The sequence below is a fragment of the Haliotis cracherodii genome, unplaced genomic scaffold (assembly GCF_022045235.1).
Source record: "Haliotis cracherodii isolate W230 unplaced genomic scaffold, xgHalCrac1.p SCAF_1, whole genome shotgun sequence".
In the NCBI taxonomy this organism is placed as follows: domain Eukaryota; kingdom Metazoa; phylum Mollusca; class Gastropoda; order Lepetellida; family Haliotidae; genus Haliotis; species Haliotis cracherodii.
In genome coordinates, this window is record NW_027266264.1 from 62,478,435 (window position 1) to 62,745,433 (window position 266,999).

The 266,999-nt window shown below is 39.3% G+C and overlaps 3 protein-coding genes across 7 annotated transcripts; 1 reads left to right on the forward strand and 2 right to left on the reverse strand.

Moving 5' to 3' along the window:
• Window positions 1-728: 728 nt before the first annotated feature.
• Window positions 729-26,493, forward strand: LOC139466925 (probable G-protein coupled receptor 139). Of its 2 annotated transcripts, none has more exons than XM_071248658.1 (2): window positions 729-789; window positions 22,493-26,493. In XM_071248658.1, exon 2 carries the CDS (start codon window positions 22,497-22,499, stop codon window positions 23,631-23,633), a length of 1,137 nt encoding a protein of 378 aa, XP_071104759.1. In that variant the 5' UTR covers window positions 729-789; window positions 22,493-22,496; the 3' UTR covers window positions 23,634-26,493. The 2 variants fall into 2 exon arrangements, with proteins under 2 accessions (XP_071104759.1, XP_071104752.1); XM_071248651.1 differs by lacking the exon at window positions 729-789 and adding an exon at window positions 7,500-7,581.
• A 47,671-nt stretch (window positions 26,494-74,164) lies between these two features.
• Window positions 74,165-226,543, reverse strand: LOC139444190 (C-C chemokine receptor type 1-like). Of its 4 annotated transcripts, XM_071225449.1 has the most exons (5): window positions 226,387-226,543; window positions 200,282-200,375; window positions 148,936-149,076; window positions 112,779-112,897; window positions 74,165-79,785 (listed from the first exon to the last, which is right to left on the reverse strand). In XM_071225449.1, exons 4-5 carry the CDS (start codon window positions 112,818-112,820, stop codon window positions 78,631-78,633), a joined length of 1,197 nt encoding a protein of 398 aa, XP_071081550.1. In that variant the 5' UTR covers window positions 112,821-112,897; window positions 148,936-149,076; window positions 200,282-200,375; window positions 226,387-226,543; the 3' UTR covers window positions 74,165-78,630. The 4 variants fall into 4 exon arrangements, with proteins under 4 accessions (XP_071081550.1, XP_071082279.1, XP_071082992.1 ...); XM_071226178.1 differs by lacking the exon at window positions 200,282-200,375; XM_071226891.1 differs by lacking the exons at window positions 200,282-200,375; window positions 226,387-226,543 and adding an exon at window positions 156,552-156,583.
• Window positions 226,544-239,827: 13,284 nt separating this feature from the next.
• LOC139456600 (mucin-4-like) lies at window positions 239,828-240,640 on the reverse strand. The gene has a single exon (XM_071238381.1). The coding sequence runs from the start codon at window positions 240,638-240,640 to the stop codon at window positions 239,828-239,830; it is 813 nt and encodes a 270-aa protein (XP_071094482.1).
• Window positions 240,641-266,999: the final 26,359 nt, after the last annotated feature.

The following is a 266,999-nucleotide window of genomic DNA, read 5'->3' on the forward strand; positions in this document are numbered from 1 at the left end:
TTTTTACATCATAGTGACAGGAATATGTAATCCTTTATTTCCATTTATACCCAGTAACATTCTGAGGCATGTATAGCGCATATAATCTAGCTGTAGCGTCAGGCGAGCGTAGAATTATTATCACATCCTTCAAGTGGTTGTTGATTGAAATTAGCAACAAGTGAGAACCACGGCATGCTATTTTATTTATCTACACATGAACGCATTAACTATGAACGTGAACTTTGCAGTGAAGCTATTCAACCCATAGCCCACATATTCACCCGTCTATTATGGCGGCGATCAGACAATTGCACGTGTCTCAATCAATGATCACAGCTGGACATTGTCCAGATCTCTACCCGCTGTGTTTTAGAATGAACTTGTCAGTGAAATCATATACTCCTTGTCCAGTGGCTACTCCACCTTATAGGATGGTATAATTTAGGAACATTCCTGATCATTTACGCTGGGGTGATGCTGTGTGCGCGTGACGTTCGTTGGACTTTCGCCAAGTGGTCGTTTACCTCGTGAAAATCCACAAAGGACACCACAAGAACTTAATACAACAAGTGCTCGAAGGACGTGCCAAGACAGTTGCTGGTTCTTTGTCAGACTTCGTGATTTCTGCTATTGTTGCTGGACTGAATAGAGAGCCTTTATTACAAATCTGATTTGTGAAACAAGATGACAGTGTGATATTTTCAAACTTATTGCTTTCCGTTAATTTCCAGATGGTTGATGATTATTCAAGTCTGTCCGTAGGATATGTAGCCAATTGAAGCATACATCTACTCATTTCCGCTTGAGGTAAGTTGGAATATCTCGTATATATCTGGTTACTATTGTGTGTTAAATAATGATTGTTATGCATATACATGGATGTATTTGATAGAATTGATATACTTGTGTATGTTAGAAATAAGAGCGTGCCGTTTCAGTGTATGTAGTTGTCTCTTCACACCAAGTTATGACATCGTACTGTAATGTAAAAAAGTTATTTGTGTATTTTACTTAAAGGTTAACTTTATATTATGTCTTTGTATGTTTTCCTCCAAAGTATGCGCAGTTGTCACATAAAGGCTGCAAGTATACGATCGGTATACGGATGTATATGTTTTGAACTCAATGGCCTAAAATAGTAAAACCTTAATGTAGTAATAATCATTTTTCTCAATACTCCCCTAGTCATTGCCAAATACTACGTTACCTTCACGTTTTAAACAAGAATAATAACAATGCTTTATGCGTAAGTGATACACATGCAAAAAAACGTATTTGAAGGTTATAGATTACCATTTATCAAAGAAGTTAACAAACAGGGAAAATGTGTTATTGAACGCCGTTTCAACAATTCGGTCATATCACTGTTGTCAGTGTCTGTTCAGAATAAATTTAAAGAATATTAAAAGTTATGTCGACAGTAGGCGTTCGTTACAAATACAAGTAAAGATGATCTGATATTGTTTTATATCTCTTGCAAAGTTCACTGCTGTGTAAAGAGGTGATGACATCTTGACCAAAACTTAGTAAGGTGATTCTTATACCCATCACATATTTGATGTGTACTTGGACGTAAAGTAGTAGCTTGCTAGCTCCTTCTGTATGACATCGTTTTCAAGCGTTATTTCTGACTGTTCTGTGTCTGAATATATTTGATATAATTTACACTTTTGCAAGAAAATAATGACAGGCTAACAGCTTCTGAATTTGCTATTGTGGAAACCTTTGAGTACACTCTGTTCAGCTGGTAGAACTGTAATTTGGGCTTTAGGTTGTAACGACTTTTAGAACCACAGTGATTGATATCAAGAGTTTCGATCTACGAAATTGGGATACGATGATGTGCAAATTGTATTAGCATATAATAGATAGTGATATCGAAAAGTAAAACCGATGAACATGGTATCACGATCGGACAAATTTGTGCAAATCTATGCTTGTCGTAAGAGGCGACTAACGGGATCGGCTGGTCAAGCTCTTCGTATCTTCATATCCCATTTTCGTAGATTGATATTCATGATATCAATCACTGGATCGTCTGGTCCAGCCTCGATTATTTACAGACCGCCGTCATGAGGCTGGAATAATGTCGAGTGCGGCGTTAAACAACAAACAAACAAACAAACGTTCCCCCAAAATAAGTTTAGACAGGGTTTTCCCGATGTAACAGTGTTGCTGCAGAGAAGTGAGACTGCAAATCATTTGCCTTATACGAAAAATAGGGAGCGATTCATTCAAACAGTATCCATAAGGGGCTTGATTGCTGAAACACTGCACCTAATTCCAACATTGTTGTCCTACTGTAAGAGATCAAGTTATTTACCTCAACTTCATATAAAACGCAAGTTTTAACCCATGAGGAATAAGTGTTTGACAACCGGAAGTAATGGTGAGTTCAGTCCAAGCAGTGATCAGGCGGTGTTAGGTAAGTACAATGGGTATAGGAAAGCAGGCTTACGTTAATCAGCTGTGACTCACCCTTCACACACACTCATACACACAGCGACTAACTGGATCAGTTGGTCAGGCTCGCTGACTTGGTTAAAGCAAGTCATCGATCCCAATTGTGTGGATCGATGCTCATGATATTAATCACTGGATTGTCTGGTCCAGACTCGATTATTTACAGACCGCCGTCATATAGCTGGAATACTGCTGAGTGCGGCGTTAAACAACGAACCACCAATCAATCATACACACGTCCTCACACACACACCAACAACACTCACAACACACCTACTACCAACACTACACACGCATTCACACACATGCTCAAACATACACGCAAACACCACCAACGACACACACACACACACACACACACACACCAAAACCAACCCCTCTGAAGCAGCATTTTACAAGTCTACAAATCGTTTAAGACAATCGTCTGAGCGTCACCGTTAAATGTTATGATCTTAAAAAGACAAATGTCACTCAGAAAAAAAGCACCAGAGCGTCAAAGAATTATCTAGCGTCTGATCTCTTTATTTGACTTTATCACATTAGGACCAGTCTGACGCAAAGGTTAGTCCTCATTTATCAACCGTGGTTGTGAGCGATGCACTCTGTCTCTGGCTCTCCGTTCTCCTAAACCAGCTTCCCAAAGATTGTCTGGTGTTCCCAGTATCTGCTGGTGACAGGGGGTGGATGGGAGATTACTGGTGATATGATAGGATCAGCATCGCGTGTGGTGGACTCTCTCCTGAAAAGTGTTGAGATAGCTAAGCTGCATCTTTTTGGTGCATTTGCTATCGCTAGCCGACACACTGATGAGGTGAGGTCTCAGCTAAAAATGTTGATTTTCCACCTGCGCAGTGTCCTGGTAGGAAAACGCGTTTGGGGGAATGTTGAAATCATCACACGACGTACGTCGAACCTGCAACAGGAACATCAGGCATTTCTCGGAACAGTTTAGATCACATTAAAATATACAGTCGTCAAAAGTGATGTCAGTTTCTGTGATAGCATCTTTCGGGCAATGAGTAAACAGCCCAGATTTTCACCACAGATCTTTGACGTAATAGAAATTATTGTTATAAATATCAACATCACTGACAGACTATTAAGCCACTAATATGGCCGCCGTTGACTCGTTTCATTAAAAAATGGACATTGTAAACCACTTGATTGCCTGTGACAGGTGTACCACTCTGTATGATTTAGACATATTATAACTGGTATAACAGTGCATGCCTCTCAACTTCAGTACATAAATATCAATAAAAACAGAGTGCACATCTCGATGATTCACATTAAGTTAAGTTTAGTTTTGTTTCTTTTTCTCCGGTAACAACTGCATGCCAACATTTAATTGACAATAGCATGAAGTTAACGAATATTTGTTGTTATTTTCACTTGTTGAACCAACAGTCTGTGCATGAATTGAAATCATATTAGGTTGCAATGTGTAGCCCTCTTAATCCTCCACGGCGCTACACAAACACTGTCAACGATATTGATTTAGCTGTGGCCAGACTCTCCCTGGGGACGTATACGTTTCACACACTACATTAGCAAGTAATATGCACATTATCACAGTTGGAGTGACTTGACTAGGCTGATGCATGCGGAACTAAAATTATCACTGGTGACAAAATGAGCGGTTCAAAGAATCAATCAAAGGGACTTTCGACGCAAGCTTCATATGATAATATTTTATTCAATATCTAAGTATTCTCGCCTATCGAGTAACATGTTCAGCAAACCATATTGATTTAATTGGCTTTATCCTGCCACCTGCTAAACCATGGACGAAACTAAACTTAAATTAATCCGTAAAGATCAGTTTGCACAATGTATAGTTCTTCCACCATTGCTGTTTAACACGATTTCACGTTTCACTGTTTTCAAGGTGAGGTCAAGTGAAATGGGGCTTAACGTCTCGTCAAAGATCATTGCACTTATATAGCGACGTTCATGCAACTTGAAGTGTGTGTGTGTGTGTGTGTGTGTGTGTGTGTGTGTGTGTGTGTGTGTGTGTGTGTGTGTGTGTGTGTGTGTGTGTAACCTGAGATACCATGCCTCATTTTAACATAATACCCAATTCAGACACAGTATATTGACTCCGAACTGACCAGTCCTTGTTTTAGCCCCTACTGCCGAGCACCAGGCAGGGTAACATCAAGTACCATCTTGTAACGTCTTTTGGTATGACGCGACGGGATCGCTCTTCGGACGGACGCTCTACCACTAGACCACGGATGCGGTCTTCTTTTGAGTTTGAATCCTAATGTTGTATTATCATAAAATACCATGATCACTGAATCACGCAAATTTATTTAATTTATGCCAAAGCCATATAAATAAGTATACCTGTTATCTCTTTCTTTGTGAAAACGCCAATGGATCAGCCTCCAAGTATTCATGACAGAAGGAGTCAATATATCTATAATATGATCACTAGTGAGGGAAGAAAAGTATTTAATTAGTGTGTGACATGACAATTAAATTTTATTTGATACGGTTGTTAAAATACAGGTTTATGTAAATGACTGGGGTTCTTCAAGGTAGACACGACATCAAGACTGCATCAATATTCTTAAATTGATGGCATGGAAAATGTATATGGATAGATATCGTGTAATTACACTACTGTCAGTTGTGGGGGCACGGGCATACATATCGTTTATGGCGCTGAAATTCGCTGTGCCCCGTGGGCACGCTAGAAACCTATGATTGTGGGTTCGAATCTTGGTTCGTCACGATTATGTTTCTAGGTATGTCAGCACCCTACCCTTGCTCTTGGGTTTCAGCAAAGTGGTAAACGTCTAAGACCTGCATCACGTCGGGCTTCCTCTCACATTAAGCTGACACGCAGCGACACAACTGGACTATCGAGGAAAGCTGCAATATAACTCACTTAGTCTCTATCAGTTGTCGTTTGTGAGTTCAAATAAAGAATATGGTGATCAAGGAAAGTGTATGCTTTGAGAAACTGCTGCCTTTATGTACATCAACATACACTGGGCAAACAAGTTAAAAGTGAAGACTTTATATCTCTTCAACTACAGCTGCCAAAAATGTGTTTACTTTAAACTATGATCCTGAATTGTGCATTCATATGGTCCTAGACTTTTATAAAATAACATCATGCAACAATATGTGACTAAAACCTAATTTTTTGTCCAGCATTTCCTCGAACAATCATGGGATATAATGTCAATCATTGGACTGTCTTGTCTGGACTCGATTATTTACACACCGCCATCATATAGCTGGAATATTGCTGATTGCAGCGATCATTCCTCGTCGGTACCCGTAAGATGTATAAAGTGAAAAGTTGCAATTACCTTTTTCGCCAATGCTGTTCTGTAAAACTAAACAAAGGTCGTGTGAACAGACTTTGTGCTACACATATAGCTAATTGATGACGATATAATGTGCAAACCGCATGTTAAATATAATTTACAACTGCTGTGAAAAGCGTGGTACAACAATAATTAACTTATAAGAGCCATTATCATATGTTCTGATGTTATAGTTACTTGCAAAACAATCATCTGCGTTTGTAGCAGCCATAAAACAAAGTAACCCGATGTAAGCATTAATCAATCGTTGTTATTAACGCCGACGTGTACCTTTAACTCCACCTGCTTTATGTCTCCTTCGGGATACATTTAATAACATACAACGATTGGAACTACAACCAAACATGCCCACCGTCATATGATTTACCATACCTCAAGATAAATAATTGCCTAATTACATTGTCAAACCCAAATGGATCGGGGAGCATTGACTCTCAACATTAAAACATCAGTTTACTTTCAGGTTTGACTCGTATTCCGTGTATCTTGTTACGGGGACGGTGATGTGTAATATATCTCTACACCAAACGTATAGACATTTAATGAAATAAGAGATACTTTTAAAGCAAGTGTGATCTGTTTAGCCCATCGTCGATAGTTGTGCACGTACTCATCACTGAACGCTGAAGTTAGTATCCCTTCATCGTTTGCCAATCGTCGATAGTTGTGCACGTAATCATCATTGAACGCTGAAGTTAGTATCCCTTCATCGGTAACACGTCGACAATTGCAAAGGTTTAATCAAACTTTAATTCAATAAAATTTGGAAATGATTAGATAAATAAATTTAGACCCCCCAGAGGCCTATCGTGGGTCCAACACCGTTACATTTTAAATCTTTAAAGCAAAAACGAGGAGCCTTCGGTTATATGAATTTAAAATCACTAGATGATCGACGAATGAGAGTGTTTAATGCCATTTTGAACAGTACCTCAATTACATCACTGCATGTCAGCATGATAGAGAAGGAAGTGATACAGGGTTTTGACATGCCAAAGGGACGCAACTCTGCACGGCGCATTGCATCGCTTTAGACCACCGAAATATGATGAATCAGCATGTAGGTACATGTAATATCTGTGTGGTTTGATGTATTTATAGATTGATATACCACTATATTCCCTTCAGAGATGGGACATGGCAAGACGTATTCAATATATGAACGTTATGGTTTATTAATATATTATGTTTGGTTTGTTCTCGTAAAACGTTTAGTCATTATTTTGTATTCAATCATGTAATTAATTTCAGAAACAATATTTAGGTTTCATGTAACTGTGAATAATTTAAAGTTCTGATTCACAGTGAACCACATTCTCACGTCGATGATATTTTTCTTCACTGTGATATTTGTTCTTACAAAGAATGTTTATCTCGTATTTGCGCCGTAGGTATTTAATTGAAATGTATTATTGGCTCTACTCTTTATCAATTACTTATACAATATTACGGGAGGATATTCTTCGCAATAACGCCTCACTCCAAAGTGCCTACAGTAGAGTACACAGTATTGTTATGGCTGTGCATAGTGAATGTGGCTAGTCAATATTGTTGTTATTCGTGACCAACATACGACATTGGACTGAGCTGGTTGGGCCAATCACAATAACTGTCTATGCTTCAAGCTGTTGCTCTGTTACAATAATGCCTGGCCTCATCAGAGAACTACAGTTATGTTTATGAGGTTTCTGCGTCTTTAAACTACACCATAGGAGAATCGACAGTGAAATTACAATACTCTGTCATGGATGTACTATCAGGAAATGTGAGGAAGATTCGCTTTAGCTAAATGGTATGTAGTACACGAATGTAAAATGTAACATGATATCTATAATTTATAAAGCTATGACACTGGAAACATATATTCTGAAATTACATGTTAGATTTATTTGGAAACGTGGAGTAATCTGCAAACGAACATATGCTTAAGAATTTGACATAATTGAAATTGCTCGGATTCATTCATGGTCTATCAAATACTGCCTTTTATAGTTAAGGACCATCTGCCACCTTCCTACCATATTATGCGTTGTGATTTGGTGTTACCGACTGACAGAGTTATATGTTTCATGCAGATAAATCAAAGTCACATTAGCCAAACTGAATGCTTCTGGAAAACACATTATTCTATAAGCATTGATTAGCATCATTGGGTCTTTTTTATATATGATAAATGTCAATACATTCTGACATTACGACAAATACGTTTCTGTACACTGAGGTAATTAAATATGCCACTCAATAATGCAATATACAAAAATAAATATCCCTGCAGACTACTGCTTGTGCTGATGTCTGTCACTTAGTAATACGTTATCAAAGAATAAGTACTCCTGCACAATATCTTGTTTAGATTCTTTGCGTCATATGTGACAGGAATTGCAGATAACGTTAAAGTAAACAGTATGGCGATATCCCCAAACAGCACTAAATTGCAACGCATTAATATTATTACAGTGGGCGAAATCAAATTACTCATAATCTATGTACAATATATGTCATCACAATGTGTTTGTTCTAACGTACAAACACAATAACAATATAACACCGAGACATTTCATGCTGTTATGTTGCAAAGCTTGCCCGTTGAATACGCACAAGTCCTTACTTTCTTGAGGTTGCATCCATTAAGGAATGTCAAATAGTCAACGATTAACTCTATATGAGAAACATCAGTGTAGTTGTCTAATATAATATGTACACATCACTTTCATGTGCAATAGAAATGAAAATGCTGCATGGTCTTGACCGTTTTCACGCACCTGAACACCACCTAAATCCGTTAAATCGTTACAGTTCATTGTGTGTTTTGCGCGAATTAGTCAAGCTAATAAATCCGGTATGTTCTTGACGTTGTTGAGGGCTGTCCGCAGAGATTCTACCATGTTACAGGCAGTTAACACAATAGGTCTTGGTCATAAGAATTAGGGCCGTTAGTTTGTGGAATACTTGTCTCTGACAAACACGTATAATTGTGTTTACAAGAGGTTTTACTATTTACTTACATGAAAACGTGAAGCCTGAGGGCCTACTTACAGAATTGTGATCCTCGCAAGTTAGCGCCTTGTAACGTCTCTCGCAGGATTAAGAACTTAGAGCCCCGAGTCGTTTGTCAGTCAACAGTCTGCAGTCAAGACATAATTTATACATGATCACCAAGGATATAGCATGCGATGAAACTGTACTAGCAGCAGCATACATGTACGTAGGTATCTCAACATTTTAAGTTTCATTGTTTTGTAATTATAAGTTATTTATTTACCTTTAAGAATTTTTCTTTTTGAACTACATTATTCGTTTGCCTTGTTCCTCGATGAATTAGAACGGTGAAATAGAAGGCATTCCTGACATATGACTGATAAGTACACGTAAATGTAATTGTCGCGATTATGTCGATTTGTTGATCTTTTAAAATTATTGAAGACTAACTTTATTCTATTTTGTTATATATCAGAACATGTATTTCAATATACATATAATAATCCTTCGAAGAAGACGCCAAGCCTTCCGAGAATAGTGTAACCTTTAGTTATCAGGTCTGTATAATGTTTCCATTCAATTCGTCTCTCTAATTAGTTTTATATAACCACCATACCACCGACATTCTACTTCAGGGACGGATTACTATTGTAACGCGCAGAAGAACACGTGTCTGTTTACATGCATGTTGATATTTTGCCCAGTACCTGTGATGCTAGAGTAATACGTCAGTATTGGTAATTAGATGGTGTACTGATACACCATGATGACATGTTACCTATCCGCATGAAAAAACTATCCGTCGAGAGAGACCAGGAGAATATATTCCAATCATATTGTGATATGTGAATCCACAAATTAGATAACAAAACATAAGCTCGTGTAAAACCACCCCAACGAGAGTCTAAAACTCAAATAGCATCATGCAATAGTATCTGCGTGTTGTATGTCCTTGTCTTGTTTCGCCAATATAGCCAGACAGTCTGGATGAGTCAGCTATTTCTGTCTTCATGCAGCGTCAACTTGATACCTCAAGATTATTATACATCCCGACTGTCACGATACAGAGCTTAAAGAACATTTTCAAATCCAGAAACGTCAATCATTACCACAATGGAACTAATTGTGTGTGTATGCTTTATTCATTCGGCGATACGAACCCAGAGCTTAATTAAACAGCGGATAAAGTAAGTTTCATTCATGAATTACCTGCATTGTTACAGAAACAGCTACGGTTAATTGTTGTGAGTTGAAGGTTTCTCGCCGCTTTTAGCAGTAATTTAGTTGTCAGAAGGCCTGCCTGTTAGCTTAATGTAAGAGGAAAGCTCAAACTGATGCAGGTCTCATACCTTTATCATTTCGGTGAAACCCACGAGTGCTGTGACACCAAGGTACATATGAGGGTGAATCTGGGAACATCGCTCATCTGATAGATGTTATTGATGTGCAGCGTTAGGCAACACACAAATACTTACCCTTTCCGCAAACGCTTGCTTTCAGTGACTCTTTCATGTAATTTTCACCACAAATTTGTCTTGTACGCCCAGGCTGATTAGTCTCTGGCGTTGGCGTGGTGTAATGGATGAACTTCCGACTTCCGATTTGGCCTCTCATATTCTCTCTATCACAAGAAAACTGTCAGATGCTTTGTTTAAAATATTAAACGTATTTAATAAACGAAACACATGATTACATACTGTATTAGAGTCCATCCATTAGGTTTTCATCCTTTGCTACTGCAACAGCGTCGTTGTAAGAGGTAGTTCTTGTGGATGTTTCTGTTTTGGTAATACTATTATCATCTCATAATTGCGGTATGTTGCAACGATAGTAACACAGAGTCTTACCGTAGTTGGGTTAATAATGACTCGATGCATCGTATGACCAGGATGTCGCCCTGTCTAGTTGAACAGAGAAGGCAATAAATGTTACTTTGCGTCGTCTCAGAGTTAATGCATTGCAACCATGGCAAGGGTGGATTGTGATGCCATGTGTTCAAGTGCATTGTCCACTTTCATCCATTTCCACTTTTCTCTGTTAAATGTATTAACGAATGTGCCTTAAACTGTGACGTTTACATACATAATATTCCATCTAAATGCAATGACTTCAAACAAAGAATGCCTTATTCTGATATGTACATGTGGAATAAATTATGCAACAGTCTCTGACGATTACCCCATAACATTGTAACTAGTTAAGGTGGGTGAGACGACATGTGGTTTAACGTCGGGTTTAAGATGATTGCACTTAAATAGCTAAGTGCAGGCATGCATGTGTGCGTGTGTGTGTGTGCATTCGTGCGCGCGTGTGTGTGTGTGTGTGGTTGTTTATACTAGTCCGGTCTAAACCAGATTTTACATTACATTTGTCACACACCTTGTTGCAAAATGAACATATTTCTTAAACGTATTTCCCTTACTTAAAGGCAGCAGAATATGTTAATTCTCTACACAGCTGACGCAATTCAAAATGAACTTTCATGTTCAGTGTCAACACATGAGAACATACGCTATCGTGTGACGTTTCTGGTCCATATCACTTGATTGTCTGGTTTGTTTATAGACCTCTTTCGCTTGGCAGGAGTACTGCTGTGTGGTGCCAGGCAACAAACACATACCTATTTTATTCCTGTTATTCACTTCGGTTGATGTGACGAAACCGGGGACAGACGATCTATCCACTGGACCACGGAGGCGGTGTCACTTGTTAAGCACTTACTGATACATCACTGAACATTGTTGCATTTTGTTAGCCGAGAGAAATATTACATTACAGCATCAATATTGTGCAAATTATGTCCCTTGTTTGCAGTATGATTAAAACGCTGTCTGATAGTAAAACATTAATGTTGACAGGTGAATAATTATGGTTGATGACAAGTTGTAATGACACTCCTTGGAGAATATTTACTGAAAAAATGAAAACATAATCAAGCCTAGTTAGAATGTTCAACAGCATCTCTTTATATGATTTTTTAAATAAATATTACTGGTAATATTGGATATTGTAAAACAGGAGCAATTATAGCAAGCAGTGCCGGTTAGCATAGCATGCTTTCTCTTTTCACAAAACAAGACTATTTTCAAAATGACGCTATTATATGGAAGAGAAACCTTTTCAAAAGGGACGTTTTTGTGCATTCGACATTCATTATTAAGAGCTTGCTTCCAGCTGTCCCTCATCATATGCATTGTTGCATCCCAGCTCAGTTATAACGGCGATTCAGAAAAAAGCATGAACATCTACGCCATCCACACAAATATTATCAATACAGCTTAGCACCATCTCGCCCAACCTCTTACAGACTGGGCAGGAGGTATTCCGCTAAATTCCGTCTGCCTTTGAGGTCGTCAGAAGGCATTTATGTGAAAGGACCTTGGGCATATCTCTCCCGCAGATGTCAAATTAGTTAACGAGTTGTGGTTATTTATGACATGACGTTAGCGGTTCTTGGTTCCCCAGTTGGTGCGAAAGTCATATTCACCAATCAGGTTGGTTCATCATTATTTCTGCAGCTACTCATGGGAAAGCTGTGGTTCAAACCATTGTGTCTTAATGGAAACACGTTACAGGGTAAGTTCCAACACCGGTGAACACGATGTCAGCAATATACCGATCGGAATTTATTAGTGGTTAGTTTGTTCAATGGCTACGTTTGTTCAATGTTGGAGGGGCTACGTACATACACTGTTGATCTCGGATTGTTTGTGATTGACTGATATTAATGATATATCTATAGGTGTACGTATATTGCTTCAGAAGCCCGAGGAGGTGCATAGTGCTATCATGTTGACATGCCCAATCAGTCGCAGTGGAGTTTAGTGTGAGTGGAGGGGTTTTATCAGAGGATAAACGAAGGTGATTTCTGCGCAGCAGGTGAGTGATGCCATAAGCGAGAGAAACGCGAAACGATTCAGCTCCTTTCTTATTTCCTCGAGATCAGCAGAAACTTTTAGAATTATCTTGAATTTGTTTTACCGTCTATCGTGAAAGACAGTCAGCGAATGCATAGAGCCTAACCTGGATGTATAATTCTTAATATTTTTTATTATTGTTTTCAATTTCTTCTACATTGTATCATGGAACGTAATTGTAACATAGCATGTCTAAGATATCCCTTGTCACAGGTGTACCAAAGGACAGAACTCAGATGTGTCCACACAGATAGAAATGTGTATGTTATTACTTGTCGAATGTGACACCAGAAGAGCAAACAGCTGCCACACAGCAGTTAGCGCAGTAGAGCTGCTTGTTGTGTCTCTTATGAGAAGACACGCACTTTCGAGGTTTCCCGAGTGTGTGGTCGTCAAATAACGCAGCAAATAGTATTCAAGTATTAGTGCGGGGACTGTATGCATGTATCAGCTTTGTTCCTATCTCTTTGGACACATCTTAATTATATACCAATGGTACGGCTGTGTTCGATGAGACGAGTAAACCGTGACTTACTAATTCACGAATCACTGAAACCAAACCGTGGCCTTACCTGTCGATATGAGTTGAGGTGTTGTCGTGAAATGGGGTTTAACGTCAATTAAAACATATTGTAATATATATAGCGATGTGTGTGTGTGTGTGTGTGTGTGTGTGTGTGTGTGTGTGTGTGTGTGTGTGTGTGCTAGTACCTGTCTGGATTATGCCGTTTGTATAGTGCTAGTCCACTGAGATACCATGTCGTAGTTTAACATGGATACCCCTTTAAGACAAGTGTACCAGTCATTGTTTTATCCCCTCTATGTCAGGCGCCAGGCAGGGTAACAAGCACCCTTTTAACGAATTTTGGCAGAAAAGCGACCGGGGATCGAATCTTGAATATTGCTAACTGCAGGGTAAAACAACCTTTTTTACGTTTTAACGAAGCCCATACTTTAACTTACTGGTTACGTTAAATGAATATTCTGTGGCCCAGTCGTCCAGAGCAATGCAATTTGCTGTACATGGTTGCGTCCCTTAGGCTTGCCTGAAACATGTGATCGTGGGTTTGAATCCCGGTTCGCTGTGATTATGTTTCTGAGTTTGTCAGCACCATCCACGTGTTTGTGTGTTACACTAAAATGGTACATGTCAGAGCCCTGGATCATATTCTAATTATCACAATGACAGGCAGCTAAGAACGACTGTCATGTCTATCCTAAACAATAAAACTGGTGTGATTATTTCTTCCCCTGATAGCAACATGACTTAAATGAGGTAACTGGCTCATCTACATGTAAATTCAATATTAATAAATAAATGGTGTTCTCAATTGAAACATCTTACACAAGATGAAATGAAACATGATATTCCACTTGATACATGGAATGTCCTCTTCATTATATTATACTTTTTGTGTATTTGTCTACCGGACATTTCATTATTCTACATACAAATGTAAAAACCTTGAAACTTAAATTCTCCCTAAATAACATGCGGGAACGTTTCATCGCCGCTTGTAATTGCGACTTAAAAATAGTTACGAGTTTGCAAAACCTTGAAATATGTATAACAGAAGTGAACAAAAATATATTTGATGTCAATAAAATTCCTTATCACACATTTTGATATGATGATATACAAAATCAACTTCAATAAATCTACAAGACCGCTGTTGGAAGCGAAAAAATACACGCTGGTCAAGTAAAAAATATGGCGTTTTGTGAAACGAACAGTCTCGATTGACGAGTTAAATGAGAAATTTACAGTTTACAGCAAAACATTTTCAAGAAACTAACAAACGGCCTGAAGCTATATTTACTCCATGAATGACTATCTGTCATAGTTTTTCTTTATCAATGTGGAAATAACGTTAAAAGGAAGTCAACAGTTTGTGTACGGGCCAGGTACTTGCGATGAAGGGGAGACAATGTGCGGGGAGCTAACTCTTGTTAGACAATAGTTCCGCCAAAGTACTATGCTTACTGCAGTGAAATATCATTGTCATGTTCACTGCAATGACATTATCATTATTCTCAACTTCAGAAAACTCAGTCTTTCACACTAAAGTACATAATAAAAGATGATATACACAAGATGACGTAACACAATAATGAAAAAGACAAAAAAGCAACGATAATATTATACACAAGATGATATGATACATAATAGTGGGGTTTTACAAGATGATATTAGTTAAAACTTTTAAAAATGTCAAACAAGTCAACCAATTTACCATACTCCCCTCTATTGAGTTATTAACATTTTTTTCTAAAGGACAAGTTACTATTTCAAACGTGTATCACTTAGCTGCAGCTTTGTTGAAAACTTGTATCGAGGTTCCTGGCTATATTATCAGAGTTACAAAGTACTGGTCGATGTAGCCTTTCCCTAGTTACAATCGGATGATTTTTTCGTGAGCTCCAATTGCATGTCCTCAATAAAAAATAACTTTCTGGAAACCCAGCCGTAACAATCTAAATTAAAAATCTTTTATCCCCAATAGACCTTTCCGGACACCGGCTTCTCAGTCCCTGCACACAATCAGATCGGTTTTAACTCTTAACATCGAAGAAGACTCATTATCCAAGGCTTTTGTGAAACAGGGAATATATACAGTATTCTTAAATGTTATTGTCACTGTAATTGCATTGTGCCTTTGACTTTTCAGATCATTATTGTGGGTTTGAACAGAATGGTTTGGGTTAAAGTAGCTTTATTCTTCTTTGTAAGGAGTACATCGATACTGGTCGAAGGAATCCTCTTTCTTTTCATCCCACAGCATGTCATTCAAGTACAGAATCAACCGGTTTATTATCCGCTCAATTGGTATCATTTGGGAACTTCGTTCACGCGAAAATCTAAAATTTACACATGTCTTCTCATTATACGTGGTCACATGTTCGGTTTACATGTCATGTTACGTTTTTCTTTCCCTGAAGTTGAATTAAGATTTTTCATATCAAACAAGCTCATATCATGTTACCGGAAGGTGTTTGTACTGAAACGTTGATTAACTTGAACCTCCTTTCCTGACGTATTCTAGCTGGGGATAACGTGCATAACGGACAGACTGATGTAGATAACTGCCAGTTTATTCAAAGATAAATTCTCTGCTCTTGAAGGATACCTCATTTGTGTCCGACACGTACGTAATATACTGCGAAAAGTGACGGTTTTATGATCTCCTGGACATAGATGTCATATCAGTATGCATGTATGCATACATATTTAAGGCATATGTGTTAAGGGATGCGTAACAATAGATGAAAAAAAGACCTCCAGTGTGTCCAAGATTCAGTGTTTCCAAGGTAAGGTTGATTTCCCACGTGTCTCGTAAACTTAGATGACAGACTCAACTGATTTATGTACAACGGTGCTGACGTAGATCTCGGCTCTTAAGATATATATAAGTCAGTCATTTGTTTTTTTCTATAGACCGAATAACAACATTGCGTCTACTGATGAAAGAGCTTTATTTTGTCCTAATACGCTATATTGAATTGACGAGATTAAATACATGCATGCATCCACGCCTGCACATATGACTTGGAAATGAAACCTTTGTGCTATGTATCTACTTGATGTCTCTACAAATACCAAGACCTTACATCGATGACACTGTGCCAAAGATGTACGTATTCCAAGGCTGAGCGTATCTCCATCACGCGATACCTGTTGCAGATCAGTGAAGCTTTCAATCGCGAGAATATAGTAGTCAGCATGCCCAACGCGATTGAATATAACAGGGTGGCCAGGATATTTAAATGATTTTTGACTGGTTGACTGTGTTACAGTGCCCAACAGAACGTATTTTCATTTTGTTTGTTTGTATTTTAACGTCGCACAATATACCAGATATATGACAGCGGCCTGAACATCATGGAGTCTGGACTGACTATCCATTGATCGATATTGTGAGCAACGGTCCACTGCGTCGGGGTACAGTGACAAACCATCTACAAAGTTCACAGAGCCTGACCACCAAGTCATTATGTCGTCCTTAACGACAAGCGTAGCTTGCTGTGAACTTGCTCTAACCTGGGTCCCAACGAGGACGTATCTTTACTTGTTAATTGTTCTGCCCTACACTCTATGACTTACATATAATAGTTCTATTTGTGATGTAAAAGACTATTTCCGCACCAACTCGTTCTAACTGTTGTCGGTTACCTCTCGTTATTAACACTCACTGGAACAAAGTAAATAAGTTGTACTTGTAACTTTGCATTTTTATCATTTTTATTCAATATGTGCATACAACAAAGCACTTACATTGTACATGTCAAACAGCGGAATGAATGCACATTAGCGCAAACGAAAGTCACACCGTAAATATTATGTTCTGTTCAAACTACTGTTAAGCCCTCATCATAAATTGTAAACAGAACACAGGAACAGAAATTAAATTTTGTTAGTTTCAGAATCTTTAGAAAGCCCCGATCTATCTTCAGCCCAAATAAAACTTAAAATCTTCAAAGTGAAACTGTTTTCAGTAAATTTGTTTCTAAAACAATGTCACAGTGACAAATGGGAACACGATTGTTATTACTTTTGCCTGTGTATGCACATGTGAACACGCGTACTTAACCTGTGTGGTTTGCATGCATATAGATGTGTATACCGCTATATATAGATGTGTATACCGCTATTCATCCTCAGATCTAGATGCGTTTCAAGAAAACTATGCATCTTTAGGAAGTATTTTAGGCCCTCAGCTCACCAAAAGAAACACCCTCACACTTCAAAGAAGTAGAGAGGAGATTTGAGTGATCTTTCCCTTTGGGGAACGAGTTTGAATACATCCGTGGAACTCTTTTTGTAGACCGTCTCTGCGGTCTACTGGCAGAGCGTCTTGCCGAAAGACGGTAATTTACATAAGTACTTGTTTTTACCCAGCTTGGCGCTCGGCATCAATGGGCAAAACAATGACTGGTCGGCGCGGAGTCAGTATACTGGGTCTGAGTGGGGAGTTCATGTTAAACTGCGTCATGGTATCTCAGTGGGCTGACACTATATGATCGGTATTAGTCTGGATTAGTACAAGGAGCCACACACACACGCGCGCGCGTCGCTATATTAGTGCAAAATAGTTAACTTGACGTTAAACCCCATTTCTTCTCACCGCCTGTTTTTGTACGAGGTCACATGAATGATTGCGAACCATTGTATCGCGGACAGGAAGGAATGTTGCTTATAATGTCAACTGGCCTCGATTACTTACAGAACGCCGCGATTGAGCCGAAAATTCCAGACTGCGTGGTAAGACATTAAGTAAAACACTACCATTTGATTTTTTTTATTGACTTCGGAAAAATAAAAGTGTAATGTAAAAAGAATATGATAACATTCATTTCGCTTTTATATGAAAAGTCTGATCTGCAATCGTAACACATTGCAAGTGGAATTGCTTCCAGTGAGGTTTGTTCACCTAAATATTACTTCCAGGCGCCATGCAAGCTACAGAAATTCAAATGATATATTTCACTTTTTACGATTTACACAATAAACCAGTTCAGAGAAACTTCATGTTGTGGTATGTGTACCGGAGACTGCTAATCCGACTTTGGCGTCACGCTGACAAGTAACACGATTCATCATGTGGGACTTTCGTCGCCGAGTCTGGGCTTGTTGACAGATACGAATACATCTTTGGTTATGTATACTCCCAAGAGGACTGTAAGTCTCGTTTCCTGCTCAATATATAGTTGTGCATAGTCGTGTCCCCGTACCAGCCATAGGGTGACGTGCATCGTGTCAATGCCTGTCTTATTAATAACGATTCCTTGCGATGTTACATTTGGTATGATCTATCCATCCAATTCATCCTTGTCCTTTATGACTACTGCTATTTCCACATTGATATTGGAATAATGTTCAGTATTCCTAATGATCTTTTGTTTTCAGTAGTTTTAACTCTGATAAAGTGCAAAGTGTTGAGGACGTGTTGTACAACTGAAACTGAAGCTTATTCCTGCAACTATCAGAGATTACTGAAGATAGTATTCTGTATTTGTGAATTTACCTATTATTCAAATGAGCTATTTTCTAACAGATTCATACTCACATATGTGTTCGTCACGGCAATGTTTCTGCCAATGTTATCATAACTTGCTCATTCTGTGCAGGTTGTAGTCGACAATCAATCATATATCAGTTTTGTTTTTATTTAAACGTGTGCGTCATGCTAGCTCACCCGCAATTTAGGTCCACGTAAAATAGTCTGAACTTTTCGCCTGTAAATACCCACCTCTCTAAAACGGTTGGGTCGATGAATCGGCTGCGGATATGATACTGCCAGTCATTACACCTATCAGTGCGCAAAATGGTTTTATCAGATTATTATTACCAGCCGCACCACAGCTATTTGATCATGAGAGACCAATTGTTTGCCTATTAAAGTGTGTTTGTTTGTTGTTTTACGTCACAATCAGCAAGATTCATTGTACATCCCATTGTACACGCATAAAAGCAGAAAATATGTAAGCGATATCCGGCCATACAGGCATTAAAATGGCGAAGCATTAAGATATATCATATTGAACATATAGCGCTCGCCCATAGTTATGTTATGATATACAGTATATACATATATACACATACATACACACATATACATATACATATAAATGAGCAACGCACAAAGCGCGCAATTAGCCATGCCATAGAACCTGATCACCCATTTTGCTGATTAATGATTTATGAAAGCAGATAGTTCAATTTCATATTTGGGTAGTACGTAGTGATGTTGAACACACATGTTGTTTGTTTGACCTTAATCTGACATTTGTACCTTTACCATGTAATATTCGTATGTACTTTTCACCTGCTCCGAAACTGCAGTTTGTGATGAGGATGTGGACTGTTGGATTCTTCCCGTTTCCTATGACATCAAGCATCTGAAGATCAAATGTTAAACTATACATTTGATCATTCGTGAGTCATTTTTGCAGATAATGAATGAGCATGCAGTTACTGTAGTTAGGAGAGTATTTATTCCCCTGTTGAGAACAGTGAAATATTGCGATACCTTGGTCCCTGACAGAGATTGGTTCTATGTACAAAATACAATAATTCATATTAGCAGTGACAATTTACATCTGTTATTTGCCATCTATAGGAATGGGTTTGTTTATTGTTTTATAACTATAATATACTTGAAGTCTTTTTTATTGCATGTTTAATGGCATACATTGCTCATATTTTAAAGCTATGGATGTATTCTACGGAAATGATTTGGTGTGTTTATTGCCGACTTTTTGCACTGATGCAAAATCGTACATTTTAATCCTTTGTACAAACCACAATTCTCTTTAAGGCCTTATGCAAGTATGATAATTACCCCGAGGGTTTGTCCTTTGTACCAGATGTGCTGCAGTTCGGTTGACCTGCTTTGTGAGTAACAAACTCTTCTGTTATTAAAATAGGACTGACACAATGGCACTTCATTGATGATAATTACTGTGAAATGTACTTGTTATGGCTGCATACCTAAGCATTGCCCAATGGACGATATAATTTGTAGCATATACACATCACAGATCTTTAACAATGATCTTGAATAATACATAAATCTTCACCAGGAAAGATTGTAGTATGTGACTGGCGACATTGATTAATTCTGCCATAACTATCTCCTGTGGCACTTTCATTCTGATAGACACTTTCAGTAAGATACCGACATGAATTATGTGGCACAAAGATGGAAGAAGAAAAAGGAATACTTGTGACTGGTTCTAGGGCCATTCAAAGAAATGTCCTTTCTGTGTACATTTACTCACAACCTCAGTTATAATTCTAATCTCTTGTCAGTAAAATAGACGAAATCACTTGAAAATTATTTACCGTTTTACTTGAACTGAAGTTTCAAAGTACACGTCCATATCTGTCTAAAACACAACATTCTGTCTGATAATGATCATCGACTATTCGAAATTACTTGCAAAAGGGATACAGGTTCAGTTTGCCCCGTCACTGTATGTTTGATGCACTGCCATGTTTGTCAATGAGAAACAATGCCTTCATGTCAGAGCTCAGCGTCGCCTTGATCTCAAAGAGACCCATCGTCTCTACAGTGGATTTGTCTTGTTTGATTTACTGAAACATCATTAAAATCGATCATCTCCCCTTTGACTGGGAACAAAGAACGCAAGACAGAGTACATGCCTCAGTGATTTAAGGGGAAAAACTAGCTCTGTCAAGTGATCATCTATCGTCGGAGTTGTTCAAGCGTCAGGAACGCATCTTGGGTGCAGAATCTCACAGTGACATGCAACAAAACATGTCGATATAGACTCAGTTCATTACCTTTGACAGCATCGATGAAATCGTTCTCAAACATCTGAGCCGGTCGTTAAAGTTCTGAATGATGTGACGTAGTAAAGCGAAACTATTGTTACTTTAATTTCATTAATCAATTTGTTTCTGAGGAATCGAAACAATAATTCATTCCAAACAGCTGGGTAGAAATATGTGTCAGTAAATTGTCATCTGATGGACCTTTTGGAAATCATTTCTACATGTTGTATTTATCGTTGTCCGGATCATTTTCGTAAGTACGGGTAAACCGGGAACATCATATTAACTATGATTAAAAAACTATTCATACATATACATAATGTAATCTAAACTGAATAATTTAGTGTGTCCTTAAAGTTGAAAATGGCCTTGTCTGCAATGTGGCTATTTATAATATTTACACCGTTATCACTCAATGCCTGCGTTAAATATCGTCTGGAACCAGATCTATCGTAAGTGCTAAGCCATTGAGACTATTCCGAACCCTCTGAAAGCAATGTCACTGGACAGATGCTGACATTGCAAACAACAACTGTGGCAAGGGGATGCACGAAGGTATTTGAAATACCATTGCCACGGGCCACAAGAAGATTCATCCCCGGAGATGAATCAACACGTTCAAGAGCACAAAGACAAAATGCTGAAGGAAATATTAGCACAGAGACCGAAACGTTGATAGATGTCAGATTAATGTGCAATGCAGCAAGACTGAAGGATATCATATTGATATTGTTTCCTCTTACACAAGCTGTTTCGTGGCTTCCTTTGTACTTCGATCAATGCTTCTTTGATAGCTCTGTGACGGTACTTGCATTTCTGTTCAAGTCGAGAGGGCTTTGTGTCTGCACAAAATTGAATAAATGATGGCAGTGAATGCGTCTGGAGATGAATGTTATTCATAAAATAATTATGGAGAAGAAAAGGGTCTTATAAAAATTTAAATAATGGAAATCTTACACTAGCACGATTTCAAATAGATAACACATCAAAGTATATTGTGTGGTACGTTAAATTATGAGGAGGGACATATATAATCACCTGATCAATATTAAAGAGTAATATTCAAAAAAAGATTTGCAAAGTTTCAAAAACGTGTGGCATTGTCTCTGATGCAATCGTCTCGCGTCTTCAGAGTTTCAGTAAAATTCTTTATCCCTTGATTTCTACTAATAGTCACACTTATTGATTAATACAATGTGATGGAGGTATTGACATACATGTAGAGTCCCTCTATCGCCATGGTAGAACATGTATGAGTGCATTTATTCATGCAGATACTCATACAACTATGAATATGACGTAGCAATAACTATCTGCAAACACGTGTCCCGGGACTATCAGCACTTTCAAATTCTTTAAAATGTTCTTTTGAGCATTTATAACTATTGAGCAGTTTATGACAATACTGATAAGAACGAGGTCTAACAAACAATGTTGACACGAAGAACAGACCAGTGTAAATCGAATCCTTTTTTTCACTGTGATAGATAATATTTCTATTATTTTTGCAGAACAATGACGTCCAACGGCTCCGATGTCCCGACAGCGGGGAACAACATGACTGAGAGCATCTTCTTCTCTTATAATATGATGACATTTCATGAGGAGTTTGCGCCGGCCTCGGTGATGATCGACCGCAGTATTTCCCCTATCTTTTACATCATTGGCGTCTTCTGCAATCCACTTTCTGCTTACATTTGGCTCAACAAGAAGACACGAAGAAACAACTCTTCAGCAATCTATCTGGGAACTTTGTCCATCTCTCATTTTGTGTTCCTCATTCTACATATTTTTGTTGAGCTCAACTATGCCTGGGGTATAAAGACTTACAATGGCCCCATATCGTGTGAAATCTTTAACGTTATATACTATATACCACAGTACATGGCTCCATTGTTGGTGTTGAGTTTCACAGTCGAGAGATATATCGCAGTATGCCATCCCTTCAGTAAAGAGAAATTCTGCACAGTTCGTAGAGCTATAATAGCGGTGGTGATTCTTTACATATCTTCAATGCTCCTCTCAGTGATTCAGGGATACTTCTGGACGTACAATCCAAGTCTTGGGGATTGTGATCATAGAGTTGAAGCTAGACTTGGAGGTCAAACTAGTATTATCAATGTGTGGACATGGATTTCTGAACTGTTGATATTTGCCATTGTACCACTTGCCGCTCTTGTGTTCAACATATTTGTTATCAATGAGATTAAATCACTGACAAAAAGGGGTCCTGCCTACCAGCAACCCGGAAGTGGAAGTCCAACAGCTTCAACCGTTACCCTTCTAACTGTTTCATTTTACCTAATTTGCACGTGGTTGCCAGCTACGCTTGTGTACTCCCTGCAGAATCTGTTCATGGCTAATGATAGGATGACGGCTGAAGAGATCCGAGCGGACCCAGAATGGAGAAGTTATTTCATCTATATTACGATCAGAAAAGCAATCGAAGAAATCACACTGTCAAACTCGGCGTGTTATTTTTTCATCTACTGCATAACGGGGAAACACTTCCGTGATCAAGTCTGTGCATTATTCGGTCTGGAAAAGTGTGTTAGGTCCGAGGAAGTACCACCACCTGCATACAAGCAATACATGGCTGTTGCTAAAATAGACCATGTTACCAATGGCCACACGTCTATTACAAGTGTCTGAAGCTTTGGTTGAGTCGGGGTTCAGCTTTGTGCATTCGATAGCGGAATTGTAACGTGACACGGCATACGAAAGCCATTATTGGATGTCTATGTACTGATATAAAGTGCTTGGCGGTATGTCAATGACGTCTTCTGACAACCTTGGGATCTGCGTAGTCAAGACAGCATGTAGGGAAACATGCAGATGCTTCTCCCCGTGATTGCATAATAAATGTACATCACCCGCTGTGTTGATCTTTAGATGGTACGTTCAACTAGACTGTCGTTCATTGGGAGCATCACTTGATGATTCTACATCTCAGACGTGCTGTGAATAGATATATTCTATAATTAACACACGGTGCTGAGAGTGGACTCATGGATTGGGGATTACAACCCGAATACCATGAATTAACCATTCATACGAGCAGACACCATGTATAGAGTCATGAAGTGTTATTGCATGTCAATTGCTACTGGTGTCGATTTATTCAAGGATGCACGTACACAAATGAATGTGATGCTCTCAGCTAAATATATAATGATTCGTATTAACACTATGTCGATATATCTATATGTTAAAGACATACTTTCATGGTGTGCGTTGTTCATAGTTTTCATGTAAAGAATTTTGTTCGGAGAAGGAATTTGTTGTACAACGACGTAAAGCTCACTGATATTTACTTTATCATATATAGTGTTAAAATATGGATGCGTATACTGTGAGCCAGAAACGATATATCGCTAAAATGTCGCCTACATCGCTTTCGACAGATAAACTGAATTTAAGACAATATCATCACACGCTCCGACAGACCAAACATGAGAACTGGAAATGGAACTTCGGAACGTCATTGCATATACCAAATCCATGATCTTGAGAAAGTAGACATTTTTTCAACATAGCTGTTTCAACATAATTCAAGTGGGAATTTTTTGTTGTTGGTTTGAATATTTCACGGTGTTTTGCCATATATCGTTGAATAGTAAGACTTGAAGTAAAGCTTCAGGATATGGTGCTGGGTTGAACCAGAGCGAGTGTTTGTATTATTACAAATTGTAGGATTGTTGAATCCTACCCGTACTACAGAAGTCGAAGGTACACACAAGAGACATCAATGGTGCATTAAGTTGTCTATTTAACACTGTAGGCATTACAGGACTCTGCCAGGATATCAGACCCGCCTCAGTCACTCATCTAATTGTATACTAGTATTGTATCACGATAACACTCATACATCTAGATCTCGATGACTCTCAAATAAACAGTGGAACCGGGTTAGCGCGGACCAAACTACTGCGGCGTTACAATTCACAAGAGAACCATGACATGAACATTAATCCGAAGTGTCAAAATATAAAGACTTTGGATCTTTTGGATTATCGACGTTCCGCTTTTGTTTAATTATCAATTATTTGCTCTGAGACTTTGTTTTATAAACACTTTGCAAGGGTTTCAATGTGTATTGCCCAAGACAATCTGTTGAAATTATGAGTCTTCCCACGTGTTACAGTGAATATGAGACCGTAAGCTATGTATTACAAGCTAACAATATATGAATACCCATGTAAGGTGCTAAGTTTGATATGGGAAACCCCATTGTATATTTTGATTAGCATCAAACAGAATTGCAATTGACATCAAAGTCATGAAAATCCTTCCTGTCCGTTGCTAGAAATTGGTAGATTTTCCGCAGGCACTTATATTGTTCATTGACGTAAATGTAGATAGTAATACATTAGCATAATTTCAGGATTTGTCTAGTTAATGTGAAAGATACGAAGTATATTGTCATAGAATTCGCTCAGTATGAATACCTACAATGTAAGCTGGTTGTTGAGATATACTTATTCTTGTATATGTTGCCTACATGTACCTGTATATGTCATTTAAGACCGTTGTGAGCTCGCACTTTGCATTATGTTAAAGATATCCGTGGTAGGTATGGTATGTTATGGGATGAGACATATCTAAGAGTTTATTAACACTATTTATTTAATGGAGGGAAGGTTTCCCCGAAAATATTATACAAGGAAAGGTACCTCTCGCATACTACTTCTACAAAGATTTCAAAGAGCATTCTACAACCCTTGCCCAAAAGTTGTTTGATCAGTGTTCTAATATACAAGGCCTTAGAAAAGGGTTTTATGGTAGACATGTGCAAAACATTTCAAAATGAGGCGCATCAGTTACAAAAATGCCTGATGCGGTTCCCTATTTTGACTTGTACCATGTTTTCCGGTGTTTTATAGGTGAACGATTGACTTGCCTTGGCATGTGTTTGTGACGGGTGCTCCCTCTGTGGCTGGGTACGCTCATCTTTTCGCTAACATCTGGTATCATCACTATTTCATAGTGATTCATAAACACATGATAAAGATATGGTCGGAATCTTAGTAACAGTGGAAATAAGTTATGATTATTGAAAAAAGTTAGTGACTTTTATTCACATACTGGTGAGAATATCTTGTCTCATATATGCATGACAAAAGGTCAGTGCAATCCTAATGATGTTTTAAACAATAACAATTTGTGACATTTGTGATGAACGTTATTCTCGATGGGGGCTGGTAAATGAGACAGCACAGCCCTAATTGTGGATTTCGTCCATCATATTGAAGATCGTAGTACTGTTTGAGATCGAATTGCGAATATGACTTATCTATCCGCTGCAATTGTATAACATGATTAGTATGTGTCCGGTTGAACGTTTCCGTTTCACTTTGTTGCAATCAGTTGCAATGGTTATCTGATCTGGTCAGTAGTGAAACCACTGTGGTGCATATGCCGTCATATATACAAGTCGTTTATTCATTATTTTGATTTGTTGTATTTAGGATAATCAGATTAAGCATGAAAAGTGCATGTTTAAAACATCATGTTATCATCATTTACTGTTATATAGTATACACATATATATAATATATATATTTGTTAAACTGTCTGTTCATTCTTATTTATGCTAATTATTATGATCAGCTCATGAAATTAAAGTATTGTTAACTCATTTAGCGTTTGCCTTGTCAGTGTATGGCCGTCGACTGCAATTGTTTGCATTATTTGTGTGTGTGTGTGTGTGTGTGTGTGTGTGTGTGTGTGTGTGTGTGAAATAACGAATTTTCAGAATTGTGTAGTGTTGCCAAGGAAACAAGGAAAAGGTACTATACAACTATATTTGTATTTCATATTACCTATGGCCCTCGAGATTTGGGTTAGGAATTACTATGTGCCGTACTGTGTTGTTTATTGTTTTCCTCATAGAAGTGGGGCTGGTGCTGCATTGGACATTGTCACTTAAATGTCATCTTAATGTGGAAGGTAAGCATATGTGCTGCAGACCATCACGTTTACCAGTTTTGTGAAACCCACGAGCACGGTGTAGTGCGGACAAAGTAGTGACGTCATGCATCACTTCATGGAACTACAATTGAAATTGGTAAACCATCACTGAACACTTACATGTATTTGTATTGGGTGCTACAAGTTACGAGTCAAAAGTAAATTCATCTTATGTAGGTTGTCGTCATAATCCTTTGTACAATGTCAAGTTCCTTTTTGTACATTTTACTGTCATCATATTATGTTATTTATTAATGTTATGTTAGAGGAACGTGCGTATAATCGGTAAATAGATTTCCAATTTTGTATATGTTCTTTAGACGCCATGTGCGATTTTTGCTCCCTGAATAGCACCTTAAACGCTGTCAATATCTGGTGCAATGGGTTATTGCATCACTACATGTACATTAACACCAGAATACATGAATAAGAAATACCAGCAGAGAGTATTAATAAAGAAACACGACGATGTATCAACATCCTTCACATAAGATTTGAAGCATAAATTTCCTAAGGACTAGGTTAGTCCAAGACATATATATCAGACAGGGCGAACAGATTTAATATTGTATGAAGTGATCCTTCTCTTTGAGCCTTGAATGTTGGATAAGAGCGTTAATGGACGATGACTTGTAAGCTTGGGACAATGAGCGTTTTTATCAAATTTACTGACTTCAATGAGGAACTTTTCGAGTCCCAGACAGTTGCAAATTGATTCCCAACATCTCGAGTATAGGAGAGAGGGATTGTGGGGCTTAGTGTTGGCAAGTCTGTCTGTTTCAGACACAAGTAATTGCACTTTCGTGTCCAGTCCTGCTCTCTCCACGTCCGCCTGACAGCTAATTTTGTCAGTGGTATTACTTGCATTTTCCAGCTGAAATTAGTCTCTCTCATATCATTCTAGAAGCATACATCGTAATTGTTATATAATGTGAATGTGAGTTGGAATACCATGGGTGTATCTTTATTCGATAGGTGTATGTCTGACTTTTGTAATTTCTAGTCTTCCATCCCTCGAGTGAAATTTAGCACATGCGCTTTCATGTTTCATTCCACCAACATAAAGGTCACCTGACATATGGTGATTACAATTGTGTATCATGTTATACAATAGGTATGAATACAGTATTGACGTCCATAATCCCATTGATCAAGTTACTGCGATGAAGCGTATTAACATATATGCACTTGGCAATATTTAGTCCATGTACATGTGCCGTACAATACTTCAGCGAACTATGCACTTATACGGTATACCTATTTATTATACATTTAGTGATCAATTACTATATGTATTTCTAAGTTTAAAATCAATATTTCACGCAAGTGAAGTATCAGTTTACATCGGAACTGCTTTCAGTCTGCCTCAATGACACTATGGCTTTTAGAGTAAGAATATGTAAGAAAAAGGAAAATGGATAGGACACCTTTCTATCCATGCTAATGACGTTTATCTCGAATCTTGGTCTCCAGAGAATAATAGGGGCGGTGGATTGCCGTGTGTTATAAGCGTCACGCCGAAAACGCGGGTTCGATGTGCAACATGGTTGCAATGGGGGAAGCCAGTTCTAGTGTCCCCCGCCGTGATATTGCAGGAATATTGCTAAAAGCGGCATAAAACCATACTCACCCACTCACTCACTGTTCATGGTTTCATATTGTAGGTCGTATTTTTTTATATATGTATCTGTACTGCATACCGTGTTCTTCACCTAGAATTTTTATTATCAACATACATCCTTGATGTTGTTGATTTAAGTACAGGGCGAGTGTCAACGTGGAGATTAAATAGCACAGTATTATGTATCGCCGATTTGGAATGTCATATACTGTCAGACATCCCTGGTTCCCAAATAGAAACATCATGCTCCAATAATTTTACAGTGAGCAAACTGTGCCATCATGACTACCATCCATATACGGATACATGTAATGTATATTGTGTTAATATTTACGATAGAACATACATCACGCCACGTGTCACAACCTGTGCGATAGCGGATATGTCGCCTACAGAAATTCAACGATTGCTTTACGACAACGTGAGTAACTCGTGGATCATAGAAACACTGAAGGTTATAAACGAGCTTATTTGGGACGTAATTGCATCGTTCTCCCATAGCTGTTCCATTCGATATGAAAAAGAACGTCAACAATTGTATGTAAACTTAAATTTAGCATTTATCCATCAGACACCCGTAGTGCCCATTGTTTCAAACATATCACATTGTAACAAATTTCATAAGAGCTTAATAACCTGAAAACAATTATAATTTTCATTACACATTGTATGGTATACAATAAATCACATTTCAAATACATTATATCAACATTTTCGTTAGGATATTACACAGAACACATGGCCATCACAATCTAGACTGTAGTCCTTAACAAAAAAGAAATTATCCCTCATATATTCACTGATTCAACGTGTTTCATGCGACAGGCTGCTGTACATTAATCATCAAATATTTGCTCTGGAAGTGACTCGCAAGGTACAGCTGTTGCGAGGCGGTATACTGTGACCACAGCACTGAAGCGTGTTACATCAAGGCTTTAGCTTGACAATACCTGTCAAGACGGTTATCGCCTAGTGATCCCGAATCGCCATTTTAATCACGCGATGGATAAGATAGTTTAGTGCATGGCGCTCCACGTCCAGTATTCTCGTATAAAATGAGATTCATCTGATTATGAATCCTATCATCGGATCAACTAGAACAGACTACGTGGTCCAAACAACATACAATGTACCCATGAAGTGAGGATTCAGCGCTGTAGACTATCTATTATGATAGCATTTACTAAATAAGACAATGCTGAAAGCATTTCTTTATTATAAAAAAGATGATGTAGTAAGTGAATCCTTGAAAGTGCATGATTAGTACCATGTTTCGCATCATTTGTGCAATGCTTAACACATGGACATGATAACACAAAAACAGACATGCTACTCCATATAAGAATAGTAACATACATGCTACTCAGTATAGGAATATTCAATTAACAATTCCTATTATCATTCGTACACACTGGCTTCGTCCATACGGACGTCATTGGATAAGAATGGCTTCCATATCTATAAACTGGACACTGTTGTGTCAAACTAGAAGGGAATCGTTTGACTTGAGCGTTTCGACAATTCCGAAAACGCCTCAGCAGTTCTCAACTCTATTCGCGACAGCAAAATAATGGTATAAGCACCGGCAATACAGAGAAATATATTGTTTATGTTAAATTAGCAATGAGATGTTTCGATTTGTTTTAAGGGTAAGTAACGAAATATCGAATTGGAGACGTTTACATCGATTGAGATGCACAAAAGGTTCACATTTTTCAGTTCAACTTAATCGGGCACATGTACATTTGTTCATGCGTTTCTCAATTTTGAAATAGTTTTGAAACAGTCGAATCCTTGGCACCTGATTCGACTTAGCAGAGATGAAGTAATGATAAATGAATAAGGCATTATCCGGGACAGAACAATCAGATCGAAATACACGAGAATTCGACAAATCTGAGTTCGACACTATGATATTCAACTGAGTATTTTGATCTGCAGAAAAATAGTAATACACATGTACTTCTCAACATTGGAAAATTCCTGATATGGATTTTGGATTTTATTGGTTAAGATAGGCTTCCATAATAATCACATTACAATAAAACACAATCCCAAAGGGCAACCATTAACTCATTATTTGACAGTGCCACGATTACGGTGGTCCTAAGCTGCCATGTTATAAGTACGCGAACAAAGACTGGTCACTCACACTACAGCAATATGCCTTAGTTGTTAACCCTTGTAAGTAACTTGAAGACATGTTACTCACTTCAGCTGTAACACCTACACCTTAACCTGCGTGCAATCACTACAAAGAAACACACTTACGCGTATAATACACTAATCTAGGTCGATTTACAAAATCCAGCAATGACTAACTCTATTTGACCTGGCTTTTCGAGCACGCCCAGAGCAATTTCTATTCGTGAATTCAGTTATTTCTTCGTTGTTTGCACACCTATTGACCTGGTGTCAATGTTATAGATCCGGCACAAATTTTAATATCCTGAGCGAACCTTGTAGAGTAAAACAAACACATCGAATCCATATAATGCTTTGACACATTTGAACATCGGCTATATGGTATTAGTGATATTTATTTTCACTAATCTTTCATTATGCGAGTTGTCAAAATTGTTTACTGAAGTGCCAAATATGGACCATCGATTCGTGAATTCACACATATGCCATGCTATATGGTCCAAGATTTTCAATGAAAGTAAAGGTCTCAGTCATGGCAGGGTTTCATACTGATAAAGTTATATTAATTGATAAATAGGCTCAACAATATTCTTACACATGCATGTGAATGGAGGCACGCGTGCGTAATTGGTACGTAACTTGTCATTACCAGTAACATTATATAATCTATGTAATTCGATGTACCGAAAATGAACTTTCTGTTAAACTACTTTGTGGAGCCACATGCAAACATTAATACATTAATCACTGAATTCATTATTTACTCATTATTCTCACTGGGAATTGATTTTGCATAAATTTATTTAAATGCAAATGCTTAAAGAATTTTTAACTATATTGGTGTTGGAAATAGTAGCAAAATTGTTTCACCCTTAATACTGTGCATGGGGTGACATGTATATGTCAGTTCACTCCATAGCTCAGAAACCTTCTCTTATTCATCATTATGTCCCTATGTAATCTGAAGTGTGTTTATGACATATATCATTAACTTCTTTACAAGTGAGTGAGTATGGCTTTACGCCGCTTTTAGCAATATTCCTGCAATATCACGGCGGGGGACACCAGAAATGGGCTTCACACATTGTACCCATGTCGGAATTCGAACCTGGGTCTTCGGCGTGACGAGCGAACGCTTTAACCATTAGGCTACCCGACCGCCCCAACTTCTTTACAAAACAAGTGTGATGTAACAAATGGACTACATAATAACCACGATCACTACCCCCTAGTACCATTCCTGGTGTAGGGATAGAGTGCCAACCGCACTACTTGTATCACCACCTTGACCAGTAAACTATGTACCTCGCGCATGCTCTCCAGTCGTTTATTGCATGAGTTGGAAACAGTCTCAGTCATAAAGTATCAGTGCGTCAAGAATGATTACACGAATTATATCCGGTCTTCTAACGTTACAGATGGAAAATTACTACATCTCTAATCAGTGCTATAATTACTGCTTATAGTCTTATTTTCCGACAAACCTTCTCTTATAAGTAATTAGAAAAATGTATATGGGCTGCAGGCTGTATATAATCGAGGCAAACCAGACAAGCCTTTGAGTGATGACATGAGCAACGATCCACGCCTTCAAGGTTCGTTGAGGCATAACCACCCGATCCATTTAATCGAACTATGAGCGAAGATAGCTTGGCATTAATTCTATTCAGCTACTCCCACGACAACATATAATTATTATTGTGTGCGTGTGTGTGTCGGGGAAGGGGGGGGGGGGGTGGATTTCTAAAACATTCTATATATATTCTACGTATCGTGTGGTTTTAATTGGTCTTGATTCCAGTGCGCGACACATTTTCATCCGGTAGTGGTTGGGATAACGAAACGCATTGAGACGTCTGCAGCGACCCTGCTGACCGGTATATGTACAGACTGTGATAGATTTTCCTTTTGTAAACATCTGAAAGCCTTTCTCACGAAAAGCAAATTGAGTTATATACGTGCCGCGCGTTATGTTTACATTGTTGCCTTTTAAACTAATTTATTATGGGGTATTTACAAAGACCATTATCTATGTGACATGTAACCACATCAGAATCCCACTTACGATTTACTTAATTCACAATATCCACTGCCTACGGCAAATCCATGAAACCATTCCAAAACATTTGTAAATAACCAAACACCAGTACTTCATTTCCGTCTTATCAGCAACGCGACAGTCGTATATGATATTTCCTTCACACCTACTGCGAGTTGTTCAACTCAGATACACGTTAACAGAAACTTTGCAAAGGGCATTCGTCTGGAAGCAAACTGTGCGTCCCTATCGTACCCTAGGGCCAGCAGTATTACGTCAACCGTCGTGGCTGGCACCAGTGATTGAAGCATTGGAGACCAATGTGCAGTAACGTCAACGCTCCGAAGGCGCTCGGGCCATCTTTCATCGTTAACTCGATACCAACTGCAGTGACCGGGAGGAGAAACGGCAATATACATCGTCCTCACAGCATGGTAAAGTGCCCGCCAGGCGTGTAATGGAAGTTACAATACATTCTTGTCCTGGCCTTGTGGTATATATGTCTGTGGTATTGTGATATTGTTTACTTTAAGGTTGGTTAACATACAGTACAACGTATCAATATCGTGCATTAATCCCCTGAGGTCAAAAACAACGTTCTTTTATTCGAAAAGGTGTGTGGGTATTGTTTTTTACCGCTGTCATCATAAATTCGGCAATATCAGGGACTTCAGATAAGAATATCCCACCTTTTATCTATGTATGAAATCGAACACGGACCTTCAGCCAAACGAACGAACGCTTAACCACAAAGCTAGCTGACCACCCCTTTTTCTGGGAAGAATTCATTCACAAATAATATATATGTGCGAGACAGTGAAACCCTTAGCATTACCAATAACTCATGCTAACTTAATTATACTATACATATTTAATGGGATTATCAAATCTATCTTTCTTGCTTTGTCTGTAATCAAAGTGAGTTAGAGTTCAGGAACTACATATGTTGCTTCGAATCTCATGAAGATCGACTGAAAATGAAGATTCTACTCTTTCTAACATAAGAACTTTTGATACAAAACAAAGGAGACACGGCTGACCTGTCGCCTAAGGCGCCGTAATTCACTGTGGAGAGTTTCGTTCCTTAGGCGTTCCTGAAACATGTCGGGCTTACCTCTCACATAAAGCTGACACATCGTATTATAACTGAAAAACTTTTCAAAGCGATGCCTAACCGAACCTCACTCACTCACTTTAAAAAAATACACTTGCCAAACGTTGAATGGTGCCACTGTGCGTGACGAAATGGTGGAGGGGGGACAGTAAATATTCTTCACACACGTCAAAGACTTTCCTGAAGCAGTGTGTCAAGATAAACCTGCCCGAAAGGCTGTCATATCCTCGGGGATATCACTGTGAATAGGTCTACCACGCCCAAATTTCCTGCCCGTATGCGCTTATCGTAGAGTACAGTTCTAGATCTCTCCTAATTAGTTTTGTTCCGTGGTCCGTCAGTCACCAGGTAAAGTGAGAAAACAACCGACTTAATAGAGGAAACTCGTCTGAGGGTATTGAACATAATTGGTAAATGTGTTTTTAGTTTGGTGCTGCTTTAGATGTATTTGGCGTTTCCCCATCATCCAGTCGTGATACACGTTAAGCACTGCCATAAGGTGGTACAACTCAAATCTTGTTTAGAGCAGCATGAGCCAAGTAAACATTACTCACCAACCTCAGATATGTCAGGCACATGCAGCTGACATGCTTCGATATAACCGAAATACTGTAAGAAACTGCGTTCAGCCCTCCCCACTCACTCTAGAAACTTAATGCTCATGTAAACTTATTCCTGTATTATCCTCCCAGTAAGACGCTAGCACCGCTCATCAGAAATGCATGGTTGTAATTGCAATGTGCCAAGGCAACAAAATTCATCTAAAACTTGCACCACAGGAAAATGTGTTCCTTGTGGGCTGTTTTGCGCTGGTCGATTCAATAATTTCAACAACATGGTCATTGTTCTTCACGTGTTTTCGTTCACCTGTGATCGTCTCATTTAGGAAAGACATATTTCAAATAATATGCTTGGGAACTTAAGTACACTAAATAACTCCCGATTAGTGGAATTATTCATGATATTTACGTTAAAGCTGTATCCTCATGATATCCACGCTGAGGGAAGAGAGACACAATTGCAAAGGTTACATCAGTTGAAACTGAGATCAAGTGTGATACAGTCAGGCCGACAACGATTACAAGTGAGATCTCAAACACGTCGACCTGGTGGCATCCCCTCCGAGCACGCCGAGCTAACACTATAGCACCCCTCACTCCATTACCCCAAGGACAAAAGACGTAAGATACTGAAATGCTTTCAGGCGAAGTGGAAGTCGTTCACAGAAACTTCATTATTGATAAGTGGTACTACTTACGTTTCGACCTTTCAAGACACGATTTACTTCGTGCCAAATAAGCCGGTTACATAATGTAGACTTACTGTCGGTGATTGTTTGATCTGATGTAATAGTACTTTCTAGTGCAATAGACAGAATGGCTTCCATTGTAATTCTGAAGGTCATTCATATATGGCCATTTACAGTGATATACCTGTAATAGTTTCTGGTTGGCGGCCCGGCGTTTCATTCGAAAAGCTGTGTTGGTATTGTTTTTCACCGATGTCACCACAAATTCAGCAATATCAGGGACTTCAGATTATACTAAACACATTTAACGGGATTATCAAATCTATTCGAAAAACGTAGTTTCTTGCTTTGTCTGTAATAACAGTGAGGTAGAGTTCGGGAACCACATATTTTGCTTCGAATCTCATGAAGATCGACTGCAAATGAAGATTCTACTCTTTCTATCATAAGAACTTTTGATACAAAACAAAGGAGATACGGGTGACCTGTCGTCTAAGGCGCCGCAATTCACTGCGAAGAGTTTCGTCCCTTTCAGAGTTTTAGAGTTACAACCCTAAGACTTGCCAAGATCCATTGGTCGTGGGTCGTGCTTTTGCTTTGTTAGCACTAGGCCCGAGCTCGAAGGTTTCAACCAGACAGGTTATAATTAACGCCTGATGTCCACCCTTATGAAGCAGGTCACCCATCATATAACCATAGGACAAATCCAAGCAGGGTCCAAGAAAATCCAAGCAATCAGTCAAATAACGAAGTGTAAGCCTAACGCGACTGGGGAACTCGAAGTCAGCAGTTCTCAGAAGTTCACGGCATTCGGCAGGACGAATCTCGGTTCGAACCCACGGCCATAGGAGACATACCCTAGGGGCCAAACTCTGCATGTCGAATTGTGCCCATGTAGAAGACTCACTCATGTCCCTTTTTGGAATATTAAACAGGTCGTGAGTACATTCCTCGTTTACAATGAGACTATGATAGAAAGATTCAGCATTTACGTTCATCGTTGACATGGGTGAGGACGACAGTTATCACTTAAAAGGTATCATGATCATGCCATTGAATTCACTGTTCAAGCACAAGAGTGCCCATATCCATAGTGTCGGTAGATTAAACAAACGGAGCCAGAATCACAACGTAATCTAGAAACACAGGAAGTGCCCTATTATCTCCAATATTTCGATTTTACTGCCGTTACTTGAGTTGATGTTTATAATTGACTGCACACTTTAACCTTCATCTCAATGCTTTGCGCTAACATCCTTGTTGATTTATAGTCAGCATATAGTAGCACCACTGACTTTCCATGATACGAAATTACAATATCCCGAAGAGCATGATAAAGTAGGCATTACATTTCCGATTTCAAGTGCAAACAAACCTATTTTCTAATTAACATATATGTCCTTCCATCAATCATCATGGTTTATCGCAACCATTCTTCAACGTGCGAACCCCTCTAACTTTGTAGGTCTTGTTGCTATTTATCATAACTCATATGTCAGTTCTTATATTATCAACTTGACAGTTAATCTTTGCAAGGGTAGAAGTAATCTTGTGAATCTTTTACAACTATCGCTATCTAGATATCAGTATTGGAAAATATGTCTCAGAGGAAACAGTGTCCACACTCGTTTTGTCTGGAAAGTTGACGTATATCGTGTGGTGGCTACAGACGCTCGACCTCCTTTGATATATTTAGATGCGGTCTACAAAGATCTTTACGAATCTGATGCAATTTATTCACCCCATCGAGATTAAGACCAGACATCGTGCACGAGAAGCCTATCACACGTCCATAGGAAAGTAACAGACCATACGTAAATGGGGTGAGGATAGTTAACGACGTTGAATGGAAACGAATCCCAAAAGAATGGGGAATGCTTAGAATGCCATAGAAACGACAGGTAAGTTATTCGCTAGATAGCATGTGAAAAGAACATTTAAGTTAATATGTGTTGAAACAAACCTGTAATACAAGATAACGTTATGGTGAATAATTCGAATTGTCAGCTTCATGTTATCTGGAAATTGTTCTTTCTGACAGTGGTACGAGTATGAATACTCAACGTGTGGTGTGATTGGACACAATATATCGTTAGTGTCTGGATACAGTGTAACTTCATTTTCAATAAAAAACTATTGGGCGGAAGTAAATGCTGATATGAATACAGGTGGATTTACACTGGGCACATGATTATTGGATATATTAAAAAACTGTCACAGTCATATTTGGGTAATAATTACGTTTCATTGAAATGAACCAATCAGGACAAAAATGTGTTTGGAAAATGGAATTTGAAGAGTTTGAAGATTGTTTGAATAAAGGCCTCGGAATAAACTGTAGTTTAGTTTTTGTATTGCGTTGGATGTTTTTTGTTCACGCTCTCCAGACCACCTTTGATGTCCTTCTTCTCCTATGTCTTTTGTCCTACGCTGCTAAAGCTTGTGTAGAGCGTGCTTGTTTTAGACTGTTTACGGTACCAAACAGACATCATCACACAGTGTAACATCTCCGCACTAAACCTTTGTGACCTCCTCCTTTCACTTACTTGTTTTGTTACATCCCCTATGAACAACCACCCACTCATTTGCTTCTGTGAATGGATATGAAATTCGTACACAAGATCTTAGGATTCTGCCACACCTAAGGTATAGGTTATTTAAACTTTTCTTTTATGTGACAGATATACTAGTCAGGCTTTGATGTTCTTTTTGCAAAGAAAACAAAGTAGGTGCCCCGTAACCTTTTGTTTCGTCTACATAGAGGACTTTATGACAGAAGATAGGGATATATTTCTAATCCATGTTGGAATGGCTAACTGTTGATACCTTTGATGTGACGACTTTTTTGTATGTATTTTAGTAACATTGACAAGTTTTCTGCGTTTTGTTAGAGGTCATCTAAATCATCTTTAATGAAATATATAGAAGTCCTTTTCCATTATTGTCATTTATTTCTTCGTTGCACCAATACAAACCTTCACACTCATATTTAGGTAAGATTGGTGGAGCGAGTGGGTGAGACTGAACACCGATTAGAACACTAATTAAGTTTTATCACGGCGTGTCACCTTAACGTGTGAGAAACCAATCACGAGTGTGATGCTGATAAATGTAAAATTAATGCATAATCAGAGCATTCTCTCAGCCAGTCATAAAATGTTTTAAATAATATTTCTAAATATGTTCGCCTGTATCTTGTAACTCAACTGGTATAACACATCTTGTTCTTATTCCGGAAACCCATTGTGTTTACATAATTCAATATATTCGTCATTAATTGCAACTCCACTGGGTATTTTTATATGCGAATGGTGTTGAAATAATTTTATTATATCCGACGCCAACACACAGCTCCTATCAATCAATATGTGCCGGACATTCTTACTTCATGTAAGCTACATATGTACAAATCATCACTGACAGTTTCTTTAATGCTGCGAAATAACATGTCGACAGGTGCGTGACAGCGTGTGGCATGGCGCCCTTGGTACATTTCCAAATCTGTCTCTAAGCGCATGACATTTTACTTCTTTGAAATTCAGTGGCGCCACTGATGTAAAAATAACTGACGTGGAACATGGGATATTTATGGTCGAGATTCAGTTCATATTAAATATGGAAAGAGTTTTATAGCTTTATTGTAACGTTATAGCGTGTGAGTGAATCCTTTTCACGCCGTTTCGAACTTACAGTATTCCCGTTACATCACGGCATCAACTTAATGTGGAAAGCTAAAAGTGAAGAAAGTTTTGGACGTGTACCACATTGGTAAAACCGACCAGCACGGGTACGTTGCAGATAAACCAAGCTTAATAATCAAAACGAATCTTGGATTCGTACGCATGATCATAGGATTCTGGAACACCTAAGGAACACAACTCTGCACAGTGAATTACGGGGCATTAGACGACTGGGCCACATCACTGACTCACTCTCAGTAACATACCCCTATGTTGCATGTGATAAGAAACATATACCCTTCACAAAAAAGAAACGCGAAACGGATATTTTTGGCCATAACGGCAAAATTAGGGGTGCAAAAGGGAAAGATTTAATGTCTTATAGTGTCAGTGACAAATTTCCCGGATCACATTGATCACAACTAGGGCAGGAGATGTCAGGCTGCTGTGGGTTCCAACGGGGCACATGCGCATCGTTGATGATATCTGACCATCAACTTGGACTTTTCCTGTGTACCGATAACTGAGATTAACACAATCACCAAGTGTTCTTGCCACAGCCTTCTACGGTTCCTCGTATAAATGTATGATCCTACCGCAAACAAATCTGGCTTTGCGTTCCGTTTTTGAAGAGTATATTTGTAATAAATTAACAAAAAGCACACTTAAGCGTTGTTAGATATATGTATGCGTTGTTGACCCATTGCATATACAGCGGAATGAAAGGTGTGCTATTGTGGTAAGTACCACACATATATACTTACATATTACATATTTTACCTGGAAGTTCATAAATCAGGTATCATTCCTGCGTCTATTGCATGTTTCCCTTCACACCAAAAATAAACGTACGTGTATGTTCTGTGTACACCATTTTGTGCTACAAATATGTATAGGTTTTCAATTTGGGCTGATTTGCAACTAAACTGTTTTGTCCACGCCGAAGACACGGGTTTGATTCCCAAAAGGGGTACACTGTGTGAATCCCATTTCTGGTGTCCACCGCCGTGATATTGGTGGTATATTGCTGATGGCGGCGTTAACCCATACTCACTCACTCACTCATTCTCCAACAATGTACATGCAGGGATCAGCTGAATAGTTACCCCGACCTTCCTGTACGGCAGACGCTCTTGTAGGTCAGGAGATGCTCAGACTTCGCGAACACATGATGCCACTTTTATTATGTTCCAGTGATTTTTACGAATAGGTGTGATCAAGTACTGAAATTAGTCTATTCTATATGATTGTTACCATAGCATTTTTAACGAGATATCACGCAAATTCAAAGCTTGATGATGAAATGTTAGTCTGAAAATACCAAATGAATAGAATACATTGACGTTTTTTCTGTTTCATGGAAGCCACCACCCCACTTATCAAATTCGTAATACCAAATGTGTCAATGATATGATTAAGAGAATTCCCATGGTGAATGTAATGATATTTCACTGGGAATAAAATCCCAAGAAAGGCGGAACGTCAACGTAAGTACTGAATCCAGGCTTAAAAAAACTAAGTGATATCATTTGAGCGTAAAACTGAATCTAATTAACGAGGGGCAGTATTTCAAATGGCTTATCATTTCGTCTACATCACATCTTACAAGATATACATCTTATATTGTGTCACACATTTCTTCTCCAGTGGACCCAGTCAAGGCATTTAGATACAAAAACAGAACTTGAGCAGCAAACAATACCACTAGATCCACGCCTTACCCGAGTGAGCGCAGGTAATTGCTTTATGGTTATTTGCAATGGGGAATCAAACCCGGGTTTCGTCTTTTAAAGCTAGGATAACACCCAGTCCTCAAAATGAACCAGAAACATTCATAAATTCACTGTGTACAGCAATCACACTGTTTGTATTACACACTAAGTACCCGTTATTGTTATCTGATAGTGCAGTGTATATCTGGTGTATACTATTATCATATCTTCCCTTCTTAAAAAGGAGGGACGTTGGCGAAGACTAGTGGTTAAAGCGTTCGTTCGTCATGCCTAAGACCCGGGTTCGATTCCCCACATGGGTACAATATGTGAAGCACATTTCTGGTGTCCGCGGCCGTGATATTGCTGGAATATTGCTAAAAGTGGCGTAAAACCATATACTCACTCACTCACTTAAATACCCCTGCTCTGAATTGATTGACAAAGCCTCAAATCGGTTTCATTCATGTTTGTTTTGTAAACGTCGATATTCTGTTTCCCATCCCGTGCAGCACATGAATGCGTGTTTCTACCGAGTCAACCCAGTAGCATTTTCACAGACTGGTGCAGTAGATCACTAGCTTAGTGTGTTAAGTACGAACCGGACTAACTGATACCGTGCATCATACAGTGGCGATTTATATATACCAATGTCCGTCGTCATTGACGCTTTAGTAAACATTGTGAGTTATAAACATGATCAAGATAAATTATCTGTAAATACGTGTAACATAATCATAGCATTCACCAACAGCTCAAACCGTAGTTATCATCCGTGTTGATTGGGTATTTGCACGCCAACTAGCCATTATCTTGCTGACTGCTTCCTCTTCATCAGATGGGAAGATCGATGTTTGTGAAGTATAATACTAGTCTGAATTTACCCATGGTAAATACTAATTAGCTGCTTAAATACAACCTTACACCAGCTTAATCACGGCGGCTCCCATAGGAGTAACCAGATTGTTGATTTCCAGACAGGTGTGGTTTTAGTGTGGATTTCTACCAAAGAATGCAAATAGTCTAGACTTCCACATTGTGTGTGAGCACCAAGTGACTGCAAATGGGATAAAATCACAACGATTCGTTTTGTTTCTGCTAGAACATGGTATACGTTTGCTATACAATTGTTGAGGTTTATGGAATCACAACCGCGATGTCTGATCAACATCCTGCCGACAATTCTAGGGACCTACAAATGTTTTGCTTGTTTGTTCTTTGACGCCGCATACTACAACATTACAGCTGTATGCCGGCTAACATTCTCAACACATTGTACAATGCAGTTATCGGATGTTCGCGTTCCTAAATCTAGTTTATTTGAAATTTCGACATGAAATTTCAAATTTCCTATGACACTGTCAAAAAGCCCGTCCTTTCTCAAATGCTCCCAACCTGTTGACCAGTGTCCGAATTGATGACGTCCGGTCTTTGGGATTCAGGACAGAGCGACAATCAAGCAGAATACAGGGCTAAATGCACAAGCGGATTTCAATGCGGGTGGATTTTGAAAATACAGATTATAAGCAGCGGGGAACACAGCGCTGACTTGCGTCTTCTACAAGAAACCTAAAATAACAAAAACATACTCAGTGTTAGTTTCATATTACATCCCTAAACTGAAGTCTTGTCTGAATGTATCACACCTTGTATCCGCGCAAGTGTTTCTTAATCAAATTATAGTTATTTTTCCCCAAGAAGGCGTTCAAAGGTTGTAAAGGGGTTGAACGGAATAACCTTCTTGTCAAGATATCTCATTCAGATGTGTTCTGGCCACAAAACCGAATTACTGTCTCGCATCGCTGCGCGTCCGTATAACTATTTTGGCATCCATCAAGGCTCCATTGTGTGAACCAACCACGCACCAAGCAATAACGCTGCCTGTGGGTCTTTCCACAATAAAATTCAGCCGACAATGGATGAATAGGGTTACACTAGCGTCAAATTTTACCATCCACCCCAAATTCACACATGTAGTAGATTAGGTTGTCGGTGTGTTAAAGGCTTTTGGGGGGGTATTTTTCAGAAGAAGTCGGATTTTCATTTGCATTAGTTCGTGTCACGATATAGGTAGAAGACCTCTGCCATTATACTAACGGAAAGGGTAACTATTCTTCATATAACGTCCAACAAAAATAAATTTTATTTATTTATTCTGAAGTTGAATGATGCATTATTCTTTCAATACATATTCATGAAGAAAGACATCGCTTCAACTTTAAGATCATGATTACCATGTTAATCGACGGCGTACAATTTGCAGGTTTTCGTGTATGTTGGTAGCATGATACACACACACGTGGTTTCTAAATGTGAACAGCACACAGTGAATATTCAGCTATCAGGTGCTCATAAAAAAAACTTTTGTTAAACCCGTAATTAACGCTTATCCAATGCGCCGGCCTGCTTAAAATCATTGTCTGCTCGCCACGGGTAACAGGAATGGAGCAAAAGAAAACTGCCAGGCATTTATAATGTTCATCGAAACACAATATTATCCATATTGCCGTCCACGTTTGACTTCACGTCAACAAAAGAAACATATTCGGTTGGTATATGTACACCTACGGAAATGATACCAAACTGCCATATCAACAGTTCGGACAATTCCTGGTTTCAGACCAATTAGCGGCAGAACCTACGCCACCGGTTGAGGGAGCACAACATACTGCCCCTACGTCTAGAGATACCAATTGTGCTTCCAAGTCACCGTCAGGCACGCCATACACATTGTAGACAGCATCCGACGTCTGGAAGACCAAACTGGAACAGTATTCTGTTGAGATGAGTCTCTGACGATCGTACAAGGTGTCCAGGAGAACGTCATAGCGACGCTTGCGTTGCTCAAGGTCGTCAGTTCAGGGGTGGAAGTGTAATGATATAGGGTGGCAACACAACTCATCATTGTTAATGGCACTTTGACTGTCTTATGCTACCGGCACGATACCATATTCTACCTTGGGTGCAAATGCAGGGACGTAACGTCACGTTGCAGCAGCATAAAGCCCGCCAACACGTAGCATGTCTTGTAACGGAATGTTTGAGGCAGCATCCCATTACTGTACTGTCACCGCTGGATGTTTCACCAAACCACCCCGCTATAGAACTGAGTCTGGGATGAGATCGACGACGCCTCCTAGAGGACCAGAACCAGTCGGTCACGCTAACTCAGCTGGGCCAATATTTGGACATTTGAGATAACACCCCCAAGGCTTTTTTCCATCATCTGGTGTCTTCATTACACCGCCGCTGCCTCGCCTATGTCAACGCAAATGATGGTCATAACCAATATTGAAATTGAGTTGTCTCATGTTACCAGGTATGGGTTTTGTGATTGTATTTGCCATGATTAAACCGCGACCAGACGAAGGACATAACATAACATAACATTAAATTTTACACCACTTTATATGAAGCTTTATATGTTACTTTTTTAGGATTGAATCAACTGCTCGTGTCATTCAAATATCAGACTAGATATTTACCAACCATACGTTGTACTTGTATATGTTCAGAACTGTAATGTTGTCAACCCCGTAATATTAAATCAGATGTATAGAATTGTATATGTTATGGAAATGCGGACCGATACATCAAAACGCCAAGCGGCCAGCGGAAGTAATAAGTCCTCGAATTCACTAGACATAAATTAAGCACAATCCCTTATAGCGGGAACTTATCGATCTTTACAATGATAGCCTTAGATATTCATATTGACCTTCTGAAAACCGACGCTGCCTTCTATGACGTATCGTCAATCATTTTAGGCTGTTGGTGTGGGAAAGATCGATACCAAACTTTCATAACAACAACCCAAATCACAGTTCAATAAGTATTTGCTTGCCATATATCCTGCGGGGATGACATTCAAAACGTACAAACACTCCATTGCCGATATATTCAATAAATATTTACCTGGCGTAGATCCTTAGAGTATTACATTAGAAGATTGTAAAAAAGACTGGCATGTTGCAGCTCACAGTTGCGTGAACGCCTTTTGTTCTGTACATTCCTAGCCTTTCGTACAGTTTGACAAACTTGTCATCCAGTGAGTGCTCAAATTAGAGACCATCGATCGAATTCTTCGATAATGTGGCTCATGATACAGAAGCGGTTTCGTAGGCTCGAGGCAACGCAACCTACACTCAGAGTGTGAAATATTCTCAAACGTTATCCTTTAATGAAAGGATGTATACTGTCAGGGTACTAGAATGGTTTCCTAATGTATGACCAAGCAAGATTATTGATAACCTTAGGTTCCTCCTGTGAATTGGAACCAAGCAGTAATCAATATATCTACTGTCACAGACACAATATTCATCCTTCACATAGGTTGGTGGAAAGATGCTTCACAAGGTTAACGCTATGTGTTTTGGGGACGCGAGACGACAAATGAGAGCGATCGTACTTTGCCAAAAGTTTCCTTCCCAGTTTAGATTTTTTTCTTCTTTATTTATCTATTCGAAAAGGCCACGCCGAGCTATAATAGCAAAATATGTCATTCAGCATCTATCAGACATTTTTAGGTGTGAATTAACAGAATTCTGCCGACTCGGATATTCCCGAACACCGTTATGTCGAACTATTATTCAAAATATGTTACTCGTGGTCCTAACGTCTCCGTACTGTTTACCTGCATCTCGAAACCCAGCAAATCCCGAAGGTACTTTTCGTTCATTTTACTTTGATAGTTGTTGAACGGCGCACACAGCAATATTACAGCATTTGACGATGGCGTAAAATTAATCGAACCTGGACCAGGAAATCCAGTGAATCCTATTATCACTATCCACGCCGTGGCCGTGTGATGACGCGCAATCAACTAAGTCCCCGTGACTCACCACCTGATCTTCTGATGACAAGCATGGGTTGCTGGGAACACACTCGAACCCGAAATATCCGCTGGTCACGTCTAAATTTTGCGTATTGGACATGACTGCGTGCGTATTGTTATAACACAAATGCGCAGAGGCAGAATCCAATGATTAATGCATCAAATAATCATTTATGTATATGTTGCTCCTATTTAACTATAAAATTGACGGTAATGATTTTATTATCAAATCACAATGCTGTTTTGGCGAATGACCTACAACCTTCAGGCAATGTCAATCCTAATAATAGATTTCATCATGACGTCAAAAAAATGTACACTCATCAACAGAAATTAAGCATCTACGGCTAATGCAAGGGAACCTCTAGTTCCTAAGACCAGATTCTTGGCGTCGAAGCGAGAAATTAAAGAAAGGATGGACAAAGCGGTTAAGCAAATGTAGTACTTAGTGACCTACTGGAACTACCTCTGTCAGGTGCCAATGTCATTTTACTTGCCACGACCTGGTTACCTCGGTCTGTTGCAGAACACCGCATGCGTGGCTGGACTCTCCTCTCCCAGTGTCACTCACATGCCCTATTGCGTACTTGCAGAATCCCGGGGTAAAGGTTTTAAGCGGATTTTGACGATAAAAAACTCCATTTGATGCTTAAGGTCAATCAAAATGACGGTTCCCCACAGGCCAGCTAATGGTCAATCCAATGTCTTATGGTCGTCTGGAACACGACTCTCTATCATGCAACTACATTCATAACCTTGACACCATGCGGTATTTCTTCTAGAAGAGAGGAAGCTCGACAAAGACAGTGACATTATTCTTGGAACCTGCTGTGCGTACGTCATTGACATGTATGTTTGAGCGGAAACGTCCTAGAATTAACCAGACCCCTTGTAGAGCAAAGACGCACCCCGCAAGCCATTACGGTACAATATAGTTGACCCTTTAATGGTACATTTGCCTCCAGCGTCGTCATATATTTGCCCCCAGCATCGACAAGAATGTATCCCTTGGGGCACCATCATATGGTATTTAAATTCGCATTAGACGAGAGAGACTTAAGACTGAGATGAGTCAAACTGTAAACATAATTTTGATGTAAGACAACCAAGATTTGCCAAAAATACATGTAAACTCTTACAATTTGCAGATACGAATATATAATTTTATGTCAGTGTTCACGATTTCTAGGCTATCATCTTCAGTGTGTAACATTCACGACATGTTGTGATCGAAAAAACATATTTGCAAAGAGATAGTTTGATGATTAGAAAACTTGTGATTTGTGTTCAACATCGACTTTTGCATGTCAATATGACATACAATCTGATCGATATTGCAATGGGAACTAGGAAAATCATATTTATTAGCAATACCACTTTGATCGGGAAGAATATTCTATTGAGATTACTCCTGATTGAATGCAACTCAACAGCAGTCACAAGTCACAGTTACAGGAGTTGCACATTGCAAATCACAATCTGCAGTCTATAGTGACAGTCCGGTCGCATCGATCACTCTCATTCCACGTTGAAGTCCTGGAAAACGATTTTATGACGGTTTTGTAGGTTTGTGTTTTATGTGGTCTTCAAAATCATACATTGAGGTATTGAAATACTCTGAAACCACCATAAAAGTGGGAACGGATTTTCCAAACTACTGACTACGTGTACGCATTCATGTCGTTAGAAAACATGTGAAATAATAAGTCCCATCACTTGAAGGAAAGTATTATCGATAAATGTAAGCGTACAAAGATAATACTGTTTGAACATAGCTCTTTTTGTCATTTTTGCTAGAAGATATATTGCAATGAATTAATCACCGACTTGATTTGAACCATTGATCACACTCAACACACACGAGACTTCAACTCGATCAACGTTCCAAGGCGCACTCAAGGCTACATAAGTTAGTTCCCTTGAAACATTGACGCTATTGGTTTCCTCGCGGAGCTCCATGACAGGAAGGGTTAGCACACCATGGCATCAATATGAAGTTTATCTAAAAAATGAGAAATACATTCAAAGTTTGGACAAGTTGCAATTTTTAAATAAAGCGTCCATTTTAACCAAACGTATATCTTATCATGTTCTTAATAATGCGTTTGGCTGGGAAATATCCCTATCCAAGTACTTTTTATACGAATACAGGATGCTCACATAACTTCCAAGAGCAACACAATCTCATGATCATAAATGTCATTAAGGAACAATATATGGGGATCAGAAGGGGCACTTGATGCCTTGATGCCATTAGAAATATGCGGGTCTGGATAAGTCACAATAATTTGGGAGGCAAGTCCGATCTGATGCAAGTTTTAGATGTTTACCACTTTGGTGAAACCCACAAGCAAGGTTATGGTGGTGCAAAATAAAACCTAGATAGATAAGCAGGGCAAACCTGGGGGTTCGAATCCACGATCATTGTTTTCTGTCATGTTTTCTGTTTTTTCTGAGACGCAGCTCTGCGGAGCGAATTACAACGTCTATGCTATCCTACGAATTGTGACTACACCGTTGCATTCTCGATCTCATCGTAGACTTGCATTGTCACTGAGTGACTATAAATATAGCTGCAAAACATACCAGACATAGTTTTGACGTTGGGCGTAATATCTTAGCTGATAGTGACGTCACAGCATTGGTTACTATTATGACAATGGCACCTTCTCAATATCGATGACACCCCTTTTTGACTACAGCAAATCCTAAATTGCAGAAATAATTTATGAGTGAGTGAGTTTGGTTTGAGGGTGCTTTGAACAATATTTGAATCAAATCACGGCGTGTAAATATTCATTTCCTGTGGAAAGAAAGCTCGCCGTTGACCTATACGCTGAGAAACTACAGGTAATCTCGATTTATTATAAAGTCGTGTACTGAGACAGTCAGGATAGCATGAGTCAGCTCATCATATCCGAAATAAAGTTCACAACAATACATATTTTTAATGTATATTTGCATTTATAGTATCCTGCCTGGATCTCACTGGTTTAGACCGTTTCCTCCACGTGCTGTATACAGTCCTCCACAATTGAAATAACGTCATTTGCCTAATGCTTGCAAGGCAACTGTTTCTTCAAGATTGGGAAATCTGACGGTGCCAAACCTGGCGAATACCGAGGACGGCCAATGAGTCCAACGCCACAGTCAGGCATTGTACTCATGGCGACAACACACCTTCAGTGAGCTTTCAAAGACAATCAGCCTTGATAATCTCACACAGTTTCATAGCATATTGACATAATATTGGCCACTAATGGTCTAACCTTTCGGGAGATAGTCCACCAGTATGATGGAGAGTGGTCGATAGTCCTTAATAACATTTGGTGTATTTTAGCAACATTTTCCTGGGTGGTAGCAGTTAAGGGTCTTTCCGAGTTTGGATCATTTTCCAGGCTCTCTCTTCCCGTCTTGAACTCCGCTGACCGCTTCTTAACAGTGGCAAAGGAATACGCATCATCCCTTGAAGTTGACACTATATTCTCATCGATCGCTGTTGGAGTTAACCCTTTCAGTTTGAGATACATGATGAAAGCGAGGTAGCCAATTTTGTTCATTTTGCAGGCAATGATACCCAGTCGCTTTGATGCCTGCATAAATATGCTGCAAGACTGAGTATATGGTCCAAATGCAGATTGAAAGGAACGAATTGTATTTAACACGTGCATGATGTGTGTGGGTGTCGTATACATCCTTTGAAGTGAGGCTCAGAACTTGTCAGTCACCCCTCGTATGTGTGACTGGAATGTTTTGTTTGCTTGTTGTTTAACACCGCACTCAGCAATATTCCAGCTATGTGACGGCGATCTAGAAAATAATCGAGTCTGGGCCAGACAATCAAATGATTGACATCATGAGCATCGATCCACGCAATTGGGATTGATAACATGTAACAACCAAGTCAGCGAGCTTGACCATGCGATCCCGTTAGTCGCCTTTTACGACAAGCATGGTCGCCTTTTACGGTAAGTATGGGTTGCTGAAGATCTAATCTACCCTGGATCTTCACGGGTCGGTATGTTATCCCATGTTACATCCTAACGGAGAAACAGCATCCTCAGCTGTTATAATATTCGAATGATTCATGTGTAGTCAAGTTAAATATATTACATGACATGTGACCCAAACACTATTTTGAACTGATCGTATCTTGAAAATAGGTCTGACACCCACCATGATATTTGAAACTAAGGAGTTAGCAGCACATAAAAAATACATACGTAAAAGGCAATTATTCTTATTGCTTTCTAAAGGAAGACGCAGATAAACCTGTCCAATATCATCATGTTACGTATCGTTAAACCTTTGGCGTCTTGTATCTCATTTTTTCGTAATCAATGAATATTACTGTCTACTACGCGTTTTCGCCTATCTTGTCTGAGTTTGAACAACTAGCGTCGTCTCCCTGCTCAGACTTCTAGATCTTCGGTGAACACAATGAATCACTCATAAATCCTTCAAAATACTCTCAAATCATAGCCTAACGCTGTAAATCCCTATATATAATTAATCAGTCAATGATATTAATAAATCATTCTGTCTGCCTCTGTAGCCGGTGATTGTGATGTATGGCAAAGTCCACGACAGTTTTTCTTTGGCTTTGATAGTCAGTGTTATTTCAAGCATCAGCGGTCACAATGTCAGTTCGTACTAGGACACAAAATAGAAGTGTAAATTAAATAAATTACGGATATTGGAAGCGTAGATTGGATAGAGAGACCGATGCAGGGGCCTTGATCGATTAAATGGAGAATCACCACAACGAACATAGAATTGGGCGTTTTATTTATCCTTGTCGTGTACTAAACAACTTGTTTGTTAACTGCAGAATAAAGAACTTGCTGTAAAGGCAACAATAAAGTAGCGATAGCAGTGATGTACGATGGTGTGCGTATTGACTCAACTGCCAGAATGAGGCCTATTCCGGACTAAGTGTATAAAATAAATCTTCTTACGACTACGTGTATACTTGAGTGAACACATGAAAAGGATTGGCCTGAGACATGTTTGGTGCAGTGTCATGACCATGAAATCAATTGCGAGAAGGCGAGTTCAGTTCAGCCGCAGCAGATGACTATGATGTGCAGATTATATTGCACCAGACTGCCAATAAGTATGATGTGTCGAATATACTGCAGCAGACTGCTAATAAGTATGACGTGTAGATTATGCTGCGGACGACTGCTAATAAATCTGATGTGTGGATTATGCTGCAGCAGACTGCTAATTAGTTTGTTGTGTCGATTATACTGCAGTAGACTGCTAATAAGTATGATGTGTCGATTATACTGCAGCAGACTGCTAATAAGTATGACGTGTAGATTATGCTGCAGAAAACAGCTAATTAGTCTGTTGTGTCGATTATACTGCAGCAGACTGCTAATTAGTCTGATATATAGATTTTGCTGCAGCAGACAGCTTTTAGTTTGATGCATCGATTATACTGCAACAGACTGCTAATTAGTCTGATGTGTGGATTATACTGCAGCAGACTGCTAATTAGTCTGATGTGTAGATTATGCTGCAGCAGACTGCTAATTAGTCTGATGTGTAGATATGCTGCAGCAGACTGTTATTAGTCTGATGTGTGGATTATACTGCAGCAGACTGCTAATTAGTCTGATGTGTCGATTATGCTGCAGCAGACTGCTAATTAGTCTGATGTGTAGATTATGCTGCAGCAGACTGCTAATTAGTCTGATGTGTAGATTATGCTGCAGCAAACTGCTAATTAGTCTGGTGTGTAGATATGCTGCAGCAGACTGCTAATTAGTCTGGTGTGTAGATATGCTGCAGCAGACTGCTAATTAGTCTGATGTGTAGATATGCTGCAGCAGACTGTTAATTAGTTTGATGTGTAGATTATAATGCAGAAGACTGCTAATTAGTCTGATGTGTAGATTATGCTGCAGCAGACTGCTAATTAGTTTGATGTGTAGATATGCGGCAGCAGACTGCTAATTAGTCTGTTGTGTAGATTATGCTGCAGCAGACTGCTAATTAGTCTGATGTGTAGATATGCTGCAGCGGACTGCTAATTAGTTTGATGTGTAGATTATGCTACAGCAGACTGCTAATTAGTCTGATATAAAGATTATGCTGCTGTTACCAAGGACAATGTGATATTCGTAGCGATTTATCAACTTTGAATAGAGATAGGGGATAGATATAGTGATAGCTGAGTCATAGCGACAAAAAAAAACGACAGAGGTTATGAAATGGAGTGATATTATAGATACTACAGACAGGGGAAAGATAAAGTGATAGATACAGTGTATATAGACAGAGGAAAGATAAAGTGATAGAGATAATGCAGACGAATGAGAGATGAAGCAATAGATATGATACAGAAAGATGGTAGACAAAGTGATAGAGATACATCTACTAGAGACAAATGAGAGATGAAGCGATATAGATAATAGAGACAGATGACAGATAAAGTGATAGAGATAATACAGACATTTATACATTTAGAGATAAAAGGAAACAGAAAGACAATCATATTCAGGGATGGATATAAATAGGATAAATTAAAGTTGATTTTCTGTTGTGGCTCGGCTACATTGATAATACTCTTTTTAATTTCTTGTAAAACTGGTTCGCCGGATTCAGATGCGTTCCACAAATTACAAGCTGTAATACAACTTACGAAACAGCAAGACGTTAGCTCCGTTTCACCCACGATCCAATAATATAGATGAAAGATTGCTGCCTAGAGGACCTTAAACCTCACTCTCTGTACACACGTTGGACCCATTCTCGACCCACTGGCTAATCTCTCGTCACAAGACACGAGACATTGACATAGACCATTACTTCATCACATCTCCTACGTTCTCTGCGACTAAAGTAACTCATTTCATCTTTGATAAGGGGGACGTAACTCTCATCGATCGACTAAGGGCTCAATTATAGGACCATTCATTATTTGCCCGGTCATACAAGGAGGCAATTAGATTGCAGTGGAAGCACAAATGTTTGCACACATTCCGATTACTCAAAACGTCAACATTGTGGCGACCGTCTCCGTACTCACTACTGTACACAGAGAATCAGTGTAAATCAGGACCATTGATCGAAATTGATTTCACTTATTTGCTTCAAGGTCCTCGTAACTTAAGTCACATAACGACATATGTTTGCGAAATTTGACAATGGATTAAGTGGCGGTAAGTATTGGTGCTGATGCACAAAGTGGGTATTTTGGGATACTTTTGAGTAATAAAAATGCATGCATTTGAAGATGAAGAGACCACTTAGAAAATATTATCACATTGGTCTCTTTGCGGTGGATTCGTACTCATGTAGGTGTAAGTGCACCGTATTGTTGAATCATTTTGACCGACGGTAAATTAAAAAAATCTGGGCTAGTTCAGTGTGTTCAATATTGCTTTCTTACACGTAGGTGTGTTGCATTATTTTTGTCATCACATAGCGTACATTCAGTCTAGATTTGGAGAAGTGACATTTAGGCTCATGATTTTGTCGGAATTGCAAAATGGTCCCTGCTTTGGGTTTTGTCGCTTCTGTTGACTGACTAGAAGTATGTTTTTATCACATGAATTAACACTGACAGTGCACAACTGTAACAAGTTGCACGAAGCCTAATACACAACTAAGTTACATCGTAAAGAAAGTATTAACTTTTTATCTTTCGAAGTCGTCTGTTTACTCGCATGTTTTTTTACAGGTGGTACTATGTTTAAATGTGCAGGTTCTAGTGATATGTGCACCTACAGTGCAACATGAATAGAGCTGATATGAGAAGAAGATGACAACTGAATGTTAATGGAACGCTAGAGCTGATATGAGAAGGATATGACAACTGGATGTAAAATGGGACGCTAGAGCTGGTATGAGAAGGGGATGGCAACTGGATGTTAGTGGAACGCTAGAGCTAGTTTGAGAAGGGAGTAGCAACTGGATGTTAATGGAACGCTAGAACTGATATGAGAAGGGAGTAGCAACTGGATGTTAGTGAAACGCTAGAGCTGGTTTGAGAAGGGAGTAGCAACTGGATGTTAGTGGAACGCTGGAGCTGGTTTGAGAAGGGAGTAGCCACTTGATGTTAATGGAACGCTAGAGCTGATATGAGAAGGGTATGACAACTGGATGTTAATGGAACGCTAGACCTGGTATGAGAAGGGGATGACAACTGGATGTTAATGGAACGCTAGAGTTCACCTGAGAAGGGGATGGCAGCTGGGTGTTAATGGAACGCTAGAGTTGACATGAGAAGGGGATGGCATCTGGGTGTTAATGGAACGCTAGAGTTGACATGAGAAGGGAGTAGCAATTGGATGTTAGTGGAACGCTGGAGCTGCTTTTAGAAGGAAGTAGCAACTGGATGTTAATGGAACGCTGGAGCTGGTTTGAGAAGGGAGTAGCAGCTGGATGTTTATGGAACGCTAGAGCTGGTATGAGAAGGGGTTGGCAACTGGATGTTAATGGAACGCTAGAGCTGGTTTGAGAAGGGAGTAGCAACTAGATGTTAGTGAAACACTGGAGCTGGTATGAGAAGGGAGTAGCAACTGGATGTTAGTGGAACGCTAGAGCTGGTTTGAGAAGGGAGTAGCAACTGGATGTTAATGGAACGCTAGAGCTGGTGTTAGAAGGGAGTAGCAACTGGATGTTAATAGAACGCTGGAGCTGGTTTGAGAAGGGAGTAGCAACTGGATGTTTATGGAACGCTAGAGCTGGTTTGAGAAGGGAGTAGCAGCTGGATGTTTATGGAACGCTAGAGCTGGTATGAGAAGGGGTTGGCAACTGGATGTTAATGGAACGCTAGAGCTGGTTTGAGAAGGGAGTAGCAACTAGATGTTAGTGAAACACTGGAGCTGGTATGAGAAGGGTGTAGCAGCTGGATGTTAGTGGAACGCTAGAGCTGGTATGAGCAGGGAGTAGTAACTGGATGTTAGTGAAACGCTAGAGCTGGTGTTAGAAGGGAGTAGCAACTGGATGTTAATAGAACGCTGGAGCTGGTTTGAGAAGGGAGTAGCAACTGGATGTTTATGGAACGCTAGAGCTGGTGTTAGAAGGGAGTAGCAACTGGATGTTAATGGAACGCTAGAGCTGGTTTGAGAAGGGAGTAGCAGCTGGATGTTAATGGAACGCCGGAGCTGGTGTTAGAAGGAAGTAGCAACTGGATGTTAATGGAACGCTGGAGCTGGTTTGAGAAGGGAGTAGCAATTGGATGTTAGTGGAACGCTGGAGCTGGTTTGAGAAGGGAGTAGCAACTGGATGTTAATGGAACGCTAGAGCTGGTTTGAGAAGGGAGTAGCAGCTGGATGTTAATGGAACGCCGGAGCTGGTGTTAGAAGGGAGTAGCAATTGGATGTTAATGGAACGCTGGAGCTGGTTTGAGAAGGGAGTAGCAACTTGATGTTAATGGAACGCTAGAGCTGATATGAGAAGGGGATGACAACTGGATGTTAATGGAACGCTAGAGTTGACATTAGAAGGGAGTAGCAACTAGATGTTAGTGGAACGCTGGAGCTGGTTTGAGAAGGGAGTAGCAATTGGATGTTAGTGGAACGCTAGAGCTGCTTTTAGAAGGAAGTAGCAACTGCATGTTAATGGAACGCTAAAGCTGGTTTGAGAATGGAGTTGCAGCTAGATGTTTATGGAACGCTAGAGCTGGTATGAGAAGGGGTTGGCAACTGGATGTTAATGGAACGCTAGAGCTGGTTTGAGAAGGGAGTAGCAACTAGATGTTAGTGGAACGCTAGAGCTGGTTTGAGAAGGGAGTAGCAACTGGATGCAAGTGGAACGCTAGAGCTGGTATGAGAAGGGAGTAGCAACTGGATGTTAGTGGAACGCTAGAGCTGGTATGAGAAGGGAGTAGCAACTGGATGTTAATGGAACGCTAGAGCTGGTTTGAGAAGGGAGTAGCAACTGGATGTTAGTGAAACACTAGAGCTGGTGTTAGAAGGGAGTAGCAACTGGATGTTAATGGAACGCTAGAGCTGGTTTGAGAAGGGAGTAGCAGCTGGATGTTAGTGGAACGCTAGAGCTGGTTTGAGAAGGGAGTAGCAACTGGATGTTAGTGAAACACTAGAGCTGGTGTTAGAAGGGAGTAGCAACTGGATGTTAATGGAACGCTAGAGCTGGTTTTAGAAGGGAGTAGCAGCTGGATGTTAGTGGAACGCTAGAGCTGGTATGAGCAGGGAGTAGCAACTGGATGTTAGTGGAACGCTAGAGCTGGTTTGAGAAGGGAGTAGCAACTGGATGTTAGTGAAACACTAGAGCTGGTGTTAGAAGGGAGTAGCAACTGGATGTTAATGGAACGCTAGAGCTGGTTTGAGAAGGGAGTAGCAGCTGGATGTTAGTGGAACGCTAGAGCTGGTTTGAGAAGGGAGTAGCAGCTGGATGTTTATGGAACGCTAGAGCTGGTATGAGAAGGGGTTGGCAACTGGATGTTAATGGAACGCTAGAGCTGGTTTGAGAAGGGAGTAGCAACTGGATGTTAATGGAACGCTGGAGCTGGTATGAGAAGGGAGTAGCAACTGGATGTTAGTGGAACGCTAGAGCTGGTATGAGAAGGGGTTGACAACTGGATGTTATTGGAACGCTGGAGCTGGTGTTAGAAGGGAGTAGCAACTGGATGTTAATGGAACGCCAGAGTTGACATGAGAATGGGATGACAACTGGATGTTAATTGAACGCTAGGGCTGATATGAGAAGGGGTTGACCATGGAAAGCTCAAGCTGAGTAGGTGATGGCCCTGGGTATTAATGGAACGCTTAAGCTGATGAGAGGGTTGCAAGTCGATGTTAATGGAATGCTAGAGCTGAGAGAGAGGTGGGAATGGCATGGGGAAGTAGATGTGATAGTAGTTTGCACTACATACACCTTGATTTGTATCAGTCGTTATTATTACAGCAGTAAACTTTGATCAGAGGCTTGTCACATTTTGAGAACTAACATGCAAATGTTACACCATATCGATCTAGGTCCGAGGTCGGATTGTATTCAGGGAGTTCTCATTATTTAAATATGGGTAAATATTATTAAAGCGTGTACATTTTACTAACATCCTTAAGGAGACATAATGTTGAAATCTCATATTAGTAACAAACGACTCGTGGTCGTTGTGTATCGAACAATAAAACACTGCAGGGAGAATAGATCCCTCGGTACTGAGCCTCTTCTGGTTTATTCTTCCTGCAGTGTTCTATTGTGCGATGAACAACTCCCGCTCATCGTTTATTTCTTAAAAAGTGGATTCCACATGACATCACTTCTATCACTCTTGTGCCTTAGTCATACTTAAACACGTCATTGCTAACTGACTCTTTGCATATTCCTTTCGTTTTGCGTAATAGCCTACGTCCACACAGCAGTACGTTCAGTTTCAATATCATTTGTTATCAACCAAACCTCACGACCCATGTTGGTGCTGACACTTTAAATTATTTTGAACATGCTTCAGCATTTTTTTATGTTTTAAATGTAATTTATTGTTTTCTTACTCCATCATGGACGAATTAAAACGACTTAAGGTCTTTCCAGTCAGCTCACTCATTTGGGATATTTAACGTGCTCCTTCCGCGTCTGAAGGAATACAGAAAAAGCCAATGAAACAACCCAGTAGGCCATTACGCTAACGGTTCTGCAGCATTCTCCCACACACGACTGCCTCTTTTCAATAAGAGTTTTGAAATAAAAACATCTTTCAATCACACCGTCTTCTGATTGCTGAACACGGATATATATAATTCTAACCAAAAAGGAGTTATATGCAGTTAATAATCCAATAGTGCTTTGATATATATGTATATTGTGATGGTGTTCACGCGTGGTTAATTTTGGTTCGGGATTCTTTCAACCTGAATACGTCCATTTCGGATCATCAGGTTTGACATGATGAGGAAGAAGTTACATTAGTTCATGAATGTTTTTGAAGTAGGAGAGAAAAAGTTTCATATCGTAGCAGGGTGAAATGATATTTTTATTCGGGATGCAAATTGCCCTGGGTATTGCAACTTTTTTACATTAAAAACGTATTGTTGTAATGTGCAATGTCTTTCAATTGTGCGATGTCCTTTGTAATTCAATATTTAACCTACTTTTAGTCGCGTGTTCCTTGACAGCGAAATAATGTACATGTACAAGGACCGTCAGCATCGACTATTAAATAGAAACGCATATTTCTTTGTAAGTTAATTAAAGAAGTTAATTGACCAGGTTCCATACCAAACTTTTCAATTGAAACAAGCACGAGGTCATTAGAAAGTGTTCCTGAGTCAACAGAAGCCGTTGTTTAACAAATCTGACCCGACAATTAAACTTCATACAAAGTGTCAATTATCTGAATCAATTGAAACGACTACAACTATACAAATGACAGACCAATTGCTTTTGATCCTCAATAGTCGATAATGGACGTTATGAATTATGACCAAAGTTCAAATTAACCTTTGTCATGTATATGAATAAATGGACGAAATGGCATTTACCACCTAATGTCACCCTACCCGTGACAAATGCGTGATGTCTTGAACAGCTGAGTCCATTTTCGCGAAATCTACTCCCATTGCCTTTTCTGTCCACTATGTGCACATGTAGATTTTGGGCGGTCGGGTAGCCTACTGGTTAAAGCGTTAGCTCGTCACACCGAAGACCCGGGTCCGATTCCCAACATGGGTACCATGTGTGACACCGAGTTCTGGTGTCCCCCGCCGTGATATTGCTGGAATATTGCTAAAAGCGACGTAAAACCATACTCACTGACTGACATGTAGATTTAGTTTAGTGAAAACTTCAGATGTTCTTTCGAGATTGTATAACACGAACGCCATGTGCGGGTCTGAAACATGGCGTGAACCGCATCCACAATGCACTGTTCATGTGGCTCAGCTTCAAGTAATACCGTGTTCTTTAACTCCATAATGAACCATACTCGAACCAGTATTTGTCATTCTTGGAGCTGGTAATTGAAACACAAAACAGTCAAAGTAAGCAGAGTCTGAGGCCTTAATTTGCAAGCTGTACAGGACGAAGTGAACTCCTTCAGTGCCCATTTCAATGTCTAATCACACCATTTAAGAAGTGTTTTCCCCCACTCTAATCAAGCATAGCTGCTACCGCGTCTTCGCGAGAAGAAACAAGGGAGGTAACAAATAACCTCCAGAGTTTGTATTTATAGGTTTATCAATTACTCTACAGCCAATGTTTTTTTTATGCATTAGTTTTTTTTATGGAAAACCCAGATGAGTGTTCTGACATTGTGCTTTGCTGCCTAATGAATGTCATTCACCAACATTCTTTTTTTTAAAAAATTGGGGTCACCAGCAGTTTCCTTTTGAACACATAACATATTCGGTATGAGGCCCTTGAAACGAAGTTAAGTCAGAACTGGTGTTATGCTTCCCTTGATCTATCCCCGTCTCTCACTGTATAACTCCATCATTATCTTGATCTCCTACTCTCTCTCTCTCTCTCTCTCTCTCTCTCTCTCTCTCTCTCTCTCTCTCTCTCTCTCTCTCTCCCACTCCATATATATATACTGAACCGCAAAAGAAACGTTACCATGGATAGATATATGAGAAACCTTATTTGCCCTGACACCGTAAACATACTTTGAAACATATTAAAAATGAAACTTGGCAAAGCTGATCATCAAGGTTGGAATTAAAGTGTAAAATATTCGGAAAGTGAAACACAACACTAGTCTCTGAGAAAATGGCATCACTTGAGCCCACACTCTGAGGAACGCCTGACGCTGTTCAGCTGCAGTTGTCGGCCTTGGTCGGACGTCATTCAGCCGCCTTTGAATCTCGTCCCACAGGTGCTCAATGGGATTTAAATCGGGAATGAAGGCAGGCCATTGCTTGGTTTCAATGCCATTCTGCTGGAGGAAGTCTCTTGTTGCTCTCGCAGTGGGGGCACGAGCGTTATCATGCTGAAACTCGTGGTTGCGGTGACGTGCCAAATGAGGTATGACATGTGGTCTCAAGACTTGATCAATTATTGTCCCCCTAAAAGGGTATGTAAGTCCCAAATCATTCGTAGTATTTTTATGCACACCAGACTTTTAAATCGTAGTATTTTTGTTAGTTTTATTCAATGGCTAAACTTGCATACAATCGCCAGCGACTGAAGGGATGGTGTAAATCCTGCTGGGGTCCATTCAGGAAGCAAAGGCACTGCAAGTCCCCGTGGTCCCTAGTATGGTGATCTCCCTTTAGTTACTGACGATCCCTAGCCCATTTTTATATTGTGTTGTTCACTGATATTTATGGTTTTTATATATTCTCAGCTAGTTTTAAATCGAATATGTGATATCCTAGTTATTATACTGTCCTTCGTTGACAGCTTTTTATTTAGTCTAAATCTATACATTATTAATGACTTATCGTCACGATATGGTTGAAATACTGCCGATGTGAGGCTAAATCTTAACTTACTCACTCACTTACTCACTCAAGACTTGATCAATGTACTGAGCTGCTGTGACACCATTGCCTTTCCGTGGACCGATGTTCTGGAAGGGCTGACCCTCTGTGCAAGACCAATTCCGCCCACACCATGATGCTCGGACCACCCCACGAGTCTCTCTCAACAACACAAGCATCCGAAAAACATTCCCCACGGCGTCGCCAGACTCTCTCTCTCTCTCTCTGCCATCTGCTGTTGAGATACAGTAACGGCTCTCATCTGAGAAGAGGACTCAATGCTGGTGTTGTGTGGCCGGCCCACTGAAGACGGTTCCGGCGATGACATGGTGTCAGAATGGGTCCTCGGTGTGGCCTGTGACAGTGGAGGTTTCTGCTCGTCTATCGTCGACGTACGGTGTCCACACTAATGTGTAGCTGGTGTGTCCCCATGGTCTGTCGAGCAGTTTCGGCAGCAGTAACCAAGCGATCTTGAAGATGCTGTCGCACAATCAGACGATCTCGACGTCGGGTGGTGACCCTTGGTCGTCCACTACGTGGTCGGTCATCTGTTGTGTTGGTGGCCTGGTACCGTTGCTGGAGCTTGTATATTGTCTTTACGTGGACTTGAAATGCATTGGCTACCTGCCGGGCGGTTTGTCCAGCTTGCAATCGCCCAAGGGCTTGGTGTCACCGATTTCTTGTCAATCTTGGCATGTGGTAGCCATTCAACAACGAATGAATGTTATCCGATTCGGATGGATTGTTATTGGGCAATAAATGGGGGGACGCATGTGCATTTCGATTTGCACGGAACTCACGTGCATCGGGTTACCATGATCGTTGCCGTGAATGCGTTTGGGCGATCAGTTTTATTGTCATCTACTTTGTTTTTTTATGATCAAATTTCATTTTTCCGGACAAGGTAATATTAGATTTTAGAACTTTTTACGAAAATTACCCAGATATTTAAATGACAACTTTTTATTTAATGTTACTTGGGGTGACGTTTCTTTTGCGGTTCAGTATATAATTTCTTTCTCTTCCTCTGTGTCTTGCTTCATTGCTGTCTCCTCTCTCCATGTCTCCAATTTACCCCTTCTTTCTCTTTATCTCTCGATAACTTTCTCTCTCTCTCTCTCTCTCTCTCTCTTGCTTCCTCTCTCTTGCAATATCAGAAATAACATCCGTATTTAAATTACTCTCATTCCAAATGTCTTTTATCTGTGTTTTGGAAGTAAATTATATTGTACGGTGTCAAATATGATCGATTACAAACATGCAGCTTGAGACAAACCATAATAGTGATCGTAACTACAAACACACTGACAGTGTCTATATTTTAAAAATAACTTTCTTCCTTTAATCATCAGTCAAAATGTTATGAGATCCCAAGTAGCGTTACCAGGTTATAGTTAACTCAGGCTAAATCAGCATTAGAAGTTGGCGGCCTTTGGACACATGAACTTCATCGAGTTACAAATTTCTTAAACTTAAAAGCAGCGATTCAGATTTGATATTGATATTTTCCCACACCATTACCCTCGTATTTTAAATTAGTTTAATTATACTTTTCCGAAGTTGAGTAATCTGCAACACAGCTTTTCGTTTAAAGCTGTCAAGTCAGTGACGAGCTAAAAGTCTCAGCAATGGACTGACTAATATTAGAACATCCGCTTCTATTGACAGCTGGTGATTAGACATACTCTTGTTACATGAACGTGATGTAAGTCGTGTTTAACGTCAGCATAATGTTGACTGATCTGGGAATACGGACTGTTTTAGACCTTAGTGCTTTACTTGTAGAGATCATTTATCTTCATGAGGTTTTGATCCAATTTGGTCTCTTCTGTCTTACCGATACTAGTATATATACTAATTACAAATACAGATAATGTTGGTTGCCCTATGGATAATAGAACGTGTTCATCTTACTTTCTAGCGTGTAGCAACAAAACCAGACTACCATAGGAAATTCAAGATTAACTGATAGCGATTGATAGCTTGAAAGAATTCAGATGCAATCCCATTTTTTATTTGTACCATGTGTTTTTCATGTGAGCATTTGACTTGCCTTTGACGGGTACTACCGGTGGGGCAGGATACACTCGACTTTTGTATCATCATCGACTGTTTGATAGCGAGTCATAAAAATATGCTCATGATATTGTCGGAATCGTACTTAGTCTATCAACTTTGATTTTGATTTCTTTGTTTAGTAGACAGCCTTTATCATAGCGTTTTTACTTTGTCTAACTCTTGCATATATTGAATGAATAACGTTTATCTTCGTCTTCAGTTAATTAACCAAATTGTTTGCTGTAGTACCAAAGTACCAAAGTCTTGAGGGGACCTCATGCTCCATGCTTGACTTACCTTCCCATGTGTTTGTGCATGTTTGTGTGTACCCTGCATGGGACAGGATACGCTTCTTCTTTTGTCGAACACCTGGCATCATCACCAGTTTCATGTATATGCACTCTTCCGTTTACATTAATTAGTATTCAGCTTATTGCAGAATTATGTTCTCTGTTACTGATTTGGATTATGATTTGATTCAATGATTAACGATTTGGGAAGGGCGAGTGTCGGTGTCGGCAAACATGACCTTCGTTCGCTTGCATTCTCTTCTAGAGGTAACCATACATGTACATATACACGTGCTATGGTAGTCTTGAAAATGTCACCTGCAGCAAAGAACTTGCGTCATAAAACGTGTGTTCAATTAGTGCTATGGAATACCATAATGAAATCTGAGAGTAAAGCAGATGTATTGCGGGATTCATTGCCGCTTTATATTAAATATTCAGATATAATACATTATGAATGCCGATCCTTGCTGATCGGCCTCCTGCCTGGACCGTCGTGCGCCTTGTGTTCGCATGCTCCCTCCCACACAAGACTTGGATATGTGTCTATTCTCAGGTTGTCAGATCTCCTTTTGGAACCATTCAGCAGAACGAAGCCCTTTCATGTCTGACTGGCAGGAACACTGAACATTTGTTGCATTAGACATTACAACGGACGTTTTTTTTCAGATTTATCGACAGCAGAATATCTGTTTTCCTACGACTCAAGTGTTGGTTCATTAATCTTACAAAACAACTCCAGTAAATCGTATCTTTGATCTTGATGCTTGCGTAAATGTATGACGTTAAACAGCCGCACAACACCGCTCTGTCTCGGCAAGGTCTCCACGATGGACATAACGTGTTCCCCTAGAGGAAGGGTTATTGGATTAGGAGAATTTTGTATCGCTAATCAGGATAGTGCCTTTTATGGTCACGGATTAAGCGCGTTTTGTTTGCATTAGAGACCGATCGAAGTACTTAGAGAAATATGAAGACTAAGTGTGTTACCCGTTATTTATGTGATCGATAGAGTTCTTCTAGAACATGAGTTTTAACTATCAATAAATAATCATCTCAGAAGGGGATTTGTTTGAGTGTCATATAATAGTAAAAGTGAATTACAAAGGGCCTATAGGTCGCCTTTGAGTCACATGTACTCAGGGTGGTATAGAATTACAGATATAATGCAGTCTTAACGACTTTTTACCACAGCAACTAAATGTGGTGGTCTTCATTTTGTTTAGCCGTAACGTAATGAATGAGTAAGATCCGTTGGTCCACCCCAGTTAGTGCACCTGTGTGGGCTTTATATTATAAGCTTAGGGTTTATTATGTATCAGCGGATTTGAATGGGCCAGCTTAATTGTAAAACGTAATGGGAATATGATGTTCTTTACTCTGTTAGTTGTACTGGCCTGTTTGACCCACTCAAAGTTGTCAAATGAAATAATGCTTTTTAATGACTTCATTGCTTTCCCTTCCGTAACTGTTAAATCTAGATGTTGCTGGTGTACCTGTTCTTGTTCATTGAATGATGTTTTAATGATGCATCTATACAATCCAGATGTTGCGGATGCACCGGTTCAATCGAGATGTTGCGGATGTACCTGTTCACTCCAGATGTTGTTGACGTATCTGTTTACTCGAGATGTTGTTGAGGTACTAGTATCTGTTCACTCCAGATGTTGTTGACGTATCTGTTCACTCCAGATGTTGTCGATGTATCAGTTCACTCCAGATGTTGTTGACGTATCTGTTCACTCCAGATGTTGTTGACGTACTAGTATCTGTTCACTCCGGACGTTGTTGACGTATCTGTTCACTCCAGATGTTGTTGACGTATCTGTTCACTCCAGATGTTGTCGATGTATCTGTTCACTCCAGATGTTGTTGACGTATCTGTTCACTTCAGATGTTGTTGACGTACTAGTATCTGTTCACTCCAGATGTTGTTGACGTATCTGTTCACTCTAGATGTTGTTGACGTATCTGTTCACTCCAGATGTTGTCGATGTATCTGTTCACTCCAGATGTTGTTGACGTATCTGTTCACTTCAGATGTTGTTGACGCATCTGTTCACTCCAGATGTTGTTGACGTATCTGTTCACTCCAGATGTTGTCGATGTATCGATGATGTTGAGGTAATTGTTCATTCCATATGTTGTTGATGTACCAGCTTAATCAAGACGTCGCAGAGGTATATGTTCACTCCAGACGTTGCTGGTGTAACTGTTTATTCCATATGTTGTTGATGTACATTTCACTCGAGATGTTGTTGTTGTAATTGTTCACTGAAGATGTTGGTCATGTACCTGTTCACTCCAGACGTTCCGTCAAATATTGCTGAATTATATAGTATGGGTACAGCTAACTGTATCAATAGACGACAATATAAAATATATATAAAAAACGATGTACACTGAAAATGATCACGAAATATAAAAGCCAAGCCAATACGTTTTAGTTCAATACCACCAGAGGAAGTCAGTACCAGAGGGTAAATTGACCCATAACCACTTACTCACGAAACCTAAGTTTCGACCTGACCAAACAAGTAGCAAGACGACCCGTAAACGGTCTAGCGTTGCCTGACCGTAAAGACACATAGATTCGTCAAGTGTTTCATACAAACACCAGACCTCGTTGAAACAATATTGCAAACATATATGAGAGAATATATATCAAATACATACATGATAAAAGTATGCGATTAAACCGCTAGAGAAAAATATTTATGGGTCAATCATTCTGTAACGATGAACGTGAAGACACCTGAGTTCGGAGACCGTCGGAGCTTGCCAAATGGTGACGACGCCGGATAATTAATTATAAGAGTGAGGGAAGCAGCGCGGTTCTTCTAGCACTGTGACTAGACTGGTTTTATGATCCGATGACACCAGTTTTGTATCATAGTTTAATACATCCAAGACAAACCAGAATTTATTAAAATGATTCAAGTTACGCTCAGCAAGAAACATTAAACAGAATGGTGGTAGCTTCGAAACAAGCACATGTTATGGGGTGATTGTTATCAGAAAGAGAAGGGTTTAAGATATTATATCAGCCAGTTAGTGTCTTGTTCATAGAGACACATCATGTTAGGTTTTGAAGTTTTGCAGTCCTAAACTGAAACCCGTATGTGACTGGTACGCAATGTGGGTGCAGTGTCAAAATGGTGAAAAATGAATGAAGTAAATTTGTACTTTGGGTTGGGGGTTAGGCGACGATTAAGGAGAAGTGTCATCAATTTAGCGGTAAATTGGCTAGGACACATTAAAAAAACTACATTCCCGTTGTCAGCTCTTGGTAATTACATGCTGATTATATAGGTTCTCAAATCCAGCAACCATTATGAACAATGCCACTGGGTTTTCTAAATAAATGTAACATGAAACTGTTAAGCGCCGATAACAACTACCCCAGTCATCTTTCCGACTGTTGAAGACATTGTGTTCTCTGGCATCTTTTCTGTGAATTCGAAATTGTATCTCTTTTGTTGGTATTCTTGGAGTTTTAATGTTATAATTTTAGGAATGATTTGAAATTCTTGTCTTGGTCTTTGATCATTCATGTCCTATTACCAGATATATCACAAAATCTACATTGGTATCAGCGTAAAAATGTAATGACTTGTCATGAGAATGACAATCACTAATGTGTAGAAATAATAAAAACGGTTAAAAACAGAACATGTCCTCCTGCTTTTAACTTTGGTTTGACAGTAATGTCAAGCAATCATCTTGTGCAAACCTACATCTTCTGGCAACGACTCTGGGTTGCGATTGAGTCGATACAATTTTAAAAGGACTGTCTTGATTGATCTTCCTATTACGCTGTGTGTGAAGTGTTTCCTCTCCTCAGTAATCAAGCATAGCCGTACACATTTTCGTCGTGGGGCAGGACACAGCGGCCATCAAATCCTTCTCTGAAGATGCCCAAACTGCCATCTCAATTACCATGCATCTCGTGTCCACATCTTTTTACAATTCATTTTTTACAAAACAGTTCTCTGACCTCTTTGATTGAGTGCCAGGATTTCAGTTTGGACAGTGATTTACTATCTCATGTGTTTCATTTGAGAGAAAAACACTCTGTGAATTCAAGGTTGCAAATGTTTTGCTGTGTATTTGATATTTTAAATGCCCGGGATGCACACGACCTGGAGTAGCGGCTAGTAGTAGATCAGCATATCATTTAGATGTCTTAGTACGAATGTACGAAAAGGTCGCTCGGTGCACATTTTACCCGTTTTTCTAATGGATAGCTGATTTTATATAATTGCCACGCAATCTGTGCTCTGGTTTGAGCACTGAGTAATTCTTAAGAAAGTGCGTTCATAGAATATCATTTTCAGTGGACCTAAGTCGTCGTTCCGATGCTCCAAAGCCATCAGCATGTTTCCAGGTCTGTTTGTCAACTATCCGTTTGACATCGTGTTCTCAAACCTGCACAAAAGTAAATGCACCCATATTTTAAAAAGCAGAAATAAGATTAAAAGGACCAGAACGGATGGAATATAGAACGTACAATTATCATTCAAGACTCTGGTCACGTTAACGAGCGCATACGTGTAACTACTGATTCCTGCATAAGATTCGCCGAGTGAGTGAGTGAGTGAGTATGATTTTACACCGATTTTAGCAATATTCCAGCAATATCACGGCGGGGGACACCTAAGATTCGCCGAACCACGTAGAGGCGAGAAGATTCCTTTCAGCGAAACTACCACCATGTCCTCTAACTTTAAACACATTACAACTTTCTCAAACTTAAAAATTACATCTCTACTTCTAGAGTTTGACAATTATTATTTTGTGGCAAATATTTGAAAAAATATCAGACTTGTGGATCGTATTTATACTGTGTGAGTCGCCCCTGCGTGATGTACGTGAAATGTGTTCTCTGCTATTAATACATACGTTCTTAGCTCCGTCGCGAGTTTATTTGCACAATACACGGTACTAATGCTCTTCACAATATCGTGGGGTCTAATTATAAAATAATTATTTTATCAATCGCCTGTGAACATGATGACGGGAATTATAGAAAATGTTAGAGCTTGGAAAAAGGATTATATACTGTTTCACTTTTATATTATTTTTGCATATCTTTTGCGTTATAGTGTACATGATCATCGTTGTAGGTTACACAATGCAACTCAGCATTGTCTCAGCCGTCATGAATTATGGAAGTATTAGAAAATATTTAACAGACTAATTTCACACCGCTTTGTCATGTGCCACCGTCGCCGTGATCGACTATTATATCATTTGATGTGGGTTCTAGTCCCGCTGTTGACGTTTTTCGACAAAATTTTAAGCTGCTCACTCTCAGGATGAATACATTTCGTTTATTCCCAGTTACTTTAATTGATATTCAGGTTAATGTGTTTTAATCAACGATCCTTACAGTAAAATAATATGTTATTCCGATAGAATTTGTTAATCCGCAAATGTGTGCATGTATAGCCGGAACGTTACATTACGGATTAAAGGAGTAGGGATTACGCCCAGTGGGATCTGTTTCGGCAGGCATTCGATATAGATTATCGTCCACCCGAAACATTTACGATTCATTTACATATTGCTGAGTGTTCAATTTTAGTCAAACTCCGTGTGACTTTGTGGCGATTTAGCTGAACCGTCACAATATTTGACCTCAGAAGCACATGTGTCCCTAGATAAAACAGAATGTGGAATGATGATGTTCCATGTCATGTGATATCTACATGTATGCCAACTATATGAAATCATACAAGGTACATATCGTAAACTAATATTTCATACTGTTATGCGGCAGTGAAAGTTATTGTTAAACAATGATTGTAACTACTAAATTGTTTCTGTGGAGATTAAGTAGAAGTTCATTGCATTGTATTTGGACGATGATTAGTTGTCAGGAATGACGTACTATTTAATGCAAGCAGTGGTGGGGAAGTTGATATACTTAGATGCTCGAATCATCTGTAAACTTCCGGAATAGCATGGATGTATGTCAAAGAGTTATAGACACGTGGAATATTTTGTCATGTTCTCGTGACTCTAAACTGGTCAATCGCTCTTTTGAAGGTGATTGAAGCGAGTTAGACTATGCGTCCCTGTCTCATCTCACATTTCATCTCACATAACATGAAGACTAGCTTTCGTGTAAAGAGCACTTTTCACTCTGGTGTTAAACCCGGGCCTATCTCGGAAGCTTGACCACTGTTATTAATATTCCTGTCATTGTCATTTCCACTGCTCTCACATTAGATACTGCCATTGAATATTGTACTACCACTGTATTGTGTACTGCCATTTAAAATTGTTTTGCAGTAATTTGTATTGCTTTGTAAACCTAGTTAATTCTGTAAAAATCTTGTTTATTGTATACCACTCATGGTTGTGTGTTACTTTCAAACTAAATTCTTTTACATACAGATTCAGTTTGGGAGTCGACACGTAACAATACCTTAACCTTAAAAATGTATTCAAGTTAACTTCGCACAAGCATTAGAAGTACGTGAAGTTTTGTAAAATGGAAATGTAAAAATCCGAAATGACACGCTAAATCTCTTCACACTAATAATCATTACATAACCGATTAGTTCCTTGATGTTTTTTTCATTCGGAAAATAATAACAAGTTGTAGCAGGATCACTAGGACTACAACGAGGGACGCATGGACCCCATGTACGCCGAGTGATCCTGCTACAACGAATTTATCTTACCGACATGTTTGAATATGACATTGTAAAATAATTCAAACAAATTCAAAATTGATAGAAAACAGCTGTTCCAGTGACCTCAGCTATGTCACGTGACTCGGAGAAAGCGTGGGGCATTTTACTTGGAAGCTGGGTATACTAGACATGATTTACCTGTTTCACGCCGCAGTCAGTAATATTCCAGCTATGTGATGATGGTTTGTAAAAAATCGATTCGGGACCAGACAATACAGTGACTAATATCATGATCATCGACCCACGCAATTTGGATATGATGTCATGCATCAACCAAGTCAGCGATCCTGACCACCCGATCCCATTGTCGCCCCTTTGGACACGCATAGTCACATCTTTCGACAAGCATGCGTTGCTGAAGACATAGCGTAACCCGTATTTCACGGGTTTCAAATATACATGAATATGTATGCATCTCGTCATACTGATTTTATGTAACGAATGTGACACTTTCATCCTCAAGTGTAAGGTGTGGTAAACTGGGGTTTTAATATTATTGCAATCACATAACGGCATGTATGCGTGCGCGGTAGTGTGCGTGTGTGCGTGTTCGCGTGTGTGTGTGAGTGTGTGCATGCGTCAGAGTGTGTGCATGCGTGCTCGTGTGTGTATGCGTGTGGTTGTACTGCTTCATAGTTTCATAGTTAATAGTACCCGGAGCCGACCAGTCCTTGTTTTATCCCCCTAATGCCGAGCGCAATTCAGGGTAACAACAAGTACCATAATCTCTTTATGTCTTTTGGTATGACGCAGAAGACGCTCTGTCCCCTAGACCACGGATGCGGTCTATGCCGAAGTGACGATGCTGTCAAAATGATATTAATGACGTAGGGCGTTGGACATCATTTCTACACGTTCCGTTTTGACACTGTTTTGACTCTACTATCTTTTACCACATAGTTAAGATAATATATAATTATGCTCTACATATGTTACGGATGGCCTCCGTGGTCTTGGTGTAGAGCGTCGGCCCGGAGAGGGGAAGGTCCGGGATTGGATCCTCGGCCGCGTCATAACAAAATACTAGTTGTTACGATGCCTGGCGCTCGGCAGAAAGGGGCTAAAACAAGGACTGGTCGGCTATATTGGGTCTGAGTGGACTGTTAATGTTAAACTGCGGCAAAGAATCTCAGTTGGCTTGCACTATGATATCAGTATTATAATGACTATGACTAGTACAAGCAGCCACACACACACACGCACATACACACACACACTCTCTCTCTATCACACACACGTGCATGCACGTCGCTATATATGTACGTAAATGCAATAACCTTTGACGCAACGTTAAACCCAACCTCACCTCACCTTCACATGTTCAAATGTTCAAATGTTACAATATTATTGTTTCAGTTACAGGCCCTGAAGTCGTCACCTAATCAAATATAACCATATTATGAAACCAACATCATCTCATGTTTTGTCTATTAGATTACATATGTGCTCATACTGAAAACGCTTAAACTTGCAATCAAATTACCGCTGTGTCACAAAGTTATTTTAGACGTTTTACACGATTTGTAAAAATTAACCACAAGTCAATTTGTTCGAGTTACAGCTCTGTAAATGTTCTTTGGATGTTCGAATAGGCCCACGTGTTGAGCTTATTTGATTAAGGTGAAGCTTCAAGCATAATCACTGCGGTGCCTTAATCTGCCGATTAGGAGCATTTTGTCAGAATTACAAGCCGATCGATGACATAGTGATGTGACCAATGACACATGACGAATGTGTTCAGTCCGTTTTGGTGTCTACACGGTCGATTCCTTCTTGACTGGAACATTTATCTTCCATTAATAATTAATCATATGATGGCAACGAGCTAACGTCACACTACATTACGTCCACAATTGAATCAAGATGTATAATCACTTTGTTTTTTGGTTGCTATTTGTTTTGACCAGATTGATACGAGTTCTTGATCGCGGCCTTAACAGATTCATTTTGCAAAGCATGCTGCAAATCTCTAGGGCATTAGCGACAGATGATACTACCATTGTCAGAAAGTACATATACTTGCTAACACTCTGTTTATACAAAGTCTGAACAGAGATTCCACATGAAACCAAACATAACTATTAAAATAGCTAGCTTTATTGAAGCACCAATGTCTTCAAAGATTATTGGTTATACTAGTATCTCCACCACACAACTCGAGGCCAAACCCATTAGTACCAATCAAATCCTGGAAACGTATATCTACATGTAAAATAAGTGTAATGTATCAACAAATCAAGAGGGCACATTCGAATATAAATATTCACTGTTAGAAACTTGAAAGTTAGTGAGTTTGGTTTAACGTCGCTTTAACCAGCAATTCAGTGCCACCTTGCAGTGGGATGAAACGCGGAAGTGATGCAGTCTGTTTGCTGGTGGTTCATGAACACAAGGGTATAATATAATCGGAATTGTAAGTCTAATCTGCTTTTAGCAGAGACTTCTTATGAATATGGAAAGGGTTTTGTCGCTTGTATTTACGCTTTTTTGCCTTTTACACCCAATGGAAACTGTTTCGTAGGATAATAGAGACAGGATATTCTCTGGCGTTCATGTCTTATGTGTTAAGTTGGTGAAACCCATAGGTACGGGTATTGTGTTCACAAAGAAACATAATCAGCTTGATCAGGGATTCAAACCCTTCACATTAGGATCCTGGCACGCTTAAGTGACGCAGCTCTACATGGCGAATTTCGCCGCCTTGGACGACCGGTCCACCCGTGTTCCGTGACTAAAATGTAGATAAAGAATGGCGTATACAGTTACAGCGTTGTTCTCGTGCATTATATCTTCGCATCCCAGATACAGATTTATATCAATTTGACTTGAAGCGTTGGTATAATCACATCTCCATATTTTAATAAAGACTGGGATCATTCTTCAGCTCACGTCATTCTTGTTATAAACGTGACACTAACTGACAAATTAATCAGGGAATTACGTGAAACTACTGAGTGAAAAGTCACCTTACACAAGTGGCATTTGCACCCTTCTTGATTCGTTTCCACAAAAACTGTAGCTCGCCTTTTTGCGAACATGTAGTTCCATCGCTAAATTCATAAACACATACTTATGACATTATCGGAATCTTGCAATGGAGGAGATATATCTTCTGATTATGGATGGTTTTGTTCGCCCCTATTTACACCAATATCTTAGTTGGATTCGTATATGTTTTCTTCATTCATTCATTTAAAATAAATATCATCAAATCATTGAAAGGCATTTAGAAGTCATACACATGAGGAGGAGAATTTATGAATGTCAACTTCTCTTTCATGAGGAACACAACTTTTCGGAGTTATGCTTACCCCTTCACCATTCAACCTTCCGCTTCATGGCCTCAAAGTAGATCCACTCTTTAACTGATATCTGACTGAAGCAAAGGTGAGGACATAAACCAAACGTTACTTGATGGTTTTCAACATAAGAAGGTCGATGTTAAGTGGTATGTTTGACCATATCAATCATATCCCATCGTTTTCGAAATAATGATATCTTATTGTAAAACGTGCCCATCTACACATTTACATGTATGCGCCAAATGACTTTTAAATCTGTCGTTTATATGTTGTATTTGTTCTATTCATACAATATTAAAACGGGACTGACCTTTAAGACCGTCTGCTTATACAGGTTTAGGCATTTGAGTTAAAAAACGAAAAAGGGAAAATGACATTATTGCAAATCATGTCTGAGCAGGTTTATATAAGTAATGTTTGCAGCTATTACGAAGATAGAGTTGAGAACAGTTGATATATTATTTATGTACCCTTTCAATAAGGAAACGCAAATGAATATCAAACAACACAAATGTGTGGAATCCATGTGTACATAACATTTGATCTACGTTTTATGAAAGGGTAACTGAAGTTAGAAAACTGTTAATCACCCAAACGCTATAACGACTAGTCTGTAATGGAGTTTATATGACGGATATGCCTAAAGCGAACACAGCATGTCCAATAGAATCTGTCATGTTTCATCAAACTTGCTTTCCTTTGATGTTACATATTGTCATATATGTACCGGAATACCTCTCCAATTGCCAAATATTAAAGGTCATGTTCCACTCGCAGTTGATGATTAAAATATGTTATCAGATTAAGTGCAGTCTGAAGAGAGGGACAAACTTTTAACCCGTGTCAAAGAGTTCTCTTTTAATCCCAGACAAAGTTGCAATATGGCGTTCCATCAAGAGACTTTGCCAATAATTGCGTGATGCTTACTTAACGGACATTGCAATTAAACCGCTGTCACACCAAAGAGGAGATGCAAATTTGATATTGATATACAACTCTCAAACGGGTCGAATGTTTGAGCATAACGACATCTTTCCCATGTTGCATAATCATGAACACGGTTTGGCGTTTAGTCCCGACACCATGAGAATACATCCATGATATGTCAGACCATTGAATAAACAGATTGTTCGAATGAGCTTAATATGCTATCAGGTCATTTAATCTTTCGTTTGGCCTGTAGTCGTGATGCTGATGTACATTACGTTCTGAAGTTTCGAGTTTCTGAAACTACGATTTTACTTTTCTAAATAGATTTTCCATATTCTGTCAAATGGAAATAGATATGTATTTATACATAGCACATACATATAGGCTTTTAGTCATATTTGTCTGGTGTTCTGTGTTTTTGAATATATTGTTGAAGCATCATTTGAGCAATAATTTACTGATTTAGCACGTGAAAAGAGTGCGAGTGAGTTTCACGCCGCTATTAGCAATACTCCAGCAGTATCACAGCGGGGGATACCAGAAACGGACCTCACACATTACACCCCTGTGGGAAACAAACCGAGATCTTTGGCATGGCGAGCGAACGCTTTAACCACAAGGACAACACGTCCCCAAATGTAGACTGACGATGCAAATGTCCTCCATATTTGCATCAACAAATACATGTGACACATTCCAAAAGTCAAAATTTCCCATTTTGCTCAAGGTTCACACTCTTCATAAAGACATAATGAAAATGTCCTATGTCGCAGGGTAGTTCCTCAGAGACTTATTTTAAGAAAAATGACCAGAGGAGATGTTTATGAAGCAGTGAAATGGCAAGAATGTTCATATAAGATTTACGATTTGTTCGTGTTAATTAAAGTAGGGTTGATGAATTTGTAGGCACGGTTTGACATCCTTCAAGTTGGTCAGAAAGACAATAACAATACCTCGTTCAATCTTCATCTTTTATTCCAATTGGACAACATTGTTCCTTCCTTAAAACAGACAACGTTAACAGAAACAAAACACGATTCAAGTAATCTTAAATGTGATAGTTAAACAAGAAATAACTCTTAAGATTAACAAAACAATTCACAGATCCATCAATCAACGCCATTTTCAGTGAAACAAATAACATTTTGAAAACAATTTCGTTTATTACCTGAAAAAAACTAACAATCGTAATATAATAGAAGACGAATCGATACTTGTTAATAACATACACCTTGTAAAGTGTATCTGATCTTATCACATTGATGTCCATGTACTTAGACAGCTTGGCAATCATTATTACGTTGCTGGCGGTTGAATTACCAGAGCAGTGGGTATTTGTAGAATTAATAACGCTCTAATATGTTGTATTAGCTATTATTGTCGATTGGTTTCTTCATTATAGTTTTGAGTGTTTCTGCAGATTACCTTATGTAGGTGTAACTTACTTCTCGACGCCAACCTCGATGTTTCAGGGGTGGGAGTATACTTAGAAAAAAACCACATGTGCTTCTCAAGACTGAAGAAGCTTGCTTTATATGGTTCTCATTTCCTTTTGTAACACAAATCTATTGTAAGGGGATATGTATTTGCCTTACTGTACAGGGCAAATTACACAGATCAGTGGTACCGACTTATATTTAGTAGTTTAAGTGTTATCATATCGTTGTAGGAATAAGATATACTTGTGCCAGCAGACAAAGAACGTGTATGACAAGTAGGAGACGTGAAGCTTTACACGTTCCCTTCAGGGTAAAAACATGTCCAAGTATGTGTCCACATCAACGTGTGTCTACATCAAGGTTACGCAATATAACTATGTATGAGCAAGTGTGACATGATAGAAATCCAATCAAGGTTATGTCAATTGGAAAATCTTTCAAACATGCACCGGTATACCTCACCCTCAATTTTAATAGGGAAACGCTTGGAAATACTTGTATCTGGTAAGCTGTGTGAGATGGCAGGTTGGATTCCAGGAGGAATACGAAGCCTAGGGGACACAGGAGGAAGAAGGGGATTGTGATTGGATTGGACTCCGATGTTACCATTATGCCATAGTAACATCACGGCCTGGCAGCTTAATGCCGAAGGGAAGCACAATGCGATACAGCTCGTAGACGTTTACCACTTGGGTGAAACCCACAAGCCTGGGTGTGGTGCTATTAAACAGACAAGGGTTATAGTCCAGGCGAATCTAGTCCAGGCACGACTGGGGACGCGTAACAGCACACTCAAAAACACATGCCCCTTGCCAACGAAGAAGTAGAGGATGGCTTGAGGGACAAAGTCAAGACAAAGAGGAGTTGGTAAGAGATGACATGAGGAAAGAGGCTTATAGGAGAGCATGTGTGTATGGATGAATAATGGATAAAGGTCGAGATATATGAATCATTATAACCTTGTACTTTTGTAGGACACTCTATATTACATAATATAGTATTTTCAAATATCATACAGAAAAGAATGGGATTTTGTATGTACAGGTTGAGCATGCCAGATTACAATATGACGGGTTCACATTTTTATATATCTCATGGGGCATAGCAAAATATAGTGTCTTACTCATCAATACGACATCATGCAGGTATGAAAATAATTACAGCTATACATGATTGTAGAACACTGAAATATACATATTTAATGACACGCAATAACACATTTGGTAAGCCGTTGTGAAAATGATAGAAATGTAATATATGTACATGTGAGCGACTGCACGTTGACACATACATTAATATATACGTAGGTATATATTATGATATCTGGAACACAACGATAATTGTCTAATTATCAATACACATCAATGTTAGATAGTTACATGATCAGATGATGGCTTCAATACATACAATGTATCACAGGTGTCAGGGCATTGTCATTTTGTACCGTGGGAAGGGCTGTGTGTAAAACAACAAGAAAGGTTTATTCATAGGATTACTGGTATTGTATGAACGCACTACTTTGATCACACAGTGAACGGGAGGTTTCGCAGTCGATATTGACGAATATTAAGCGACAACTGCAACATATGTCATCTCTGTCGTACAGTCATGGAGGAACAGCTTCTCCTCTCCGTGTAATAGACAACGAATGACATAGCCATGACGTATATGAATACTACTAATTTAACCGACCTTTCTGGTTTAGGTACTAGGTAAGGGTGAGTGAGTGAGTTTATTCACTTACGTCACATCGGCAATATTTCAGCCATATCGTGACGATACTAGGTAAGAGGTAACGTTACAATTTAAGAAACTGACTTGGGGTCGCAAGAACATTGTCACAGAAAATACACATCAGTGATTCGCGATTTCATGTGAAATTAAAGAAGTGTTGAAAAGACATTTTAACCATGTGCAAAGTGAATGCTCATAGCATTTGTTCACTATTACAGTATATTACCCACAGATTCACTGATACAGTTGAAATTATTGACTACTTGTTAATCATCATAACTGAGCATTTTGTATTTCGATTAGTCTTTCTCCCCTTTAACCAAGTTCGACGATCAATTTGCACGGCATAATCTCAACGGACCTTAATGATGACTGGCTATTTTTGTTCCACTTCTTCAATTGGTTCCATTGTTTGCGGAGAGGCCCATAGCTCTCTCCACTTGAGATCAGGAAATATACACGTTTCTACAATTTCACAGAAACATACAATGGATAATAAAAGGAATGACTGAACCAAGGGGAATTACAGATTATCTGTCTGTAGTGAATTACTGCTGAACATGGCCACCAAAGCTTGGAACTTAATTCACTCGAGACAGATAATGAGTAATTCCTCGTAGCTTTCAATTAACTAACTATTAATTAATTTTTTTATTGAATGTTCAATTTCTTCGTATGGTGAAGTATATACATAAGATGATGCATTCTGTGCTGTATATGGAACATAGTGCAGTGTGCAACCATATCACCATCATACACCGCGGTAACATATACACTAAATTCATACAGAAATATCAACGATATTGAATTGATGAGTTGAAGAAATACGTAAGATGATTTTAAATCAGTACCCTTTCCGATTGTGTGGAAAATGAATTTTGTAAAAGGTTTTAGTCATATTCAACATCCTTCCGAAGTTATCACCTTCACCTCATATCCACCTTCTATTTAATATTGTGTCAGGGATTTCTGGCTGTGTTTTATGTATATAGTGACAATTGTCAGTACTATGGGAACATCACAGTCACAGTAACAATAGAAGACCAACGTGAAACAACCGCACTTGATTTAAAAGTCATGGTATTGCATGGTACGTTTCAATCTTCTTGAACGTAACTGTGTGTCTTAACAATGCACGTTCTCGGTCAAGCATATGTAGCGACAAATCATACATCAGATAAACAATTATTTATCAGTCAGTCTATTTTCAATGTTGAATTTATGAAAATTCTTATTTCGATTATTGCATTGGCAATGTTGCCGTAACTTGTGACATATACATGAACCGAGTACACGTGTACATTAAACACTAACTGTTAACGCGACTGTGATTAATTGCAATCTGATTTTCAGATTTGTTCAAAGAGTTACAAAATCTGATTATTTCATTCTTTCGACATCAGAAATCACGATAAAATTTAGTATCAGATTAACCATAAAAACACATTCATCATTCCAGTATGAGGACTCCGACCAGCGGTAAAACACTTACATATCGTTTACACATGTTCCAATATATAATATGTTCTTCAGTACATATGTTTGTACATATGACGTCCTCTTATCGACACTGTCGAGGATATTGGTATCTACTTAAATTTCGTTGTTGAGATAACGCATACTTTTCTCGTGTGTACCCCTTTGGCAATTCAAGAAGATTATGCAGTGAAAAGTAATTGCCGCGGACATCATGCGAGTTAAACCGAAACTACATAATACAAGATAGCCAGTATCCTTTCAGTACATCCACGACAAGCGTCGCCAAACGTCGTCAGATTCAAAATATAATTGTACAGTATCATTGAACTCTCTGTGATAGAAACAGGGGTGACGTTCTGTTCTGTCAAACACTTGATTCAAAGCCTCTCCTACATTCAACAACAAGCACTGGTTTTCTTGCATTTGGACATCTCTGTATCCGACGCTATGTCTTTTAATTGTATGGCGAACATGGGTGTATGCTTTTCTTTTGTCTGGCAGTCCAAAAAATGTTGAAGTAAAGTACATAAATATATACCAATTTAGATAATCACATTGAATACAGGAATATACAGGAACACCTCGTCAACTCGAACGTCTTTATTTCGAAATATCATGGAAGACCATGCATCCTTTCGGTTCTCGCAGAAACATCGAATTATCGAACACCATCACTCCGCTTGTCTCGAATAATGAATAACTCAGTCGATATATTTCTTCGATGATTCAAAAGATTTCCGTGTTAACGAGGTTTACTGTGGTGCCATCAAATCCACCTTCAGTTTATGTCCACGTCACCATCAAGGTTCCACAAACGAATACAAATATTTTGAAGCATCTGATGGATGTTATTACTTCAATCTTCAAGTTTAGGTTTGTTCAGGGTCTAAACTGACCATCTCAAAACATTTAAAATAAGTGTCCTCAGGATTGTCAGTGACCCATGGACGCTCAAAAGTTAGTTGTGAACGTGGTCGTACACGTTTCGGACATGAGGTGGCCATTACTGGATACCATGGAATATTTCTCGCCATTGTGCTTTCTTGAAAATGAATCCTGAAAGGAACGAAAACGCCCGCAACACGTTAACATGTATAACACCTCTTTCCTGAAATGTTTTCCGGTGAGACAGTATATAGCAAAATACAGGGCGAAATGCGACAGACACAGACACTCGATTATTTTCCGACTTTCAAGATAGCTAAACATTTTACTCCACGTTGGGTCTTCTCGAATTTCTTCGTCAGTCATCATGATATCGCCGTGCGGGAAGAGCGTTTCCATGCAGAACACCACGGTGGCAGTAAGCTGGGTAATGATCAAGAAGAAGGACACCGAGAGAAGAGTCACAGTTGAAGCTGTTGTGCTCGCACTTCCACTTTGACGAGAAACGACACCATTTTTAGCTAATTTACAAATTTCTTTTAAAACAAGGGCGTTAAAGCACAACACAATCAGTGGAATTGCTCCAAATATCAGCAAATCGGAAACCCAACTCCAGATGTTTACAAAACTGGCGGCATCCCCTTCTGTAGCCGCTTGTCTGTAGTGACAAGCGCCATGATCGGGAGTGTATGTCCAAAAGTATATCTGAGCCGACGCAACAGCCGCGGAAAAAAACAGCAGAACACAAACGATGACACAGGCACGTCTGACAGTGCACCACTTCTCCTTTTGAAAAGGATGACACACGGCCACATACCTTTCTACTGTAAATCCAAGAACCAATAGAGTGCTCAGGTACTGTGGTGTGTAATAAAAGAACATGAAGGTCGCGCATGAGGCTGCTGATGTGTTATACGTCCGATAGCCCCATGCTCCATGAAGGGTGTACAACAGATGCAGGAACAGAAATATAAGGTCGGAGATGGATAGAGCTCCAAGGTAGATGGCGGATGAGTTGTTTCGCCTCATACGACGTCCGAGCCATATTACCGCGGAGGCTGGATTACATACAAAGCCAACAGCGTACCACAAAGGGGGGATAAACTTTTCTGAATATGGCCCAAGGGGGGCGAATGTTTCCAGTAGTTCAGCTGTGCTGTATCTGTGGAATACAATGCTTCCGAACTCCGCCGGAGAGGCTGTCGTGTTGTTACTCATCTCCTGAAATGAATTATTAATACATTATTATGAATTAATGTAGTACAATTTGTTACAGTGAGTGATTAGGGTTTTACGCCGCTTTTAGCAATATTCCAGCAATATCGCGGCGTTGGACACCAGAAATGCGCTTCACACATTACACCCATGTCGGGAATCGAACCCGGGTCTTCGGCGTAACCACTAGGGTACCCGACCGCCCCACAATTCGTTACAACACATCAATACGTATTCCATGTTTTATGGTAATCTGGAAAAAACGACATGTTTATATCTTTGACACACATATCTACCCATCAGATAACATGAGAAAATAACTCTTTTTTTCAGATTTGCATGTGTTGCTGATGCCAGGAGATTCCACATTCCTAAATATCAATGTTATCAGTACTTCTAACACGATGTTTTAGAATCCTGCATTCCGTTTGGCCCTTCAGAGCTATAACGTAGAAATTTCCAGGTTTTACATTCTAAACCTTTTAATTGAAAACACACAATATTATTTTTATCCATAGCGCCCACTTTCCACGTGTACCCAATAGTCTGTGAGACAGTCTTGACGTCACTCTAAAAAACAAAGATGAGTTTCTGCAAAAATAGACATTTTATTCAAGTTGAGAAATACATTAAATTCACCCTTTGAAAGGGATATTTGTGAAGTAGGATTTTGCTCTTTGCAAATTGAAACACTATCTTTATTATTCCCATACATATATACTTCACTCGTACAACAGGTACGTGTTCGATCGAGAAGTGGAACTGGCATAGGATGAAACTGACCGGGCCGGTCTGGGTAAGGTATCCACACAGACTGAACACAGAGTCAAGACGACTCCAGACAACAAATCTGATACTGGCAAGACAACTAATTAGACGGCTTTGATAAATATACGAGTTGTAGATGCACAATTGGCTTTTAGAATAACCCAAGGCTGTAAAATGTCTTTCATTCCTAAAAGGTCGTGTATAGAAATGTTAAAAGCTGCTTCTGATGATAACGCGGAAGAGTAGTTAATTATATCTTAGTCAAGATATATTGTGTACGATCCATTATTATGCAGTGGATTAATCGGATATGGTATTATATCAGATATCATATATTGCGACTGGAGTATTTATACTTTGTTTTTTAAACGCCACAGTAAGCAATATTCCGGCAAAATGACGGTAGCCTGTGCATAATCGAGCCTGTAAATAAACTATTGATTGATACAGTGAGCGACGATCCACGCCAACAGGGTATGTTGAAAGACAATCAACCAAGACACCAAGCATAACGGCCCGCGTCTTGCGACAAGAAAAAACTGATGGACCAATTCTAACCCTGAAACACACAATCTCAGAAACATACAGGGGTAACATGCGGTGAACTTCCATAATCTGGAAGACTTAGGAGGAAATTGATACCTGACGTTTAGCATGAATTAGAAAGTCTTGTGCAATTCCAGAGCAATCCGTTATTTGTTTTAGCCCAAACCAATACAAGGTGATTTCGCCAAGAAGTTTAAGCTTCAGGTATATCGATGATCTGATATCGTCGTTCAATAACGGTCAACTTACCATTTCCCAGCAATATAACATCAGCTCCAACATTTCACAACTTGTGTTTATTTCACAACTTCTGAGGTACAATAGAGCATGCTCTTTCTAAAACGATATCAAAGAGTGCCATACCACTCTTGCTCAAGGGTACAATATTCAATGACTAATCGCACCGTTGATGCTGATGCTGAGTGAGTGAGTGAGTGAGTGAGCAAGCGAGCGAGTATAGTTTATATCTGCTCTAAGGATTATGCATGGAAATCGCGAAGACGTCAGAATTGGGGTATAACGTGTGATTGAACTCAAATGGGGAATCGACCCACAGTTCTCGGCGAGCGACAGTTTTAACCACTACGCTACCGCTATGGAGTATAACAAATAATTCAAGTTTAAACAGCCAAACAGAGTAATAGTTTATCATTAAACCAAATACTCGTGTGACAATAACCAGTAGTGACTTGACCAGTAACTATTTTCAGAAGATTTAAAAGGTTAAAATTAATTCAATCCAATCTAATTTCTACATTTATGGTAGATGATATTTCCAAATTGCATTTCCTCAATATGACCATTTCCATGAACATTAAATTTGGCACAGGAAAAAACCCTGGCAATATGCCAAAGAAGCGTTTTTGGTTTAATATAATATATATCCAGATTATTCAACTAGAACATACTGGCGGATAGATTTCAGCTAACAGTCTCATTGTCCTCTAAGCTCTGATACACGAATATGCTTGATATACGATTATGCTGGGTCCCTGCGCGACTCGGATTTCGTTCCACAAGGTAACCGGCGGTCAGACAGACAGTGCTTTCAGACAGAGAGCATGTGACGCGTGGCCCTGACGGACATACTGCTGCCCACTTAATGCCAAAGGAAAGGTCGTATGAAAAACCCTGAGGTCGAGAGTTGTGACGGGAAGTCTATTCTAGAACTCGCTGTCCCCTAGGGTACGTCTTCGTCAAATTTCACACAATACCACAGTGAATATGATGACGTCCTTTCTTTCATCAAATAATACAGAAAGCAAAGGCTTGCATGGATCCAAAATGTTGGACAATGCGTAAATGTAATTTTGCTTCTAGGTTATCTTGCTTTTCTTGCAAATGAATATAAAGTTGGATTTACCTTTACCCAAGGGTAATGTGTAACCATTAAATTTACGATATCTACTGATGTGATGTATAAATGATGATAGGATGTCTAAATCCATTTTGTCGCAGTCCTGCGTTATCGATATATAAATTTAATCAAGGATATGTATATATGTCGTCGCTGAAACGGCATTTAATTATAACTTCCAGTATCAACATTTTCTGTCTAGAGAAGGGAATATTGATGGAACTATGTTAAGTGCACGCTTAGCAGTGAGATTTGCTCGTCCAAAGTGCTGCATTACACAGTCGGTGAGGATGTAAATTGGGTTTAACGCTTCTTTGAACAATATTCAGTTATATTACAATGTGTCAGCTTACGTAATGTGGGAGGATAGCCCTACGTGACGCAGATCCTGGACTATGGGCATGCTACATGCAAGGGATCAATATAAACCCTTTAAACTACATCACATTTAGTTAAAACGTAATTGTCGCTTGCATTATAATTCTACTTTTGTTTATCCTCACTATGCGATTATGCCTGTAGCCTACATGAGTGGTAGTCTTCAGAGGCGACTTAAATTGATCGCTGACCACCAACGGCGTGGATCGTTGCTCATAATATCAATCACTGGTTTCTCTGGGCCATGCTTAATGATGTATACCTTGCCTTGATATAGGCGTTATATTGTTGTGAAGTACAACCATATTCATTCATTCATTCATTCACTGTCTTAAAGTACACTTGACGATTGTGGATACAACGGATAACATGTGTTGTCATCACCATTTGCTAGTGATTCATAAACATATGCTTGTTATACAGTCCGAATCGTACAATCGAGATTTATTATGACTTTGGAAAGGGTTTTGTCGCTTTAATTATTTTGTAACAGTTTCAAATTGAATAAATATTTGTATGCATTTATGTTGTTCAGATGTATTGCTTACACATCATAGTCCCCAAACAATCAGCTCTTAATATTCGTTGGTAATTGAGAAATGTTTATTGCCAACTTCATAGTCCGGTTAGTTAGTTCCCCAATATTCATCTACACCGTTTAGGAGCTGATATACTACTCTGAGGAAGAAGTGTCTGACTAACAGAAGACGTAACACAATTCTGGAGCAAGGATATGCCAGGCGTATGGACGACTTTGACTTCGAAGAACTTTTGGCCTGTGGCTTTGCTTCACCTAATGCTGCATATTTTTAAGAAAAGTCGTATATATATATACCGACTTTTGTTGAAAACCGCAAACACATCTAACAATTAAAATATCACAATGAGGGCGTTTCTTGGATCGAACCCATAACAAGCGAATCCTGCCAAGGCTAAGGGATGCGACTCAACTGTACCCGACCGCCCTGCTTTACAAAACAAGGTTTACAAATTACAGAATCCTGAAATTGCGCTTTTGTTGTGAGAGAAGGAATATCTGCATATTTTCCAGCTTGTTAATCAGTAAAGATCAAAGCCGTTTAAGCACGATGACACACTATCATCCAGATCACACATTGCAACCAACCGATCTTCTTTGGTCGTCCTTTAAGACAAAAATCGGGTGCTGGAGATCGCGTTTACACTGGTATCCACAACGGGGTTGTGTTTATAACAAAGGTACAGTACGGAAATAAATATTGGATCTGATTTGTGTTCTGTTATTTTCTGTATGGGAATTTGACAACTACAGTAAATTTCCAATATTTTGTCAATTCCAGAGTCATGTTTTGACACATCCCTTCAAAGGACTAATGGCCGGAAACTGTACGAACCATTAACACCCACGCAAGCGTCATATAAACGGCTTGCAAAAACGATCAAGTAGCAGCAAGTGGGAATTAAAATGAAAGATAGTTTAAAAACGTTAGGAGCCACAGAGTAATAAGACATTACGATGATGACGATTACGAATATCAAAGTATTAAATACGATAGTAGATTTCAGTTTCCAAATGAATACACCATTTACAAATATATCGTGGAAGTGCACACACTTTTAAGCTATCAATTAGTACCTCAACGGATAGACAAAAATACCCTATGGACTCCTTGTGTCCTGTTTTTGTGATATGTGTGGTTTCGTAACGGATCTTGCTCGTGGTAAAATAAATATTATTTGCTTCTTTGACGATGGGGCGGATAGGATGTTGAAACCTTGCCGGAAGAAACAAAACATTGGGAAGGTTTACCATTTCGGACAAACACCATGAGCACAGGCTAACCTTTCAAACCAACAGCTTAACGCAGCATTGTCAGAACATTTGTATGACGAAAAGTTAGCCGAGGGGTTTTACTACTCCACACAAGTAATGGTTCTAGAAAACAATGATAAAACATAACATTTTATGTAACCGGGTATAGGATTATCAATTATATGATGGAGTGACTTTGTGCAGCTTACAAACACTAAAAGGCTGGAGGACCTAGAGTAACACCTGGCCTAAATACATTATTCACGTGAACAGCACACCATGTCAATAAATACGTATCCCACAAAACAAACCATTAATTACATAAATAGTACTTACAGTGTCCTGTGTTTTTGTTATAAACCGTTTGAGAAATGACTACTCGACCGATTCCTTTAAGTTCATGAGCGTGAACCACCCAAATAAGATGTTTGTTTTCATTTTCATTTTCCAAATGAGTCAATGAATGTCGTTGACAGATACAGTCAGCAATATTTCAGTCGTACATCACATTAGTAGAACTTCAGGCAAACCAGTGACTCACGCGACAAGTATGGAAACTGCGGACATATTCCTCTCCAGGATCTCCGCAGTGTAGTCACACTGCTGCATATTCTGACAGGACACTGTAACTAACTGTCAGTTCATATTATGCATGAACCCATTGAACGGTGTTATTTGTAAAAACACCACAGAGCACTGACCTCACATACATGCAAATATTTGTATTGCCAGCTGCAGCGCCTGGTGTGACCAGTGACCTACATCAACGAGTGGCTCAATGTGATCCGAGAATACTTGACCTCATTAACAAATAATGCGATAGTATGGGGATGTGAGGTCGGCAAATATATGATTACATTGAGTCAAGTGCACTTGGGCTGTTTTTCTTCAAAATAGTATATGTCCACAAGTAAAGACAACATACGAAAGACGATAATTGACTGCATAATACTGTATAGGCATAAACATAAACTCTCGTTAATTAGTATCATGGGCATTCTGGGTTTTAATAGGCCCCATCATATTGTTCTGGGCGACGTAATGGATCGGGTGATCTGGCTCGGTGACCTGGTTGATTGTGTGTTTTCGTACCCCGACTGCGTGGATCCTTGGTCACAGTGTCAATCACAGGATAGTCTGGTCTAGACTTGATTCGATTATTTATGTAATATAACTGGAACATTGATGAGTCCGCGTCAAACAACAAACAAAACGTGTTTTGATAAACAGGGTGGTGATATTGAAAGTGTTTACAGGATGGACATGCAATGGGTTAAGTTGTATAACATGTCACGTCGTACAGGAAACTGATGTAGTTCGGCCATATACAGTTCATAGACTAGCGGCATCACAATGCCACATGTGACATATGCCACAAACAAGTGAACACACGATACAAACTAGTTCATGTGTATTGAACTCTGTGTGCCAAATACAATGAATTCACGAATCAAGCTGTGCCTTTTCAAGATGGCCATTTTGACGCCCAAACCAATAAAACAATCTTATCCGATATATCGACCATCTTCATAGATGGGTCAATACAAGTAATGGAACGTAAAGAATCTTTCAAGCGAGACTATACAGATACATAATTATGTTCGAACACTATCGTTGTCTTAGCGTCGCCTTCATTAGAAACATGAACGAGTTGGTCGGAATCTTGACGAACAGACTACTTCACCAACGGATGTCAAAGCCTTACTTAAGGTGTATAATCCCCGTGGCTTACTACGCGCTAATTCAACTTGGTTTTACACAAGAACATTTATATAAATACATAACAACTTACATTGTGTTTATAAAGTGTATATAAACTGCCGGGTATGTATGAAACGCACACGGAATGGGTATTCGATGATGACGTATATGATGCAGGCGATATTACATGCATTCGGTCAGTGAGTAGATCATACCAGGCCACTGCGTCCAGCCTAAAGTTTATATTTTTTCACTCAAATCCAGTTTTCAAGAGTATACTTTCTTTTGCCCGTTTTCATGTTAACTGTATGTGGCATTACCTTGAGATCGAGTTTTATTGGTGTTCACAGAACAGATATTCATATCATGAACAGCAAAGTGAGGACAATTATGAAGTTATTTATTAGTAAGCGAACTATTACGCCATTATAATAGTCATTATAAGGTTTGAAAATGTGTTTGACACATACCGTCACCATTAACAGTGTACCTCCACATCAACATGTGTAATTCAGTAAGAACCAAATGAAAATAATACAAATAAGCGAACATAACATATCATATCATGTATTTGCCCTGTCTAGGAGAGCATATTTAGTTCAAGATTTCAGTGTTAAAGATAGATCAGGACTAAACTTAAAAGCGAGAAAACATAAATATATTCAAAATTTGCAATACAAGCTTAATGCATCATGGTTGCCTGTACAAATGCACTGGTTTAAATTTTATCCGTTGTATATATACTTAAAGGATGTTTACCTGACATACGTTGTGATGATAGCATTTTGAATTAGATGTTATTTCAATGGACCAGAACATATGGACTTCCAATAGTTGGGTAATGGGATCGTTTGGCCAACCCTGTTTATAGTTATTACACCCATTACGTTTGTTGACATTCATTCGGGAGTCGACGAAGGGCACGATGGGTAAACATGGCTTCCACTTTCACTCCATAGGGGGATCCCTATTTTGGTGTTTGCTGCCATACACAACGGGAAGGGTAGGGTTCTTAACTGGCGTTTCATTCAAAGATTATTAACTTGATAAGATGTACTTTAAAACCTGGAGGCTCATGTGTAATTGCTTGCTGAAAGAGTTGACCTCCCACCAAGTGCCGTGTGGTACAAGTACATGAAACTCACTGAATACACCTCAACTGATGTGACCTTAATTCGTATTTGTTGAATATATTAACGAACGCGGTGTTCTAAGTAAACTGAGGCCGTGACAGATGGATTCCTGTTCAAGTAGATGCTAACATAAGGTGTTTATAAAGCCACATTACTGTCCCGAAAATATGTAGTAGTAGTAGTAGTAGTAGTAGTAGTAGTAGTAGTAGTAGTAGTGTGGACATTTGAACGAAACATACCTCCTTCATTCCAGACAGTTAAGAGAGTGAGTGTGTATGGTTTTTAACGCCGCTTTTAGCAATATTCCAGCAATATCACGGCGGGGGACACCAGAAATGGGCTTGACACATTGAGGGGAATCGAACCTGGGTCTTCAGCGTGACGAGCGAACGCTTTAACCCCGCCACCCCTCCAGACAGTTGACCAGACAATCAAGTTGTGGACCATGATTGCTATTATGTATAACAGACATAATAATTGTGTAACTCAGATAAAAAAAAACAAATATAAAAAACCGTTTGTCCCTTTCCGCCTTCAGAGACGCAAACATATTGTTCAAATGACAATTGATTTGTGACGTCATATCGTAGCGATCTCAACAGTATTGAAATATGACGACATATAGCTTCATCTGACGTATCCGTATTGTGTAATCGACATGATGTTATTTTGAAAAGAGACAAGACTTAATTGGCAGTGTTTCAGTGAAGTCGTTTAAGACTACATTGTGGGAGGACCCAAATCATTTGATGTAGATTAACCTAGACGTTTAACATCGACAATGTACAGAATTTCACAAAAGTCACTAATTACAACGTCTAGACACAGACTGGAAATAGACACCACGTCGTATAGAATGCTCACTCTTGTTACAATCTACAGTTCTTTTCACTGGAACTAACCACGTTGATGTGTATGAGGCTGCATTAAATTGGCATAGAAACATCTTTGATTTTGGAAGGTGTACAACTTAGGATTAAAAAATATTTCTACCCCTAACAAAAGAAGTCTTTATGTCTAACAACATCTTTAAGTGGCATCCAAAGAATCTGGAGTATTGATGAGGTGCTTAATGAAACATAGGTACTAGTCTCTACCGTAACATCGCTTCGAAAGAATAACGAAATTGATCATGAAATCCCTAAACCAATTCTGTCACTATACATGTACGTCTAACACTAATAATCATACTGCCTGTTGACTGTGTAGAGGTAAAAGGCTGATCAAAGGACTGGGCTTCTCGAATTGTGAATTTCACACGTGGAATATCGTGATGAAAGAAGTGAATCTGAAGTTCTAGGCGGTTTTACATAAAAAAAATACATGCTCCGTTGATTGATGCCGGGTTCTAGTAATTTGAATCCTCTTGTCGCGTAAGGCAATTGAGTTTAATCGGCCAGGACAGTACTGTCTTATTTCTTTTGAACCCTCTGATGAAACTGCTCCAAGATTTGTTAGTGCTTGAGATGAGGCATTGACATTCCTCAAGTTCACATCTTCCAGACAGGGCAACTAGAAATCTGTGATATGTTTTTTTCTTGTCAGTAGAAATAAAAGTATTAATTATAATGAGGAGTGAGAGAGAATTAATTGAAGGCAGATCTGATTGAACAGACATCTTCGATATGGGATTCAAATTTTGATTTGGCGCTTGAATATCATGTGCTGTTTTTTTTATCGTAATACATCATTTCTATCATCTTTCGTCTTTGTCGTTACCAATCATCCTTCGTTTTTTACAGACATCATTCTGTCAAAATGGAAATAAATAATTTGAAAAAATACAATTAATCAAAGCAAGATCACCCGCCTTCTCAAATGTATTCATCCTGCATATTATAACGTATTTAAAGATTAAAACATCTTAAATTTAACTTTAAGATGATGCATGGATTGTCAAAGTCTTTTCAAGAATAAAAATGTATCCACGATATTTAAAGGTAGTTGACATATTGGAAAAAGATCCATCTAGCTTGAGATCGCGTTCAAATTTACTCTGACATGTTTACGATAATCGTAATACCTCAACAGTGTATCAGTAAATATTGATGGTCGATATAAGGTTTTGGATTCAAAGCAAATATATAAAATTAGAACCAGAGGAAAATTTATATTATGATAAACTCATTTATCCTGCTTATTTAAGCAAATGAAAAATATATATCGGTTTACCAACCTTAACGCTTTGGTCGAAACTATTTGAAATGTATTTTAAACTTATCTGACTGAACCTGTACGATATGTACTGTAAAACAACAAGGAAGTATGGAAACGGTGTTTAAAAGTTTCAAATCAGTATCGTCTTGGCGTTTTGAACTCTTGAAGATGTAATCAGTCTAAATGCGTTGTAGCACAACTATTGAGTTTTGTATTTCCACGAAATAGTCAATATATTATCACTTCAAAACGTACATCAAAGCCAATATATAATATAGGCAGTTGGGCTATCACAGCAATCTGTGAAGTGTACATACCTTACAACTTGTCAAAACAACCAATCACAAGTGTCGGGCATCACCAGTGCAATTGCTTCAGATCTTTCTCAGTATAGCAGACTAAAGCAAGTTGATCATTCTAAATCAGTTGTGCGAGTAAATGCCAGGCACTGGAATAAATACATCACAAGAGACCATCTGAGTCCTCCGGCGATGGGAAAGAGGTACCGACTGTCCAGCTTACCAACGTCCACCGCCAACCTGACTGGGAGAATCAATACAGCGCCCGAGTAGTTACTGAAGGGTTAGCAGCCAACCCATACCTTTCGTTACACGAGACCAGGAGCTTACTGGTTAGATGGGGTGGTCTGACGAAATAAACGTTACAATTCCAAAACTAACTTTCAATATTGAATTGAATACTTACTGAATTCAAACTAATCACATCTCCTCATTCTTGTGGCATACTGAAGGCTAAAAGCCATGCTGTATATTTACGGATCCCGCGGACATGTACATTCAAATGGATTCGTCCTTAATAAAAGCGAAAAAAAACCATTTTCATCATTATTATTAATATCTGCTTTTGCTTTTGCTTTGCCACTTCGTCGAAATTAAAGCATTTCAAGAACAGTTAACTTTGTTCCATTCATGAAGCTAAACATAACTTTAGTAATAAAGCTGGGTTTATAAAAAAAATTATTAAATGCGTTAAATACACGTGACATCGCTGATGCAATTCGACCAAACGATGGACCATCGAAAATGTATCGAGTTATCGATAGTTCGAGACAAGCAAAGTGCTAAGATAGAAAATATTGCCATACATGAAAGGCTGATCACACTAGCGCCTAGGCTGTACAGTTCCAACGATGAATGGAGTGAGGGAGGTGCTTAGGAACTTTGACAGTCCGTAACTAAGTTAATAAGACAGGAGTCAGACTTTAGTGACACTCTTCGAATGACGAAGATATTAGTTCAGAGGTACCTTTGACATTGACATTGACCAGAATTAGTAATTAAATCTCCCAGACAATCAATCCAAACTAAAAGAAGAAAAATATCCATTCTCAAAATCGATGTTAATTTTAGACGTTTCATGACAACTTCTTGAGGTTTAGACTTTTTACCGTTTCCAACTTCGATATTACCGTAGTCAAATGAAGAAATATGACCACTAATAAAATCTGATAAGAGCGTCTATCGCTTTGCGGACACGTTCATACTCGGAGGTTGGGGCCATTCAAGAGCACATGATACGAAATAAATCCCGAAACTGAAATTACTGTCGCCTGGCAATATAGGAATGATCTTTCTGTTTCATTTATGCATTCATACTTGTATGCATTCGCGGGTTATCAAAATATCACAAAACCCCATTTCACAAATTATGTACTACACGTTTCCTAGCACTGAAATACCACGTTACACCCCTGTGGTTGTCGATGTTTGCCATTTACATGATAATGAGCGGAAAAAGTCGAAGGTCTTGTAAAACGTTCCTAGGTGAGACATATATTGCATCCAACATGAATACTTTTGATTATATTTACTGACCGCTGAAAGCTAAAATATTGCTGAGTGCGGCATTAAACAACAAAATACACACATGCATGTAGATCACGCCATAAAAGCTTAATAAGTGAGGAAAGCCTAAAGTGATACAGGACATATATGACAAAAAAATTCACAAGACTGTATGACAACAGATATGACTTAAATTTTCTAATAGTCAACTTTCCCGTTATGAAGAACAATATTCCAGAAGCTCCAGCCTTTGGTGTCTACATTTCACAACTACTGAAGTACGAAATTCAACGCATCAGTAATGAATATTTGCACCATTATGTTCTCGTTCTTAGCAGAACAAGGTACTTGCCTTTGCATGTGTTGTGATGGGTTCCACCAATGGTGCCGGATATACTCACTATATCGCGAATTTGATTGTAATCCATAGCCACATACACATGATATAGGTTGAATCGTACAATCGACTCTGCTTTTCGATCGATTTCTTTTGAATAAGGAAAAGGGATGGTGAAACTTACAAATACGGATATGACACTTACAACCCATGGATCCTTATTTGGGCCAATTTGTGATTCGAACCCACGATGGATGAATCCTGGCCATGGGTCCAAGGGTAAATAGAACCCTGAACATAGATTTGCGGCGCCAGTCCACTGGCAATGGGTGACCATTCCATGACAGACGAGGACATACATGTGTTAGGACTCCCATCTATGTAGACATTTTGTTCGCCTAGCTGATAAACAGTAGCGTATATTTTCAATGATCATTCAACTATGGTTATTCATTTGAATCGTACATACAAACTTGACACAGCAACGCTGAACTGTCATGGTGGGGTAGGGTAACCTAGTGGTTAAAGCTTTTGCTTGTCACGCCATAGACACGGTTTCGATTCCTCACATGGGTACAATGTGTGAAGCCCATCTCTAAAGTCCTATATTGCTGGAAATATTTCTAAAAACGGCCTGAAACCATATTCACTCACTCACTCACTCTTTGACGGAGTGATATTTAACGAATGGCAAAGTGACCATGTCGTTTAAGATTTGATTTGATTTGTCAACCTTGAAGCAATTGAAAGTAGCCCTGGATTAGAGATTTGTAGTGACTTTGCCATACCCGTACTCGCGAAAACTAAAAATGATGTGTTCGGATGTCTTGTCCTCCCACTTTACGCTTTGAAGCCTTATGATAAGACATAAATTGTGTTCAAAGCAGCGTTTAACCAACCCCCACTCATTAACAGCATGCGTATATGAATGCTGATGCACTGCTCCCTCTACATGCAACTTACACGCACGCTCCTATTTTAATCAGAAGACATCATTTATGATCAGAAATAGGGAGTTAAATGTACACAGCAAAAGCATTTCAGATAATTCAGTTTAAAGAAAACCATCACGGACGAAACATTATCTGAAACTAAATTTGTAATTTCATGACATTCAGTAACAATATTCCGGAAATAACCGACATTTAAGTGAAAGTTTCATTAGAAATTATTTGAAGTATATCTCTCTGATATATTATTCATGTGACCATATTTCGTAATGAAACTAATATCTGTCAACCCGATTAATTTCGGATTTTCAAACTAGAAGGCAAATGTCAATAAGCAGGTGGTGAATGTGATAATTTCGTGATTATTAATGTGCCTTGTATGTTACAGCATCGACAGAAACATTGGGGAGATACGTCAATTGGAACGTTTATCTGTATAAACGATCGGATGTCACACTTGCTTGTCATTAAAGCACATATAGAAGCCGATCATTATTCCTTTCACCTCGATAACTGAGGTGATCAATGCGTTCCGAATATCTCTTTTGTTTATCATGACATTTTCGAAAGTCAACATGGCCATTATCAGATTCCATGTCTTGCCAAACGAACGATAAGCGTTAAAACTTTGAATCCAGGTATTTTGTAAAATCGACATATCCCTTGATGTAGTTGCTATACATGCGGACATGTCTTTTATAATTATGCCCGCAATAATCCCCACAAAACACACGAGAGTACAATATATCTCTCTGTCTTAACGCAGGTTCTTTTATCCTTTAATGTTTTATCCTGTGGCATATAACGTGCAGAAAGCGAACAAACTGGTCGAACTGTGAAATTACAATATATAATTTATATATTGACGATATATATTCGGGAACTGCATTGATAACATATTGATAAGGAAGTAGTCTTTACATACAAAATACTCAGTAAACAGTGTTATGATTCTATTGAAAAAACATCGTGTGTTTGTGACAGGTGCCACAGATGGGCCTTGATACTTTCTCCTTTTTGCGAAGATCTGGTTTCACCACTATTCGACAGTAATTCATAAACACATGCTCGGAATCGTAAATCGACCTTTTCTTATGAATATGGACATGGTTTTCTCGCTTTTATGCAAATGTTAATCGGTGAAATCACTCATTCTAGAACACAAGTAAAACACACGTGGAGCCTTATGATAACCTCAACGAAAACATGAAAGTGGAAATACGAGACATTCTTTTAAAATTTATAATCTGAAGAGAAAGAGGTTTACAAAAAAGTCTTGTGCCGTTTTATTTTATTTTGTATCTCAGGGGATGTGAATTTACATGATAATGAGTGATTTACCTACAAATTAAAAGACAATCCTTCAAATTATATCAGCGATTCAACACACATACATGTACACTTTTGTCGAAGCAATTCAAAACACATCTACTGCAGAACTGCTTTATATTGAAGTATTTTCCCTGTCTCTGGTGGTGAGACAATTGAAATCAGTACTGAGCAAACGGCCACTCGTTAATAACGCAATTGAATGTGCACTGCGGCTGGAAGCGAGAGTCGACTTCATAAACAGCTCTTCGGCCCACACACGGCTGCAGTGATTACATCTCAACCGCAAGTACATATATACGTACAGGCTTTCACGTCCACTTGAATACCAGGTAACGTAATACCTCTTTCGCTCTCAGCACTTTCGCTACTTGCCTTGTACATGTTAGACGCAAAGCATACAGACAATGACACCGATGTTACTTTTCTCGTTTTCCAACATATTACTTGCACTCTGAAGTGCTCCTTCAAGTGAAAATAATGATACTTGTTTAAAGATTCAAGAGTCGCTGTGTGGCTATATATTTTTATCTGCACAAAACATAGCTGAAATAACCATGGTGACGGTATGCGTACTAGTATGGTAAAACACGTCATGGAATTGAACATGCTTTGCTGTTCGTTCTCTTGACAAATATTGAGTCGTGTTTAGAGTTAGTGAATATGGTTTTACGCCGCTTTTAGCAATATTTTAGCAATAACAGGGCGGGGACACCAGAAATGTACCAATGTCGGGCATCGAACCTTGGTCTTCGGCGTGACGAGCGAAGGCTTTAAAAACTAGGCTACCCACCCATGTCATTTTTAGAAGATGAACTGAGTTTATGGCATCACAGATGATATCATAGTTAATGCTCATGACCAGTACGGGCTGACCAGTTCTAGCCTTGGAGTAATGACTGTACCATGGTATGGGGGTCATGGAGGCCATGTACAATGAGCTCAAACGCTGTTTGAATGTTTTAGCATTCAAGGCCTCACTCTTTCAAATTTCAAGCAACAGTGAAATAAATTATGTCCGATGCAATTTCCTTTTTTGACTAGTAACTGATGTTTCCTTTGTTTTTGTCTCCATTGTGAACAATTTACTTGCCTTGCATGTGTTAGTAACGCGTTCCACTCATGGGACAGGATACGCTCTTATTTTCGCAAACACCTGGTATCATCACTATTTGTAGTGATTCATAAACACATGTGCATGTTCATTATACAGTCGGAATCGTACAATCTAGATTTATAATAATGGGGAAAGGGTTTTGTCGCTGTTACGTAAAGATGAATTTATGTTCTGTTTTTGTTTTTACTTACGTTTCTTGTTTCTTTGAGATAGTGTTCTCAAAATTCGCAGTACAAAGTTCCAGATGTGGTTTCTAGGCTTGTCAGCATCATACCCGTGGTTCCGGGTTTCAACAAAGTGGTAATAGTCTAGACCCGTTCCACTTCGGGGGTTTACTCCTACTTTAAGGTGACACGTCATGATCAAAGCTGCATGGCGTTAAACTAACCTCAGTCACTCCTCAAACAAATCGCAGGACAGGCTAATCCGTCTTACCTCATGTGAAGTACCTAGATTTATCTCGAAGAACTCAATCCTCCTTAATAAGTATGGATCGGGTCGATTCAGATTGCACAATGTTATTTACAAAGGAAACTGCGATTAGGATAGTATACAATGTTCGTTAGCGAATATACGGTTCATATGATAATGTCAAACACTAACGAGTGTTCTCGTGGATGCATAATCTTCACACAAAAGACGGCGTGACAATAACTTCGTCAACACCACCAAGAGCTTGAGGTATTATTCCAGCAAACATTGGTGCGACAGGGGATATGACGCTTCTTGCAACTGTCACATTATTATTAAGTTCAGAGGGAGCAATTTATCATCTTGTCACTTCCGATTGACGTAAGTATAATTACTTCAAACAAAAATAACAGTTCGTCGTTTACAATCATGGACCAAATGCCATCTTAATCTTCTTTTTGTCACAAGAGTGCATCTAAAAGGCTGATATATTCTGACTTATGTCATGAAAGTACATGTAAAGTATATTTCATGCCGTCGTGTGAGATTAAACGGTTCTCGTTGAATAAAACGCCTTACAGCGCAGCTTGTAGCTTAAAATGACCGACTGTAATCGCCCGCCTCAATCCAAAACTTGTAGGAGGTGTATTTCAAAGATCCCAAAGGTGCTTTCCAAGTTCTAATGGACACTCATATATGTCAAGTCTGGCCAGCTTTGATTTCAGAAATATTGCTAAATAACTTCATAACATCATTATTCGATGAGACCAATTTTGGACGGTACATCAATAACTTGGCGATAATTGCGTTTGATATAAAATTTTATGAACTTTCAAGCTATTTAGGCCAAAATTAAGACCTTTGTCGGCATTGCCGAGGGTTAAAAAAACATGCTGCTCATTCTGGATTTTTGCACGACGTTGGAACGAATGTCTGTGGTAAGTGGTAAACGTACACCTGCATCACTTCGGTCTTTCTTCCCACATAAAGCTGACACGCCGCGATATAGCTGGAATACTGGTAAAAGCGGCGTTAAACCCAACTCACTCACTCACTCAAAGATCAGCATCCAGAATGAAGGTCGTGCTTTTATCAACATTACAAAGAAGATGTTGCTGAGCAATAACATAATATATGAAACATGCGTCTACCCATTTGTCAAACAACAGCGACCACATACGACGAAGCTTCAGGACCGCAGCAGGGTAAAGACAAAACATCACGCACATCCTGTTGGATTTGTGACCAGTATTTGACGAGAACTTCATACAGGGACGCTACAACAGCAGGCTAGAATTGGAAAACAAAAATTTACGAAAGTATAATGCGCATTGTTGAACATTCAACGTGTAAACGCACCTTATTTACCGTGTATACACAGGACTGCGCAGGTGACTGAAACCGTTAACAATGTATTCTACAGCATGATCGAAATTAATTTCCGCTGTCTCATATGTGCCTACATTGAACTGCACAGAAAACAAATTTCTCCTTGCAAAAGCACACACAACCCGTGCTCTGAATAAAATGAGAAACAACATGTAATATAACTTAGAAATTAAAGATAACATGCAAGTAAAACTCTGTACTCAAACAAAACTCAATAATTGTGTTTAACGAAAAGGTATTTGACTTGTATACGAGGGCTGGTCAAAACGTTTCAAGCCTTTCAACCATGGTCCATAACAAAGTGAACTTGTCAATGTAGTTCATTGTTTGAGTAGTTCATTCGAAGTGTATTTGGTCGGTTGAGGTCTTTTGTATATTAGTGACACCCAGTTAAACGTGATAGGGGTCCAAATGGACACAGAAATGAAGAAAAAACGAGTACCGAGAAGTCATCAAGTATTTGTTACTTTAGAGAAAAGTACTCCCCAGAAATTCATGACTGCATGTCACAAGTGTTTGGGGATAAGTCCCCTAGCTATTCCACGTTGGGCAGCTATGTTTAAGGTTGGGAGAACACGCCTTGATGATAACCCAAGGTCTGGAGGTCTCTCACCTTTCATCAATGAAGATCCAATCTAGGAGATAAAAGTACTTTTACTGTGAGGTAGACGTATTACCATTGCTGGATTTTGAGGAAGTCATGTTATGGATCTGCACGTTGGGTGCCAAAGTTTCTAAATTCTGATATTAAGGAAAAAAGAACCGACACTGCCTTCAGTGCTGATTTGCTTCATCGCCTGAGATTCTATCAAAGAAAAGCGGCGAGGAATGCTTACTGCTGGAGTTCCACTACTTCATGACAATGCCTCTTCTTACATCTCTCGACTGCTGTGCGACAATGTGGGTTCGAAGAATCACCCTCCATACTCGCGAGACTTGGCACGAAGTGATTACAACCTGTTTCCGAAATTGAAAGAGTACCTTTGCAGCAAATGCCAATCTTACGTCGAAATAATATTTGCAAATAGACCATTCCCTTAATCGCAAAGGCAAATGATGTCATCATGGTGTTGAATAAATTATATTTATTATATTATATTATATACAGAGATAACAAATTAACAATGCAGCAAGGAAAGTGGTTTGTGTGATCCTAGCACATCATTGGTCCAACACGCAGCCCAGAGAGTGAATGGGACTTCTCGCTGGAAGCACAAACAGATTGTCTTTTCGGAGAATGTGAAGACTCTCCCGACACTCCAGCCTTCGTCATTACACAGATTGCCAGAAGGGTTGTATTCCTGTGCAGCAAACCCGGTTACTCTCCAAATGTCAACAGACAACAGACTGGGAGGTACCAAACCCAAGGCACCGAGAACAATGGGGAGACGGACAACTTGGTACTTGGGATCCAAGCGTGACATTTCCAAAGCGAGGTCCGCATATTTCATCCAAGCAATGGACTCCGCAGGGTTGCTGATCCTCTCAACACACCTCACATATACGCGATGCAGTGGTCGTTCAGATAGCCTCTACTTGAAAAACTGAGTGTGGGCCGATTTGAAATGGCACTTCGCTTGGTTGACACTTATTTCTGTACCGCCCAGCAGGACAGAACCATCAACAAAATCAACATTGACATTGAGACTACATCCTTGGCTCGAAAAGGATTCGACAATGAGAATCTGTTTTTAGTATGGATTCTCATTTGGAAATACTTTCAAGGTCATCCATGTAAAGAAGTTGACTAAGGGGTGTTGGGGGTCTCTGCTGAGGAGGTCCATGATGATAACCTTCCTCTTGATAAGCTTAACGGATTTAGTGACAAACAGAAAAGCAAAGGATCATACATCTCAGTTGAGTTTAGCAGCAATTCATTAAGGATTATTATCATTATCATTATTATTGTTATTAATGTTGGTAGTTATGTATATACAGTTAAAATTGTTCTGTTACAGCTTGGTTCGGGTCATTTAGTTTGATAAAAAACATATTGTTATTGTCAGATCACTCAAAATTTATATACCTTTGGATAACGTGTTGACAAACGGATTTTTAAGGTTTCACGTGGAGAAAACAATACATTTGTTCATCCGATATTAGCAAATGTAGACTTCGTTTACTCCTACATGACGACATGCTGCTTCACATTTACTCAGCTTGATATATACAAAAACACATTTGGGATTTGTAAAATATGCACATCAAAACAAACATAAATGGGGTTAAATCTGGATCGGAAAGCTGATTGACACTTAGGCGTCCAGGATGTGCTGGAATCAACACGATCAGTAAGCTAGTGATGGACTTGGGATTAAAAACTAGGCCAGATCAAGAACACCATCCCAGCTTGCGAACTGTTTCCATTCAGAATGTTCTTTGAAGTTCAGATTGTATATCGTAACTGCTTATTGTCACTATTCACAGGTAGGAGTGGTGTGTGTAAGAGGTGCTGTAACTGACACGTGCGCCCTTGAGCTCTTGTTGATGTATTTCCGTCCATTGATTAGTTATAGCAAATATTTATTATGGCAGAAATGTTCCCCTGGTAGGTGGTCATCGCAGAAAAAGCGAACCTAATATGTTCACTTACTGAATGTAACCTTTGATGAATTCTCAACATCTGTTACATATCCTCGGTGGGGCGTCTGGTTCTCGATAAGACAATGACCTCCAGTACTCCATATTTGTCTACGTTTGTTTGTTTGTTGATTTAGTCCAAAGTCAGCAAGAACCACGACGGCATGTAAATAATTAAGTTATGGCCAGACAATCCGGTAGTTGACATAATGAGCAACATCATATGCCTTCCGGGTACGATGACACGCAGTCAGCTACGTCACCGAGTGTTACTAATTCAGACCCGAATTAGTCCCTTTACGACAAGCAATAGTGTGTTTGGACCTAGTGAGCCTGGTAAAAACTTGATATTCCGCGTTAGAAAAGGGCCCAGCTTTAGCAAACAGGCGATTTAATGGAGTGGTTGATTGATTGTCCGGCATGTATCGTTGCTCATAATATATCTCATTGGGTTGTCTGGTCCAGACTCGATTAATGACATGCCGCCGTCATAAAGCTGGCATATTGCTGAGTACATTGTGAAATAGGAACAAAGTAAGCAAACCCGGATACCCACTTGGGTTGACTAATGGGATACGTGCACTGTAAGCAGTGATCAGTTACTACTGCTGTGTATGTACATGCCTGACTAATAAGGCAATTCTCAGCTGTAATCACTCTAAGTGTCTGCCACCTTGGATTGTCATACTATCGACCACTGGTTTGCATGCTGTTTACTGTGCAGCATTACACTGTGCTATGCGTTTGATGTGAACGGTTTGGGTAATATCAATCCTGTTTGTCTACATATAATGATACTAAAGACCGAACACAAACGCATTTAGTTAGACATTTTATATATTGTGATCAGCAAGAGGAAGAACGACTCCAGTTATGGAGGTCGCGGAGGTCTGCCACTATGAGCACGGGTATGGAGCTGACAGAAAAGGATCATAGTCACAAAAAATCTAGAATTCGATCCCACGATCCGCGGATCGTGTCGCAGCAAACGGACGCAACACTGCACAGAGAATAGCTGCGCTTCTTGTACACAAATAAAAGTATCGTTCCTCAACGAAGCAAAATATTAATTTGTTAATATACATATCAGCAGGATACACCATCCTTGGTGTAATCATTTTATTTCACGCTCACGATATATTGTTTTTGTTTGAATAATCTCATAATGTCAAAAAAGCTTCACGTCAGTAAATCCCCAGCCTACATCTATTGACTAGCCAACCACAAGGTTATTTTGGCGACCGTTGTTCTATCAACACCTCTATTCGCACTACACTTTATAAGTGTCATTGAACTGTCCTCCAAAACGTGGTCGAAGATGCATTGGATACCTTTGTCATTCTGCAAATGAAACAGGCAGTTTCGTACCACACAAAAATCCATTTATGAGAACAAATATTGGACAGGATAGACAGATCTGTTAGAATGTACACACACTTCAGCTCAATTTACACGATATTAATTGTATCTCTAGAGGCAATCAGTCTTCGGCTCTCCCCGGGATCCGTCTACCAACTTCCTCGTTGTGGTGGACAATGTCATACAGTTAGCCGTCCCGGGATCATATTCAAATGCTAATTAAATACAGGACGTCAGCTTACCTTCTAATGGATATTCAAGTGTTAAACTCCTTGATCGATGTGTTAGAGACAAACGTCTGCGGATGCTCTCTGAATTTGCCACATTATTTATTTGAAGTGGTGGACAGAGATATACAAGCTTCAACTGTGTGCTTGAGGATAACATCCCCTTCTCTTTGCATGGCTTTAATGCTCTTGAGTTGGGTGATCCGCTGCCTAATCTGGTGTCATTTCAAGTCTAGATGTAGGCGTTGTACTTAGCTGCCCCCATGAAGTTGAGACACTGTGTTTGTGTCAAAAGAGCAATATAGTTGTTAGTTTAGTACCGAGTAGATACATGTAGTTTGAGTCAGCAGACAAACAGAAAATGACTCTGAATTACTGCCAGGATTGTCCTTGGACCTATTTAAGCAGAGCCTAGCTAGAAGACAGCATTGTGTTTTCAATGTAGAGTTACGTTACCTGTAGATGTAACCATGCCGAATTGACTTTGTAACCGAACCCGCACGGTGAAATTTCAAATGTCAAATTATATCTCCATTTTACCATGGCAAATTTAACCACGAACCCTTTGGTCTTCGCGAAGATATTGAGTGAAGAGGCACGGGTTGAGCCAATGCTTTGAGTGGTTGTCAAACTGAATGAATGAAACTGCCTTCAAAAATATCATGGCGTTGTATATGCTCAAGTATCTATTTTCACATCCTAATACTTTACACGCTAAAAAGGTTCATGGCAGGTATTGGAAGTGTGTAGCATAGCTACTTCATTCACCAACCAGAAGTGGGCAACCCTAAATAAAATGAAGCAGATAATGGAAGGTTTAGTTCTACACCGCACGTCACTTTGATGAGGTCACAGTAGTAAATCAATACACGCCAAATATCAAGCTCCCCGTGGTCCCTGAAACTCTCTTAAATCTATCATGTTTTTTCCTCTTATATATTGTCATATATACTTTGAATATTATAATGACCGCGATTTTTCATTTGTAACTTAAATTGTACATGATATTTCAATGTGAACTTTTCTATATGTATTTGCTTCCGATGTGATTCCGTCATAAATCAGCTGTTTCAATCAGAAGTGGTTATTGTGATTTGACCAGTCAGAATCGAGAATTTTCATAGAAGAATTCTCCTTTAACTATTCCCTCCTTGTCATATCGAGTGTCATGTCTGTCTGTGGCAGCAACGATATTGGTAATATTGTACAGCTTTATATTTCAAATGTTTCAAGTTGAGTGTAAATTATCCGCATGTATACTTCTTCGACCAAAAGGTCAGATCTTACTTTTGGACAGAATTATTTCTCAGACGTTCATCGTGATCACATTTTTACTATCTCTTTCATGTAGCCGTTTCAAAATTAACATTTAGAAATCCATCTGAGACTTAGTTAGCGAAACAATCATCAATACAATTGACTTTGATGAATTTGAGTACACATCGACTTAATATCCTACTGATTAATGGACACAATGAACAGAAACAATGATAATAAAAATAAATAAGTAATAAGATATATTTAAACGTTCTGTTGGGACCAGATACATCAAGAACAAAAATACATCTTATGAAATATAAAAAGTCAACGCCATAATTAACCAGCCTCGAGTATCCGCCGAAACAGATAACTCATTCCATTAGGCGTAAAAGTCAAAATAGCAGTGAAAATGATATGAATAAATCGCATAAAATCAGTGATGACATCGCGAAAAGGGAAAGCTTGTCCTGCCCTACCCGTAGCACCTGCCAAACACAATTTGCATAGTCAAGAAAGTGTGTGTTTCATGACGCCACACTGCAGTTCTCCTGTCAAGCGACCGCGATCTGTAAACAAACCACACAATCAAAAGATGTACCCGAAAGTCCAGTGACACGATAGTGCATGTACTGATTCTGTTGAAACTACAACCTTTATTTAATTTTGAATCACAGCTTCTGTGTACCAGTGCCAGTGTACAAGTGTGCCTCTGTCTGGACCAACACTCTCCATAAAAAAAATAATATGTCCATGTACAAAAACATATACATGATGTCACCTTGGCTTATGTTTTATGATTTCACGTCATGGAAAGTTCACTTACCATAGAATTTTCCAAAGTGAGCCAATATGTTTGACCACCATTTACAAACACAATCCTACACTTGTACGTACGTCTATGCGCATTACAAGAGTTTGCTGTCACAGCACCACCAACTGTAACAGTCGTGTCGGTTACCACAATGAATCAACAAGATCTGGTGAGTCGGCGACAAACTGTAGGCAAATTGACAAATATCGTCGTGTTACGACTTCACACAGAGAAGGGCACTTACAGCTTCATAATGAGTCTCTGCGAGCGATCATCTGTGTTGTGCTGAGTCCGAGGAACTAACACTTTAGTCGTCTCGGCTATTCGATCGTCCAGCTCCTGAAGTCTGGAGGGCGAACTGATACTGATAATGCTGCAATTCGCACTCCTACTGATGCAGTGGCATTTATGACTAAATTGCAGTGGAAGATATGTTAATTAACCTCTGGTGGGCAGTGTTAGAGTTTGTGTAGTTACTTGACTTTATTTTTTTATTGACCAAGTAACGATCCCAAAAATCATAACATATTCAGCTGCTGCATTATATATTCAATGTAGACACGATGCATGACGGAAGCTTAGTTTCTAATAATTAGGTAAGATACTTAGCTCCAAAGCCAGCAATATTGTGTAAATACATCTCGGAGCTTCACTTGGAATTCTAATTAATACTTTTACCCCGTTACATGGAGTTCATTCGGGACAGATAATCCCTAATTCCCTGCAACTGCCGACCTGTGAAGATAGAAGAGGTCTTCAGCAACCCGTGCTTGTCGTAAGAGGCGACTAACGGGATCGGGTTGTCAGGCTCGCTGACTTGGTTGATGGATGTCATCGTATCCCAATTGCGTGGATCGATGCTCATGATGTCAATCAATGAGATTGTCGGGTCCAAACTCGATTATTTACAGACCGCCGTCATATAGCTGGAATATTGCTGAGTGCGGCGTTAAACAACAAACAAACAAATCCTGCAGCTGCCGCAACCAAAAGGATTCTGGAGTTCTCACTGCGAATGATCATGAATACTTTTCTTTCTGAATACATTAGAGACATATTGTATATCGATGTTAATCATTCCATATTGTATTATTTTATATTTAGTTTGGTAAATGTTTGAGTAAGCCTCCGAAGTTATCAAACTGGCGTTGTGGTTTACGTACATGGAAGTCATCAGAGCTTTTTTAGGAAACAATATTGGCATCACTCGTTAAGATTCCATCAATCTGATTGGCCAGTAGCCGTCTTGTAAAATTCCACACAAGTTGATTGGCCGTACTGTCCAGGTATCATGACGTCATAACGTCACTCATTTGTTACGTCACAACTGATCCTGAGCGCTTTGAGTTTCGGTACTGAAAGTCAGGAGGTGGTCCCAAGATGGATCTACTTGTTACACACCGATTCCTCTGTAACTTCTGAACTGGCAATCCATGCCACTCTCTGTGTGTACGGGATCTTATGAACTGAGCGCTTTTGCACCATCGCCTCGTGGGTTACAAGCCAATTCAGCACGTGGCGTCCGAAAACCCAACTAGTGACACATGTTAGTCATAATACCATTAAAACACAATGCAAATCCGGTCAAGAGAACAGTGATATACATTTCCCCGATACATGTCCCAAGATCGGTAAACTGAAACATATTTCATAAAACACGACTACACAGTAGATATACAACCCTAACGCCCGAAAATAACCATTCTCGATTACCTAACGGACAGATTCAATCATATATGACAGTCGATTCGGATCGCATCGGATAAAATCGTATCGAATCTCATCAAATTCAAATGCATGTACGAACCGTACCATTCATTGCAATCACAACCATGATTCCAGGTGTTGCAAATCGAATAACAATGCTCTGCCCTGGTGGTAACACCGGTAGCGTATACGTTATTATTAACCAGAGAAATAATGATTATCAACAAAACAATATATCCGTGGGCATACAAGTACATTATGAAACCAACAATTACAATATACTGTAGCCGTTGGTTCTTTAGTTGGTTCTCTTTTCGCAAACAACTGCCCGTTAAATGTGCATGGAAATGTGTTGGTATCTATGTTCTGACTAGTGCAATCGATGTTCTCTGTATGATTTAGTGGTAACTTGACAACTTTAATCACGACATATGGTTATCCAACTTGTGAAGTGATAGCATTGTAACGGTCTACATACACTCGCGAACAGCCTGTACATTGTTCTTCATATCGATGTGTGAATATGTGCAGAATAACCCAACTGTGGTGTACAGTGAATATATTTCCTCTGAAGCCTGGATGTATTGAATTTCACAAAACCATGAATAATGGTATATCAAGGCGTTTTCATCTGCCAGCACTAGTTTTGTTACAGGTAACACTCGCAGATTACACAGAATAATTTAGATTTGATCAGTTAGATTTGATATAGATATAAGTAGGTTATTAATAATTATTCGTATATCGGCAGACATCCGTATTGTTGTGGCTTCATCTTATCAGGCGGTCATCACATAGCAAACTGATAGACACTGTTGATAATAATTGCCAGACACACTAATATGTATATACGGTTTCAAACAAGGATATTTGTTCAAATTCTTCTCCGGGCACTATCCAGAAGGGAGTTAATCGCGAAGTGTTGTGAATCAGTAATTGAAATGTTAAACCACTAACATTACACCCGTGAAGATCCCTGTTAGAATTGATCTTCAGCAAAACATGCTTGTCGTAAGAGGTGACTACTGGGAGCGGGTGGTCTGGCTCACTGACTTGTTTGATACATATAACCGTATCCTAATTGGTAGAGCGATGCTCATGATGACAGTGGCTATGTGTGGTCCAGACTCGAGTATTTACAGATCGCCGCCATATAGCTTGGACTATTGCTGAGTCCGTTGCTAAAGAACAAACACAATAATATCACTATTAACTGTCAGCTGCTAGTCGATGTCACTTGGATCATGTGCGTCTGAGGTTTAATCAAGCATAGGACGATTGTCGTTATTGCATACCTAACACAATAGTCACATCGACACGCGCATGCTTTGTGATGTATCAGTGCGTGTGCATGAATAAACTTCTCGTAAACAAACTTAATCCATAGGAGTAGAAAATTATAATGCGTGAAGTAATAAGGCTTTCTGATCATGATAGCTGATAACTCGCAACAGGAAAACGAATCTTGGGCGAAAGCATTAACTATTATCGACTTCAAACTAATCGGCCTGCAAACAAACCAAACACTTAACACCATTTACATAACATATAAAACAAATTTGCTTTCATAACAATCGTAAAACCGCCTCCCTTGGTAGATGATACCCGGTACAACATATATATGGTCATGGTCCTCCTATCCAATATGTATTTGAATTCAAGTAAATCCCTACTCCAAGTGAGTGTGTGAGTGAGTTGGGTTTAACGCCGCTTTTAACAATATTCCAGTTATATCATGGCGTGTCAGCTTAATGTGGGAGAAGAGCCCGAAGTGATGCAGATCTAAGACGTTTACCACTTCGGTGAAACCCACGAGCACGGGTATGGTACTGACAACCTTAAATATAATCGGTACGAACAGGGCTTCGAAACCACAATCATAGGTTTCTGGCAACTCTGCACAGCGAATCGCGGCGCCTTAGACGACTGGGTCACACGTGCCCCCTACTCCAAGAATCAGCTTGTGTATTTATTGACTTTGTATCAACACACGGTATTGTGTGCTCCGGAATTCAACTTTAAAGGAGATTCCCAGCTGTGCTCGCTTCTGTTGTGTCCTACACACGTGACTATAATTGGCTGTATGAAATAAACATAAACAGGTATTAACATGTCTACATCAATTCCTCCTGCACAAAGGAACCTCAAGGTGCGAGAAATGAATTCTTGTCAGGTGGTCTATATGATTTATGAAATATTATTCTCCATGATTGCTCTGGTATGGTGGTATGCGATAAACTTAAAAGACAACGAGACCTTGTAACGTACGCGTGTCTCTATTGGTTCCCGGGGCGGTCGGGTAGCCTAGTGGTTAAAGCGTTCGCTCGTCACGTCGAAGACCCGGGTTCGATTCCCGACATGTGAAGCCAATTTCTGGTTTCTCCGGCCCCGCCGTGATATTGCTGGAATATTGCTAAAAGCGGCGTAAAACCACACACACTCACTCACTCACTCAATTGATTCCAAAACAGTTGGGAAATAAACAGATACCACCTGTCTCTATATCTGTGGCACTGTTCACAACTACTGTCGGGATATAGAAGATAACATCTCGTGATATAGATACTGACACACCGTGATATAGATGCTAACACGTCATGATATAGACGTTAACACGCCGTGACATAGATGCTAACACGTAACGATTCCGACACGTCGTGATAGAGATGCTAACACGTTGTGATATAGATGGTCACATATCACGATGCTGACACGTCGTGAACAGATACCGACTGGCCCTATATCTGTGGCACTGCTCACAATTACTGTAACAGTATAACCGATCTTCCCATCCCACACAATGATGATTGTTTCCGTGGTCTAGTGGATGGAGCGCCTGCCCGGGGAACGGAATGTCGGTGGTTCGAACCCCGGTCGTGTCATACAAAAATCGTTAAAAGGCGGTATTTGGTATGGGGTATTCGCAGGACGACGACCCCTCGAATTTTTCCATTCGCAGGACGACGACCCACCGGTACGCCTTTGATGTGTGGTGTTGTTTTAGGAGGGGATTAACTCCTTGGTTAGTGTCAAAAACTGAAATATGTACACGAAAACTGAAATGTATTCACTACTGAATTGGTGAACTCTGTCGTCGTCCTGCGAATGAACCTTTGGTATTACCCTGCCTGCTTGGCGATCGGGAGGGAATAACACAAGGAGTGCTCAGCTTGGAGTCAGTATACTGTGTCTGAGTGGGATATCCATGTTTAACTCATGGAATCTCAGTGGAATATTTCTATAAAACCCGCATAAATCCATATTGGTACAAGCAGACACACACACGTGCATTAATCTCGAACGCGACGTTAAAACCAATTCCACCTCACCTCACATCGGATGACAATTACAGAGTCGCCAATGACCTGTTGGAGATGTTCGTTATGTTTACGCATGTGTGACTAATGGTAATGTAGCACCATATTGCTCGGAAACATTGACGTGGCATGAGTTTGTAGGGTAGGTGTCAGGTTGGTACATCTTGATGTTACGAAGTGTGGGTGTCGAGTGGGTGTTAGGCATGTGTGTTTAGTTGGTATTTTGATGGCGTTTCTGCGGGTGTTACATGGTGTCAGATGGGTGTTTGATGTGTTTGTTGTGGGTTCTACGTGGTCGATCGGTGTAAAGAACTTAGAAAGTGTTACGTGGTGTTAAGTGGGTGTTTCAGGGGATTTACATAAGTGTACATGTTACCTGGTGTTACGTGGATGGTACGTTAATATTACATGATGTTAGATGGGTGCTTCAAGCGTGTGACGTGATGTTGTGTGGTGTTATTACGACGTGCTATTTGGGAGTATGTGTGCGGTGTGAAATAGTAACTGAGTGGAAATAGTAATAAGAATATCGGCCTGAAAAAATGCTAACGTCATAATAGCTTTGCTTTTTGCTTTTTGGAGTCGTTAGTAGGACAACATTATATTTTATACATCATAAGAGGGCGAGTGATTAAGTGAGTTGGGTTTAACGCCGCTTTTCATGCGTGTCAGCTTGATGTGGGAGGAAAGCCCAAAGTGACGCAGTTATCAGACGTTTACCAGATTGTTGATATTCACGAGCACCGGCATGGTGATGACAAACCTAGAAACATATTCGGGGCGAATCGGGATTCGACCACATGATCAACGGTTTCTGGCTGGCCCAATGGATGCTCTACACAGCGAATTGCGTAGCCTTAGACGACTGGACAACCCGTGCCCCAACATCACAATAGACAAACAAAATGTTACCACATTATCAGAGAAGGCTTATTACATACTTCATACAGGTACGTATCTGATAATACCAATGACAATGCAAGAACAGATAAATTTAAATCCACAATATTCATATTCATTAGTTCACTGATCTATTCAAATGATAGATGCATTGTCGAATCCAGCACCTAGATTAAAATCTATTTTCGTGAAATCCAAAAATGTGTTCGATATATCTGACATCATAAGTCATGCATAAAGCTGCTAAATCAATTTGACCGCTCCGATAACATTTTGTATTAAAGGAACGGGTTGATTTACGTGAAGAACTATCTGCATCACGGTTTGGAGATCGAAGATCTTGATGCGTTATGAAAAATGTGAATAAGTGATCGTTAGGTAACCAGTTCAATCTTCGGAATTAATCCCGCATTTACTGATATCTTTTGCCTTTCACTGCAGTCAAACAGAATATGTTTTATAATCCAATTTTACAAATTGCAAGTCTTATATCAGCGGATGTCATTTAATTACACTGCTATCCCAAAAAGAAGTAAACCCCAAACTACAGCACTCGCTGACAATTTCCCAATCTGAATGGGATGGGCAGAGCTATTTCAAAGAAACACATTCCTGGAGTAGAATTGTCTGTGAGCGCATCACAGAGAACGTAGGGTCGTGATTGAATTGATTGAAATTCCGACCTCGTACCTTAAGATCGTAATTTGCTCAAGAAATTACAACGGAGCATGTCACAGAGGAATCTAAAATTTAAATTTGTACTCGTCCAAAGGGTTCCTTTGAAATTAGATTACAGTAGCTATGAAATTATCCAGTTGACAGTTTGATGTCAGTTCAGCCGATAACTGTGAAGACGAGTAAATCTTAGTTTCAGCTCAGTGTACAATGCTAATCAACTTTCCCCCGTCCCTAGTGTCGTTATGAAGACATTGAGCGTTTCGTGTATACACAGTAAGCTTTGGGATATCAAGGGACTTCTCTCCGGCGAGAGAGCAGTTGAGCTACTGTCAATACAAGGTAGTTTGATGTATGGCATTTGTATACACTAACATATGCAGCAAGTCCCACGATGGCTCGTGATGCAGACATTTCGATTGAGCACATTGGTCTTATTAGTTAATTTAAGTATCTTATTCCTTCAGCAAAAGTGCATATTCTTAATCGACTGATTAAATTGGCAAAGTGTTTTTCTCCCATAAACAAAATGCAAGAGATATTTTACCAAGAGAATTTGTTTTCTACAAATCATTCATATTCATCGATTTCTAATTTATAAAACATTAATTTGATTTATTAATGCTGTTTGACCATTGAGACCATTGGCAAATGCCGCCATTAATGTCAACGGCACATGCCTCCACATGTATTGATATGACAAATATACCCAGTATTTAATACAACGCTCTTTCATATGACACGGGTAGGCAGACATTGTACTTACGCAGTGCCGCGATGGAATCTAAAATAGATACACTATCACACTGTTAATAAACGTTATACCATAATTATAGGTTTATTTTACATAACTGTTTATCGTGACATTAAACGATAAACTAATTCAGTAATGGCAAGGGTGATCATAGATGCATAGATGCTAACATGTTGTGATATAGATGCTAACACGTTGTGATATAGATGCTCACACGTCGTTGACATAGATGATAACACGTCGTGGCATAGATACTGACACACCGTGATATAGATGCTAACACGTCACGATATAGACGTTAACACGCCGTGACATAGATCCTAACACGTAACGACCCTGACACATCGTGATAAAGATGCTAACACGTTGTGATATAGATGCTAACACGTCGTGATATTGATGCTGACACGTCACGATGCTGACACGTCGTGATATAGATGCCACCATGTCGAGATATAGAAGCTAACACGTCGTGATATAGATGCTAACACGTCGTGATATAGAAACTGACACGTCGTGATACGGATGCTCACACGTCGTTGATATAGATGCTGACACGTCGTGACATAGATGCTAATATTTCATGGTATAGACGTTAACACGTCATGATATAGATGCTAACACGTAACGATTCCGCCACGTCGTGATAAAGATGCTAACACGTTGTGATATAGATGCTAACATGTCGTGATATCGATGATAAGACGAAGTAATACAGATGCTGACACATCGTGATATAGATGCTAACATGTCGTGATATAGATGCCAACACGTAACGATTCCGACATGTCGTGATATAGATACTAACACGTCGAGATAAATCATAGATGCTGACACGTCGTGATGTAGATGCCAACACGTCATGATATAGATGCTAACACGTCATGATATAGATTCTAACACGTCGTGATATAGATGCTAACGCGTCGTGATATAGATACTAACACGTCGTGACATAGATGCAGTCACGTCATGATAAAGATGCTAACACGTCGTGATATAGATGCTAACATCTCGAAATAGATGCTGACACGTCATGATAAAGATGCTAACACGTCGTGATATAGATGCTAACATCTCGAAATAAATGCTAACACGTCATGATATAGATGCTAACACGTCATGATATAGACGTTAACACGCCGTGACATAGATGCTAACACGCCACGATGCTGACACGTCGTGATAAAGATGCTAACACGTCGTTATATAGATGCTAACACATCGTGATAAAGATGCTAACACGCCGCGATATAGATGCTAACACGTGGTGATATAGATGCTTACACGTCGTGATGCATATGCTAACACGCTGTGAAGTAGATGAACTACCGTTAATGTGGTGTTAATCCCCACTCATTGACTTCTTAAGAACTAGCCAGCGCGACAAAGCCTACTCGCAGTGCCCTCCTGTCCAGTTATCATGAATAAATGAATGTAATTCACTTCAACGCTGTAACGGTACGCTGCTATGAACGAGTTCATTCTGCACAGCACAAGCATTAACAAGAGGGTAGAACACACAGTAATATTTGCATTGGTATGAAATCTATTCTGGCAGAAGTTACATTATAACCATATATCAAATTCCACAATAACCGTGTCTATGAGTCTAACTACTTGTTAAGAACTCACTCAATACTCCTGTTCAATGACTTTGTGAAAGAATCTGGTTTATCAAAGAAGGGGTTGGCTTTTAAATCGGTAAATGTCAGGAGGGAGATATATGTAATGTTTCGGTCCGACATGGCTCACCGACTGTCAATATACACCACCTACACAATTACAGGTGCTGTTACTCTAATATCACTAACATGTACGCTTGTTTACGCATATCTTTGACTCAATGCATGAGAAATATAATAACGATGGTAATTTTATCCTCTTTGCATGTATACTGTTCAGAATATACTGTTCATTTTGTAACAAAAGGAATGGTCGATACTACAATATATCCAGCTGTTTCTGTAAGAAAAAGTAAAGTATATCCTAAGTCACTTATCACATGCACAAAATGGCTATTTAATTCTCTATGCATTTATGCTGTGTATATATAGTACATATTGAAGTTAAAAATAATTATTTGAATTTTAAAGGTTGATTCCAGTGAAATACAAAAACATGATTTACCAGATTGTTTTCTATCAATGAGGACTACGAATAAATTATAAGCACCTAAGCCAAAGCCGACATAGTTACCTGTGGTCAAAAAATCAATTTAACAAATGAATACACTCACCTGCATCTGTGTATCATTGACTGAGTTAGAGAAGAACTGCATGTCTGTTTCAAACCATCTGCAGTGTAGTCGCCCCGGATTCCAATAAACATCTCAGTGTCCCATAGCCCGTTCGTGCTCTGAAACAGGCCAATGAATGCAAGATGGGTGAATTGAAGCCCAGCTCAGATCGAATCTAATATGGCAACATATTGCGAACGATGAGAATAGGCTCCGTGATCGCTACCTCTATCAATACCGTGTTAGGACTGTATGAAAGGGCCGACAGGACTGTGAAATGTGTGGCCGTTAGCTGCAGCTTATTGCTGGTACAGGCGTTGATAGATGATGAGTGACGGGGATGCTGACATTCATTATTATGTCAACTGCATGATGTACGTATCACTTACAGTGTCAGTACCGGTAGTTTGATGTTTGATATGGACTTTAGTGTTATGGCATTGGGTTTCACAACTAATCATAAGTTTGTTTACGAAAGCGCTGAGGCATGGATGGTGATTTCAGACCATTAGACTGTTAACAATGACGGTGCAGACAAGACGTTAATGCTACATTAGGCCGAGGAAACAGATTACATCTGATCTTGGTGTCTAGGTCGGGTGTTGTCTTAACACGATCTCTAAGCATTTACGTGTTTCAATTACGAGGCGTACATTTGCTTAAGATGCTGTGAAGACTTCGGACTGAAGATTTGCAGCTCTTTTTGCATCAATACATTGTACTTATATGATATGTTTTGTTTAGCAAGTAACATATCCTTATTTTATATAGCCTGTCTTGATGTAGGACATGCCTAAACTGCTTCACGGGGGCGAAGGGGTAGCCTAGTGGTTAAAGCGTTCGCTCGTCACGCTGAATGCCCGGGTTCGATTCCGGATCCCATCAAGGTACAATGTGTGAAACCCATTTTTGGTGTTCCCCGCCGCGATATTGCTGGAATCTTGTTAATAACGGCGTAAAACTATATATGCGTATATTGTCACAATCTGACTAACTGGATCAATGCAATCATTCAATTAAGTAAATTGAAGTCATTATAATGTGCACTGCTGATATTACGCGGGTTATTTCCTTGAATTTGGCGGGCATTTAGAATTTGGAAGAACATGTTGGCATGCAAGTCTTAATGAAAAGAGCATCGAAAACCCTAAAACATCGAGACAAACAATAAAGAAATCCTTATCCATCAAAGATTCATGTCTTCACGTTTAGCTTACTTGGGAGAAACGACTGTATCGATGTTTACGTGAGCTCGTTGTCTCTTTTTGTGAAATATAGGACGTATTTTTCCACGAATTTAATTTTATGTTGGAGTAGCTCTTGTTAAAAAACATAAAATGCGATGTTTCCGAATGCATAAATGATTAAAAACTAAACCACCACTTCGTCGCCGCTCTGTCGTAATGAACTTGGTACTTAAGTGGTCTTTCCGTGCAGTAATAAATCTGTGATCGAAATGTTCACAACATTCCCAAGACATCGATCATAAAACAGAAATACGTTTCTGAAATAGTACCATATTCTGTTGTTGTTTTAATGATTGTTGTTTTCCTTTCGCCGCCCAGAGTTTGTTCTTCATTAGAAGATTGGTAGATTGTAGGCGTGAGGAGAGATGAGACGTAATCATTTCGAACACGCAACTGCTTGATTCGAAATCCTTAATGGTAATTTGTGACATAAGAACTTGAGTCAATTTCACGAATACATTCGTCTAAAATCAATTATAAGGGCGATGATTACACACAAGTGTGTTTTACGTGCATTAAAAGGACAATAACACTTAAAAGAAGAACGGATCGAAATGTTATTGTTATGTGGGCGCTAAAACTGTCCTTTTGATCTATTGGCAAAACATTAATGTGTGTGTGTGCGTGTGTGTCATTGTGTATTTAAAGCAAAGCGTGTGTGTACAGAGTGACATTTTATTTGATATGTTATTTTTAGTACTTCACTAATTTCAGTTTGAGTGTGTCTGTCTGTGTCTGTGTCTGTGTCTACGAATGTGCATGTGTCTGATTCTGTGTCCGCACTAATTCTAGTTATATATTGCTAGCCAACTGCGATACCGTCTCGGCTATGTCGCAGTTTACCATGGACAACAAACGCAATTGGGTTATTCGCAGGACGTCGACGTGTTGACAAAACTCCGCACGAAACATCAGTGAGCAATCAGTGAACAACAACAACATCTACTACACAACAAACTAACAATCACCAACCATGACAGCAACACGAACTACTACTACTATTACTACCACTACTACTACTACTACTACTACTATTACTACCACTACTACTACTACTACAACTACAGCTGCTACTACACAAATTACTACTAGTTAATATCTAGAACTACTACAACTAATAATCACCAACCATGACAGCAACACGAACTACTACTACTAGTACCACCACAACCACTACTACTACTACTACTACTACTACTACTACTACTACAGTTGCTACAACACAAATTACTATTTGTTGATGTCTAGACTAACGACTACTACAACTAATAATCACCAGCCATGACAGCAACACGAACTACTACTACTAGTACCACCACCACCACCACTACTGCTACTACTACTACTACAGTTGCTACAACACAAATAAGTACTACTCGTCAATGTCTAGAACTACGACTATTACAACTAATAATCACCAACCATGACAGCAACACGAACTACTACTAGTAGTACCACCACCACAACCACTACTACTACTACTACTACTACTACTACAGTTGCTACAACACAAATTACTACTAGTCAATGTCTAGAACTACGACTATTACAACTAATAATCACCAACCATGACAGCAACACGAATTACTACTAGTAGTACCACTACTACTACTACTACTACTACTACTACTACTACTACTACTACTACTACTACTACTACTACTACTACTACCACTACAGTTGCTACAACACAAATTACTACTAGTCAATGTCTAGAACTACGACTACTACAACTAATAATCACCAACCATGACAGCAACACGAACTACTACTAGTAGTACCACCACCACAACCACTACTACTACTACTACTACTACTACTACTACTACAGTTGCTACAACACAAATTACTACTAGTTAATGTCTAGAACTACGACTATTACAACTAATAATCACCAACCATGACAGCAACACGAACTACTACTAGTAGTACTACTACTACTACTACTACTACTACTACTACTACTACTACTACTGTTACTACTACAGCTGCTACTACACAAATTACTAGTAGTTAATGTCTAGAACTACGTAACTACCAATACTACAACTGTATAGAGTCGACTTGTCACGTCAGTATGGTTTTAGTCAATATCCAACACAACACAATAAAGGGCAGTAAGCGTTCGTATATTCAGAAGGTTTCTGGTCATATTCAAATATAACCCCGAAAGACAACATGCGAAAATTACACACAAATATAAGCACGCAAAAACACACACTTGTAGTAGGGTATGTTGTCATGTTTTGTTTGTTGTTTAACGCCGCACTCAGCAACATTACAGCAATATGACGGCGGTCTGCAAATAATCGGCTAGACCATCCATTGACATCATGTGAGTGAGTGAGTTTCATAACAATCGTAAAACCGTCTCCCTTGGTAGATTTTACCAAGTACAACATATATATGGTCTTGGTCCTCCTATCCAATATGTATTTTAATTGAAGTCCATCCCTACTCCAAGTGAGTGAGTGTTTGGGGGTTTAACGCCGCTTTTAACAGTATTCCAGTTATATCGATGCGTGTCAGCTTAATGTGGGAGGAAAGCCCGAAGTGATGCAGTTCTCAGGCGTTTACCACTTTGGTGAAACCTACGAGCACGGGTATGGTGCTGACAAACCTAGTAACATAATCGGGGCGAACCGGGATTCGAACCCACAATGATAGGTTTCTGGCGTGCCGAAGGGACGTAATTGATCCATGCTATTGGGATACGATGCCATTCATCAACCAAGTCAGCGAGCCTGACTATCAAATCCCTTAAATCACCTCGTGAGATGTTGACAACATATTCTAACTGAGATCTTCAAGGGTTCTGTTGTCATGTAATATAAGACTACCGTGTTTGAATTGGTTGGTGTTGTCACAGCACAACATGTAAACAGTGATCATCAACTCATGTGCTCTCTTTGTCAACACAAGCAATACAGGTGTTACGTTTCGACACGAACTGACTGACCAACAAATCAGCTCGGAATACCTTTTGCGTTTCAAAAGGTAGCGTTTTAATTATTATATACAATTTATATCTCACAGTGATGTCTCTTCAATTACACTTAAGACGGTTCGTCCAATGTGAATAGCCTATATTATCATCCAAAACTGGCTACCACAGGAGATATCGCTTGGGTGAGATCAAGCGATTTATTACTTATTTATTATCCGTGAAGTGATCACCCGTTTAATAAACATACAGCTGTATTACACATTGTGTAATACCAAAACGCGTGCTGATGTTCTCTCGGAACACGTTTCAGGAATTAATGTTGGAAGCTCTCGACATCCCTTTGCTTATTCAACGACATTGCGGGTGGAGATGATAGCACACTCGATGACCCCAGCAACCTTGTTGCTAGGCTGACGTCACATGGCACTGTTTCGCCGATGGATCTTGCAACAAAATTCCACAATTCATCGGGTACTGTGACGTGATTGTAAACTTTGAGGTGAAAGGCCCCGTTCCACAAGGCGATCGTACTGTAGACAGTCCGTTGTTCTAAGTTAAAGCATGTGAGTTGCGATAACCTTAGCGCTTCGATAACTTTGTGGAATAGACGCCTGCATTCTGAAGGTTGACTTGTATTGTATTAAATTCAGTATTATTATGTTGAACTCAATTGGATTATGCCGTGGGTCGTGTAGGTGTAAGCCTATTCACACTCAACAGTATAATTCTAAAAACGTTATAAATTGCAAGTAATAAATAAGATACTTAACTCGCTCCCGTGTAAAACAAATTTTATGAAATTCGTGAATTGCATCACAATGCTTTGCAGACCATTGTGACGTCATTGTTTAAGTGACGTCATAATCAAATGACATCACTGATGGCTCAGCTACTAAAGCTTATTAGTGTCCATAAAGTGAAAAAGTTGGAAGAACGACGTTGGATGATAAATAGAATCACACACTTGAGTCTTTTGATATGTTTTGAGAGTGTTATGTATGTTAATATTGTGAATAAAATAAAGAAGATAAACCGTGATATACATCAATGTATACGCTCATGCAGGCAATGTAATAAATCATCGAAATTGATTTACACAAAACTCTAACAAATGCTAGTATTGTTCAGTGGTGATATTAGTCCCTATTATAACACAATAATGGGTTGGCTTACTAAACACAATGAAAGCGCAATGCCTTCTCTTAAATTACAGGTTTGTGTTCAAGTACGTCTACATGTACGTCATTGAGAAGCGTATACACGTCGTAACATTACGACTAAACATGATTGTCAATTTGTGTGATATTGAAGATGATCAGCACTTGACACCTGTTTGTCCGTTAAAGGGCGGTCGGGTAGCCTAGTGGTTAAAGCGTTCGCTCTTCACGCCGACGACCCGGGTTCGATTCCCGACATGGGTACAATGTGTGACGCCGTGATATTGCTGGAATATTGCTAAAAGCGGCGTGAAACCATACTCACTCACTCATTGTCCGTTAAATGTTCATATTAGAAATCAATTTATCAATGAATACTATAGCCTTTATCCTGATATTCATTATTTCTACATGTTGATGACAACTATCGCAGTGTAATAATTATACAAACATCTATATGTACATGTTTCATGCCATGAATTGGAGGATATTGATGCGGTCTTGATAATATGTCAACGTCATGATCAAATGTACCCATAGAGAATATTACACCTATTCTCGTTAGATACCTTTTTTACGAAACTCGTGAACTTTCTATGGTATCTGACCGAGCGAAAGAGGTATTTTATTTATTACCCACGTTAAATATATATTTAAGTGTAATTACATAACAACTTTCGTTCGTTGACAGACCAAACTGGAAACGGTTTCAAAATCTGGTTGCGCATGAATATCGATATATGCCCAAATATGGGCATTGTTGAATTGTTGAAATTTCAATGCATACGCATTAACAACATGCGTCTGCAGTTATGTTTGCAAACATAACAGCAGCGACGCGCAAGATACTTTTGGAAGATTTTCTTCAACTTATGGTTATTCAAGCGCCATGTTGTTAGTACGCAGGACACGTATAAGAAAATCTTAAAAGTCACATCAGCGGCACGCTTTGAATATCGGACCAACAGTCGGTCACTCGCACTGCCGGGGTCCCGTCTGTGCATTCAAAATGGTTCGGTTTCCTTGGTCTATCATGATCAGTTGAATATATATCATGTCCGTGCCATTTTGCAGGAGGGAATCAGAGTGTTCGTCAAAGATATTCATGTTAACTGTACCACCCTATACTGTGATCGTGATCAACAAACTCATGTCAGTGACAGCTTCGAACGAAGGGCAAGGCCACCACCGGAATAAGAAAAGACAACCGTGATTTTCTCACAGCGTTTTACGCTAGAGATAGGGAATGTATTTGTTTACATTTGGGATATTTTGGGCCCCATAATGAGAAATCAGGCACACTTCTACCGAGTTTTCGAATGATTTGTATCGGAAATGTTCACTTTGAGTGGTCTGGTCGTACAGTCGTGAACAAACAACTCTCGAAACAGTGCTACAAAATACGCTTCGAAAGGGACACTGATGGCGCAACCAGATCATCCCATGTAAGTCTTGATATCTGACCAGCTAGTTTAAACTGACTTCATTTCACCGCGCTTATCCTTTTACGTTGAATCAAATTGAAAGTTGTGAAAGCGGTCTGGTGCTTAACGCTGATGTGGAGCCTCGATCTGTCTGTAGTCGCACTTGGTATATGGGTATAGCTCGATTATATAATGTCTGTAGAAACTCTATACATAACTTATATAGAGTGCAAACCGAATTTGATCCGCGTGACTATCTTGTTTGGTTTAACAAAGTGTTTGTAAATACCTCTTGCTCTCATGAGTTTGCTTCAGTTCTGCCTTGTAGTTGCAAAATGAATGATGTCTCGCGATTCTTTTAAGAATGAACATACAGATTTAGTATCTTACCAACTGTATCTTCACCACGTGGGTAATAAACAAGTATATCTCATGGATACCCTCTACTACGTGTAACTCGTGATTATACTATAGGCTTTGTGCATCCTGAAGCTTGATTGATCGACATTGTAACTGTGTGGATCCATAGTTACTCACATTTTGGTCTATACCTGAGCTCGTAAAATACTGTCTGATAAAGCCATAAAAGTATCCTGTGTGTTTGAGCTGTGGATTTTTAACTAAGGATGTATCAGAAGGCGGGATAACAGAAAGGTGAGATAACTCATTTTTAAAATGTTTTGAAATTGATAGGAAAGCCAATGCCGTAGCCGATAGTAAATGTGACAGGGTAATTCATTTTCATAGATAATATAATGTCCATAAATGTAGTTTTAAGTTGCTAAAAGTATGTTATCAAGTATTAAACTACTACAGGAGTGTTTTCTAATCTTACAAATGGATTTCGCAAATGTCTTACAAATGATGTTACATTTAGCAAATAATTGAGACCGGCGATGATATTGAATTTCAATACAATAAATGGTAATATCATGCCACCATCCTACTTACAAACAATATTTCCCAAAGAAGAAAAATCGAGAATAATGTAACTTTAAGTTGAAAATAATTTGATAAATTAATGCTTTGGGTCCGAGCGCCCGTCTGACTACAGTTCCCATCTGCCCACAATGACATCTTAACTCCTTCTGGCTTCACAACGCTCTTGTCAAAATCGTTCGACAACAGGAGACCAGCTATCCGTTTCCGCCAGACATAAAATAGTATGACGCCCGTCCAGTTGTTGCCCAACGGTATGTTCTTTTGTGACATCTCATTACTGTCACCAAAATAGGCTCCAGCCTAATTTAGTGAGAAAGGTGTGGTAATACAGTCCCTAAAAGCCAAACGTGTGTTATCTTTTTTTCTAAAACAAAGAGAGCCCGGCAGGTGTTCATTGAGTAATCATTGACGCAACTGATTAGATTTGCCTAAGAAGATTCATGACACCTGAGACCACCTTAAGCAATCAACGCTGATGGTTTAAGAAGTTGAGGCGTCTGTATAGGCACCTCATTTACACATTGTGTGGATGAAGACAATCGAGGCTGTTGCTTATATTGCACTTAACACTGTCCTTTGAAGATCTGAAATTATCTGAAATGGCACTATCACAAATCGAGACGATTTTAAATAAAACATATTCATTTATCCAGATTCGGATACATCTCCGTGGGTAACTGCTGTTCAGGTACCACTTAATTACTATATTGTTGTCACTTGAATCGACGAAGATAATTAAGCGCAAACGATTCTTCAGGCTAATTAGGTGTGATAACGGGGAAGTTTATTGATTCTCGGCATTGACAAACTTTAGACGGCTAAATATACAACGTCAACGCCAGAAAGTAATCCGAGGAGATAGAGTCCATTTGGACGTAATATGCAAATTAGTGGTGTCAAATATATGCATGGATCACCGGAAATTAATGATAAAGCCAGGTGTTTGCGAAAAGAGTAAGTATGTCCTGCGCTACCGGCCGACGCGCCACGAAAAAGTAAGTAGTTTGTTTTTTTGTTGCAAAAGAAACTATGCAACAATTCAGACCCGAATATGTACTTTTCCTTTGTGATTTCCCAGTTTATTTGAGTTGCTTGGAATAGGAACAGAAATTGAGAAATCTGAGTACTGATAGTTTTGGATTGGAAACTTCATCAAGTAGGTCAATGCTAACACTATGAGTCACCTGTCCTAGAAGGCGTCACTGATGCAGCTGATATCTTACTGATCTGACTACATAATAAACAACATTCACTCTACAGCGTCAGCGTTTCTTTCGCAAAGTCTCAGTAAGGTCCAAGCGTTCAAAGAAGCAAATGACATCAGACAATGTTTGCGTTTCTTCTATTCGAGTTCGGTGTGTACTTTTTTTTTGTGGTTTACAATAGCAAAACTGTTCTCAGTCCCAATGAGACTGTCAACAAAAGAAGCAATTCGAAATGATATATGGTGACCCTTTGAAAGGCAATCTGATTCTTATTCAAGAAAAGGGAATGTTCTCAACGAAGGCCACATGCAATATCACTTATATCTTGTAAGAGTGTCATCCCGAATCAATGAGGTGGAATACAGCATACGGAATGGACAGGATCATTCTGTTTCTGGAGACAACACGATGACTTCCTTGCTCCCAATGGCTTTTGACCTTCGTGTCTGCAGCCCCGTCCCTCCAAGGAACGCTCTGTGATGAATAGCCAGTCAGATTCACATGAGCAGCATTTATCAATATTTCCTAAACAAATACAAGTAATATCAAAGTTCCCAGTGCTTCTGCACGTACGATACATTAAGTTTAATACAGCCAATACGTCATGTCCTGAAGAGCTGTCGGTGTGAGACTTAAGTTTCTATGGCGTGTGAACGTTACAGAAACGTTAGCGTTGTTCCCACAAGAGAACTATTCAGCTCCTGGTTAACGAACACATTTACGAGTTAATGGGAGAGATTTAGGGAGCATGTCCTCCAAACGGGATATTGGCCAGCCATGCATCATAAGGGACCCCTTAATCATTAGAAACGGACTTAGAGAGATTCATCTTCCCTTGGCTATTCTGATAAATAATCCGTGGGATTTGGTTTGCAGTGTATTCTCGTCCAAACTGATTTCAATGAGGTCGTTGCAATTCCATTTACAAAAATATAAGGCGCCTTTCTCCAGTCTATGTTTCATCATGAGTTCTTCCTCGGAGGAATACTGTACACTATTGTAAGTTCATTGTTTAGTGCTGCCTGAGTTATAGTGACCTATTTCACTTTCAATTCTACACTGGTTTGTTGGCATGAGCAACACCTGAGGGAACCTGGGGAAATCTCAACAATGCTGGCGTATGTTCCTTTCTCTATAAAAAACATTTTGGCGTTACAGGCTTTCGTGCTTGTTCAATTATCAAAGTGAATACATGGATATACCCGTGTAGTGCTTGCTGTCAGCATCGTAAAAACAATTGAATTCTGAATAAAAAGCAGCAGAATGAACATGAGAGTTAAAAAGCATGTGTGGTGTATCGCTTAATGATCTTTTCGACCAAATTAAATAGGTTCATTGCCTTTAATGCATTGCTAATGTGGGAAACACTATGTCACACGTTACGGTATGCTCAATCTAGTTTAGTTTAACCACGGACAAACCATAGAAGGCAGATTAATTATCACATACGCCGAGAGAGTAATTAGAACTCCTCTGTAGAGTTGTCAGACACATTCCGTGGTAGACACCATGCTGCCCGTCTCCTGGGAGTCCTGAATGTCGGAGGGCATTGTCAAAAGTGGATTTATATGAATAACGCATGATTCAAGCAGTAAATGAGTCGTCTTGATTCCTCTCAGTTGCATCTCATCAATGTGCAGGCCGACGTGATTGATTCAAAACAACTAGAGAACCCGGAGAACCAATATGTGTAGTGGCATAGATTAATCATATTGTACTTTTTTCCATAAAATATAAGCGGCCAACCTTTCGTTACAAAGTCGATGGTCCATAGCACATGGAGTAAACAACTTTCCTGTCTGTAAACATGAGTGTGTCTTTTGCATATCTATTGAAGTTTCACTGATCATAATCTAAAGTGAGATGTGTGGATGATTCAACAAAAAAACATTTCCACAATAATATTAAGAAGAAGAAGAAATCTCTACTAAAGGCTTAGTCGATTGTACGATTCCGACCATATCCAACAATCACAAACACATGCAAAGGCAAGTCAACTGCAGCTGTTCGCTTGAAAAAAAAACTGGAATATAAGTTACAAGTCAAAATATGGAATTGCAACTACATCATTTTGGACACTGATGCGAAATTTCGAAATTCTCTCCGTCAAATGTCACATTACAAATATACCTGTCCGAATACTGGCGACAAAAGACTTCCTTCTCAAACAACAAAAGACACAGTTTCTAATGTCTGGTGTACCCACAGTCTGACTTCGTTACCTTTGGGAATGTCAGTGCCCGACTGTCTCGTCTCGTTAATACACATCTGGCAGACTATCGTCTGAACTGTCTTCCTGCACACTATGCCAATAGAAATACACTGTCTCCTGTCAAACCCCAGCTGTCATCTTTTTCAAACATCAAATAACCACTATTACATCAGACAGAAGTGCTACCCTTTACACTAAAACCACATTCCACAAACATTTTCAAGTACTTTCAAACGTTTGGGATTGCAAACGTATTACAAATTTCGGAAAGGAGCTGTATCTTCACAACAAACAAAAGTTAAAAAAGGGGATGTCACGATAAGAAAAAATGTAAATTTAACCTCCTCAAGGAGCAAAAAGACAAAATGGTCTGTACGAACAAAATTCATTTAAATGCAGCTTTAAAAACACAGCATGGCTTCCAGGGCTAGATGGTTCCAGGGAAGGCATGATATAATAAGATTACGTACCTCGTTACACTTGTTTGCCAAGTGAGTTAACTAATCAACGGGCCAGTGTATCCTGATGTTGAAGAAGGCCTTACCGCTACTGTCGGTATTGAACATAGTTATTTGTATCAGTCCTTCCAATGGGAATTTATATTCATTGGGAAGACCACGATACATGTTGCCATGTCTGCACATTTTACACAGCGAAGGAATAATTTCTTGAATATTTATTCAATCAGCTTTACCAAAGTGATAACGCCCAGGAACTGCACCACGTCGGCCTTCCCTCCCACATTCAGCCCACACGCCGTAATTCACCGAAATAATGTTTTCAGCGACGTTAAACCCAACTATATCGCCCACGACAAATCGTTTCTCAATAAAGTATGACAAAAGGAGTAGGTTGGTTTGGTTTAACGCTGATGGAGGCCTTACTTCAGTTCATATATGTGGGAGGAGGGTCTGTTGTGATAAAGGTCTCAGGCGTTTAAACCTTTGGTGGAACCCTCGAACACTGATGTAGACAAACCTAGAAATATTATCAGGGCGAGCCGGGATACGAACCCTCAGTCATTAATTTCAGGCATGTCTACAGAACACAGGTTCCTGAAACGACTGGGCCCCGGCGTTGCCTGGATATAACCTAACCAACGTAACAAGTTCAGTATATTTTACTACACACCAGGCATTGAAAGACGTAACATATGACATAAAAATTATGATGTTTAGATATGAGTGCCCTTCCCTAATGCAGGACAGGTTTAGTCACAATAGTAAGTTATGTTGAGAGGCCTGTCTAATCCAGGTTGTACTGTTTCCAGAACGGCTTTCACGTCTTCGTGATATTCGGAAACATTGATATTCCGATAGTAGAAATATTACATATTGTTCTATCAATAGGCCAATTTCACAATCTGTTTGATAGAATGTCTTACAATGTTATAAATTAAATCAAAGCAGCACAACAGTTATATTAAATTGTCAAAGGTCCAAGTAAATGTACTATGTTCGTCTTTCAGATTAGATTTAAGTCATAATACATAATGATCCAATTTCACCATTACCCATAACATTGTTGTATCTTGCAGCATTGTTTACAAATCAGTTTGGCATGCTAGTGCTCTGGAATACAAACGTCACATGGAAGATCTTATATGCTGTTATCTAGCTCCAATACAACACGCAGAGGAACAGGATATTGTGTTTGCCCTGAATGAGCATTAACATGTATTACCCATGGAACTAACGTCCCACCAAAGCGTGCACCGGTTAATTCATGTAAATGTTAATAAATAGCTTCCCTTTCAAACCATCCAAAACGTAAAGGGAATCAAGCATGTCAATATATAGTATCCGTACTCGTAGTAGAGGTAAAGGCAACGGCAGAAATCAAATATCCTTCTATTATGAGTCTCTGTCTGTTAATGTGTCTGTATTCATTGCCTGTCTGTCACGAAGGACAGAAATCTATTAACAGGAACACAGCCTCCAAGCATAGGGCAACCATTACAGTGCGACAATCAGGAACAATTGTGTCGGCAATCAATCGATAACACGTCGATAATTACACTCAATGTAAAGGTTTGTGGCCGATTGGTATATTGATAGACCCCGACCTGAATACACCCGCATTTTGGGGGCGATGCAGATCTCCTTTTCCTCGGTCAGCTATACTTTGTTGCAGCAGCAGGTATAAGTAGACTGTCTAGTTATCAAGCTGCTAATCACTCGTCGTACACCCAACACTCGTACTCACTACATATATGTATTGACTGATTAAGTCGTGCGTTTAATGCCCAACAACTGAAAGCATGTCCACACCCTGCTGCACTATGATTGTTTATGTTGATCTATCCTTCTCAACTCGAGTGCATTTCTTAAGTACAAGGTATTTTGGTTTCAGAAAAAACAGGCTGACTCAACGAACATAAATTGGTTCCTTCTGATGTTTTTACTTGTTCATGATCATTTTCATGTTTTAAAGTGGTATTTAATCAGTGTCATATACATTTACATCATAAACATATATCGGAAAGGTTCGCACATATTAACAAACTTAATTGTAAATGCATTAATAAAACTTGATAACACCATCGAATAATCTCTATTGGGAATTGAATGTTAAGATAAAATTAAAGAAAGTCAAATCAAATAAATAAATTAATATTTCTCCAATATTGAACGTCACAAGTAGACTAAGTGCAAACACATACGCTGTCCTCAACATGGAGATTGCACAATTATCAATTTCTCTATGTATTTAACTTATTTTTTCTGAAGTCGCATATATTATTTTTGTCTCAATAATAAACATTTATTGTCAAATTATGTAATGGTTGCATCAAATATCGATATATTCTATTAACTATATCTTCGATGAAGTTCTCTTTTTAAGTGAAACCATTTCAGGAAATGCAATATGTCCGTATATGTCGCGTCAACACATATGTACTAATAGGGGCCTGGGGTGACAGACTGCCGTCCTCATAGGGCATCTGATAACATAGGCTTGTGGACGAGAGCAGCTTAGCAGTCAGCAATAGGCATTGAGACTGAGGTGAGTTCACGTGGTGCTTCACCATAAAAGTAGATCCATAGATATCACAGATTTATTGCAATAATTCAATACCAAGTCAATGCCCTCACCATTAAGAAGCATACACATCTCGCTCTATCAGTGATGTAATTATATGGCTATCATCAATAAACTGGCAAATCCTCTTAGAAGATTTTATGACAGCACATAGCTGGTTTCCAACTAATGTTGTGCTCTTGGGTTTCACCAAAGTGGCAAACGTCTAAGACTTGCATCACTTTGGGCTTTTCCACAGCATCAAGGTTAGACGCCGTGATACAACTCAAATATTGTCCAAAGCGGCGTCAAAACCAACTGGCTCACTCACTCTAACTGATGTCAAACGGAACATGTTGTGCTTGGTCTGTAACTGTAGTTCTATACATCAAGAGACTCTATGGTACGTTAGACGGATGTTAAATCCTTCCCTTCCATCGCGATCACTTTAATCTCAACACTGTTGGTGCCATCTGGGGAATACTTCCAATCGCCATTTGGCATCCACTACCAACGATAGTTGATTGAATTTGGGATTGTTTTGTGTTTAAAGCTGAAAAGTGAAATTTTGATGTAAAGTACGTGTGAGGATTTTTTCATCGGTTGAAAACAGGACCCGAATAATGATGTGATGAGGCTGAGAGTTTCAATTACGCCATATGAATAAATTCAGTCCCGAAATTACATGTCCACTGGTCGTTGTAAACTGAACTGGTGACTAACCCCAACAAAGATTAAGCTCTTCCGATTTATGTATGTAGATCACGTGGGCCTCAGTCTTGCCATTGCCTGTTTGACAGTCGCCTGTAAATATTCCCTGAAAAAAACGGAAAAGTGTAAACTGGGCGTATTCCCATGAACAACGACAACACAGTTCTTTGAACTGCATCCACTCACTTCCTTTGATGCTGGTTTGTTTTGTTTTGTTTTGTTTTGTTTTGTGCGTGCGTGCGTGCGTGTGTGTGTGTGTGTGTGTGTGTTTCAGTACGGGTCCTGTACCTGGTACCTGACACAGATAACGCTTTCATTAAATCTTTCTTCCTGACGCCGTGCTGATTTCTCAATGCTAGGCTGCCCTCCAATATTAAACAGTTTACGTTTAGCGTTTAGCATTTAACGGCTATACGTACGTATAAATGCTAAACTGTTAAATGCTAAACGTTCAAAACGGTAAGACTAGCGTGACTTTTCTTACTCCATCGTGCGGAATATCTACTGAATATTGACTAAAGGACAAAAGAAACGAGACAGTATTTTGAATCACCTTGTTTCGATAACCTCCAAATGTTTTGACATAAAATATCCACATTTCATCAATTCACAAAACAATGTTGTGAGACATTAAGTCAACAGGAAGGTTCAAGATAATTATGACAGTTTGGTGTTATGCAGTCCTGAGGCAAGTGTAGGGGAGTCAATATCGACGGACTCCGCCATGAGAGTTCAAAACTGCGACTCGTCGTTTGTGAATAGGAATTCAAAAGACGGTTTATGGTGTTCCTAGTAATATGTCTATACCTATCTGGGCTAAGGCAAGTTCGATGTCGCTATTCCAGGCCTGGCACTAACAACATACAAGCGTTTTTACATTTCATCCAAGAAATACTTTATGGGGTTCACGTCTGGACAATGCGCGGAATTGTGACGATGCATTGTTGATGAAGACTGAGTCATCCTATCGGTCGAACATAATCATGATGAAATTGAATAATTGGATGTCTGGCAGAAGATGGTAAAACCTTCGTCCTCAAAACTTGAGCAATGCAGCGCTGCCGTTCCGCCTCTATAATGCCCCCACCCTGGTGAACAAATGGTCCTCCACAGCGTGCACCTCTCCTGCAAAATAGGTTCCTATCGTGTTCCGTACAGTTTCCGTATCCATTTGAACCGATCCTTGAAGTGGTTCTGGTGCATTGGAAGGTCTTGGTAGCCACATCATCATCACACCAATGGTAATATTTTATTTAAAAATACAGCTAGTGCACTTAGGGAAACAAATGACACATATCTTGAAGTGCCCTTTAAAGACATAATTGCTGGCACGGCCATGTTCACCTTGTTCACCTTGTGATACAACGAAGAAGAATACCAGTATAAACATTCGTAAACAGGAAAGAGGCTAAGTATTTAACAGAAGGTTGAGCATGTTCTGCAAGATCAGTAGCACTAGTATATACGACTTCCATGCAAACCTTACTGTTTGCAGATACTGGAATCTATAATTATTACTATAATGTGCATCATGTCTTTGACGGTTTCATTGACGTGTTCTTTGGGTCTGTTTTGAGGTCAGTCGCCTTCGTGTTCATGAGGTTAAAAGTAGTCGTTTATCGCTCTTCCCATGTACTGCTTATTCTCAGGACGAGACTAACATCATCGTGTTTTTAGCGTCACTGGTGTTTCGGCAAATACTGACCGGTAGTTATGATACAGGCGTCGTGTGCAGAAAGACAATTTTATTGTGAAGTATTTAACGTCTGAGTATCGCCCGTTGAACAAAACGTGCCGAATATTACTAAGGAGTATCCAAGTTAAAGACAAAAGAAATGTACATGTAATTGTAAAGGTTTATTACTACTTTGCATTGTCACGAAAGGGAAATCAGAATGAATGTCACAGGTACCGACATTACCAAGTTGAAACTTATATAAGTGGATGATGCCAAGATTATACAATAAAGGAGCAGAATTCAATCTTCAGTTGCTCTGAGATCGAATAGAATCATCAAACTTCAACACAGTTTGCAAAAAAGATGATCAAAAACATCAAATGATCGTTTTTTTCTCAGTCTGGCTACTGAGGCAACTTATCGATTTACCTTCTTAACAACTACATTGCTTATATTCTGGGTCATACACATGTAAATCTGATTCTACAGGGCATGGAAACCTTTGGCGTCATGCCTCTAGTGATATGATTCATATACACCTTCAAAGCATCACATAAAATAAGGTCAAGTTGGCAATGCCACTTATGTTCGTGCATTTTCAAACAAATGAAGAGCCCATTGAAACGTCAGAAAATGCAGGGACTGTGTTAATAAGATTCCAGAGGTCAGATGACAAGGAGGAGACTTGATGGATGTCAACTTATTTATTATAAGGAACACAACGTTTCAAAGTATATGCTTACTCCTTCATCAGGTGTAACCATGGTGATGAAGGAGTTCCCATATACTCCGAAACGTTGTGTTTCTCACAATACAAAAGCTGAAATCAAAGACTTGTCAGATGATAATATCTGCATTTTGGGATATGTTACCACAAGACATCCATTGCTTGATGTAATTGGACGCCTGACTCGGAGACATGCCCTCACATTAGATGAGAAATGTTGTGTTCAGTATTATACACGTCATGGCTTCAATTTATGGATTTCAAGAAAGCTAATAAACAAAAAGAACACCCATTGCCTTGAAATGTAACGCTAATCATGTGGCTCAGTGTGATGTACAAAAAATCATATCTACACCTTGCTGGTTAATTAAATTTAAGTCTACTGTGTCTGATTATTTTGAAGGGCTATAACTCAGGGGGTTTTCTGCAGTGACGATTATCCGAACACTGTGCATGTCCACGCCGTCACAATGAAATAAGATTAATAATTACCCTGAGGCAATACTGGAAATTCGCGATTCAAATCAATAACCCTGGCGACATAAGGGAATAATATAATGGGAAAATATCTCTCCATATGAAAAACCCAATGTGATCTTAAAATGTTTATCTCTTCAAACTGTGATCATTTTTCCGACAAGATGACATATCTGTAATGGATTTAGGAAATTGACAACCTTTCAGATCCTTTTAAAATACAATAGTAATTCAACATTTTTTATAATGAATCGTAGGCCAAAATATTTTTATACAAAGAAACATCGATCATATTCGCTGTTCGGATGCCAATAGTCATATTGTTGATAGCACGAACACTGTGAAGACACTTCAGGTAATTGGTCCCTTTTTTATAGTAGAGACATTTAAACACGTTTGTACATCAGCAAATGAACCGTTGGTGTCTACTTTTTATGCCGGAACAGGTAGTTAATCGAGCACCCTTTCGTATAATATCATGTTAACGAACCATGTTTTTCACCTATTTCTGATAAAATGTGGTTATGTTTTATTATTACATTTCACTTACAAGTAAAAGCATAATAAAAACAATTTTGGATATTAAGGAAATCATAACTATACCACATGCCTCTAAGAAAAATAATTAGGCCTCATCATTAATACATTAAAATTATTTCCTTTTTATCGGAATCGCTTCCATGTTTTTTAGGAAATTTGCATTTCATCACTTGGAGATATGCTACTCAATTACACATTTGAAGTTTTTCTATCCTTTAACTGGTATTTTCTTAGGTGAACAAGAGGAATTTTGCTTCTGTTTTTTTAAATCATTCAATAGATGTCTTTAAAAAAATATGTTGTAGGTAAAAAGTTGCTTGTCTTCTTTTTCAAAGTGAGGGAAAAAAACGTTTATAAAAAATCCTCTCAGCTTTTGAGTCAGGTTATCCGTTATTTTATGTTTGAAGATCGTGCCATCGTTTATTCCACCATGAATGTGGGTCCGTAGTATTCAGATACCAACACTGTGTATAAGCAGCCTTTGAAGTAGCTTACAAATTCTTACGAGCTGTGGCTATCTGTTATCACGTTTTTATCTCTTCAAGTTAATCCTCTCTTTATACCACTCTGGATAAAATATCACTTGCTTTACAACTTGTTCTTATTCCTGCAAGTAAAGTGTATTGGTGTATGTTTAATATGTACCGCAGCAAGCGTAAATTCAAACGGACAACCTACTCAAAACATCAGTCTCCACATCGACTCCTCTTTGAAGATATACATACTGTTTTTTCAACGTAGAGCTTGGTTACCTGTAGATTTAACGCGGTTTCATAAGTCTTCATATTTGATGGTAGAATATTGATAACGTTTCGGTTTAAATTAAAAAAATTAGCGCTGAAGAAACAGTATGTTTAGTTTAATCTACTAATAATTGTTGACATGACTTATGGAGATATACATGATTGTATATATGAGAGACTCTTATATTTACTTTTATTATCATACTTTATTATTATATTTTCACATCACATCGTCATATACCAGGAATGAGCGAAAGCATTTTTGCACCATAAATACATGAAGAACACAACTTAAAACGAGGAACCAATATTATTTGTTATCCTTTTCCAAAGTCAGACCGTATGTTAGGGGAATGACTCGTTTATTCGTTTTACATAGAAACATGTCGGTTGAGGGTGATGTTCCACACCCAAATGGTTAGTGACTACCTTCAATGAAATATTCAGTTTTCCAAAAGCGTATATGATAAAACTATAAAGTGATTTTTCAGAGCACCATGCACACATGAAGCTTTAGATATTACATGTGTATGTAAATTGTACAGTATTAGTCATGCTGAAAACACCTCGACTATAAAGGTTGGTAACCATCACAACTACAAGGTCAGATAACCATGGCTACAAGATAAAGACGTACCATCAGAAATGGGAAGATCAAGATGTGTTGGCTTTAGTTCTTGCAGCTATGTAAATATTGGCAATAATAGCCATTTCGCTACGGCAGAATTTCTCCTTCAGATCAATCTTTCTGTTTCCAATATTATAGCTTCACGAGAGCCTCCTCTAAAACCCTTTCAATTCGTTACCGTCCAATCGTGGGCGTGTCCCGATCTCTTCTCAGTAAACTTTAATACAGAGGCAAAACACTTGTTCCTCCAGCTGCGGTCATATGTCTACACAAACCCAGTTGACTTACTGAATGGAACAAATGTAAGATCTTAGTTATTAAACTAGGCTTGAGTGAAGGATGTCATAAATTGATTTAGGACTTTAAATGTGATTTGGAATGAATTGTTGAAGATAGTGTAAATATGATAACTCCTTGAAATTCATGGGAAAGGATCGACTGTTGGGTTATTTTTCATTCGGCGGCCTATTTAGTTACAAACACAAAATGCTGATTTATGATAAACATTGTTTGCATAACGTTTGAGTCTTGTATAGGCGCCTCATGTGTACATTTATCTGACATTGTGGGGATATATGCATCAATTTCTTACCAATCATTATGACCAGTGACGTGTATACTAAGTCTTCAAACCCGCCAATAATTTGTTGGTTTATATTTCAAAAATATTAATCTCACAACTGCTGTGTAAATATTTCCCGCGAACCCTGTACAAATATGTCTACATTTGCTCCGTTCAGTAAACATATTGTTCTTATATTCTCTCAACAACATACACAGTATGAACTTATGTTCCAATAAGCCTTACAATTTATTTGAGAGACGTCTGATCCGTTTGTATACAATAGACTGTATGGTGATTAGAATTCCCCTGGCAAGACTGAGAGCTAGAAATAACCATATATAGACGCTATAGACACTCAGTAAGTCACTAACGGTTTTTAGAGCTAAATCATTCACCACAATCATCTTGGATCAATCTGTCTATTGCTTGTGATGAGTGTTGAGGAGACTTTATTTAACTCATCCTCTCACATTGAACGCGATCACGTTACTTAAGAGGTTTTTCGGGATAAGAAAGGTCATGTTTTTCTTCCACATGCGTATACACGGTATAAGATTTCCGTCTTCTGAAGCATTTCTCATTCTAGGCACGAACGATTCATTTTTCCCATTGTCGAGTCGCCAAGATAAGTTGGTCCAATATTGAACCACCAAGATAGAGGAATTCAGGGTTTCAATGTAAGCCCTCTGTTTTTAAGGAGAAGGTTGTCTAACAACTGGATAGAGATAGCAAGTTTCTTAAACTTAATTCAAAATGCATGTGTTAAGATTGTGAAGTTATTGAGGTTCATTCGCTTGACACGTGTCAATCGGTAAATATCTTTAAGAATTGCTGCTGACTGAGTAATGAAAGGGGAAAGATTTGGAAGATGACATTTTGCCGCAGAGATGGTATGCGATGGTAATGTCTCTACAAAGTCAATATTGTTGGACGATGGGACAGGGAATATGCACACAAGGATATTTGCTCTCATTTTATCTCACATAATTAAATTTCCAAACCATTTGACAGTATATCTGAAATGATGTATTTTAAAAAAATACTTTTGCTTGTTTGATTTTGATCCACAACTACAAGAGCTTCGAATTCCAGTGGACCAATCAGATATAAATTATTAAAGCTGATCAGCATTAAATATACAAATGTTATATAGACGAAATCGGACAGAGGACTCTGCCTTTAGGTTTTGTCGCAAGTGAGCAAGGGCCCATTACACAATCCTTTACACGTCTTTCAAAACTCTCCAAATAAAGGTATGGTTGTAGTTCGACCTATTAAGGCTCATATGAAATAAAACAGTTCTATATATATAAAGTTCAATGCGACCATTTACTGCATTTGATGGTTTTATTCATCCAAAAGATCGATGTCATTCTACGTCTGTTTATTGTGTATGACTCCAAAACGTCGGGTCGTTGGTTTCTCCATCTAAATAGTGTCAATGGTTTCGAAACGTTTCATCGGTCTCGCGGAAATGACATTTGAGTTTATTTTGAGCTTATTTTAACGACATATATAGAACTTCGAATAAGAACAAATGAACCATATCGTGTTACGATAATAAAATGGAACATATAACAAATAAGACAAAGTCTCCAGGGAATAAAAGTGACAAAATTCATTCTATAATGATAAGAAGTACGATTTCGACCACATCATGAGCATGTTTGTACGAAACACTATCACATAGTGATGATACTGATGAGTCTGGTGAACTCACTCAAAATTAGGACGGACCTGCGTTCAAACAAACACTAGAAGTTTCAAAGTATTTCCTAATTTCATGTTTACGATCGCTATTTTTAAGTAAGTTGTTTGTTAAGTGTTACCGGCAGCCAGCTGGCAGGGGGCGCGCTGATGACCTGCGCGTAAGAATTCTTAGAATGCGTCTGAAAACGTAATTAAATGAACCGTGTTGTATGTCGCAGATGCAATCGACATGACATCTCAATGTTAATGTACATTTCGATCAAGACATACATCATCGGGACACGCAGGCACAACTGTCATCTGTAATCAATACGTCCAGTTTACTACAGGCTGGAAGTCTTCACAAATAGTGTGAGATTTATGTATGACATGAACTAAAGTCTATGAAATGTTCATTAATCTCTACGTCCTTAATGTATCGAATTCTATTCAGTCATTACTTATACGGAAACAGCTATGTTTCAACATATACCTGAATTGCAAACTGTGTTTCTATAGTTTTAGCGCTGTTCCTTTGTATTATCATAATTATATAATAATTACTTTACCTAGGACTGGAATTCTTGAAAGGGGAAATGCCTATTCGTAGCAACCACGATGCCTTTGGTTTGTGAGTGAGCAGGAGAACATATGATTGCTACGCCCATGTGAATATTAAAGTACATGACAGTATAGTCAATTGACCTACCTATTGACCGACCCGTGACGATTCGGGGTAGAATAGGTCTTCAGCAACCCATGCTTGACGGAAAAGGCGGTTATGCTTGTCGTAAGAGGCGACCAACAGGATTGGGTAGTCAGACTCACTGATACATGTCATCGTATCTCAATTGCGTGGATCGATGCTCATGTTGTCAATCACTTGATTGTCTGGTCCAGATTCGATTATTTTCAGGCCGCCGTCATATAGCTGGAATATTGCTGAGTGCGGCGTGAAACAACAAACGTATTTACCATATATTCATTATCTGTTCAGCTAAATGTAAGTGGATGTCCTACTTTATTGCGAAACCTTCTGGGTAATTAATATATTGTAATAGGGCAGTGTAATTGATTGTAACTGCATTCCTTTGTTCCTGTTCAGATTGCATTGTTTTTGGACAATGATTGATTGTCAGCAATGTAATGTTAACAGTTGTGAGGAAGTTGTTATATTTAGATGTTAATGAGATTTGTAAACCTCCGTGGCCGGATGTGGAGCGTTAGAGAGTTTTCTTGAAGGTGTATGTAAGGGGAGCGCTCCCTGCTGGGTGCATATATTAATATCAATAATGCTACCACCACTCTATATTTTTGCATTTGATACCGACCACTGCTATCATATAATATATTGCCATAGAGTATTGTACTAGCACTGTACTGCCTACTGTCGTGGTAATTGCTATGCAGTAATTTGTAATAATTTGAAGATATATATATATGTCTTTGTGTGTGTGTGTGTGTGTGTGTGTGTGTGTGTGTGTGTGTGTGTGTGTGTGTGTGTGTGTATTCCAGCACCCCCACCCCACCACCACCCCAAATCAACTGGTCGGTCCCCAATCATAAGAAATCTCATGTGTTATGAATCAGTTTCACACAGTGAAGATACCAAATGTTCGCGAAAAGGTTGGCGTATCATTTTGTCCAACTGGTGGCACCAGTCACCAACAAATACAAAATTTAATGCAAATGCAAGTCAATTGTTCACCTAAAAAAACAACTGGAGCATATGGTATCAAAATAGGAATTGCATCGGACAAAGAAAGTTTACAGCCAACCCCAAAAATATCATTTGTCGACAGTGTACATTTGTACATCAAGTGATGCAGTGGCGTCGTTTAATTTCGTTTGAAAGAATACGAGGATTCATTTCCAATTGCAATATCGTCCCAGATATGTCCACACACATACATATTGGACTCCTTTGTAAATATTGCACTCTCCTGTAATCAAGATCAGATTATAGAAAGAAGATAGAAGATCAAATTAAACTAATAGAGAGGTCGCCATCTAACAAAACTAATCATAGAACTTCAGTAAATGTGTATTAACTTTGTAAACTGGTGGTTACTTGGAAATCTTAATCTATATATGGAGTTTCAAATTATTCATGCATGATTTCGTTTAACGTTGCTTTATAATGCCTCTGATGTTAGCAAAGATTTCTTATGAATATGGAAAGGGTGTATCGCTTTTAGTAATTCGAACAATATCTTTCTAGATCGTCCCCTTGAACAACACCTCAGCAGCATAAGTAAATTTAAAAAACTGCAGTCAAGAAATATCATTCATTATTATGTGCGTATGGTGTTGTCCTAATGGCGACTTTTCTCTAATTAGACATTCCATTTCTTGCTGCCCTTACACAGAAATGATCCAATCTAACATTATTCTCCTTTGCAGCTACTTCAGTTACAAATACATGGAAAAAACATCATTACGCATTCTTGGCAATCGACATCATTGAATGTTTAGCAAATGTCAGTTCAAACAACAGGTCCTCATGGTCAGTTAATAGACACACTTTGTACGTTTGACAGAAGGTGATCCCCTTTCCGATCAGCCCTGGGTTTGAGAGTTTAATGGTACAAAATGAGCGGCACAAAGTAGCAACTAATAATGCTGGCAAGTTGATTCTCCGGGGAGCTTCATCTGATGTCTGACAGAAACGAACAATGAGACATCGATCTGCAGACAATGCCAGCACACGCAGTCACAGCTGATAAACAGGCGATGGTATGTGTGGACACGGCCATTGAGTCCCTTGTGACACGGTGCAGTTTTAAAATGAACATTGGTAAGATTGGGACTGGCTAGCCTGTGATCTTGCACCAAGCCTGAGAGGGTTAGGATTTGAAGGAGAGTAACATGAGTGACACTGATCAAAGGAATGAGGTCGTTAAAAAGTGTTTACTCAAACATCTTGGATAGCTCAGGCTATTTATTGAACTGTGTAATTATCAATCACAAGAGGATTCTTCAAATTACGTCGTTGTAGAGAAGTACACTTGGGTCAAATGATCAGTCTCCTGTCGTTTCCAATTACGTACCTTCACAGATGAAACTGTTTACATTTGAGCACCACAACTATACAGATTTATTTGAATGACACCACTGCCTGAGAAACGAGAAAACGTCTCGAAGATTTGTGTGTATATTGTCAAGACAGCATGACACAAACTTGACATTTTGGACTGAAATTGGTATCATCGGTTTTCAAAAAAGATGAATGGTGTCACCGAAACGCAACATATTCAAAATGAAATGATATGAATAATTCCTCATACATACGTAGTATAGAAAATATAACAGTGAGGGATGCAGTTGAGTTTAACGCCACTTTGAAAGTAAATATAATAATATCACGTTCTATTTACTTAATGTTTGATGAAAGTCCAAAGCAATGTACGTCCTTAACGTTTACCATAGTGGTGAAAAGACAAGGGTAAGGTGCTGACAAAACCAGGAATCATAATCGAAGAGAATCTGCTATTCGAACACTAGACCATATGGTTCCAGTGCGTCAAATGAGTTAAATCTGCACGACCAACCGCGGCGCCCTAGACGACTGGGCAACATTTGACCACTCTTTAGGTACAAAGCTCGAAAATCTCCAAGCACTTAGTTACACTCAGTCTGAAATTTAACCGGATATATTTTCACATTTTGAACACTATAAAAGCTTAAGATGCTATATCCACGAACACGAACATTTAAAAAAAAATATCAACAAGACATTGTAAAGAGAGTGTCACAGGAAACCCAAATTTAATCCACAATTTATCTCAAGTAAGTAGCGCTTGTCTTCATGGAAGTCTGCTAGTCCTTCATGCGTCATGGCCATCCGTCACCAGACCTAATGCTGGGGAAGATCCTCCCTGTACTCAGTCGATCTCACTCCAGGGTGGGTCAGCTTTATCTAGCTGTCGCCGAATTCACACGATTGGGTAACGGGGATCCCCTTAGTGTCAGTGCCAGACAAGCAAATGATGACAAATACCTACTCATTAGTTCTTATCTCCGGTAGATACTCAAGACAGAGGCGAGAATGCCAGATGTTGTTCCAATCAGCCAATCGCTTTGTTGGATTGACATATTCAGGCTTGTGTCAGGCCAAATACGTTTTACTGTTACTGAGTATCCTTTAACAAAGATAAAATTAAAAAGTAGTTGTGTTTCTTTTCTTTTACAAAGTTTTAACTGTGATCCTGTCAGAGCTTATTGCTGATCTTTATCGCGCCGGGCCGACTGCCAGTTAATATAACAGACTAAATGTTTCACTACAGAAGGGACTGTTTTCTGAATTCAGTATTATAGGGCTAATAGTATCAGGCTTTGTCACTCGAGCTATTGCTAGACTTTGTGCCACGACGACAGAAATATCCATGTCTGACGTATTGTCAGATTGTCCACATGGACCGAATAAATCCTGTGTGACATCAGTGCACTGCAAATGACGTCAAACGTCACAAGCCCCGTGGGGATTCTGGTGAGGAATAAGTCACCAATACGACTGAACAAGTTATCATTATCACAATTTAGATGTAGTGCACACAGATTAATTTTCTGAACTATAGGCACAATCATATAGCTACAAATCGGATATTGTGTACGCAATGTAATGTAAAATTCAATGGAGGACGAATATCATTTTTTATTAGCATGTACCAAAGGCAACTTAAGGGAAAACATACCTAAACCGTACTATTTTGTACATCTGAAAAATAGATAAATTTGTTTCTTTGATGAATTTAGTTAAATACAAATATTGTTCGTAACTTAACATGTCAATGGTTATGTGTCTACAACTTCTAAGCGTATATATTGTAATACACGCACTGAATGAATGAGTTTGGTTTTACGCCGCTTTTAGCAATATTCCAGCAACATCACGGCGGGGAACACCAGAAATGGGCTTCACACGTTGTACCCATGTCGGGAATCGAACCCGGGTCCTCGGCGTGATAAGCTAACGCTTTAATCACTAGGCTACCCGACCTCCCCAAAACACGCACTGAGATTATGTGGCATTTCTGTATTGTGAATATAAGACTACAGATACTGCCTGTCGTAAAATAAAAATGCAACATACAACATGTTACTGAATGAGCTACATGTTTCATAATACCTACCAAATATATATATATACATTTCATAATAGATCGTGAATGTGCAGTGTTGTATCCCTATGGTGTGCCAGAAACATATTGTTGTTTGTTAAAATCTAATATTCATAATTAGGTTCTTGGTGCTCGTGGATTTACAAAAATGGTAAATGTATAATAAATCCATCAGCTTTTTTACTCTCCCATCAAGCTGACACGCCGTGATATAAATGAAAGACGTTTAAAAGCGGCTTCAAACGACACTCGGAGGCACCGGTGGCCCAGTCGTCTCAGGCGCTGCATTTCGCTGTGCAGAGTTGCGTCCCTTGGGCACTCCAGAAACCTGTAACCGTAGATTTGAATCCCGGCTCGCCCCGATTATGTTTCTACGTTTGTCATCACCATACCCGCGCTCGTGGGTTCCACCAAAGTGGTAAACGTTTGAGATCTGCATTACTTTGGGCTTTCCTGACACATCAATCTGACACGCGGTGATATGAGGGGAATAATGTTCAAAGCGGCGTTAAACCCAATTCACTCACTCACTTATTTACTCAAGCCAGATTCACTCGCTCAATCCCCCAGTCCATTAGTGATGATAACTGTAGTTTGTGTGAACGGTGAATACTGTTCTCACAGAATAAATCGGGTAAAGTACAAATACACACGATCAATAGCTATTATCGCACAGCATATACAGCGTACATGTATATGATTATGAAAAAAAATGTTATGTGAACAATGGAACACTGTTTATGTATCCGACAAATCTATGGCCATAACTAAATGTTATAAGGATTAATTTTGAAAAGCAATGAAACATAACTTAATAAGAACGTATAGAATGCAAACGTGACATATTTATGATTATTAGTGCGGTTTATGCCATGTAAAAAAACTTGCCTACAATCATTATTTGTGAACGCAGTGGGGGGTTGGGGGCGAAATATCGATTCGGAGCGGATTTATTAAATTGCTAAAATGATATTGCGTAGTTATTTCACGAACTTGAACGGTATTTATGTTGGAACACATTCAGCTGAAAGCATTGAGCATTGATGAGTAAGACGTCAGTCAAGACACAAAAAATGTGGACATTTTCATAGTTCAATGTATACAATGACCAGAAATGTTTATGACTATGCTGTGGTCATCTCACTGTAAGATATTCATGACAGATTTGAAATATTGCAGAGGGTGACACTCGTCATTTTTCATATTTGCAAAAATACGATCGCCAAGAACATGGATTGTGTGATATGAATATTAAACATTATCGTGACAAGTGAAGAAGTTGAGGCGACTTTGTTGGGAAATGATGAGTGCTAATTACTCAATGATGTTCTTTCCTGTCACATAATTCAGAGTGTTCCAAGTGAGTGCGGTGTCGGTAGCATCCTAACTTTGTCACGTGGGACAGAAAATATCTTGGCTATTCACAAGGATTACAAAAAGGGTCTTTCGCTGAAATTGTTGTAATTTTGTTCTGATTCATATAACGATTTACTCCATGCTATAAATCTCAGCTAAAAGAATATTCACCTCAACGAATGATATACTGGAGCTTAAAAACTGCTATTTGTTGTTCTAAAGTTTAAAGATGGATTCGGAAATGGTATAAAGTTCATAACTGTCTGTATGGGCAGATGTCCTATTGTGATCGGATTTCAGTGCACGCACGCACGCATGCACGCATACATAACTGGACTTGTTCAATTTGGAGCGTTCAATGGTGTATGACAAAAGGACACCGCTTCAATGTATGGAGCTTATTTGAAGTAGGGTGGCCTAATTTGCATACTAGTATTTATTGGATCGCGATACAAAGTTTATCCAACTAGTTCATGAAACTGGTGTAAAACACTGGTTTATGAAACTGGTTATATAACACAATTTGATATTCATTATATGATATTGGACATTAAAGGTGTTTGTATATATCATATACTTGTACGTTATACTAAAACGAGCTGTCGAGACTCATGGCTCATTTGCACACTAAAACGGTAAAGATGGCCCACTAACTTATGCTTGTCTTCAGAAATCAAATTAGGATCGGATAGTCAGGCTCTGCGACTTGCAATTGGCTGATTATGTGCCATCGAACACCGATTGTGTGGGGGCGTATATCCTGCTTTTAGTCACGCGTATGCCTGGGGAAGAATCTATGGTATACATACCGCCTGTATATACACATGTAGATGTTGTTGTCGATGGAATCTTGCTGTTTGCGACATGAAACAACATTCACTCATTACCTGGTTATTTTCATATTGATTTAAGTTTACTCAAAGGTAATGGGATGGGTACTTCGGAGGGCCTGATGACGCTTTTGACGATTGATACAAAATCAGCATGAATCATGGGAACTTTACTGGATGGAGGACTCGTATCTTTGTTGCTGTGACCAGTAAATGCGGAGAGGGTGAGTGTGAACAGTAATTCAGTAAAATCAGTCACGCGTGCACTTGCTTGATGTCGAAGAAAGCACGAGGTGGTGCAGGTTTTAGAGTTTATAAACCACAGCGAAAATGGTGCTTACGCAACAAGAAACGTTTTCTATTCGAACCCACGATCAAAAGTTTTTGCCACCCCTAAGGGAAGCAACTCTGCACGGCGAATTGCTGCGCCTATGGGTGTATTTTTCATGAACGTAATTTATTCGAGATTGTATTTGCAATGCATCTGGTAGCAAACATTAATCATGTAGTGATCAATATTAGATGCAAGCATGACAAAAGACTAAGAACTCGCATCAATCGAACCATGAATATTTCATATACATGTATGCATGTATGCAGTTACATGGCATTACAAAAATCAATCAATTACAAAGAATATAATAACATTTAGTTATATTCTTTTTGTCATAATTTTTTTGCAGAGAATAAACAGGATTTTATTTCCACGTCAAAACGTATTCATTTCAATATTTGTGATGCACTATTTGTTTCATTGAACAGGGTCATGCGGTGGTAATGGTGATACCAGACACCGTTAACAACACATGAATTATCTTCACCAATGGATGAGTGACTATATGACGTTCTGCATCACACGCAGCAATACTACTGCAGTGTCCACATGTTGTCTAAACCAGACAGAAAAACTATTGATTGATGGCATGAATAACGGTCGCACCCACGAAAATTGGTTACTTGTTGTAAACATGAAGCTGGTCATCGAGCGCTCATTCCAAAGTCTGTTTATTCCACAAAATATCCACAAGACTGTATGACATTTTTTTATTAAACAACTTTTCCCTTACGTCAACATTCCAGCAATATTCCAGGACTTTGGTGTCCACGTGTAACGACTTTTGAGAAACAATCGAGTTTCGATTTGACAATGACTCATTAACACATGCTATTGCTACAGTCGGAATGGTGCGTTTTATTTACATTATCGAATAGGTTTTGTGGTAATAATACACCTGTGTCCAGTGCAGAGAGGGACATCCATCGTAACGTAGCAAGGTCACGTGTTATTTGAGGTCTTCCGGATTTTAGGTACCCCTCGATAGCTTCCTTGAAGACTGCTCAAAAGTTTCATCCGATTCTATTCATTCCGCATTTGGCTCATACATAAGGGCACAGGTGTACCTCTGTACTACATATTAACCATAGGGTTTCCGTGGACGGCTGTTGAAACATAACACGTTGCCGTTCAACGTGTCCGATGTCGAAATGATAATTATGCAGTAATGTAAGGACTGCTCCTGCTATTATATCACCGAGGCCACCAACAGCTTTGCTGACAATAACATAAATCGCAGTCTGACCTGCTGCGACAACACAGCTCATATGCTCGGAACCAGCATGAAACCACGTAGACATGTTGCTCGAATGGGGATTGTGCGTGCTTTGCGTTGATAACATAGCGGGAACGGGAATTTAGAACACATAATTCACAAGAGATTATGCTTGTTTTGTCCTTTGTGACTTTCGGATGCATATTTGGGGATTGGATTTGATGTTGAACAATAAACATGAACGGCAAGACTGGACTGTGGTTCATCGCAGATGTATGGATGGCAACGCTGCTTGAGGGATATGCATGTTCCATCTTTATAAGAAGTTAAGATATGTCATTAATGTCATTTCAATGAATTTGCATTACCGTAGGATTCATATTACGTATTACGTGTGTGTGTATCTGTGTGTGTGTGTATCTGTGTGTGTGTGTCTTTTGTGTGTGTGTGTCTTTTGTGTGTGTGTGTGTCTTTTGTGTGTGTGTGTGTGTGTGTGTGTGTGTGTGTGTGTGTGTGTGTGTGTGTGTGTGTGTGTGTGTGTGTGTGTGTGTGTGTGTGTGTGTGTGAACTTGTCCGGACTAATGCCGATTTATAGTGCTATCTATAGAGATACCATGCGGCAGTTTAACATGAATCCCCCACTCAGACACAGTTTACTGACTCCGAGTCGACCAGTCCTTGTTTTAGCCCCTTAATGCCAAGCGTCAGACAGGTAAGCACAAGTACCGAGCTCTAACGTCTTTTGGTATGTGTGTGTGCGTCTGTGCGTGCGTGCGTGCGTGGGTGCGTGCGTGCGTGCCTGTCTGCCTGCCTGCCTGCGTTTGCCTGTCTGATACTGGCGTTAAAAGCACAAAGGTGAAGTGCATTAGCCTTCCTTCAAGACAAGGTTCATGTCACTTTGACTAGCGATAAAGATTGAAAAGTACATCCAGAACCCCACAGCTGCTAACACAAGTTGAATTACATCCCACATGAATCAAAGCTGGCATTCGTATGTGCATAAAACAAAGAGGGATTAAGTAATACTATTAATTCACAGACCTCATAGAAATGTATAATGCATACATATAAAACGTCATCGCCAGAGAATCTCGATTATCCATCGAAACCGATGTCATTGGGCGTGAAAGGCAAAATAGCGGTGAAAATTATATGAATGGATCACTGACATTCAGCGATGACATCAGGTGTTCGCGGAGAGGGTAAGCGTGTCGTCCCCTACCGGTAGCCTCCACCACTCACACAGTATGCGTAAATAGATCCATGTGTCCACAGAAAAAGTTGGACACATGGACCCCACAAATCGTCACATTCTCATTAAAGGTACAAATATCCGACTATTTCAAATAATCACATAATGGTAATAATACTACAAAAACACAAAGCCTCAATACTCCAAGAAAGATTTGGTGAAAAGATTTTTGAGTCTTGATCTGAACAAAGTAGGACTGTCAATGAACTGAACCGAAGCCCGACATACATGTATATGCATTGAAATTGTACATGCATTGACCTCATTCTAGTCCTGATAATTAGCATTATTGTAAGTGTGAATAGCCAATTTCGGCTGTAAGAATAATATTGATGCAGGCCCATTTATTGCGTGAGATCTGACGGTGTATTTACACTGGATTGATTACCTTATGGACATATGGTAACAACAGAACCCATGACTTGAACCATTCTTTATGTGCTCCATGGCCTAAATTATCTGTGACATCACAATGAGGCCAATCTTTTATTCAATGAGTTACAACAATCAAGGTCTCAATAAAGCTTTCCAAACGTCTTACGGTAGACATGTGGTGGACACTACCAAATTTGACGCATCCGTGACAACTGAATGATGTCAGATACAATTCCCTATTTTGACTTGTATCATATATTCACGTATTTTTCAATTGACTTGCCTTTTACATGTGTGGGGCAGGATACGCTCACCTTTTCGCGAACGCCTGGTATCATCACTATTGGATAGTGAGTCATAAATACCTGCTCATGATGTTGTCATACAGCTACTTTTATGTGCATATATTCACAATGTGCATACAGATTTCCATAACTTATAAGCATAAAGAAATATAAAGTTAGAGGTTAAATCATTAAAGTAAAACATTGTCATCGAGCACAGTTGGTGCACTGACGTCACATAATAAAAGACTATTATATACTTAAGTATCACAGCTTGGTGTGTCCGTCCTTTATGACGGTGCCCGTTATTTGTAATTAAGGATGGCTGATTGACGCCCAAGGCGACAGGCCACCTGTCATGCAGAGCAAGTCTCCGCTTCATTATAGATTAGATAAGCATAAATGTCAACCAAGTCGATATATTCACGTTCATTCAAATGAATGTATATAATATTTATTGCATATATTATCACATGAGAACCCAGCACTTTAAGTTCTCATGATAGATAATGGCTATCGTACCTCTGTTGATGTAATCATTATCATGTTTATTAACAGAGTGTCGACCTGAATTAGTTGTCACACTGTTATAACACCCAGCAGTGTCCGTGTAATAAAACAATAAAAGTTATGTTTGATCCAATGTGGTCAGTCCCTGGCCTTATTTCGCCATTACTTCTTTAACTATACTAGTGTTGTTGTTGTTGCATTAGGTGTTTAAGAGGTCGCCTTCTGCCTAGGCAATTTCGGCTGACCTGTCCCTCTTTGGGACTCCTGTGTGTGAGAAGGGTTCACATATCTATTGTGATTTCGGTGTTCACATAATTTCTGTTTTTGCATTGATATGATTTCTATTTTCTTATATTGATATGATTTCATTTTTGTCCTTGGCTGCTCTGTTTATATACGTTCGAGCAGCTGTCCATCTCTCAGAAATAGAGTTAGTTTGGCCTTCGCTATTGCATCTCTTGGCTTTAGGAGATCTATGACAGATAGCGGATCTAACTGCAATTCTTGTTTTAACCTAGCCCGGGCTGGGGCATGGTCTTGACATTCTAGTAACAGGTGGTCAATGGTTTCAGCCTGATTGCAAGATGAGCAAACCTTGTCATAGTGCTTTTTGTGACCAAGTCTGAGGCGTGAGATAGCAGTTTCAATTTTCCTTTCATTTGAGTATGAGTTTGGCTTTTGTTGGACCTTGGGTTGAATTTTGTATAGCCATCTGCCGATCTTACTTGCGTCCCATTGGGCTTGCCATCTTTTTGCTATGGAGGCTTTGATTTTGCTTTTTATCTCTAGTTTACTAAAGGGAATAGGCTATACTAGTGATACGTACTTGACATAAGTAACAATATAGTAACAACATAGGAGTCATTGGCATCTGGAGACACAAGCCAGCCACGAAGCATGACCAGAGAACCTGTCTGCCCAGTGTTTGGGATCCGGAGTTATTGCTTTGATCTTTGTCGGGGCTAATTATCTACCTGGGTTCCATTTGTCCATTGTAATTTCAATTCTATTACCAACCAGTGCCAATTAACCCCGGCTTTCCGTTTGCCCATTGTCCAATGTCTGTTAGCAATCAGCGATAGGTTAAGTGTTGGCTTCCTCATGTCCATTGCTAATCTCCTATCAGCATCAATTTTCAATTTGGCTCGCCTTTTGTTGTTCTTAAAGGTACATATATATGTTCTCTGCCTCATCGCATCTATACACTTGATGAAGGAGTAAGTATATACTCTGAAACGTTGTGTTCCTCATAATAAAGAAAGTGGCATCCATAAATTGTCTTCGGTATGTGTATCACGTCTGAATGCCTTTCGGGGGCACGAGTGACCCAGTCGGCTGAGGCGCCGCGATTCGCTGTGCAGAGTTGCGTCCCCTGGACACGCCAGAAACCTATGATTGTGGGTTCGAATCCCGTTCGCCCCGATTATGTTTCTAGGCTTGTCAGTATCATACCCGTGCTCGTGGGTTTCACCGAAGTGGATAAAGTCTGAGACTTGCATCACTTCGATCTTTCCTCCCCTCATTAAGCAGACATGCCGTGAAATATACTCTTAAAAGCGACGTTAAACCCAACATCACTCACTCACTCACTCACTCACTCACTCTAAATGCCTTTCAAAGACATGAACAGCATCATAGGTAACATAACGTAACACAAACATATACCTAATAATTTCATTGAGATTAAGGATTATACACATATTTGAAAATATTTAATTGTTAACACCGTTCTATCACGTGTCGCCGTTGTGCCGATTCACTAGGACACGTCCACAAATCGTAAAAAAGAGGATTTTGAGCCCCGCTGGCGACACATGCTTTCAGACATAGAAAAACTTTCCTCAATTCCATGTGTACATTGATTGAAATTGAAATGTCGGTTTATTGTCGGCATGAATAACTCAAAACCAAATTATCCATCTGTGAAGAAAAATGGTTCGTTTAAAAACTAGAGTTTCGTCACAGATGTGTTTTAATATAAATTAGGATTGACAACATATAGAATAAAACACGGAAGAGGCAAAGAGGTTTAAAGTAGGGCTTGTTGTTACTGTTATAAATACGTTATTTTGCATGACGCATTATACCCGTCAATCAGATTGACCAATCAGAAAGTCCGAAGTAAGACATAATCTGCTATATGTCAACTTTAAAGTGGTCTGTCATTCAGGTCAAAATTCTGAGCAATGTATGTATTCATTTTCTTTTCTATACAGCGCAGTGTCCAATCATACATATTCATCTTATACGTTCGTGCAACACAAAACATTAGAAAGGTACCTTAATATTGTACAAAAATATCTACTCGTAGATTTATAATTGGTACACGAAATACGTGTAATGGGTGAAATACATTTGACGTGGTCCCGCATGGCGTGGAAACATCAATATCTCCGGAAACGTAACATGTCATGTTATCAGAAGCATACAGTTATACATGGATCACTCATTCTCCCTTGATTGTTGGGGGAGTGGGTTACTGTGTACACCTTTGATGAAATACCAGATTATCTGTCGTGTAAACATTAATACTGATAACTTTAACCTGGCTGTCATAGTGTTGCCTCTCACTGTGACTGTAGATTAACTACTATCAGCCACAATGGTTTACCTTCTCGAACATCTATAGTGTATACCACCGTTAATAGTAATACTTACCACTATGCCACTTGCGTGAACAAACCAAATTGCACTATCGCATGATCAAGATTATGAGTGAGTGAGTTGCGTTATTAACATCGCTTTTAACAGTATTCCAGTTATATCGCGACGTGTCAGCTTAATGTGGGAGGAAAGCCCGAAGTGATGCAGGTCTCAGACGTTTACCACTTCGGTGAAACCCACGAGCACGGGTATGGTGCTGCCAAACCTAGAAACATAATCGGGGCGAACTGGGATTCGAACCCACAATCATAGGTTTCCTGGGCCTCCCGTGCCCCCTCAAGAATATGAATTAATAACACTTACCCCTGGGGTCCAGTTATATAGGTGATCCACAAAGAGCACCTGCAAAGAGCACCTGCAAAGAGCACCTGCTTACAACCATTCACCAACTATCCATTCTCAATTTCCAGCAGTCATCGGTGTCACTACCATAATGAAATAAATCTGAAAACAAGAACAAAATTAATTAAAACTGACGGATTTGAATTAAATTTCTGAAACAACATTTGCCGAGGCTAATTAAATGTAACAGCATAAAATTCTAAACGGGTACTTCTTTTGTATTGATCCAATTTACGGCCAATTTAAACCTTGAGGAATAACAACTTGTCATACGAATTCCGCATATCGGTTTTTCATTTCTACGCTTTTCGCAATTGGATGGCTTTGAAACTTTAAATAAACCGTAATGTAGTTGTACGTCTTCTGCTGAGAACACTGCTGGAATTTATCAAGCTGAGGCAATATGTTGTCACTTCACTGGATCATGTTTGACTTGTTTGTGTCTATAAGGTATCCTGCCCAAAATTCTATGTAACATCACTTCTTCTAGAGACGAAAAGAGTATGCGCAACTAATCCGTTACCATGGCTTAAGAATGGTTTAGTCGAACAAGTTCCAGTTAACAAGATAACTTGCTTGTAGTAATGAGCATGTGACTTCCTATAATAATTTTGAGGTACACGTGTATGGAATACGGCTGAAAAGCAATTATAAGTGTTGAGTAAATGGCTGGGGAGAGAATTCATATCGCTATCGATTTGTATATAAAATAAGTCTGGTGCTTTAATTGAATTGCTTGTGTTTTCATCACATTTAGACAATGCTGGATTTGTGAATATGTCCTATAACATTATTGTTAGATAATTTGTAGTTTATCGTCTCCGAATGAACAATGTTGCTTTGTTGCCCCGACAAATATTAAACTGATGGTTTTTATTAATCTCCGACGTCATTCGTCACCACTCGCCCCTTTCCGTAACCTGAAAGCAACCCGTCCCCCTATCGATGAATATTATGTGCGAAAATACGACAAACCAATCAAAATGCGCGTATGACTTTAAAGTTTCGGTCAAAGAATCCCTCGGGAATAATTTTTGATTTTACATGTGTCTTGCATCTAACAATAAACACAAGATACATTTACGACATGTTTCCAATCATGCTGTATAATACCGCATGTCCCGATGCGCTTTAAATTGCATCCGAATAATATATAATATATGGTGGTATATGAATCATTACGCAACGAGTAGACAATTCGTTTAGCTATACCCCTTTGCGCTTAGACGGAAATTGGTCGCAAAAATGGCCACGAGAGGGGCACGAGTCGCTAAAACACAATTTGGTCACAAATGCTCCGACGTTCCTTTCTGTAACATAACAATCGCAACATATGTTACCCTAGTGTTCTGATCATGATTTAAGGACAAGGCATCAGTTATAATAATTATTACATTCTGTAATTCTAATTTCACATAGAGTGAGAACAAATATTTGATTTTGCATACATGTATCAGTATATACGTTTAATATCTTTGACATAACATAAATATGAAAGTGTTATTCGATTCATATGAAATTATATTGATCATTTAATTCATTAAGGGACATTGGGCTTTACGAAGCTTGAATTACGTATTACCGAAACTTAGCTTCCAATATAATAAGTTATAATATAGTATCTCTCTCTCTCTCTCTCTCTCTCTCTCTCTCTCTCTCTCTCTCTCTCTCTCTCTCTCTCTCTCTCTCTCTCTCTCTCTCTCTCTCTCTCTCTCTCTCTCTCTCTCTCTCTCTCTTATTGATTCTGAAATGCAATTTTAAACTTTACGTACATATCCTAAACCAGCTGACACCAAGAATCATTTTGATTTGCCATAATTGCTAGCCTGAGGGAAATCAAGGATAATTAATTTCCGCGACCGTTCAAAAGTTGACGGGCATCCGTCGATGGAATTAGGGACAAATTAAGGTAATTCGGAATAACCCCAGACTTTGTACATAAAATTCGCGTACAAGCGATCAATTATCGACCAGTGATGACTGGGTTTAGGATTTCCATTTCGGAAATTCTTTAAAGTCTATGATTATTCCCTCTCTGTGAGTCCTTATACCTGGTCAGTATCGCAGCATGGTCATTGGGATGGAGGCAGTGGTCAGAATGATATGCACGGAATGTGATACACGATAAGTATTCTACACGGAACGGAGTGATTAACGGGCGACAAAATTCATTATAGACATGTGCGATGGTTACATGCTTTTCCCACCAGAAGAGCGGTTTAAACCATTAGCTTTCTTATCACTGGATTCAGTTTGACATTTTACTATGGAGATCTCTTGAATGCATTTCAGCGTGATTGATGCAACTTTTATTGCAGATTATATACCATGATGTGCTGAAAAGTCAAAGCCATCCAGAAGCGATTCCTGGCACTGTGGCCTGCCAGACTTTCGCCATTACTGACGTTGAATTTCCTTGACGTTCATGCTCCAAAAATCAGTGCTTGGATATAAAGCCATGTAATGTGACTGTAAAATGTAGTCCTGCAATAGCTTATTGGAGTATCAGTCATCCCGACTAAGTAATAACAGTGTAACCAAATCTCAATTCGATAAAATCAATCTCAATTGGCTAATGTCTTCGATCTGTTATCTCACTGACGGTTCCAGCAGTCAGACAGGAACATGGGAAGAACGATTACATTGACCTCGATCCGAATCAGAGAATAGTTTGAAAAGAAACGATACGAGCGGTGGAAGAGGTGCTTGGTTGCCATAAGGAAATTACTCAGTATTAAAGTGCACTGTTTGGAAAGCTTGCCTGACATTCCCATTTGCTGTGTTGAATAGGTTACACATCATAAGCTTACATGGACATTTGTAAGCGCAGGACATGTATATAAATGCTTTCTGTATATTTTCTTATTTTTAAATACTGGATAATAAGATAGAGCAATTCATCTCCATTGTCTTTTTGACACGTGTGTATATGCTTGCGAGGGATGACTGAATGTTATGATGCACCGTACCTGAGCAATGATCAAGTTAAATGAAGGTACACACTCGACTGTTGGTCAGTAAAGGAATTGTTTATTGCATGAGCTGAGCAACGATCCATGCCGACACATTGTGATCCACGCCACACGTTAATTGCTACCTGATTCGCTTTATTCTGTTCTAACAACAAGCACCGAATCTTGGGGATATATCTATTCTGTCCTGGAAAGCCCATGATCAACCTCAGTCTCGATTATTCCTCGAAACAGATTTCAGTGGGCGCAAAAGGCAAATCAGCAGTGAAAAGATGAATGGATAATTGAAAAGAAGGACACCAGGTGTTCGTGGAAAGGATAAGCATGGTTTGTTTAAACACCACACTCAGCAATATTCCAGATATATAACGGCGGTCTGTAAATAATCGAGTGACGAAGGATCGATGACATGCACCAACCAAGTCAGCGATGACCACCTGATGCTGTTAGTCGCCTCTCACAACAAGCATAGTCGCCTTTTACGGCAAGCATGGATTGCTGAAGACCTATTCTATCCCGGATCTTCACGGGTCGGATATGTGTGCCCTTTCCTTTCGGTAGCACACCCACACGCACGCACGCACGCACGCACGCACGCACGCACGCACGCACGCACGCACGAACACACAAATCACATAAATTTGCATATGAAGTAAGTGTTTGTTGTAAGTTTTGATTTGGAACCTATTTGTCTACATCTAATTTCGCCAACATACCAATTCATCTTAGCTGAAAATGAAGACGAAATGTCACTAGGTTGCACACATCCATATAGAACACTGACTGCGTCAGCACGGGAAGAACATAATTTTTTTGGTCTGAAAGAAGAGTCTGACACTCCCCGTATGAATGGTACTTTCCGTGTGTGCCCAAGCTTGTTGCTTCAGTTGTATGTTTCCAGAAGTGTCATGTTGCCTACCGTCTTATTACCAACATATCCATAGCCACCTATGTGCTTCCGTTCCAGCTCTATGAACATTGTTTCCTGGCCCTGACATGTTGTGTTAAGACTGTTGGCGAAATGGGTTGTAGGCCGATAGGGAACACAGCGATAGTGTTAACGAATGTTATTTTACTCTGTATTCAGCAACATTTCAAACACTTCATGGCATAATATAGCCTGTGTCAGCAAATGACTGACTGATGTGAAGCGATTCACGCCGTTGGTGTACAATGACCCAAACCTACCGATCCACAAACACTGGGTACTGTTTACTACAAAAAAGCATTCCATGCAAAAGTTGACTTTTCTGCAAGCCCCATGCATTTCACTTCTCAATAAGGGGTATAAAAACATGTGCGTTTAAGGATTCCATATGCATTGTTCAACATCGTGCTGAATACAACCACTCGGAAAAACAACAAAATTACGCAATTATTCAACATTACGAAATGCCACGCCTGGCCAAAAATTAGCGTCTGCGAGCCATTGGTATGCTTGAAGCGGGGTCGTGCCAACGTGATGTTGCAAGAAAAATTTAACGTCCACAGAAACACAATTTTGTGTTTATGGCAACAATGACAACAGACGAATGCAGTCAGAGACCATCCTCGGAGTGGCAGGCCACCAATAATCGAGAAGACAACTGGATTCGAACAACACACTTACGAAATCGATTCCAGCCAGCAATGGCCTCCCTTGCCTTCGACGAATATCTTCACAAACTGTACGTCGTGTCGCCTCAAATGTGCAGGGATTGTCGCCAGAAGACCCGCCAGACGTCCCATTTTGACAGGAAACCACCTTCAAGCACGTCTACAGTGGTGCAGACAGCGTCTACGCTGGACGACCATGCAGTGGGGACAAGTTCTATTCACTGACGAGTCTCACCTCAGCCACAGCGATGGACGGATTCGAGTGTACCAACGTCGAGGTGAACTTTACGTCAATCATTGTGTCATGGAAGAAGATCGGTTTGGGGGCGGGAGCGTTATGTTATGTGGTGGGATTACAGCAAGACAGAGGACCCGTTTGACAGTGGTAGAGGGAAATCTCAATAGACAGCGCTACCGCGACGAGATCATCGGCCCTGTTGTTCTACCGTTTTTCGGTCGTCATGGCCCAGGCATTACCTTTCAACATGACAACGCCCGGGATCATATTGCTCGACTTGATCAGGATTCTCTTCAACAAAACAACGTGAATGTCATCCACTGGCCGGCTAGCTCCCCTGATCTCTCACCAATCGAGCACATGTGGGATGAGATGGATCGGCGCCTTCGACGTCAACCACGTGTTCCACAGACACTTCAGGAACTTCGAAACATGCTCCAGCAGATATGGATATATATCCCACAGGACTTTGTGCGACGCCTGGTCCATTCCATGAGACAAAGATGTGTTGCTTGCATCGCAACCAGAGGTGGACACACACGCTATTGATTTGTAAATTGACATTTTGGCATGTTCATGTTTTTTTATGAAATCACGCATTTTCTGAAGTCAGTATGGCAAATTAAACCATTTTAACACTTACGGGAGTCTTTTATCTGTTGCAAACCGATTTTCAGATTTGGTAAAAAACATAACTTTGCATTAAATCTTATTCAGTGTCACAGGAACTTTTGTTGGTCAGTTTAGTAAAATAAACAGTAGGCATAAGTTGTCAATTATGTTCAAATGTGTGGAAATGCTATCGAAAGACAGATGAAATATGGAAAGCTATGTTTACGACTCATGCCAGTCAATCCCTCAAACATGTGGTCCGTATTGTACGATCAGACACTATGTTCTTCCAAGGCGAACTTAACCGAGCATATCCGACTGTAAATTAAATGCAAAGACGATGTCTCAGGATGTATTTACGCCACCTACTCATTGTCAAGATGTCTGTGAACGTTCTCTGGCCATACTGATGAAGACAATTTAGATAAACGGACAAGTTAAGATAAGGTTGCAGCCAACCGGTCCCTCGGGGTATATGGTGTGATGTGCATGTACCCTGTGTGTGAATCTATATGTACACAGCTCGCACGCAGGACGTGGAGAAAGAAACACATCAGTGGAACCACGTCAGAGTTATACCAAAGCTCCTATCTCGCCCAATGAGAAAACCAGTTTTCTCAAGTAATGGACCAAGTGAGTGACTAAAGTGTTTTGAATAGGATACACGATTAATGTTATGAGTGGCTGATGTACCCAACCCTAAAACAAATGTCTCTTGTCTGTAGCCTATAGTCTGCATACAGGACAGTTCCATATACAAGTGCATTGTTCGTGCAAACTTGAGATTAGATTGCAAATGACGAAAATGGATTCAATTATTCTGAAGGAGACAACGCAGCGCTTCATTTCAAAACGGCGTTTAAACGTAAATATGCTTTTAGAAAGGATTCATTGCATTCACATCTTAAGCTAGCTATTTCAGCGCATAGTATATGACCATGTATATACCAAATGTGTTATACGATACTTAAAATAATGACAAGTATACGAGAGTACTTTAATGAACAATTCTGTTATGTCAGATACGCCTGAAGCTAAACAAGATTTTTTAAGACCATTAAGTTAATTGAAATTTGATGTAAGGCAATTGTTCGAAAATTAAAGTGGATATTTAATACGACTATATGTGATTATGGTTTTTACTGCTTCTTGTTAAATACCGTATCCGTACCACACGGTAATCCTGGTTCGATCATCCTGTAATCGCACTAAGTTTACGGTGGCATGCTCGCATGACGACAATATTTAGTAGCGAAACGGAGCCCATCAAGGTAATCCCTGAAAATGTGTTTATCGTTCTTTAACAAGTCGATATTTGTGGGCCATGAAACTGTCAAGGAGAAGTAATACAGATACACCGACGATCTATTCCTGCCGACCCATGTTAACCCGATCAGCAATGACGTTTGGATGATACCCAAGCAAGCATGCAGGACCAACGACGGGAACATGGCCACGTTGTTTTCACAGCATGTTCTCGTTTACCACACAAAAATGATTGTATCCCAGTTTTGTTAATGTCACTTTTGAATGAATAATCCACTCTAATTAAGTTGGGCACTGTTTTTTTTTCCTGCGACAGTTAATGGGTATAAATATTTTTGTTTTGACATCTCGACAGATACAATGGTGACACGATTGTAATTTATGACTGTTCCACGTTACAGTGGTTCTGTTTTGTTTTTCAATATTATGAATCTCCCGTTCACATCAGAATTAGAATTGGTCTTCAGCAGTACATGCTTGTCGTAAAAGGCGACTAACGGGATCGGGTGGTCAGGCTCGCTAACTTAGTTGATGTATGTCATTGTATCCAAATTGCGTAGATCGATGCTCATGATGTCAATCACTGGAATATTTGCAGACCGGCTGTCATTTAGCTGGAATATTTAAACAACAGACAAACAAATGATATTATGAATATATGATTTCTTTTTGAAAGATTATTTCGAGATCATTTAAATGATATCACCTTGTAAACCTATCCCGTTATTACATTCAATTTGAAACGCTTTTTTATGTATTCTTTTCAAGCTCTTTACACGCATATGTGGCTGGTGTGGCTTTGGACTAACCAGCGGAAAACAGCCTTTGTTCGATTATGATTTATGTATTGTAATAGATGTAAATGCATGATATAGAACTCGCTACATGATCACCACAGCTATTTCGAAACTTTGCAGTCTGTCATTCACTGGCAAGAAGCTTGAATCCGATGATCGCGGATTGGAATCCCACATTCGCCCAGATTCACACTCACAGTGATCGTGGGTTTCACCAAATGGGGCATAACTGAAGTAAAAATGAAATACTGTTCACAGCGGCGTAAAAACAAACTGGCTATAATACCTTCAACGTGGATCAATATAAATAACATTGACAAAACCCTTTCCAAATTCAAAAGAAATATCTGCTGAAAGCAAAGTTGATTGCACGATTCCGACCATATCACGAGAGGTGTTCATTAATCACTTTAAAATAGTGATGATACCTCGGGAAAAGGCGAGCGTTTCCTGCCCCACAGGGGCACCTGTCACAGATACATGCAAAGGCAAGTCATCAGTTCACCTGCAATAATACGGGAACATGACATGGTTCAAGTCAAAATAGGAAATTGCATCAAGCTATTATTACTGTTCAGCGACATCGTTTCTCGTTTGTTTTTAATAATTTAAATCTTTGGATAGTATTCCTTCAAACTTTAAACTAATCAGTTACAAATTTTGTCAAATTATACATTTTCAGCAAATGCTGATTTTAAAGACTGCAAAGGTGCTTAAGGTGCTTGACATTTTACCATCACAATATGTTAATTGTTATTTTCATTTTGTTTTTGATGTCGACATGGACACTTGGACAATATATTGACCCTTTATTAAGATACTATAAAGTAATCTTCAATAGCACATTGCCAAAGCTGATATCAAAGAAACTGACACCAGGACCGCTTGGGTCGAGGTTTTCTTTGATTGCATTCTAAGCGTAGTGGTATCGCACTGGTACAAGGAATAATCACGCATTTTCTACACATGATTTGCTTTGAAAACATTCGTTTGTACCTTTCCCTTAACATTCCCTTGTGTTTGCCAAAGGAGGAAGCTGGTTCATTCAAAATAAAAAGACTTGCAATATTGAAACTATTTTTCAGAAGGTTTTCTTGAAGTAAATATTGAGATTAATCGTGCCATCAAACCACCGCAGTATCGATCAGTATATGATTAAAAATTGACATTGCAACTTAAAAGGATCAATACGTTTAGAATGTGCTAATCAAATATAAAGCTGTAATGTTCGCCAATAATTTGATTAGGGAGGTTTAAGGTTTATTCGTGAATAGAAAAAGCACATTTCATCAAGCTCCCTGTGGTAAATATCACTATGCTCTAAGGATCAATGGATGCTTTTAAAATATTTCCTTGAATATGTAACTCAAAGCAAAGAGTCTCAAAATGGTGTCTGAACGAAAAGAATCCATGAGACTAGCCACGGGGAGTTGTTGACTCACTTGGCGATGTTTACACGTTTACTTCCATACAGGAATCCATGGATTTTCTATACATGTCACACAAATGCCATCACATTGAGCGCGTCCTGTTAAATCCACAGAGAAAATGTTATTTATAGACATCCGTAATTATCTCCCTTTATCACGTTAAGATTTTGAGAATGGGAATCTGACTTCGATTGGAAAATAGATTGTGAAAATAGTTCTACTGATCAGTATTAAATACACATTTTTGAAATTTATTTGAAAGATCCATCACTGATGTTTTGAAAAGTTGGTTTTCATACTGGTCGTGAAAGCGACATTTGAATAAATCACCATTACATTATTGGACGATGCCATACGGTTAAGTACAATTATTGTTGAAGATAATGCAAGATATGCGGCGTGGTTATCGGGAATTTGTTGTGGTACTTTAGCAATAAATGAGTATGAAGCCTTTCAAATATTTTTTTTCAAAATCTTAGTTTTCACAAGCATGCCATTAATGAGTGCATAAACGGAAATAACGTCATATATAACCCATAACGGCTCTTTAGCCATTGCACATTTTATACGTAACGGTTGATGAAAATCAATTAATGATAAATGAAAAAAAACAACGTTTTAAGCGTTTGCAATTTGGTCATTGTTTGAAATGATGACAGAACGGACACATGAATTCAAAGTATTTCGTAGAGGACTACCATTTTGTTGAATCAAAGTGAGTGAGTAGTGAGTTTGGTTTAACGCTGCTTTCAACAGTAATCTAGGGTAATCAAAGGGCAATAATGTTGACTAGTGTTGACAGTTATAGAAATAACATTATATGATTTGAACCCACGACAACTGGATCCTGGTACATGTACGGCACACAACTCCGTCGTTTGACCTTATGTATTTATAGATGTATTTTTGCATATAGATCGTACTACTGGTTTACTACTGTCAATAAACTCGCATCATATGTTGCATGTTTAGATTCAGCACAAAGATTTAGAGTGATAGTAACATTTCCACATAACTGCATAATTTTCCCTATATGTCGAGTAATATTCTAGCAGCACTAGCCTTTCACAACTTTTGAGGTACAATCGAACATGCTCCTTGTACGATTATTTCAAAGAGCATCATCCGACACTTGCTCAATAGTTGTTTGATCTCAGAGAGCAGCATTCAAGGCCTCAGTAAATATTTAAAAAAACGTTTATGGTAGACACGCGGAAGACCAAAATAATGTACAATACAATTCACTAGTTTCGCTAAAAGTGGGACAGGATACACTTACCTTCTCGCGAACACGTGGTTTCATTATTGTTTGATAGTGAATCATGAAGAATATAAACCATTCCAAAAAGCTTATGAAATCGCGATTCCGACAATAGCATATTAAGCATTTCTTTATGAATCACTATCAAATAGTGACGAAAGAAGGTGCTCGCAATCAGGTGAGCACATACCATTAACACGTACTTATTGACAGAGTCCGAATAGTACAACGGTCTGCTTGTAACAGAGATTATGGAAAAGGGTTTTGTCGCTTTGATTTGCATCTACTATCAATCAACTTGTTGCACTGAAACAAGCCAGTGCATAAGTAAAATTACTTTCTCATCGTTGTGACAGACACTGTAAGTAATCCAGTTTTGTTTCAACGTTAAGTGTCTGGAAATTGTAATGCTGTTTGATTTACGATTGAGTTTGGCACTTTTGGTAATCAGCGCAGGAACGAATCTGATTTGGTCCAAGACACTGCTTTCATTGAATCAGTGAATAAGTTTGGCGCCTGTAATCAAACAAGATATCGGTCTTCTTATTGCTCTGAAAATACATGACGGACAACCAAGACAGAGCTTTCCCGAAAGAAGAAGAGTGAAGTCTTACTATTGAAAAAAACTAATACGTCGTAGCTGAAGCCCTCTGGCAATTGTTCTTCAACGCGGAGTCTTCCCCAGAGCTCAAGATTCTGTGACTTGAAACTAAACTGTACAAGGAAGCATCCAGATGTAAGATGATGGTTAACGCAGCGACCAAACGCTATAACGCTATAGAAAAAAGCCCGGTAACTGGATATTAGCTGGCTAATACTAATTGGCGCATCGATCATTTCAATTTCGAACTTGAATACACATCGTGCCTTTACAGCATGAATTGGGGAATTTCATATTGTTTAGTTCTAAATAATCCGATAGTTCTGTGATAAATGGCCAATTCGCGTGACCTTAGCATGGAGTATCGGCATGTTAATCATGCGTGTTTGGTGACTGATAAAAACTCATGTCCCTTTAGGATAACACTGTGACTTTCCCTATCTGGTTTGAATACGTATGAATAGGTAACTGTGCTAGATGAGACATTGTGAGTTGAGTGCCAGGATCTCAATGTAATATGAAAAAGGTGTAAATCAGAATTCGTGGGAAGATAAACGTATACATTGTAAATAAAAATAACATCATGCGATTTGTGATGGTGTATCACGACGATGAAGAAGCTGATACACGTAGAGCTTCGATACACACAGCTCTCGGGTCTTATATAAATAGAAATAATTTAGCGCTTGAAGTAAATCTAATCCATTTCGTACAGTCAACTGTGCGTTCAACAGAGATTTCTTGTGGCTATAGAAAGAGTTTTGCCGCTTTTATTCGACTCAAACGAGTGAGTGGGTGAGTTGGATTTTACGCCGCATTTAGCAATATTCCAGCAATATCAGGCCGGAGGACACCGGAAATGGGCATCACACATTATACCCATGTGGGGAATCGAACGTGGGCATTGAGCGTGACGAGAGAACGTTTTAACCACTGGCAACCCCCGCGGTCTCAACTCAAACGATTTCTTCAAGCTGTACAATCCGTACGTCGTAAAGCACCGTGAAAACAGCAGCACAAAAACAATTGTGCATTTGATATCGGTCAATGTACACACATGAAATACAAACAAACTAGAACCTACACTTGTGAAACCAGCTAAGGGCAATATAATTATGTACCGTTTTCATCATGATCAGCCTTTCAACGCATATGTCGCTGTGATATCCGTTATTCCGAAACCATGTATTTCCGTACGATATACGATTGAGAACGTCTATATATATATATATATATATATATATATATATATATATATATATATATATATGTGTGTGTGTGTGTGTGTGTGTGTGTGTGTGTTTGTTTTCATCAACAAATATTTAACAATGTCACCTGCTGCAATTACCGGTACAGTCACGTAAAGTTGCGTATTCGACTCAATATGAGTATTTCTATGTAAAGTGTCCTGCACATCTGTCGGTTAACAATACCAATGCCAAGCACCATATATCTGCAGATAAGTATGTAGTAAGGTACCTACAGTTAACTAACTCGTCTCCATATATGCCCTTGAGCGCCCTCATCCACCGGTGCTTACATATTACCGCAATGTCAGCATTTTCTGTCAGGCTGAGAACATTTAAACACAAAATACATTATGCATTCTACTGACACGATATTCCCGAAGGTATGTATATCTGCGTACGGTATCAGCATCGGCAACAACAAACAGTAATTGGAACGTTATAAGATTCCAACAGCACCTTGAGATGGATCATTGTGTAAGAAATGGTCTACTAGCTTTGTTGTGCATGAATAATGTTTGCATATACGTAAATGCACATGGGGGCGATAAAAGGTTTCATGTATTAAATTATTCATGCGGAGATCTAAACAAATGCAGAGATGTGTGACTGGAAACGAGAAAAATGTGTTTTCTTGATGAACCCAGTATCCGGAACCAGTGAAGCATATACGTATAATCTTACCATTGAGTTTGTGTAAAGCAGATCAAGCCGGGACACCAGCAGTGTATGCAGTGTTCGAAATGACTCGTTACACGTATATAAAGAAATGAATTATGGACATGTATCAATTCCTGTTCATGAAGACAAGCCAATTCTCCAAATGAATTGAACCAGTGAGAAAAATATTGCATGAATCATTTCTTAATTATTTTTTATTTTCTTTAGATTTTATTTCATCAATACTTCTTTTGATGCAGTCCAATCGACTTTATAGTTAACGGGCAGAAAGACCGTATGAATTAATATCAATACCTAACTCCTTTTCATTGTTTATTCCATGTGTATTTGGAAGATGCGCTTCAGTGCATAATAGGATCTTATACATGTAAAGTCACTGAGTGTGCTAACTTCGACCATGGTTTATTACGTACTACATGTATACATCAATTATGATAGATGTACTTCTCCATACACAAATCATTATATGTATTCTTTAAGAAACAGGGGGCAGGGTGTTCCAGTTGGCCATGCAGATTTGCTTACCCTTGCTAGAAACCATCTTGGGTTCGAATCCTAGATTCCCCTAATTAAGTTTCTAGGTTTGTCAGTATTGTAACCGTTCCTGTGAATTTTACCAATGCACCAAGTGCAACTGCAGCACTTCGTATGTCTCCCTCATTAAGCTGATATGCCATGATATAACTGAAATACAGTTTTAAACATGGCATTACACTCACTCACTCACTCACACACTCACTCACTCTCACGTTTGGAAAATATTGCATTATTTTTAATAAACCCGAGGCCCATATATAATGTCAAAACATAATATACCTCTCACTTAAACTAAATTTCATTCAGATTTTGCAACATCGAAATCACGAATGCAGCATATTCATGGTGCCTCGTCGATAATAAGTGTGTTTGCGGTATTATATATATCAAACAGAGGTAGCAGAGTGCACCTATATATATGACTTGAGCCAGCGATATCAGAAACAAGTCGGGAACATCCTGACATGTCTGTCACCACAACGAGCATCTTATCAAGTCCACTGACCCGCTACTGCCTGACGGGGAACCGACTCAGATAGGACTGCAAACGGTACAGAGCGCGACCTTACGAGCTGAGTTGCTCGGTGCAATACAGATACATTACCGAGTAACATCACGTTAAAAACCGAAAGCTCCCTAACAGCGCCAGGCGTGAATTGAATTAGTATGATATCATGTTGCCTGTCAAAGACCTTGTCAAAAGGAAATGTTACAAAACGACATCACGTTTCCGTCTGGGAAATGTATATAATGTGGTACACATGAACACAAATGTCATTACACCGATTTTATAAATACACACAGAAGATGGCGATTTTTACATGTAATCGACATGTAAATGGCATACAAGACAGCAGAGTGACATATTCATCACAGTTGAATATTTATATAGCCTAACACCTTATGCAGCTCGACAACAACGTGATATATTTTTATTTCTGACACTTTTTATACACTATGTTATCCATAATGTACATATCCATGACATACGAACACATTTAAATTACACAATGAGATAATAATTTATTCAGTGTAAAAGTCCCCATGTCCATAGTAGATGGATGCATGTACAGTTTGCAATGCACAAAAATGACATTAACAAAAAGGCATTTTGAGTTTAACTGCTTATCGTGAGAAGATAAGATCCATTCGTACATGCCCAGTTATACCATACAACAACGAATACAGTTAATCTACCCAATTATACACGAAGAATGTCGTAACCGAGACAAGTACATCGGTTCCGGCTATCGTTTCCAAATTGGGAACAGACGTTCATTTACTGCTTCCTGGGTTCCGGAAAGGGCAGCCTGAGTTGACGATGTCTGAAGAACTGGCAGTGCATCCTTAAGTCTGCGAGTACTAAAGTGTTCTAACCACAATGGCAGGACGGCCAACATTGGTCTTGGAATGGAATGGATGGCGATTTTGTAAAAGAGCTAAAATACACTCATCGTGTTGAGATCATCAGTTCTGCGTTACTGTACGGTTCCCAGCTTCAAATGACACAGTTCTCTTTAAAACCCGAAAGCTGGGAGAATCTACATAATTGATAATTGAATAAAGGCCAACTTGCTGGGGTCACCTCACAATCCCGTTCAGTCAGGAAATACCATTTGAAAAGTTCAAAGAGTTCCGGAACCATTCGTAAACGTCTATCTCTCACCATCCTTATAGATGAAATTAGTCTGCCTAATTGAACACTTCTTGAAGGCTCTCAGACACTTTGGAATTATTAGCCGTCTCTTGTGTAAGTGCCACAATTGTTGACGTGGAAGGTAGTCCTGGGCAACCTCGAAACATCACACGTCAACCAGCTCGACAATCTTTAACTTTTCTGACGTAAGCTCTTTTTACATATGGCACATTTAACATTAAGCATACATTGTCCATAGCATCTTGATTTGTATATTACATCTGTACCTAAAGTGCTGGCTTCTATTCACTAGAATTTTGAAAAAAAATGTTTGAATACCCCACATACTGAACCGCAAAAGAAACGTCACTCCAAGTAACATTGCATGAAAAGTTGTCATTTAAATATCTGGGTAATCTTTGTCAAAGTTTCTTAAATGTAACATTACCTTGACCGGAAAAAATGAATGATGGTGATAAAAAATCAATGCAGATGACAGTAAAACCGATCGCCCAAATGTATCACGGCAGCGGATATGGTAACCCGATGCACGTGAGTTCTGCGCAAATTGAAATGCACATGCGTTCCCCCATTTCTTGCCTTTTAAAAATCCACCCAGATCGGATAACATTTATTCGTTATTGAATGCTACCACATGTCAAGATTGACAAGAAATCAGCGACATCAAGTCCTTAAACCATTGCAAGCTGGACAAACCGCCAGGCAAGTAGCCAAAATGCATTTCAAGTCCACGTAAGGACCATATACAGGCTCCAGAAACGGTACCAGACCACCAGCATTACAGATTACCGACCACGTAGTTGAAGACCAAGAGTCACCACCCGACGTCTGGATTGTAAGATTGTGCGACAGCATCTTCAAGATCGCTTTGTTACTGTTGCGGAAACTGCTCGACAGACCATGGGGACACACCAGCTACACACTAGTGCGGACACCGTGTGTCGACGATTGACGAGCAGACACCTCCACTGTCACAGGCCACACCGAGGACCTATTCTGACACCACGTCATCGCCAGGACCGTCTTCAGCGGGCAACACAGCACCAGCATTGGCGCCACCAGCAGTGGAGAAGAGTTCTCTTCTCAGACGAGAGCCGTTACTGTATCTCAACAGCAGAGGGAGAGAGAGTCTGGCGACGCCGTGGGTACCATTATTCGGATGCTTGTGTTGTTGAGAGAGACTCGTGGGGTGGTCCGAGCATCATGGTGTGGGGTGGAATTGGCCTTGCACAGAGGGTCGGCCCTGTGGTCTTCCAGAACATCGGTCAAGGGATTCAATGGTGTCACAGCAGCTCGGTACATTGATCAAGTCTTGTGACCACACGCCATACCTCATTTGGCACGTCGCCACAGCCACGTGTTTCAGCATGATAACGCCCGTGACCACACTGCGAGAGCCACAAGAGACTTCCTCCAGCAGAATGGCATCAGAACAATGCAGTGGCCTGCCCTTAGTCCCATTGAGCCCTTGTGGGACGAGGGGCGGTCGGGTAGCCTAGTGGTTAAAGCGTTCGCTCGTCAGGCCGAAGACCCGGGTTCGATTCCCGACATGGGTACAACGTGTGAAGCCCATTTCTTGTGTCCCCCGCCGTGATATTGCTGGAATATTGCTAAAAGCGGCGTAAAACCATACTCACTCACTCACTCACTCACCTTGTGGGACGACATTCAAAGACTGCTGGATGACGTCCGACCAAGGCCGACAACTGCAGCTGAACTGCGTCAGAGTGTGGGCTCAAGTGCCTATGGCCTTCATCAACCGTCTCATCCATTCCATGTATCGACGTTGCACGGCAGTCATCAATGCACATGGCGGACATACGAGATACTGTCTTGTGATGCCATTTTCTCAGGGATTTCGCTTTAAGAACATTTGACACTTTAATTTCAACCTTGATGACCAGTTTTGCCAAGTTTCATCTTTTTAATATGTCTCAAAGTATGTTTACAGTGTTTGGACAAATAAGGTTTTTCATCTCTCTCTCTCTCTCTCTCTCTCTCTCTCTATATATATATATATATATATATATATATATATATATATATATATATATATGTATCATGGTGACGTTTCTTTTGCAGTTCAGTCATACTTAATTACTTTCACTAGGCTTAACATAACGGACGTTGCTCATTCATCCAGTCACTGGTTTGCCTGGCTCAGACTGGAAAGTTTGATTCTCAATGGTGGTACAATGTCTATACTTTTTTTTTCCTCCGGGTAAAATTGATGGAATATTGCAAAAGCGCCCTTTTACCATTTTTTCCTATTTAAAAACTAAATGGATCTTTGAAAGTAAGATCAATTCTACATTTTGCGACATGCCTAATGGAGGTGTTGCAAATAGTGATTATCTTTCTGTTTTCATCTACAATTTTAAAACAATGAAATGAAAGAAACACCGTTGCAACATCGAAGCTTTTCTCAGTCAAGTGTGAAATGACAGAAGTCAAGCACTTCCTGAGAAGAAACGTCCGCCTGTCATCATCTTGGACCCCGTACTTGTCAGACTTATCTCCCCTTGGGTACGCCTCTAACCCTTATCCAGACGACGGCTCGACCTCTTCGTGATGTACGTCATTGTGTGACACAGATAACACCCAACTGAGGATCTTTGATCTGAAAACCTAACTCCAAATTTGCTGCAAATGACACCTTTTGCCAGATAACCAATTACTTGTCTCAAAAACTCTATCGCCAGAACGTGCGCCTGTCCTGTTTCATGACATGCCTTATCACACTTGCATCCAGTCAGTCACCACGGAGCCCATACTCCTGAAAGACGCATTTCACTCCACAATGATGAAAGGCCTAACCGAAAGGCAAAATGAGACATTTGATGTTTTCACATGCCTGAAGGGATAGAGTAATTTTTTGTTATCAATTCTTTAAAAGAAAACATTTGGCATGAAACAATTTAAAATGTTCACGTATTAGATATTATTATCAGCAGCAGAAATCCTAGTCTCTTGGCGACCTATTGAAAATATGTTACTCACGTTGAAAAAGAAGCATGGATAAATGTAATGTTTGTTATCGAATTAAAAACGCAAGGCCTTTTTGTCTACGTGCCCGTGTGTATGTAATTTTTTTGTTATGAAACCACATCTTAAAGAAAGTTAACCGATTTTCTTTTAGACTCTTTCGGAATAATCTTAATTCGAAGTAAGCAGCTTAACAAAGCCTTGTTTGTTTCACTATTTTCGTCGGAAAAGCAATTAATAGCGTTATTACGTCTCCATGAGGACATGAGTAAAGCTATAAATTGTGAGCGATTTCTTTTTTGTCTGCGGATTAAACAACGGATGAGATCACATGTGATGATCTACACTTAAACCACTTTGGGATGCGTCTTATGCACAAGTCCGGTCTAGAAGTTTTGACAATACATGAAGTTTTGTTGTTATGCTAATATTTAGACAGACAGGCCTTCCGCGATTGTCGTCAGCATATGTTTTGTTAAGAAACGTTCATCACTGACAAATAGAAGGACATTTCTTTCTTTAAAAAATCAGACAAACCGGCCTTCACCATTATAACCACTTGAATGTGTGAGTGAGTAGTTTTACATTGAGGGAATAAATATACTACAGGTACATAAGGTATTGTCTGTAATTATAATACGAAACCCAAACAGGCAGTGATCGATGTATGAGAATTTATCGTGACTATAGCTTTAATTTGCAATTGATCTTCCCAGCTGTGGTCACTCTCAGCAACCAGTTTAACCAAACTATTCGCTTTTCTATCCCCTGAGAGACAAGCAATACAAATGTATGCCCAGACGAGTGGTTTGGCATAAGAATCCCTGCGGAAACATGTCCGATGGAAATGTTTAAAAGTTTGTTTGCTACTTCGGAAAGGGTGTAAAGAAATGACATGGGGCTTATAACTTTAATTAAAAGAAATAAAGAGGATGGTTCAACGGTGCCATTCACCCCCATCTTTATTGTCACAATACACGATCAATCACATGCATACTGTTCTTCTAGTCTGTATGATCGTAGGAAACTGCCATTCCATTTATGAGTCTTTCCGCGGTACCGGACAGTGAATGTACCCTTGGGCCCCTTTTAGCAGGCTTCTGAGGCTGTTTGGGTATGACTAGGTCTGTTTAGACCATTGGAGTACTAAGACTTGAATGAACACGTGATCAGACCAGCATGACTCTAGGTGACGCTGACTGCAATAGATGGTCGTAAATGCATGATTAAATTGAAATGAAAAGGTAATATCCAATAAACCCTCTTCCTGCGTGACACAGGTAGTAGTCAGGGGAGTAGTATACGAGAGCATGAGTTAATGGTAGAACTCGTATTTCTCTTTGCGGAGAGTTCATGGTCTTGTAACCCGCGAAAAAAGTATAACTCATCTTGACGGATCAATATTGAAAACCGATAGAAGAGGATCTGTAAGAATTAAAGTCTTGAAAAGAAGAACAAACTGGAATAAAGGCCACAGTCAAAATCGAATAAAATGAGCTTAGGTTGCCGAACACTGAGTGCATTCCATTGGAGGTCGGTAAGCGCTGACTTGTAAAAAGCCCTTGTTGTGGAACATTCTTAAAGAAAAGCTGTTAATCGTTCGATAAACGTCATCACTTTGCCACAAGCGCAAATCGCCTTAGAATGATACGTCATTCTGGTGGACGTTAATAGCGAATTGTGAATGACGGTTGGGGATGTTCAATTCAATTCAATTCAATTCTTTATTGTATGAACGGCCACAGGCCCATATACAACGGAGTTACATAACATAAAAGATACAAAGTCAAGGTAACAATTAACTTCGTAACAAAAAACGCATGGTGATTGTACGGAGCCGGTTGATTCTTGCAGGATAGTAATGAAGACAATGTTATAGCATTAAATGAGATAATGACCACTGCGGATAGTACTAGTTTCTTAGATTTTCGTATATAGGGCAAATAAACATAAAATGGATTTCATCTTCGACAACAATGTCACAGATTGGGCACAACCTTAGGGATTTCTCAACAGATGAAAATCTCCCTGTGTTAATTTTTAGATCATTCAGGCCAAGTCTAAAACGAATGATGATGTTACGAAAATTCCTGTACCGTAATTATAAGTTTGATAAATAAGATTCTGGTTCATGCAATGACTTGAACTGGAGATAAGTATCATATCTTGAACTTTCCTAAATATCTGAATGCCATTTCTGATGAAACATATCAATGGCACGAATGCGAAAGTACTTAATGAAAACATTTGCGTTACCAATTGTCTTGGACAGCCAAAAGAAACCAAAGCCATATTATATAGCAATCTACGTATACAAGAAGCCCATGTGTTCTTTCCAAGACTATCGAGGTGTACAAGCATGTTGTAGGCTTTCTCAGGTAAATGGTGTTCAGGCATAATTATTATTTTACACCAATACTTCAAGCAACGATTGTAAGATATAGGAATCTCCTGCATTCTCCATGATATTACTTGGTGTTGACATACCAACATTCAAAAACTTTTTTACAAGCGAGGAGATGATCCTTTTCAATTGTATAGAATTCTTACAACCCCTTATCTCAGACCCAATATAGTAAAATAGGTTGTGTTTGAGAAGAAAATAATTTAAAATATATTTTCGGTAAAAAAACCTCCAAGCTTAGAGATAACAGAGTAGACTTGTAACATAGCTTTCTTTTCTCTGTTTTTGAGATTAATTACAGACTTCAGACAGATTCAGTGTAGGGGTAACCAATAGGCCAAGGTATTTGTATTCATACACAGCATTAATACATTTACCTTTAAAAACATTCTCTCTTGCGGACACTCGACTACCTCTACGAAATATAACAATATTTGTTTTATCAAGATTAACACTAAGTTTCCATTTATCTGAATATTGAGAAAGTATGTCAAACTGATTCAAAAGACCAATAATAGTAGTAGACATCAAAATCACATTTTCTGCAAAAAGTAGCATGAAAAGTTCTAATGTGTCAGCGAAGCGACTGCATGATATCAACATATAACTCATTTATTAAAAAAATGAGAATAGTATAGGACATAAAACACATCCTTGGCGTAAGCCTATCAGACAATAAAAAAGTCACTTTTATTATCACCTGTACACAACAACATTAAATGACATTTTAACTTAAACACAGATTTTGGAAATTTTAAACATATGAAGTTTTCTATATCGGAGCTAAGATGGATGCACTGGTTGACAACATCTTGCCTAACGTAGAGACACACACCACCAGAACATCTACCTGAAAACGATGTTTTAACTGCTGGGGCAAAGTACATTTGGTAACCAGGTAGCCAGTTTAAGTCTGGGAAATCTGATATAAATGTCTCCCAAAAACACAAAATATCAAACGATTGGAGGCAGGCAATAAAGTCACAATCATCAAACATTTTACGTAGGCCACAAATGTTCCAGGACAACAATGACAAATGATTATCGCTACCGGTGTTTGAGTTATTTCCATTCTGTGTCAAATGCTGGCCCTGGCCGGATTGTTATTTCCTATGGTAGCCACCACGCTGTAAGGTACTCATCAATTGTCGTTTGGAGCTCTCTGATTATTGTGTGTCATGATTTTGTTCATCATTACGTGGTTTAGTTAACAGCTTACCATTCTTGAAATATCCAATCAGCCCTCTATCTTTCACGGCTTTATGTTGTGCACGTTGGCGGACAGTTAAGTCACTTGTGACTCCATAACCGATATTCTTTAGTGTTGTTCGAACTTTCAATATTATTATCTTGTCATCAGATAGTCGTAATTTAGCAATGAGCGGTCTTGGTTTAGAGGTATCCTCACGTTTGGCGCCGAGTCGATGTGCACGGGTGACGTCATCACTAACCGATGTCTTGGTCTGAACATTGCTGTTCAAATCCCTAGTATTTTTTTTCCAGGGTGTATTTTGTTTGCTGTCGTTTTAGGCAATGTATCACAGAAAACATGCCAATTATCAATAGTGTAAGCAAAGATCAACAGCCAGATCACCTGGTACATTGCAGATGTAATTGGTCATCAGGTAGGGCACCCATACATGTACAACAAAAGTACCGAGTGCTCTGCAGACACAATGTTGTGTCCACGTAAATACTGGGGTGTATGTACTGCAATCTTATTGGTTGTAAACGTTGTTAAATTGGATTTGAAACCTGAAAATCTTAATGCTACGTGTGAATACGTTTTGGATATTATTTTTCTTTCCCGAATTTGCAAAATGTCTCATTCGGCTTTGCGACATAGATATCTGCATTCCTTATAAATTGTATGTTACTATTTTATTGTTTATAAACACATGCTTGCAATACAGTCGCCATCGTACAATGGACTCTGCTTTTAGTGGAGATTTCTTATGCTTATGGACATGTCTCAGGTTGCTTTTATTTAATCAACATGCCTTAAAACAACTTCGATCTAGTTTTCTTTGGGGCATTTAACATTTGAAATAAACGAAAAATCTGAAAACACATAGTGGTTGTCTACATAGCGGACATCAGCTTTGAACTGAATGTGCAAAATAGGCCTAATTTCTGTCTTTTAAATGTCCTCATTCCGTTATGTGTAGAGTGTTGAGTGTTATTCGGCATGTTTTACCCTTGAAGCTCCCTTTTCAACGTAATTAGCTCACGTTACACTTAATATCGTTACATATTCGGATCTCTTCTCTTATACCACATTTCCAGTCTTTACATTTTCTTAAAAGTATTCTTCAAAGACATTTTCGAAAGCGTTAGTCATCTCATGTGCGGATCTAAAGCAACTATCTACTGATTTCTATAACGATTAATCTGAAGTTGATAACACGACATGCACTCAAAATAGACGTCCCCTTTGTTCTATTCACTAACTGACTGACTGTCTCCAGAGCGCTAACGATATCCATTGAATCACTGTGTCTGGACGCTATACATCAGTGTCCCTTGCAAATCTCTAATTCTCTGGAAGTATTAACGTTATCTTCACGTTGTGTTGTGCCAAGACTGTGGTGAAGAAATCACAATGGTGTAAAAATATATTGCTTATGATAGTTAGACATCATTCTTGTCTTCAGTTGGACACCATTAGTACAATAGAAAACGGTCGTCTGACTGAAATCACAGAGGATAACTATCGTATAGAGGAAATTATTTTTTTTCAATAAAGTATATATACGACACATCAAAAGCCACTTTCTGTGGAATGTTCGATTGCCCTCTCCCTGGTATTTGCACATTCAACATTTTCCACAGTTTCACTTGTTTTCCTGAAATATATTAGGCACATAAAAGCAAAATTACAAATAGCTAGACAGTTAAATCAACATCGCCGTGCCTTTGAAGCTGTATGCCTTTTCATTGAACTCAAATACAGGAGAGGGTGACGCATAGGGTGAAAATGACGCCGGTAATTGGGAAACAAAGTACTTTTGACCATGTTTACCATGCTCCACCCCACGTCTAAGGGGTATATGTACGCGAACACACAATCAGCTGCCTCGCACAGCCTGTACACCCGATCATCATGCCAGGCATGGTGGACTGGGGGCGGATTTAGAACCCGAATTCCAATCGGGGTGAGTGGTTCTCCTGGCAACAGCATTGGATTTTACATGTAACTGGCAATGTACTTTACGAACAAACACATGTACAGCTGCTCCCTAAAACTGAAACTTCATTGTCATACATGTATTAATAGGAAATGATCATTATCTCAAGTGTGGATTATGAATTAATCTTTACTGGACTGCCTCAGTCGCGCCATCCAGGTTTGACCAGCATGCCTTACAAAATCAGTTGAGCCACTTTGATACCAGAGCTGGTTGTATTGACGTCGTTCTACCGTTGCTGTTTTTTCCACAGTCTCAGCTGTAAGACCTGCCTACTAGGCGCCCTTGTGAATTACATTCCACGCGTTCTCTCATTTGTACCAAAACTGAATTAGGTGGATGGTTTTGTAAGTAATAATCACCACTTGCTGACATTTTTTTTAAGAAGACACTGCCATGATGACTGCACGTTCTCTGGTGACACTATCATTACATTTCATTCTTCTCTTTAAACCAACGTTCAACATTTTCAAAGGATGATGCCATAGCATATGACAAAATATTACAATATCAAAATATTTTACAAGAGCGTTTTGCTTAATATTCTTTTCACCGACATTGAGACCCAGTGGGATCACAGGTTAGAATTAATTCCCAGCAAGCGTAAGAACGTTAGCGTTAATTAATTGATCGGAGATCAGACTCAGTGTTCACTTGGTTGACTTCGCGTCATAGTACCCCGACACCGTGGGTCGGTGCTCATAATAACCACAATCACTGGACTGCCTGGTCCAAATACGATTGTTTTTACAGGCAGCCATCATATAGCTGGAATATTGCGGCGATAAATAACATACAAACTGACACGGAAAGTCATTTTGGATGTATATGCTGTGTAGAAGTCAACAGAATATTACTCTATGAAAACATGCTACGTGCACTGTGTAAATATGCATAGTGGAGAACTGTTCTGCCTTTCTTAGATAAAGGGCATAGTTAGTATACTTGCATATGTATTCCTAAAACTATTCGTGTTATCGCACAGCATGCACCTCCGAAATCGACACGCAGCTTGTGTCGTACCCTAATAACTTGATAATAGTTTTGGTTACAGTTTTATGTACCAGTGTAACATCATAAATTTTCGACACATGTTGAGTTTTAAAAGGGTTTGTCATTATTAAGGTTGAATCGGAACATAGTCGTCGGTGAGCAAAATGAAATGCTTTAACTGGGTTATCCACAGGCTGCTACAACCATATAAAAGGTAGTGAGGTTAAATTTGGTTTAACGTCGCGTTCAAGATTATTGCGCTTATACATCGTGCATGCACGTGTATGTTTGTGCGTGTGCTAGTAATCGTCCGAACATATGTCTTTTTTGTTAGTACAAGCACAACGAGATGCCATGCTGCCGTTTCACATGGACACCCTAACCAGACACAGTCCGGGCTGACAAGTCCTTGTTTAATACACTTTTTGCAGAGCACAAGCCAAGGTAACAACAAATGCCATATTTAACGTATTTTAAGGTAATGAGCAGGATACGCTCACCTTTGAAATAGCACCTGGTATCGTCACTTTTTGGTAGCGATTCATAAACACATGCTTATGATGTAGTCGGAACTGTTCAATCGACTCTGCTTTTAGCAGTGTTTTTTTTCACTTTTATTTACATGTGTTTCGGATGGAGTTATTAATTTCATTGGTTTACTATAGTTACTCAACATCATATTATGTCCAAATAGACATGTATCCATATGGCATATGTCTAGAACAACATTACCTCTTTAACACAGGCCCCATGAACTCGATATATCGATTATGACTATATATCAGATAGCTATGCGATACTTCGCAAAGAACAATGAAGAACGAAGCGTGGTCTCTTTCATATTAAAACATTGTTCTATCATTTCTGGAGATTCGAACATGCGCTAACAACATGGTGACGTCGTAGATTGGACGACGTTATTTTCAAGACGGAAGTATATGGTCAGTTTTTCTCCATCGATGTAGCTGGGCAACACAGAAAAACGCCATGGCCTAATGATCGCATCCGAAAGTGGGCGATAAACAACTCCCACTCGTCGTTTCTTCTTAAATAACCTTATGATCCGGTCACGATTCCTTTCGGCAGAGTGGGCCAACATAAGTCATACGACACACGGATAAGGCAGTATACATTAGACATTCCAAAGGACTTAGAGCGAATCTAAATCCAACCCAGCGTAGTACACAAGCGCGGATTCTGTTTTTTTTTCGAAAAAGGAGCTGCGCTTTTTTGTGAACCGCAAAACAATTTGCATTTACCGGATTATATATACAACATACAAGAAAATATTTCAAATGGGGTGTTTGGGTCCGCAGCCCTGTACCCAACCCACCACACACACACACACACACACACACACACACACACACACACACTCACACACACCCACACACACACCGATGATAGCAAAATGTGTTGAAAAGACATCCTTATCGCCAGGCAGACCTTCCCAGCTGGATGTTGTGTTTATGAAGCTGGATAGGCAATGACGATAAGACACAGTGTCAGTTACTGCACATCAACTTGCCAAACGCCAGCCCATGCTGAGGTAAGGGCTCATAAAGACGGCCTTGCTAAGTAGCCTACCATGTCGATTTTCTTGTTTCAACGTTAATGATTCTTCAGTCGACACGATTCAACGCCCGCCCTTTGGAATATATAAGGAATATATTCGCACGTTAGTGTTACAGGTTACTATCAAATTTAAGTGCATATATATATATCCTTTGATGGCCTCAATTATCTCCTACAACAGTTGCATGTTTCCTTCAATTTCCTCCTTTTTATGGAGCTGTTTTCGCCACATTCCAACATGCCAGTTTCATTGAGAAGTCCGTACGTTATCACCTATCCCATTGGCGCTGAAGAGGTTACAGGAAAATGATATTACCTCAACCAAAGGATCACGTTGGTGAAGAGCATGTAACATCTAAGGTGCCATACAGTACAAGATGAAGGGTGCTGTTTTACAACATTCATCGAAAGTCAAGCATTTACCACACGATTAACTCGATGAGGATCTTTGAGGAATGTTGTAAAAATAACAGACTTGTTGAATGTCTTCAAAGAGCTAGAATTGTTTAAGGGTCTCAACTCTCTCTTTCATTGATCTGGTCTTGTTGTTGTGGTTTAACTTGTGGTATTACATCTATTAATGCAGTGATCATTTCGTGTATGTGCTTAGAGTTTGTACAGCATTGGGGAGCCTGTATGTTATCCATTTAAACCTTTCTCCATTCAAGTAGGACCATAATGTGTAGCCTAGAGATTAGAGTGTGGACTTGAACATTGTGACATACATTATAACCCTTGTACATCGTCTGTTTGTAATCTCACGACATGTGCACTGTCATGTGTATGAATCGCATCATGATCAGTTCAGCTTATTAATATAATCAGACACATATTCTCCCATGTCCGTGTTTCGTTGGAAGTCCCTACGTTTCCCGTTTTCACTTTATGCTAGAGAAACGGTGTTGACATCTTGACAGCGGTAACGGTAAACTTGTGTTTGGCTTCTGTATTCAACTTCATTGTGTCCTGCACGTAGGCGTATCCTGTTGAATATCTACCTCACCACAAGGAGTTGATCATTGGGTATACTTATCTACATCTATGTGTATGCATCATGTTTACTGTTGATAAACAATATGAATGAATATTAAACTGTATAATAACTCACCCTGTAGGATTCTGGGTTGAAACAGGTCCCCATGCTGAATACCAGAGACGACTACATTGATCAGGTGGTCAGGCTCGATGCCTTGGTTGATAGCATGTCATCTATCCCAATTACGTGGATCGATTCTCATGATGTCAATCACTTGTTAAAGTTTCAAGGATATACCATATCGGATTGTGCAAAAGGGAAAAAAACGACCACACCCTTTCCATAATCATAGCACATATCTGCTAAAATCAGAGACGTTTGTACGATTTCGAGTATATCATTACCATATGTATATGAATCACTATCAAATAGTGATGATTCCAGGTTTTTGCCAAAAGAAGAGCGTATCCTGCTCCAACGGTCATTTTATACACATTTCTATCGCTGAGCATTTTATGGTATTACGTTTTTAGAAATAAAATTGTAAATTACTTCAAATCACCAATTAACCAGCAATCCAATACAATAACCAATACAATGTTGTCCATGGTGTTGTTTCTATGCCAAGGGAGGTGCAACTCACTCAGAAAAAAACCAGCTCATAACAATGACGACATCAATGTCAGAATAGCTCCCACTCCCCGCTGTGAACTCGGATACTGGAATTAAGATATGATCACTTCTGTCGTGTTAGATGACCCGAAAAAACTCATCAGGTTATTCCATCTGCACAATCCTATGGCTCTACTTGTCCGTGAGGAATAACAAAACTACTGAGCATTAACTTAATGGATCCCTATTGCGGCAGTGCTATATTGTACGGCAATGCCTTAATTACTATGTTACCTGTACTCACCGAATCAGTTTTGGCACTGTGACTATCTTTGAAGTTAAAATACAACAGTACTGTGTAAATAGGGAGTAATCTGAAGAAACAGCGTGATTAATGACGACTTCAGCCACCAGAAACTGTTCTTTGTTACACTGATGAAAAGAGCGAATAAATTCCATTTGAAGTAGTTGTTAGTACTGAGGCCGGTGGTAAAGTCATAAAGAATGTCAGTTGGTTATTGTGTGCTGTGTTCAACACTTTGTCACGGTGCATTACACCATTTCGGTCTGTGTACAAAGGTGGACATTTCATTTGCCAACATTGATTGCAATTCAAAACAAATATTTCATCCTTCATACTAAAAGCATCACAATCAATAAAAAATACATTAAAAATCAAATATGAAGGTAAACGTCGTTTTCGAAATGACAGATCCTTCAATGTAGTTCAGATAAAAGAGTAAGTATGTATGGACATTGTAAGTATCGGTATAATATTGAAACACTATTATATATATGTATTAGATAATAAATATGTCTGATATTCTTTACAAATATACACTTTGTTGCGAGATCATACATTACTCCGTAAAAATCAACTACATTAAAACTTGACAACCGGAATTCCATTATCACGCCACATCTTTTATGATGATAATCCTTCATCGTCCAGACATAATCGCTATCAACACAATGTTCTAATCTCGAAATACGGCTACCTCGACACAAAGTCGATGGTCCACAAGACTTCTATTTAACGATGTTTCCCTGACTGCGAAAATATGTTCATCTTTGTGTATCTATTGACGTTTCACTGATGGAATCGCATTCACTATCAATCTGAAAGTAGATGTGTGGTTAATTCAATAAAAACAGCAATAGCTATTTCCCAAAAGAAATATCTACAAAAAGCAGAGACCATTGTACGATTCCTACTTTGTCATACGGCGGTGGGGTAGCCTAGTGGTTAAAGCGTTCGCTCGTCACGCCGAAGACCCGGGTTCGATTCTCCACATGGGTACAATGTGTGAAAAGTGAGCGTATCCTATCCCACTCACTCATCACAAGTACATGCAATGGCAAGTCATTGTTCAGCTGAAAAGCACGGGAACATAATTATGTTATACAAGTCAAAATAGGAAATTGCATCATTCTTGTCACTGAGGCGTCGAATATTGAATATGTTTAAAAGCTTTACTGAGGCCTTGAATGTTGTAACCATGATTAAATACATGCACATGATTTAATTAATAAAGCAAACAGTAAAACACGTACACACGATACTTGGCATGCACAGAAAGCTAGCCAAGGGACTGCGTGTGAACCACGACCAGTCTCGACATGATTCCTAAACGCCCATGTACAGCACACAGGCATGTTATACTCATTACTCTGTCACACTCTCAGGGGAAATAACTACGAATCTTAGCAGTAATGTGGAATCTGGCAATCTGGAGAAGAATTAAGTGTGGTTAGTGCACAAATGTTTGTTTATGCGTAGCGTCACATGCATTTCTTCAGCCGCCTGTTCTCCCTGGGAATGTGTTTTCTATCAAAGTAGATATGGGAAACCTTATGACGTCAGTTTAAACGAATGTATTCGAATTTCAGAGGTTGTTATTTGACGCCTGGATCTTTTTTGTACACTAGAAGAATAAGGTCCAGCGCCGAGTTAAATGTGTTAATGTAATTGAATATCTATTTTGGAATTCGCTAAAAAAGATCACATGAATCCCTTCTAGCAATATTGACTTACTGACTGGACGATTATTTTACATCACCTGAAGAGTGTTTTCTCATTCTCAAGGTGCTTGCTTTATAGATTGGGCAGTTGCCGTCTTCAAAATTAACATGCAAGTCGGCTTGACGTGACCTCTTCGAATATCGACATCATGACTTCCTAATGTTTGAAATTGAATCTTTGTAACTTGTGAATCTGTAAGGATACATCCGGTACAAGTGTCAGTAATGGGATGGTCAAGTTTTTTATGCGCCATTGTAATGGAAACCCGAGGTTAAACCTGATAATGTAATTAGATAACTGTGTTGGAATTGGTTATGAACGATCACAGAAACACACAGCCTTGCGGCAATATTGACTAACCTATTGGGCGATGGGTTTGTCTCACCTGTGAAGTGTTATCTGCGTGTTTCAGCGGGATGAAAGGAGGCATCTTTCCGATGTATCATATAATTTTATGTCCCCTTGGTCACGCGAGCGATACATGGAAGATGTGATCTTTGTGATCCGTGTGGTCTCTTCTACGCAAAATAGTTTCATCGTATTTGAAATGTTCAGCTTAAAGCTACAATTAAGCTTTGTTGGTCCGGCCTCTGTAAATCTGGAAAACTTAATTTTCTGTTTGAAACGGCCATGTACACGTAGATGGGTCTCTCATTAATCTGGAATTATATTAATCTGGATAGTTCACTGACATGGGCATCGTTTGGATTTCAAATTCCTGAAAAACGACTTTCATTGACTGTAATTACTATTCAGGTGTACACATGTAACAACAACATGTCGGCAGTTCTTTACATGTATCTGTGAGTAATGTATAGTTCAACTGTTTGTTATATTTGGCACATACTACGCAAAAAGAGTTAGGGACCATCTAATTCTTTCATATCCATATAGTTAATCTGTCATGCCAGAGTAGTATATCACGGGGGTCCCGACATGCGGATACTTGAAAACCATTCTGGCCATGGACCATTGAAAACTACGTATGCCCCAGGCTGTAGATGATATACTGTTGTTCATATACAAATATAAAGTAGTCTTCTGCACCTCCTGGTGGCCCTGTCGTCTAAGGTCTACATAGTCCATTGGATGTACCCCAATATTATTATGGTGGGCTCAAATCCCAGATTCGCTATGATTATGTTTGTATTTTCTGAGCACACATCCGTGCTTATGGGTTGCAGCAAAGTGGTCAACGCCAAAGACCTGCATCACTCCCACATCAAGCTGACACGCAGTGATTTAATGTAATTGAAATACCGTTCAAAGCCATGTTAAACAAATGTCAGTGTTCTGAGAGCAAATATGCCCGAATCGACCTCACGGAACGCACTCGGTGAAGCTTGCTTGTAGAAAACACAAACACGTCAAAAACTACGTGATCCCTTCAAACCAGAAGCAGTTGTGGTGCAAGAGGTATTGCATTGCAAGTCACATTCGCATAGTGCGAGAAGCCCGCTGGTGGCCCAAGTCGACCTGAATCTGCCTCTTACTTCCATTCACATCCGCGTTTCCATTCACATCGACTCCCACGATGTACTCAGCAGCCGCAAAATCCCAGTGTGCCATTTGATCTCAATTCCATACTTTGTATGCAGATCATTTTGTTGGCAGGATAATTCTGCTGCAAGCAATAATTCCATGATTTGTGGATTTCGCATGGCTGCTCTCTCCTAACCGACACACGCATTTATCAACAATAGAATTCCTTAAAACGTTTATATAAAAGAGAAGCTGTATTCGGCAATCATAAATCATGATCAACAGTTCATTGTTTACGCTGAACGTTTGGGTATGGTTTTTTTAGAACTCACACGTTTCTATGAGGTTGCGTATGTAATAAAGTTTCATAATGGGTATTTATGTAAAGCTCAAAGGTACTAGACAAGAGATGAGACTCAGAAATATGTTAACGAAAAATATTTTGAACATATTTTCATTTTGTCCTTCAGTTTTCCAACAGTTTCTCTGACGTTGTTTATGATTCTGACGTCATCGTGTTTACGACAGTTGTTTTTAACCCATTTTAATGGACCAACCAGTGTGAACAAATAGCGTTAGATTACCAAGCGCCTCTGAGGCATATTTTTTTTCTTATACTTTTCATGTCTTGCGGAACGCTCTCCCCTGATGTTTACATAAGCGATTGTTGCCGAAAAGAGAAAACTTATTTTGAATCATAAGTATTTTTATCTCCTAGATGATGAAAATTGGGTGTTAACAGAACGTTTTGCGTTATAACATTCAACAGCTACCAGATGAAGTTGGGGATGTGATTTAGTTTATCGCTCACATGAGATACGAAATTTCCTGGAAATTACTTTGCAGCCAGTGTGCTCTGATTTTACAGCATGAAACATCAACGGCAAACTTTTCTCAGATTGTAATATAGATGACTCCGACAATCCTCACTTACACCAATACAAAAATATTACTTTGCTTTCGTAGATTTTATTTCGCATCTATTGACATTTCAGTAGATTTATGTGCAGCTGATTATCTACTTATATAGAAAAAATGATGTACGTGTTCTTTATACTTTGGGGGGCTGTCGGGTAGCCTAGTGATTAAAGCGTTCGCTCGTCACGCCGAAGACCCGGCTTCGATTCCCGACATGGGTACAATGTGTGAAGCCCATTTCTTGTGTCCCCAGCCGTGATATTGCTGGAATATTGCTAAAAGCGGCGTAAACCCATACTCACTCACTCATTATACTTTGGGGGTGGTCGGGTAGCCTAGTGGTTAAAGCGTTCGCTCGTCACGCCGAAGACCCGGCTTCGATTCCCGACATTGGTACAATGTGTGAAGCCCATTTCTGGTGTCCCCGGCGTGATATTGCTGGAATATTGCTAAAAGCGGCGTAAAACCATATTCACTCACTCACTCTTTATACTTTGTTTTCTTGGGTGTTTAGCAGGTACTCTAGATATGAATATATATAGTAAAAAGTATATAACAAAGTATGTGAGGGCTTGGAAGTAGCCTTCAATTTCAATCCATCACATACGCTCATTGGACAGAGCCACATGCCACTGTATTAAGATACTAACCTATAATAATAATACAACACAACAATTATTGTTATTCCACTTATCAATATCAGCGCGAATAGAAAACAAGTTCCCATGTAGTTCCTATTAGAATATTATAGTATTGCATTCATTTCGTGTCACCAATCAGGAAGGTGATAAGATTCGACTATATCATGACACAAAGGAATACATCATGAATTATTATCATTTTATCAAACCATTATCATTTTATCAAACCATGCACTTTACAGAGGGCGTTCCACCAGTGTAGTTAAACTGAAGTACACTATATAAACATGAAAACAAATTGTTTGTGTCATCAAATATGCTTACCTAACCTTCCAAACAATAAATAAAAGTGCCTCGTTTATCACACCTCACCCGTCCCTCCAGTCAGAGAAGGGTCATTTTATTGTGCCATCTGGTACGGGCATTTAACAAGTAGATATTGTATTCGTGTTTATTTATAGTCTTACAAATGCACCTAAAATTACTGTTACTGTGATTGTGTACTGTATGTTCCCGTGTTGTTTTCAGTGAACAATTGACTAGCTGTTGATGCGTTTGTGACAGGTGCCACTGGTGTGGCAGGATACGCTAACCTTCCCGTGAACCTGGTATCCTCATTTTTTAAGGTGATTTATTAACAGTGACTTATTATGGAGTCGGAATAGTACAATGAACTCTGCTTTAAAGAATAGAAGGATAACTTGACTTTAAAGTGAGTGAGTGAGTGAGTTTGGTTATTCCAGCAGGAGGACACCAGAAATGGGCTTCACACATTGTACCCATATCGGGAATCGAACCCGGGTCTTCGGCGTTACGAGCAAACGCTTTAACCACTAGGCTACACGACCGCCCCTTGACTTTAAAGGATGGCTGATGTTCAAATGAGTGTTTCTTGACTAAGCGACCGATAATCTGTTTAGAGGAGGAAAGAAGTGCACATGGTATCAGAGACCTCATGGCCAAGACTACAAATGTATGTACCGTTATTTGTGCTTGGTCAAGCAATACAATATTATTATAATTGAAGAGTTTCAGTGTTGCAACAAATATATAACGACAACGTCGGAGAATAATCAGTTTCGATTATCGTCCGAAACAGATTCAATTGGGCGTAAAATGCAAAATACTGGTAAAAATTATGTGAATAGATAACTAAAATTAATCCTTATACAGGCAGATATATATTGCAATGCCCATTATGAAATTTACATTATGTGTTGCAGCGATGTGGATGGGAACGTATGAAAATAACTTGAAATGAGAAGTGTTCTTCCTCATGAATAACATGGACATATAGGAGAAAGTGATATGCAACTTCAACTAAATCATAATTACACATGTTGAGTGAGTGAGTGAGTGAGTTGGGTTTTGCGCCGCTTTTAACAGTGTTAAGCGTGTCAGCTTAATGTGGGAGGAAAGCCCAAAGTGATGCAGGTCTCAGACGTTTACCACTTCGGTGAAACCCACGAGCACGGGTATGGTGCTGACAAACCTAGAAACATAATCGGGGCGAACCGGGATTCGAAACCACAATCATAGATTTCTGGCGTGCCCAAGGGACGCAACTGTGCACAGCGAATCGCGGCGCCTTAGACGACTGGGCCACCCGTGCCCCCTACACATGTTGAACTTGAGTATGGCTGAATGTACATTTCCATAATAACGATGCTGTTGAATATTCAACTTATGGTGCAGGCTTCGGAATTTACACAATATGCGGACTAGATCTTGGTTTGGAGTTTAATCCAATGACTGTTTTTCTGGACAAAGTGTCGATCTTCATGTAAGAACAAAAGAAACTTTGAAGACTTAATTTTATCTTGCCAGTTTTGAAATTATATATCGTTACAACTTTGTTTGAAAACATTGTATAAAATAACATATATTTCCATAATCCTCGGTGTTTCACACGAATGAGAATCCTGCTTGTTGTGGCAGTAATACATCTTGCCATTTTCATCGCGTAACTTCAGCATTTTATAACAAGTGTCTGCCTAGTAACTTCATTACTGGATACATATTACCTACACATAGAAAATACACTCTCGACATGTGTAATCCCACAAAATATGTGATACTTTGACATTGTGAAAGCGGTTTACGGGTAATATAGATAATGAATGCACCGTTCTTAGCTTGTAGAGTTCACATGTCATGTTTATGTCTTAGATTTGCAGTGATCCATTCATTAACTTTTCATCACTATTTTACCTTTTACACATATAATAGTAGTCTGTTTCGGATGATAATCGAGACCGGTTAGTCTCTGGCGTTGACATTTTACTTTTTTGACCAGAAAATGACCATTCCTAAATATTTATAATATTTAGAAGAGCATATACTCTGTGACAGAAGCACTTAACATACATGTTTGTCATCTGTCCATAAAAATACGCTCTAATTTCAAAATAGAAACGTGTTAACCAATGTGCTTGTGTTTACTTCTTACTGGGTAGTTACATGCAAACGATTCAATTCCTTTTCCACGAATGATGTTGAGATCTCACGGAGCCCTTTTATCAATCATTTACTAAAAGCATCAATTCATGTCGGCTCACGATATGGACGTTAATTTCATACAAGGAAATGCATGAACAAATTGTTACATGACACCGGTGTGTTTTTAAATCATGACAAGTTCTACTGGTCGCTGTAGTCTTGATGGATTGAGAAACAATTTATGACCACTATTATCATCCGAATGTTCAATATTTTAAACCAGCTTGACAACATTACGAGCAAATTCCATTCTATAAGCGAGCACACAATGGGTCTGAAATGGATGACCAGATTCATTGATATAACTTTAATATCTGTGACTCCATCACTATAGAGATAACAAGGTCCGATATAATTATTTAAAACGTTCAATAAACTAACACCGCTTAACGAATTAACGACAAAAGACCATTACTCGCACTTGCACATGAGCACAGTCGATGTGACGGGAATGAATGACTTGATATGTTTTATAGCAAAAAAAATTGACACCTATAATTGTCGTTCCTGGTACCAACATAACACGTAAGTAGCATTATTCCTGTAACTACATAGGTCGAAGTAGGAGGCATGGTTGACCAGTTATATGTCCCCTGATAATAGCAGCTGTGGTGTTCCACGTATATCTAAAAAATGGAATGCCTATCTGACGCTATCATATCACGGCTTTCGTATAATTACAAGTTCAAATTACATAGGCCATACTTCTATAGAAATCTGTAATGAGACGGTGTCATGTGAGTTCCCGATGATTTCATTATCATTGCAAACTACTTTGTACATCAGCGCTGATTATGAATACATGTACGTATTCTGTCCTCAAAGAAAACACCTAGTCATCCCACCACCCCTACCTCCAGAATATTAAACCGTCCCAGAGCTTGGCAAGCTGATCGCTCTTGCACGCTCCATATTAATATTGCGTAGTGCTCTTTCGTGTTCACATAATCGACTTAATATCACGTCCAACAGGATGTTTCACGAGGTCAATGAACAACTCCAGCAGGGGTCCATCAACTTGGATATCATAAAACAATTCATTTCCTGGATTATCTGACCTACTTACACCAACCAATCTACACCCCAGAAAACCGCAGGGACATTTTAACCGAAAGCCATCATTCACATAGTCTGGGATCCATCTTGGATTTTTTTTAATGTGTTTGGCAAAACCGAAATAATTGACGGCTCACGTTTATATTCATAGACGATAAAAGGTATTTGTCAAATACGTTGGGTGACTGAGTGAGTGTGGTTTGCCGCTACTTACAGTATGTCAGTTATTAGACAACGTGCCATCTGGATGTGGAAGGAAGTGATGCAGGTGGGATTTAACATCCCGTCCAAGATTATTGGACTTATATAGCGACGGCTGCTTGTACTAAAGTACTCACGGAAATGAAAAAAAACTTTATTTCTCAATTTAAAAATCGACACAAAGTGTTACGTAGCTGTAAATACGAAATAACAAAACAACTCGAAAAGTACTAGTCTGGATTCGCTAGTTTGATCTCAGTGAACAATACAAAATGTACTTTACAGGAGGTAATTTGTCGGCACTTTCAACATTCAAATATAAAACTAAGTCCAAATTGACATAGCAGAAACAGACTATAGGCATTACGCACCTGTTCTCACCTGTCGTCCAGGTGTCATAGGTCACCTTGATCTACTTACACCTGGTTATGCCCTGTTTCACAATAGTCTGTTTTATTCACATTTTTACACACTTTTACGTGTAAAAAGGCATAAAAACATTTCATACGCTGTATTTGTGCCACGGCCCAATTAGTACTTAGTTGTTTGAATATTTACATATTTTGTATATTAACTGCTATAATTTAAGATCTGAGGTCGAAAAAACAGGTTTTTTTCATTTCCGTGAGTACTTTAGTCGCGACCGATTTAATAGTGCTAGCCCACTGAGATACCATGCCGCAGTTTAACATGAATACCCCACTCAGACACAGTATACTGACTCCGAGCCGACCAGTCCTTGTTTTAGTCCTTCAATGCAGAGCGCCAGACAGGGTAAAAACAAGTACCATCTTTAAACATCTTTTGGTATGACGCGGTCGGGATCGAAAGCCGGACCTTCCCCTCTTCGGGCGGACGCTCTACCACTAGACCACGGAGGCGGTCTCATATGTTTCTGAAACGCGAGTGACGCAACTCTGCCTTTTATATACAATGACTGATAATACATGGACTGATGTACATTATATGCTAATCTCTGCGTTTGTGTATGCCAAGGCTAACAGTTTCCGCAATCTAGTTTATATTTCCCTGTGAGCTTGCTGGAAGTATTGATCACAATGTTTTGTGATAATCTGACACGGTTTATTTTTAGCAGATACCACGAAATAGCATCACAATGTTGCAACATGTATATAAATTGACATGGAATTCAACGGGAAAATCGTATGTTTCTCATCACCATAAACGTGAACAGAATCTAAATTTTACAACTTGTCCCCAGGGCAAAATGTGCATTGAATATGATTTTACGTGGGGATATGTGTTATCAGTTCAATGCATGAAACTACATTGTGGTGAGATTGATTCACATACAACCCGCATATAGATCCGAGTAAGTGAGTGAGTTTGGTTTAACGCTGCTTTGAACAGTGTTCCAGTTATATCACAACGTGTCAGCTTAATGTACGAGAAAGGAACTTTGGTGAAACCCACGAGCTCGGGTTTGGTGCAGACAAACCTAGAAACATAATCGGGGCGAACCAGGATTCCAACCCACAATCATAGATTTCTGACGTGCCCAAGGGACGTAACTCTGCACAGCGAATCGCGGCGCTTTAGACGACTGGGCCACCCGTCAAACACACACACACACACACACACACACACACACACACACTCTCATAGATCCGAGCCAGGGTTACACTGGACATGAGTTGCGTATTATACCACTTGTATACAGATCAGAACTAATATGGCTGCACTGTATATGACTTGCATATACCACCTGTAAATAGATCCGTACTACCAGGGTTACACTGGACATGACTTGCATATACCACCTGTTTACAGATCAGAACTTACAGGGTAACACTGTACATGACTTGCATATACCACCTGTAAATAGATCCGTACTACCAGGGTTACACTGTACATGACTTGCATATACCACCTGTACACAGATCAGAACTAACAGGGTTACATTGTACATGACTTGCATATACCGCCTATATATAGATCCGTACTACCGGGGTTGCACAAGACAAAAGTTGCATATAACACCTGTACACAGATCAGAACTGTATTTTAACAACTTATAAAGATCCCATTTAACAGAGTGTATGTAGATCCGAACTAAGAGGTATACATTGAACATGAGCTTCACACACCATCTGTATATAGATCCGAACTAACAGTGTTACATGTGTACATAAAATACATATGCCACCTTTACATAGATCCGAGCCACCAGGGTTACATATGTGCATGAACTGCGCACACTACCTTGTGCAGTTACTGCTGCATTATCGTCATGACATGTAATCATTTAAAGGCAACGTAGCTGGACACACAGGGTAAGCCTAGTTTAAAGGATAAGAGATAACACATCTGATCACTATCTGAACACCTGCAAACAAGGTCGAGCATTACATCACAAACAAGTCGTACACTAACAAGTCTACTGTAACATTGAGACCAGGTTTAATGTATCATTTTCTGTAGACTGCTTTTTGAGAAGTACAATATGAATTATATGTGTAATAATAACACGGCCACCACCTGGAACACCGTCTATCGCTGACTGGTGACAAATCATTGCAGATAAATACGCATGTACACAAGGAAGCTGTTACACTTCTCCGATCGTACTGAAATAACACAAGTTGTTACGAGAAACTACATATAATGTTGACAGTGGACCTCATAGCGGACTGTCATTAAAGTATCGACGCTAAAAGCTTTGCTGTACAATAATTGCCCTCAAGGAGTATATGTATCACCTACCTCACATGACGTTCAGCGCACTTGTGTGAGTTGGAGATGAATGTTTTGATAGTCAGATGTAGACAGGCCAACCGCAACTTTCCTCAGTAGAGTTTGCCCAAGGCTGATGGTGTCACGTGACCGTCAGCTCCATTCCACCACTTCCATGGTTGGAGGAAATTGGTTCTACCTGAATAGAGTGTAATTCTACCCAACGATGCGGAAGACTGCCTTTCCGCATTTATATCATATTACGTCCAGCATGTGTGTTGAAAATACGTTGACACGGAACTCAAAATATTTTTCTCGACTGATGGAAAGCACAAATTTTAATGTGAACATATGGACCTCTGGGAATTCGGCTTCATATTCCGATAAAACAGACGCGGAAGTAGACCATGTTTACGGAGATGAAGCAATGATAGACGCGACACCACTGTAATGCAGAATGCATGCATTGTATTTATCAAATAAAATGAAATCATAAAATAACACATCACAAAATGAAATTGATTGCCAATACACACTTGGTTTGCATTAGCGGAAGGAGGGAAGGAGAGAGAATTGGAAAGAGAGAGAGACACAGAGAGAGAGAGAGAGAGAGAGAAAGATAGAGTGTTAGTTGCATTGTCAGAGAGCGAGAGAGAAGGACTGTGTGTTGCATTAGCAGAGAGAGCGATAGCTTGTAGCTTGTTACATTGTTAGATAGAGAGAGGGAGAGAGAGAGAGAGAGAGAGAGAGAGAGAGTGAGAGTGTTAGTTGCATTGTCAGAGAGCGAGAGAGAACTGTGTGTTGCATTAGCAGAGAGAGCGATAGCTTGTAGCTTGTTACATTGTTAGAGAGAGAGAGAGAGAAAGAGAGAGAGAGAGAGAGAGAGAGAGAGAGAGAGAGAGAGAGAGAGAGAGAGAGAGAGAGAGAGAGAGAGAGAGGTCATTAAAATACATGATCCGAGAAGTGTGGTACCAGGGATGCACCTCTATTCATCGACTTGCCGAACCAAGCCCCATTTGCTTCTTTGATACATTCCGTGTTCCCTACGGTTGAGCGTTTACACACAGCTGAGGACACTGTCATGTTTCGAAGCACAACGTATAATGCTTGTATTCTGTACTTTTCCAATTCCAAGAGGCTTGAATACAATACATTTATAATTAATCCTTTTGATCCTATGTATATACCTGTTCAATATCGTGTTACCGGGTCTGTCTGCTGTCTACGTGTATTCACTTGCCACCTGTGACTGTGATCGAAGTTTCATCCAGTTTAATGATAAAGAAATCTCGTAGTCTCAAATAGTATCTGCATACTTCTTCTAACAACGGTTTGTCACTTTGACCTTATCAAGACAACTGTATTTAGTTATTATGAAAGGACAGAGCGGCCATGTCAACCTGGCTCTCTGTTTACTTTTAATTCTATATATCTAAAAGTACAATGCCTTACGGACAAATACCGTATTCGACGTAATAAGCCCCCACGGCGATATTTGCTAATATATTGGCTGGTGAACAATCGCAATTAGCACACCTTCCGATTAATAAATGTACACAAGATTTATTGATTCGTGTATAATACGCACTCGTATGTTATATGCACCCATAATTATGGGCAATTAAATTCTGGAAAAATATATCTGTCGTATATAAACATTTCAGGCTGTCGGCACTCTGTTTTCTTTTCACCAAAATAATTTTCTAATAAGAACCCCCTATTTCTAATTTTGAGATCGCCCTGGGTGCTTATTACGTCGAATACGGTACTTCCAATTCACTGAAGACATTCCCAGCTATACTCAATACAGAATGACTTTATCTCCGGGGATCATCTCAGGAATTTTAAGAAACCTTCAGAAGAGGAATGAAGACGTTTTGTTACATGCACGAAGGACATTTACCATATGACTATACAAGAAGGGCACCTGGATATTTTGGATTGCGGGTTAATAGTTGGTATGTATGTTATCACGAACTGTGGATTAAACATTTACTGATATCCGTCTTCACACACTTGTGTTTTATAGTGTGCACCTCATTACACATCTCCTGCTACTTCAACAAGAATACTCTCCTCGGAACTCGAATTTTAAGCTCAGTTGTTTTTCGGGTCTTCCTTGACCATGTTTTCTCTCGGTACTGATGGACTTATGTTCGCTTTATATTGTTGGTTACGCTTTATGTGAACGCTCGGGGCTACGAACGCTGCCAGAAGAATGTCGAGACAACCTTCGTAGGACCACATTACGTCCATTAGTGCAAGCACAGAGAATCAGACACATTATTCATGCTATGCCATTTTTTCACACAAAGAAATCGCCAGACTTGATCGACCAACAACCCTTTGTGTTTCCTGCAGGTTTGTAATCCTTTCTTCTATGGTGGGACCAGATATGACTTGATGGGGTGTCCATCAGTGTCCATCAGACCATTAAATGTTGTAGATGTATGAGGCAGTGCGAGACCAAAACGTCATCAGACCTCGAATTAGAAAACCAAACACATGTGTGCAGACAGATCAACCGACACTAAAAGCTGCAGAGTCAGTATTTGGTTACCTCTTCCGTAGAATTCCAGTAATAAAACGACGGGGGACATGAAGACCCGACGCGTAGAGGACTAACATTTAGCTGTATGTCACTTCGTTAACATTTACGACCCCAAGTATGGGCAATCGGGAAAAGAAGAGTATATCAACAACCCAAATGCTTTAACAACCTGATGGTTTAAGCAGTTGAAAGTTAATACAAATTCGGTCTTCATGTACAGCCTTTTTTTCAAAACATTCGTGCCTACTTAAACATCTTTGAAGTTTCGTAGTTATGATGAACATTCATTACAATAATTTATCCAAATGCATTGCTTGCAAACGTTAGTCAGCACTATTGGGAACTTCTTCAACCCTAATACTTTTAATTGTCTTTTTTTCGGCAGACCCCCATGGGTTGTCATTGCATGACGTTTCGGTAAAGTTTATAACGCCGTGATCGGCATTTGCTAAAGCAATGTTGAGTCTAGAATATTCATGTCGCAAGACGGATTACGCAGATTTGAGAAAGCTTAATTGTAACAGCGTATCTATTCCGGGATTTCAGAACCAACAAGGACGTCATGTAGCAAATATATTTTACCGATTTGTTAAACATGAATGGTTCCATTTGGGAAATGGAGTCAATTTCATTTCCCCGAGATGTACCCGTTTAATTCAAATCGTGTTCATTGCACAAATCTGCATAACATTTTGTAAAGCCGCGCTGAATTTGTCATACCAGCAATGTGTAAATAGTAATCTTAATACCCTGAATTTCCCATTACCCACGCAAGCTGATTATAGTAGCAAACTCCGAAGCAGCATCTTCAGGAATAAATGGAACCGTTTAGGTTTTTATTTTTTATCATGATGTCAGCTTAATTTCCTTGTTCTTTGCTCTGCTTGTTCTTTTTGATAACCTATGTCGACATTATAGCACGCTTCATCTCAGGCCTTCACAAACGAACTCATGACAATGAACTCATGACAATGGTTCACCTTTCTTCGGCTATGAAGTTAGGACAATCAAGTGTGCCCATACCTTCTGAACTTGGTTCAGTTCGAAAGACAACATTCAATCAGAAATAAATGGAACACATTATCTGTTAAGGTAAACCTTTCTATGTGCTTGTCTAAATTTTGGGGCATCATCGAATCGGTTTAGCCTAGCAGATGCCTTGAAAAAAAATCTCAGCTTATATGATAGCTTAAATGCCAGAAGCACCTGATGCTAATATCTTAGCAAGCTGTTGAAGCGCCGGTTGAGTAACGTGTGAGTATTTATGTCCTTATTATGGTTTAATCTTACTTATTGCATCCCGCAGTTCATCTTCCCGGAATTAGTGAATATATGAGATCTTATAGTCGGCTATATATACATGTAATCAGTCAGTATCAGGCGTGAATATCTACTCAGCACTATTTTATGAAGGTGACTTTGTCTTTGGAACCATTTATCATACAGACACACTAGTGAACGAAAACGAAGAGATATGTTAATCTCATATACCATTCATATAGCATTAATTAGATAGCATTGCACTACCTGTCGTTCCTTGAAGGGATATATGTTCGACTCGGGGATGCTTTCATATAATTTTCACTGCTATTTTGCCTTTTGCACCCAATGGATTCTGTTAAGGCAAATTAATCACTGGCGTTGGCGTTTTATATTCATAATTATATTGATGCCGTTTTAGCACACACGTGTAACTCCCTAGAAACAGCGGTTTGAATCTGAACTCAAAGTCATTCGATCGCCTGGGGTGTCAATGCCATATGACTGCAATTTGGTAACTAAGATCCTACATATACAAAGTTTCATGGAGGTTATGTACGAGGGTATCAGGAACGCGTTTACAAGCGATAGCGAAACACGTAAACTTTAATATTACTGTCTACAAAGGGATAACGTCAAGCTATACATTACCACGAACAAAAACAAATTATGAATACAACATTAATCAACTCTCCGTCATACGGCCATATCGTCTCGAACCGTATATTTAGGAAAGAGGGCAAATACAAGCTTGAAGAGGGTCCATACAATTGTATGGGGGCCAATACGGGTGTGAAGAAGGCCAATGCGAGATTAGAGGGCCAATGCGGTTTGTAAAGGCCAACAGAATGTTTCCGGGTCAATACGGGTCTGAAGAAGGCCAATACGAGATTAGAGGGCCAATGCGGTTTGAAAAGGCCAGCAGGCTGTTTCCGGGCCAATGCGGGTCTGAAGAAGGCCAATACGAGATTAGACGGTAGTACGGTTTGAAGAGGGCCATTATGGGATGAAAAAGCCAAAAAAGTTGCAGTACAGATTTAAAGGGGACAATAGGTTCGAGGTTCGATCCCAGGCCGCGTCATACCAAAAGATGGTACTTGTTGTTACCCTGTCTGGCGCTCGGCATCAAGGGCCTAAAACAAGGACTGGTCGGCTTGGAGTCAGTTTAATGTGTCTGGATGGGGTATTTATGTTAAACTGCGGCATGGTATCTCGGTGAGCTAGCACTATAAATCGACATCAGCCCGGACTAGTACGTCGCTATATAAGTGCAATAATCTTGGAGGCGACGTTAAACCCAATTTCACCTCACCTCACCTTAGGGCAAAGGGGACAGACCTAGAACTTATATCCAGGTCAACAGGAAAGTGTCCATATAATAATATCGCATTGTCGGCATAGGTCGAGAAGTATTATCTCTAAGATAACGTCGTTCAGAAAACGACTATCGGTTCTCCATAAATGTTACCAATGACTTATGATTGACTATCTATGATATTGGAGAAAATCTATCTGTCGGTTTCCTGTCACAGAAAACTGTCACAAGACACATGCTGGATATATAACACATGCGTCTCAAAGCTTATCAAATGAAACACCACATTAATGTGTGCATAGCAGCAGTGATAAATAAACATTGACATGTCGTTACAATACAGTGTATATCGAACTTATAATTGTGTCGAAGGTTCATTTAAACAAAACGAGTAAGCTTATCAACATCATTTTTGTATGAATCAGCTTTGGAATTATGACTTTATTACAGATGAATGGACATCTGGTTTTGTGTAATAATAGTATGCTACCAGACATAGTTGTGTATCAATGCTAATACGCATCTGAAATTAACATATTCATATCCTTGCAATCAGCAAACGATAGTGAATTTTAAAAAGCTTCTCCTTGAAGATGCAGCGTTTTTGTTCTTCAATCGACGTATAAACGTGATGTGAATGAGCAATGCATAATCAGGCATTGGGCTATTTAAATCAGAATAAATGATTTCTGAATGAAATATATAGGCAAATGTGCCGTTGAGATATCCATTGAGTTTTGTCTCATAATACAGCGTGATCGTGATCCTCTCTCTCGCCTTTTGTTCTGGTGTTTCTGATTGTATATGTTTCTATTTTGGGGCATTGTGAAACTTCTATGCCACCGGTAAAACAAAATAAGCGTTTACCATCATTATATTCGATTATTAAGTCTGGATATTGATATGAGTGTTCATTGTTGTAAGATATGATGTCTCAACGGCGCTTCAAAATGTTTTATGGTAGACATATGGATAAAAGTGATAAAAAAGTGGCATGTACGATTCAATTCCTTTTTTTACTTGTTCCAGTGTTCCGGTGAACAAGTGACTTGGTAGGTGCTTGGAACGGATGCCCCCGTCGGAGCAGGATAGGTTCACCTTTTCGCGAACACATGTATCATCACGATTTGATCATAAACAAATGTTTATTTGATAGTCTGAATCGTATAGTGGGCTCTGCTTTTAGCACAGATTTTTGTTGATGATTACAGGGATATGTCGCTTTCATTTAAAGGGGGCGTTGCTACATGATCTAGAACCTCTTTTCGGTTTCGGCCTGGACGTTGTAAGTTAGTTAGTTGCATCAATATGAAACATTGTATATGTGTGTAATAAGAACATTCGTCAACTGCTAGCCAAATATACATCATCAAATATGAACAGACAAGAACTGGGGATTGACTGATCATGACTTGAATCTATTTTGTAATTGACCCGAGCTTAGTGATCAAGAACTCATTGTATACACGACAAGATATTGACAGGATCAGTTGTGAGAAGTAGCTTCTTTAAACAGAAGCTAATGTACAGCATACTAAGTAATTTCATACATACAAAACATGTAACAGCTGGGTAGATACAGATATATTAAAAAGAGGCCCTCTTGTACAATATCTTTTAAATGAGGAAGGTTGCTTTGGAAGATGAATAAACTCGCAATTCCAGCCTCTTACGTATGTATGGATTGTATGCACATGACATGAAAGATTCGATGGTCGCCTATTTGCTGGTGTAAAACTTATTGCAGATTACAGGCTGTTCAGAAAGGAGCGTCGAAGACGCTGAGGCGTTGAGAAGCTCAAACATATGGCGCCAAACTGTGTTTAGAGATTCAATCCTGACTGCCGACGGATGAATTCGTGGTTTGTAAATGGCTCGGTGGATATTTCAAGCCCTGTATGGACAAACACTATGATAGATGTGACAGTGGGTATGTGACGGAGTAGGGTGGAATTGCCGCTTGTCTGGCTTCATGTAATTCACCTCCTGGTCCCCATGTTACCATTTGTATTCAGTGGACACGGTGATCTATGACCATTCAGATTGTTCGTGTATATCGGATGCATAAGCACAATCCTGTATCATTCACCGCTGATCTCTAACATGACAAGCGAGTGAGTGAGTATGATTTGGCGCCTTCCTTCGCACCTTATTTTAAATATCATAGTCACTCTTTGTATCTATGTCAGAATAAATCTATTTCAATAAATAAAAGCGTCAAAGCCCTTTCCATATTCATAAGAAATCTCTGTCGAAAAAAGAGTCGAATTACGATTCCGACTATATCAGGACAATGTTTTATGAATCACTCTCAAATAGTGATGATACCAAGTGTTCGAGAAAAAGTGAACGTATACTGCCCGAACGGTGGCCCCCGCCACGAACACATGCAAAGGCAATTCAATATTTCCCCTGAACAAAATATGGTACAAGTCAAAATAGGGAATTGCACGGACATCATTTTTGTCACCGACGCGTCTAATTGGGAATTATCATCCACATATCCATACAAAAAAAATGAAAGCTCTACTGAGGCCTGGAATGGTGTTACCTTGATCAAACAACTCTGAGCAACAGTTGTATGTCGCTCTGTGAAATCTAGATAGAAAGAGTATGCTCGATGAAGGAAGTCAAACATTTCACATGTTGTTTTCTCAGTAGATGGCATTTGATTTGATGTTTGCCAAATTGACCTGAACCTCTGAAGATAGACATGTCACTATATCTGTGGTTACCACGTTTTGTAATAGCCTTATGGATCAAGGAATGATATTTTTCATGTGGGATAGTGGGGTGCAAAGTTGCAAATGAAACGTTTTGACACAATTGAACCTGGGTCTTTTTTGAGATTGTAAAAAAAGTCAAGCAAATCCCTTGATGATTTGAGAATCCACATGGTATTAATTCCACTTGTATCAAATATTTTCTATGAATATAAAGAAAGTCCTTCCTTGATTGTATTAAGGATAATGGTTGATCTTTGAGACAGGGATTTGGTGATACATCTGCTCGACACAACAATATCCAACTGTATATATATATATATATATATATATATATATATATATATATATATATATATATATATATATATATATATATTTATTTTTGTACAACTTTTTAATGGAGCTTGAAATTAAGTACCAAAGAGAAATGAAAATGTCTTCGAGTTTTATAGTCAAGACAAAAGTTGGTAGAGCTGATGCATGGTTTTGGCAGATTTCTTCCTCAGTGAACATACACATATGTGGCATTATTTGATATGTCACGTGTGCACAGTTCTTTGATCAGACAATTATTGTAGTGGTGCTTACACATTATGGTTATACAATTTGAGGAATTGTCAGAAGGAACCACTAGGAACTTTTCATGGCTGGTGCTACTGAAATATTGATCGAAGGTTGACGACTTGAAGTTGAGGTCATCCCTCTTGTCATACGGTCTTTTTGAGATTGTTTTGTAGCTCTGAATCTTTATACATAGACCTAAATATGAAACAGCTGAGGCGATTTCAATGATCTCATATTTCTAGTTCATAATAGATTTTAATAGATTGTTGGGAACATTTTTCCTAATATTACATTTATGTTAAAAAGGCTGATATATTGAACTCAGTCTCTTGCTTAACTGTCTTACAAGGAATGTAGAAACAGAATGACTTCAGTGACGGATGACATTTTCACGAACTATAAATGGCCACTCGAAAGTCCGGGCAGACAACGTGCGGACTTTTGCCGCGATGATCCAATCGTATCACTAATTTGACTATTATGACCTCAAGCTCATTTCCACCATTCTCCATCATTTTCACATCTTGCCGTCTATCTATCTCTGTGTGTCGTCCCAATCTATTTCTCAATACGTATCAGCGAAGGTATCTTGCTGTCCATGCAACAATTACGTGAAATAACACGCGTTAGGCCAGTACCCATGACTGTATCTCTGAGGACCGTCACGCCATTAACCGATATGTCAGAGACATTAAAGACTAATGCAAAAGTTAACCTTTGTGTTAGAATCTATTAGGAAGAGAGGACTCCGTCTCCACGTAGATATATGTATTAGAGCATGGTGTATAGTTGCAGCCATTGTAAGTCAACATGGTTAAAAGACACAATGACGAATGAAAAGGTATGATGTGTAAACTTGGTGCGGTAAGAAAGTAAGGGGGATTAGATCAGAAGACATGGCGAAGACTAAGCACTATGAGGAGACCCTGTGAGACATTATGGTGTGAAGACACTTAAAAGGAAATATATAGTGAGAAGGCATGGTGAGCGACATGTTGACGAGACCTGGGAGGAATACATGGTGAGCGCAAGAGCATTTTCGTAGTGATGAGACGTACCGAGCTGGTGATGACACATGGTCAGAAGATATGGTGAGAGGTGATGAGCAGAAGTGTTGGGGAGACGTGGCAAGAAGTGAGTGAATGAGTAAAAAACTATGCTCTTACATAGGAATAGTCCAGCACTATCACTGCGGGTACACCAGAAATGGGCTTCACACATTGTTCCTAAGTGGGGAATCGCTTTTACCCTATCATCCCTATAATACATGCGCCGACATGGTTAGGCGACATATTCCGAAGACATGACCAGATCTAGTGATGAGACATGACCAGATCTAGTGATGAGACATAATCCGAGGACATGGCGAGCAATTTGTTTGTTTTTTGTTTAACGCCGCACCGAGCACTGTTCCAGATGTACGACGCCGGTCTGTAAATAATCGAGTCTGGACCAGATAATTCAGTGTTTGACATCATGAGCATTGATCCCTGCAATCGGGATACGTTGACATGCTTCAACCAAGACAGCGAGCCTATTCCGATCCCGTTTGTCGCCTCTTACTATAAGCATAATCGCCTTTTACGGCAAGCATGGGTTGCTGAAGACCAATTCTACCCCGGTACTTCACGGGTAAGAAGTGAGGAGGAAAAAAAGGAGACAAGGTGATGAGAAATGGAGATGTGACATTACATTCACATACCGATCTTTTATGCAATGTACTCGATGGGGCTATATCGGGCATCCGGAGAGCAATCCCGAAATGACCCAAGTTAAATGATGCACTAGAAGATGTTGAAATCCAGTCTCAATTATCTAATGCCAGAGATACAGTTAACCTAAAAGCACGCTAATCGCAATTTTTATTTTTTGAATGTTCATAAGATCCATAACACCGCGTTTCAAATTCCTTTGAAGAGTATACCTACTTGACTTTTTCGTGTAAGAGTTCAGGGTTCCACAATCCCTGATTCATTGAATCTAACACAATTATAAACGTGCCCCCGTGACCATGTATCTGAATCAAGGTGCATTTTATTAACTCCTGCCAGCTATTCCAAATTGCTATTGTAATTGGATACATCAAACAATTCACGGACACTCCAGTAATGCCACTGATTGCAGGCTGCACATTTTCTTTCTTCAGTGTGGTTCAGCGAACAAAACTAGATCACAGAGGGGAGTGTATTTCAAGTGATTGACACATTCTATGAAGTCTTGAACGTTCATAAAGGTTTTACTATTTGCGAAAGGAAAGGGAGAAGGATCTATGCAAGGATGATAAGAGTACATGAAGCCCTGGGCAAGGCAAGGTGAGGATCTTTGAAACTAAGTGCGATACTCAGAACATCGGCAACTGCGGATATCTTGTTTCATGTTCAATTAGGAACTGCGTTTATTATTCCTCCGGTGGTGGCATATTAGGTTAACAGGTTAAGAGATAAAGTTAATATTGAAAACAACATCATTAGGAGATTTACGTTCCCAGTAGTCCCTATGGGGATTCCGGTTTAGAATTGGTCGACTGCAACCTGTACAGGACACAAGTGGGACGTATATAATAGATCCAATGGCCTGGCTCGGTAATTTGGCTGATTGCGTGTCATCGTACCCGACGACGCGCACCGTTGCCCATAATATCGATCGTTAGATTGTCTGGTCCTGACTTCATTATTTAGTGGCAACGGTAATATGGCGTGAATACTGCTCAGTACGGCTCTAAAGAAATCCCAGTAGAGATCCGTGACATAGTAGTTATTTGATTATGATACAGACATAGGTTGATAGATACATGTAAATGAATTGGTACTCCAGCAACACAACTTTATTACGGCTACTTGTAAGTAATCCAGTTGGACCGTCACACCAACTACAATCTACGCCATCGGTAAGATGACATACCATTAGCCAGGTCACAGATGAGATTATTCTTTGTGGACGGTTACACATAATTCATCATTCAGTCGTCATTGTGACCACGTGCTCTCATTTATAATGTCTCTAAATATAAAACGGTAACACCAGAGAATAATAAGCCTCGATCATGTTTCAAAACAGATTCAAAAGGGCTAAAAGGCAAAATAGCGGTGACAAATAAAACATTAAAAGACAAATATTTGTACCAACAATCTAAGACTAATTCCACTCACTTGCACTTTCACAGTGTCGAATAAATGATGCACATATTCATGCTTTAGTACACATTTTTTCTGTGTGTATGATGAAAACAACAAATTTGTAGAGAAACTGTCTTTCACCGGATCATCTATCATATTTGTCTGTCTCAGACAGAACTATCATACTGCATCCCTGGTCTCTTTACTTCTTCATATCAATTTAAAGGTTAGCAGAACTCATACTTTCCATTAACTTGTTGTTGTTGTACTAACTGAGGATCAATGTCAAGTTAATGCGTCTGGCTGATATGTGAATGAAAAATGCAATTTGGTCAAGACTCACAGAAGTCTAAAGTTACAATTACCATCGTCAGAGAGATGGATTTGACTCGAGATGCCAACTTGCTCTCACTACTATGTAGAGAGATTTGTAAGTGTAATAGTACACGAGAGTTTGCATATTATTTCCCCATCCACACTGCCATGTCCCCACCACATATTCACACTGCCATGTCCCCACCACATATTGATACACGCTGTAGAGGAATATTACACAGATGAATTGTTTCTCCTTACATGAAGGCATTCAAGGTGGGCATCTTCTCAAAATGTGACACATCAAGAGCGATTTACCTTCGTTTGATTTGATGGGGTCTTGCTCCTTGTTGTGATAAATTATGTCATGACAACCTCCTTTGTGATTTCTGGGGAGAAAGAAGCCAGACAGCTGAAAAGATGGAAAACGTCACATTGAAACTTATTAATAAGTATTGTACACGACGGCCAGACAACCTGGTGCCGACGGCAGTATGTATCAGATTATAAATTAAAGATTGTGTGTCACAATGTTCAGCTTGTTTTTCTTTGTTATTTCCCCAGTGATTGGTCTTCAGAAACAAATGCTTGTGATCTACCGGCTGACTTGGTTGATTCATGTCATCGTATCCTAATTGCTTAGATCGGTGCGCATAATGTGAATCACTGGATTGTCTACTCTTGATTCGAATACGAGGACTGGAAAAAATTCTAAGCTTAACAAACAAAACCAACAATTGTGAAAGTGGTTTAATTTTTTTTCCAACACAATATCCCTGCTTTTCAATACACTTCTCATATAGTTAGTGAAGCTTTTTAATTCCAGACAGGAAGAAGTTTTCTGAAGCCAAACTGACGAACCCATGCACGGCAGTTTTGACCTCATCGTTGTCGTCAAAGCGCTTTCCACGAAAGTGTTCCTTCAGTTTAGGAAGCAGGTGCAAATCACTTGGTGCCAGGTCTGTCTTGTATGGAGGGTGGGGAAGCTCTTCGAAACCACACTGTCGTACAGCAGCCTTTGTAAGTCGAGAGTTGTGAGAAATGGCATTGTCATGAAGTCGTAGAACTCCAGCAGTCAGCTTTGCTCGCTGCATTTCTTTGATAGAATATATCAGGCTATGAAGCTAACCAGCATAGTGGGCACCAGTAATCGTCTTTTGACTTTCTAAGTAATGAACAAGGATCACACGATTTGCATTCCAGAACTTTCTTCACTGATCTTGAAGAGTTGAATTTCTTTGGTGCCGCAGAAGTGGAATGGTGCCATTCCATGGATTGACGTTTTGACTCGGGATCATAGTGGTAGATCCATGTTTCATCAACCGTTACTAATCTCTTTTTGAATTTGACGTATTTATCCTCAATTAGCTCTAAATTGCAAATCAGTTGGTTTTCCCTTGAAATCAGAATTTAGAAACTTTGGCACCCAACGAGCAAATATCTTATTCATCTGTAAATGTTCATGACTAATAGTTCCAATTGATCCATGTCTAAAACCTGTGTCTTCCTCAAGTGAGGCTATGGAAAAACGTCGATCTGACAATATAAAATTTTCTATCTCCTTGATAGAGGTTGAGACCTAGTGTCATCGTCAATGCTTGTTCTCCCAGCCTTAAACATAGCTGCCCAACGTTTAACAGTGGAAAACCTGTGGAACTTACATGTATATCCATACACTTGTGATATGCGGTCATGATTTTTTTAGGGAGTACTTTCTCTTAAGTAAGAAACTTGATGACTCCTCGATACTCGTTCTTTTCATTTCTGTGTCCATGTGAACCCCTATCACGAACCCACTGGTTGAAAGTTAGTCAGGTTAAGAACATTTTGACCAGCCCTCGTATCTACACACCGCTGCAATATAACTGAATAATGTGTGTAACATGTGTCATGTGGTATGATGGGACACTTAAGACTATGTATTTTTGCTATTTTGTGATCTGACAGCACACGCTGGCAATGCATGTGTGATACCCTCGTGCAGAATGGTGGACAGTCAGACAATACATGTGCGATACGTTTGTGCGTGGCTTATTACGTATGTTAATTACCACATTGTATATGTACTGAACCCCTAAAGAAACGTCACCATGGATAGATATATGAGAAACCTTATTTGTCCAAACACTGTAAACATACTTTGAGACATATTAAAAAGATGAAACTTGGCGAAACTGATCATCAAGGTTGAAATTAAAGTGTCAAATGTTCTTAAAGTGAAACACAAAACTAGTCAGTATCTCTTGTGTCCGCCATGTGCATTGATGACTGCCGTGCAGCGTCGATACATGGAATGGCGGTTGATGAAGGCCATAGGCATTTGAGCCCACACTCTGAGGAACGCCTGACGCAGTTCAGCTGCAGTTGTCGGCCTTGGTCGGACGTCATTCAGCCGCCTTTGAATCTCGCCCCACAAGTTCACAATGGGATTTAAATCGGGACTGAGGGCAGGCCACTGCATGGTTCTGGTGCCATTCTGCTTGAGGAAGTATCTTATTGTCCTTGAAGTGTGGACACGGGCGTTATCATGCTGAAACTCGTTGTTTCGGCGACGTGACAAATGAGGTATGGTGTGTGGTCTCAAGACTTGATCAATGTACCGAGCTGCTGTGACACCATTGCCTCTCCCTGGACAGATGTCCTGGAAGACCACAGGGCCGACCCTCTGTGCAAGACCAATTTCACCCCACGCCATGATGCCCGGGCCACCCCACGAGTCTCTCTCAACAACACAAGCATCCGAATAACGTTTCCCACGGCGTTGCCAGACTCTCTCTCTCTCTGCCATCAGCTGTTGAGATACAGTAACGGCTCTCGTCTGAGAAAAGGACTCTTCTCCACTGATAGTGGCGCCAATGCTGGTGCTGTTGCCCGCCGAAGACGGTCCCGGCGATGACGTGGTGTCAGAATGGGTCCTCGGTGTGGCCTGTGATAATGGAGGTGTCTGCTCGTCAATCGTCGACACACGGTGTCCGCACTAATATGTCGCTGGTGTGTCCCCATGGTCTGTTGAGTCAGTTTCCGCAGCAGTAACAAAGCGATCTTGAAGATGCTGTCGCACAATCTGACGATCCTGACGTCAGGTGGTGACCCTTTGTCTTCCACTACGTGGTCGGTCATCTGTAGTGTTGGTGGTCTGGTGCCGTTGCTGGAGCCTGTATATGGTGCTTACGTGGACTTGGAATGCATTGGCTACTTGCCTGGCGGTTTGTCCAAATTGCAATTCAATAACGAATGAATGTTATCTTATTTGGGTGGATTTTTATAGGGCAAGATATGGGGGAACGCATGTGCATTTCAATTTGCACGGAATTTACGTGCATCGGGACACCATGGCCATTGCCGTGATACGTTTGGGCGATCGGTTTTATTGTCATCTGCTTTGTTTTTCATCATCAAATTTCATTTTTCCGGACAAGGTAATGTTAAATTTTAGAAACTTTGACAAACATGACCCAGATATTTAAATTGGACTTTTGTTACTTTGGGTGACGTTTCTTTTGCGGTTCAGTATATATATGATGATGGTGAGCTGTATAATTTATTCAACCGGTTTCACAATTCTGATTTTCAAGAGTACAGTTATACCGTTACGCTTTTATGACGTCAAAGTACGCTCTAGCATAGTATGACGTCACAGAGCATATCTAACTTTGTGACGTCACAATATGACAGGCGTAGGACGATAGGGTAGGCGTACGACACATACAGAAATAAGTCGTGGTGGCAGTAAAATGGACAATAATTGTATTATATATATATAAATATATTATCTGTGTATGAGACACATTCTGTCTGAAACGATTTCTTCACGAGGTGACAACACATAATGTTCGAGTAGTGATTGAGTCTTCCCTTGGGATATAAGACACATAACCTTTAGTTCGTAGCGCGAACCAATTATGTCCATTATTCAGAGTTTAAGTGGTTTTAGTGACAAGCATAAATGCGCCAATATGGCCTCGTGTAGATTATTACAGTAATCTTGGTGAAACATAACATCTTGTGTCGTGCCCTCTTCAGTTTTGTCATGAAGCAGACGACACAATGTTTAACTCGTCACAAGAAAATGACACAATAGAGTAAGCCCCACCATCTCCACTCCAAATGACAAGTTGCTTTCCGATGTATGTTAATGAGATCGTGAGACCACACATGCCTGTAATAAACTAAACATGGCGCCTGCTTTTCTGAAACATCGTGAGTAAACATCCGAGACATAGTGGTGTCAACACAAGTTATGAGGAATGAAGAGAAAACATTGTAACCAGACAGAGCGAGAAGATATGGGACGAAGACGTGATAAGGAGACATGGGAAGAAAACATGTTGAGCGTAAGACCATTTCGTGGTGATGTAATATGTACCACGCTGATGATGGCATATGTTGAGAAGACTTGGTGAGAGGTGATAAGCAGAAGTAGTAGGGATCCATGGCAAGGAAACACTGCGATGAGACATGTGCCGAGCTGGTGATGAGACATGTTGAAGGTGATAAGCAGATGTGGTGGAAAGATATGGCAAGGGGATATTTAAATGAGACATGAGCCGACATGGTGATGAAACATGTTGAGAAGACATGGTGATTAGAAATTGAGATGTGATATTGAGACAAAATCATTACATACCCATCAAATGTTATACAGACGACTCGATGTTAGGCAGGTAAATGAGACATCCAGACATATAACTGAATGACCAAAGTAAAATTATGCACTATCCAGGATATATCCAGAGTCAAGTTAAATTATCTGAAGCATAGGGCACCGTTAACTAAATAAGGTGTCAATTGTAAATTTTTATTTTGTTTTGAATACACAACTTTGAAACTAATCGCAGTGAGATGCCTAACACCCCGCTTCATATATACTACCTATGAAATGATAGTGAAGGAATGACAATAAATGTCTGTAAAATTAATTTCGGGCATGTTGGCGATATCGGATGCGCCCATTATGTTTACCAATACGTGAACGATACCTTGAGGGGGGTACTGTTAACTTAATCGCGTGTGGTTTCCCGTCATTCCACCTGAAGTGCTACCCGAAGCTGGGCTGGGTATCAGAGATGTTCTATCAGGGACACGTCAGGGGAGCCAGTCCAATGTCCGTATGCCTCCCCGTCGTAGACAATCGGTGACGACTTGGATATAATATGGTCTGGCATTGTCAATTTGCAGTTCAAAAGGTCTGTCGATAGTTCTTTCTGGCGAATGGGACAAATTTTGACAACATACCAATGGCCAGTTAAAACTCCATTCACAACATCCAAATCAATTCGCCTGTCATGTGAGATACCGCCCCTCACCATGACACTACTGCCCCCACACCGATCATGTCAGGATTTGCTGTCCTGGAATACTTCTTGTTGCTTCATTGCCGAAAGCGTTTTCTGCCATGTGTACATCTGAGGCAAAATCTTGATTTGTCTGTAAAAATGGTCTAACGCCATTGGCGCTGTACCTGGTGTTGCCTAGCCCATCCTAATCTTTGCCCCCTATTGCTTTCAGATGGGCTCTACGGAGCAGGTTTTCAATGATAGATGCTTGAAATTGACCTTCCTGTTATTTTAAGGAAATCTCTATTGATAACAGGAGCAGATTTGAATCTATTACGTAGTGCCAATTATGTACCGATCTGCAATAGGTGTCGCCATTTTAGGCCTGCCACGCCCACGTCTAACCCCACCCTTTTGACGGGAATTCTACCACAGTCGAGAAATTACACTTTTTATTTGCCATTCAGCACATTCACGCAGCTTGGGATATGATCGTTCCCAAATCTATTGCCCCCTCAATTAGCCATGTTAAGTTTGATACTGCCTAAGAGGCTTTCATCAGCATGTGCTCAGCTCAACTGCATTCGTGATTGTGAGTTCTCCAGTAGGTGACACACTTTGGTTTCTGTGTGCACCAGCATCACATGCTTTTCATGCATGATGTAAAATTTCATTGTGTTTAGATGTTGCGTTCTGATGCAACGCCATGGTATTGTACACCTTAACGAAAACCACATTCAAATAAATGTTTCACTTATTTATTGTCGGTAGTAGAATTTTCCTATTAAAAGTATTATACATATACCTACATGGTACTCGACTTTTTCGTGTAAGATTTGAACTCTGAATCACAGAATCTTACAGAATCTCAAACTTGCCGACGTGTCTTTGTATCTAAGTCCATGTCCATGTGATTCGCCGGATCCTATATCATAGTTGTCTGTCACAGACAGAACTTCCATACTGCATCCCTAGTCTCTTCACTTCTTCATATCAATTTAAAGGTTAGCAGAACTCATACTTTCCATTACCTTGTTGTTGTTGTACTTACTGCGGATCGGTAGAACGTTAATGCGTCTGGCTGATATTTGAATGAAAAATCCAATCTGATCAATATTCACAGAAGTCTGAAGTCAAAATGTTACGATAAGCCCAGAGAGATGGAATTGACTCTAGATAAGTCAAATAATATACGATAGTTTAACTGTTAATACCCCACCAAAACTGTCATTTGCTCACCACATACTGATCCACACTGTATCCACTGGTGTCTTCTGCTGAGGACTATTACACAGGTGAATAATTTCTACATAATGATAATTTCGAACATGTACATGAAGGTGGTCACTTACTCAAAATGTGACATATCAAGAATGATCTACCTAAGTTTGATTTCATGGCTTTTTGCTTCATTTGTCATACGTTTATTTCATGACAACCTCCTTAGGAATGTGTAACTTTTATGCAGTGTGTAACCTGGATAACTTGCATCTTGTGTGTCATGTTTCGTGATTGGACACCTAGACTTTATCTTTGCTATTTAAGAGCACACGCTGGTAATGGTGTGGGATACTTTAGTGCAGAGTTGTGGTACAATGGCTTGTCCGTGGTTTATTGATACCGACAAAGAAAGGGAACTAATGAAATGATAGTGAATGCGTAATGACGATAAATGTCTGTAAAATTAATTATGGGCGTGTAGATCAATATCCGATGTGCCCACCATCACCATCACCATCACCATCATCGCGACCCCATCCGTTTAACGGTACTTCTCTCGGACTCAAGAAATGACGCTTTTTGATTTGCCAAACATTAGGGCAACTTTTTATGCAATATCTCCTGTTTCTGAAAGGTTTACGTTCCACTGGCGTTTTTAGTCGACTCGTGCAAATCAAATTAATCAAACACGATCAGCAGGCTCTGCGCTCACATGATACACTCAAACACGAATGGAAATTATATTCTGCATGCTCAAACAGAGAGATTAAACGTGGCAAGAAATTGCGAACAAAATGTGTCTATTTTTATACACAATGGTTCAATCAATCATTTTCATGGCTCTTGCCTTTCTAACAAATTAAATAAGCATTTAAATGTAACAACCACAATCCACTAATCATTTATCTAGATTGAGCATGTTATCCTGCACCTGTAAATGTTTATCGTGTTGTATTACTCAAACACGAGGTGACAACACATAACGTTCGAGCACTGATTGAGTCTTTCCTTGCGATACCAAAAATATAACCGTTTAGTTCATAGCGCCAACCAATTATGTCCATTATTCAAAGTTTTAAGTGGTGTTTAATTATATACACACATGCCCAATATGGCAACGAGTAGATTGTCACAGTAATTGTAGTCTGGTTGAAAAATAACATTTTGTGTCGTGGCCTCTTCAAATTTGTTATAAAGTTATAAGGAATGAAGAGAAAACACGATTGCATGAAGATATAGAGAGAAGATATGGGAAGGAAAACGTGATAAGTCGACATGGTGACGAGGCATAGGAAGAAGACGTGTTAAGCTCAAGAACATTTTCGTCCCGATGACATATGTGCCAAGCTGGTGATTGAGACATGTAAAGAGGACATGGATATGTGATATTGAAACAATTACATTCCCACACCACTCCTCAAAGGTTATGCAGTACACTGGATATCAATATAAATTAGATCCAGATATATACTGATACGCAAAAGAAATGTCACTTCAAGTAACATTGCATGAATAGTTGTCATTTAAATATCTGGGCAATTTTTGTCAAAGTTTCTAAAATTTAACATTACCTTGTCCGGAAGAATAAAATTTGATGATAAAAAAACAAAGCAAATGACAATAAAACCGATCGCCCAAACGCATCACGGCAAATGCCATGGTAACCCGATGCACGTGAGTTCCGTGCAAATTGAAATGCACATGCGTTCCCCCCTTTCTTGCCCTATAAAAATCCACCCTGATCGGATAACATTCATTCGTTATTGAATGCTACCACATGTCAAGATTGACAAGAAATCAGCAAGACGATTGCAAGCTGGACAAACCGCCAGGCAAGTAGCGTAAGGTCCATATACAGACTCCAGCAACGGTACCAGACCATCAACACTACAGATGACCGACCACTAAGTGGAAGACCAAGAGTTAGGATCGTCAGATTGTGCGACAGACCATGGGGACACACCAGCGACACATTAGTGCAGGCACCGTGCGTCGACGATTGACGAGTAGACACCTCCACTGTCAGAGGCCACACCGAGGACCCATTCTGACACATCGCCGTGGGAAACGTTATTCGGATGCTTGTGTTGGCCCGAGCATTATGGTGTGGGGTGGTCTTTCAGGACATCTGTCCAGGGAGAGGCAATGATGTCACAGGAGCTCGGTATATTGATCAAGTCTTGAGACCACACGCCATACCTCATTTGGCACGTCGCCAAAACCACGAGTTTCAGCAACAAGATACTTCCTCAAGCAGAATGGCATCAGAACCATGCAGTGGCCTGCCCTCAGTCCCGATTGAAATCCAATGGGCGATCTTTTTGTTCCAAAGGGCAATAACTCTCCTTTTGAAATGATATAAGCGACGGTCCAACCTGTCGCTTCCGGTCTGGTTCCCGGATCAATGCGCGCTGCGACAACGACTGACATGTAGAGACGGAGCCAAGCTAAAGAGTTATCCTGTTGCACCTTCGTTCAAAAACGGTCGTTTACAACTGAATATTTTTAACTAGCACATATTTTGTAGTGATTATTAGTTTATAATATCAATATTTGTTGATTATTCAACTACAAGACGAATTGTCACTTTGGAATATAGCGGGGAAAACGTCATGAAAAATGGTATATTGTCACGGTATTTTCTACGTCAGAATACAGAGAGGCATTCTGTCAGTCTGGGCTAACATATTGCATCGATGAAATAATGCAAATTTTATGTATCAGCCTTTGTGTTATTTCCTACAACAATTCATGCATTCAAATCTCAACAAATACTACCACGAACTTCAGTTTAATAAAATTAGTGATACGCCAACATTTGCAGCACACAGACATCTTTGACAGGCCTTTACCAATGATCTATATAGTAAGTATACATCCGTGCCTTTACAAATATTTTAAGAGGATATAACGTTCAAAATAATAAAACAACTGATTTTAAATGTTACTTTTTATATCAAAGTTAAAGTTGCATCTGAATATTTAAATTTATATTATTTTTGTAGAAATAGGCCTAATGAACATCTACCATGCAGCTATTAAGCAATCAGTTACTCAGTTGCAACATGCAACTAGTCATCATACTTTGAAATATGAGATTTACCCATATTATTCTGCCCCTTATAACATGTGTCCCACCATTAAGTGCTCTGAGTCATCACAGGTGTTAATTCATTGATCCATCATTTCTTACAGAATTCTGATACTCATGCTCTTAAAATAGTAGTTAATTACAGAGATGTGTCCCAACAAACAACAAATCATACTGACTACCCCACAAAATGTGTATGATGCATAAATAGATCTAAATCAAAGTTTTATCTTCTTGTTTTAGTAACGTTATATTTTTTTTAATGTTGACAAATTTCCCATACAAACCCACACACTATCCTGCTGTATCTAAGTATCCTGATTTTCATTCAACAGTACTTCAAGACACCTGTAGTTTAAAGTATATTTTGTAGTTATTATTATCATATAGCAAATATGAATTTTATATGAAAATATGAATATGAAAGTTTATCATCAAATCTTCCGATGGTTAAATAAATGGAAATTGAACCCCACAGTCATTCCATGTAGATAATGAATTTATTTATGTTATTTGTTTTTGCATATAACAGATTATACTTACATATTTTACAGTCAGTGTCTATAATCAGGCGCAATATGAATTTTGACTGAACATTTCAGTCAATATGCATATTGACTGATTCACCCAGGTAAGGTATATTTTTTCTTAAATTTTCATTCATTTATTATTGACTAAAAATAGGACCGGATTTTAGACAGACAGGCTGAAATGTATAGACTGCATAATTTAATCTTCTCAAATTAATTTGGTTCTAGTTTGATCTTATCAAGATCAAAGTAACTTATGTAAGAAATTAAAAATGTTTTCACAATGAATTGATTGATTCTCCAAACCTGAAAGAATACCAGAGTCCCAATACTAGTACACATGCACAAGTGTGCCAAGATATTAAATAAAATAATAAGAGTCATTGTGCAATGCTGATATCTTTTGGTGTGAAGAGAAAAAAGAAAAACATTATTAATTTGTTTGTTGGAATTTGAAACATCAGTTTAGAACAAGGAAACATAAAAAGCAAGGCCTAATGAAGTTAAGAATCAGCTGTATCTGTGTCACAATCATATGATTATTGTCAATGCAAACTGGATGTAGACACTGCATTGTTAATACACAAAAAACATTATAGAGATTGGCAATTAGTATGAATATATTGTTTTATTTTATAAAAATTGTAGTTGGTACAAATACTCTTGAATATGTATTTTAACTAATTTATAGGGTCCCCTGTGTCTGAATTGGGTTTTTTCTGCTTTGTAAAATTAAAAAAAGGCCAAAATAATATATATCTTTCATTGATCATATTGAAATATAATCATGGTAGTATTTGGCAACAAACAGCTACCATTCATATACATAAAAATCCTTGTATACAACATGCACCAATTAACCCTTAAATATCAAAACAGATTTCAGTGATTTCCATTTCTTTTATTTTGAAGATTGTATCATGATATCTAGTTGATGACGTAATTTTACAGTGCCTGTTACTCTTACAATTTCTTGAGAACTTTTCTCATTGCTCTCAGTTATATATCTGACAAATACTTACATGTGTTGCTGTCAATATTCACAACATTGAGCCTACGGGCAACGTTGCATGAGACCTTCACATTTCGCGTAACGTATCGCCTCACAGTTTTACATAATGAAATGCATGCATATGATGTGGCCTGCTCGGCGATGCTACAACATAGATATAGGAGTAACGTATACAAAATCTACTTAATTTTCATAATCATACATCAAGGGCAACACTTTCAGTACCGATTGCAAAACGTCAACAAAGCGACCTGGGAGGAACGATCAGCTGATTTCACCGCATCGCTTCGAACGCCTTTCTAGTGGTTAACTATACAATATAATCAGTCGTGGTCATCCCTGATGTATAATTATATCAAGGAACATTTATTTCCGGACATGGCAATAGATAAATAATTGTTTAGGCGAAAAGATATGCTGTCCGCACACAAGTGTGACCGTTGCCGACAGAGGTGAAGGTTGTACTAGTTAACTGTCTATAGGCGTCATAGTAACATGTAGTGCTCGTATGGCGCATACCACATGCGCCGTCAGTTTAAGGTTGGACCGTCCGGGTCTGCGCACCTAGCGGGTTAGTGAAGGGAAGATAAATTGAAAAAGATCGCCCATTGAGCACCTGTGGGACGAGATTCAAAGGCGGCTGAATGACGTCCGACCAAGGCCGACAACTGCAGCTGAACTGCGTCAGGCGTTCCTCAGAGTGTGGGCTCAAATGCCTATGGCCTTCATCAACCGCCTCATCCATTCCATGTATCGACGTTGCACGGCAGTCATCAATGCACACGACGGACACACGAGATACTGACTAGTGTTGTGTTTCACTTTAAGAACGTTTGACATATTAATTTCAACCTTGATGATCAGTTTTGCCAAGTTTCATCTTTTTAATATGTCTCAAAGTATGTTTACAGTGTTTGGACAAATAAGGTTTCTCATATATCTATCCATTGTGACGTTGTTTCTTTTGTGGCTCAGTATATCTAACGCGAAATAACCAAAGCAAAATATTGCACTATCCAGAATATCCGCTTATCGAATAACTTGCCAATCACAAATTTTCAATTTTGGTTTAAATTTTCCTATTTGTAACTGCGAAAAGTAGGATCCCTTACACTGCTATTCATGTTTCTTTTGAAGAGTATTCTCTTTATGCATGTACCTACTTGACCTCTTCCCGCAGGGTTCTTCCATAATCACTGGATCATGTTTTACACAGTCTCATAATTGCCCACGTGTCCAGGTAAAGTTTACCGACACCTGCAAGCTTATCCAAAATTACCCTTATAATTGGATACACCAGAACAACTCACGAACACTCCAGAAATACCACTGATGACAGGTTACGCCTTTCGGGTTTTTTCAATATCGTTTAGCGAACCAAATTAGATCACACAGTTAAGTGTATTTCAAGTGGATAACATCTTCTAAGATGTCTTGAAAGTTCATGAAGATTTCCTTTTCACAAAAGGAAAGCGAGTGGGATCTTTGCAAGGATGATACGAGTACATCAGCAACACAGGGTTGACAGTCTTGTAATTAAGTACGATGCTCGGAATAGAGGCAACAACAGCTATTTTGTTTCATGTCTTGTTTTGGAACTGGGTGTCTACGATGTTAGTATAATAGTTTCACAGATTTAGAGATAAAATGAATACCGGAACCAATATTATCAGGACGTGTGCGTTCCTCAGAGGCGCCGCTGGTCTCCTGCAGCCTATGCAGGTCAAAAGAGGCGACGTGTCTGAAAGATCTGGATCAGTAATTTTTGGTCATCGTATCCGACGTCGTGGATCTTTACTTATAACATCGATTACTAGATTGTCTGGTCAAGATTTGATAATTAAGTGGCCGCCGTCATATTGCGAGAATATTGGTGAATACGGCGGTAAACAATAAACAAACAGATCCTAGTAGAGTTCCTTCCGAGTGTAGTTATTCTATCATGATACATACTAAGCCTAGTATACGGGTAGACAGATGAGGGAGTGAGTGAATGTTATCTTTTGCCATAGATAGCAACTCCACAAAAAGTATATTACGGTAACTTGATGACATTCGATCAGCCAGGACACAGATTTTGCATACTTATACATAATTACATATTTTGCGATTGCACATTATATAACAGGCACTATTCAGTATTTACTGTGGACTATTAATCCCCATTATAATTACTCTAAATATAAAACGGCAAATCTTGAGAATAACCAAACACGAGTATCTGCAGAATCTGCAGAGTCCATTGGGCATAAGAGGCATTTCCTGTGAAACTTAAACATTTATAGACCAACATTTTGTACTGGCTCTCATTCTGCTCAGGAAGCAAAAACTAATTCCACACGCGTGAACTTTGACAGTGTCAAATATATTATGTACAAATTGGTTCCTTAGTACACATGTCTCCAGTGTGCATGATAAAACAGCTCATGACAATTTGTAGAAAATAATTGTCTTTTGCCGGATCAATTATCATATGTCTTTGTCTCAGAGAGAGTTATAAATCAGCACCCTAATCTCTTTGCTTCTTCATATCAAGTAATGTTGTCATAACTCGTACTTTCCATCAACTTGCTGTTGTAAACAGTTGTACTTACTGGGGATCAATATAAAGGTAATGTGTCTGGATCATATAGGAATGAAAAAGGCAATCTGATCCAGACTCACAGAAACCTGAAGTTAACATGTTACGATAACCCCGTCAGAGGGACGAATTGACCCGAGATGTCAATTTGCTCTCACCATTATGTAGAGAGATTTGAAAGTCAAATAATATACGAGAGTTTGACTATTAATACCCCGTTCAAACTGCCATGTGCCCACCACGCACTGATATTCACTGTAGATTGATGTCTTCTTCTGAGGAATATCACACAGATGAATCATTTCTCTTTACATGAAGCTATTCAAAGTAGGCACCTTCTCAAAAGGTGACACATCAAGACCGATCAACATGGGTTTGATTTGATGGTGTTATGCTCAGCTTATTCATACATTATGTCATGGCAACCTCCTTTGGGATTCCTGGGGAGAATGTACCCAGAAAAAAAACAGACAGCTGAAAAGTTGGATAAGGTCAAATTAAACCATATTAATAAGTATTGTACATGACTGCCAGACAACCTGGCGCCATGTGGATTCCTGCACCAACGGAACAGCATGACTCTGTGATACTTTGATTCTGTGTGTTAGTATGCTGTTATGTGTTTCGTCTGAAAAGATCCTGGAAAAAATTGGTCTTCACCATCCCATGCTGATCTTAACAGGCGACTAACGGGATTGGGTGAGCAGGCTTGGTTGATTTATTTCATCGTGTCCAAATTGCGTAGATCGATTCTCAGGATGTGAATCCTTGAATTGTCTGGTCCGGATTTGATTCTTCACCAACGCAATTGATGAACTGTGTATTTGATTATCTGTCTTTTGATTAGATTTAATGTTGAGTGTAGTGATTGAGTATGGTTTTAAGCCGCAATATTCCAGCAATATCACAGCGGGGGACACCAGAAATGAGCTTCACACATTGTACCAATGTCGGGAATCGAACCCGGGTCTTCGGCCTGACGAGCGAACGCTTTAACCACCAGGCTACCCATCCGCCCAATGTCGAGTGTAACTTGGATCTTGTGTGTAACTTGGATCTTGTGTGTAACTTGGATCTTATGTGTCATGTTGTGTGATGGGACACCTAGACGATGCATGTCATATTTTGCTGTGATCTGATAACACACAGAGGTTATGAATGTGTTAACTCTAGTGCAGAGTAGTTCACAGTCAGTGTGTGTGTGTGTGAGAGAGAGAGAGAGAGCGAGAGAGAGAGAGAGAGAGAGAGTGTGTGTGTGTGTGTGTGTGTGTGTGTGTGTGTGTGTGTGTGTGTGTAATTCTATATATGCCACAGCTCCCGTTTCTGAAAGGATATACGTTCCACTGGTGTTATATTCGTAGTCGATTCGTGCAAACCAAACTTAATTAAACACGATTAGAAGGTTCTGCACTCACATGATACACTCCAACATGAATGGGAATTATATTCTAGATGCTCGAACAGAGAGATTTAACTTAGATAAGAAGTGCGTAAATATAACCATAAAACTATAATGTGCACATTTGTATACATGTTAGTTCAATTGATCATGTTCATGGCTCTTGCCTTTGAAGCGATTTAAATTAGCTTTATAATGTTAAAATCACACATCACATATCTATCTGTCTATTTATCCATATATATATCTATCTATTTGAATATATATATACATTTGAATGTTACCAGAACACACCACGTATCTTTTTCCAGTTTCAGTCAGTCCTTGAGATGCTAAACATTTAACCTTTTAGTTCGTAGCGCACCAATCATGTCCATATATACATAGAGTGTTTATGGTTTTACGCCGCTTTAGCAAGATTCCAGCAATACCATGTGGGGAATCGAACCCGGGTCTTCGGCATGACTAGGCTGCCCCACCGTTCCATGTCTGTCTGTCTGTCTGTCTGTCTGTGAGATAATCATATCCAAAGCGATTTCTCCAGAAATGTTTACCGTGTTGTATTACTCAACCACGAAGTGACAACACATACTGTTCGAGCACTGAACGAACTTTCCTTTGGGACACCAAACAAATAACCGTTTAGTTCGTATTGCCAACCAATTATGTCCATTATTCAAAGTTTTAAGTGGTGTTTAGTGATATACACACATGCCCAATATGGCAACGAGTAGATTGTCACAGTAACTGTAGTCAGGGTGAATCAAACATCTTATGTTGTGGCCTCTTCAATTTTGTCTCGAAGCAGACAACACAATGTTCAACTCGTCACAATACAACGACATAATGGAGTAAGCCCCAACCCGTCCCCGTCAACTGAAGTTAGTTAATAAGATCGTGAGACCACACACACATATAATAAACTAAATATGGCACCTGTTTGTATGTAACTTTGTCAGGAGACATGGCGAAACTTTGTGGTGTGAACACAAGTTATAAAGAATGAAGAGAAAACACAATTGCATGAAGATATGAAGAGAGAAGATATGGGAAGGAAAACGTGATAAGACGACATAGTGACGAGACATAGGAAGAAGACGTGTTAAGCTCAAGTACATTTTCGTCCCGATGACATATGTGCCAAGCTGGTGATGAGACATGGCGATAAGAAATAAAGATGTAATATTGAGACAAGAACATTATTTTTCAAACACCGTTTCTCAAATATCATGCAGTTGACTCGATATTACGAAGGTGTGTGAGACATCCAGACATGTAACTCGACATAACCAAAGTAACATTATGCACTATCCCTAATATATCATTTTATTATCAATCATACTATATCAATTGCCTAACGCATGAGACACAGTTAACCGAACAACGTGCCAACCACACACACACACACACACACATACACACACACACACACACACACACACACACACACACACAGATAATTTGTATAACCCCATTGTACAGAACCATTATCTCCGCCATGGCTCTAACGACGTAAATCTTCCAGTGAATGTCAGTTATATCACGGCATTTCAGCGATATGGGGGCAAAATGCCCAGAATGCTCCAAATCTTAGATGCTGACCACCTCACTGAAATTCATGAGCACTTGTATGGTACTGACAAAACAAGGATAATAATCAGGGAGAATTTGGGATTCGAACCCACGATCATCGGACGCCTGAGCGACAATCTGGAACGCCCGAGGGATCCAAAGTTGCCCAACGGAGTACGGTGTCGTGGGCAACTCAGTGTTCCATATATAATTAAGAAATCCGTCAAATCTTAAAATTTCCTACAACTTTATTTATTTATCTCAAAATGGTTGTATTTCCTCATTGCCTTGCCTACACGTATTTACAAGTATGAGTAAATTAAATGACAAATCTATAATCGATGGAATATTGAGGTAGGCCTTATGCTAGTTTATCTTCAAGGAAGCCGTTTTTGATATCATGTTGTTTAAGTAAGATGATGTAATACTAATCATTTAGACAATATTTTAACGTCACGGACTTATATAAAGTTGTATTAAGATCATACTTCTAGTTTGTTGTTGATTTTTGTTGGGTAAGTGAGTGTGGTGGCTTTAATAGTCTATCGTTATCACTGAATTAGGCTTTACATATTGTACCCATGTGGGGAATGTCAAACGTATTGAGTGAACGCTTTTATCACAAGGCAAATCATTTTAGCTACTAGTATATTACGGCGTGTGAGGTAAATGAGGGAGGACAGCAGTAACCGATATCATATTGGTGAAACCTAGGTGTATGAGTATGCTTCAAGGCTCAAAAGCAAGGCGAATCCAGGATTCAAACCCATGGGGGTTAGGATCCTGGCACGACCGAGGGACGCAATTCTCACAGCGAAGTGCGGTGCCCTATAAAGAAACTACTACGAAAGTAGCCACATCGATCTACAAGTTTCACTTCTGGGTTTCGGTCCTGATCCACACTGAATCATGACAGATACATGTATTCGAAATTTGCCCTTCTTAAACCTCCATATTCACCAGGAGGTGAGAATTCAACATTAATGCGCACTCAAATAACAAATAGTATGAATTAGGGTGCTGACGTGCAATATTATTATCATTAAAACAAATTCCAAAACGTGGAATTAGTACCAATCATTTTCTGAAAATCGATTGCTGGACAGATAGCCGGAGGTATGTCGAAAAATCCATACACTTTCATTTTCATCTTCTATTTGATTCAGACAGTACTGCTAATAATAGGTTCTGTTAGTGATGGAATCTTCTTCCAAGTTTTATCGTGATTTGCTGCGTCTTATCTGTGTCACGTAGAAACAAATGAAGGAGTTCATTGGTTAACGGCTGCCCCCCAGTAGACGACCCCACGAGTACCCATGTTGAATTGCGCCCATTCATTGTATACAGTGTCAGATGTTGATCTTGCAATTATTGCAGCCCAAGTCTCCAATTAATGTTTCTGTGCCATTTCATGTAATTACCACAAATCAAATCATACAGAATTGAGTTGGCGCCGGTTAAGAAGAACTGCTTTGGCACTTATAAATCACGTTTCTAAAGCGGCTTTAATATATTAATGAATGCATATTCCTTTATAAAAGTCGAATTTTGCACGTTTGTGGACGTTTAAAATCGAAAGTTATTCTTAAGCATGATTCCAATTTAATGGGATTTAAGCATCCATATATAATAGTATCAAGAGCTGAGAGGCCATTTTACACAAGATTACACGCTAAGTTATTGAAAGGACGAAATATGTTTCATTCAATTTAGAGAAAAAGGTTCCTTTAGGAAAGAAATCGATTTCAAATTACTTCCAATAAAATTCGATTTAACTCACGGAAGCACAGACAAGCCCCTATTCACCGGAATAACTGCAGGGACTTCCAATTAATCGAGGAAACGATAACATTACATACAAGCAGTCTGTCCACGAGCCAGACAGTCTGACTAGAAGGTCATCTTTGTTGTTACCTGAGAAGAAACTGAAATGACACGTATTAACGTTTCCAGTCTTATTGCCCAAATAAAACATGTACAGATCAAGATGTATACCTTCAATCTAATGAAATAATTCTGAATAAATCTTAAAATTAGTAAACGTGTTTCAGTACTAGTCCGCCGAGTTTAACGCCGCTTTGGCATTATTGCAGGTGAATATTGCAAAATACAATGAGGGTAAAAATAGGTCTCCCGTAACCTATGCTTGTCGCCACTTATAACAATATTTCAGCACTATCACCATGAGAGACACCAGAAATGGGCTTCATACATTGTTCCCATGTGGGAAATCGAACCTGGGTCATCGGCGTGACGATCGACGCTTTAACCTCTGGGCTATCAAACCGCCCCCTAAAAATATATAAAGGGCACGAGAATTCCATATAGCGCTTCAAACAGTTTATCAACATTCATTAAATACACTGTACATTGTACCATTCATAATGTCACGTTTGTTGAAAACATACTGGTACAACACAGAATACAGAGAATTTCATTTGCGTTGTGGCATTTATTGAACTGTATACTGTATACATGTGCCCAAACTAGTTTCCCCTCCTCCTCCTACCTAGCACTATCCGCTGATTGTTAGTTCGAATCCTGGTAGGTTCGCCCTGGCTAAGAATCCTCTTCTGCCATTGCCTTACCAGTGCTCATGGGTCTCACTTAAGAGCTTAACGTGTTATACCTGCGTCACTTTCCTCGTATTAAGCTGACAGACTGTGTTACATGTAAATGGTCATCTGAAACACTATTAAGTAGGACCATTAAAGCTAAATTCCCCTGTCAGAAGCCGAACTAATGCTACACTAGCATCAATTGTCAGGATTGGCCATTATGCTGTGACTTTGCTCTCATAACTTTAGTACAACTGGACATGGCAGAGAGCGATCAGTAATCAAATCATGATCTGACAATGAAAAGACCGCCCACAGCTGCATCAGCAACAACAGGTATGTCCATCTGTGTTGCAGATCCAGTGCCATGAACTCATGCCTGTATCTATGGTACTGTTTGCTCTGAGTCGGTACTCGGCTGGTATGAATAATGAGTAATGAAGAGAACAGACTCATTTTCTTTGTATAACGGTCCCGTAAGGAACTGATGGCAATTACAGACTCAATGCGGAGGACGTTCGGCTGAAGGGATACATATTTGGGGATATTTTAGGTACTCTTCATAGGTGGCAATTTTATCATTGACTATTGAGAAGTGAAATAGGAAGGAAGTAGACGACATATTGGAACGAAATTACCGTCGGTCTCCGCACTTTGTTAAATTACCATCATAACAATTGCCAATAAAATCTGGAATTGATGCAGGTGTTTGGTGTTGTTTGGTTTTGAGGTGTACGTTTTGCAACCAGTTTATACTACTGGTATTAACTGGTATTCAGTAAATTAGGACGGTTTTCGCGAATATCCTTATATTGACCAGTTTGTTGTACTGTTGGTATTAGGTGTCTGCACAGTTTAGTATATTATTGGTATTCGCCAATACCGATCTTTTTAATTATTGATACCAGTTAATATTTTCGATAGTTTCTTCTACTATAACTTGATAACTTGTATTCGAAAATTGTATACAGTTTAAAATACTATTGGTATTCGCAAATTGCATACAGTTAAAATTACTATTGGTATTCGCAGATTTTAGATTTTGTTTGTTTTCTAATATTGATATTCGCACAATTATAACACTCAGGTTTCTTTCGACTATAGCTGTTTGTATTAATTTTGAAAATGTTGAACGCTTTAATCTACGATTGGTATTAGTCAATTTGGGGAGGTTCATACTGCTATTTGTAGTCGTTAATATTCGAATGTATATTTAAGCATGAATTGTTTTGGACAGTTTTTATCTTCTACTGATATTCACAAGTTTCGGACAGTTATTTTGTACGTAGATCTATTAAATTTTGTATTTACAAGTTTTGAGCAATGAATTCTACTGTTAGATTATGCTGTGATTGGTACGCGCCAATGCTAGACATTCTATTCTAGAAGACTATTTGTATAAGGCAATCCTGAACGGAACCCTTCATCTTTAGTTTGATTTTCCTCATGTCAACCTACGGTTCAGTATTGGCGACCGCGTTTTAACAATAAAATGGTTAATGTAGACACGTCATTTCCGCAACATTTCACCACGGATACCTCACTTATGTGTACTGATTCACGGTAATAGATACTATGGACAATCATTAACGACACAAACTATCGTCTACATAGATTAAACACATGAAATCATCAAGTGACTATTATTCCGAAGTCGAAATTGGACATGAAAGCAACATTTTATGCCCATTGGATTTCATTCACAGTTAATAAAGACGGGATCCTAATAGGTCAAGCCCAGCTTGGTATAACCCAAGCAGAAATAATATGCTTTGCCGGACCTTGATTTACTGTCACACAAGCGGGCCGGATATTCGTGTCATTAAGTCAGTAGACAGGTTGACAGTGTTAAATGAGTCCTTACAGCGCGTTGAAGACCAATGGGAGGAGAGGTGCCTATTTGCTAGTTTAGGTCCACGCAATTAACAGTCCTATCTGTCACTCTGGAACCTGATGACTCGCGGCGACATGTTGCACATATTGACATCCGTCTCATATTTGACAAAATTCATACTGAAACATGTAATGCACCCGAAAAGATGTATGGACCCGTATCGATTCACCTTTTACATCAACGAATGGCAGGTTGTTTATTCTTTCAGTTTGTAAACTTTGAGATTCGTTGATCTATGTTTTGTTTCAAAACATAAAAAAACCCTTCACGAAATTATGAACCTACAGAAAATGCAGAGGACTTTGTATCCACTTACATGGGGGCAGTCGTGTAAGGCGCCGTAATTAGCTGTGCAGAGTTTCGTCCCCTGGGCACGCCAGAAACCTATGAATGTGGGTTCGCCCCGATTATGTTTCTAGGTTTGTCAGCACCATACCCGTGCTCGTGGGTTTCACTGAAGTGGTAAACGTCTGAGGCCTGCATCACTACTCGCTTTCCTCCCACATTGAGCTGGCACGCCGTGATATAACTGGAATACTATTAAAAGCGGCGTTAAACCCAAATCACTCACACACTTACATCTTATTATTCCTACATTTTGTCTTAACTGACCATGCTTACAAATGTTTCTCATTTGAAGCCATATACTTACTTATAACAACAGTTTAAATATAACGGATGAAAACGGTATCCGTTCGGGCCATTACAGATAGATATGCACATAGCAAAGGCCAGGTGAGTACTACTTTCAGTTTCTACAAACAGAATTGAATGTAAAACTTGACCAAAAAAATGTCCCTTATCATAAGTATTAGAAATGAACGCTATAAATTTAGCTCGTTGAGACTAGCTATATTAAATGTTAGTTCTCAATACAGGTTATTTACTATACCCAAATACCCAAACACACTCGCGTGGTACCCTATATAGCCCATTAGGGGATATCAGAGAAAGAGTGAGTGAGTGAGGTTTAACGCCGATTTTAGCAATATTCAAGCAATATCACGTCGGGGGACACAAGAAATGGGCTTCACACATTGTACCCATGTCGGGATTCGAACCCGGGTCTTCGGCGTGACGAGCGAACGCTTTAACCACTAGGCTACCCGACCGCCCCTTCAGAGAAAGATGCACTCGCGGTTCAACTCTGTGTCGAATTCACGAGCCGAGCAAGCTTGTTTAATCTTGTACCATGATACGCACCTCGTCATAAATTGAGGTTTAATTTAGGTCACAGGATATAATGTGCTCTAAATCAGCCTACAGTCAAATAGTTCACTTTCTTTGTAAAACCTAATAAGATCCAGGTACAATCGCTTGTGCTCGTTACCTCAAGGCAAATTGCTGAAACGTGTGTGAGTTATAATGCATTAGGTTGGTCTTCAAACAAACCTCTAAACCGGTAAATGTAGTCATCTAAAGAACTATACTTCTTATTTCGACAAGAGGTATTACTTGTATTGTACATAAAGACGTTCCTTAAATTCGTGTGATGTGTATATGCCAAGAGTCATTTTTTTAAATACAATTTTATTTTTATTTTTTGATAAATCCTGTGGATGGGTACACAAACTCTGTCCTCCCAACACTACATGTTACAAACATGTTTTTCGCAGGTCAGGTTACGATCTAAGAGTCACTGTGAAGACCACGGATTCTATTTCATCAAGATAACGGAAGTTTGTGACATCGCTCAAATGAATGCTTTTAGCAAATTAGCATCACGCAAGGAGTTGGTGTCCCTGGAGGGTGACATCAATCATATATAGTATATACGTCATGGCGTGTCAAAAGTCGCACGTTAACGTATGTTTTCACATGTGGACTCATCTTTATACATGATGTGTTAAACGGCGCATTAATATCATATGCATATATACAAATGTAAAATAAATGGGCATCACAGACAGTTATAAACTTGGAACCACATTGAAATATAGATAGTCTGTGGACGATACATACATGTACGTATTGGGGTGTGCACTCATTTTAAATCAAACTCTCACTGAACCGTGTTCATATTTTGTTTTTATTCAAGCGAAATTGGAGTCCGGAAGCCATACGATTGAATTGGCGTGCGCCTGCTTGAGATATCCTTCACAGTGACAATGTCATTGGGATTTTTTTTAACCGTTAATGTTCTCCTTTTGTAAATTGTTTTATTACTTTGATTTAAAGATCTCAATTCATCTTTTAATCATCATAACGCCACGTTTTGTATATTTGATCGTAAAAGATTTATGACTTGAATAATAAAATATTCATGGCAAACGTCAAAAGAATAATATTAAAACACTAACGTGAATGGCAAACAAGGTCCTGTCATGCCAAAGGCTGCTGCCCATTATATTTTTGAGTACATGTTGGCATTGACATTTATTACATAAATGTTTTTCCTCGTGATGGTTAAGGACCCGGACGTTTATTTACATGTCTTCAGCCTTCAACAAAGTTCACAAAATACGTATATATATATAAGCTTCAGTTTGTTGTTGCCCCCTTAACCTAATGCTGTTCTTACAAACGTGTTTATCACCTAACGAACAGTCGGGGACCTTATTAAATATTTATAATCTATAGATTACTGGTAAATTCATTTTACGACAGTGAAATAATTACCTTATGATGTATTATTACAAAGCTATCTCAAACGTTTTTTTAGTCATGAAGGTGCAACTCAAGATCCCTACGAAATTATTGTTTATGCTATCCACCCACTCTCAAAGCAAACATTTGACCCCTTCGACCATCTTTTCGATCATTCCACGTTCAGGTTAACATTATTCATGGATCTCTTGCGTGGTTGAACATTTCAATGCTATTCCCTAATTCATAAATCTGGATCATCCATTTCATTTAAATGAAAAAATACTAATTCACACTTTTTTGTTTTAGTTTTGCAGTCGGCACAACACATTACGACAGAGATAATGCCGTTGTCATAACACAAATCGCTTGTAAATACTTCCGATCGCTGTGCATCAGATCGAGGCGTAATGAATGTCACAAGGCGTGTGGGGAGTTTTAAATACAGCGTCATCTTCCCTTAGCAAGGGAGTTAACTGACTGCAAAAGTTCTGTTTCCACCCTTGCCGAACGAGGCTTGAATTTCTGGGCGCGATCGTAGCGCCATCTGTGGTTATTACGAGTTATGTCTCTTCTATTTCCCTCGTATGGACCAATCGGATTCTACTTCTACACTTTCATTTGCTAAAAACAAAATGGCGTTGCCCAGTCAGGAAGATCTAATCTATAATCAAGATCTAAATTGTAATAAAAAGTGTCTCACTTCGCAAAGTGCATCAAATCTCGCGGGCACCCTGATTAAAAACATGGACAGATTTGGAACATACCTGTTGATGCAGAGTTGGCGGTACATATGATTTGCAAATCCTGCAATCGACCGAAATCTGCAAGGAATTTGGCGGACAGGATGTCGATTTCGTAACGCGATTTTGATTGGACAATGCATAAAATCGTTAATCCAGCCAAAATTTGTCTCCCTAATTCCAGCCTAGTTCGGCAATGGTGGAAACTGGTCTATTATAGTCAGTTAACTCCCTTGATGACAAGGTGTATGACCAGCAAGGAACTTTGGACTAATTGTAGTCCGGGTTCCTAGAGGGTGTCATGAGGAGACGAGGGGAGGAGACATACAGAGAGAGGACAATTATTGAGGAGATTAATTGAGGTAGCTTTAGATATTTTCCAATTTGGTGAAACAACTGGTACAGGTTATGGCGCTGATACAACCAAGAATAATAATCAGGGACTCGGACTACAGATCATAGCATCCTGGCACGCATAAGGGAAGCAATTCTGTACCCGTGCATCTCATTTTATTCATATTCCACGTATACACATAGAGAACGGCAACGCCGGAGAATAATAATACTCGATTCTCTGCCGAAACAGATTCCACAGGGCGTAAAAGTCAAAATTGCTGTGAAAATCATTTTATCGGATCACTGAAAATCAATGATGACACAAGGTGGTCATCTTCCCGAGGCAAGAGAGTTAACTGACTATAAAAGTCCAGTTTCCACCCTTGCCGAACTAGGCTGGTAGTATGGAGTTACATTTTGTCAGGGCTAACGAGTCTATGCATAGTCCAATCAAAATCGCGCACCGAAATCCGGTTCGTAAACTGTCGTGCAGATTTCGATCGATTGCAGGATTTGCAAAGCATGTGCACCACCAACTCGTTGTCAGCAGATATTTGCCAAATCTTTTCATGATTTTAATCAAGGTGCTCACGTGATTTGATGCATTTCGCGATGTAAGACCCGTTTTATCACAATATAGATCTTGATTATCGATCAGATCGTCCTGACTGAGCGACACCATTTTGTGTGAAGCAAACGCAAGTGATACGAGAGGTGGAATCTGATTGGTCCATAGGAGAGGTTTAGAAGGGACATAATTGGTAATAGACACAGGTGGCGCAACGATCAAGCCCAGTAATTCCAGCCTAGTTCGGCAAGGGTGGAAACAGGACTTTTAAAGTCAGTTAACTCCCTTGCCTCGGGAGGATGCAAGGTGGTTAGCATCCCCTGCCCTACCGGGAGCACCCTCCACTCACACAAATTGCATAATCATGTTTGTATTTGCTGCCTGACCCTGCACAAAAACGAAACCGACGAACACACAAAGGAGGATATTGTGGATCTCCTGAGGTTCGAGCCTACGACCAGCAAACCAAGCTGCAGGGACAGTGTATTTTTTACCTCAGGCTGTTGGGCCATCTCTGTACATAATGTAACAGAGAACCATTGCGTGATATGTTATATCGCTGCGACTATCTTTCAGTTCGTGCAAGGCTGTATCAATGTCGACATGCTCTGACGCGTTAATCAACATGGAACGTGGAATGTTAACCAACAACATATGATGTAATGCATTCTATATCATCTACCACGTTTAAGGAAGCGGAAACTGATGGTCAGTGCTTCAAAATTACGCAGCTGACAACATATCACTCACTTTGATAAGGACATGCGACAGCGAGATCCAACATTTATATGATTTGTAAAAGAAGTTACCCCCGAACACCACCCACCACCCCCAAACAAACACATACACCACTACCCTCTGTGTACACGCGTCAATTCACCAAAGGGTACCTGCTGACATCCAAAGTTTAAACGTATAGAAAACAATACTCATGTGATTTGGTCTCATAAGTGTTACCTTTTTGTCAACATGATCTTCTTAAGATGCACATTATGTGTATATAGCAATCTCTGTCTGCGCAAATGGCGGCAGAAACACGTGTGTGCATGTACTCACCTCTCGGTCGTTTTCTCAAAAGTCTTCAACCCAACTCTTCGTCCGGGTCACTGAGTAAACACAACTGTTTCGGAAAAGTTGCTTATACTTGCTCACAGTTGTCCAAGGCGGCAGAAGCCGCTGATTCCAGTCTCACTGACCTATTCCCGTCTGTGTACTTGGCTAACGTAACTAGGAGTACAGAGTGTTCCGTGTTAACTAGTCCCCTCGGGGTGAAGCACTCAACACAGCTCTTAAAGCCACAGAGCTAATTTTTGCGATAAAAATGTAGATAAATGCTCTGCTGCGTTAATGTACCTGTATTTCAGAATGTCGCTGCGGGCTGCAGCCATCCCAATCCAACACATTGTCGTCAAATAGAATAAACCCCCGAGGTAAATATTTTTTTTATGAATGCGTATAGTTTTGTTTTTTTGGAATCAAACAGTAGATAAATGTATTGAATATAAAAAAGGAGGAATTTCAAACTTTTGATCTGTTTTTGCACATATACATTTTTGCATTTTATACATTTATCACATTTTAATGCAGAATTGTCAATTTATGCATTTTTTGTAATATTTTGTGTCCATAGAGCATGGTTTGACACATTCATAAATGTAGTGAAACTCCGTTCAACTGAACAATGTCTTTCCCCCGGAAACATGTTCGAATTACCACATTTCTGTATCAACAGGTCATTAAAGGAGTAATGATTAAGTATGTATGTAAATATACATGTTACGAACAGTAATAGTCCAAAGGACGGGCTTTCCGGAATAACGGGATTTCACTGTTTCTTTGATAGCCTCGCGAATATGTAGGTCACACTGAGGAATATCCAAGACTGCAAAAACAATCTTATGTCTCATAAATCAGTTTCGAAACTGCATGACGTCATTATAACGAACGTCGCTAGCCTTTGAGATCTAGAAATGCGGAGAAAGCCAAATATTAACTTGCAGTTATATGGTCTAAAACATGTGTATTAGTCAACGAGAGGACATTCCATGTTGTTAACAGTACTGTGCATGAGATGTCATGACGCACCAATAACTATGTGTTGTATTTCTGTTGGACAAGGGTCGCCCAGTCATCTAATTCGCTGCAATTCTCTGTGCCGAAATTCGTGCCTTTGGCGTGCTAGAAACCTACGATTGATAGTTTGATCGACTGATTGTTGTTCAACGCCGCACTCAGCAATATTCCGGCTATAAGACAGCGGTCTGTATAAATAATCGAGTCTGGAGTCTGATTGACATCATGAGCATCGATCCACGCAATTGGGATACGATTAAATGTCAACCAAGTCAGCAAGCCTGACCACGCAATTATGTTAGTCTCCTCTTACGGTAAGCATGGGTTGCTGAAGACCTATTCTCTACCCGGATCGTCATGGGTCAAGAAACCTACGATCATGGGTTTACCCTGAATATGTGTCTAGGTTTCTAAGCATAAAACACGTGCTCGTGGGTTTTACCAACGTGGTAAACATCGAAGACCGGCATTACGTCGGGCTGTCCTCTTCTATCAAGGGGGCGGTCGGGTAGCCTGGTGGTTTAAGCGTTCGCTCGTCACGCCGAAGACCCGGGTTCGATTCCCGGCATGGATACAATGTGTGAAGCCCATTTCTGGTGTCCCCCGCTGTGATATTGCTGGAATATTGCTAAAAGCAGCGTAAAACAATACTCACTCACTCACTCACTCACTCACTCTTCTATCAAGCTGGAAATTGATGATTTTACTGAAATATTGTTCAAAGCGGCGTGAAACAAAATTCACTCACTATTTCATTTAAACTACATTGTATGAATCACTTTAAACATGGTTCTACAACCCTTTGGCTTTAATAACCCTATCACGACTTTTGTTATTTGATTTAAGAAGGGAAAATACACTCATCAAAAATATATCTTACGAAGTGTTTATTGAGGACACAGACAAACGCGATTTCCTGTTGCCGGATCGACTCAATACCGATTTAAAGTCAAGTCCTGCTTCCAATGTCAAATAACATGTGTATTTGCCGGCTTTCATTTTAAGGATTGTGCCTGGGATGTCGAGCACAAAGTGGCTTTATGTGAAGTGTTCTGCGAGTCATGCAATGTATTATGTAGAGTGTGAGCTCCTTGTCTGGAGGAGGCCTTAAAAAGACGTAAGGGACAGCTCGCTTTGTTTGATGGCTGTACACATTCGTGCCTCGGATAAATTGATAAATCAGCTGCGTGAGGAACAATTGGCAGATATGAACTCATTGTATTGAGTATAACTGTTTTCAAAATTGCTTCCGAGTTAAAACGCGAAGGTTAACCCAGATATCAGTACGCAGGGAACTATATATATATTTTGTATTAGCAGCAATTAACCACACATGATCAATGGATAATAAACAAAATATATTGAACATACAGGATTAGGTTTAAGATCATTAAATGCATTACAACGGGTCAAAATATATGGCAGCAGCAACACCTATAACGCATGATCAAACAAGTCGGTGCACTCACGAATGTACAGAATTTGCTTCAGCTCTTGAAGGAGGTTGGAAGCAGCAGACAATAACCGATACACAACATTCACAAATGTTACGTCACATCGGCAATTTTTAAGCCATATCGTGACGAAACTAACAACACATATGTTTTAGGCTTAATGAAACCTGTCATCGATGGTCAGTATAATAACTAGAATATCACAGATTTGATTTACGACTAGTTGAGAATATTTGAAATGGTTCAATATCAGTAAACAACACAACATAAATATGGACTATAGATCGCCAGCAACTGAAGGTAGATCACTATACCATGGGTCACGGGGACCTTTGCTACCTTTGCTACCTGCATGGACCCAAGCCGGAGTTACATCATCCCTTCAGATATTGGCGATTATTGACAAAGTTAAAAGAACACATATTCTACTATTAAAAATAATAAAAGTACTTCGAATGACGTGTCTTACATTCTACACTACTTCAACCCCCATCAAGGGTACAGCCACTAACAATCTCAGTTAATACATTTCTTTCTACCAAGTCCAAACAAGATCATGTATGAATTACTAAACATATGTTTCAATATGTATTTAACAATTCTATTTCTTATTTAAAAAACAAGAACTATATGAGAGCTGATATTAATTAAAATATATCCTTCAGGGCTGAAACTTTGGAAAGGTTATCCCTTGTGATGAAAAAGTCAACACAATCAAGCAGCAAATGCTTGACCGTGATTCTGTCATCACAAGGGATACAGAATGGAGAATCCTCACCTTTCAACAGATATACATGAGTGTATCGTGAATGGCCAATAGTGGGTGTAACCCATATTTCATTTTGTTGCACGTAATTTATTTATACCCACTTGGGTGTCCCGCTTCAGCTGCTTTAGATCTCTGATGCAGGTTGATAGTCACAGATTTGTTGAGTGCTGCTTTAGTTACCAAAGATTCCAACATGGAAAGGCAACCAACAAAAGACGATGTCGTATTGGACAGTAGCAAGATTATTATGTAATTCAATTATGGCCATCTGTAAAAATAGATTTGTAAGTATCATATTCGCTTCTCAACTGATTATATTCTTGTTGTTATTGTAATTGATTAGTTTCAAATTTCTTTAGTTTAGATAAGATAAGATCCACTTGTGGCTTCACAAATCACCAAGGAGGAGAAAAAAGCAGGAGGAAGGGAGATATATTTTCAAGTTTAATATCAGCAGCAGAAATAAAAGGTTTAATTCATATTTCAAGAGATGGCGTCTTACTATACCGATCCTCATAAAGGGGGGTTAAAAACACCGTTGTATGCAGGATTGGACTCATTAGAATGTAACTTTGTAATATACTGTAAAGATAGTTTAATACGTCGTTGTTTAAGAGATGGCTCATCGCCCCCAACGTACAGACTGTCTATTGGAGAAGTTCTGAAAGATCCAAAGCAAAGTCTTAGACCCTGGTGATGTATTGGATCGAGTAATTTAAGGTTACAAGCATCGCCATAGATGATGAAGCCATAAACGAGTTCAGAATGGATAAGTGTTCTATACAAGTACTAGTGCAGAAGGGTCGACTGATCTCCTCCCCACTTGGAATAAGAAACAACCTTCAATAAATCTAGTGCCTTCAGACATTTAGCTTTAAGATATTTCATATGTGGCAAGAAAGTAAGGTGATGATAAAAAAATATATCCCTAAAAAATTAGCTTCCTTTAACATTTTCATTGCAGTTCCCGTTATTCTGGGTGCCTATGTGGTTTATATTTTCGACCGAAATAAATACAATTTGTTTTTGATTTTGAAAACCTGAAACCGTTACGTTGAGACCAATCATTGATTTTATTTAGACATAGCTGCAACTGTTACATTAATATCATCTACAAATAAGAATCCATCCAACAGAGACATTTAAAACCTTAGATTAACTATTTAATTTGATACTAAACAACGCTATCGATAATATGATACCGTGTGGGACACCCTGATCTTGATCATAAAAATCAGACAAGGTTGATCCCACACATACCTGGAAATGCCTATCTGTTAAAAACTGTGAAATAAAATGGGTTTAACGGCCTCTCAACCCCATCTCATAAAGAACTGTTAAAATTCAATATTTCCAGGTTGTATCATAAGCTTTTTTCTAAGTAAAATATATAGATATGGTGTGTTGTTTAGTTGTTATGCCATTTTTAACAAATGTTTTAAATTGCACCAAATGGTCAACGGTACTTCTATTTCGTCCTAAATCAACATTTAATATCAGTCATGAGATTTGTTTCTACATACCATGTTGTTGAAGGTGGAATATCAGATGGATTCATTGTCTTAATGATAGTTGGGAAATGGTCAAAGGTCCACAAAGGTCAATGTGGGCTGATAATTCAAATTCGTTGGGTAGGTTAGAATCAGTTAGAGACAAATCTAGAGAAGAGTAGGTTCCAGTTGCAGGATACAAATAAGTGCTTGAGGCATCATTGAATATCCATAGGTCATTATTGGAAATGAAATCCTCACGTATTTTACCTCTAGTGTCAGTGGTTGTACCTGCCCAGAGTGGGCCATTTAGATTACCCATGATTACACAGATTTCGGGGAGTTAATCATAGAGAGTGTGAAGATCAGACAGCCGTAGAGCTGACGAAGGCGGAATAAACAGTGAGCACAGAGTATAACATCATCCTTAACAATGATTGAAGATCCTCTAGTATCCCTATCACCCAGAGGAGAAAATAATTATATGCTTTAAACTGACGTAAATCAAAATTATCTGTCTGCTTCCCATAAGTTTCCCGTGGACAGCATGCTGATGGTTTAAAATCCTGGACTAATAGACGTAATTCATTAAATTATTCCTTTGTCCTCAACAATTTCACGTTATTTTATTATTGGAAGAAACTATCTCTCTGGTGGATTGATGAGGGGTCTACCCCGCACTTCCTCGGAGGGTTACGAACTGTGTCCTAGGATGAATGTTTTCAGGCACAAGCATGTACTCAAGGGATCCAAACTTACTAAAAAGTTGGATCAGATTATCTGACTTCTTTCAGGCTTTGCCTCTTTGATAATTTTAAGAAGATTCTGTTTTTCTTTTGATTTTGATTTTGACAACTTGTTCGTTTCAGATCGATTTTGTTGAGCAGACTAAGGCGATTGCTCCTGAGATAACGATGAATGCTGACATGATAACTGTGATAGAACTGAACACCTGTGTTAGGAAGTGAATTGGGGGGTCTTAGTTGAATGTTCAGTTGCGACAATTTTAAGTGTGTCAATGTTTACCTAAGTTAAGTCTGTTTTACAGTTAATAGATGGAGTGGTTACTTTAGGGGTGGCTTCAGTAGGTGTTCTGGCGATAGAATCAGAGTTACATTTGGTACTATGTCTTCAACAAGTTTGTTTGCATCAGCAAAGCTAATGTTCCAGATGGAATTTCATTTTAGTGATTTTCATATTTTTTTTCCCAAATTGGACAGTCTTTTGAGAAAAATGAATGACTCCCTGAACAGTTGGTGCACTTTTTAAAATTACTATGACATTCTTCCATTACATGAGCGGTCTCACCATAGTGAGCACATGTAATGGGCTTCGTGCAAGTATTGACAACATGGCCATACACTGGGCATTTACAGCATCTCAGAGGATTTGGCATATTGGTGACAACTGTGATATTGCAGTAACCTGCCTGGATGGATTTCGGGGCATAGGGAGAAGGGGATAAAAGTAGGTAAGTGTTTGTTTGAGTAGTTTCATTGTTTCTGCACTGCGGGTTGCAAATATTTTTGACATAAATAACTCCTTGGTCTTTCATTTCAGATACAGTGTCAAGTTCCGTCATATCAGCCAACAATCGATCTCGGTCTCTCATAATACCTTTACTTATGTTCTGTGTGCAGAGACCGAATCCGGGACTCCAACAAACATACCTGTTGACATCATGTTGGTTGCCTGCTGTTTTCTAGAGTATTCAATCAAAAGAGAGCCTGTACGCAAGCGTTAACCTGCTAGGCTATATACTCTCTTCGAAATTACAAAATGGTTCAGCTTGAGATTTGTCTTGTCTAGAGTCTCGATAACTAAAAAACGTAGCCATCGAGTTGCATCATCATTGTCAAGGGGAGGTATAGTTTTTCTATGTGGGGCTTTCGTAATCCATGTTGAGTGTCAAATGTTTCATCATCCGAGCTCCCCACCCACCATGGGGTATCACAAAGACAATGTTAATAACAAGCGAATCTCTGACTTGCAGCACCAAAGGATACACGGATGATATACCTGAGCAGAAAACTGAAAGATTCATTTTTCAACCAGATTAACCTATGAGCCACCGCCTCTGGTACTGGCATCTAGGCAAATTTCGAATTTAACAAGTACATGTATAGTGAAAACACTGTACGTGAATAGTCAACAATACAATCATATGTATACATTCCCGGGCCAAAATATGATAGAGGAAGAAAAGTAAGTGCTCAGGGCTTGGCATGACCAGCCACTTGACCATGCCTACCCGTTTGGTGAACTAAGAGTGTATTGGGCAAAGGAAGACTACTCCTGGAACCAGAGCCCTCAACAACCAGACTCCCGTCCTCCATCGACACAGGGGCGCAACCCTAGGCAAACAGGTTGCCCAATTCGGTCGCTTCTTTCGAACAGCAATGGGGTGCTTGGGACACATTTTACCCGGGTCCACAAGGGGATCGGTAAATATGTGTCATTGACAGAGATACGAATATGATTAAACCTTTAACGTTCCCATCAGTGCGAGGGCATTGGCCTAGTCATTTAAGGAGACGCATGCCGATGTACAGAGTTGCGTCCCTTAGGTGTTCCAGAAATCTATGATTGTAGTTTCGAATGCCAGACTCGACCTGAGAGATGTTTGTAGGTTTGTCCGCACCATGCCGTTGCTCGTTGATTTCATCAAAGTGGCAAACGTCTAAGACACACATCACTTCAGGCTTCCCTCCCGACGTGAAACTGACAAACACTTATATAACTGAACTACTGTTCGTAGCCATGTTAAAACCAATTCACTCTGATCACATCCCCTTACCGTGCAAGGTTAGAACCGTTTCACATTTTTACCTGTGTTCCACTAATAATGCACCTCAAACATGATAATAGATGCTTAGCGCTCATACAATCGTGAACTTGTCAAATGATTTGGACGGTAATGTACCTCCTGACAGGGTATCAGTGTTCGTAGCTTTGGGAGTATCATGATCAATGAATGAGGTGAGTGCGGCCTGGGTTAGATTACACATATTTGCGGTCATGAGAAATAATTTGTGAGTAAAAGTATTCATTTCTCGGGACATAGAAAACAATGGCATTCACAGTGAAAATCTGAGCGTCCATTTTAAGAGAATTTTCTTAAGTGCTGCCGTTGTAATGAAAATTCACAAAAAATATGAACGTCAAGCACGAAATCACATTGCAATTACAACGCATTGTTTTTCCGGATACAAGACAATAATAGGTATGGCTCTGTAATGTTTGATTTACGAAGGATATGAGTTATGAAATTATATCTTCTGAAGGATGTATTCCCGTTACGTTCGTGTGAGCAGGTAAACTATCCAAATTAAGCATGAATGCATTTTCAGAACATAAACATTTGCGTAGACTTCCCCCACGAGCAATCAGCCAGACATTAAAGCTAAACCCTATAATCCGTGTGTTTAAATAGCAAACCATCATCCGACATCATTGTAATCCTATCTAGACCCGTGGTTTTCTAAGCACCGACCGGTTATGTAAAGAAAAATAATAGTTAACTCCAGACATGGTGATTAGTTCCAAGGCCATTGTGTTGTGAACCATTATTTCCCTCAAGATCTATACAGATTGTGTTGTGACAAAGCAAAATGATCATTCAGCCGACAAAAATCATTTGCATGAGAAACGTATCGATTCTACATGTATGTGCACAATGTCAGAATTGGTTACAAACTACCGACCTTGCGAGCAGGATCGTATTGTAATGGGCACATACAGGGCAATGTTCTTCATTAGCAGAGGATTGTCTGGTGTTAGTTCAAAGCGTACAAACCAAATCATGTTTAAGATGAGCAGTTATGTGCTCATGGGCTCGCTAAGCCAAGAGGTCGATTGCAAGTTAAAGGTGTAATTTCCGGGTTTTTACTTTTGGCTCGAATTAATTGCGAATGGTGATGTTCCTTTCAGTCACAGTACAACCGCTGGGATGATCTTGTCACGGCCTTGGTTACCCTGTGCTGAACACGCTACTACGTATACTTCCTAAATATACCGTTCCTCTTCCAATACCTATATATAGCACCGGGGAGTTTCTGTAGTGTAAACTTCTGGTTTCCGTTTGGTGGATTACAGTAATTTAACTTTAACGATAGGTAGTCGTGAGAAGAGGCGCGTGGAGGGAGAAAAAATCGAAAAGGATGTTTTCTTGTCAGAGTTTAATTGGAAGTTGTAACGAAATATCACTTTGAACGTAAGCAAAAAAGGAATGCCTGACCTTTGGCAAACATGACCGTATAATGGATACTTGACTTATGACATAAAAGGTACGTTTGGATCGATGGTGACTCTTTTTTCCGTCCAATTTGTCACTATTGACAAATCCTAACGATTTATCCTTCAAACATAAGTGAAGTGAGAAAAGGTTAAGCGCAGTATTATGCCATTATGCATCACGGGCATACTAGTGCTTGAAAGTATGAGCAAGTATCGGGCAAGATAATACCCAGTCAAACTGCTTTTTTCATGATCTCAGTTAACAGATAGGACTACGATAGAACCGATGACTTACGCACCTTGTAGCCAGATGGTCTATGGTTTCGCGATTCAATGTACATAGTTCCATCCCTTAGACGTATCAGGATCCTCTAGTTGCAGAAGTGAATTGGGACTCTCTTCTCACAACTAACGGTGGTGACACGCCATGCTGTGTAAAGAATAGTTATACAAAGACATCTCCATGTAATATGTACGTAATTTTTCACAGTATTTTAATTACTCAAAAATGCCACAGACTTCGACGTTTTCAGTATCACTAAATGTGTGCCTGCAGTTTTCTTTTGAATGGTTTTCTTCATAAACATAATGATGAATCACACATCGACCGATTTTCACAAGGGATTAACAAAGGCAGGGTTCAATAAATGTGTTTTAACAACAAACTATCCTCAAGATTGTATGACAAGAGGGATGACTTCAACTTTACAATGATCAACTTTCCATTATGTCGAGCAATATTCCAGCAGGTCCAGCCTTTGGTGTCTACATTTCGCAACTTTAAAGATCAACCGAGCATGCTCTTCAAAGAGCGTCATATACGACGTTGTTTGATCAGGGTTACACCATTCAAGGCCTCGGTAAAGCTTTCAAACAGTGTTATGGTATATATTTGACGCACCAGTAACCAAAGTGACCACAGTCTGATGCACATTCACTTTGAGGTATAATCCAGCTTTCTCTTTCTACGAAGGGACCGCCTCCGTGGTCTTGTGGTAGAGCGTCCGCCCGGAGATTCGAAGGTCCGGGGTTTGATCCCCGGCCGCGTCATACAAAAAGACGTTAAAAGATTGTACTTGTTACCCTGTCTGGCGCTCGGCATTAAGGGGCTGACACAAGGACTGGTCGGCTCGGAATCAGTATACTATGTCTGAGTGGGGTATTCATGTTAAACTGTGGCATGGTATCTCAGTGAGCTAGCACTATAAATCGGCATCAGTTCGGACTAGTACAAACAGCCACACACACATACATACACGTGCATGCACGTCGCTATATAAGTGCAATAACCTTGAACGCGATGTTAAACCCAATTTCACCTCACCTCACCTTTCTACGAAGATTTTAAAGAGCGTCAAACGACTCTTGCCCAAAAACATAAAACGTGTCATAAACAACTGCTTATGTCATAGTCGGAATGGTGACTGCTTTTTGCAGAGATCTCTTATGATGAATGTGGACATGGATTTGGCGCTTATATTTTATGAACTGAGCTGAGTAAGTTCACATCGCACTACTGGCTGGAACAAGACAAAGGACGTCACATGAAAGTGTCATAAGATTTATCTGAGTTTCATATCATTCATTGTTGATGGTTATATATTTCAATAATTTCCTATTCATCATAACACAATGGCACCCTGCGTAGACTGTTCCCGGTAAGCTCTGTGACAAACGCTGCTTACACATGCGACCAGAGCATCTCAGGTAGGAAATGAAAGATAGCATTTCACCTGCAATGACCGAATAAGCTCTCCTTTCATGATTCGTATTGATTTTTTTAAAAGAGAAACGGTTATTGTTGCCATGCCATAAAGTCTGCCATGCAATCTGTCATGTCGATAGCCATGTCACCTTCGATGTGGTCATGTGTCAGTCATTTTATCGTCGAAACCGCATTACTGAGGATTTATAATGGGAAAGGGAGGTCACTCTAGTTAAAATCTGTAGTTGTGTTTGCTGGCACAATAATGTATTCGCCATGACTGTTATGTATGAGACAAACACTATTCTTAATGAAATGTCATACATGAATATATATTATTTTCATTTTCCATTCGTGCATTGGAGCAAATCTAGAACGGCTCTTGCTAATGAATGAAATCATAGGTTTCTGGGGTGCCCAAGGGACGCAACTCTGCACAGCGAATCGCGGCGCCTATAACGACTGGGCCACCTGTTCCCCCATTTTAGAAAGTCAATACATTATGTTGAATATGACATGCACATCCGTTTGTGTTAGTGTAGTGCTTATAATTATTTTCTAAAACGTTGGTCCACTTTTTCATTGATTGAAGTGATTGCAACAGGATGACACCTATTAATAAATCGCGAAGCTTCATTTTGGTTGGCTTAGTGGGCTCGCATTTATAAAAAAATATTGCACTTAAAAAGATATCCTAAAAAAGATTTAATGTTACATAACTTCAACCATTGGATGTTCGAACGTGAATAATTTCACCAGCAAATCAATCTCATTCGATACCAACAGTAGTTTCAAATTTAGTTTCAACTTACTTCAAACTTTATTTCGAGAGACAATAGCAATGTTTTGTCCAGTATAACACAAGAGATAAGATGAGATGAACATAAAATCCTCAGCAGCAAAAGAAACGAAGACTTGATTAATACAATACATGGTAGATAATTATATATCACCGAGTATTTGATAACATCTTATTCAATATTTAATTGGCAGGACTATAATTCGTTAAGCTATACATCAAATGCTGATTAGATTAACGGAAATCGGCATGAAAGACTGGCAGAAACTCTTTGATCTCCTTTCGGCTCAAGCAATCGACATCGTGAAGATAAAAAAAAAAATTAAAATGATTCGTTTTAAGACCCAAATACTTCACTAAACTGCCACCAACACATTTTAGTGCTTTATGTGTTTATCAAAACTTGTACTTTATAAAACGTATCGAGACAAACCGAAAGGTCAGTAATTCTATCTGCAACAGTTACAATTTTCATAATTTAATTTTTCTTTTGAAAGGTCAGATTCCAATATCCACAGAGGAAATTGACAGTTCTGCTTCGTATAAAGGTCATATAAAAAATGTTGTGACAATATTAAAATGCTTAAACGACGTAGTACGTACAGTCAATCTGTTCCGATAGTCCTCATCACAATTTCTTCATCATATATTGCAACTGGATGGAAGGCTGGTGAACTTGAAATCACTTCCGCTGTTTTCCGAGATATCATGCCGCAGTTGAACAGGAATACCCCACTCAGACACAGTATACTGACTCGAACCCCGGACCTTCCGCTCTCCGGGCGGACGCGCTACCACTAGCCCACGGAGACGGTCGACCTCTTCACAAGAAGAGATTATAACGATTTTAAAGTATTTTATGATATTTATAATATCATGAGATTCTGCATTAGCAAATGAGGTTGACTGGTATTAAATACGGAGAGGAAATCTACACACACAAAATGTTCTAACAAATGAACCAGCTGTTTCTTTATGTTTATGATAGTATTTAGAAGGGTTATCGTGGCATGTTCAACGCCGCTCCTCAAGCTTTAGGCAAATTCCACTGGATTAAGTCATACAATGTGGATTTGAAAAAATAACAATACATTTAAACATGTCACGGTAATTCACGTAAGAGCATTATGTGCAGCTGTTTTGCAGTTATTTATGAACTGGTACAACATTAGAAGTCCTCCAAATCACTGTAATTCTTTCTAAATCACTTGACATAGTTTCTGAAATGCCCCACGTAGCCCTTTTCCGACACTCTCACAAAACAATTCCGGTAATATTATCAGGATCACCGACCTTACGTGTGTTTATTTTTCTGAAAGATGAGAAAGCATCTGTTTCTGTCAATATGAACACCTACTGGAAGTGACTGGAAAAACAAATGCTCTTCTTTCCAAACGTTATCAAGTCGTGTTTCAAACACGTTTAGAGCCTTTGCGAAAGATAGATTGTCATGTACATTTATCTCTTGCTGTTTCGTATTAGTTCCCAATGGAGTATTGACGCTTCTCCAAGCCTGACATCTTGTTTTCAGAAAACTGTTTTTGTTTTGTTTTAATTACTTTAATATAAAGCAATGTTCTTTTTAATGGACTTCTGTCTCCTTCTCTGAAAGCAATTTCTTTTCATTAAGAACTGATTTTATGTCCTTAATATGTTTGTTTTTTTCATTTGTAAGGTTTTTTGTTACCGGTAGGAAATTTTGTCTTCACAGAAGTTTATATAATCTGTTATCACTTTGAATAATTCATCCACGCTGTCAAGACACCCCAAACCGTACACTCGAAACACAGTTTCAGCTGATCGAAAGATTCCTTTGTCCATAACTTCACCATGTCATTCGGCGTGTCTAATACATCTTCTGCCATTAGGCTTGCCATGTAGCTCTGTGTTCTACCGTGATTTTAGCTATTTTATCTGCCATGTCGTACTGTCATGTGGTATGGTTTGTTGTCTGTCATGTAGCATTGCGTGTCATGTAGCATAGTCTGTCATGTAGTACGGCTTGTCGTCCGTCATGAAGTACGGCGTATCGTCTGTCAAGTAGCATTGCGTGTCGTCTGTCATGTAGCATTGCGTGTCGTCTGTCATGAAGTACGGCGTGTCGTCTGTCATGAAGTACGGCGTGTCGTCTGTCATGTAGCAATGCGTGACATCTGTCATGTAGTACGGGGTGTCGTCTGTCATGTAGTACGACGTGTCGTCTGTCATGAAGTACGGCGTGTCGTCTGTCATGTAGTACGGCGTGTCGTCTGTCATGTAGTACGGCGTGTCGTCTGTCATGTAGTACGGCGTGTCGTCTGTCATGTGGTACGGCGAGTCGTCTGTCATGTAGCATTGCGTGACATCTGTCATGAAGTATGGCGTTTCGTCCGTCATGTAGTACGGCGTGTCGTCTGTCATGTAGCATCGCGTGACATCTGTCATGAAGTATGGCGTTTCGTCCATCATGTAGTACAGCGTGTCGTCTGTCATGTAGTACGGCCAATCGTCTGTCATGTAGTACGGCGTGTCGTCTGTCATGTAGTACGACGTGTCGTCTGTCATGAAGTACGGCGTGTCGTCTGTCATGTAGTACGGCGTGTCGTCTGTCATGTAGTACGGCGTGTCGTCTGTCATGAAGTACGGCGTGTCGTCTGTCATGAAGTACGGCGTGTCGTCTGTCATGAAGTACGGCGTGTCGTCTGTCATGTAGCATTGCGTGTCGTCTGTCATGAAGTACGGCGTGTCGTCTGTCATGAAGTACTGCGTGTCGACTGTCTTGTATTCTGTCATCGTGTCCGCCATACTGTTGTTATATCAGCGCTGTTGAGCCAGGTGCAGCTTCTCCAATAGACATTGAAAGGTTATGTATGAAATGCATCTGTCTCATCAGGTGACTCCTATGTTTAATCATTTGTCTAAAAAACAATCATTTTGAACAGTTCGCAATATTCCCAATCAAACAGGGCACAACTAGGCAATATCCCGTACTAAATGAATTCGTGGCCATTATCCAAGATTAATAGCCACCCAAATCAGCATGGGGGTTTAGAGCCTAAACATTTATTTTCAGAATAAAAGACGTAATATTTAAAGTGCTATCGTTTTGTTTTGTACACAAATAGTACATCCCAGTAAGTGTTAATATATTACTCACTTTTGCCTCCCCTCAAAATGCACCCCCACCCCTACCCCAAAAATAATTCATATCGAATGGAAAATACCAAAACCTGTATGGGTTGGGTTAATTCAAACAAATTTTTGAAAGAAATTGTAGATTTTTCAATTTGAAGGTGACCAATCTCTCTATTTCAGAAGAAAAACCCTAAAGCAAAATTTGTACTCTTAATGGTAACAGTTTCACCCCCTTCTTCTTCATTATCCATGATAGTTACCCGTGTTAACCCGTGAAGATCCGGGGTAGAATAGGTGTTCAGCAACCCATGCTTGTCGTAAGATACCACTAACGGGATCGGGTGCTTAGGTCCGCTGACTTGGTTGATGCATGTCATCGTATCCCAATTGCCATAACGGGGCGGTCGGATAGCCGCAGTGCCTTGAGGTTAAAGCGTTCGCTCGTCACGCCGAAGACCCGGGTTCGATTCCCGACATGGGTACAATGTGTGAAGCCCTTTTCTGGTGTCCCCCGTCGTGATATTGCTGGAATATTGCTAAAAGCGGCGCAAAAACGATATTCACTCACTCACTATAACCATAACATTTGTGTGTGTGTGTGTGTGTGTGTGTGTGTGTGTGTGTGTGTATATATATATATATATATATATATGTTAGGGGTACATGTACGTTGTTGCCTAACAATGATAATGATTGCGTTGTACTTGTGGTCTTTTCCGTACGTGTTGACAAATCCAAAAGCGACGTAAACAATGAAATCATGACATTTTTGGAGACATGGTAGACATAACATAGTTAAAAGACCTCTAACGGGTGGGTTTGAATAATAGAATAATAGAAAACGCACTCTCAGTACTTATTAGTTCTTCTTGACCTTTGAATGTTAATAACCCCTAGTTCCACTATCGACGACCAGCCTACGCAAAAGGTCTCATATTCATCAATGATGAGGCTATCCGAAAATACCAACTAAAGACGTGGTCAATTTCAACCATGAAATGAAAGCAATCTGTTTGACTAAAGGGGATTTTTCACGTATGCGCGCAAAGTGTTAATCAAATGTTGATTTAATCTTTGCAGCTTTCGACGTTTCACTCACACCTGTACTATGTCTTACTTTCAGCATGACAATGTCCATTACATTAAACAGAACCAGAAGGTGTGAGGTCGGTGATTCAGATGGCGTGAGAGTGTGAGTTGCATTTAACGACGCAGTTATTTTTATAACAGTATTTTAGACATGTATTTCAGCTTCCCAGCTGATGTAGTTTGAAAATCCGAAGGGATGCAGGTTTTAGACGTTTACCACTCGAAACCCACGAGCACAATGTAAGAATGTCCTAATCAGGACGAACCGGGATTCGAATACATGCTTAAAGTGGGCGGCAGTTCTGCCTAGCGAATTGCAGTGCCTTAGACCACTGGGTGATGTGTACGCCCGTACCATAAAGAAACATTTGTGTATTAACTATCTATTTTATAGAATATATAATATTTTATATATCTATTTTACATGTGATGGTATGTCTTTCCTTGTCGGGGGTGAGTTGAGGCGGTCTCTTTGTCAGAAGAACCATAGTCATATGCGTTGAGTATCAGCAGTTGTTACCACCCTAATGGTAATAGGTTTACTCACAGTAGCTGCACATAAAATAACCAATTCAATATCAACCCTTGTCTCGAAGGAGGCATGGTTAATGTACATCCTTAATGTGCGACTACGAGTTCCTGTGGTTCACTGTATTTCAGAACTTGGTGAGAGCTGGATTACATATATATCAGTATATCGGAAAGACAGAACTTAAATTAAAAAGAAGAATGAATCCTCACCGTTCACAAATAAAGCAGCCACACAACCGCACAATTCCTCTCAGTGAACATTTAGAAGCATGTGGAAACGGCAACTTTTTAGTTTTCCGGCTATGTAAGCTAAATTTTGATCATGAACCTACATTGTTTGAGAAAGAGCAACATTTCATTCATAAATACACGCCTAATGTGAAGGCGTAAGTTATTTGTCCATTGTCACTTTGGTATTGCGACGTCATAGTTTCCAAAATGTTATGACGTCACGTAACTATGTTACTACTTCATGTCCGTTATTTTATTTAAGTGATAATTGCAGTGCCCCTTTTGGTTCATCGTGTTCTCGTTCAGAATGTTTTCAGAATGCACGTTTTCTGAATTATATATACAGCGAGGTATGTATCCAATGTTGTCTCAATGTAGTTTTCTAATTTCTCAGAAACATATTTCTGTCTGTCAAGGTTTTATCTAGACATATCGTGTTCATTCTCATGTAATTACACATTTGGATCGAACCACGCCACAGACTAGATCACGGCGGCTGACTCACAACAGCAGCAAAATGACACGTTCTGTTAGCCGGCGGCCTACCATGTTCCGCGTAGTGTGGAATGCATACCGTACTCTGCTTTTCGTGTATTTTCCAACAGAGGAAAGGGCAGCTTTCGATAATTGTGAGGAGGTGTATCTCTACCACATCTAAGCTCCCCTCGGTTATATTGTGAGACTCGTGAAATGGTGGTCGCATTACAACAACGGTGATGGATCGGTCATGATTTGAATATCCACACCATACCTATATTTGGCCCATATACACAATGAGGATTTGGCGGGTGGCAAGGCAAGAACTCTGCGCAAGATGGCTAACAACGATGATGGACAAAATATCAATAAGACACATCCAAAGGCACGAAAAAATAATATAAATAATAGGGTTCAAGGTAGAGTGGATGTGTTTTCCACTTCTTTGAAACCCACTACCTTTTTCAATACACATTTGGGTAATGACCTTTTAGCAAAGCTTCAAGGAGACCTCTTGATAGTCAAAGGTTGCAGTTGAATGCTTGGCAGACAGAGAAGGCGAGAGAGAATGAAAAAGACAAAGGGAGAGAGCTGGAATACAGAGAGATACCAGCAGACAGGTTGAAGATACAAAGAGACAGACAGACAGACAGACAGATAATAATGACGATGTGGGTCATACATGTACCTCAATCCTTTGGCTGTTCTGCAGCTGACAGTATCACACTGAAAACATATGGCAATGATTAAATATGCTGTAACGCCTGTAGTAGGAAGACATATGGCACAAGAAGGCTTTCCATTTTATATAATCGGTACAGAGTTAATAACTTGTCTCACTTGTGCTGTGTGTCAACACCACATTCTGAGATTTCAAAGTAAGCGTCCACCAATCGTCGTTGTTTCTTTGATCTATGAGTAATTATATATCTATCAAATCGTGAAATTGCTTCATCACGAGATCCTTGACACACTGGAAGATTTCCTATTAACACCCTCTACTAAATTTAGTCGTGGCCATTATCGAAGACTAATTGCCGTCCTTACTGTCGTGGGAGTTTAGAGCATAAACATCTATTTTCAGAATAAAAGAGATAAGATTTTGGAAGAAAGTGTTATCGTCTTGTTATGTACAGAAATAGTACATCCCAGCCAATGTTAAAATATTTCACCGCCTTCAACGCTTGGGATGCTGCCCAAAATAGCCGCCCATTCGTAGCTGATAGTCTGCGGCCTTCCAAACACAGCTTACAGTCATACATAACAACCTATGGTGTTCAAACCATATAAGACGAATGTTCATACATTCTAGATGGATCCCACAGTAGATAGTCCAAAAGTACTTCAGTTGTTCATAGCAAGGGTAACGATGACTGTCGTCGGCGGACGATGACGCTTGGTATTGTGTTGTAACCGATCCTTATAAGTCGGCTATTGAAGCACAAAATACAAGGGGGTGATTCTGCTCGGGTCGCAGCCAAAGAGATGGTTTGAGTTTTGAGGATTCTGAAACAAAAATGTGTTGATTGTCTTGGATAGTGACAGTCGAGCGTGGGACATGTAAACTTGGGGCCTAGAAAAAATATTAAATAGATATTGTGTTTGTACAAGAATCATACACTAGATAATTTTTTTAGTCCTAACTGTTTAACACACAGGAACTGTTACCGATGTGCTGATTTTTATCTCTTTAAGTTGCATGTGCCTTTAAGTTATTAAGAACATTTCACAAAACCTGAAGGAAAGGTATATGGATTTACACCTTAATCTCTCCTGAGTCAAACAAATCACGATAGTTATTGGCATGATACTGGCAATTGTCATCGACAGTAGTGTGGCCAACTGACTAATTCAACCAGTTATTGCGAAAAAAAAAGAATTAAATTTTATAAGTGTAGGTGTTTCATCGCGTTATTTCAGACAAATATACGTTTTGTTTATTATCAAAAAGGAATAAAGAATTGTGAATTATTAGGGGTAACACTTTGTTGCACTTGTAGTTATGCTCAGTTACAACTTCTGAACGTTTACATGAAGAGTATCACTACGGATTCTTCTTACATGTATATCTATTGATATACTATTAACAACACCTTCAATGTCACCCTCTTCATAATTAAGCCATGATACTGACGCGCGTTGACACTTATTCTTTATCAACTAACTTCCAATTAATCAGGACTCTTATAGTAAAACAATCTTAAAATATTTTCTTAAAATAAAAATAATGTTAATGGGAGAGTTTGGTTTTACGCCGCCAAGGCGTGTCAGCTTTTTGTGGTAAGACAGGAGAGCCCATTGTGATGCAAACGTTATGTGGCATTGGAGATAACCACGAGCACGCGTATGAAGCTGACAAAACTAGAAACGTAATCAGATTCGAACCCCTAATCATAAATGTCCGGCACGCCTAAGGAGTACATCTCAACTCAGCAACTTGAGGCGCCACATACGACTGGACCAACTGTTTCTACTGATGGTTATGGGATTCGAATCCTTTAAATAGTCCTATAATTGGCACAGATAAGGCCATATAAAGTCATTTAAATAGTCCCATTCTGTGATAATTGGCACAGATAGTCCTTCTAGTCACATTCGGTGATAAATGGCACAGACTTAGCCAGACAAATGTCCTTTAAATAATCTTATTGGGTGAAAATTGGCACAGATAAGGCTAGCCAAATGTTAGTCAGCTCTTTCCAGGGGAAACCACAATAGAATATCAGCGTCAACTTGTTCATTTGCGATTGCAAACGTCTTTGTTTATAATCACTCGGTTAGGTTTTTTTTACAGATTACGCGAAAAGAGAAAGCCCTTATTGACGAAAATTCATTTTCTTATAGTGAAAATTAAGTTTTCACCGAATGAGCTAATCACATTAATTTTTGTTTTGAAGGATTTAATGAGATACGGCAAGAAATAAATATATTTTGTTACTCACCTGGAACACTCTCAAGTGCTACTTCTACAGACGCAGCTAAGATATATGGTATCATCAGTTTACGTCAGAAGATGAATGTCTGACGACCTTTCAACATTTTTAGAATTTTAACCAGCTACATGAATTCAACGGCGCCATCACAGCCATTGCCAGCATTTATTTTTTTTTATTTGATTTATTTCATTTGATTTTGACCTCCAGCAGGGCAGCTCACAAATAACATGAAGAGTGATGTACATGTATTGATAAATTTATAGCCTCTCCTGGTGGCTAAACTACGGAGGTAAAGTTAAAGGTTGTAAACTGTCCAAGAGAAGGATATTTTATTAGTTCAATATGTTACACGGCAACCTTTTAAGCTATGATACAGAAGCGGGCTGATGTCAAGAACGATTTATTTCATGAATGTCTCCTGAAACCTGTTTCAGCTAGGAGAAAATCTTTAGACTGTTTCATAGTCGCCCTCCTTTATGTTTTATTTGTGCATACAATTTGATGCCAAGTTGATGCCATATACACGTTCAATGGCGTTTGAAAAACGATTCAATAATCCCCATGACGACGAATTTTATAGCATACATGTTGCTTATGTCATTTGTGTCATTTGTGTCATTATGTGCATGTGGATGCTTGTATTCGTCCGGCCTGATGCTGCTACCATGTCGCAGCAGAACATGGCTACCCAAATGAGACACATTATGCTGAACCCGAGCCGACCAGATAGTTTATTTCATATAGTGGCCTACATGTACGTGTGTACTTTCTTAGTAAAGTACAGATTCTCGTACTTTTTTTGGTGTTGAGTCCCATCTTGGATTTGAACCCACACTGCCAGAGTGAGGCACCTAATCGCACAAACCAGCACACAGTCGGCAATCTAACCCATTCAGCCACCGAGGCTTCCACAAAAATGAAAGTCCGACAACTGGTAGTCTAGAGCACGTACTTTGTGTACCCCTATGACAAGAGTACGTATGTGTGTGGCAGCTTGTATTATTAGTCCGGACTTATGTCGCTGCTAGTCCACTGAGATACCATGCCGCAGTTTAACATGGACATCTTACTCAGACACGTTCATTTGGTATGACGTGGCCAGGAGACCGAACCACCAACTTTCCGTTCTTCAGGCAGACGCTCTATCCACTACACCATGAGTAAGTGGTCACGGTGCCTTACACGACTTACCTCCCCCTGTCCTCAATGCATCAAGTGATTAAAAGTGAGTTTGGAGACGTCGTTCACAACATATGTAAGATAAATCATCAGCAATACATGGAAAATGAAAACAGTGAAGATGAAACAGTGATTTAACATATCAAAGGGAACACACAATTTCATGATTGTCGATGATTAAAATGGGTGTTTAGTGTGTGTGACAAGGTGTGACCGTGATGATTGTGCGACAACGTGCCCAGAAGTCGTAAAATGCTGCTTGTGCACTTCATGATATAATGCTTTCGTGATAGCTCGGCTCTCCCTGACTGAAGCCTGGATTGTAATGTTATACTGGAAAACATTTGGCCGAGCTTTTAAAATACTATTCATGTAAACTCATGAACCCATCATTTAAGTTTGCTATGATCGTTGAAGTGATTCCTGCAGTAGTTTCTTCACATTTGCTATTTTCCAACCCAGGAAGGAAAAAGTAGGAAAACCTTCTTTATATTGACAATGTAATAGTTCGTCATACAGTTCTTTTACATATTTCATATTCTACAGCAAGCACGCTTAGTTTGAGCGTGGACCCTCTATGCACTTTAGATTAGTCAAGCAGAGAAGGCTCCCTTCTCAAAACATCGATAATGGGGTTTCGTCATGTTATCTGACATATGGTCAAGCAGATTTCCAAATATCTTTCATTGTATGTAATCAGACATAGCGCCTACCATGTAGTCTGGCATACATGCTGGTGTATTCCTTTCATGTAGTAAGGCATGTGGTCAGCAGTGAGGTCTGGTGTGTTTCCGTTCATGTAGTGAGGCATCTGGTCTGCAATGCAGTCTGACATACATGCTGGTGTATTTCCTTTCATGCAGTAAGGCCCGTGCTAGAAATAAAAGAGACTAGTGAAACTGTCCCCTCTGTTACATATTTTGATCTATACATAAAGATTCAGAGTTACAAAACGTTCTCTACAAGATATGGCAAGAGGGTTGGCTTCAACGTTACAATAGTCAACTCTCCCTTTTTGCCGTGAATTATTCCAGCAGGTCCAGTGTTAAGTTTCGGTGTCTAAAGTTCACACCGTTTGCGATACAATCGAACATGTTCTTCCCATGAAGGTTTTAAAGAGGACCAGGGTTACAACATACCATGAAGATTTCAAAACGGTTTATGGTAGACTGTGGAGGCTTTTTTCACATTCCACGCATCAATCACAAACATTATGTGGACTTATACACCACATATTCCGTGCATTTTTTTCAGATCAACAATTGACTTGCCTTTGCATGTAATTGTGACCGGTAGGGCAGGATACGCTCACCTTTTGGGGAACACCTTGTTTTTCGCTATTTTGTGTGTCTTCTGTCATAACGTTTTCCATGAAGTCTGGTATGTACTGTGCCATGTGGTATATCATGTGGTCTGCCATTTTATCTGGAATGTCGTGTTTCATGCAGCATGGCGGATCGCCAGTAATGTATAATGACATGTTGTTCAACAAGTTGCTATTGTCACATGAAGTTGGTAGCTATACTGTTTGGGATGAGCTTAATCCTTTATATGGAATGTCAGTTATTGTTAAACAATGTTGTAATTGCATTACCTTGTTTCAGTTAAGATTAAGTAGAGGTTCATAACATTGTGTTTTAACAATATGTATTTGGCAGAAATATATCACTATCTAATGTAAGTAGTGGTGTGCAAGTTACTAATATATTTTTTATGTTTTTAGAGTTAAATGTAATCTTTAACCTCATAGCACAGCTATAGGCTAATCCAGCATGGTATGGAACGTTCTAGAAGCTATTTAGACTATATCAGTGGGCAGAGCATGCCACTCTCATCTGACATTACATTAAGTGATTGTGTGTGTGAAGATCATATTTCCACTCTAGATTTCCAGCCTGGGCTCATTTTGGAAACTTGACCACTGTTGCTGCTTGGTGAATATTAATAACTCTAGCCACATTGTTATTACCACCGCTAAAAGGTTCCATTGAACCTGTACAGCCATCGATTTTGTACTCCCACTCTATTGTGTATTCCTTGTAATTACTTCGCAGTAGCCTTTATTGATTTATAAACCTAGTTACTTTTATAATACAATTGTTAAATTATAACATTTCTTTTCTATTTGTATGTTTCACACTGAATTCTTTTGCGTATAGATTTCTGGGCTAACGTATTGCTTCCATTTTGGATATCGACAGGTTTCAACTTAAATGTATCAACTGCATCTGCTTCAAGACATGATTCCTACATTTAATCTTTCTTTTTGTCTAAAGAATCATCATTTTGATATTTTTGCAATATCCCGAACAAAACAGAACAGCTACAATATAGGCCACACCTCACTACTATGTTTTTCTTTCGCTTACAATATCCAATTGAAAACATATGGCAATGACAAAAAGCATCTTCGTGTATCCAATATCGAGAAAGAACCCGCTGTGTATAAAACAAGAAGGCTTTCCATTTTCAATACTCGAGAAAAAATATTAATTTGTCTCACTTGTGCCGTTTGTCAATATCACATTCTGAGATTTCAAAGGAATCATTCGCCATCGTCGTTCTTTCTTTGATCAAAGAGTAATATATTTATCAAATCGTGAAATATCTTCATCATAAGATCCTTGACGCACTTGAAGAGTTTCCTATTAACACCTTCTTCAACATTTATTCGTTGCCATTATCTTAGAATAATTTCCATCCGAATCATCGTGGGAGTTTAGAGGTATTAACTTTTATTTTCAGAAAAAAAAAGAAGATTTTAATAGAAAGCACTGTCGTCTTGTTCTGTACAAAAATAGTACATCCCTGTCAGTGTTAGAATATCACTCAACCTTCAGTTGTTTTCGTCTTGAACGCTGGCGATACTGCCTAGATAGCTAACTGTCCGTGTGGCGTTCCAGACACAGCTGACAGTGTCAACCTGTTACAACCATACAAGAAGAATGTACAGAGTTTCTAGATGGATCCCACAGTCCGTAGTTCAAGAATGCTTCAGTGGCTCATAGCAAGGGTAACGATGACCGCCATCGGCGGACGATGGCGCTGGGTATGACCTATCCTTATAAGTCGGGTCTTGAAGCACGAAATACTAGGAGACGATTCTGCATCAGAATGTACTCGGGTCGCAGTCAAAGAGATGGTTGGATTCTTGAGTCAATGTGACAATGTATAGTAGAAATTGGTATCAGGGAAATGTCCATCCAGTGATGGATATTATATAAAAGTTCAAAACATTATGGGAGGTCCCCCCTATGTTGTTCTATAACAAGTAATCAGAACTCTTACAGTAATTACCTCAAATATAATATGTTTAATACGGTTTAAGGCCGCTTTGAATAGTAGCTTTGTATCAGTGCCCGTCAGCTTGTGGCGTGAGAGGTGAGCCCTTTGCAAACGTTTTCTACTTTGGGGAAACACACGAGCACGTGCTGACAAAAAGTTTAAACACAATCAGAGCGAATCTTGGCACAACCTAAGGGGCACAATTCCACACAAAAACTTGAGGCGCCACATACGACCCGACCAAATGTTTCTACTGATGGTTATGGGATTCGAATACTTTAAATAGTCCTATAATTGGCACAGATAAGGCCAGAAAAAGTTTTTTAAATAGTCCCATTCTATGATAATTGGCACATATATGACCACCCAAAGTCCTTTAAATTGTCCTATTCGGTTATAATTGGCACAGATAAGGCCAGCCAATAGTAAATCTGCTCCTCCACAGGAAACCACATTTGACTATAATTGTCAGCCTGTGTATCGCCGTTACAAGAGTGTTTTTTTGTGTGTTCTTGTCAGATTATACACGAGGAGGAAACCCCTTCGGACTTATAATCAATTAAATTGATATATTGCGATCACACAATTCCTTTTTTATGGTGTTGATTAATGTTTCATCTCACTGAAGCACTTTTTGTTTCTGAGGAGGTAATGATATGCGGCAAAAACGTAACGGGTTTTTTTACTACTTTTTTATTCAGCTGGATAACAAACACTCTCAAGTAGCACATCTACAAACACAGTTTAAATATATAGTATCAACAATTTACTGAACTTCACTTTCTCAAATTAAGCAGTCAGAAGATAAATGTCTGAAGACCTTTTAGCAATTTTAGGATTTTGCACGTTATTCAACAGCACCAACACAGCCGTCATGATGTATTGTGTAGTATTTGATTTATTTACTGCTTTGATTTTGACCTCCTAAAGGTCAGCTCACAAATCACATGAAGAAGAGTAATCGTCAAGGCACATGGTGTACATGTATTGGTACATGCGTAACCTTTCCTTCGAATACGGATGTAAAGTAAAGGTGTTAAACTGCCCAAGAGCATCAACAGATTTGCGTTGGTAATATCACACCGCAACCTTGTTGAAGATACTAAAGGGGTCGACGTCAAGAACAAATGCAATCAATTCCATAAACAGCACAAGTACTATCCACTGCAACCCTGAAATAAATCATTATACTGTTTTCTAGTCGACCTCTGTTATGTTTAACTTCTTTATACAATTTGATGTCGTAAACATGTTCTATGCCATATACTAGTATTACATCTGTGAGTGAGGGATTGAGTTAGATGTAGAGTAACATCAGCAACACGACGGCTAAATTGCCCGTAGGTATGTACAAGTATGTCTCATTATCAAAGACAGTTAAATTTTATGTCCAGTATATTTTTAATATTTATTTTCGACTTAAAGTCGCTATATAAGCGAGACTTGGCTGAAGTGACATACAATATAAACTCGGGTAAGAAGAGTCTGACTTATTCTGTAAATGGCGGGTGCTTCAGGTAGAACAGGACATGCGGGCACTTTTCGTGAACACATGTTGTCATCACTGATTTTCTGTGATCAATTCATATAGTAATCACCACTGTTTTACTTTTTACGACCAAGGGAATCTGATTCGGCAGATAATCGAGACTGATTATTCTTTGGCGTTGACATTTAACATTTACATATTTCTATAATATTTTTTATAAATGTTGTTTGAAAGGTCGTTCAGTGACGCCACTAACAACGAATCATGTGGCATACACGCATGTAACTACCGAATGACTAGCTTATATTAGTACAACATCAGTATATCTGCGACATATGGGTCAGTCGTGTGTATCAAGTGAGTGAGTAAGTGAGGTTTTTTTTTGTTTTTAACGCCGCTTTGAAAAGTTCGGTCGTACCAGCTTAATGTGAGAAAGAAAGTGAATAAATACAGGTCTTAGATATTTATCATTTTGGAACTCCATGAGCACAGGTATGGTGATGATAAGCTAATTATCAACATCAGAATCCCACGATCTAAGGGTCATGACACGCCTAACAGCTTTAAATGACGTGAGGTGAGAAGAAATGGGGCTTAACGCCGCTTTTTTTAAATAATATTTAACTCATATACCGGCGTGCATGCACGTGTCTGTGGCTGCGGACTTGTATACGTGCCGCTGAGATAACATGCCGCTGTTTAGCATGGATACCTTACTAACATACATTTTATCTTCCCAATGCCAAGCGCCAGGAAGGGTAACAACAAGTACCATATTGTAAAGTCTTTTGGTATGACGTACCAAGAAGATCGAACCACGTTCCGCTCCTCGGACAGACGGGTTTTTTTTCCAGTACACCAAGAGGAGGTGCCTTATACGACTGACCCTGTGTTTTCAGTGATTCACTTGATGCATAATCAACAACATATGGAAGGTGCAAACAGTTATAAATGTGAAAACAGTGAAAATGAAACAGTGATGTAACATACAAAAGTACTGTGTTAGTTCGTCGAATTCAAACATTAGTATTGTACACATTTCTGGATCACCATTGTTAAATACGCCTTCGAAATGTAACAGAACACACGAGGTAAATCTGAAACAAATGGGTGCTTTGCGTGCATGCAATTTGCAAAGTCTAATTCTATATAACCTGTTTGTGTTCACATTTTTGAATATATTTGAGATACATAAAGATGAGAACGAAATGATTCCTTACATCCGTCGGAATTCCAGTGCTTATAACATCTCACGTTTGTCATAACAGCCCCTTGGAATGAGTTGTTACAATGTGTGTCATCGTGTGACAGTGTGTGAAAGTGTGTGACCTGGCTATTGTGTGACAACGTGCTCTTAAGTCGTAGATTGCTGATTGTGCGCTGCCCGGCTCCGGGCTTCATGATATATGGCTTTCGTGACCGCTCGGTTCGCCCTGTCTGAAGCCTGAAATCGTTATGTTATACATCCATTAATACCACTTGCCCGAGCTTTTAAAACGTTCAAATACTAAGAAGAGAATTCATTGACGTCAACTTTTTTTATTATAAGGAACACAACGTTTCGGAGTATGTACTTACTCCCTCATCTAAGGATGGAGGAAGGAGTAAGTTTATACTCCGAAACGTTGTGATCCTCATAATAAAAAAGTTGACGTCCATACATTCCTTTCAGTGTGTGTATGACTTCTAAATCCCATTCATAGAGTTATCAAATATTAATATGACCATGTGTAGGTTCTGTCAGGCAATCAACCACGCAACCAACCAGGCAGTGCTATAAGGTATATGTAGACGTGTATATCCCCCTGTACCTCGGTATGGTACTCTTGCATTTTCTTTGTATCAAAAAAGTGATTTTAATATAACTGTATGTTTAATCACAGACACCCTGTTGCGTGCCCCACACTATATTGTCGATGACAGCTGACCTTACAAACATAATATTTGCAAATGAAATGTAAAGTGTGTGAAGGTAAAGCATGAGATGAGGCTGAATACGATGACCAGCAGCATTATACCAGGCTTAGTGCATTATACCCTGAATAAAACAATAACTGTGTACACTGGTGCCTCTATCTGTACGTGTTGACATATTCCAATGTGAAGTAAACAATTCAAAAATGACCTTTATGCAGACATAATAAAAAAGACTTCTTTGTTACATTTATCATTCCAACAGCCTTTATCGAATAACAATCAAATGTGCGTTTGGATAACAGACCTTATCAAACACTCTTTCAGTACTGATAAGTTCGCCTTGATCTTCGAAGGTCATTAACCTCTGGTTTCTCTATCTCACAAGGTCTCATAGTAATCAATGATGAGGCTATCCGAAAAGTACAACTAAAGACGTGGCCACTGGCCAGCATCTGTTACTAAAGAGGGGATCCCTCACGTATGTTTCGGAATGTGTTAATCAAGTTTTGATTAAACGTTTGCAGCTTTCGACAATTCACTTACGCACATATGTACGTTCGGTGTGACAATGTTCGGTACAGTAAACGGTTCCAAAAAGCATGAGGTCGGTGATTCAGATGTAGTGAGGGAGTTTGACGTCGCTTTGAACAGTATTCCAATTATATCACGTCAACTTAGCTGATGTGGGAGGAAAGCCCGAAGTGATGAAGGTTTTTATTAGACGTTCATCACTTTGGTGAAACCCGCGAGCACAATATTAATACCATAATGGTGCCTTCGACCAGAGACAAACACTGGAGTATATGTTACTATCTATACTAAACAATAAAGTTATGTTATCGTGAATATTTGGGAATATTTTTGTTATGAAAACTGAGCACACAATTTCATAAATACATCCCCAAAACTATTCCTGATCCCTACATTTTTGGTGCAGGATATGTTATCAAATATGTCATTATTTATGTAATACGCGTCATGGCGTGTTGTCCTTAGTCAGCATAACCACAGTCATATGTGTTGTGCTGGCAGTTGTCGACACGCTAATGGTCAGTTCACTCACAGTAGCTGAACACAAAATTACCGATTCCATAATTTCCCTTTCCTCGTAGGGTAGATGGTTAATGGACATCATTTATGAATGCCTGCGAGTTCCGGTGGTTCACTATTTGTCATAACCTTGTGAGTGCTAGCTTACATATGTTTTTAAAATGATAATCGTAGCAATAGCAGTATCCCCTTTGGTACCTCGTGTTCTCCTCGGAAACATACTGAGTGTTTTCCGATAGTGATAGTTTATGTTGTTTGTGACTTGTTTGATGCATGTCATCGTGTCCCAATTGCGTGGATCGATGCTCATGATGTCAATCACTGGATTGTCTGGTTAAGGCTCGATTATTTACAGACCGCCGTCATATAGCTGGAATGTTGTGGATTTGTTTGTTGTTTAACGCCGCCCTCAGCAATATCCCAGCTTTATGACAGCGGTCTGTAAACAATCGAGTCTGAACCAGACAATCTTAGGACATAGATCTTCACAAATGGGATACGATGACATGCATCACCCAAGTCAGCGAGCCTGACCACCCGATCCCGATAGCCGCCTCTTATGACAAGCATTGTCGCCTTTTACGGCAAGCATGGGTTACTGAAGACCTATTCTACCCCGGATCTTCACGGGTGTAAATTACATGTATGTATCCTGTGTTGTCGCAATGTAATATTCTAATTTCTATGAAACATGTTTCTGTCTGAGTGATAACGATGCCAAGGTTTTATCTATGCATATCGTGTTCTTTCTCGAGTAATTACACATATGGACCGAAACATGCCGCCGAAACACAGAATAGATCACGACGGTCGACATTCAATTGCTGTAGCATAAGGACACCTACTGTCAGCAGGCGGCCTCCTATGTTCCACGTAGTGTGCAATGTATGCACTTTTCTGCTTTTCATGTATTTTTCAAAAGAGGAAAGGGCAGCTTTCGATTAATGTGAAGAGGTATCGCGCTCATGTTTTCGATCGGTCTGAGTTTCCCACAGCGGTGTTGTGAGACTGGTGATGTGGTGGTCACGTCACATCAGCGACACATCAGTCATGATTTGAATATACACACCACACATATAGTCGGCCCATATACTCAGATGGGATTTGGTGGGTGGCAAGTCAAGATGGTTGCCAATGTTAAGTGCGGGTGTGCGGGCCTGGGAGTGTGTGTGCGTGCGTGGGCCAGACGGGGATTGCCTAAAAGTCGGGCCGGGCCAAAACGGGCCAAAGTTGTATTGGCTAATTTCTCCATTATCGGCGACCATACCTACATATTATTGATGCAACATACACATATGACATTCCTGAACAATCACTATCCAAGAACTTGCACCATTATTACGTGATTTGGAGTAAATCGGTCGAAAACCAGAAAGTGGAGCTGTGTGTTAGCGTCGCTGCTCTTGGTGATATGTAAAAGAGCAATCGGTAGATGAAATAGGATTTGAAACTATTCAAATACTTCTAGCTACAAATTTCCATCCGTCGGCATATCGTTTGCATTTATAGGATAGTACCATATCTAAGTAAATATCGCTTAATAATGTCATTGTTCATCGTATTTAAAGCAGACACGTTGGTTAAAGTTGACAACTTCTCCCCATACACTCAACAGTCTCACAAGTGTTCGGTCCGACTTGGCCCGGGCTGCCAAAGTCAACTTAAAACACACAGATGTATCATCAAATTATTTACATCTATAGATTAGTATTATATCTACCTATATACCACTTTATAGTGTCTCATGTCGCGGTACTTAAAGAAAACAAGGTGCTCAAAGTGAAGCCCTTTTCCCTCTCCATGCTCAACATCAGTCTCTATCAAATGTGTTTGGTTTGTGTTGGGTCCGACTTGGCCCGGGCTGTCAAAATCAACTTTAAACACACAGATGTATCATCAAATGTGTTTTCATCTATAGATTCGTATTGTTACTACCCATATGCTACTTTAAAATGTCTCAGCACATCGCATTGAAAGAAAACTGATCCGTTAAATTCAAACACTTTTACTATATTTTCTTATTAAGGGAATGTCTGTCAGAAGTGTTCGTTCCGACCTGGCCCGGGCTGTCAAAATCAACTAAACCTCACAGATGTAACATGAAATGGTCTCACATCTATCAACTGGTATAATAGTGACCTATATAACATTTTATAGTGTCTCAGATCGCGGTATTTAAAGAAAACAAGGTGCTCAAAGTGAAGCCCTTTTCCCTCTATATTCTCACATAGTCTCTGTCAGAAGTGTTTGGCTTGTGTTAGGTCCGACTTGGCCCGGGCTGTCAAAATCAACTTTAAACACACAGATGTATCATCAAATGTGTATACATCTATAGATTCGTATTATATCTACCTATATACTACTTTAATTTATTATATCACAGTACATCGCATTGAACGGAAACAGATCCGTTAAAGTCAAACATTTTTACTGTATTTTCTTAAGAAAATGTCTGTCAGAAGTGTTCGTTCCGACTTGGCCCCGGCTGTCAACTTTAACCACACAGATGTATCATCAAATGTGTTTACCTCTATAGATCAGTATTTTATCTACCTATATACTACTTTATAATGTCACAGAACGCGGTACTTAAAGAAAACAAGTTGGTCAAAGTGTAGCCCCTTTTCCCTCCACATTCTAAACATAGGCTCTATCAGAAGTATTTGGCTCAATTATCATTGTTTCCATATCATTATAATAAACTTGTTTTAAAATATACTTGTTATAATGTGCCTTCTTTGTATGTTGAAATGTACTTGTGTGCATATATTTTGTAGTTTTGTATTGTGTGATATTGCCACTGTTCTTCATGGAATGTTACGCAATACATATCTCATCCTAAACATCTTTGTTGTCTGATATTGTGTTACAGTTGTGTACGGGGGCACGGTTGGCCCAGTCGCCTTATGCGCTACAATTCGCTATGCAGAGCTGTCCCTTGGGCACGCCAGAAACCTATGACAGAGTGTTGGAATCCCGGTTCGCCCCGATTATGTTGTCAAAACTATACCGTGCTCGTTGGTTTCACCAAAGTGGTGAACGTCTAAGACCTGCATCACTTCCTCCCACATCAAGCTGACACGCCGTGATATAACTGGAATTATACTATTCAAAGCGGCGTTAAACCCATCTCCCTCACTCATTACTCTTGTGTACGGTTTCGTTTGGTTAACTGGGTTTGTGTTGTGATTACTTCCGGTTTAGATTTGAAGTATGTTTTGAAGAATGTTAATATGTTCAACCCAAACATCGTGAATATATCATGCAACCGAATTATTGTTCAGGAAAATAATTGCAAACTACAGGCCAACATGTTGATTTCCAATGTATCCAGAAGCAAAGAACTTATACGGGTGTATAATCTCTGCAGGATGTTAAAACAACTGTCAATACAATAAACCATGCAGAACCGTAAACCGCCGTATGAAACGGTATGAATCATACTTTACATACAGTGAACTACTTGAAACTGTGCTCAAATCTGCAAAGCAAGCACCATGCATGTGACAACTAATTACAAATTTCTGATATCAAACCCGTTGTTTTGCCTGTGTTGTTTATTGAACAAAGTCATGCTTTATAGAAGCCTGGTATTTAATCGTGTTGAACAATAAGTTGCAATAGCAGTGTGAAGGGAAAAAGCTTGAGTGCGCGTTACATGTTTGACCTGATCATGAATTCCTCCCTGGAACCATTCTCACTGGCTGCCTGAATAACATAGTATTACGATACATTGCAAAGGTTGTGCGCAATGGAGCTATTCGGGTAAGGGAGGTAATCACGCACTTTCAGTGATAGAGCTTGCATAAGATACTATGTACAGTATTGCAAGGTCACGCGTGATAAATATAGAATACTAAACGAGCTCCCGTGTTATACCAATTTTATGAAACGAGTGAATAGTTCTGGTATCTGACGAGCGAAAGCGAGTCAGATACCACAACTATTCACGAGTTTCATAAAATTGGTTTACACAGAGGCGAGTTTAGTATTTTATTTATTACTGGCAATTTATAACGTTTTTAGAATTATACTGTTGAGTGTGAATAGGCTGATCATGACACCTACACGTTCCACGGCATAATCCAATTGAGTTTAACACAGTAATACTTCAAACACGTCAAAAGTTTAAACGTATGAATTTAATACCATACAACGGTCCACCTTTAAAATTCAGGCGTGCGTTCCACAAAATTATCGTAGCGTTAAGGTTATCGCAACTCACATACTTTATCTTAGACCAACGACTGCCGTTGCGCTACCGTACGATCGCCTTGTGGAACGGGGCCTTGCACCTCAAAGTTTACAATAACGTCACAATACCCGATGACGTAATTTGTGGAATTTTGTTGCAAGATCCTTCGGCGAAACAATGCCACGTGACATCAGCCTAGGAACAAGGTTGCTGGGGTCATTGAGTGTGCATAAGCTCCTCTCAGTGAACTATCGTCACCACAAGCAATGTCGTTGAATAAGCCAAGGGATGTTGAGAGCTTTCAATATTTGTTCGTGAAACGTGTTCCGAGAGTACATAAGCACGCGTTTTGGTATTACACAATGTGTAATTCAGCTGTATGTTTATTAAACGGGTGATCTCTTCACGGGCAAGTAATAAAGTTCTGTACTACGCATGTAGCTAAAGGAGATATTCACTCTATGCGCAATTGTTTATTCTTACAAAATATAGACATGTCAACTTTAGCGAAAGGAGATATACACACTCCGAAAAAAGAAACGCACACGTAGATTTGTAGTAAATTTATTGTACCTATTAAAATCGATGTATTTAATTTAATATCATAGATACAAATATGAAATTTTGGAGTCCAATAGTCACATGTTGTCGTTGTACAAAAGCATTGAAAACTGCTCATTGTCATGTCACATAAGGCCACAAGGGTGCGCTGAACTCAGTATCTCGTGTGACCGCCCTTGATGGCAATCACGGCTCTGCATGTCACCAGCTGTCAATATACAAAACAGAATAATACATCAAGATGGCAGTTTCCATGTAAAGATTACGTATTTCTAAGCAACGTAAAGATACATATATCTTGATATTGTACATATCTTTAAGCTGCTTAGAAATACTAAATCGTCAAATGGAAACTGCCATCTTGATGTATTATACTGTATTGTATATTGACAGTTTGTGATTAGTTGTTACCAGATGGCTCCAGCTGGGGTACCAGACGACACACTTTCCAACAATGGGGAACAGGGTAAAAAATGTTTAAATATGTGCAGGCTGGTTATCATCGAACTCTAGCTGGGCTAGCAGACGACGCACCAGTCTAAGGTGTATTGGAAAAAAAACACACACAATTAATTCTCAACCTTATCTAATGTTAATTCAACAATTTATATTCTGTTAATAATCTCTCATAATTCTGTTGAATGGTTCTGTACATTCTATCAATGTTTATTTGTACAAAGCTGTTTTATGTATGTACAGAAGTGAGACACTAACAAATTATTTCTGTCTGTCTACAATGAAAACCCAAAAAATAAACCGATCACACAAAGACGCTTCACCTTGAGCTCCTTGTTTTCTTTAAATACCGCGATCTGGGACACTAAAAGTGGTATATAAACAAATATTATACCAGTTTATAGATGTGAATAGATTTGATGTTACATCTGTGAGGTTTAAGTTGATTTTGACAGCCCGGGCCAAGTCGGACCCAACATTAGCCAAACACTTCTGATAGACTATGTTGAGAATGTGGAATGAAAAGGGCTTCGCTTTGAGCACCTTGTTTTCTTTAAATATCTGAGACATTATGAAGTGGTATATAGTTAGATATAATACTAATCTATAGATCTGAATCCATGGCATGATACATATATGAGGCTTAAGTTGATTCTTACAGCCCGGGCCGAGTCGGGGCAAACACATGTGACAGTAAACGTGCTTGACTTTAACGGACCCTTTCCTTTAAATGCGATGTTCTGTGACATTATAAAGTGATATGTAGGTAGATATAATACTAGTCTATAGATGTAAACACATTTGATCATACATCTGTTGGATTTAAGTTGATTTTGACAGCCCGGACCAAGTCAGACCGAGCACAGACCAATCCACTTCTAATAAAGAACGTTGAGAATGTAGAGAGAAAAGGGCTTCCCTTTGAGCACCGTGTTTTCTTTAACTACTGCAATATGAGACACTAATGTGATATATAGGTAGATATAATACTAGTCTTTAGGTGGAAAAAATGTTTAGTAACATTAGAAGTGCTAAGACAGTTATTAACACGTGTCGTGTCAGCCCTATGACATTCGCGAATATCCACTTCCAGAAAACATCCTGCGTTGGTTTAACATGAATTCGTAAAGGTTAATTAGGGATGCCCAACACGCTAATCAATGAAAAAAGAGTAGCCAAAACACTGTCATGTCCTGCGCAGGACATCACATCCCTACACGCTAAGGTCGGTGAGAAACCTTTGCATCAAAGAAAACACACCGTCAAGACACTGACTTTTCTACAAGGACTCGCGGTATGTAGTCTTAATTATCAATTTATTTAATTGTTGAAGATACATTTTGATTCAAACTCAATAAAATGAGAAACACTATACGTTTATGTACATTTTAGATCTGCCGAGATATTATCCTGCAATCCATTTCTAGTATTACCCACTGACCCGGCCCGGCCCGGTCCGACTTTTAGGCAATCCCGACCAGATGTCAAGTAATGACTGCTGCATGTTGCTTGATTTCTGTCGAATACCACGTCCTTCCAGCAGTGAATAACCACTCTTGAATCAGTTCACAGGATACCGAGCAAAAACAGACTGGAATGTCGATTCAGTGTTGTGGGATCCCATCCTAGATTGAGCTATTCCAATCACAGTATGGGTATCGCTATGTCCATACACTGTCCACATCATTAGTGATGAAACACGCTGAGATACAGCTGGGAATGTTCATAAACTTCTTTTATGAATTGTACAATGAAGTATACCTTATCATTTTCTGCTCGAGTTACGTCCCAATCATATGTTTGTTTCGGTCAGTGATGTGACGGACAAGCTGTTCAAGGAGGCGATTACCACCAGCTTACCCACACACTTCATGCAAACAACACATACAGCCCAGATCTGGTGCGCAGCGATGGTAAATATATCCAAGCGTTAGGTGTGAAATTGTATTTTCCCATTGAAATGGAAAACAACTTCTGAATCATAGAATAGAGTTGAATTTTTCAGTCGCGAAATGAGAGGATTTGGGCAACCTTGATCCAAACAGTTTGGAAAATGGACTCTCCAGGAGCGTCAACCGTTTTTTAGTATGGGTGGATAGAAGTGTTCAGTCAGTCAATCAATACTTTATTCAGTATGAAGACCATTGGCCCATATACTGTTCAATAAACAGTGATGTGGAATACATAGTTGTTTGTTTTTAGCGTATGTCTAAGTTGGTATTTCTGCTAACCAAAATGTCTTATTGTTGATATAAATGCGATGTTTATTAATGCGGGCAAAGACCACTCGCATTTTTCGCATTTAATTCACGCTCGCGTTAATTGCACGATTTACAGTATACAAATAACAGTTTACAAGAATGGTAGAGGCAAAATACATAATACTAAACATTGTTTAACAAATACTTTCTTCTTTCATATGCATGATAAATATACAGGCATAGACAGTGTCTCCAGGAGATCAGTTTTCGTCATCAGTTCTCGAGGTCATTATCGTTTGTAGAAATTATCTGTTTAAATGTAATAGTATGCATATATTTACATAAGTTCTACATGTCTTTGGTAGATATTTAATTCTAATATGCATCAAAGTAGCACATACAAGTCGAAAATGATATTCGTCCTTTATACCTCGATCATCTACAGGACAGTTTCTCATGCATGTATCGATTTTTTGCCTAACTTCATTATTTCTTAACCGTAATAGTCCCCCTCTTGACTTCACAAAAGTATTTCGAAGCTTTAATTCACTTATTGCATAAGATACTTTTCTGGTTCAAACTTTTATATTCTGTATAAATGTTTTATCTTGAACTGTTACTAATAGTAGATATTCAATTTTGATGAAACATAATAATAGCACAATACTTCAACATACGTAAACATGTTTTATCTCCAACTGTTTGTGACAGCCTAACAAAACCCAGACCATGGGAAAAAAGAGTAGATATCTAACATTTAAAGCCCAAATATTGTACCCTGCATAATCTAAATGAAGTAACATGATGTACGCTTTTGGGGGAGGCGGTCCTCATGCATTGATAATAATATGTTACACCAGTATCCAACGCTGTGAGCTGAGATACATTGGATATTGGCAACATTCAAGATACGCTATAGCATAAGGTGTTTGAAGTCCTATTTGTAAGAAGTTTTGACAAGCCAGTATGTGGACTGTATTCAATTTAGGCTCGGATTGTTAGATCTCATGATGAATGAAGGAAGAAAAATGTCCACTGAAAAGTTGTAGATGCTGTGCTCATTATGTCATTCAGCTATAGAAAATTGAATTCATTCTACTTTTGTCTGTCCTTATTATTGTGACCTAAGACGAAAGTTTATACCAGAACGCTATCTTTTAAATTATCATGTACCTGCTTTTATTTCTCTCCTCTCTTCAAAAGATGCTGCTGTCATATTAAAACCGGCTATATATGTTAAAAATGCAATTTCCCTCAGAAACAAATTGTTAAACATGATCTATATCCAAATATGTAAACTACTTATTTGTAACTCTGTTGTATTTTGGCCGGAGGCTTTACATGCAATAAATATCTTTGACTTTGACTCTTGACTGTAGTGTCATGATTCCTGCTTGTTCTTGTTTATCAGCATCATATCTGTGTTTTTGGTTTCACTGCAGTGGTAACTCTCTACAAGCTGCATTATTTCGGGCTTTTCTCCCATATGAAGCTGAAATATACCTGAAATACTGTTCACAACTGCCTTAGCCTCATCGCACTCTCCTGTGGAGATACGGGTTAGAATTGGTATTCACCACGCCTGTCGCAAGAGGCTACAATGCTTGTCGAAGGAGGCGACTTACGGAATCGGGTGATCAGACTCGCTGACTTGGTTGATGCATGTCATCGTATCCCTATTGCGTAGATTGATGCTCATGAAGTCAATCACTTGATTGTCTGGTCCATTATTTACAGACAGCCGTCACACGTGTTGAGCTGGAATATTGCTGTGTGCGCCGTTTAACAACACACAAACACTCGCTAACTATCCTGAATGCAGGCATTTACATGAGAAAGCATGAGGCACGTTGAGGCAGATACGGTATTTTACCGCCGCTTCGAAGTTAATCGCCATTTGTGGTACTGGTAAACCAGGCTGCTGAACACAGAAATACACAGTGTCTAGGGCATCAGTTCCCCAGACAGTGTGTCTAGGGCATCACTTCTCCAGACAATGTGTCCAGGGCATCAGTTCTCCAGGCAGTGTGTCCAGGGCATCAGTTCTCCAGACAGTGTGTCTAGGGCATCAGTTCTCCAGACAGTGTGTCTGGGGCATCAGTTCTCCAGACAGTGTGTCTAGGGTATCAGTTCTCCAGACAGTGTGTCTAGGGTATCAGTTCTCCAGACAGTGTGTCCAGGGCATCAGTTCTCCAGACAGTGTGTCCAGGGCATCAGTTCTTCAGACAGTGTGTCCAGGGCATCAGTTCTCCAGACAGTATGGCTAGGGTATCAGTTCTCCAGACAGTGTGTCCAGGGCATCAGTTCTCCAGACAGTGTGTCCAGGGCATCAGTTCTCCAGACAGTGTGTCTAGGGCATCAGTTCTCCAGACAGTGTGTCCAGGGTATCAGTTCTCCAGACAGTGTGTCCAGGGCATCAGTTCTCCAGACAGAGTGTCCAGGGCATCAGTTCTCCAGACAGTATGGCTAGGGTATCAGTTCTCCAGACAGTGTGTCCAGGGCATCAGTTCTCCAGACAGTGTGTCTAGGGTATCAGTTCTCCAGACAGTGTGTCTAGGGTATCAGTTCACGAGTCAGTGCGTCTAATGAATCAAGTGTAGAGTTGTCCTATCAGTGTGTCAAGTTCATCAAATACCGAGCCAGTGTCTCCAGTGGGTCTGATACAATTGTCGAGCAGTTGAGTTAGTGTGTCTATAGCATCAGATCACGAGACAGTGTCTCCAGTAGATAAGTTTTCGGGGATCAGTTCTCGAGGCAATGTGTGTCTGGTGGATCTGTTTCAATTGTCGATTTCCAGTGTCGGTGTGTTTAGTGGATCATTTGCCGAGTCAGTATGTTTAGTGGAGTAGTCCGTGAGTCAATTTGTCCAGGGGTCATATGTTGAGTCAGTGTGTGAGGTGGATCACGTGAAGAATATATATCTTGAGTCAGTGTGTCTTGTGGATATATCTCAAGTCCGCTGTGTCTAGTATGTCTAAAGGATCAGAGTCAGTGTGTCTAAAGGACCAGTTGTAGAGGTAGTGTGTCTAGTGAATCGGTTAAGTGTGTCTAAAGGATCAGAGTCAGTGTGTCTAAAAGATCAGTTGTAGAGGTTGCGTGTCTAGTGAATCGGTTAAGTGTGTCTAAAGGATCAATTGTAGATGTTGTGTGTCTAGTGGATCGGTTAACGAGCCAGTGTGTCTAGTGGGTCAGTTATCGACCTTCTGCGTATGAAGGATCAATTAACGACTCACTGTGTCTAAAGAATCAGCTGTAGAGTTAGTGTGTCTAGTAGATCACGCGTCGAGTTGTTCAGTGTGTCTTAGGGTCAGTGACTTGTGGATCACCTGTAGTGGTGTAGTGGATCAGCTGCAGAGTTCGTGTGTCTAATGGATCAGATGTAGAGTTAGTGTGTCTAATGGATTAGATGTAGAGTTAGTGTGTCTAATGGATTAGATGTTGTGTCAATGTGTCTATAGCTAATGGATCAGTTGTGCGTAAAGTCAGTGTGTCTAGTGTTGTTGTTGTTGTTTGTTAACGCCACACTCAGCAATATTTCCAGCTATATGACGGCGGTCTGTAAATAATCGAGCATGGACCAGACTATCCAGTGATTAACCCCGATGACAGCCATATTAATCACTCTAGTGTGTACATTATCGAATCTGGACAAGACAAACCGAGGCTGTGTGAGCTGACATATACGCCACTAGAGTAATGGCACATATCAGTTCAGGTGACAACTGATTCAGTATCACTTATTACCCGTGAAGATCCGGGGTAGAATAAGTCTTCAGGAACCCTTGCTTGCCGTAAAAGGCGACGATGCTTGTCGTAAGAGGCGACTAACGGGATCGGGTAGTCAGACTCGCTGACTTGGTTGATGCATGCCATCGTAACCTAATTGCGAGGATCGATGCTCATAATATCAAGCACAGCATCTCTTTGGGTTTTCCTTCCACGTATCCCGTGCGGTGTTAAACTCACTCTCTCATGTTAAACGTATACCTTTTGATTTGTTGAGGACAAAATAACTTCTCTTCAAAATCGGCAGTAAAGGAACAAGGCGATGCACGGTGGAAAACGGTATGTATTCCATTAACGAGGTATGATGTAGTTTATCCGAGTGGACCTGAGTTCTGTCAAAGACTAACAACACAAAGACAATTGGTGCCATCTATTTCAATTATTTAATAACGTTCATATTGATACTGGTAATCAAGGATAAGTTGACCCAACTCACTAAACGCGTCTGAGACAAGTAAGCGGTGCACAGGATTTGGGCAAACATATTTTGTTTGTTTCAGGTAGAGAGGGCGTTCGCATGTTCTGCACGTGCAGGTCATGACGACGACATTGACTACGCTCCCGTGGACACACGTCTTGCTCTTAAGACTATTAAGAGGTCGGTGTGACTAATGCTGTGATTATCCAGTTATCTCAAAATATATCA

Coding starts and splice junctions, on each gene's coding strand:
- LOC139444190 (XM_071226178.1), bottom strand. CDS start 112,820: ATGCAGTTCTTCTCTAACTCAGTCAATGATACACAGATGCAG. Junction 79,786..112,778: donor TCAATGATACACAGATGCAG/GTGAGTGTATTC, acceptor AATTCATTTCAG/GAGATGAGTAACAACACGAC.
- LOC139466925 (XM_071248658.1), top strand. CDS start 22,497: ATGACGTCCAACGGCTCCGATGTCCCGACAGCGGGGAACAACATGACT.
- LOC139456600 (XM_071238381.1), bottom strand. CDS start 240,640: ATGGCGGACACGATGACAGAATACAAGACAGTCGACACGCAGTACTTC.